The sequence below is a fragment of the Balaenoptera ricei genome, chromosome 12, assembly GCF_028023285.1.
Source record: "Balaenoptera ricei isolate mBalRic1 chromosome 12, mBalRic1.hap2, whole genome shotgun sequence".
Classification (NCBI taxonomy): domain Eukaryota; kingdom Metazoa; phylum Chordata; class Mammalia; order Artiodactyla; family Balaenopteridae; genus Balaenoptera; species Balaenoptera ricei.
The window spans coordinates 49,726,128-50,014,485 of record NC_082650.1 but is presented as its reverse complement, the minus strand read 5'-3'; the positions used below and the strand labels follow the sequence as shown (position 1 = coordinate 50,014,485).

The window sequence follows — 288,358 nt, the reverse complement described above, 5'->3', positions numbered from 1 at the left end:
ACCCACCATCTGGCTGGGCTGCCTAGTACCATAGCCTTGAGTTTCCTGGCCTGGGTCAGTAGGAGGTGGTGCAGAGAGAGAAGAGGTGTCTTTAGGGACAAGAATATATAAACCTCATCCTACATAATGGCCACAAACCTTAAATGTCCTCCACCCTTAAAGGGAAGGGTCAACTAAGTGGGTGAATGCTATAAACCATTGGTTCTCTAAGTTTGGTCCCAGAACAGCAGCACCAGCATCATCTGGAAACTTGTGGGAAATGCACATTCTCAGGCCCCACCCTAGACTAGCTGAACTATAAGCTCTGAGAGTGGGTACCAGCAATCTGTGTTTAATAGACCCCCAGGTGATTCTGAGGCCTTCCAACCACTTCTGTAAATATTCCCAATCCAAGATGATTTCTGAGGCAGGGTGATGTAACTGCTGAGGGGAAAGAAAAGTCTCCTCCTTTCTAAAATATCTTGGAGAACATTACTTGTTCCCAGAAAAGTTCCAGAAGAGTTTAAAGTCAATACATTCACAATACGTTGAAGAAGATTCCTGAGTTTAATGGAACTATTTCCCATGTTAATCAAGTCTTTAACATTTGTCTGAGTATATATAGAGTGGGATCCTAGAATAACAGAATGTCACAACTGCTTAGACCTCAGAGATCGTCCTGGAACAGCCCCCTTGTTTTCACAAATGAAGATGCTGTGCTGAGAGAGGTGACTTGGCAAACAGCAAAGTACAAACGATAAATGCAGGCTTGTTTGGATTTGTTCCCAGTAGACCCTAAGAAACCCAAAACTATGGTTACTTAATAATGTACCAAAGTGTCACTCATAACTGACAAATGAAGGAGTTCTGGAAGAAGCCACAGATGCTGCAGGAATAAGATCTTCCCCTCTCCAGAGCAATGACAACAATCTCTAGACAAAACTGACCAAATTCATTCTCACAAACTTTCTCACTGAAGATGAATTTCAGTTAACGACAAAACAACATGAATCCCAAATCTCTCCTGGAAGGCTAGGGTGAACAGTATAACTCAAATATTTCCTTTCTGAGTAATTTCACATTAACTCTTTCCTAAAATGCATTTTTCTAGAGCAACCTCTAAAGTAAACATATGCTAGGGACTTCCCTGGTGGTCCAGTGGTTAAGACCACATTTCCAATACAAGGGGCGAGGGTTCAATTCCTGGTCAGGGAACTAAGATCCCACATGCCGCGAAGCATGGACAAAAATTTTAAAAAATAAAAAATAAAAATAAATAAAATAAACATATGCTCTTCAAGGATGCTAGAAAACACTGGGTTACATTTAATACTTCTTAAATTTATAAGAATCTTATCTCAGGCAAGGTTTCTTACTTTATTTAAAGCTGTATTTCAACAAATACCAGAGACATAGCCAATAGACAATTATTCAAAATAAGTAAGTCCATGGACAAGGCTTAGGTCATTGTGTTGTTCTATAAAAACATTTTGCTATTGTTATAATAATATTTCTGTATAGGGTTTTTTGAGTTTATGGTTTAACTCCTCCGTGGAGCTTGGACTTTTGTGTATGTTCAAATAAAAAGAAAGTATAATCATTTTGGAATCAGAGTACTGGCAAGAAGCATTAGTAAGTCAGTATGTTTTTACATACAAATTACTTTGCTGATCACTGGAAGCACAGCCAGACAAGGTTTTAACACATAGTCCCTGCTTTTAAATAGCTTCATTACCAATAAAAACATTTATGAGACTCATATAGGCAGAATTGAAAGCTAAGAAAGTTGAAATTAGGGACTTCCCTGGTGGTCCAGTGGTTAAGAGTCCACGATTCCACTGCAGGGGGTGAGGGTTCGATTCCTGGTCGGGGAACTGAGATCCTGCATGCTGCGTGGTGCACCCAAAATTTTTTTTAAAGAAAGAAAAAAAGAAAGTTGAAAACAGATTTAAAACTTTAGTGGTCATGTTTTTGTCATTAGATGTCCTTTCACCCTCATTTTAATAAAATATTTTCTTCTGAGAGCAACCTTCTATCCTCTCTTCAGCAGGGACAGATCCAGGTTTTGTGAAGCTTGAAGTTTATGCAATTTGCAGAGACCACTTTAGAGGATAAAAATTATGAATACAGAATTACTTAGAGTAAGAAAAGATATCACAATACCTTACGATTTTCAAAAAGCTGACTAATACAGGACTTCCCCAGTGGTCCAGTGGTTAAGAATCCGCCTGCCAACACAGGGGACATGGGTTCTATCCCTGGTCCAGGAAGATCCCACATGCCACAGAGCAACTAAGCCCGTGCGCCACAACTATTGAGCCCACACTCTAGAGCGCACGAGCCGCAACTACTGAGCCTGCGCACCACAACTACTGAAGCCCATGCACTCTGGGGCCTGTGTGCCGCAACCCCTGAGCCCACGTGCTGCAACTGCTGAAGCCCGTGCGCCTAGAGCCTGTGCTCCGCAACAAGAGAAGCCACTGCAACGAAGAGTAGCCCCCACTTGCTGCAACTAGAGAAAGCCCGTGCACAGCAAAGAAGACCCAGCACAGCCAAAAAATAAAAAATTTAAAAATTAAAAAATTTTTTAAATAAATAAATAAAGCTGACTAATTAAAAACAAAACTCACAAAATCTGGAAACTAACCTAATGGTTTTTCCTGAATGTTCTGACACTCTCTAAAATCCTTTTCTCCTCATGACATTGTTTGCGGGACCAAACCTTACCTGAAGCCAACTACCTCTGGACTTTTCTGTTACATAAACTGATATTTCTCTTTATTGTTTAAGCTACTTTGAGTTATTTGCAACATAGAATTCTAATTCATACAAAGATATATGGAAAGCTCATAATAAGCTTTAAGGATAGATGGACCTCAGCTGAGGAGGAAAAGCAGTGGAGGATTTATCCCAGCTTGCAAAATATAGAAGGTTTGTGCAGTCACACAGAAATTCCCTGTGTGGACTGAAAAAAAATGCACAACCTAAAAGTTGAGAATTATGTTTTATTTGGCAGACATTCTGAGGACTTCAAGCCCAGGAGGCAGCCTCTGAGAATAGCTCTGAGGGAACTGCTCTGAAGAGGTAAAGGAGGAGCCAGGATATATAGGGGGTTTTGCCAGAAAGACCAGGTAGTTGGCACATCAAAATATTACCACTAATTAAAGAAAACTAGAAATCTCAAGTTAATGAATGTAGTATTTTTCTATATATGGGAAGATGCAAGAGTCTGGGCTCACTGAAATCATTCCTTTGATATGCACTTTACCTATCTAGGCCAGTATCCTGTTCTTTCCCATCCTGAGTCCCCTCAAGGTACGCCGTTGGGGGTGGCTGCAGTGGCGGAGGCAATAGGCAGCCCATTTGTCTCCTTCTTGAGTTCCCTCATGGCTCACTGTCAGGGCGGCTGTAGTGGCTTGATGGCTGCAACATCCTTTGTTTACTGATATGGCTGGTAACATCTTTCACTCACACCTCCAGTCGCAGAAGGAACTTAGAATCACTTAATTTTTAGCACTGTGTGATAAATATAATTGAGTCACAGAAGAATATGGGAAAATAAAAACATTTGTTAGGTCAGAATAAAACAAAAATATTATTACTGCCTTTACTGAGTGTTCAGTAATTAGCCCTTAATGGGAAATGGTTACATGGCTCCTTTGATGTGATTGCCTAAAATTAATCATTACCTAGAACTTCTTTGTTTCCAGTAGAATAAAGAAATAACCTGTAAAAAGATGAAAAAAGGTGGAGAAAAGTTTAATTAGCTAAAAACTATATTTATTTAAAATCCATTAAGAAAGGGCATTTGAAAGAAGTAAATGGAAATCGTAGCATGCAATAAACATCAAATGTAGCTTTGAGACGTAAACGTGCCATGGGAAAACAACAATAGATCTGAGATAGAAAATTTTGTACGACTTTCTGTAGTGTGGAGAAACAAATGGTCATTTTGAAAGTCTGTGAGCTCAGTGTGGTTCTCTTTGGAATAATGACAGAAAGAAGCCAAAACAATAATTGCATTTGGAATGGAATTGATTTAGAACAGAATCCTGCTATGATTCATTGTTTTATTTTTGCCAGCTAAAGAGCAGAAAAGGCCAAGCCCACAAGGCCAAGCCCTCTAAGCTTTAACATATCTTTTACAATTGTGGTTTATTCAATGATGACCTCTTAGGATTTATCTGGAACCATAAGAGAGGAAAGAGGCAGGATGACTTTGATCTTGGGGGTGGGCCGCAGTGTGTGGTGGCTTGAAGTGGGCTCTAAGCTCCCTGAGTGGGAATTGAACCTGGACCATGGTGGTGAGAGCACCAAATCCTCGCCATTAGACCACCTGGGGACTATTGGCTAGAAGCAGGGCCCTGGCTCTTGTCTTCTTTGAAAAAAAGAATTTTAGCAAAGAGACAGAAAGTAGTGTTTATAAACACGGTAAAGTGTTTATTAAGAGACAGGTACATGCAGATAGGCACAAAGAGGCAGGCTCAGAGAGAGAGTTGCACCTTTTGGGTGGCTTAAATCACATATATGGAGGCAGTTTTCCAGGGTTCCTCTGACCAATCATCTTGCTTTGTCTGGCTCCGGGTCCATATTTAGTCTGACTCCGGGCCTTTCCCTGTGTGCACATGCATCTTTTAGCCAAGATGGATTCCAGCACGAGGGTCTCTGAGAGGTTGACAGAACATATTATGGGCTAGTGCCCCCTCCCCTGAGGAACCTTGCTGCACATGTACAGTCTGGGAGGTCTTCTTGACCCCAAGAATGAGAACTATGTGGCCTCTTTATCTTTTACCTAAGCAGGGCTTAGCCCATCTCTGTTCCTGTCATTTCCATTATCTTGAATTGTCCACAGGAGACAAAGTCAAGCTGCTTATCCTATTCCTGTTATTATCTTTGTCTCAAAGCGCAAACAGGAGGCTAATTGTAAATGTCTAACCTGAGGCCCATCTATGTCCTTCCTCAAATTGAGAGGCTTACAAAAACAGTTAATATTTGGGATGGATTTTCATTATAGTTTGACAAAACACCTTCCCTAGTTGCTGCTCATAATGGAAAAATAGGTTCCGTGACAGAATCATGGCACTGTTGCTGGGGCCTCAGAGAACAACTAATCCAGGATACTCTTTGCCCATAAATTAAGGGACTTGTTGAAGACCACACCATCAAGCTGATGGCAGAGTGGGTAGCAACTAAATCTGCATAACAGGTAAAAAGGAGAGCCGAGCCAAAGGAGGAATGTTTGTGTCTGTTCCAAGTTGTAAAATGTATGCCTCCCATCCTCCTGCATTTGCATTCGTAGTTCTCACAACCTTCCTTCCCTGCACCTACTCTCACCAGATACCTGAGACCATCCCTTTGTCCCCCATTTACTTCACTGGTAAAATTGAGACTTATTCTTACAGAAAATTATACTTCCACAGGTTATATGATCCATGAGGGATCTCTTCCACAATCACATCTTGACCTCCTGGTCTGGTGTGGGCTCAGTCAATGTTTGTTAAATGAATTCAGTGCCACAGAAGGTAACTGAATTGCTCAGTAAAGGCCCACCCCACAGCTCCCCACCCCTCCACCCGCTGCTCAGCTGGCCTTAAACTTCTTTGGTTTTCTAAGACAGCTTACCAGCCTGCCTGGCTGGTAGGCATGATGGTCTTGCAAATTCACTTATCTTTAATGGCACAATTTGACCAGCTGTCCTCCATTACAGGCAAAACTTCTCACTCACCTCTTGTGTGACTGCCTTCCAGCAACCAGCCCTCAGTCTCAGCTCTTACTCTTATTGCACTGAGAACATAGCAGAAAAAAATTAGTAGAGAACTTTCACCCACAGCACCACATCTAACCTCTCTTCTGCCTTTACCCCTGCTTTTCCACCATGTGAAAGATAAACTGTTCTAACTCAGACAGCCCAGCAATGTGTGTGTAGGGTGCCCATCTCCTCTCACCTACTCAGGAACATCAGTCATGCAGTTACCTCCTCTCTCTTCTGCATTCCCCTCTCTTCTTGGGATCTCTCACCTGCATACAAGAAGGTTTTGATACCTTGATCTTAGCATCCTCACTTGATTCCATATCCCTTCAGGTTAATGTCCCTTTTTTCCTCCTCCCTTTTAAGGCAAAATTCCTCAAAAGACTGATTATAAAATCAGTCTTCAATTCTTCTCCTCCCATTCTCTCTTGATACCAGTCCTGTCAGGCTTTTGCCCACATCAGTGAGCTCCACATTGTCAATTCCTATAGTCGATTGTAAGTCTTTATGTTACTATTGGATCTGTCAGCAGCATTTATCAAACTGGAAACCAGGTCTCCTCCTGTCTTGATGGCTATATCTTCTCGGTATCCTTCCCTGGATCTTATTCCTCTTTCCACTTTCTAACGCTGGAATGCTCTAAGAAGAGCCATGAACCCCTTCTCTCTCTGCACTCACTCCCTCTTGGTCTCATGGTTTTAGATACCATCCTTAGGCTGATGACTCCTAAGTCAATATCTCTGGCACTGAGCTTTTCCCTGAACTCCAATTTCTTGACATCTCCACTGGGAAGTCTGATGGGCACTTAACCTTAATATTTCCAAAACAGATTTCATGATATTGATCTTCTCCCTAAAGCTGCTCATCCCCCAGTGACCCGTATCTTAGTGAATGGTACCTTTAATCTCTTAGTTGTTTAGGCCCCAAACTTTGGAATCTTCTTTGACTCTTCTTTTCCCTTCACATGCTATGTCTAAGCCTTGGCAGGTCATGTTACCTTTACCTCCAAAATGTATCTCATTTCAAGCACTTGTCACCACTATCCTTGCCACCACTAAGCCACTTAACCCCTCATCTGGACTATTTCAGTGGCCTCCCAACCAGTCTCCCTGCTTTTGTTCTTGCTCCCTAACCCAAGTCTACTCTCAACACAACAGCCAATAAGATCCTTTGAAAATATGAGAACTGCTACCTTCGAGAAACTCTCACAAGAGGACATAGGCTAGAAATTTTATTGTTTGTAATAGAGAAAAATTGGAAACAACCTGTCAATGGATAAAGAAAGTGTGTCGTATTCCTACAGTGGAATACTATGCAACAGGAGGAAAATGAGGTAGATTAATGTGGGAGATATGGGAAGACCTTGAAAACATATTGCTATGAGAAAAAAAACAATTTAGGAGATGGAATACTAGGCAGTCATTAATAATGAGTAGGTAGAACAATATGTACTAAATTGAAAGATGTATAAGATATATTATGAAAAAGTGAATAGAAGGATTCTTTTGTCTAATAGTAGTGTCTTTTATAAAAGGTATACATGTATATGCTTAAACATATACAGAATATCTACACAAGAAACTGATAAATTGGTTTCTCCTGAGGAATAGAACATGGGGTTTAGGTGAAGAAGGAGACATTTATTTTTTACTTTACATTCTTGGGTGCTGCAAAATTTTGGTAATGAGTATATGTATGCATGCACACACAAAGGCACACACATACTTACATATGTATGTTTTCTTCTGGCATTTTAAGGTTTGCTGGTTGGTTTGTGTTTTTCTCTTATATACAAAGCTTCATTGGAAATTTTCATCAGTATAAAGAGTGAAATAAGGATACTACATTCTTCCAAATGATTGGCAATTGTCTCAAACCTATCCACTGACTAATCCACTTTTTCTCCACTGATCAAGTGCTACCTTTATTATATACAACATTTCTACTGTTACTATTTTAATTATTACCCCCATCAGCAAGTTTTTAAAACCCAAGTTAATTACTAGTTCAAATTTTTTTCCTTGGATTTGTGCTACACACTTATAAAAAAAATTATTGGCCCAAACACACTTATAAAAAAAAATTATTGGCCCAAACCAAACCATATGTATATACAATGTGTCAATTACGTATTAATTTGTTTTAATAAAAAATGTGTCCCAAACTGTAAAGACATTTGAGCGTAAATATTGACCTTTTCCTTAAAAAAAAAAAATGCAGGGGAGATCCTCTATTTCTTTGATAGATAGCCATGTTAATTAATCCTAAGAAACTGCCTACCATGCTTATTGCTGCCTACATGCTTTCAGCCCAGCACTGTGGGTATATAATCATGTGTTTAACAAGCACTCATCTGGATTTATACAGTCATTTTGTATGAAACTGCCTCAGAACCAGCATGTGGTTAGGATTGTTCATCTCCCATTTAAATGCTGCTGCATAACACTGCCCAGCTGGGAGCTAGGCTTAGTGCTCACAAGAGGTACATTTAAGGGTTGAAAAGGACTTGGAAAATTTCAGGTTTATTGGGTTCTGAGCACTTCTCTTCTTCCCCAATATATTCAGAAGGCAAAGTCTTCCTTTATTTCTTCCACCTCTCCAAGTAGGAAAGTTCTATCTATGTTCTGTGGTGCAATTGCACTGCAGAGAAACAATTTGTACATTCCATACAATTAATCTATAACTATAATGGTAACAGGAAGAGGATAGTGGCAATCCTGGGATAAAAAATAACTGCAGACTTCTGTTTCTGGTAGTATTGCAGACTTGATTCCCTGGACAACCCTCCTCCTACAAAACAACTAAAAATGCTAAATGAAATTATTTAAACGTTTTAATTTATCTAAATTTAAATGTATAACAAAATGTTAAATTCGAAGTTTGAGTAAGATGCCAAGATATAACTATCAGACACATAAAGCAAGTTATGAGACAGACCAAGATGAAGATGTTCAACACAGGGGGCCAAGAATACAATCCACACTGAAGACATAAAACAGTCCAGTGACTCTCCACCTGGAACTCCACTAAGTTGGCTGGTGGATAGGGTTCCTTGTCAAGAGTGGCTACTACGTTGAAAGGGGCAGTGGCACCTTCTCGCAACCCTAGTAAGAGGAGCTTCCAGGAAACCTCGCAGAGAGCTTGATATGGGTCCCCTGAAATTGTGAGACACAGAGGCAAGTAATATAGGGCTGGGGAAGCTCAAGGCAGAGGCTGTGGTTTTTGGTGCGGGGCAACAGGTTAGGAAAGTGGGGTGCTCTTGCATAGTGATGAACCTGCTTTCTAAAGCTTATATGGAAATGCAAAGCACCTAGAAGAGCCACATTCTTTGCAAAAAAAAAAAAAAAAAAGAAAAGGAAGAAAGTTGGAGTTGCAACTTTCTTTAAGAATTATATAGCTACAGGAATTTAATAATTATTATATAGCTACAGTAATTAAGACAGTGTACATTGGTTTAAAGGTAGACAGAGCAACTGAACAGAAAGTTCAGAAATAGACTCACATATATATGGTCAGTTGTCTTTTGACAAAGATCCCAGGACGATTCAGTGGGCAGAGGATGATATTTTCAACAACTGGTGATAGAATAGTTGGATTAGTCATATGAAAAAAAAGAAAAGAAGAAAAAGAAAGACCTTTACTTTACACCATCTATAAAAATTAACTTCAAATAGATTAAAGACCTAAACATAAGAGTTAAAATTATAAAACTTCTAAAAGATAACTGTACTATTAATCTATTGCAGAGTAACAATATTACTACCAACTTAGTGACTTAAAATAACACACATTTTGTTTGTGACTTAAAATAACAAAATGTGCTCAGGAGTCCAGGAGTGGGTAGGTGACATCTCAGCTTAGGGTCTCACAAGGCTGCAGTCAAGATGTCAGCCAGGCTGTGGTCTCATTCATGGCTTCACTGGGGACAGTTATTGACAGAATTCAGTTTCTTGTAGGACTGAGGATTTCATATCTTGCTAGCTATTGGCCAGAGGCCGCCCTCAGCTGCTAGATGCTGCCCATAGTTCCTTACCACATGGGGTTTCACAACATGACCATTTGCTTCCTCAAAGCCAGAAAGAGACCCTAGCAAAATGGATGCTAAAATCTTAAGTAACATAGTCATATAATCACACATACTCGTGTACATCCCATCAGCTCTGCCATATTCTATTGGTTAGAAGCAAGCCGCAGGTCCTGCCCACACTCAAGGCCAAAAGCAATAGCAAAAGCAATTGAAGAATGTACATAGCTTTTCTGCATTGATGGGGAAAAATGTACATGGCCATACAGATCCTTTGTTTGTCTGTTTAAAAAATAGTTCTACATAGATACTCCTTGTATACTGCATTGTATGGTGGCTTCTTTTCCATGTATGTTTTTAATCCCCTATTTAGGCCGTAAATTCCTGAAGAATGGAGAGCATCTTACACTTTATAAGTCCCAGGGCGCCCAGCAGCAGTGTCTCACATGTATTAAGTACTCAAGAAAAATTTGGCTAGAGAGTCGTGCAGGCTTATGGAATCAGGGGAAGATTAATTCAAATCCCAGCTCTGCCATTTACTAACTGGATAAACACAAACAGTTACTTAATATCTCCAAGCCTCTGTTTCCCTATATAACCACATAGTTTTGAGTCAAAATGAGATAATGTGTACAAACTGCCTGCCACGTTTGCTAAATGATAGCAGTTACTGTTATTTATAGATGTGGATAACTATAAAATGTTAAAAATGAAAAAATTTTAATATCAAACAGAAAATTTAAACTCAGGTTTCTGGGATGAATATTTCTTTGCATCTGTGAAAACATTGGGGTTCCTTTCAACTGCTGCTCCCCTTGTGTAAGGACAGTCTCACCCAGATGTACATGCTCTCAGGTGCCCCAGCAATGACTCTTTTTGCCAAACACCTTCTGTAAACCATCTTTTCCCTTGAACAAACTTTCCCAAATGTATCTGATCATTACTATATAAAATACAGCAGGGTGTGTCTTCTAAGTTCTAGTTGTAATAATATTTTTGCCACAAGAGGGCACAGTGTGACTGTGTATACTGTACAAAACAATTTACAACCCTAAAAGTTAATATTACAAGGCAGGATAAAGTGTGCTCCAGTAATTGTTTTCATTTGAAGACTGTTTTTTTGTATATTTGAATTAATTTTATTCTTTAAAGCAAGAATAATTGAAAGCAGGAAATTTCCACCATTTCCTTCTGGAAGATCTTTTCCAAGGCTATAACTGGTTAAGCACAAACTTAGCATCATTCTTCTCTGTTTAAAATACTGCAATTCATCTCCTTTCTGGGAGTCATTTCCTGTAGGGCCTTAAGAGGCCTTCTAGCTCCAAATTACTGTACATTCCCAGTTCTTGGTATGTTTCCTGCAGGCCATCAAGTTCATGGGTTTTATTATAGCCTTGCAAATTAGTAGAAAAATATTTACTAGCCCATAAACATTTTATCAACCTTACTTGCTCCTGGGGGCAGATTGGTAACAAAATAGCTGAAAGCACTGTTATGTATAACTTACTCAGCTATGAAACTAATCATTGTCATGCAAACAGTTTCTAGCTTTTTATTTTCTCCTGGCGAAGAGTGTGCATGTACACTGGATGTGGGCATAAATGTAACCAAATAAACCTGTTGTGCAACACCACATGCAACCTGTGGCATGCACGGCAAGCATGACACACACAGGCAGATTTCACTGACAGATGGAAGTCACCCTCCTGTGAGAAGTTGCACTGGCCCCTGCTCGAGTGAATTACTGGCCAGAATGTGCTTGTTCCCTCCTCCTCCTCCTTGCCCCTCTGCTCTCCCTAACCTCCCCTGGATGCCCAGTGGGAGAGTGGGCAGAACGCTGGCACATGATCTTACAAAGATTTCTGATGTCTGGACTGAAACGGATGCCTCCGCACTCAGGAAGTTGGTGCCTATGTGGTGTGATGCAGTGGTCCAAGTCACTGTCTACTTTTCCCCCTTCGCAAAGTCACATGTGTTTCTTTGTGGTTGCCAGGCCCATTTCAATTTAGACTTCATGTTCCATGCCAGCCTAATGTGGCTAAGGGTAAATGCCCTTACCCCTGTATTTTGGGGATGCCTGCCCCTTTCTGTAAGTGTAGCTGTGGTTCATCATCCTTCTCTCTCATACCAATTATGGCTCTGCCCACCACATAGAACAAGGTGGCAGATAAACCACACAATTATTAATAATGGAAGCAGGTGTACCACAAAAGAGAAGCAGCCCGCAGTAAGCAAGAGAGCAGGTGAGGATAGCAATGGAGAAGGGGCAGATTCTTTATCAACCGTTGGCACTTCTCCCCTCTTTGTTCAAGCCTCTGAGAAGTCAATGGGAATCTGACTGACACCATTATTGGGTGTTTGCTCCTGATTTGAACCCTGCCCCATAAGCAAAGGGAGTTGGTGAGGTCAGTGGAGAGGTGGCAGCAGGAGGATAGGGTGGCTGAAATCAGGATTCCTGGTGGTTCCTAGGCCTGGGCTGCCAAGCAGAATGTGAGGATGCCAACAACGTGAACTTCACGACAGATTTCAGAACCAGTTTTTCCCAGTGGGTGTACTGAGAGAGCTTAAGAGTTGTCTCGTGAAAATAGAGTTTCATAAAGTTTCCGTAGCACAGGACTTCTCAGAGTCTTTAATATATCAAACTTGTATCTCCCAAAGAGGGATATTATTTATTACAAATCCTGTTTCTGAAATAATGTCATACAAACCTAGGGTTTGGAGTTATATACATGGGAACTGGTTTTCTAATCATCTAATTTGGACCAATTATTCTAAAAGAAAAAATCATAATGTGTTATTCCTTATTAAATAAGAGCAAATATTTAATTATATGTGACAAAAAGTAAGATTGAGGAGTAACTTTAGGGGATTATTAGGGGATTGGAGGTAGCAGTATCATTGTAGATTTGCAAATACCTAGGGTCCAAGTGAGGGGTACAAAGGTTGTCTTTCATCCAGGTGCATCTTTATTTCAACAAGCTTACAGTGCTTCGCGGATGTCACCTTGTAAGAATTCCTGAGTTCTAGAAACTGGGTTAGAGGTAGCATGGCCCATGGTGTGATGAATGAATAAATGAAGGAGCTCAGTGTTCATTAGGCAGGATTTAAATATCTGATACCTCAGAGAGATATACCCAGCAACTGTCTGTTCTTGGTGAGGTATAGCATGCTACCCTTTCTGGACATCATAGGCTAGACTATTCCCCTGCACAGAATCAATACAAGCTGATGACCTGAAGAAGCTAAATTGATTAAAAGGAAGCAGGTTGTAGGCAAATAAAACCCCAGGAAGACCTGAAATAACATGTAACTTGATGTTGTTACCATTGTCTTATGTAAAAACAATTGCTATGGTAACACATGAGATGAGGATGCAAGAAGACATTTTGACTGAGTCCCTTTCCAGGCCAGGGTGCGTTTTTCTCTCATCTACAAAACTTCCCCCTGTTGATCTTGCTTTGCTCTGGACAGTGGGGGTGATGATGAATGACGGTGACCTTAAAGCATGTCCAAAGAAGTGGGGATTGGCAGGAATTATCTTCTGAATTACAAATAGTGGAAACCACCCATCAATGTTTAGGGGTGAAGAATAGATAACAGTCACTGAGTCCATAACTAATTCTGTTCATGTGATTTTGCCACAAACGATCAACACTTTGCACCTAAAGAAACTTCCTCTAGAGTGTCTGCTGTGAGTACTTGTGTCGAGTTGGTCCAAAAGTTGACCTGCAGCGTTCTGACCTGATACCAAACTCAGCCATCTATCCTGAGAAACCCAAGTCTGACTTCAAAACAAAAAAAACAGACACAAGAAAAAAAGGGGAAAAAAACCCCATAAAACCTTAATCTCCAGAAACCTAGGGAGAGAGAGGAGGTGCATACCAATACTTGTGGCCACACGGAGAGAAGACTTAAATGGCCCGAGAAAAAATGTGCCATTCTAAGTGGAGAAGAAAACAGCTATTGTCTAACACTTAAATAAAAAATACTGTATAAACAGCTAACAGCTGTTTTTCAGCCTTTGCTTTTTAGAGCAAAAGCCAGTAAAAGAAAAAAAAAAGCCAGTAAAAGAAAAGAAATACTCTTTTAAATGTGGTTTTTGTTCAGAGTCCAGATTTTCTTCAATTAATTCCCAGCCCAGAAGCAGGCTCTGTTTCAGATCATTCTGTTTTGAAGGCTACAAAGTTCAGTAGAGAGCTGCAGATCTGGGCAGAGGCAGAGCCAGACAGACTTTGCTGTACCAGGGGGGAAGGTGTGTACACATCAGAGGGGATTTTAGTGATAAAAACAGAAACCAGTCCTCTCAAAACCTTCTTCAATAAGTGGATATTGAAAGGAAAAAAACATTAACTTTGGGCTTCCCTGGTGGCGCAGTGGTTGAGAATCTGCCTGCCAATGCAGGGGGCATGGGTTCGAGCCCTGGTCTGGGAAGATCCCACATGCCGCGGAGCAACTAGGCCCGTGAGCCACAACTACTGAGCCTGCGCGTCTGGAGCCTGTGCTCCGCAACAAGAGAGGCCGCGACAGTGAGAGGCCCGCGCACCACGATGAAGAGTGGCCCCCGCTTGCCGCAACTAGAGAAAGCCCTCGCACAGAAACGAAGACTCGACACAGCCAAAAATAAATAACTAAATAAATTTAAAAAACAAAAAACAAACAAAAAAAAACATTAACTTTGCATGCAGAAGTAGAAAATAAGGTGCATCTCTTTGAGCTATTGTTTGATTTCAGCACCCTTCACTACAAGATCATTGAGAGTAAATGACATGGTCCATCCGTTCGTTGTCCAGGGATAAAAGCCACCTGATAAGGCCAGGAGGACTCTAATGAGCACCCATCTTGTAAATAAGGAAATTATAGGGGACTTTCAAAAGGGATATTCATTTGAAAATTACTAGCTAAGTCTTATAATTATGAAGCCAAAGGGATAAAATAACAGTAAGGCAAGGCCTGGTTTATAAACAGAGACTCAAAGATAAGGTCTTACTGATCCCCTCTTGGTGCCTCTGTTGACTCCACTCTGAATACCAGTTGCTGTTCCTTAAAGTCGAAGACTTACTTCACGTACAGCTCTTCACCCATCTCTTTTTTATTATATATATAAAAATATATGTGTGTGTTATACATATATGCATGTATACACATACATACATATATATGACGAGAGGCAGAGAGAGCTTTGAAATTTTCTCTACTTATTTCTTATATCTTTATCTTAAAATTTTGAAGTGCAGGCTAGGCCTCCTTCTGCATGTGCATATATTGCTGTTGTGTCCAAATGCCCTGAACATTATGAACACGTGACATCCATTCCCAGCATTACAGCAGAGCTGATCATCTGAAGACTCTCCTGCCACAATTCAATTAGATCCTGAATACAGTGTGGTTTTTAATGCGTGCTGCTGGGCTTGCAGATAGCAAAGAAACTCTCCAGAGTCCAAAGAAACAAGCAGTGAGCTGCAATCCAAGCAGGAGGTGGGAAGCGCAGACCAAGATAGGACACTAAACCCTGGGCCCATTGCAAGGCACAAAGGCTAAACTAAGTCTCCCGCTTTAAGCCCTGACACTTGAAGGGGGCTACATTGGCCCTCTGGGTCGTGGAGGAAGCAAAGGGAGACCTCTGCTGAAGTAAACACCTCCAAGTGAGGCCTTCAGGATTCCCACAGATGGAGCAAAGTGAGCTCAGAATCAAAGATCGCCAAACAGCAAGAAAATAAGCCACCACAGGTAAGAGAAAGCAGAAACAACAAGCAATGCATTTATACTCCCAGGACTTTGGTACTGGAATTATTAAAAGCAAAGTTTAAAATATTGTATATGAAATATTTAAAGAAATCCAGGATGGAATCATAAGTGTGTGCAAGTACGGAGAGACTGTGGAATATGACCAGGCAGATTTGAAAAAGAGCCAAGTAAAACATTTATAAATGAAAAATATAATTGTTGAAATTAGGAACTCAATGGCTAAACAGTAAGTAAGACACAGTTGAAAAGAGAATCAGTTAACTAGTATGTCTGAAGAAATTACCCAGAATACAGTACAGAGAGACAAGAAGATAGAAATATGAAAGAGTGATTAAGACATGGAGGATAGAGTGAGGTTTAGTATACTGATCATAGGAGTCCCAGAAAAGACTGGAGAGAATAGGTGAAAAGGCAATATTCAAAGAGATAATGGATGAGAATGTCCAGCACTGCTGAGCAATTTGAATCCACAGATACAGAAAGCTTCATATATATATACCTCGCAGGATAAATGTTTTAAAATCTACACCCAGACACATTGAACTAAAACTGCAGCATGCTAAGCTCAGAAAGGAAGATCTTAAAGGCAAGAAACAGAAAAAAAGGCAAATGTCCTACAAAGAAACAATTAGGTTGTCAGCCAACACCTTTGTACAGCAATAGAAACCAGAAAACTAGAATAGTATCTTCAAAGTGATAAGAGAAAATAACTGGGAAAGCATGTGCAGCAAAACTACTTTTTTTTTTTTTTTTTTTAATTTTTGGCTGTGGTGGGTCTTCGTTTCTGTGTGAGGGCTTTCTCCAGTTGCAGCGAGCGGGGGCCACTCTTCATCGCGGTGCGCGGGCCTCTCACTATCGCGGCCTCTCACGTTGCGGAGCACAGGCTCCAGACGCGCAGGCTCAGTAGTTGTGGCTCACGGGCCTAGTCGCTCCGTGGCATGTGGGATCTTCCCAGACCAGGGCTCGAACCCGTGTCCCCTGCATTGGCAGGCAGATTCTCAACCACTGTGCCACCAGGGAAGCCCCAGCAAAACTACTTTTAAGAATGAGTTGAAATAATCTTCAGATAAACATTATATTTGAACAAAAACATGAACAATATGATGAGTGCTATGCTTAAGCTCCTTTTTGGGCACCATACCAGGAACGCTTTTTTGTGAAGAAAAAAAAAAAGATTTAAGTATGAGATTAACATTTACTTAGTTGAGTGACAAAGAGGGTTTTTCGTGTTCCCTGACTCTCTGGGAATTCAGGAAACAATTGAGTTATTGGTGGTTTAAAATGTCAGAGAGCAGTAACCACAATATGCTTCCCACTCAATTACTTCAAGCATTGTCAGATTTTGAGGCTATTCTTGAGAACTAAAATATTTTTCTAGTATATATTGTGTAGTTTCCACGCTCTCCGTATGACTAATGCATTAGTCACAGGTTACAATACGAGAGACCCAAGAAAAGACAGTCTTGGTCTCTGGAATGACTTTCTTCCCAGTGCTTCCCACTCCAGCCAGTTATTGCCCCTGGTCACTGAGACCGGTTCTATTCCTGGCACGAGTTACTTCCTGAGTAGAATCTGCTGCTTCTTGAAGCCTTTACTTCAGCAAAAGCTCCATCCTCCTTCTTGGGCAGACATTCCCCCTGTATTTCTCATCCCTTTTCCTATAATCTGTTGTCTACCAGTGGGAACATGTGTGAGCCCAGCTGTTAGAGAAGTCAGAAAGGGAGAGACAAGAGGAGAAATTACATGAGGTTGATGCAACTTGCACAAAGATATTTCAAGCTGTGCTTTTTGTAATAGGGAAAAGCAGGAACCAACCCAAGTATCCAGTGATCAAGAACTAGCTAAACAGATTTTAGCATATAGAAAAATGGAATATTATATTGCCGTGAGTGATGATAAACGCAAGACTGTGTGGACAGTGGCTACGTGGGGATTATGGGACGACATCAAACTGTTTAAACTAATGTCAAACTGGTAAACATAGAGCACAGACTCAGTTGTGCACAAGGGTTGCAACCATGTAAGAATCATGCAGGTATAGAGCTAAGAGTTGAAAGAGGACACAGAGCCTTCTAACTTATTAGTAAATGTATTATTTAAGCATTAGTATTTACTGTGTAAGTGTTTTTATGTTCTTATGTTGTTTTTGTTTCTTCCATGATTCTTAAAGGAGGCTACATTTTTATTTTAAATGGTGGACGAAAAAATATAGTGAATGTATTAGAGTCCAAACAGGAGACAGAAATCACACAGTAATTTCTACAAGGAAAGTTAACTCTAAAGAATTATTGAGGGAATTCCCTGGCAGTCCAGTGGTTAGGACTTGGCACTTTCACTGCGAGGGCCTGGGTTCAGTCCCTGGTTGGGGAATTAAGATCCCACAAGCCGTGCTGCATGGCAAAAAAAAAAAAAAAAAAAAAAAGAATTTTTGAAAGGGAATTAGAGTACGTGAGTTTGGCTAGTAAGTGGTAAAGATAGCACTAAAGAAAAACAGGAATAGCAAACACAGAGAGCAGCTATCACCCCTAGGGCTGAGATAGAGCATTCACGAAGAGGCCATCTCCTCCTAGGGCTGAGACCTAGACCTTATTGGAGAGGGTGTGGCCATGGCTCTCTGGATGGTAGAAAAGTTCATAGGGGACCAGACTGGTGAAACGTTGCAGAACCTACTCTCTGGAGTGCTGAGGAAGCCATCCATAGAGTGGGATACCAGGCCCCAGAATTCACTGCAAAGCTACCCAGTGGGGTGCCAAGGAAGCCATCCACCCATTTTGGCGCTCTACTATGAAGCCTCCTGTGGGAGTTCCAGCAGAAGTCATTCACAGGGAGGTGCCCAGGGAAGCTACCCACAGGAGGGCACCACTGCTGCTGGCTACCTGGCACTGTAGGAAGAGCTATGCCCACCGCAGGAGCCTGCTGAGCAAGGCCACTGGAACCAGGAAGAGAAGCCCCTTCTTCTCACGGTGTCCCTTCAGGACCCTCTACTGACAAAACTTAACCCCACACTAGCTGTCAAAGAGAACTGCTTTTCCGTTATTGCCAAGCAGGTAATGAAGGGTCAGTTTGGAGCCAAGAGGCAACAAAATGATAAATGTCATAATGAATTAAGCAGATGGGTGGAGCTTGAGCTATACCCATGTTCATTCCAGGTCAGAAGTCCCAGATTTTCCTGTCAGAGAGCCAAGCTCATGCAAGAAGCTTGAGCTGCTGATCAGACAGCTGCGTGAGCTGGTCTTCACCTCCTTGGGTGCAATATCTTTTACGAAAGCCCACTGGCTTTCCATAGTAATCATTTCTTGTCTGCCCCAAGGCAGGCTGGGCCACATGGGTCTCCTGGGTCTTATGATTTAAAATATGCATCTAACAATACAAAAATGTCATTCAGGTATATTAAGGTAGATCATGAGTTAAGAATACTGCATATATGTATAGTAGCTAAATAAATGCCAATCATGGTTTAAAATTTTCTGCAACTTCCTCTTTGATGATGTAGTGACAAGGGCCTGGGCTCTGAGCCATTTACTGTTAAACCTTGGGCAAATCATGTCACCTCTCTGTGCCTCAATTTCCCCATCTGTAAAGTGCAGATAATGAGAGTGCCTACTTCAGAGGATTGTTGGGAGGATTAAGTGAGTTACTACATGTAAAGCTCTTAAGACAGGATAGCACGTAGCACATAGTAAGCACTGTATATATTAGGTATTATTATTAATATTTGAAAACAGTAACACCTAGACTCATTTATGCTAGACCCCTCTTCAGTACCCTACAATGTCTCCCGCGCTCCTTCCTCAGAATTTTGACCTTCCTCACAAATGCTGCTTCTAAGGGGCACGTGAGCATGGTGCAACAGCTGAATCCTGCTGGGTAGGCCATCAGTTCCACTGGTCAGTAGGACACAAGCTTCCTCTTCTATCATCAACGCTGGACAGAAAGGCTGAAAGCCAAAACAAGTAAACCTGCCCCCACATAACTGATCCAAACAGCTTGGGGCCTGGCAGTACCAGTGGAAGAGCTTGAAAAGAAAAACAACCAAAAACAACGCACAGACTTGTCTTTGTCATGGCTGACCCAGCTCGCAGCCAGGCACGGAAACAGAGCGGCTTTATGAGAAAATGCCTTTCTTTCCACGCGGTAATTGAATCCAGTTGTGGATTGAGGTTGTACATTAGTGGGGTTTAAGAAAGGTTTGCTTCTTAGATACATCTACTTCAGCTGAACAATCATTTATTTCTGTTAAGTTCTCGTTAAGCAGGGTGCTAAAGCATCCATGGGCAATATAATCCTCTGGAATCTGGCTCTCACAACTCATCCTACAGATATGCTGGGAATCTTTTAGGCTCTTCAAAAACTAAAACCTCTTGGGTGGAGTCCAAGACAGCCCCTCTGGATAGTGAATTCTGCTTTGTAGCATACAGCGTTTGCAGCAGTTTTAAGGCAGCTGATTGTTCAGATCACTTTAGATTGACTTCACCATAATTCCTCTTCAAGGGGGCTCTCCTTGTGTGATTCCCATCTTTCTCCTGGAGAACCCGTAAAGGGGAAGAGTTTGCCTGTGGAGTTTGCAAGAGTTTGCAAGATGGATCAGAGTCAGGTTTGGTTGCATCTGGTACTGTGGCTATTGCTGCCTGCTGAGAGCATGCTTCACTCTGTTAATGAAATTAAACAGTCCCTGTTCTGACAACTGCCACCCACGTCAGGACACCAAGTCTTACACCACCCAGCTGGAGTCCCGCCCTGGAGCCTTCAGGGGCACAGATTCAAAGGTCTTAGCCAGCGGCTCTTCAGTAAAGCATGGTTTTTAAAAAATTTTTAAATTATTTTGGTAGTTTTGTAATGATGAAACGCTCCGTGTGGGAAGTGGAGTGGGATATGGGTTAAGTTAAATAGAGTTAAGTTTCTTCTATAGACGTAAAAACAAAAGACGTTACTGGGCATCCACTGTGTGCATGGGACTCCAGAGTGCAAGGCTATCATATGTGGCACAGTCTCTCCTGTCCTCAGGTACTTTACGAGCTTCTGTTTTCCAGCTTTTCCCTGGGAAAGGCTTTTCCACCATATACATCAGCTTTCTGGGCAGGGAATAAATGGCTCATTCAAACACAGAGGAAAGTTGACTAAAGGGACAGTCATCTCTCCCTGGTTGTTCAGTGCCCACCCCTCAGTGAGGTCCCCTCTGTCACTGGAATTTGGAAGGATTGGGATGTCTAAGCAACTAATATGCATAACAGTTTTAAGGGAAGGCCTGTCTCCAGACCTCCGCAGAGCACCTCCCTTCGCCACCTGCCGCCCAGGTCGCTTGGCCTGTGCAGATGAGCATGAGGTGTAAGATCCCAGGAAAGGTTTCCCCTAGAAACCCCTGGGGACCATGCTGGCTCCACTGTCACAGCTGAAAAGATGAAAGGTAGAAGAGAAAGACATCAGTACTGTGAGATCTTCGTTGATTTTTCTAAAATTGAGAGGGAATGAGAAAAGAAAGAAAAAGTGAAGACAAAGGAAAATGATTTCTGTGAGTGAAATTCTCTTCTGTTTATTCGAGCCCCAAATTTCTAAACGAATCACTGAGCACCTAGCTGTGCTCTCCCTGGGCTGGGCACAGAACACTAAGATGCCTGAGACACAGCCCCAGGTCTGTTTCAGGACCTCAGACTGTGGCCAAATGCCTTCCCCACCCCTGTATTAGTTTTCTAGGCTGCATAACAAATAATCACAAACACGGTGGCTTAATATAATAGATATGTATTCTATCACGTCTGGAGGGCGGAAGTCTGAGATTAAGCTGCGGGCAGGGCCATGCTGCCTCCAGGAGTTGTAGGGAAGACTCCTTCCTTGCCTCTTCCAGCTTCTGGTGACACCAGGCATTCCTTGGCTGTAGCTGCATCACTGGCATCTCTGCCTTTGTCTTCGCATGACCTTCTCCTATTCTCCCTGTGTCTTCTCTTCTGTCTCTTATAAAGGCACTTGTCATTGGATGAGGGTGCACTGGATAATCCAGATGAACTCAAGACCCCCTAATTACATCTGCAAAGACTCTCTTTCCAAATAAGGTCACATTCATCATTCCAGGGTTGGGACGTAGACATATCGTTTGGAACATCACCACTCAACCCACTACATGCCCCCCCACCCCCACCCATCTTCATTCTCTCCCTGCCTCTGGATCCTCACACTGAATCTAGAAGCATGTTCAAGTTGCCTCATCAAAAGAAAAATAAATTCTTTCTATCTCATTAACCTTATCAAGCATTGCCATCCATCCTTTTGTTCCTTCACTCAGCTATCAAACTCTTCCAACGAGTAATCTGTATTTGCCAGCTCCATTTCTGACTTACCACTTAATTTTTTCTTCACTTTTTTTTAAATAAATTTATTTATTTATTTGGCTGCACTGGGTCTTCGTTGCTGCGTGGGCTTACCCAGGCTTTCTCTAGTTGTGGCGAGAAAGCTACTCTTCATTGCAGTGCACGGGCTTCTCATTGCAGTGGTTTCTCTTTGTTGTGGAGCACTAGCTCTAGGCACACAGGCTTTAGTAGTTGCAGCACGCAGGCTCAGTAGTTGTGGTGCACGGGCTTAGTTGCTCTGCGGCATGTGGGATCTTCCCAGACCAGGGATTGAACCCGTGTCCCCTGCATTAGCAGGCAAATTCTTAACCACTGCACCACCAGGGAAGTCCTGCCACTTACTTTGTAAAGCAATTTATTATGATGTATTTCAAGCATAGGAAAAGTGTAGAGAACGATATGACTTTTGAAATGTTTAAATTTTTCTCCCACTTTTTTTGTGGTAAAATATGACATAAAATTTGCCATTTTAACCATATTTAAACGTACTATTACATTTAAATTTAATTTTAATTTCTGTTTGGTACAGGAAATACTTAGAAATTATTTATTTAATTAGTTTAATTTAAATATTATATTTAAATATACATTATACTATTACAGTGACATTAAGTACGCCCACATACTTTTCAGTGCTTTATAATTTGGCTTTGACCCTCACCACTGTCCTTAATGATTCTCTCAAAGATCACCAGCTTCCATCCTCCACCTTCTCAGCCCCTTTACCAAAGTGGATACTACTGACCTCCTCCTTCTTAAAACTCTTTCCTTAGCTTCCCAGACCCCTGCTCTCTTCCTGTTCAACTGTTTCTCTAACCCCTTCTCCCCCTGTTCCCTAAGTCAGGATTCTTCAAGAACCTGCCTGGTACCCCTTAGTTTTGATTGCTCCCTTGGAAACCTCCCATGTTCTCATCCAATGTTATGGCTTCAACGAACTCCTCAATTCAGATGACTCATTTAAGCTGAAGCTTGGACCAAAAGCTTAGCTAATAGCTTAAGCCTCCAAGGCTTTGTTGTCTTCTGATCTCCACCTACATGTCCCATTAACACCTCAAACTAAGTATGTCCCAAAAGGGGACTTATGGTCTCTTCTTTCAAACTTGTGCTTCCCTTGCCTCATATTCTCCCCAGATCTCTACATGGCACCACCATCCTCCCACTCACCCAGTGCCTTCCATATCCATTCTGGCACCATCTTTGCCTTCCATATCCATTCTGACCCTGTAACTTTTATCTCTACAGTAGCTCTACCACCTCACCCCACCCCATGACATCTTTTCCATCCGATATTCTCCTGCTTCCCTTCTTCAGCCTGGGAGACTGTAGTGGACGTCCCTTGGGTTTCCCTGTATCCACTCTCTATCTTCCACTCCATTTCACACATTGTTAATACATTATTCTCCCTAAAACACAGTTCTTATCAAAAACCCTCAGTAACTCCCACTACTTTGAGAATAAAGCCTAAACTCCTCAGCCGAGCCTTCAAGGCCCTCCCTGACCTGGCGCTGACCCTCTCCTGACCGTCACATACCCTTTGCTCCAGCCAACGATATGAACTGTCTGTCCTCTGGACACATCCCACGCTTCCTTTCTTACCTTTTCCCATTCAAAATATGGGTTTCATAGTCTTCTAAAAGACCTCTTTTCTTTCTGTTAAAATATGAGTAACAAAATAAGAGATACTGACCAAAGAGATGATTGCCAAATTCCGCAAAGTGGAATCACCCACCTCTCATTTCCTGTACCAAAGAGAAAACACACTGCAGACTATTCTTATCTGACAGGGTTACAAACAGAGCTTTGTTTGCTCATGAAATTCACCAGCTTGGAGTTGAACCATCACCTTTTGAGAACTCGAACATTTTCTTGGTAACTCTCCTGTTGGAGAAAGCATCAACTTTCCTGCTCCGAATTTCTATAACAGAAAAGGGGCTCTGGTAGCAGATAAGATGGTAACAAAAGCTATCACTTCAAACCTGAAATCTTGTGACTGAGAGTTCCAGGAAGTCAAACTGTGCTAAAGATGTGATGCAAAAATTAAAAGGAAACTTCAGCCTGTAGAAATCATTGGAGACACAGAGAGGATACACCGTAAGGTACTTGTTTCTCATGTATGTCAGTTCCCAAGCCCTTGACCATACCAGGAGATGGCATCAGAATGCTTCTAAGAAGCCCACACATGCACCTCACCAGTCCCAGCATGCCAAAAGGAAATAGCTCTTTTGGAAAACCTAGGTGTGGCATCCTTTACTCCATTTGAAAAGACCCAAGTAGTATATCTTTCTATCTATACAATATCTGAAACTTTAGTCTCTTCTTTTGGATTTCTTCTGCCATTTAGTGCTACTCTGCCCCTGTGGCCATTGAGATGTTCAAAAGCAAACTGAAGCTGCAGCTTCTGAAGGCACAAAAGCACTTTGAGGACTAAAAGCCCTCAGAAATTCAACTGAGCACAAGTTTAGGGAACTTTATGTTTTCTTATCAGAGAAAGATATGCTGGTATATACAACCTGGGTTTGAATCAATTGGTGGGAGCTACTAGTTGTACCACCTGGGAAAGTTATTTAACCTCCCTCAGCCTCAGTTTCCTCATCTATAAAATGGGATTATTAAGATTACCTTGCAAGAGTTGTTGTAAGGATTAAAAATAATAATATTTTTATTATTATAATAATAAAAGCACACACAATTTAGAGCCTGTGCTCCACAACAAGAGAGGCCACCACAATGAGAAGCACGTGCACCGCAATGAAGAGTAGCCCCCGCTCGCCACAGCAAGAGAAAGCCCGCATGCAGCAACGCAACCAAAAATAAATAAATTTATTAAAAAAAAAAAGAGGAAGATTTGCCCCTATGTTTAAAATAAATAAATAAATAAAAAAAAAGATATTCTTAAAAAAATAATAAAAAGCTCAAGACCTGGCACAAAAAAGCTCTCATTAATAGTAAAATTATTTTTAACACTGTAAATTTGGGTGAAAAGGAAGACTAGGTTGTTCTTCAAGTAGAATCCTTTTTGTGCTTGCAAGCGACATGAGAGATTTTTTTTTTTTTTTGAGAGATTTTTTTTTTAAAGAAACAAAAAAGCCCTGTAGTATTAGATAAGCTACTGTATACCCTTCAGACTTGTGTCCATTTAATATTCTTATTTATTTAGTATTCTTTTCGGTCACTCTTTAGACATGACTCTAGCACTTATTACATTTAAAAGCAAAATAAAATGCAAGGAGCATTTCAGTGTTTCCTAAGATAGATGTTCCCAGCATAGAGCTAGATTCCCAGAACAGAGCTTGATTTTCATCTAAGGATCTCCCTCCCCCACTTGTAGTTCCTGTGGGCTGTGTGAGGCTTCACCCCAACTCCAGGGCTGCAGCAAGTGGCCCAGATATAACCAATAAAAACATCATATTCTTCAGCCACAGTCACTGGTTCAGAGGTGAGCATGTGACCTATGTCAACCCAATAAGAGGGTCACAAAGGAATTAGGGGAGCCACTGGAAAAGACACTCACTCTTCCCTGCAGGTCTGTGTAGACCCAAAAGGGTGTAAAGCTGAGGTTGCTGCAGCCATGTTGTCACCATATGGCACTTGGCCAGGAAGCCAGCACAAAGGAAGGCAGGCTGAGCAATGGAGAGAGCTCAAAGCCCAAAAACAGAATGGGATTTGAGCACAGGAGAGGAAAAAGTCCAGAGCTGAAATGGCAGAAGGGATGAAGGAATTAAAGGGTGAAAGAGGAGAGAGAGAAGAGGGGAGCCTGGGGAGGGGAAGGGTGGATACCATAGGGAAACAGGAGGAAGGGACAGGAGCAGCTTCTCTAGCCTATGGGGTCCAGCTCCTCCTGTTCCTCCACCTTCTTCTCAAGGTCCTCCTCTATCACAGAAGTTCAGTTACTTGTGTAGAGGAGGAAAAATAATTTTCCCTCTACCCTTCTAGGTTCTTGGCTGAGACCCCCTGTAATAAAAGAGAGATTAATGAGAAAAACTAATTTAATTATGTACATATATACTAACGTGAGCCCTGCAAAGATATGAGACTCAAAGACTTGACCAAAGCAGGAAGCTTTTATACCTTTTAGACAAAGAAACAATAAGTTTGTGACCAATTAACAAGACAAAGGGATTTGAGCTTGGGATAGTAAATGGGTGATGAAGTAACAAGGTTTGTTTATATAGCCTTCTCAGTCCTAAATTCCCCACCTCAGTTGACAAGAATGTTTTCTACCTTCCTGGTCAGGGGAGGTACCTTTCACATGGGAGATTTATCTCCTGCTTTCAGGAGGACAAAGGAGGGTCAGAGTGTCCTTCTTGTCCTGGCTATTTCTCAAGTTCCTTTAATTCAAAATAATCAATATGCCAAAGTGGTATATTTTGGGGTGACATATTCTGAGCCACTACACTACCTATTAAAAATGTACAACCTCCTTGGTACAGCTTTCTTCTTGGAATTTATTCAAAGGAAATTATAAAGAATATGTACAAAGATTTGTGTGCAAGGGTGTTCACTGGACATTATTTAAGCAAACAGAAAGTTGTGAAGAATATAAATGTCCCACAATATATGTGCATAATATTTATCCATTTTGTGTTTGTGTGCATGTATGTATATATTATATATACATATATACACAATATACATATATACTATATATTATTTATATATATATTTCATACACTCACCCAATCTGAGAGGAGATACACAAAAATGTTAGTAACTATTTGGTGGTGAGATTATGGGAGGTATTTATTTAAGTTGTTCATTCACTTACCTGTATGTTCTAATTTATTCTACTTGTGGAGTGAAAAAGAAATAAAATAACCAAGTGTCAAGGTTTCAACCAGGGTAGAGCTCAGCTGCAGCTGACTTGTTGCCAAGAACTCTTCCCAGGAGAGCCAGGTAGGATGCCCCCATCCCATCCTCAGGCAGAGACAACACCTGTGGCCTTCCTATGGGACCAACCTGGACTGCAGCTGCAGAGCTGAGCTTGGCCCCAGAAGTCACCCCTCTGCTGAAAAGGGACACATAGCTCATGAGGCTTTTACTCACTGGGCCAGGTCATCACTCTCTCCTGTTTTCCTTCCAGGCAAACAGACCACAGCCCAAGGACCAGGTGTGCTGGGAGTGAGCTCACCAGGAACAGGGTGGTGACAGTGGAGGGCTCTCCTGAGTGCCTCCCTGGCCTCATTAGCATCTCACTCACTGCTGGGGGCCAGAGCACTAAGATGAAAAGCATCTTCACAGAAGTAATTGTACCTGTGGGGGACAGACAGTTTTGTTTTTCGGGTTTTTTTTTTTTTTAAGACATAAAAGCTTTTTATTTTTCTTAAAACACTCTTCCCAAATGTACTATACCCAGTCTACCTTCTCCAATGGTTAGTAGCTCTCTTAATGGCATCTTAGGCAGATCCATAACTTTCCAGTTGTTTTCAGATACTAAGTCTCAGTGCAGTTTAAAACATCAATTCCAAACTTGATTCTATTCTCACTTCCTTCCCTCTCCCGCCCTAAGCAATGTAAGCTTGAACCTAGACCCTGAGTGATTGGAGGTGTATTTCCAGGAGCTCCTGTCCCTACTTTACCCTTCCAGTGCTGGTTCCTCTAGTTGGGCTACGAGGTAGGACAGGGAAGGGGCAGCGGGCCTTATAATTGCTATGCCTGGTAGTAGCTGCTGCTTCTCTGGCCAGCCTGGACTGACTGCAGATGCTCTCTGGAAGGCAAGCATCCAAATGCTGGCTTCCTCTGTGTGATACATGTAGGTTCTTTAGAAGGACTTACAGAGCAGAGATATGGCAACTCCAGGTTCAGCCCATCCATGCCCCCTTAGCTCCTGTCACCTGTGGATGTATACTCTACAAATTCTTTCGGCTTAAGCTTCCTGGGGAGGAGAGGAGAACTGTCTTACGATGGGGATGGCACAAATCCAACTACTTTCTAAGCAGCATGCATTTGAACCACAGGGAACTCTTTCTCCAGCCTTGACAAACTGGGTGCATTCAGACTACCTCCTGCAACCCTTCTTTCTCCCTTCTTTTCTTTCTTCAAGATTCTTCTCTGCTCCTCAAGATGTACTGGTAAATCAAAAAACCCTTTTCCTAATTAAATGTCCAAATGGGGAACTAATTTACACCCTATCTTTATGAATGATTTTCTTAGAACCCCCTCACCAGAGACAAAGTACGGCTACTCCCATTTCCCATCCCCACAGGAAGAGGAGGAATAGGATCTCCTCATACTCATTACACTCCAGACTTTTAGACTGATTTCTCTCTCCTCTCCTTCCTAGTCTTGTTAGGTAGAAGATGGTGGTTGGTAGAACATCTATCTCCTCATAGGAATGCTTGGTTCTCTGGTTCCTATGGATGTCAGCTCAGGTATAGAGAACTTCTCTGTCTTTACTCTTTTTTGTGTGTGTGGCCGTGCTGCATGGCTTGTGGAATCATAGTTCTCCAACCAGGGATTGAACCTGGCCCCAGGCAGTGAAAGCAACGAGTCCTAACCACTGGACCGCCAGGGAATTCCCCTCTGTCTTTACTCTTGAGTCCTAGTAGTCAAGCCCAACACAACGAAAAGAGTCCCACTCAATAGCTTGTAATGTGTTTAAAGTAAATAAAATTCCATTTCGGGAGCTCTTCATTCCTTTGTGTCAATCCAGAATTTTATTTGGTATCATTTTTCTTCTGCCTGAAAGACTTTCTTTCTTTCTTTCTTTCTTTTAAAATTGAAATATAGTCGATTTACAATATTGTGTTAGTTTCAGGTACACAGCATAGTGATTTAGTATTTTGCAGATTATACTCCATTACAGTTTATTACGAGATAATAGATATAATTCCCTGTGCTATATCCTTGTTGCTTATCTATTTTATACATAGTAGTTTGTATCTGTTAATTCTATACCTCTAATTTGTCCCTCCCCCCTTCCTTCTCCCCTTTGGCAAACATAAGTTTGTTTTCTGTATCTGTGAGTCTGTTTCTGTTTTACATATACATCTGTATTATTTTTTTTAGATTCCACATATAAGTGATATCATACAGCATTTGTCTTTCTCTGTCTGACTTATTTCTCTAAGCATAATATTCTCTAGGTCCATCCACATTGCTGCAAATGGCAGTATTTCATTCTTTTTAATGGCTTAGTGATATTCCACACTTATACATACACATGTACCACATCTTCTTAACCCAGTAATCTGTTGATTGGGCACTTGGGTTGCTTCCATGTCCTGGCTATTGTAAATAGTGTGCTGTGAACACTGGGATGCACATATCTTTTCAAATTAGTGTTTTTGTTTTTTCTGGGTATATCCCAGGAGTGGAATTGGTGGATCATATGGTAGTTCTGTGTTTAGTTTTTTAAGGAACTTCCATACTGTTTTCCATAGTGGCTACACCAATTTACATTCCCACCAACAGTGTATGAGGGTTCCCTTTTCTCCACATTCTCTCCAACATTTGTTATTTGTAGATTTTTTGATGATAGCCATTCTGACAGGTGTGAGGTGATGCCTCATTGTGGTTTTGATTTACATTTCTCTAATAATTAGTGATGTTGATGTTGAACATCTTTTCATGTGCCTGTTAGCCATCTGAATGTCTTTGGAAAAATGTCTGTTTAGGTCTTCTGCTCATTTTTTGATTGGGTTGTTTGGTCTTTTTTTTTTTTTTCTTTTTTGATATTGAGTTGCGTGAGCTGTTTGTGTATTTTGGATATTAACCCCTTGTCAGTCACATCATTTGCATATATTTCCTTCCATTCTGTAGATTGTCTTTTTGTTTTGTTGATGGTTTCCTTTGCTGTGCAAAAGCTTTTAAGTCTGATTAGGTCCCATTTGTTTATTTTTGCTTTTATCTCTTTTGCCTTAGGAGACTGATCCAAGAAAATATTGCTATGATTTATGTCAAACTGAAGGACTTTGTTTAACACTTCTTATAGTACAGGTCTACCAGGGATCAGTTATTTCAGTTTTTGTATGTCTGCAAAAGTCTTTCTTTTGCATTCATTTTTTTTTTTTTTTTTAATGTTTGGACTAGCAGGTCTCAGTTTGTTTTTGTTTTTTTTAAACATCTTTATTGAAGTATAATTGCCTTACAATGGTGTGTTAGCTTCTGCTTTATAACAAAGTTAATCAGTTATACATATACAATATGTTCCCATATCTCTTCCCTCTTGCATCTCCCTCCCTCCCACCCTCCCCATCCCACCCCTCTAGGTGGTCACAAAGCACCAAGCTGATCTCCCTATGCTATGCGGCTGCTTCCCACTAGCTATCTATTTTACATTTGGCAGTGCATATATGTCCATGACACTCTCTCACCCTGTCACATCTCACCCCACCCCCTCCCCATATCCTCAAGTCCATTCTCTAGTAGGTCTGTGCCTTTATTCCCGTCTTGCCACTAGGTTCTTCATGGCTTTTTTTTCCCTTAGATTCCGTATATATGTGTTAGCATACTGTATTTGTTTTTCTCTTTCTGACTTACTTCACTCTGTATGACAGACTCTAACTCCATCCACCTCATTACAAATACCTCCATTTCATTTCTTTTTATGGCTGAGTAATATTCCATTGTATATATGTGCCACATCTTCTTTATCCATTCATCTGTCGATGGACATTTAGGTTGCTTCCATGTCCTGGCTATTGTAAATAGAGCTGCAATGAACATTTTGGTACATGACTCTTTTTGAACTATGGTTTTCTCAGGGTATATGCCCAGTAGTGGGATTGCTGGATCGTATGGTAGTTCTATTTGTAGTTTTTTAAGGAACCTCCATACTGTTCTCCATAGTGGCTGTATCAATTTACATTCCCACCAACAGTGCAGGAGAGTTCCCTTTCCTCCACACCCTCTCCAGCATTTATTGTTTCTAGATTTTTTGATGATGGCCATTCTGACCGGTGTGAGATGATATCTCATTGTAGTTTTGATTTGCATTTCTCTAATGATTAATGATGTTGAGCATTCTTTCATGTGTCTGTAGGCCATCTGTATATCTTCTTTGGAGAAATGTCTATTTAGGTCTTCTGCCCATTTTTGGATTGGGTTGTTCGTTTTTCTGTTATTGAGCTGCATGAGCTGCTTGTAAATCTTGGAGATTAATCCTTTGTCAGTTGCTTCATTTGCAAATATTTTCTCCCATTCTGATGGTTGTCTTTTGGTCTTGTTTATGGTTTCCTTTGCTGTGCAAAAGCTTTTAAGTTTCATTAGGTCCCATTTGTTTATTTGTGTTCTTATTTCCATTTCTCTGGGAGCTGGGTCAAAAAGAATCTTGCTGTGATGTATGTCATAGAGTGTTCTGCCTATGTTTTCCTCTAAGAGTTTGATAGTGTCTGGTCTTACACTTAGGTCTTTAATCCATTTTGAGTTTATTTTTGTGCATGGTGTCAGGGAGTGTTCTAATTTCATACTTTTACATGTATCTGTCCAATTTTCCCAGCACCACTTATTGAAGAGGCTGTCTTTTCTCCACTGTATATGCTTGCCTCCTTTATCAAAGATAAGGTGACCATATGTGCGTGGGTTTATCTCTGGGCTTTCTATCCTGTTCCATTGATCTATATTTCTGTTTTTGTGCCAGTACCAAACTGTCTTGATTACTGTAGCTTTGTAATATAGTCTGAAGTCAGGGAGCCTGATTCCCCCAGCTCCATTTTTCGTTCTCAAGATTGCTTTGGCTATTCGGGGTCTTTTGTGTTTCCATACAAATTGTGAAATTTTTTGTTCTAGTTCTGTGAAAAATGCCAGTGGTAGTTTGATAGGGATTGCATTGAATCTGTAGATTGCTTTGGGTAGTAGAGTCATTTTCACAATGTTGATTCTTCCAATCCAGGAACATGGTATATCTTTCCATCTATTTGTATCATCTTTAATTTCTTTCATCAATGTCTTATAATTTTCTGCATACAGGTCCTTTGTCTCCTTAGGTAGGTTTATTCCTAGATATTTTATTCTTTTTGTTGCAATGGTAAACAGGAGTGTTTTCTTAATTTCACTTTCAGATTTTTCATCATTAGTGTATAGAAATGCAAGAGATTTCTGTGCATTAATTTTGTATCCTGCTACTTTACCAAATTCATTGATTAGCTCTAGGAGTTTTCTGGTAGCATCTTTAGGATTCTCTATGTATAGTATCATGTCATCTGCAAACAGTGACAGCTTTACTTCTTCTTTTCCAATTTGGATTCCTTTTATTTCTTTGTCTTCTCTGATTGCTGTGGCTAACACTTCCAAAACTATGTTGAATAATAGTGGTGAGAGTGGGCAACCTTGTCTTGTTCCTGATCTTAGTGGAAATGGTTTCAGTTTTTCTCCATTGAGGACAATGTTGGCTGTGGGTTTGTCATATATGGCCTTTATTATGTTGAGGAAAGTTCCCTCTATGCCCACTTTCTGCAGGGCTTTTATCATAAATGGGTGTTGAATTTTGTCGAAAGCTTTCTCTGCATCTATTGAGATGATCATATGGTTTTTCTCCTTCAATTTGTTAATATGGTGTATCACATTGATTGATTTACGTATATTGAAGAATCCTTGCATTCCTGGGATAAACCCCACTTGATCATGGTGTATGATCCTTTTAATGTGCTGTTGGATTCTGTTTGCTAGTATTTTGTTGAGGATTTTTGCATCTATGTTCATCAGTGATATTGGCCTGTAGTTTTCTTTCTTTGTGACATCTTTGTCTGGTTTTGGTATCAGGGTGATGGTGGCCTCGTAGAATGAGTTTGGGAGTGTTCCTCCCTCTGCAATATTTTGGAAGAGTTTGAGAAGGATAGGTGCTCTTCTCTAAATGTTTGATAGAATTCACCTGTGAAGCCATCTGGTCCTGGGCTTTTGTTTGTTGGAAGGTTTTTAATCACAGTTTCAATTTCAGTGCTTGTGATTGGTCTGTTCATATTTTCTATTTCTTCCTGGTTCAGTCTCGGCAGTTTGTGCATTTCTAAGAATCTGTCCATTTCTTCCAGGTTGTCCATTTTATTGGCGTAGAGTTGCTTGTAGTAATCTCTCATGATCTTTTGTATTTCTGCAGTGTCAGTGGTTACTTCTCCTTTTTCATTTCTAATTCTATTGATTTGAGTCTTCTCCCTTTTTCTCTTGATGAGTCTGGCTAATGGTTTATCAATTTTGTTTATCTTCTCAAAGAACCAGCTTTTAGTTTTATTGATTTTTGCTATTGTTTCCTTCATTTCTTTTTCATTTATTTCTGACCTGATCTTTATGATTTCTTTCCTTCTGCTAGCTTTGGGGTTTTTTTGTTCTTCTTTCTCTAATTGCTTTAGGTGCAAGGTTAGGTTGTTTATTCGAGATGTTTCCTGTTTCTTGAGGTAGGCTTGTATTGCTATAAACTTCCCTCTTAGCACTGCTTTTGCTGCGTCCCATAGGTTTTGGGTCGTCGTATCTCCATTGTCATTTGTTTCTAGGTATTTTTTGATTTCCCCTTTGATTTCTTCAGTGATCACTTCGTTATTAAGTAGTGTATTGTGTAGCTTCCATGTGTTTGTATTTTTTACAGATCTTTTCCTGTAATTGATATCTAGTCTCATAGCGTTGTGGTTGGAAAAGATACTTGATACGATTTCAATTTTCTTAAATTTACCAAGGCTTGATTTGTGACCCAAGATATGATCTATCCTGGAGAATGTTCCATGCGCACTTGAGAAAAATGTGTATTCTGTTGTTTTTGGGTGGAATGTCCTATAAATATCAATTAAGTCCATCTTGTTTAATGTATCATTTAAAGCTTGTGTTTCCTTATTTATTTTCATTTTGGATGATCTGTCCATTGGTGAAAGTGGGGTGTTAAAGTCCCCTACTATGATTGTGTTGCTGTCAATTTCCCCTTTTGTGGCTGTTAGTATTTGCCTTATGTATTGAGGTGCTCCTATGTTGGGTGCATAAATATTTACAATTGTTATACCTTCCTCTTGGATCGATCCCTTGATCATTATATAGTGTCCTTCTTTGTCTCTTATAATATTCTTTATTTTAAAGTCTATTTTGTCTGATATGAGAATTGCTACTCCAGCTTTCTTTTGATTTCCATTTGCATGGAATATCTTCTTCCATCCCCTCACTTTCAGTCTGTATGTGTCTCTAGGTCTGAAGTGGGTCTCTTGTAGACAGCATATATATGGGTCTTGTTTTTGTATCCATTCAGCCAGCCTGTGTCTTTTGGTGGGAGCATTTAATCCATTTACATTCAAGGTAATTATCGATATGTATGTTCCCATTCCCATTTTCTTAAATGTTTTGGGTTTGTTATTGTAGGTGTTTTCCTTCTCTTGTGTTTCTTGCCTAGAGAAGTTCCTTTAGCATTTGTTGTAAAGCTGGTTTGGTGGTGCTGAACTCTCTCAGCTTTTGCTTGTCTGTAAAGGTTTTAATTTCTCCATCAAATCTGAATGAGATCCTTGCTGGGTAGAGTAACCTTGGTTGTAGGTTTTTCTCCTTCATCACTTTAAGTATATCCTGCCACTCCCTTCTGGCTTGCAGAGTTTCTGCTGAAAGATCAGATGTTAACCTTATGGGGATTCCCTTGTGTGTTATTTGTTGTTTTTCCCTTGCTGCTTTTAATATGTTTTCTTTATATTTAATTTTTGACAGTTTGATTAATATGTGTCTTGGCGTGTTTCTCCTTGGGTTTATCCTGTATGGGACTCTCTGTGCTTCCTGGACTTGATTAACTATTTCCTTTCCCATATTAGGGAAGTTTTCAACTATAATCTCTTCAAATATTTTCTCAGTCCCTTTCTTTTTCTCTTCTTCTTCTGGGACCCCTATAATTCGAATGTTGGTGCGTTTAATGTTGTCCCAGAGGTCTCTGAGACTGTCCTCAGTTCTTTTCATTCTTTTTTCTTTATCCTGCTCTGCAGTAGTTATTTCCACCATTTTATCTTCCAGGTCACTTATCCTTTCTTCTGCCTCAGTTATTCTGCTATTGATCCCATCTAGAGTATTTTTAAGTTCATTTATTGTGTTTTTCATCGTTGCTTGGTTCCTCTTTAGTTCTTCTACGTCCTTGTTAAATGTTTCTTGCATTTTGTCTATTCTATTTCCAAGATTTTGGATCATCCTTATTATCATTATTCTGAATTCTTTTTCAGGTAGACTACCTATTTCCTCTTCATTTGTTAGGTCTGGTGTGTTTTGACCCTGCTCCTTCATCTGCTGTGTGTTTTTCTGTCGTCTCATTTTGCTTATCTTACTGTGTTTGGGGTCTCCTTTTCACAGGCTGCAGGTTCGTAGTTCCCGTTGTTTTTGGTATCTGTCCCCAGTGGGTAAGGTTGGTTCAGTGGGTTGTGTAGGCTTCCTGGTGGAGGGGACTATTGTCTGTGTTCTGGTGGATGAGGTTGAATCTTGTCTTTCTGGTGGGCACGTCCACGTCTGGTGGTGTGTTTTGGGGTGTCTGTGGCCTTATGATTTTCGGCAGCCTCCCTGCTAATGGATGGGGCTGTGTTCCTGTCTTGCTAGTTGTTTGGCATAGGGTGTCCAGCCCTGTAGCTTGCTGGTCGTTGAGTGAAGCTGGGTCTTGATGTTGAGATGGAGATCTCTGAGAGATTTTTGCCGTTTGATATTACGTGGAGCTGGGAGGTCTCTTGTGGACCAGTGTCCTGAAGTTGGCTCTCCCACCTCAGAGGCACAGCCCTGATGCCTGGCTGGAGCACCAAGAGCCTTTCATCCACACAGCTCAGAATATAAGGGAGAGAAAAAAATAGAAAGATAAAAAGAGGATAAAATAAAATAAAATAAAGCTATTATAATAAAAAATAAGAAAGAAAAAAAATTATTAAGAGTAAATGTATTCAGAAAAAATTTTTTTTTAATTTTTAAAAATAGATTTATTAATTTTTTATAGTAAAAAATAAGAAAAAGATTTTTAAGAAAAAATTTATTAAGAAAAAAATTTTTAATTTTTTAAAATAAAAAATATGAAAAAACTTATTAAAAAAATTTTTTAATTTCTAAAAATAGAAAATACGGAAAAAATTATTAAGAAAGCATATATTAGGAAAAAAAAATTTTTTTAAGTAAAAAAAAAAAAAAAAAAAGAAAAAAAAAAAAAAAGGACGGACCTAACCCTAGGACTGATGGTGAAAGCAAAGCTATACAGACAAAATCTCACCCAGAAGCATATACATATACACTCACAAAAAAAGGAAAAGGGGAAATTAATATATCCTGCTCCTAAAGTCCACCTTTTGAATTTGGGATGATTCGTTGTCTATTCAGGTATTCAACAGATGCAGGCACATCAAGTTGTTTGTGGAGCTTTAATCTGCTGCTTCTGAGGCTGCTGGGGGAGATTTCCCTTTCTCTTCTTTGTTTGTACAGCTCCCAGCTGTCAGCTTTGGATTTGGACCTGCCTCTGCATGTACGTTGCCTGAGGGCGTCCGTTCCCCGCCCAGACAGAACGGGGTTAAAGGAGCAGCTGCTTCGGGGGCTCTGGCTCACTCAGGCCGGGGGAGGGAGCGGTACGGAGGAGGCGGGGCGAGCCTGCGGCGTCAGAGGCGTCGTGACGTTGCAGCAGCCTGAGGCGCGCTGTGTGTTCTCCCGGGGAAGTTGTCCCTGGATCATGGGAGCCTGGCAGTGGCGAGCTGCACCGGCTCCCGGGAGGGGCGGTGTGGAGAGTGACCTGGGCTCGCACACAGGCTTCTTGGTGGCGGCAGCAGCAGCCTTAGCGTTTCCTACCAGTCTCTGGGGTCCGCGCTGATGGCCGCAGCTCGCGCCCGTCTCTGGGGTCCGTGCTGTTAGCCGCGGCTCGCGCCCGCCTCTGGAGTTCGTCTAGGTGGCGCTCTGAATACCCTCTCCTTGCGCGCCACGAAACAAAGAGGCAAGAAAAAGTCTCTTGCCTCTTCGGTGGCTGCAGACCTCCTCTCCGGCTCCCTCCCGGCTCGCCGTGGCACGCCAACCCCTTCAGGCTGTGTTCACGCCGCCAACCCCAGTCCTCTCCCTGCGATCCGACCGAAGCCCGCACCTCAGCTCCCAGCCCCGCCTGCCCCAGCGGGTGAGCAGACAAGCCTCTCGGGCTGGTGAGCGCTGCTCGGCGCTGAGCCTCTGTGCGGGAATCTCTCCGTTTTTCCCTCTGCGCCCCTGTTGCTGTGGGATCCATGCTGATAGCTGCGCGGCTCGCACCCGTCTCTGGATTTCATTTAGGCAGCGCTCTGAATCCCCTCTCCTTGCGCGCCGCGAAACAAAGAGGCAAGAAAAAGTCTCTTGCCTCTTCGGCAACTGCAGACTTTTTCCCGGACTCCCTCCCGGCTAGCGCCAAAGCCCGAGCCTCAGCTCCCAGCCCCCGCCCGCCCCGGCGAGTGAGCAGACAAGCCTCTCGGGCTGGTGAGTGCTGGTTGGCGCCGAGCCTCTGTGCGGGAGTCTCTCCGCTTTGCCCTCCGCACCCCTGTGACTGCGCTCTCCTCCGCGGCTCCGAAGCTTCCCCCCTCTGCCACCCGCAGTCTCTGCCCGCAAAGGGGCTTCCTAGTACCTGGAAACCTTTCCTCCTTCACGGCTCCCTCCCACTGGCGCAGGTCCCGTCCCTATTCTTTTGTCTCTGTTATTTCTTTTTTCTTTTACCCTACCCAAGTATGTGGGGATTTTCTTGCCTTTTGGGAGGTCTGACGTCTTCTGCCAGCATTCAGTGGGTGTTCTGTAGGAGCAGTTCCACATGTAGATGTATTTCTGCTGTATCTGTGGGAAGGAAGGTGATCTCCGCGTCTTACTCTTCCGCCATCTTGCCCCTCTTCCCTGCATTCATTTTTGAAAGATATTTTGCTGGGTATAGAATTCTAGATTGACAATATTTTTCTTTCCGTACTTAAAAGATTATTGTTCCTCTGTCCTGTCACTTTTTTTCTGACAAGAACTCTGATATAATCCTTATCTTTGTTCCTCTTTTCATGTCATAACTTTTTTCTCTACTTTTAGATTCTCTCTTTATCACTGGTTTTGAGAAATATGATTATGGTGTGCCTTAGTATTATTTTTTTCATATTTCTCTAGTTTGAATTTTACCTTGTTCAGTATTTTTAAAATATTCTTGTGTGTTTTTCTGGGACATCATAAGTTACTTGGAAATAGTTTGATCCCTTCAAGACTTGCTTTTAAGCTTTGTTAGGAAGGACCAGAACAGCTTTTAGTCTAAGGCCCCACAACTGAAACAATGCCCTTGTGAGTACTCTACTCAATGCCCCATAAATGATAAGATCTTCAACTCTGGTTTGGTGAGAATGGGGTCTATTCCCTGTCCTGTGTGATCTCCAGGGATTGTTTTCTCTAATCCTTTTGGGTGGTTCTTTCCCTGACCTCATGCAGTTCCCTCATATGCATGCACTGATAAGTATTCATCTGAAAACTCAAAGGAGTTCTGTAGAACTCCAGCGTTCTCTCTCTGTGTAGCTCTCTCTTCTCCAGTATTCTGTTCTGTTAATTCTAGCTTCATTGGTCTCTCTGGGATCCCAGCACCATCTTCTCTATGAAGGAATACTGCTGGGGTCCACCCATATTCCCTTTCCCAATGCTATGGCCTGGAAATTCTCTCCAGGCAGTAAGCTGGGGGCAATCATAAGACTCACCTCATTTTTTTTCCCCACTCTCAGGAATCACCGTCATGCACTACTGTGGTCCAGTGTCTGAAAATCGTTGGTTCAAATACTTGGTCTGGTTTTTCACTTGATTCAGAATCCTGGTTTTAGTGTGCATTTCCTGGAATTCCTGGAATCACGGATGTTAGCTCTTAGGTGAGCTTTTTAGAAATCATCTAAGTCCATACCTCCCATTTGCCAGGGAAGAAACTAAATGAGAGAAGGGAGCAGCCTGAGTTTGTGGCAGACTCTGAACTGGGCCAGGTCTCCTGACTTCTGATGGAAGTTGTTTTCAAAGAAGTAAGCTCGTGGGAGAAAAGAAGGAACTTGGGGAACTTCAAATAAAGACTCCTTTGTGTCAAAGAGAAAGTAGAGTTAGTTGCTCTCAGTGTCTCACTGTCTTCCTCATTTCAACATTTGCCATTTTTTGTGCCTTCAGTGTTGGCCCCCTACCTCAATTTCTACATTGATAATGTAGAAGCTTCCATTCCCTCCAGATCTTCTCTATCAGGTCAATCTCCTAGAAAAATTGCAAGATACTCTGAAATCTCAGAACCAGGAAGAGGCAGATAGCAGAACTGGAATTTAAGCTCATACCCCAAAGACTTCCCAGGGGAGCCTGAAGAGCATCTGGGCCAACATATCATCTTATAAACAGGGAGACTGGGACAAGACAGGTTCACTGGTGCACCCAGACAGGGCTAAGATCTTGGTTTTGCACTCAGATGCCCACCTCTGAAAGACGATGTGCTTAAGTGTTAAATAGTCAGTTCTTAATGCTGTTGAATTTTTAATATACATTCAGCTCACTACATCATTTACCCACAAGAACTACTCCAAACCCAGCTGGAATTTTGTATCAGAAACTTTTCTAAGTCTTTTCGTCCATGTTTTCAGAGCACATATGATAGTTTGTTTTGCTTGTTCATCCACGCAGCAGGGTGAGAATTCCCAACAGGAACCTAGGGTCACTATGAGAGGAAGTTTTTGGAAAGGCAGACAAGTGTCCGAGAGAAGGAGGAGGAAGAAGGAAGGAAACAATGAAAGCAATAGCCCATTTTTCAGGTCATTTAAAAAGCCTCCAATTTGGACACTGAGCAGATAAGTAGCTATTTTTCTTTACTTTAAGTACTTTTAAAGGAAATGCCTCCTCCCCATTTACTTGAACACAATACTAAGCACACACTTCTCAGCACGTAAAAAGTCAGGACGTTCCAGGTTTTGATGCACAAGGCAACCTTGGCTTTGCCTTGTTGATTAGTCATTACAATGGGGGCCTTTCACTGCAGGACCACATGGTTCCGGGCAACGTGACCCAAGATCTGGCAAAGGCTCCAGGCAGCACAAAGGAACGGAACTTGTCTTTGTGCTGTGAGTTCAGTGGTGGTGTTTGGAGTTACTTGCGATTGCTCCTGGGTTCAAAGCTCAGTTGCACTTTTTTACCTCTCTCCTACACCTGCAGTTCCTCAGTGGCCAGAGCTAAGCCCGGCTCCCAGGGCAGAGGAGGAGGCGGGGCCAGGGCGAGGCCCACCTGGGGAAACACACAATATGTGCATATAAAGATATTTGATAGCAGTCCAAAAACACCCCTCTGTACATACCTCGGTAATTGTTTTAACTTCTTTTGTGAACTTGTAAATTTTTAGAGATTGTTGAATTAAACAGAGTCTGAAAGTGGAGCATTTTCACATAGATAAAACCATGGGAAAATGAAATCGTTTACTCAGGAAGAACCTCATGGCAAAATATACCTTGCATCCAACTAAAGGAAGAACGATTTCAACCATTGTCTTTAAGGCAGATTCACTGTGTGTTACTTAATACTCCCCACACTCCCCACACAGCCTGAGGTGATTCCTCCAGAGAAATTTTATCTCAATCCAGCGGTCCCCAGTCTTTTTGGCACGAGGGACCGGTTTCGTGGAAGACAAGTTTTCCACGGACTGGGGGGTGGGGGTGGGGGATGGTTCGGGAGGTAATGGGAGCGATGGGGAGCGTTAGATGAAGTTTCGCTCCCTTGCCCGCTGCTCACCTCCTGCTGTGTGGCCCGGTTCCTAACAGGCTGCGGGACCGGACCCCTGTCTCAGTCCATAGGAAAAGCCTTCAATTTTGGCAGGAAGGAGGGAGCAGGGTACAGCTGGGCTGGCGTGGCATTCTGTCCATTGATTAGTCTTCGCCTCTTCATGAGGGCAGTAGAATGCTACCCAGACGTTTTAAAACAGCAACCCCAGAGTATGGGAAGGTCCTGATGTGCTTTCCAAGCCATGAACAATTCCTTATGTTCGGCACACTTTTGGGGGCTAAGTGAAAATGGTACTCATCATGTGGAGTCTATTGAACTGTGTGTACTCTGGACACACTGCTATCCTCCATTATCACAGTTTCACTGAGGACCAATCGCCAAAAGAATCTAGAAAGCCATGAGAATGTTAATGATAAGATAAACCATGTTTATCAAATTCTTATTCTGTTCTCGGCTCTTCACACATGCAGTATCTCATTTAATGCTGAAAACAATACCCTGAGGAGGGGACCAGCACATCCCCTATCTTACAGAGGAGGAAACAGGCTCAGCGATGTTAATGAAGTGGCCCAAGATCACAGGATGAAGGCCCAGGATTCAAAGCCAGGCGATGTGGACCCACAGACCATGCACTTATCCACCAGCTGTTGTGGGTATAGTCAGGGAACAGGAGCAGGAGGCAGAAAGAGGAGAGGCATAGCAGGTGGGGTTGGATAACATTCCCCGTGAATCTCCCAAAGCCAGGGTGGAGAATTCCAGTCCACTTCTGCAAACTGAGAAAATGCAGAGAAAATTTAAAAAACAAAACCAAAAACCTGCTCCAAAGGAGGGGAGAGAAGAGTGTTGGTGTGAAATATCAGTGAGATGCTGTGGTTTATGCTCTTTGTCTTTTCTCTCTGGCTCCCCTAGCAACAGTGAAGAAGCATCAGTGTTAACGCGAGTAATGTGCTGACTTTGTTCCTCCAGGCAGCATCACTGCTAAACAGAAACACATGCTGATTTCCGCTCTGTTAAGCAAGGGAAACATCATCAGAGGCCGCCCAGTGGAAAAAGACAAAAAGCAGACAGAAAGATGTTTAAATTTCAAGGTTATGCAAGAACAGGGAAGAAAGAACAGGTTGTAAATTAGTTTTTGAAATATTAAGCTACTAACAAAATCCTAACACCAATACAGAGAGAAGAGGAAGTAAAGGCGGAGGAGAGTCGTGACTGAGGCTGTTTTGCCACAGCATATTGCTGCTGCCACATTTTTTCTAGAGTGTCTGAAAATATCAGGCTTTAAAATACACATGCATTATTTTTTGAGACGTGTGTGACTATAGCCTCAGGGTTGAAAAACAAACAACTCCATTGCCATGAGCTCATGCTGGAGTTGGTGTAAATTGTTTCGCCTCCTTATGTATAATGTTTCTAATTAGGACGATTATGGAGGATGAGCTTTGTGTGCTGTTGAATTGGCTCTTTGTGCTAATTGCAGAGCGCTCTGTACCGGCCTGTGCTCGGCTGACCTGCTTCTTAGAGGCATCACTAGATGGGGAGGATGACCTCCGATCCCGCTGTCTGATGTCCCATATTGAGAAACACCCGAGGGGGTGTGCTCTCATCCCCTCACCACACCTGTCATTAAAACAAGACATCTTTCCAAGATACATGAATAGACAATGACTGGTTTCTAGTTTGCCCTTTTACTCCTATAAGACCTTTATGGTATGATGTGATTTCTTTTGCGTTGTGATTCCTACTCATCTTGTGCAAAACATAGGATTTAAGCTACGTTAAGTAGTTCAAAATGGAGTCACAGTGGCCAGCGTGAACTTGCATGTTAGTTGTTTTGAAACGTCTGCTGTAGGACTGCGAGCATCTTTGATAAACTAAGAGTGTTACTTTAGATAAGGAATTTATCTGGTAACATTTGCAGAAAGATTTCACTGGAACAGAAGGAGCAACTGATAGAGATAAGGCCCTGGGGTGTATCCATTACACCCTACTGGCAGACTCCTTAAAAAGAGACCACTGAGGACTTCCCTGGCTGTCCTGTGGTTAAGACTCCGCACTTCCAATGCAGGGGGTGCAGGTTCGATCCCTGGTCCGGGGACTAAGATCCCACATGCCGCGTGGCCCGGCCAAAAAAAAAAAAAAAGAGAGAGACCACTGAGCCTAGAGATTGGAAGCCTCTTCACTGGAGGACCCAACTCCATGATGCTGAGAGCCGTGGGAGGGGACACTAGCCGAGGCTCTGCTGGAGCCGAGGGCGACTTCTTCCCACTCACACTTATCATGGACCCGCTGCCAGGCTGGGGCTACTGCTGCTGCTGAGACGCCTCCTCCCCGGACTTCTCCTTGGAGTGGTCATTCTCCTCTTTTCTGTTTCCCCTACTTTGACAAGCCTGTGTTGTGTGCTAATTGTGTACAAGAAACCGACTGACTTGTGAATTGAATGTTGGCTACATTTCTTGGTATCTCCAGTTCTGGGATTCTCACCTGGCCTCACTGCTGGGCCCTGTGACAAACACTTTAATTAACAAAAGTCCAATCTGAGGTCATTTCTCTAAGAGGGAACGATTTACCTAAAAGGAATAAGGTCAGCAATAAACCCTGGCTCCTCTCCCTGCATTGAGTACTTTGGAAACGTCCCTCTTCACCGTTTGTGGCGTGAAAGTGGGCTAGGCCTCCGCTCTCCGAAACGCTAAGGCCTTGGAGCGGGGGGTGACGCAGAGGGTGTGGGTCTCCCTGGCTGGCACTCTCCTACTCCCCACTTCTGACATGCTTGTCTGTGCAGGTCAGAGACACTAGAGAAATCAGTCCTCAGCCGCCTGAGGAGCTGGTTGTGAGCAGGTGACTTCCTTCCGCAGGTCAGCCTCAGTCATCCTTTTAAGAACTGCCTCATTGATGCCAGGCCCTCTGCCCTTCCTGGGTCTGGCTGTGGTGGGAGAGGCAGAAAAACAGTGTTGACTTGGCTCAGAGGTCTCCACATCCTTGGTCTCAGAAGATGAAGTAAAGGTCCCTTGTTGATCTAAAAAAACCATTTCCACTGTGGAACCTGGAGACACCATAGTACCCAGGGGGTGTCGGGATTTCATGGAGGGTGGGGGCCGGTGCTGAACGTCTCCCCCCAGGGATTCTGATAAGCTCAGACGGGATGATGGCAGAGGCCTCAGGCAGGCTTCCCACATCTCAGGCTGCTTGTATCACTGCCTTGTCCAGGCCTGCGGCGTCAGAAGAGCCCAGCTCACAGAGTGAAAGCCACATTGGAAGAAGCCCAAGATGGGGCCCGAGAGCCTGACACTGCCAGAAAAAAGCCCTGTCATGGAGGCCCCAAGGCAAACCTCAGACAACAGGCAGAGCCTCCTGCCCGCTTGCCCGTTGGCAGCTCCCGGGGGACTGGAAATGGCATAGGGCGGTAAGGCCCCAGAGCCAGCAGGACACAGGGTCGTGGATGTCTGGCTGCACGCCAGGCCAAGGGGGCGGCAGTGGACTGTTGCTCTGAACCACAGAAGCGCTCGTGCCTTATGCCTGGTGGTTTCCCGAGACCCATCTGGATGCCCTATCCATGACCTAGTTTTCTAACCTAAGCTGAAATGAGAAAAACAAGCATAGCATAGTAAGTTTTTCACTAAGCAAATTTGCTGAATTTTAAAGAACTGCCATTTGCTCTGGTACTGTGTCCTTTCTACTTTTTTGGTAGAAAAAAGTATTTTTAAGAAACAGATTGGATAATATACTAGATGATAACATTTTTGGTTTTGCTTTTTCATATTCCTGTTTATCAAGATAAAATATGACAGTACTGTGTTATTCCTCCATTTTGTTTGTGTGTTTGTTTTTGTGTGTGTGTGTAGTAGATTAAAGATGGTCACAAATTCTTTGGCACTTCTCCCCCTGAGAGGTGCATCTAATTTTCTTCCCCTTGAATCTGGGAGGGTCTTAGTGACTTACTTGGCTAAAAATATATATATAAAGTAATAAACTTACTTTATTAAAAATGTGGTCAACGTGACATTCTAGAACTTCTGAAACGAGGTCACAGGAAGCTTTGCAGCTTCCTCCCGGCCTCTTGGAACCCAACTGACACGCTGTTAGGAAGCCCAAGCAGCCATGAGAAGAAGCCCATAGAGAGAGGAAGCAAGGCCCAGGCCAATAGCACTGGATGAGCTCATAGCTGATAGCCAGCACCAACTTGCCAGTCACTGAGTGAACCCTTCTGGAAGTGGATCCTACAGCCCCAGTTGAACTGCCACAGCTGATACGACACGGAGCAAAGATGACTCCCCACTAAGCCCTGCCCAAGTTACAGGTTTGTGAGGGAAATAAATGATTTCTGTTGTTTTAAGCCACTAAGTTTGAGGATGATTTTGTTACACAGAAATAGATAACCAGACAGCTTGTTTGTTTAAATGGTTTGTGAAATTCAAAAGTCAGAGAAACGCTGACTCGCATTGTTTATTTAACATCTGTATTAGGCAAAATAATGCACCCCCTCCAAAGATATCCAAGTCCTGATCTCCAGAATCTGTGAATATGTTAATGTTACATGGCAAAAGGGAATTAAGATTACAGATAGGGGCTTCCCTGGTGGCGCAGTGGTTGAGAGTCTGCCTGCCAATGCAGGGGTTCGAGCCCTGGTCTGGGAAGATCCCACATGCCGCGGAGCAGCTAGGCCCGTGAGCCACAACTACTGAGCCTGCGCGTCTGGAGCCTGTGCTCCGCAACAAGAGAGGCCACGATAGTGAGAGGCCCGCACACCTTGACGAAGAGTGGCCCCCACTTGCCGCCAACTAGAGAAAGCCCTCGCACAGAAACGAAGACCCAACACAGCCATAAAATAAAAATAAATAAATAAGCAAATATGGTTAAGAAAAATATTTTTTAAAAAATTACAGATAGAATTAAGATTGCCAATCAGATGACCTTGAAATAGGGAGATTTTCTTGGATTATCTGGGTGTAGCCAGTGTAATCACAAGCGTCCATAAATGTGGAAGAGAGAGGCAGAAGAAGAGAACAGAACGATGCAATGTGAGAAGAACTTGACCTGCTCTTGCTGGCTTTGAAGACAGAGGAAGGGGGCCACCAGCCAAGGAATGCGGATGGCCCTTAGAAGCTGGAAGAGGCAAGAAAACAGATTCTCCCGTAAAACATCTAGAAAGGAACATAGCCCTGCCAACACATTGATTTTAGCCCAGTGAGACCTAGGCCAGACTTCTGACCTCCAGACTGTAAGAAAATAAATTTGTGTTGTTCTAAGCCACTACATTTGTAGTCATTTGTTGACAGGCATAGAAAACTAGTACAACACCTAGCCTACCCTGCTATATACTACTGACCTTTTAGAGTCAGAATTGATGGTTAAAACTGTCTAAGAGCTTGTATGGTGCGAATTTTAAAGATGGGAACATGTAAGTCCATAGATTCCAAGATCCAACAGCTGATTTGTAATATATACAGGACTAAAACTTAGGTCTTCTAAAATTTAAACTCCATGAGGAAAGGAAATTTGAGGCAGCGTCTGTTTTGTTCACCATTGTATCCCCAGTATCTAGAACAGTGCCTGGCACATGGTAGGTATTTGTTGAATGAAAAAAATGAAAACTAATTCCTAACTTCTGGTTTAATCACTTGCTCTAGTACGGTTACGAAAGGACAAAAACTACAGCTTTTTTAAAGGCCAAAAAAAATCACTATTGTATCTTATAATTTACATCTGATTATTTGGCTTTTAACAATGTTCTATTTTAAAATCTCACCATTTGTTTTATTTTCATTTTAAATTATTATATTTGTATACAGATACATGGTACAGATTCAATGATACAAGTTCAAAAAGTATGAAAGAAGACAATGAAAAATAACTTCTATTTTCATCCCAGCCACCCAGAGGTAACCACAGTTACCGCTTTCTTGTGCATACTCCCAAAGATATAGAGCATTTCTTTGAGAGTTGAGAGTCTGAACAGTTTTAAGTATGTCTAATGCAGTCATTGGATTTTTACACTCCCCTCAGCACCTCTGTCATGATTCATCACTCTGGGCTTCAAGGCACTGGAAGAGTCTGAAATATTCCCCATAAATGCTCAGGACCCATCCAACAAGGCTCACCCCACCTGCTGCAGAGGTCAAGGTCTCCTCAGGCGCCAGGGCCCCCACAGACCTCTGGGAGTGGGGCTTATGGCAGTTAACTCCAGAGCTGATTAACTGAGGCCCAGCTGAATGGGAGCTTTGTCCCATGTCGTACAGCTGGTGGAAGAGCCATAGTATGTCTTGCTGACACACTATGGTGGTTGGTGTTTATACAATATCCTGCTTTAATCCCTGGGTACTGATTTAGTTCAAGAAGGTACCTGGCTCCTTTTCATCAACCACAGTCCAAGAGGTGGCCAGTGGTTATTTCAAGATGCCAGGTGAGAAGGTGGGATCAAGGAAATAAAGTGCCCTTCATCCTTCCTCACACATCTCACCCCTCCCCGAGTGAGACTCCTCATCATACTCTCTTAGTACTACACACCTCCTCTCGGCAGCAGTTTCCTGTTACTCACATTTATAATACATTTTCATATTTTATATTGCATGTAAAATGCATTTGCAATAATTACATTGTAATATTTGATTAGAGTCTAGACATCCCTCATTTAGACTGGAAGCCTCCTGAGGGCAAGGACGGTGCTTCCTTTTACTCACCTTGTATCTCCATCACCTAAGACAGCATGTGGCTGGCGGGTGCTCGATACAAATGTGTTGAATGACTAAATAAATAAGCTAAAGCCAATTCTTGTGACCTATGCCAGGCATTAGCAAATGCTCTTTCAATTCTTATAACAACCTTAGGTAAACAGGTTGTGTTATTATCCCCCTTTACATATAGGGAAACCAAGACAGAAAGTGCTTAAGTGCCCATGATTGCACAGTGAATGGCAGTCTGGCACCAGAGTCCACCTGCTTAACCACCACATTACATCACATTGCATTTTGATGAAATTTTAGGTGGGCACCTGGAGAGTGAGGCTCAGATGCCAAGTAAAGCAACAAGAGCCTGCGGAGCCCAGCAAACAGAAGCATGTGCAAGACCAGGGACATGGGAAGTGGAAGAAAGCGGCAGACAAGGCGTGGGTCTGTGAACAGTGACCCTGGAGCTGTGCATCATAAGTGGGAATAGTAAGACTTGACCTTCAAGCCTTAAGGGGGTTTCCTCTCAGGTTCCTCATGTATGTCCTGGCCATGGCCAAACCCAAGCAGAGCAGATTCTGAGGTGAGATGGGCGGGGGTGGTATTTCGGGTTTGCAGAGAGCACTGAGGCAGCCTAAAGGGAGTCAGGGCCTCACTGACACAATCAGCCTCAGGGGAAACTGCTGACACTCAGGCACACTGGTGACCCCAGGCCCTGCCCTCAGTGGGCTTCTGCAGCCTCCTCGAAGGCCAATCCTCATCTACCTGTCCCAGGCTCCCCTCAGCCGCCCTGCACACTCTCCCCTAGCCCAGGGCCTCTCACACCTCTGATTCTTGTCCTGTAAATGGACTGCTCTCACCCTCAGTTTCTGTCTCATGTCCTCTTCCCAGTCAGCCAACCTCCAGGCTCCTGCTGTACTTGTCGGAAGCTCCTAGCCCAGTAGCAGCATCCTTCATATAATTATTCCTCCTGATAAATCAGGCCTGGCACCTTCTCCTTTTGATTAGAGATATACTGTGTATGTGGTGCTTCTGGCACTTTGTTTGTTGTGTGCCCTGAATGAGAGCTGCAATTTGGTAATTATTCGTATGAAGTCAGCCATGTTGCATCATAGAATTCTTGTCTATGTTATTTAGCTCAGAGATCCCAAGGATCCAAAGCTGCTCTTTGACAAGAATATAGAGGCAGTTTTTAGGTCTGGTGGAGAGATGGCTTCCAAACATGGGCAAAATCCTGTGGGAAGAATCCTCCATTCCTCCTTTCAGGGACCTTGAACTCTCAGCAGTCAGCTCTCTGAAATCAGTCATTTGCATTTTAGTTTGAATACCAGTCCATGGTTGTCCTTTCCCACAGTTATTAGCATTTTGGACCTTCTGTCTCTGGTGTAAATGCTTTTTTTAAAGGAATTTGGGGCATTGTCAAATACGTGGGGAGGTTTTGGGGGCCCAAGTAGAGAGGGATCCCACACATCTCAGGCCCAGGCAGGCCCAAGGGTGGAATCCTGCTCCTTCGCAGCACTGGTACCAGCTCAGTGGGTCTGCCTCAACTGTCTCAAGATTTAGTCACCAAACGTGCCACTCTGGTCCAAACCGAGGGAGAAGAAGTTGTGTCACCAGAGCTGTGAACCAGAGCTTCGGGGAAAGTGGGAGATTGATAAGGAGAGAAATTACTCTGTTTATCAACCACTGTTTCCTTCTGCAAACTGCAAAACGAAATATAAAATGAAATTACATTTTAAATCTCTACTGGTGCTTTCAGAGGTAGGCCAGTTCTGGTCTCCCATTGGCAGAGACCACCCTTCTCAAATGCACAGTAACCTCATTCAGTACCTGGTGCTAGAGCAACTGTTTACTTACAGTAATGTTCAAGGTCCCAGCTAAGAACAGGGAATGAATTAATACTTAGGAATTTCTCTTTTCTGCACATGCCATGCCATTTTAAAAAATTGCCACTTTGGTGCCTTCCTCATCACATTGCCTTCAAAGAGGAGCTAAGTGCCATGCAAATTACAAAACCTGATTCATGTTCACATGCAAAAGCCCCCGTTGTGCAGGGAAGGGCTTGGGGGCTGAGGCCCCTGGTTTTCACTAAGAATGCTGCTTGACTCCTGCTTGTTTGTGGGAAAGAGGAGGGGGCATCACATACGTAAACATTTACTATTTACTATTTTTTGTTTCATGCTTTCATTTCATCTTTTACTTTGCAGAAAGTGAGAAATGTTTTTACTTTGTGACTCTTTCACCCAAATCAGTGTTTCTTCCACTTCCTATCTACTCCAGGAAACACCCGAGGAAAATTCTTTGTATTTCTTTAAAATAATAATATTTAAATTCTTGTTGAAGAATTAAGCCATGTTCATTATTGAAAATTTAGAGGAAAACAAACTACCCATAATCCCAGGATCCAGAGACAATTATTATTTATAATTTAGATTACCAACATAAAACCAACTAGGTTGTGATGTATTGTCCTTTTATATATACTGTTGGATTTGATTTGCTAATGTTTTGTTAAGGATTTTTGCACATATATTCATGAGGAATTTGGGTCTGTAAGTTTTATTTTTTGTAATATCTTTTTCTAGTTTTGTTACCAACCCTCTCAAGTTGGTCTCCAACAAGGGTCCTTCTGCCCGGTGTCCTTCGTGCCAATAGAATGAGACTGAGTTTGGTTCAGAAGCAAAGCTTTATTCTTTGGTCAAAGAATGGAGAGGTGCGAGCTTGCGCTCTAGAGCACACGTGCTCCTCACAGGCTGTGGGTGGGGCTCCTTAATAGGGTTCTCCTTAATTGGGGAGGGGGCAGAGTTTTCACGGAGCCTGCGCAGCTGCTCACGCCCCAGATCACAGTGCTGGGCTGGCGCAGCGTCTCTGCCCAGGGCCCATGGAGCTGAGGTGTTGGCTGCAGGCATTTCTGATGTGCTGGGTGCAAGGCCTCTGCACGCGGCACCCTGTGAGCAAGTGAAACTAGAGAAGCACAAGGAAAAGAAAGAGACAGGTTAGACTTTATTTTATTACCCAGCTTCTATTTTTATTTCCCAGGAATTGTTACTTGGCTTTGCTGGTGAGAGTTTTGGTATCAGGGTAATGCTGCCCTAATAAATTGAGTTGGGATGTGTTTCCTCCTCTTCTTTATTCTGGAAAAGATTGTGTAGAATTGGTATTATTTCTTCCTTAAATGTCAGTAGAATTCACCAGTGAAATTTGTTTGTTTGTTTATGCAACTTAAAACAAAACTCCTTTGTTAACTCCCAGTTCTGTAGGGCAAACATCTGGGCATGGCGTGGCTGGGTTCCCTGCTCAGGTTCTTATAAAGCTGAAGTCTAGGTGTCCTCATCTGGATCCTGAGCTTCTCTTCTGAGCTCAATTGACTGAGTCAGAATTCAATTCCTTGCAGCTATAGGATGGAGCTCCGTTTCCTTGATGGCTGTCAGCTGGAGGCCACTTTCCATACTCCTTGTCACATGACCCTCTCAGTCTTCAAACCATGAAGTGGAGAATCTTTCTGTAGTAGTCTGCTAGGGCTGCCACTACAAAACACCACAAACTGGGTTGCCTAAACAAAGGAAATTTATTTTCTCACAGTTCTGAAGTCCACAAGTCCAAGATCAAGGTGCTTTCTGAGTTGGTTTCTGGTGAGAGCCTCTCTTTGTGGATTGTAGATGTCTGCTTTCTTGCTGTGGCCTCACATGGCCTTTTCTCTGTGAGTGTGCAGAGAGGGGGTGGTCTCTGGTGTCTCTTCCTCTTATAAAGACACTAATTATAGCACATTAAGGCCCCAGACTTATGACCTCATTTATCCTTTATTACTTTCTTATGGGCCCTGTCTCCAAATACAGTCACATCGAGGTTAGTGTTTCAACAAAGGCGTTTTGGGGAGACACAGTTCAGTCTGTAATACTTCCTCATGTCAAATTCCTCTCATGCTTCAAAACTCTCTCACCAGGGAAAGTCTATCATCTTTTAAGGGCCCATATGATTAGATCAGACCCACTGAGAATATCTCCCTATCTTAAAGTCAACTGATTTGGGATCTTAATTACATCTGGAAAGCCCCCTCACAGCAGCACCTAGACTAGGTTTTGTTTTTATTTTTTAGTTGAACTATAGTTGATCTACAATATTATATAAGTTACAGGTATACAATACAGTGATTCACAATTTTTAAAGGTTATAATCCATTTAGAGTTATACCAGTGAAATAGTTTATTGTAGTTTACTTTACTGAAAGTTTTAAACATCAATAGTTACTTTACTTGTTATAGATTTATACAGAATTTCTATTTCTTCTTGAGTAAGTTTTGGTAATTCGTGTTTTTTATGTTATTCCCATAGAATCCTTTTAATTTTTATCAGATTGGTAGTGATGTCCCCTCTTTTCATTGTTGATTTTGATAATTTGTGTCTTCTCTCTTATTCAGTCTAGCTAAAGGTTTTTCTTTTTTTTTTTAATCTTTTCAAAATACATACTTTTGGTTTAATTGAATTGATTTTCTGTTTTAGTTTTGTTTTGTTTTTTGTTTTATTGATTTCTACACTGATCTTTGTTGTTTCCTTTCTTCTGCTTAATTAAGGTTTAATTTATTCTTCTTTTTCTAATTCTTAATGTGAACATATGTAATTGACTTGTAATATTTCTTTTTTAATATAGCTATTCAGTGTTATGAATTACCCCAACCACTGCTTTAGCTGCATCTCATAAATTTTGATATATTGTGTTCTGTTGATTTTAAATTCATGTTTTTAAATTTCGTTTTTGATTTCTTTTTTTGTCCATGGGTTATTTAGAAGTGCATTGTTTAACTTCCAAATATTTGGAGATTTCCCAAGTTTCTTTATGTTGATGATCTCTAATTTAACTCTGTTGTGGTTAAAGAACATCTTTTAAATAGTTTCAATCATTTAAAATTTATTTAGATTTGGGTTTTGGCCTAGCATATGATCAGTCCTGGAAAATGTTTCATGTGCACTTTAAAAGAATGTGTATTCTCCTCAATTGAAGTCTTCTCTACCATTATTCATTTTGTGTCCAGTTATTCTGTCAGTTATCAAAAGGTGGGTATTGGAATCTCTATAGTTACAGAATTGTCAATTTTTTTTTCAATTCTGTCAACTTTTGCTTCATATATTTGGGGCCTCTGTTGTTAGATGGGTATACACTTATAATTATTATATCTTTTGGATGTATTGACATTTTTATCCTTATGAAATACCTCTTTGTCTCCAGTGTATTTCTTATTTTAAAGTCTATATATCCTGATATTAATATAGACATTTCAGCTCTCTTATGGTTATTGCTTACATAGCAAATATTTTTCCATTCTTTTACTGTCCATCTATTTTTATCTTTGAGTTGTGTTTTATAGCCAGTGTGAGAATTTCTGCCTTTTCATTGAATGGTTAATAATGTAATTTAATGAAATTATTGATAGGATTGGATTATGTCTATCATTTTGCTCTTTAATTCCTATATATTGCAGATTTGTTTTGTTCCTGTTGCCCTTTTACTCTCTTCTTTTGTGTTAAACAAATATTTTAAGTGTAACATCTTTATTGCTGATTTTTAAACTATTTTTAAAATGTATTTCATTAATGATTGCTCTAGGGATTAAAATATACCTCTTAACCTTGTCACAATCTAGTTCAATCTTAATTCCAGTAAAATATAGCAACTTTGCTCCAATATAACTCCATTTCAACCCTTCCTTTATGCTACTATTGTTTATATATTATACATATATGTATAATAAGCTTAAAAATAGTGTTATAATTACAGCTTTACAAACCATTATGGTTTTTAAAGAAATTAAGAGAAGAAAAGAAATATATTTATAAGAACTTTATATTTACCGACGTATTTACCATTTCCTGTGTTCTTCATTTCTTCTTTGGATTCAAGTTACAATCTGGTGTCAGTTCCTTTCAGCCTGAAGAACTTCCTTTAGTATTTCTTGTAAAGCTGGTCAGCTAGCAACAAATTCTCTTAGTCTTTATCTGGAAATAGCTTTATTTCATTTTAATTATTAAAGAATAGTTTTACTAAATATAGAACTCTTGGTTGGCAGGTTTTTTTTTTTCTTTCAGCAATTTGAATATGTGATTCTACTCTCTTTTGGCCTTCGTGGTTTCTGACAAGAAGTTGATCATTAATCATATTGTTCTCTTGTACATGATGAGTCATCTTCTCTAACTGGTTTCAAGATTTTCTCTTGTCTTTGCCTTCTAATAATTTGACTATGATGTGTCTAGGTGTGGATCTTTTTATTTATTTTCCTTGGGGTTTGTTGAGTTTCTGTGGTCTGTAGATTGTTGTTTTCATCAACTTTGAGAAATTTTCAGCCATATGTCATTAAATATTTTTCTGCCACTTTCTCTTTTAGCCTTCAGGGACTCCAATGACATGTATGTTGATATGCTCATTGTTGTCCCACCAGTCTCTGAGGCTCAGTTTATTTTTCCTTAATCTTTTGCCTCTCTGTTCTTCAGATTGAATGATTTCTAATGAGCTACTGGGTTGGCCAAAAAGTTCGTTCGGGTTTTTCCGTAAAATGTTATGGAAAAGCCCGAACGAACTTTTTGGCCAACGCAATATGTTCAAGTTCACTGACTCTTTCTTCTATGACCTCCTCTCATAGATTATTAAATTTCAGCTATATATATTTCAACTCAATTTCCATTAGGTTCTTCCTTTATAATGTCTGTTTCTTTATTGAGATTCTCTATTTGTTGAGTCATCGCCATTACACTGTCCTTTAATTCTTAAGCATGGTTTCCTTTAGTTCTTTGAACATATTTATAATAGCTGCTTTAAAATCTTTACTTGCTAAATCTAAGTTCTGGGCCCACTCAGACTTAGTTTCTATTGTTTGCTTTTTTTCCCTGAGCATGGGTCATATTTATTTTGGAGTATGAATCAGATTTTCTGTTTCTTCACGTCTCATAATTTTTGTTGAAATCTTGATATTTTAGATAATATACTGTAGCAACTCTGGACTCTGATTTATTTTCCTGAGGTGGTTATTATTGTTTTTATTAACTTGCTTGTACTTAATCAGCAGAATCTGTGTCTCTGCAGTGTGATGCTGAAAACTCGGCCTCTGTGAACTGGTGCCAAATTGAATCTTGGAGACAGAGTTTTGGGTGAAGTAGAAAAAAACAGCTTTATTGCTTTGACAGGCAAAGGGGGACACAGCAGGCTCGTGCCCTCAAAAACTGTGTGTCCTAACCTAGGGGGATTTGGTGAGGAGGTTTATAGCAATGGTTCAAGGGTGGGGTTGTTGATAAGAATCAGGGTTTGTGCAGGGCCTGCATCCCTTTAATTAGGACTCAGGTGGTCTCCTGATGAGCTGTGGTTCTCAAGATTATCAAACTGTGACCTTCTCTCTGGAATGAAGAAAGCTTCATCAAGTAGTTAACATCTTCCATTTCTTGGGGGTTTTAGTTCTGCAGAAGAGCTCAAAGATATTGTTATGTGTGTCCCTGAGGGGGAACCAGGACCCTGTCCCAAGGCTGCACTATTGTTTCTTGGCTGCTCCTCCCTTGTCTCTGCATCCCCTCCCTTCCCTGATTAACAACCATTTGAACCTGCCCTTTGGAACTCAGGGAAGGTCTAGAAAGAGGGACACAGAAAGGCTTTCATGCCCAGGAGCCCCACAGGGTCCTGCTTGGTTTCAAGTGTATGGCCACTAATGTCTCTGCTCAGTTGTTTTGTTTGTTTGTTTTAAGTTCTTATATTTAATTTTTAGCCTGGCTGCCTAAGGGTTGTCCCTGTGTCTGCATAGTTTAGTGGTCAGCCAATGATTAGGCAGAGGTTGTACTCAAACACCATAAGTTTATAAGATCCATCCTCTGCTGATGGATGTGTATGTGGGTTGAGGAATTCATTCAAAGTTCAGTCAGTTTTCAAGGCTGCCTGACATGTACTTTCTTCCAGGCTCTCTTGACTCTCCCTTGCATAGACATATGCATAGTTTCCTGGTCAGCCAGGGATGCATGGAGAGATTATATAGCTTTTCTATGGCTCTCTCATTTCTAGGATTTCCCCTTTACATTTCTGGCTGGTCAGAGGCTCACTTCAACCAGGACTGCAATTTCAGGCTAGGAGAGCTGTGAGTTTTCCTTTTCAATTCCTACTGAGTTTGCTACTTTTACTGACAACACTGCTGGGTGTGGGTCTTCACCTTCCATTCCAAATCAAATCCACCCCACCTCTGATAGTGAGGCTGCTGGTTTTCACAGCCAGTATTGCCCTGGTAAAATCACCAGGCTAAATGTGCTAGGGGCACAGGGGAGAGAGCAGCTCCAGGCATGAAAGCCACAGACGCTCATCATTCTTTCATAAAATTTTAGCAGCTTTTTGTGACAAAATGTTTCTCAGTTTGTTATTTCCCTTTGGTTGATTTCCAAAGCCTTGAAATTGTTTCTTATACTTTTGCCCAGGTTTATATTTTATTTTTTGGGGTGAGAATTTGCCAACCTCTTCATTCTCCCACAGCCAGAAGTCTTACCCAATATATACTTTTAAAATGCAATCACACTGCACATCCTGTTTTCTACACTGAAAAGTCTAACTATTCTAGATTTTTAGTTTGATTTGCGCATTTGATAATTTGGCTTCTTTTTATTGATTTTCTAAATTCCCAAATTGAACTTTTGGGATCATTCCCTCCTTTGACCCAGAATCCCTTTAAAAATTCAAAGAAATCTTAAATGATCATGTAGTCAGGAGATTCCTAACTTGGGCACCTTAAACGCTAAGGGTGGGAGAAAGTAGTAACAGAGACAGGGAGGAGCAATCAATACATTATTTTCAATGTTTAAAAAACTCCCCAGGGAAATTATACAGTTGTCAGAGATAAGGCTAAGCTAACCACAATGTCCCATTTCTAAGTTTTGGGCTGAAATTACTTCAACTCAAAATAAGAATTCTGGTAATCTTATGCTGATCAGAGGTTTTTGTTGGTAGTTATAAATAGCACTGGTTAACAAAAGTGTGAGGGTAAGCCAATTATTACCTAATAAAGCAGTTTATTTTAAACTTGGGTGTGGGTCCAAGGGAACAAAGTAACAATCAAAGGGATCCTTGGAGATAAAATAGGTGGAAACCTGTGATGTGGCCCAGACCGCCCTGGTACAGATGAGGGAACCTGAAGCCAGTCCAGTAGGCAAGTTGATGGCAGGACCCGAACCTACATCTGTGGGCAACTCAACTTACCCTTTAAGCCTACAAACATATTACAGCACACAGTACCCCACCATTGTCAGTTAAGTCCTATGATTTAAATAATATAAACCATAGACCAGTGCTGTCTAACAGAACTTTCTGCAGTGATGGAAATGTTCATATTGTACTATCCAAAATAGTAGCCACTAGTCACATGTGGCTATTGAGTACTTGAAATATGGCTAGTGAAATTGAGGAACAGAATTGAATTTTTAAATTTAATTTAATTGTAGTGGCTAATGTTTTGGAGAATAAAGATATAGACATTTGTGTCATTCGTAAAACTAAATTCCTCCTCTAAGCTATTCCAAGTATAAAGCAGTTATTTTCAAACTTTAAATCACAGAATCCCTTCTTAAAAAGAAAAAGTATATATATATATATATATATATATATATATATATATATATATATATATATATATAGTTCCCAGACCAATTCAAAATGTAAAGTGGCAGAGCTAACATGGGGGTGGGCCTGGAACCCAACTGCTCCCTCCTCTACTTTCTACCCTTATCAATTCTCACCTGTCCTGACCCACCTGGGCCCTTGGGCACCTCCTCAGAACCCCCAAGACTGCACTGAGCATGGTGTGAAAATCACCAACAAAAAATGCAGGAGAATAGAGCAGCAGCAGGTAATTTCCCTAACAAATATTTACTGGGCAGCAACTGGCACCAGACGCTGGTCTAGAGGTTGTAGGAGTTACACAGGAAATATGACCCCTGCCATGAAGAAACCAAAAAGACAACAATGTTTATCAATAACATCTCAGCCAGATGCTGACCATACCTTATCTCATTTGGTCATCATATTAGTCCTATGAAGTAAGTGTTATGATCCTCATTTCACAGCTTAGTACGCAAGGCTCTGAGAGAGAAATTATTCACCCAAGGGCACACACACAACTGGTCAGGAGGAGCTGGGACCCACGTCGGCCTGACCCAAACCTGCATTATGCCCCTCCAGAGCTCATCCTTCAGGTGGGGAGGTTGTCTGTGCCTGGAGGCTCAAGTGAGCTCTCTTGGGAACTGGAAATGTGAGAAATAATATTACTCTATGGGGGTTAAACTGTCAATGGATCAGAGAGGAGATATTTACAAAATAGCTCCCAGGCCCAGAAGCTTCTGTGGAATATATTCAAGGTCCAATAAATAAAGTTGTCAGGTGGGGCTAGGGGTGGGTCAGCCATGAAAAAACAGAAAAGGAGAGGCCAAGATAGATTAAAAAACAAGACAGACACAGGCATAGTCAGGGACCAGAACTTGGCCAAGGAGTTGAGTATTTCTAACCCAGACACAGGCTCCCAGGGCATCCAACTGTGAGATGAATACATCAGTGTGATATTGTGATGTAATAAATATATATTTGATCTTCATTCTCAGTTCCTGGCACAGAGCTCCTAAAACCCTTGTAGTTTTCTGAGTGATAGGGGCAATAGTAGCATCTTTTGTTATCATACTTGGTCTTAGTCCCTGGTTCCTGAAACAAGAGCTTCTAAGAACCTTGGAATCTCGAGAGTGATGCGTATCTTTTTGTATGCTATGAGGTGACAGATGGCTGGGGGCCCTTAGATAGTTTCAGGTTAGGGGCTGGTCACCAGAAAGACCGAGGCATGATTTCTGCCCCACTCTCCAACTTCTGGGGAGGGGAAAGAGCCTGGAAATTGAGTTAATCACCAAATGTCAAAGATTTAATCAATCGTGCCCACATAATGGAACCTTCATAAAAACTGAGCAGGGTTTGGAGAGCTTCTGGGTTGGGGAACGCACCAAGGTGCTGGGAAGACGAGGTGCTCAGAGAGGGCCTAGAAGCTCCACAGCCACCACTGCTCCTCCCCGCCAACATACCTTGCTCAGTGCTGCTTTTCTGTTTGGCTGTTCCCGTGTTGTATCCTTTATAAGAAACTGGTAATAGTAAATAACAGTTCTGTGAGCTGTTCTATCATATTATCAAACCTGACATTCAACTGGCTCTGAAGTGGGGACAGTCTTGTGGGACTGAGCCCTCAAACTGTGGGGACTTCACTAACTCTAGGTAGTTACCGTCAGAATTGAATTAAATTGTAGAACACCCAGTTTGTGTCTGCAGAAAACTGAAGAATGGCTTGGTGTCAAAAACCTCCCATTTGGTGTCAGAAATGTTTCGAGTAGAAATGGATCATAGTTTCCAGCCTCTTGAGCTTGAAGTCAGGGAATCTTCTGTGTCCGGGTTCACTGTACCCCCTCTCATGGGTCACCTGCAAGAGGAGGAAGTGCCAGCGAGAGGACACTTTCTTTCCTCCTTGGGGATGCTGTCATTGCAGTTCTTCCGGAAGACCCTGACCGCTGACCCAGGCTACTCAGCCATGGTTCACACATCCTTCTTCCTCTAGAGCCCTCTCTCCTTAGCCGTTCCAACCCCAGAGGAGAATGGGAATTGATAAGTAAGGCCTTAGCCTGAGAGGTTTCTATCCTTGGACAGGGATTTCTCATGGTGAATTTTAAGGGTAGCTACTTACAATGACATGGTTTCCCTTGAAGTTTTGACCACAGGGAGCAAATATCCTGATTGAACATTGAGATGTGAGATTCAGGTTTGAGTAGTTGCCAGAGCTCATTGACTCTGAGTGGGCCCAGAAGTTAGCAAAGACTTCAAAGCACCTATTACGAATATGTTCAAAGAATTAAAGGAAACTATGATGATAGCGATTCAGTATATAGTGAGTCTCAATAAAGCAGTAGAAATCATAAACAAGAACCAAATGGGACATTCACTTACGGCATGGGGTGAGGAGGTCAACACATCTTCTCTCAGAAATTATAAATCTGGAAAAAAACTGTCAAAACATCTATAACATTAACTTCTTAAAACTAAGGAACCCTTTGTTCAAACAGAAGAATACATGGAACTCACCTGGTAAATGGAACAAATGGAAAACACCTGAGAAAGAAGCAGACAGACCACCCTCGACTGCGCCCCGGGCCCCGACTTGCTGCCTTCTTTGATTGGTCTGCAGCGCCCCCTTGAGAACCATGGCGGTGAACCAGTAAACTGGCATCATGGGGTTAACTCAGGCTCTCAGGGCCTTTAAAGCTGACGGTAAGATTCTGGATTATCTAATAATAATCCCATCTTCAGCTGGCCTCGGTTTAGCTCAGCGGATCTCACTAGAACCAATACCTCCCAGAGGGCTTTCTAGAAACTTGTGGGGATTTTAGGGGTTATCTAATGATTTGGGGCTTACTGCTGGCCTGCAGTGGATAAGAGCCAGAGTTGTTGGGCCTGCTAAAATGTGCAGGACTGTGCCCCGCAATGAAGTATTGTCCTGCATCCCTTGCAACTTTTGAATATCCTTTCAGTCATTCATTAGGTGAAAAACCTGTTTATAATTATTTGAACCTAGAACTAGACTTACTTTACATATAGACAGAAAGTATTTTTTCCATAGTTTTAATATATGCCGAATTGCTAGGATTGAGCCTACCACATAAATCAAGGTAGGTTGTATTTTGGCTTTTTTTTTAACTTCAGCAAATATTGTTCATCCTTTCAGAAAGTCACATCACTAAAGCACCATGGTGTGTGGTATTTGAGTTGTAAAACAACATCCTGTATCAGTCTGCGTTTTCTCCGTAATTCATTGTGGCTTCTAATGCAATGCAATCATGTCAGTCATTTACATATTGAAATAGATATTACTTTATCCTAGGTTACTTTCCTATTCTTCTCTTTTAAACTACAGCTAGGGCATTGTATTGATATATTTTGAAATTATGTGTGTAGGTCAGTTACCTTATCTATGAATTTCATAATAAATGGCATTACAAAAGTATTTCATATAAAAAGGGGGTGTTGGGTCTGACAGAGTTGAGAACCATAAACTTAGACAATATTCTTATCACTTCCACCTTCTCTCTATTACTTTCTTTTTATTTATTTATTTATTTATTTATTTATTTATTTATTTATTTATGGCTGTGTTGGGTCTTCGTTTCTGTGTGAGGGCTTTCTCTAGTTGTGGCAAGTGGGGGCCACTCTTCATCGCGGTGCACAGGCCTCTCATTGTTGCGGCCTCTCTTGTTGCGGAGCACAGGCTCCAGACGCGCAGGCTCAGTAGTTGTGGCTCACGGGCCTAGTTGCTCCGCGGCATGTGGGATCTTCCCAGACCAGGGCTCGAACCCGTGTCCCCTGCATTAGCAGGCAGATTCTCAACCACTGCGCCACCAGGGAAGCCCCACTCTATTACTTTCATTCAACAAGGGGGCCCAGATAAAATATTAACTAATAAGAGAAGCTATGGGGTGAGTACAATTAAATGCCAAAATAAATGGTTCAGACTGGGCATCGAGGAAGAATTCTTTGAAAAGGTTGCTTAGTGGAGGCTGCAGGAATTAGGGAGGTTTCACGGAAATGAGACTCAAATAGGACTTTCATGGGGGAGTAAGGCTTGGAGGACAGGGGAGGGGAGCCTCACCCAGGGCTTTGCACACAGGGAGGACTCTATGCAAATGTGTTGGCCGCAAAGGGGAGAACAGTCTCAGCCCTCACGTGGTGCAGCACACACACCAGGCAACCACAGGGAGACACGGGGCTGTCGTGCACGTTCTGCTCCCTAAGCGGCTCTGAGGGATTTCAGCGGTTGGTTATGGATTTCATTGTTGCAGCACTTCGATGATTATCATCATAGCCCGTCGCCGTTGCTAAGGAATAAATGTTCAATTTTCTAACTTAGTGGCACTAAAAATGTTGATATTAGAGTCATTCATTTAAATATAAAGATTGCAAATCCCAGTAATAATGGTAGGAGATACTTAATTTGAAATAAGCTACTGCTTTTCAACAATTAACATTTCCAAACACATACTTTGAATGTTCTGTACTTGTGCCAATGGTATTAAGGTTCTGACTAGTTAGACGCCCATACCTGGATGATTTTAACTGCAAGTATTTAAAACAAACAAACAAATAAAGTGACTTTTAAAATAAGGACATTTATAATGTCCCAGAAGAGAATTCCAAAGATAGGACAGTTGCAGGGCTGGTAAAATCAGTGATTCAGTACACTCAAGGATCCTGGCTCTTTCCATCTTTCTTCTCAGTGATCTTGGGTGTTTCAGCGTGCCTCTGAAGCTGGCTCTCTCCATGGTCCCACTGGCGGTCACAGTTGCCAACTCATATACAGAAGTCCAGGCATAGAAAATGGAATGTTAGTGTCTTGGTTTTTTTTTTTTTTTTTTTTAGCTTGAAACAAATCCTCCTAGAAAACTCCCCAAAAGGTTTTCCCTCAAATTTTATCAGCCGGAATTGCATGACATGCTCATGCTTGAACCAAAAGGAATGAGATCAAATGTGCTGGTTTTGGTCTAATCACTATCCATCCTCTGGAGCTGAGGAGGGACCCAGCCTCTATGGAAGGCTAGAATGAACCAAACAGGCTTCTGACAGCAAGGAGAAAGCAGGGGAAGGTTGTGGAGGAGGCCCTTAGTGTCTGTCACTACTAGGGATTTCCAAATTGTTTTCTATAGAGCATTCTTCGGAGGTGCAGGAAAAAGGAGTTCTTTGGTCAAATAAGCATGGAAAAGGGTGCACTATATCAGTTCCTGAAAATTCACAATGTCTTCAGCATATTAAAGGCTCTGAGAAAGCCTGTACTTTGTGTTGTTTTTTTTTTTTTCTTTTCTGCTGTTTCCGCAATATTTGGGCAACGAATTAAGTAGCCTGTGTGTATGGTCAGGCCTCTCAAGATGGCTGTTCTCTTGCTCTCTGTACATCCCCTGCCTGACCAGTGCCTGTTTCACCTAAACCTTACACACGACTGATCTTCCTTTGTTCTTGTCCCAGGCCCCAGCTAGTGACTGTTCTTATCAAAGGGGCGGTGAGGGGCGTGCCATTCCCCTGGTTTCCCTGGTAACTAATGAGCCCACCTGACATCAATTCCCCTATAACTGGTAATCTCCCCTCCCCCCACCAAGCGAAGACTGCCACCATGTCCTGCCCACAGTCAGCTGCACACAGTGAGGTGTCCCTCCAGGACCTTGCTTCAGACATGTAAGATTCCTCTGTCCATCAAACCATTGACGTCTCTGCTGCTGACTCTGGGCTCTTTCTTCAGTCTTAAAGCTGGACAAGTGCAGGCCTTGTAGGCCTGTGGCGTGCATCCCAACAACGTGAGTAAGCATCAAGAGCCCCTTTCACAAAGAAGCAACACCTGGCCTCAGGTGGGTAAAGGGCCTTGATCTCAGCTGGTGATGGGAGGAGCCAGGGTGTGAGTATCACCCACCACTCCACCATTCTCCCTCCTTTCCCCACTTACCCAAAGTTTTCCCTGTGTATCTAGAACCAGGAGGCTGCAGGATGGCTGAGAGCCTTTCCTTTGGTGGCTAAAGGTGGGGCACCAGTGACTAAAGCCCTGAAATTGAACTCCAGGCGTGCACCCACGTTCAGCAAATCTAGCAGGTAAAAATTTAACTTTGCATTGGCTTTTAATGGCTTCGTTAATCAAGGACTTAACCAGGTCTGCTGCTTTTGTTTTTAAGTCTTTACTTTGGGTTTTTCCAATGATTGTTTCCCTTTATGATGGGAGGACGGTAGAAAATAAGGATAACAATCCAGTTTATGAAAGAATCACATCAACCAGCGAATTTTCTAGAATCGCGTTTGCAGTCACTCCTAGGAATGCATCTGCCAGGTGAAAGGCTAGCGGGCTGGGGTGGGCGCGGAGCAAAGCCTCGGCAGCATCTAGGTAACCCGTTCGATGGCTCTCTAGCGCCCTGCGCCCGGGGTTCCTCCCCTCCTCCCGCTGGTGCAGCACGGAGACGCGCCCCCGGGTAGGGTAGCCCCGAGCGGCCATGCCTGCCCCCGGGGGTTATTTAGACACCCCCACCCAAGTGCAGCCTCAGCCGGGGAGGATGGGGTTAGGGGCTTCCGCGCAGCGCCAGGCGGAGAACCGGGTGCTTAGGGGAGACAGGGAAGGGTGCTGGTGTTCAATGAGAAGCACCCAAGTGTTTTCCAAGCATCTGGCCATCAGATCGTGCACTCAGCCAATGTATAAAATCGTAATGTGGGGCGGCGCTCGTATCCTATCCCCGTCTTGGCTGAGGATGTGGCGGCTGTCTAGGGGCTGTTGTTCAATGCAGGCCACGCCTCCCGCCCGGAGGCCCAGGGCCGGTGTCCCAGGCACGGCCCGGCCGGCCTAGCGCAGAAGCTGCTTGCGGAGGGCAGCGCCAGCTGTACTTTGTGTTTAACCCAGAATTTTTCAGATGTATTTGACCATGTACAGACATGTTTTGTTTGTGAAAATCTACGAAGTAGTGTTCCATGAAACGCTGTTTGTGAGACACTGAGTTTAATGCTGGACGTTCATTCGGCTTTCGTAACAATATTTTAAGTTAGGTGTTAGTAAGTTTTATGTGCAGGTACATTTAGAAGAAGAATTTTAGACAGTTTTAATTTGGAGCGTTTTGCTACTTTTTTTAAGAGCATAAAAACGTTGCAAAATTCATTTGTTCCCTTCTCTGAATTAGAAAGGGTGTGGTGACTGGGGTAGGCTGGAGACTGACTTGTTTGCTGAAACCAGATCTGGTGAAAAGATCTAGATTCTAGGTCCGTTGTTTTCATTCCTTAGCCTTTGGAGCAAACAAAAATTAATTCTGTTGGCCAGGGTGAGTTCCAGATAAGATGTCCAGCCTTTCTATTATTTTGTTTTCCCACAGGACACAGGGACAGGAACAATCCAAAGAGACTATCCAAGTCATACGGATTAAACCACCCTAAGGGCAACGTAATGGTTAATAATGTCCAACAGTAAGGGTATGTGGCCTCACTTAGGTCACTAACCAATTTTAAAAGTTTCCACTTAGGAAGTTATTGCATGTGCCCAACCTGCATCTTCCATAGCTCACTTAACAATGTAATTGGACATTCCTTATATTGACAAGGCCCTGGGAGATTCAAAAATGAACAAAATCAGAAATGTGGTCCTTGCTTTAACAAGTGCACTATCTAGTTGGTGTCAAGATAAAAGTCCAAATGTTAAAATGATAATAGGATAGCAAAATGATGTAGGGAAATTTTAGAAGAAAGTCACCAGATAGTGTTAAGGCTACATGAGACACACCCTGAATTTCTGCTTTTAAAAACTTATTTTCCTTTGTCCAACCCTCACTAGAAAAAAAACATGTTACAAACAATCATACAAGAACTGTTCACATAATTTAGTTGGCAGGAGCCCCTACTTAACTGGTGGTTCTCTTTTGGATTATCTTCTTCAATGAAAGTTCCTATGAATTACAAATAAGTAATTATACACACACGTATTACAATCAAAGCTAAGCTCCTTGTTCATGACAAAAGAGCTTTTATATACATAGTGTGAGTGGAGAAGCAAATATAAATCTATTCCTTATTTATACAGAAAAATGTATGGCACTTTTAAAACCAATGGTACATCAAGAAGGTGGGTATTTTAAAAAGATTTTTAGATACATGAGTAGAATTGAAATGCTCGTCGTTTAAAAAGCTTAAGTTTCTACCAATAGGTTAGGGGAAAAAAATTACTTTGGATTTTCTGGACCCACCTCTTCTGCTCCCTCCCCTGCTTTCATTTGGACCTGCTCTTTCCTTTGGCCTTGCTGCCCATGCCTTGTTCAATTTGGGTGATGCTTCCAGCAGTTTCTCCTAAGTGCAGGACTTTTTGGAAGGGAACTTTGTTTTATTGGTTTGGAGTTTGGGCCCAGACTGCTCCAACTCCATCAGCCCTTTTCGCCATGGCACTCACCGGCAGGCTGGAGTTCTGGAATTGCCAGACTCACCCACTACGGGCTGCTCTTCTCAGAGGGACTCCTTGTGTGGTCACAGAGAGAGGATCTCTTTATCTCTTCCCTCCTCTCCCCTTAGTGGGCCAGACCTTCCAAACCTAGCCTATAGGGGCTAAAAGGCAAAACTTAGGAGTTACTTTTGTTCCTGGCAATCTTTCACATGTGAATGGTATGAAAGTATTGGTAGTTGAGGAGTTTTGCCCATTTCTGGGCCATGTCTTTATGAGATCTGATCACTCGGGAGTTGGAAGTACAGGTGATAATTTATGAGAACCACAGTGGAGAAATGGAGGAATTATGTACTCTTTGGATCCAGACTGGGTGGGTGGCTTCTGCTTCATGTTGCAATTGCTTGTCCAGAAATGAGAGTTGCTCTCATTGGTATAACTACAGCTATAAATGGTATGGAAACACAATTTAATGAACTTCTTGTTGAGGTAGGAGAAAAAGAGGTGATGGTTGAAGCTACCAAAACACAAGGAAGGAGTCCCTCATTTTTTGATAAGAGTTTCATTAAAGAAGCTAAACCCTGGTGCCTGTTACATAACCCTCTGCTTGTAAGAACGCTCCTTGGCATGAAGGGTGGTGTCCCTCTTGACCTGCAAGTGGCCGACCTAGTAGTCTGCACAGATGTAGATGTCATCTGTCAAAAGAGAGATCATCAAAGGGTATTAAACGTATTATTTACACTAGAAACACACATTCAAGCACACAGAAATTGCAGAGGAAAGAGAAAACCAACGGCATCCATTTATTGAGTGTCTCCTATGGTCCAGGCACTCTGCTGGGCACAACACATATTATCTTATTTAATCCTTAAACTGTGAGATAGGTGCTATTTTTGGCACTTTATAGATAATAAAACAGGATCAAAGAGCTTCAGTAACTTATCCAAGGCCACACATCTCAGAGGCAGAAGGGCTGGGTTTCAAGCCTAAGTCTGTCTCCAAAATCCATGTTTTTTCTGTTAATGCTGTGTTGATATGGCTGATGCGGAGGTGAATATTACAACTCAATAATTATTAGGGACCATAAGTGGGATTAGCCCTGTGAGATTTAACCAGCTCAACGTCTATGTGCTTTTCTGCAATGTGGTGAAAATATAATGGGAAACACCATGAAATCAATTCATGGGAACCCTCGTTAACCAAGGTTTTTCTGCTCTTGGACATTAGAAAGGTATCCTCGCTCCAAAAAATCTTGAGATTGGGGATTAGGTCCCCCGAACACTTTTGAAGCTATCACTTGGGGTGACTGCAGATCTTTGCTGCTCCCGTATCTATCATCCCCACTGCTGCTTAGCACACTGGCACCATGATGCAAAGTATTAATTTACTTCCTATTTGCTTCTCCCTACTCCCAAAAAATGAGATTGATTTAGGACTCAAGCTAAGCACCACATGGTTGCCTGGCAAGGTCAGAACTGTTAGGATTGATAACCCCCCAAAGTGGAAGGTCAATAGAGCCAGAAGCCATGCAGAAGAAAGGAAGCCCAAGCAGAACAGGAGAAGGGACAGAACCTGACTGTCTCACTGGAAGGAGGATTGAAATACATTTTTAAAGAGACAAGATACTACTCTTTGTCTATCAGACTGGTGTATAAAGATTGCTCACAGTGAGTTTGGTAAGGCCGAGGGATATGGGCACTCTCATTCACTACTGGTAGAAGTAAATTAATAGCCTTTTCGGAAGGTAATTTGGGAATGTGTGTGAGAAGAGTATGGTATAAGTCAGTGGTTCTCAAACTTTTGCATGCATCAGAATCACATGGAGGCTCATGAAAACACAAATTGCTGAGCACCACCCCCAGAGTTTCTGAAATTGTGCTATGGGGTGGAGTCTGAGAATTTGCATTTCTAACAAGTTCCCAGAAGATGCTGATGCTGCTGGTCCAGGGAGTACATTTTGAGAAGCACTGGTGTAAGTGGTTAGAGCTTAGCTCTGATGCTTATCAGCTGTGTGACGTATACAAGTTACTTAACCTCTCTGTCTCACTTGTTTTTCATTAATTAGAAATGGGGACAATAATAATACCCACCTCGTACAGTTGTTGTGAGAATTAAATGAGTTAATATGTGAAAAGTGTATATAGCAGTGCTCACTAAATGTTAGCTCAATAAATGTTGTCATAATTTAAAATACTCATTCCTTTTGACTTGACAGTTCCATGTGTAAGTATACATCTTAAGAGAAATAGTTACAACTTAGATGAAATAAATCCATTGAAAAATACAACTTAAAACTGACTCAAGAAGAGAGAGAAAATCTGCACAGCTCTATATCCTTTAAAGTAATCAAACTTGGGACTTCGCTGGTGGTCCAATGGTTAAGACTTTGCCTTCCAATGCAGGGGGTGCGTTGTTTGATGTCTGGTCAGGGAGGTAAAGATCCCACATGCCTCATGGCCAAAAAACCAAAACGTAAAATAGAAGCAATATTGTAACAAATTCAATAAAGACTTTAAAAGAATTGTCCACATAAAAAAAAAATCTTTAAAAAAAAGTAATCAAATTTATACTTAAAATTCTTCTCATAAAGAAAATTCCAGGCCCAGAAGGCCTCACTGATTTCTTCTACCAAATATTTAAGGAAGAGATAATACAAATATTGTACAAAGTCTTTCAGATAACAGAGGAAGAAAGAACATTTCCTAAATAATTTTATGAGTCCTGCATAATCCTGATACCAAACCTGACAAAGACATCACAAGAAAATTATAGACCACTATCTTTCATAAATATAGATAGCAAAATTCTTAACAAAATATTAGCAAATCAAACCCAGCAAATTATAAAAATGATAATACATCATGAACAAAATCTATAATAGTTTCCTATGACTGCCATAACAAATTATCACAAACTCAGTGGCTTAAAACAACAAGAATTTATTCTCTCTCAGTTCTGGAGGCCAGAAGTCTGAATTAAGATGTCAGCAAGGTCACATCCCCTCCAGATGCTCTAGAGGAAAATTTATTCCTTTCCTCTTCTTGTTTCTGGTCGCTGACAGCATTCCTTAGCTTGTGGCTGCATCACTCCAATCTCTGCCCCCATCTTCACATTGCCTTCTCTTCTGTGTATCCCAGAGGTGCAAGGTGGTTTTAACATTCAAAAATCAATCAACGTAGGCCCCAATGTACACACCCTGTATAATTCCCTCACTTGAGCAGGACTTGTGAATATGATGGAATAATCACATCTGTGATTACATTATATAAAACTCCATTGTAGCAGACTAGAGAGAAATTTTCCTGATGGCCTTGAATAAGCCAACTACCATGTTGTTGAGAGGGCAAGATGGCAAGGTACAGTGGGCAGCCTCTAACAGCCCTCCACTTACTGCAAGCAATTCTACAACAACAGGAGCTGAATTATACCAACAATTAATGATCTTGGAAGAGGACCCCAAGCCTTAGACAAGACTGAAATTCCAATTACTGCCTTGAGATCTGGTGAGACCCTGAACAGGATCCAGTCAACCCACATGACCACACTCTTGACCCACAGACACTGTGAGAGAATGAATTTGTGTTGCTTAAAGCCAAAAAACAACAACAACAACAAAAAACAATGTTACTCATTACATTAACAACACAAAGGGAATAAATCATATAATCATCTCATATACAGAAAAGTCATTTAACAAATTTCAGCACCTGTTCATGATTAAACTTGTCAAAATAGGAACAGAAGAAACCTTCCTCCATTTGATAAAGGGCAACTATGAAAAACTTTTATCTAACACCTTTATCTAATACTTACTCTCCAAGACTGAGAACATTGCAAGGTATTCACTCACACCAGTTTTATTCAACATTGTATTGGAAGTGCTAATCCATGCATTTAGGCAAGAAAAAGAAATGAGAGTTAATCAGATTAGAAAGGAAGATGTACAACTCTCTCATTCACAGATGACATGATTGTATATGTAGAAAATCTAAAGGAATCTTCCCCACCCCCTCCCCCAAACAAAAACTACTAGAACAGTGAATTTGGCAAGGTTGCAGAATATAAAGGCAATATGCAAAAACCAATTGTATTTCTATATACTGGCAATGAATAATTAGAAAATGAAAAATTTAAGGTGCTATCTATACTAGCAAAAAAAAATATTTAACAGAGGTGTTCAGATTCTACACTGAAATTTGCAAAACATTGCTAAGAAATGTTAAAAAGAAAAAAAGACCTAAATAAGTGTAAAGGTATATCATGTTCATGGGCCAGAAGACTCAAGATACTGACCCATCCCAAATTGATCTATAGATTCAGTGCAATTCCAATTAAACCCAGCAGGTTTTGTAGAAATTGGCAAGCTAATTCTAAAATGTATATGAAAATGTATAGAATCTAGAGTAGCCAAAACAATCTTGCAAATAAGAACAAAGTTATAAGGTTTCTGCTACCTCATTTCAAGATTTATTATAAAACTCTAGGAATTAAGATACTGTGGTATTGGCTAGGACAGACAATAGTTAAATGGAACAGAATGAGGAGTCCAGAAATAGATCCATATATGCACAGTCAGTTGATTTTTTTGACTAAGACACAAATGCAATTCAGTGAGGGAAAGAAATTTCTTTTTATCAGATGGTGCCTGAATAACCAGATATTTTATAAAAAAAAAAAAAGATCCTTGACCTCTACCTCACATCTTACACAAAAATTATTTTGAGATGGATCACAGACCTAAAAATAGAAGCTAAAACTAAAATCTATTAGAAGAAAATAAAGGTGACTATCTTCACACCTTGGGGCAATCAAGGGTTTCTTAGGATATACATATACACACACTAAAAATGGAAAAATTGGACCTCATCAAAATTAAAAATTAAAACAAAAAGTATTTGTGATGCATATATCTGACAAAGGATTTATATTCAGACTATATAAAGAAGGCATAAAACAACTTAAAAGTGGAAAGAAGTCTTAGACACTACACAAAAAGAAGATACTAATGATCTTTCATGTACCAATAAGCACATGAAACAATGTTCAACATCATTGGTCAGCTTGGAAATGCAAATGGAAGCCATAGTGAGATACCATTGCATATATATTAGAATTGCTAAAATTTTTTAAAAGATTGACAATATTTTAAATATATTTTAATTGAAGTATAGTTTATTTACAATGTTGTGTCAATTATTGCTGTACAGCAAAGTGATTCAGTTATACATATATAATATATATGCATTCTTTTTTCTATATTCTTTTCCATTATGGTTTATCATAGGATATTGAATATAGTTCTCTGTGCTATAGAGTAGGACCTTGTTGTTTATCCATTCTGTATATAAAAGCTTATATCTGCTAACACCAATATCCCACACCCCTCCTCCCCCAACCCCCATCCCCCATCCCCCATCCCCCTTGGCAACCACCAGTCTGTTCTCTATGTCCATGTTTCTGTTTCATAGATAGGTTCATTTGTGGCATATTTTAGATTCCACATATAAGTGATATCATATAGTATTTGTCTTTCTCTTTCTGACTTACTTCACTTAGTATGATAATCTCTAGGTCCATCCATGTTGCTGCAAATGGCATTATTTCTTTTTTTAATGACTGAGTAGTATTCCATTGCATATATGTACCACATCTTCTTTATCCATTCATCTGTCAATGGACATTTTTATGTTGTTTCCATGTCTTGACTATGTGAATAGTACTGTTATGAACATAGGAGTGCATGTATCTTTTTGAATTATAGTTTTGTCTGGATATATACCCAGGAGTGGGATTGCTGGATCATATGGTAATTCTATTTTTAGTTTTCTGAGAAACCTCCATACTGTTTTCCATAGTAGCTGCACCAACTTACATTCCCACCAACAGAGTAGGAGGATTCCCTTTTCTCCACATCCTCTCCAGCATTTGTTATTTGCAGACTTTTTAATGATGGCCATTCTGACTGGTGTGAGGTGGTACCTCATTGTAGTTCTGATTTGCATTTCTCTAATTATTAGTGATATTGGGCATCTTTTCATGTGCCTATCGGCCATCTGTATGTCTTCTTTGGAGAAATGTCTGTTTAGGTCTTCTGCCCATTTTTTTTTAAGCTAGTTAAGATTTATTTAAGCATTTCATGAGTAAAACAAATCAAATTTACTTAATCATACCTTGGGAAGAAGGCATGGTTTTTGTTTTTGTTTTTTAAAATTTTTACTGGAGTATAGCTGATTTATAATGTTGTGTTAGTTTCAGGTGCACAGCAAAGTGAATCAGTTATACATATACATATATCCCCTTTTTTAGATTCTTTTCCCATATAGGCCATTACAGAATATTGAGTTGAGTTCCCTGTGCTATACAGTAGGTCCTTATTAGTTATCTGTTTTATTTATAGTAGTGTGTATATGTCAATCCCGATCTCCCAATTTATCCCTCCTCCCCTTACCCCCTGGTAACAATAAGTTTGTTTTCTACATCTGTAACTCTATTTGTTTTGTAGATGAGTTCGTTTGTACACTTTTTTTAGATTCCACATATAAGTGGTATCATATGATATTTGTCTTTGTCTGACTTATTCACTCAGTATGACACTCTCTAGGTCCATCCATGTTGCTGCAAATGGCATTATTTCGTTCTTTTTTATGGCTGAGTATATTCCATTGTGTATATGTACCACAACTTCTTTATCCATTCTTCTGTTGGTGGACATTTAGGTTGCTTCCATGTCCTGGCTATGGTAAATAGTGCTGCAATGAACATTGGGGTGCATGTATCTTTTCAAATTATGGTTTTCTCCAGATATATGTCCAGGAGTGGGATTGCTGGATCATATGGTAGCTCTATTTTTAGTTTTTTAAGGAACCTCCATACTGTTCTCCATAGTGGCTATACGGATTTACATTCCCACTAACAGTGTAGGAGGGTTCACTTTCCTCTACACCCTCTCCAGCATTTACTGTTGTAGATTTTTTGTTGATGGCCATTTTGACTAGTGTGAGATCATATCTCATTGTAGTTTTAATTTGCATTTCTCTGATAATTAGCGCTGTTGAGCATCTTTTCACATGCCTATTGGACATCTGTAAGTCTTCTTTGGAGAAATGTCTATTTAGGACTTCTGTCCATTTTTTGATAGGGTTGTTTGTCTTTTTGTTGTTGAGTTGTATGAACTGTTTGTATATTTTGGAAATTAATCCCTGTTGGTCTCATCATTTGCAAATATTTTCTCCCGTTCTGTAGGTTATCTTTTCATTTTGTTTATGGTTTCCTTTGCTGTGTAAAAGCTTGTAAGTTTGATTAGGTCCCATTTGTTTATTTTTGTTCTAATTTTATTGACTTGGGAGACTGACCTAAGAGAAGATTGGTACGATTTATGAAAAGATTGACAATATTAAATGTTATTGAAAATGTAAAGCAACTGGAATTCTCATGCACTACTCACAGAGTAGAAAATGATATAAAATTAGAAAACTCTTTGGCAATTTCTTTTAAAGAGAAAACCTATCCTATGACCTAACAATTCCATTTCTAAGTATACCCATAAGAAATGAAAATGTATGTCCACAACAAAACTTATACAAAAATATGAGTAGCATTACTCATAATAACCACAAACAGAAAACAACCCAAATGTCCATCAACAGACAAATGACTAAATAAATTGTGCTATATTTATACAGTGGAATATTATTCAGCAATAAAAAGAAACAAATTAGTGATATATCAAATATGGGTGATTCTTAAAAACATGATGTAGTGAAAGAATCCAGACACAAAAGAGTACAAACTGTATGATTCCATTTAAATGAAATTCTAAAAAGACAAAACTAATACTTGTTGATAGAAGGCAGAACAGTGGTTGCCTCTGTGAGTGTGGGGTATTGACTGGAAAGGAGAATGAGGGAATTTTCTGCAGTGATGGAAATGTTCTGTTTCTTGATTTGGGTTTTGTTACATAGATACATACAGTTCTCAAAGTTCTTTGAACTATACACTTAAGATCTCTGCATTTTACTGCTTATGAATTATGCCAGTAGAGATTTAATCATGCATTTTCAACTCAGATATGGCACCTGCAGCTGAATTCAGTCAAATCTTGAACATCTTGTTTATAATTTAAGGTCTATAGGCTTCAATTAATTTAGGTTAATCTTGCAACCAAAAGAAAAAGCTTGATACATGACAGCATTTTCTTGGAGGACCAGATCTTTCAAAGGTGGGTGCTCAGGACCAACCAATGCATGTAAGAAAATGAATGCAGAGGACAAGACCAGAGGAAGACAAAAGTCTGAAATGGTTTTTTTTTTAAATATTTATTTATCTTACTCAGATTTTAATTTATAATATGTAATTAAGTTATAGAAATACAGTAACAAGTACACAGGCATAAATTGGTTCTGAAACAAGCATGACTTTCAGAGAGTATTCTCTACCTCCTTGATCTGAGTTACGTGCCCTTCTCTATATTTATTTATATTGTTGGTTGCATTGGGTCTTGTGGCACACGGGATCTTTCATGGCAGCACGCGGGCTCCAAAGTGCATGGGCTGTGTAGTTGCGGCACACGGGCTCAGTTGCCCTGCAGCATGTGGGATCTTAGTTCCCCAACCAGGGATTGAACCTGTGTCCCCTGCATTGGAAGGCAGATTCTTAACCACTGGACCACCAGGGTAGTCCCCGAAATGTTTAAGGTGCGTCTTCTTCCTCCTCAGTATGCCTTCCAACATGCTTTCTGTGTGTTGGACCTACCCAATCCATCTTCCCCACCACCGCAAGAGAGATCTTTTAAGAGCAATTTCGTTGCTCAAAAATTCTACCTTCTACAAAACACTAGAGCACAGTTCAGCTAAGTTCTTTGCCACTTTGTAACAAGGATTGCCTCTTCTCCAGTTTCCAATGACCTGTTTCTTATTTTCATCTGAGAGCTCACCAGAATGTCATTTAATGTCCATATTTCTACCAACATTCTGTTCATGATTATTTATGTTCTTTATCCTAAGAAGATGGAAGCTTTCTCTCCAGCTCTCTTTTCTTTCTGAGCCCTCACCAGAATTGCCTTTAACGCTTTTATATTTCTAGCATGCACACCTTCCAGCTTCTACCCACTACCCAGTTCCAAGGCCCCTTCTACATTTTTAGGTGTTTGTTACTGCAGCACCCTACTTCTTGGTCCAAAATATGTATTAGTCTACTCAGGTTCCTATAACAAAATACCATAGACTGGGTGGCTTAAATAACAGAAATTTGTTTTCTCACAGTTCTGGAGGCTGTGAAGTCCAAGATCAGTCTGGCAGGGTTCAGTTTCTGGTGAAGACTGTCTTCCTGGCTTGCAGATGCCACCTTCTTGCTGTGTCCTCACATGGTGGGGAGGGGGGAGGGGGGTCGGGGGGAGAGAGAAAGAGTAGGGAGAAGGGAGTGGGGAGAACGAACGGAGAGCATGAGCGCGTTCTCTTGTGTCTCCTCTTACTGGGACACTAATGTTATTGGATCAGGGCCCTACCCTTGTGACCTCATTTAACCTTAATTTTATGTCCATAAACATCCCATCTCCAAAATAGCCACACTGGGGATAAGGGCTTCAACATAAGAACTGGGGGGAGGACACAAACATCCAGTCCTTAATAGCATCTTTGTGTGAAAAAAATTCAGCAGTACTTTCCACAAGTCTGAAGAGCAGAAAGTGTGAAAAATCAGGAGGAATGTGCTAAATATATATTAATGTTTTAAGTCAGTATTTTCATTTCTTTCCCCTATATTATATTCTCTCATTTAGATCAAATGAACAAATTTTCCTGTTATGTTTGTGTGTTGCTTGTCCAAGCTCGCTTTCTACTGCCTGCTAGATAAATGCTATGTGAGGCTTTAAGATGCCCTCCTCTAGGAGGACCAAAGGAAAGATGGCATCTAAAGAAGATGGCAAGTATGACTAACTTGGTTTAATCTTTTATTCAAATGCAGTTTGAATTGTTTGTTCCTCTGGGGTGCTATTTTATTATGACTTTGCAGCCAAAAAATATAAGAAATGAACCTATTTTAAGAAAGTAATGCCCCAAGGGAACCCTGTACACTGTAAATTGGTGCAGCCACTGTGGAAAACAGTATGGAGGTTCCTCAAAAAGCTAAAAAATAGAACTACCTTATGATCCAGCAATCCCTCTCCTGTGTATATATCCAAAGAAAATGAAAATGCTAATTCCAAAAGGTACATGCACCCCAATGTTCATAGCAGCATTATTTACAATAGTCAAGATATGGAACCTAAGTGTCCATCAACATATGAATGGATAAAGAAGATGTGATATATATACACACACGTATATATCCCATTATATATATATATAATGGGATACTACTCAGCCATAGAAAAAAATGCAATTTTGCCATTTGCAGCAACATGGATAGACTTGGAGGGTATTATGCTTAGTGATATGAGTCAGACAGAGAAAGACAAATACTGTATGTTATCACTTATATGTGGACTCAAAAAAATACAACAAACTAGTGAATAGAACAAAAAAGGAAGAAACTGACTCACAGATATAGAGAACTAGTGGTTACCAATGGGGAGAGGAGAGGGGAGTAGGGAGGGGCAAGATAGAGGTAGGAGATTAAGAGGTACAAACTACTCTGTATAAAATAAGCTACAAGGATATATTGTACAACACAGGGAATATAGCCAATATTTTATAATAACTATAAATAGAGTATAACCTTTAAAAATTATGAATCACTATGTGGTACACCTGAAACTTATATAATATTATACATCAACTATACCTCAACAATAAATAAATAAATTTTTAAAAAGAAAAAAAATAAAGTAATGCCTATTTCTAGCATTTTCATTATTCATGGAACAAAAATATATTGGTTCATCCCTGTCCATATACAAATACAGCATATCAAGGAATTCTGTGCCAGTGTACAAAACTGATGCTAATGACTCGCCATATTAATTGTCTGCTCTGTGTTGGGCACCATGCCAGGTGCTAGGAGTGCAGGAGGAATAAAACCCAGACCCTTCACAAAGAACTTACAGTTGGCTAGGGAGATAGACCCATACTTTCAAGCTATTTTCCCAGGAGTGGTAAGGGGTTTGTGCAGTCGTCTGCTTTCTCTTACCCAGGTGGCTGCTTAGAAAGGCAGCTGTGTGGTCAAAGAAGTTTTCCAAGAGAAGCTCTATCCTATAAGTATCACAGTATTAAATATACAATCTGTGTCAAGCAGTGAAGCATTTGGACACGTGCAATATCTATTTTAAATAGAAATGAAGTTTTGTGTGTATGTCACTTAAACATTCTTCAGTTCACTCCATGATGCCTTTAACCATTGGAATAACCATAGAAGATTCATCAAGTAAGTTGTAAGAAGGGGCAGCCAGGTACAACAGAATGTCCTTATAAAAGGAGAAACTCCGAATGCCACTCTACCCACAAAATGCTGCCTATTTGTTTTTTCTAAAACATTCTAATTTTCTTTTTTTTTTTTTTAATTAATTATTTATTTTTGGCTGTGTTGGGTCTTCATTGCTGCACGTGGGCTTTCTCTAGTTGCGGCGAACAGGGGCTACTCTTCATTGCGGTGTGTGGGCTTCTCGTTGCGGTGGCGTCTCTTGTCGCGGAGCACGGGCTCTAAGCGCACGGGCTTAGTTGCTCCACGGCACGTGGGATCTTTCCGGACCAGGGCTCGAACCCGTGTCCCCTGCATTGGCAGGCGGATTCTTAACCACTGCGCCACCAGGGAAGCCCCATTTTTTTTTTTTTTAAAAAGGATATCTCCCCTAGAGATGTTTAAAAAACTGTACTTTTGCTTCTGAGGTATTTGCAAGCCTTGCCTCTTTGGTTTTTTGACGTCATAAGCATCCTGAATAAAATAACATACTGCAGCTCACAGGGAGACTCTGCATCTCTGCAGGACAAGTGTAATCTGAAAAGCTTCGAGGCACACACATAAAATTTTAACATTAAAAGTTGTTGTAACAGGAGTTTTTCCTATATTTAAAAAATCCACACTGAAACAAAGTCAATTAAATTTTATTACAACCAAGAATATAAAATAAATGCAATGTAATTTATTTTTGTCTTAACAGTCATTTCAGGAAGGATGTCAGGACAACTCAAAAGCGGGAAACACTCGGCTCCAAAGCAGCAGCTCATCCTGCAGCCCGCGGAGCGAGCCTCGCTGGAAGGCGGGGGTGGGGGGCGGGGGGTGGCTGGCTCTGAGTGCACACCTCGCAGCAGTGTGTGGAAAGCACACACAGTCATGTCTGTAGTCGTATAAAGAGGGACGCGTGCAGAAAATGACTGAAAAAAGAGACAACGACAGGTACACTTCACAAACAGGAATTATGGGAAATACAAACTAGGCAGTTTAGAGAGGATATGCTACATAACATATATAAAAAGTACTTTAAATTGTTAAAAAGGACATCTTCAGTCCAGATTTTGTGTAATACTTTTAGTGTCTACACAGACAAATCTTTAAAAAAATTAAATAGTATTAATTTACTAAATATTTAGGAGATAACAGTGCATTAAGGATTTTTTTTTCGTATAATACATATGTATCACTCCTTTGCAGTGATAGCACAGAAGAGTAAGTATGGCCTTAGGTACAACACATTTTTAAAAAATCCTAAAACAATGAACTTTGCTTTATGATATTTGTGACTATTCTTGAAGATTAAGGAAACCTAAACAGCTATGTTTTATATAAAATATTATTTATACTTGAATCCTTCAAGCCTCCTTTAGTCTAACTGCCATTTCACTGCCTTTCTCCATTCCCCAGAAAGATAACACCATAGAAGTTAGGATTCATAATTTTCATAGAATATTCCTTCATTGTATAGTTTCTGTTACATACAATTATTCAAAGCAGATTAAGCTGCAAGTCTTATTGTCCAACTATTTTTTCTTTTCTTTTATCTTTAGCAGAGAAAACGGCATCATTTTAGAGGCATACAACTAGCAGTTGCTTCACCAGGAATGAGGCAGTGAACACGTAAGCAAATGCCATCCCTTTCCATTCTTAAATGTAAATTGCGTTTACAAGAGCAAAAGAGTAGTGCAGAAGGCCAAAGTTCTAAGTACTAAAGTTTTAAAACCACACAGATATAAAAATATACATGTCCTTGGTTTTTGTATGTTACTGCATGATCTACTTCATCATTAAGGATTGTTTCAGCCTCATAGTATCAGTCCTGCCACCAGGCTACTTTACCCTTGACTCAGCTGTCTTGAAACCCTAGAATCCCTTTTCCCAAACACACAACTTACCAGAAAGCTAACTCGAAAACTGATTTGTACTATGGAGCGCAGAAGACCTTCACTTTGATTCCTTCCTTCCTTCCCATAACCTCCCCTGCTTTGGAAGTCCACCCTGCATTCTCAGGGGACATTGATGGTAATAAATTTTTAAAGAGGAATGGGGTCATTTGGGGACCAAAAAGGTAAATTTTAACCTCAAAAAGTTTCACAGGTCTCCTTCGAGGTCCCACAGTTTTAGGGCCCACAAGTATGTTAAAGGCTTTGTTCCCCTTTACAGGGAAAAGGAAATTATGAACCAAAATTATTTCAAAGGGTAATGAGCACCAGTGGGCATCACCAACTCTCAGGCAAGAGCACAGGAGGAAAGGGCCAGTACCAGTGCAGTGACCAGAAACCCAGTCACATGTGTAACTGGCATATCTGGCTAGATCCTGTGTGGAGAACACTGGGAGCAACTGAAAAAATCCCCTCACAGTTTCTATATCAGTTCTGCCACTAAAATTCACTACATACAAGGAAAGCAGGGTAGTCCCATGATCATATAAGCGCATATCACAAGGATTTATATCAAAGTTGCTTATAAAGTATTAAGGGGCATGATATTTTGGTTCATGCACATATTTGGGTTCGTCTTTTACTAAATGTAAGCTCTCCTTGAGGGCAGGAACAGAGCTTCTACTTTCATCGTAATTTCCTACAAACACTTAGTTGTGTTCTGCCTACAAGGGCCACCCAATTGTTGTTGAAAGGCTGCTGTGAACATTTCAAATATATATTAATGCCTGTGGTGATATTAATTGCTGGCTTTCTTGAAGGTAGATAAACATAGAAACCTCTCCATGACACTTATTACAGAGCAAAATTTGGAATAATAACTAACTCTCTCCAAGTGGGTTTAGAAGTAAACGAATAGACCTTCATGTTCTAAGATGGTTTCATTTATAAGCCTGTCATCCCAGGAAAGCTTCCTGTCATGGAATCAATCATAAGCTCTTCAAGGACAGGAAGTATGTCTTGCCCTTTGTGTCTCACCCCCCAGCATAATGCTGGGCACGAGGTGAGGGTGCAGTGAGCATCTGATGACAGTGAGGCTTCAGGTCACAGGACAGAACTTTACTTCGGTAGCTACATTATGCAGAGGGCTACTAATTTCTCATTTGCAAAAATGGAAGGGGTAAATTACTATGGAGACAATCAGAAATTCCTTCCAGTGGAGCATGTCAACAGTTTCATCTTCAGTGTTGATGAGTGTCACTGTATAGTCTTTGTTATTAATAATAAGCATTATAATGCTGAGATCAGTAAGGTCCTTGCTGGCTACAGGATCACATCAATAGTGCAAAATATATACTGGCTTCTGTCTAAAACTTATTGTACTTGTATATGGACCCAGAGTATCATAACCAGGTAGATAAGTTCACAAAGAAGAGTTAAAAAATGCATATAACTTGCATATACAACAATCAGCTATTTCTTCTAGCTCAAGAAAACATTAAAACGAGGCTGGTGCTGCTAGTAGCATTTAGAAGAACACAAATTTCTTGCCCCTTACATTACAATGGGAGCTCTAAGTCTTTACATTTCCTTGTGACTCTGGGGAGCTTCCTTATGCTGGCTAAGAAAGAACTCAGCCTCTAATTCATAGATCATAGAAATGCAAATAGCACTTATCTAATATGTCGTATACTATCTGCCCATAGTTTAGGCACAATTATTAAGTTTTCTCCTAGGGGCAAAAGAAAGCATTCAGTGCAATGAAAAGATTCTTGATAGCATTAAGTTTCAGTAATAACAGCAAAATTATGCATACATAATACATACTTTAAACATGAACAAAACCTAAATTTTTAACATGCTTTAAAAATAGTCACTCTATGTCTAATGCAAATACGAATGGAGAACACTGCTGTTTATTTTAAAAGCAGATTAATTTGCAGGCTTCTATTTGAGTACCCTTGATTATGTAAGAAAGTTACTCAAACTGACCCAGATGTGAAAAAACCAACAGTTCTTTAGAGAAGCCAACTTTATGTACAATACACACTAAAAGCTTTTCCTTCCCTTTGATCAACATTACTCCTTAAAGAAATCCTAGTGCAGTTAATATTCTCTTCAGTTTTCTGGTGTGGGTCACCAGAGGACTGTATTTCATCAAAGCTCTTGAAACCCTTTTTAAAGTAGACGTAAGCTACATGAAGGTTAAAATTATAATTCTTAATTACTGGATACTATTCAGAATAAGGTGATTCTGGGAACTAAGTTCCATATGAATGGTTATATAAAAATTACCACATACTTTAGTTCTTCATAGCATAAAGCATAGTAGCTGCAAAGATCTAGGCTGTTTTTGGTTGCAGGTTCCCTCTGTACCACCACTTGTCTTTTTATTAGACCTTCCCTGAAACTAGAGAAATAAAAACGTAATAGTAAAGTACTGTGGGACAGTAACAGTTCCCATTTAAGACTTCCATGAGCAAAAGAGTTATATTCTGTGAAAACAACATAGTGCTTTAAAAGGTGCATATTTACCTGTGTTGCTAGATCAGTTCATGAAGTACAAAACTATACACCACTGGAATCCTGTTTCTAAAACATTAAAATCCTAGTAAAAGAGCTTTGAAAAGATAAATCATAGAGATTGCTACAGCATGAGAAAGGTGCACCAGGAAATCCTTCCCCAAAATGCTGAAGGTTACAGAAGTTAAGTGCTGGGATTAGATCAGACGCTTTATCAGAGAAGTCACAATGGAACACATGCAGGGAAACAGGGTGCTGGGGAAACTTCACAAAAATCTTCTTTAAGTCATTAAAGACATCAGTCAGTCCTGCAAAATGCTCAGTAAATAGTTTTCCTCCTAAGTGGATGAGTTTTAAACAGCATCAGAGTTTGCAATTTTGGTTCTCTTCAATGCAGACGTCATATTGCTGGAGTCTGTGCTCTGGCTGTAGCGGGTCAGTAGCGGTGGGCCTGGTGAGATGGGTGGTACTGTGCGCTCTGCTGAGATGAGGAGGAATAGCCTAGTGAGCTCTGGGACTGAGAGGATCCCTGAACACTGCTTTGGTAATTCAGGCGCGAACTGGAGTGCTAGGAGAAGGAAACAGGAAAAGGGAGTGACTGATGGAGGAAGGGAACAGCTCAAGATGCTAATCACAACAGGACGGAGAGATGAGCCATTCTTATCAGAGGCTCCGGGTTCTGACCCATCGTAGCGACAGTTAATTTAGTTTGTTAATACATTTTGCTGACTTGACATCACAGCCTGCCACCACTGTTCTGGCATGCACGAAAGTTGGCTGGATTTCTTTGGGAGATAAGCTACACTGGCAACGAAAGGTAGAGGGGAAACTTAGGCTAATTCTGGTTAGTTTTTCTTTGCATGACTGAGATTTGCAAACAGGAATAATCAGTTTGGCGTACTGAATCGGCGGTGTTCATAATGTACACTGACGTGCTGTTAGTTTTCTCATTATAAATAACAAAGTTGTTGTGATTAAGAAATCATCTTTTAGAGAAAAGAGTTTTCAGAGGGAGAGGCTACAGTGGCATCAGCAGCATCACCTACATGACAGAGCCAGGCAAGGTTGGGTAGGGGTGGCAGCAATAAGTGCTTTTGATAAACTTCAGGTAACATTTATTTATTTTTTAAAATTATTTATTTATTTATTTGGCTGCACAGGATCTTAGTTGCGGCACCTGGGATCTTTAGTTGTGGCATGTGGGATCTAGTTCCCTGACCAGGGATCGAACCCAGGCCCCCTGCATTGGGAGCGCAGAGTCTTAGCCACTGGACCACCAGGGAAGTCCTTCAGGTAACATTTAGAATTTTAAAAAACTTCGTATGTGAAAATTCTCTCAAGAGAAGGCTGAGACAAATGTATTTCAGTTCAATGTATTTTTACTACCTTAAATGAAACATTCATCTTCATAGTACCAAGGGCAAATATGAAAAAAATATGTAAAAGAAAAATTCACCTATAGAATAAGAACATGGTGCCTAGTTAAATATAAGCATAGCTGGAACCAGCGTCTTTGGCTATGACCAGAAGGCTGGTTCTTCCTGTGAGCAAAGTGGGAAAGATCATATGTAATAAAGCTATTACTTGGAGTTAAAAATGTAAATGACCTTGAGGTGGTACTGGCGGTTTACGGAAGGACAACTCAGCAAGCGTGCCCCACTCAGCGCACAAGAGGCAGCCAAGCTGGACTTGCAGCATCGGGTCCAAGACAACAGAGCAGTAAGGTAGCCTTGGTTAAAAATAATCCCGCTTAACTCCTTTCTGTGTTACACAACTCTGACCAGTTGTGTTGTTGTAAGAAGCCTTTCCAGATTCTAACTATGTTTTATTGTAAGTTTATTATGGAAAAAAAAAATGTTCTTTCCATTCACAAAGCCTACAATTGCTGGGCTGGCTACGACTGCTTTTACTTTAGCTGATTAGACTCAGCATAATAGCTCCTCCGTACTGGATAAAGAACAAATGTGTCGATAATATGAGAGTTGCAGACAGGTGCAATGGGACTCCCTCACCCCTCATGCTAGTCTTCCCGACTAACTAGCTGAGAAAGCCACCCATTTCACAGATATGCTATTTTATTTTTAAGTAGACAGCTCAGTATGGACAAAGAAAAGCATTTGAAGAACTCCTGGATTTGAAAGGAATAAATACAATAGCTAAGTAATCTGTCCATGATCGACTATAATCAGGTTAATATAACACAATCAGAGACACAAAGATGAGCCAGTATATAGTAGAGGTTTGTTGCTCATATAATAAGAATAAACTAATGTTAGGGGGAAAACTGACTTTATAGTAAAATTCAAATATGTTCATGACTACTACCCAAATAGCAAGCTGTTTTTAGCAGATCAAACTGATGCCTTGATTACTTTAATTGGAACCAATGGAAGTGCTATTATATACTCCTTTGCTTGCAGGGAATCTTCCAAGATAAGTTTTCAAAGTAGTTGTGCTGAGATATTCAAAATGTAAAGCCAGTTAGACAGCTATTTATTATGTCTTTCTTGTTAATGTTTCTCTTGTTTCCAGTTCCTAATCAGTGAGTTTATATCTTCCTTGCCCGTGGTTTTGTTTTCTGTTCTCTCTCTCCTATGTACTCCTTCTCCACCAGTTCCCTGAGGGACTGTGGTTCTAAACCTTTTTTTTTTAAACCTTTAAGTTTCTTTCCCTTCTTAGATCTTTTCTTACCTTGTTACTACCTTGAAAACTATTTTTTCCCCCAAGAATCCCTACAGTTTTCACCAGTATTTTTACCTCTCTCTCCAAATACCAATCCTTAGACTTTTTCCCTTTAATTTCCTGAATTGGTAATACAATTGTAGTTTTCTTTTAAATCTTAATAACAAAATGTATTTTCTAGTCTCAAGATTATTTCTAGTGAGATTTAACAGTTATTCCTGAGAAGTCTCAATCTTAGTCCCTTTCTCTTCTATGTTTATGTGGCTACTTACTGATTATTTCCTCCCAGTGATGGCAGATCCTTCTGAAGTATGCTGCTTACTTTTTTCAAAATAAGCAATTGAAAAGGGAGAGGAATGGCGGCTTATCTATCTAGGTATCTTTTTTTGACCCAAACCTGATAGGCAGCTGTAAGGGTAAAATGAGACATTTTCTTTGAGGAGGAGCTGCCTGCCTCACCTTCCCTCCTCAGGGTTTTAGGATAATCAAGTCAAGAAACAAAATATCTTGCAATTACATGAAATGACAACAATCTTCATTTTCATATAATGCCCTAGAAACAGGATTGTACAGTTTGTATAGTCAAACTTTAGAGTTAAGTACCACTTAATTCTAAAAGGATCTACTATAAAAGTCTACTTCCCATTTTATAAAATGTATTGTTAAAAAAGAGACAACAGGCTCAAAATGGAGTCACTTGTGCTAAGCCCACATCACCAAACTGAGACTTAGTGCCTAACCTAACTGCAGTTTCAGCTCCTCCCAGGAATGTACTCCTCCCCAGTCAGTCTGGAATCTCGTCAGCAGTAGAGAAGTAATCTACTTGGTAGACTCCTGTAGTCCCCAAAGAAAGGTGCCCGGGCCTGAAACAATCAGCTCTCTGTTAGAGCAGTGTCCTTGTCCCACCTCCTTCTGCCTATAAACGTCTTCCATGTTGTACAGCCCTTCAGAGCTTTTTTGTATTTGCTAGGGGAGATGCTACCTGACACATGAATCACTGAATATAGGCAACAAGACCTTTAAAATTTACTCAGTTGCATTTAGTTTTTTAACAGTATATGAACATTAAGAAGTACAAAATTCAGGGGAGTACCTGATAATCTGACGGCATTACAGGCCCGCCTGAGTTTGTGCCTGAAGGCCCTAGCCGCGGTTTCTTGTTTGGAGGCACCTGATTAAGGCCGGAGTCCTGACTGTGCTGCAGCCCTGCTCCGGCGGCCCCGGGCCCCGCCCCGGCCCCTCCTGCAGTCCCGTTGGCCTGGGTGCTGTTCTGCTGCTGCGGGGCTGCCTGTGGAGGGGCTGCTGCCTGCTGCGGCGGGGCTGCGGGCTGCGGATGTTGGTTCTGCTGCTGTTGCTGATTCTTGTAGAGAGGGAAAAAAAAAAGCAAGCTTGCTGTGGAACTAAATTACATCTTCCATGACACGATATGCACATGAGACTGCTGACCGACCTGGGGAGGGGCCTCTGTGGGACACCAAAGTGACTGGAATGACCGGAGAATGGAGCAGCCAGGGAATACAGCAGCTCCAGAAGTCAAAGTACTGAGCCCCGAACAGGACCCGTTCTCTGACGTTCATTTAGATTGCACAGTAACCCTCCAAATCAGTCACAGACATCCCACTGAAGAGCACAGGCACACAGGAAATAGCAACTCATTAAAACAGCTATAATAGTCTTTTCAATCAATTTGGAAAAGTAGGGCTGTGTGGGGAGGAGTCAACTGCAATCAAAGAATAGAGTGATGCTTTAAAAGCAGCCTGCATAAAGTGACGGCAATGACACTGAACAAACAAAAAGCAAGAATTAAGAATCAGGGAATAAGACAGGCAATAAAACAAATCAGGAAGTTCATTTATCTGTGAATGCATATTTCAAATCGCAAAGTACATCTACAGTAAAGTAAATACATAATTAAATAAAAGGCAGTTAAATATATAGGAATTATTAAATTATCCATTCCTAAGTGCAGTATATACCTTGTCACCTTTCTCTTCAGGTTCATCTTCATTAAGGAATTCTCGTTTGGGGTATGGAATCTGGCAGCCAGCAAACACACTAAAAACCATTAAAAGAAAAAAAAAGAATTCATGTCATGACGTAAAATCTACAATATCACTGACCTTGTTCATTTAAAATTCCACTTTTTTTCTTAAAAGAAGTTAAGAAAATTTTTTTCTTAAAATTCCACTTTTTTTTCCCTACTCTTCATCTGTGGCTGGTTGTGCCTCTCAACACAATTTAAGCAATAAGAAAAGAACAATTTGTCATCTAAGTTTTACACTAATTGCCACTTTCCATAACAAATCTTAACTGTGGTTAGCTAGTTGACATATATGACATAGAAATTTCTCCACACAAACTTCATCAGCACTAATAACTGAATGTGTATTTGCTTCAACAATGAAAATAATTTTCTCAAGAAAAGCTGCACCTCTGATAAATCCAAGCACAATTTATATATGTGGGTGTAACAAGGATGGGGAAATGGAGGAGTCTGGTTGTACAGCAGACACACAGAATTTTAAAATCTCAGTTCCCTACTGATTTGGTGTGAACTGTTCTGGCTGACCAATCTATAAAAGTCCCATCTGTTCTCAGCTTTAGTTTTTATCTGTAAAACGGATTAATGGTCATTCCTAAAATTCTTGTTTTCATTCACACCTCTCTACAGCTTTGCCTGTTTCAAAATACAGGACCTCTCTCTTGACTAGTTTTTCTCGGAGGCGGTATTAACAAAGAAAGTAAAATACTTCAGTAACAAGTGCTTCTCTTGCTTTCAGCCTCCATCCAACATCCTCAGCCTGGAGCAAAGCACACAGAAAAGGAAGGATACATACTCTAATGTCGGCAAGGGGTCCTCCTGAAAATAGGGATCCTGCAGAGCCTGCTCTGAGGTAATTCTCTTGGTTGGATCCATAGTAAGGAGTTTCTGAAGCTAGAATAACACATAAGAAATTGACAGCACATGAAAAGTTTGTTTCCAAGTCAATGTTTTGACTTTTGTGTTAATGTCTAATAGAATTAATATCAAATGCCATTTTGTATAGCTCACCACGATATTAATACACTAGACACATTTATGTGAGACTAGCAGAAATCATTAGCATTAAAGCCCTTTTAGAATTTAAATTTTTTTCTGCTGATAAACCACTGGACAAGGCTAAAAGTCAAGGGTGACAGCTCAAAAGAGAAAGATTTAATTTTGCCCCAGCATCCACCAATTTCTTTTCTTTCTAAAAGAGGAGGAAGAGCTGGGACAATTCCGTGGTAAGCAGGGTCGGGTGAGGGCTGTGCTAAAGGATCCAAGTTCCCAGTCTGGGAGAGATGCACCTACCAAGAGGAACACTTTGCTGTCAGGCTTGACCTTGTGTTTCTCCATGTACTTTATGAGGCTACTGTTGGCGTACCTGCAAAGACATGAGAATCACACACTATTAAGAACACTCACACAATTTACAATTTTTAATGGGAAGTTCCAAGATTGGTTTTCCTACATGGTATGTGTTAACTTAAGCCATTGTTTTTTCTGATTAAAAAGGAACACATAACCAAATGTTGGTAAATGTGTGAAGAAATAAGAATTGTTACACATAGCATGTAGGAGTTTATATTGTTACAATTACTTTGGAAGATAATGACTCATGAACTATAAGAGTTGAAAATGTGAGTATCCGGTGACCCAGCAATTCCTTTCCTAGGTACATACTCTATATTAGGAATATCAACCCCTCAGGCTGAAGGGTGAGTAAATGGGTATTCATTTTATTATTCTAAATAGACTACATATTTTCATCACATATATTCTTTCCTATATATGAAATATTTCAAATTAAAAAGGTCAAAAAATAGGTAATATATGTTCATGGTAGAAAATTTAGAGACTATAGAAAAGCATAAAGAAAAAAATTGAAACACTCATAATCAACCTAGCAGCAATAAAAAAACACTGTCATCAAGATTTTGATAATTTTCTTTTGGCATTTTTTCATGCATATATATGGTACAAACACAGAGGCATTTTTGTTTTGTTTTTATAAAATTAGAATCATACTATATAAATTGTACTTTCTTCACTTAATATTGTGTTTCATAAACATTTTTCCTTGCCAAATGCTCTTTAAACTTATTATTTGTACTGAATGTATATTTTCTACTGTTACTAATGATGTTTGTTTCACAGCAGTTGTAAAACGCAGGTTCTTGAAGGTCAATCCTAGTACACATTGTAGGGAGACAATACTGCACGGCAGGTGAGAATCAGAGACCCCTACCAGACCCTGGCACAATCATTTACCAATTGTGTGATCTTGGGCAGTTAGTTAACCTGTAGGAAAGCCTTAGGTGCCTCATCTTAGCTATGTGTGGCTGCTTTGATTGCCTTCTCAGGATAAATTCTTAGAATTATTAGGTCAAAGGGTATGTACATTTCAAAGCCTTCTTGCTACACAAACCTGGCCCTCAGACCAGAAGCATGGGCACCAGAGAGCCTGCAGTAGGAATGCATATACTCAGGCCCTATCCCAGATTCTGAATCACAATCTGCATTTTTAACAAGGTCTCCATGTGATTTGTAGGTACATTAAAGTTTGAGAAGCATTCATTCTCACCAGTAGCATATAAGTAAGCGTGCCCATTTTATTATATACCCTTGCCAACACTAGGTATTTTTATTTTAAAAAATCTTTGCCATGTATATTAATTTAACAATTATTTTCCTCCAATACCAGGAACGTTTTTATTGGCAAGGTAGCCATTAAGTTTGGTAATGGAAAGAAACTTGAAAGTTTATGTAGAAATGGAGTCTGTCAACATGGCTTTAGTCTTTACGTTGAATCAACTGATTTCTTGGGTTAACTCCAGATTCTAGGTTATTTGTTTCTATCGTAATATAAAGGTCTTGAAGTTGAGATTGCTCAATTGAGCAACTGATATTGCTCAATTCCCATTTTGGTTTCTTATTTTTCCTAGTATTAAAGCTAAGATAAATTCTTTGTCATTTTCTGAATTATCCTCTTCCAGATTTGCTACAGTTTAAGAGCTGAACAGTTTTCAAAGTAATTCAAACTTTTTATATACATTATAAAGCATTTTATCAGACCATGTTTATTCGAACATTCAATTTTTAAAGTCAACTTACTTATTTCCTTTTAATTCTATTTTCACCTTGCCTTCTAATGAGCTAATAAGAGCTGACACATTGGAAAGATTACAGCATCTTCTGTTGTTATCCTTCACAGTTCACTTTAAGAGTAATTTTTTTGGTTCTTTTTATCTAATATAATGAAAACAAGTTATTATTCGTTTACTTTTTATGTCATTTGAAATAACATTTTCTGGAATTTTTTTCTTTATTATACTTTAGTGACATGTATGTATTGTATTAGATTTAGCTAATTTTTAATAAATTCCTTCTTGTCTTACGCATTAGTAGCCTGATTTTACGTGGATAAAATTGTCTGCTTAGGAAGTATGGGCTCTTATCTCTGAACTTTTCCTATTACCTTTCTAACTGAATTTCATTTATCTTTTTAAATTTCTCTCCTTTTATTTCTGGTTATTGTAAATACTATGATTTTATGTAAAATTCTTCCTTTCGCCTTTAAATACTAAGATAAAATGTTAAGTGCCTTCATTAATTTTCTCTATCTTTTATATTACTAGTGTATCGTCAATTACTTGAACCACTTTCAGTTAATACCCATTTGACAAGTAACTAATGAGACTGCACTAATGTACCAGGCCCTGGGGATACCTATAATGGTGTATAAAACAGGCACCATCCATATTCTAGAGGGAAAGACGGTAACTTGTTCAAAAGCCAACTGCAGAGCAAAGTGATCAGTGCCAAGAGAAGCAGCACAGGATATGCTATGGGAGTACAGAGGGGAAGCACCTAACTCAGACTAGAAGGTCAAGGGGAAATCTCGTCAGGACAGAAGGGAAAAATAAAGGAGTTAATCTGATGAAATGGGTGGGAGGAAGGTACATCCCAGACTGAAGGAACAGCATGTGTAAAAATCCAGAGGTCAAAGAAAACTTAGGGGTTTTGAGGCTCTTAAAGAAATTCATGATGTCTAGGCTATAGAGTACAAAGTGGACAGAGGTTTAGGAGATGAACTTGGTGATGTAGAAGCCAAGGCTCTGTAAGCCATATTAAGAAATTGAGAGCAATGGTGAATTAAGAGCAACTTGAAGACTGACATGCTCAAATGTGCTTCTGGCAATGACTGCAGTACACACAGTGAGGTGGAATGAAGACTGAAGGCAGAAATCACTTAGGAGGCCGCTGCAGGATTCCAGGCGAGAGACAGTGGTGGTCTGGCCTACAACAGTGGCAGGGTAGACGGAGAGAAATACAAAGATCCAAAGGATATTTAGAACAAAGAATTTACTAGATTTGCTAATTGTTTAGACACTGGGGGGTAAAATGGAAGACAGTGAGATAGAAGAAGGATCAGGGATATGTCTCAGGTCTTTGGCTTGAACAATCAGATGAATCATGGAGCCATTTCCTAAGATAAGAAATATAGTGGGAGGAGAGGTTTAGGAGGACAGATGATGAGTTCAGTTTTGGACATGTATTTTGAAGTATTTATGGGACATTCAAGTTGGGATTCCATAAGGCAATTAGATAAATGGGTCTGAAACTTGGGAAAGAGATCTGAGTAGGATGTATAAATTGGGAGCTATCAGCATGACTGATGGTACATTGTGGCCATCAAAATCACAGAGACTGCCTGGGGAAATGTCTAGAGTGAGAAGAGAGCCCAATTCAGACCCTTGAGCAATGTCAGTGCTCTCTTTAAGGGATGAAAAGAGGCAAGGACCCTACCAAGGACTGTGTAAAAGAGAGGCCCAAAATGATTAGTGCCATTCTCTGCTCCTCTTTATGATGTCTGCTTTTGTTCCTACAAGCCATCCTGTCCTGAAATTTTTCTGTTAAGTTGCCCAAGAGAGAACCTCTTCCATCTTTTCCTCTAGGTGTGCACATTTATAACAAACTCCTCTCACTTCTACTCAGCATACATGTCCCCACCAGTTTGTTTTACACAAATCCCAGGCCATGTGTTCTTCCTCCTGCCACCCTTCCTGGTTGCCTAGCCCAGCGTTTCAGTCACCAGTCATTACTTAGATAAAGACACAATCATAGTTGTGGCCTTGAACTGAGCCTTTATAAAGCTAAAACAGAAGAGACATTTAAACTATCCACTGACCCTTAAATTCTTAAAAGTTTTTAAATACTACAGCCTAAGCCTGGAATATATGTTAACATCTGGAATATCTTCTTTAAATCATAAACATAATTAATACACTAAAATCTAAGTTTCTGGTTTAAATAATCTCTATCTTTTTAGAAAAGGATTAATTTAAATATTCCCATTGAATATTACTTATATGTAATATGGAATTACTTACGTTGTTCTTCTAAAGTCTTTTTGAAGTGTGGGGTATTCTGGCATCTTTCTAATATCTTCCCAGTCTTTATCTTACAAAAAAATATTGAATGTTGTTATAGGAAATAATGTGTTACTTATCAAAAATCTAGTTATTTTAGCTTAAAAATATACATTAAAAATACTTAAAATATGCTTTTCAAAAAGAATGTTTTTGAACTATGACTCATTATTTTGAAATAAATAAATAAATTACCTGCAGGAAACCCCATGACACTAAATATCCGATCTAGTTGATCATGATGAAAGGGATTGCTTGTTTTTATATCTTCCTGACGACAGTGAAAAATAGGTTCTGAAGTCAACAATTCAGCAAATATGCAACCTATTGCCCATATGTCTATAAAGGAAGAAAAACAAGTTTTTGCACACATTTATTATATTTCTTTGGTTATAATTTCTGGGTATAATCACAGCCTACATATAAAAATACTTTTTGGGGTAGGGGTATGGACGAAATAGGTAAAAGGGATTAAGAGGTACAAACTTCCAGCTATAAAAAAGTCAGAGGGATGTAATGTACACATAGGGAATACAGTCAATATACTGTAACAAGTTTGTATGGTGACAGATGGTAACTGGACTTATTGTGATTATTTTATAATGTATAAAAATATCAAATCACTATGTTGTACATCTTAAACTAATATAACATCGTATATCAAGTATAACTTTTATAAAGAATCCCCAAAATAAAAAAATTTTTAAAAACTTTTCAGTGAAGCAATACACAAAATACAATAAGTATATTAAGAAAACATCTATATCACATGAAATAGCTGTATCATCACATAACATATTGAAAGCCAAATAAAATACATTTTCTTGTAAATTTCCTGATCAAGATAAGCTTGGGAAACTCAATTTAGCAAGCAATGAATTTACTTTACATTTAGGCAAAAGCCTTTCAAACCACTATTAATAATTCAATTGCCAAAGGAGTCAACTGATAACCTACTACAAGGCATAATACTCAAGATCTGATAGACTGAAATAATATCATCGTCAGGTATGGTGATACATTTCTTTAAAGCAATCAGATGCATAATGACAGAGCAGAATTTCTGAGTTGTCAGTCTAGACAGACAGTACAGATCACACAAGATGATCTGGAAAAACTCAACTTTTGTCTGAAATACACCAAATTCAGTTTTGTCAACAAACAGTAAGCTCTAGAAGCTGATAAATACAAGTATATATAGACATTGCACGACACCAGTAGAGAAAGATGTGATCCGAACATATTCACTTAGATGGTGCCCCAACTCTCCAACGTGCCAAGATAAAATTAGGCATCTTTCAAAGTTTTATTAACTATTTCAAATAACCAGTTATGGATTATTCTATTTGGATTTTATACATTGAAAGACTATAATATAGTTTTAATTTAGATTCTGAGTATAATGTTATATTCACAATGTTTTGCCAAATGTACATGTGAATTAATTTTTGTGAGATGTATGTTCATACTCGCCCACTTAAATAAATGCTGTTTAATAAGTATTTTTTTTAAAAAGAACACACAGGACTTCCCTGGTGGCACGGTGGTTAAGAATCCACCTGCCACTGCAGGGGACACGGGTTCGATCCCTGGTCCAGGAAGATCCCACATGCCGCAGAGCAACTAAGCCCCTGCACCACAACTACTGAGCCTGCGCTCTGGAGCCCGTGAGCCACAACTACGGAGCCCACGTGCCATAAATACTGAAGCTCATGCACCTAGAGCCCGTGCTCCACAACAAGCCACCGCAATCAGAAGCCCGCGCACCGCAACGAAGAGTAGCCCCCCCCTCGCCACAACTAGAGAAAGCCCGCGCGCAACAACAAAGACCCAACACAGCCAAAAATAAATAAATAAATAAATAAATAAACTTATTTATAAAAAAGAAGAATGAGTGAATGTGTGTATTTAATACGTCTGCTATGAATACATTTCAAGCCTAAAGATAACTAATGTAGGGATTACTCTTTTTCTATGTCTTAGGTTTTTTCTTAACTTCTATCCAGAATAAGTAATTGGGACTTGACTAAAATTAGAAATTAGCAATTATGTTTTTATCTTTAATTCGTAAATCTTATTTTTACTGAGTAAGTAAGTCGCAAGCTGGTTAAAATTCAATTTCAGTTCTCTTTACCCTGAGGAAATAAGAAATATAGTTGGTTTCCAATTCATACCCAATTACCTTTATTTCCAAAAAAACACATCTATTTTTTATTCCAACAGTAGAACAGTTAATCAGAAAATATTCATAAAACTATGCTTCTCAAAGTGTGGGGACCACATACAACAGAATCACCAGTGGCACATGTTAAACACAGGCCTCACTACCATGGGTTTGCTAAGAATCTCTGAGAGTGAGACAGATTTTGGTGGGGCATTATTTAGTTTAACAAGGTTTTTGGCTGAACCTGCCTTTTCTTACTGGAACTCTCCCTTCTAGACATAGACTGCATAGTGCTTGGTAAGAGCCCAATGCACATGGGTGTCTGCTGTTATCACACCCTGTACTCCCACCCTATGCCCTGGGTTATCTCACCATCAGTCCTGTTCTAAGGCACCACCTGTTGCTTCCAACTGACACTCCCCTTCTCTCTGGCTTACATTTGGTTTCTTCCTATCCTCTGGTGCCTTCTGAGATTGTCTAGATTTTACTGTTCTCAATAGAGAGACCTAATAACAGAAAAAGCAAACATAATTCTAAATGTCTCAAAAATATAGCCCCTCAGTAAAAGTCATTCACTGGAATGTAAATAGAGTCAGGGTCTGATTTTCACTCCTCATTCTAAGGACCGCTCCATCTCTTCCATTTGCTTTTTGTAGTTCTCCTTCATTCAAAGACAGCTGCCACTGTCCTTGGCAGACAGAGTGGCAGCCTCTGGTAAGGGGCCTTATTACTGTAAGCTCAACTGCCAGGGGACAGGTCTAAGTTCAGTCTCACACTCCTCTACTATCAAACACAAACTGGTTTTCCTCACAGTGCTGTGGCTACTCATAGCCTTTTTCACTAATTTAACAAAATCCTTTAGCAGTATTTATGAAGAATTATAATATTCCACACTGTGCTAGTGTCTCAATCCCTAGACAAAGAAAGTATAAATGTGTTCTGGGTATCTGAGTTTTGCAGAAATCAGACCTCCTGACGAATGAGGACATTACTATATTTTAATTTTTGTTTCCCTTTTTACCCATGAATAATAGGTTAATTATGAGTCTAATCTTTTCAAACGTGAGAACTTCATTTATAGTTCTTTGGCTGCCAGGAGGTTTTTCATAAGCTTAACAGAAAAAGGATTGAGCTTACTTGTCTATTTTTAATAATTTTATAGCTTAAGTGCCTTTATCAAATAGAACTCAACAAAAGCACCTAAATGTAGTCAAAACAGATATTAGTCTAATACAAGTAAACAGAAAATTCAAGAAAAGGAAAATTTAAAGAAACACACTTAGCAAATTTAAGTACCTTACAGAACTAGCCCTTCACATTAATGGTACTATTTACTCCCTCCCTACCCTCTCTTTTTACCTCCTTTAAAGCAATATCTAGGTCTGAGGACAGCTCTCTCTTCCTGACTCCCTCAATTAGCAGCTGGGACCTCTGAGGACACTGTAATGACAGGTAGCAAAATCTCTGATGCCTCTGTTCTGAAGGAGACTTAAAATTTTACGGAGTATGTTTGTAACAGGTTTTCTTACTCAGTTCTTTCACTTGGTGAGATGGCAAGATGCTGAGCACAGCTAATCTACCCAGGCTCTATTTCCTACCTTAATGGAGAAACTGCCATTCTGAAAACTGTAATGGCAAGAGAGAAAGATTAGTCATATTGTTTCTTGCTTAGGAAAGGACTGACTGACTAACTTTTCCCCAAATAGAAGGGGCTCTCTCCAATAACTACACTACTCCCGTTTTTCTGTTTTTCTTTTTGTGAAGGAAACAAGTCTAAACCTCTCTCCAGTTCTTCTGATCGATAGTAAGTAAAAAATAACATTTGCATGTTATCGTTTCTATAGCAACTCAACAAGATCAGATACTTCTATCCTCTGAAAGAAAATGATTTCTTTTTTTAAAGGAATCATATTCTATATAGTTAAAAATCCAAATCTACCAGAATATAAAATCTGGGAATATAAACAACAACAGGACTTTTACAAAGAAATTTAAAGTGGTTTTAACAAAGCAGCTTTATTATTATACCATTTAGTATTTATGATAATGCAATATCATATGATAATGATATGATAATGCAATACTTACCAATTATAAGTAAATCATTTTAGACTAACTTACCAATGGCCTTTGTATAATGCCTTGCACCAAGCAAAAGTTCTGGAGCCCGATACCAAAAAGTCACAACTACTGGATCCAAATCTGCTAGTGGCTTTAGAGGAGAATTGAATAATCTGGCAAAACCCATGTCAGCTAAAAAATAAAATAAGAAATCAGGTTGGCAAGCTATTATAACCATGCAAGGTTGATGACAATAGCCACTAACCTTATAAAGCAATCCTTTTTCCTCCCTTTTCAACCAGTGGTCTGTACCAGGCACCAGATCTCCCCTTCTGAGGTAGATACTATTATTGTGCCTATTTTACTGATGAAGAAACTGAGGCTTAGAGATATTCTGACTTGTCCAAGGTCATAGAACTAGTAACTACAGAGTCAGAATTAAAATCCAGGTCCTACTTCAGATTCCTGGCTTTCAGAGACAGAATAATATTCTTAAATATTTTTAAAATAGAAAATAGTCTAAAAGTTTCCATGATTAATTATGACTTCTGTATGCCTATATATCGAAAAAAAACTGACTATATCTTAGTTCAGTGTGTGCTAGAGTTGGTTGGCTCTTATGGACCCAGCAGAGCCGATTTATACACATCTTTTGAACTCAGTGTTCAGTAATGTCATGTTTGTGGCTTGAAATTGGCTATGGTGGGAGTATTTACATCATGGAAAACAGCAAATGCTACAAATTGGGGGTTATTCCCCCAGAGAGCCAGTTGTTGTACAGTTACCAGCACATCACATACATGTTTCCAAGAACATATATAGAACACATAAGAGAGAATGTTATAATTCAGCATTTAACAAAGGTCTGTACCAAAGCTAACTAAAATATTAGAGGTACACAAAAGTAGTAAAAAGACTATTACTATAATAAGGTGTTGGTGACTAATTTTCTTAAGATTTCCTAAAGAATAAATACCTTATACCTATAAAGCACTTCGGAGTTTACAAATGATTTTCACATACATCATAAATCACTTCGTCTAATCCTCATAAGAATGCTGGTTTAATAAGTACTGCCCCTGCCACACTTCTGTGATGAAGAATCTAAGGCCCAAAGCAGTTCAATGACTTGCCCAGAGTCACAGGGATAGGAAATGAAAATGCCAGTACAAACAAAAAGCATGTTACAATTTAGCAGCTACATTCTTAACCATGGAACTGATATCCAATAGATTATACATATGATAACTGCATGTCACAAAGGCAAAAATCACAAAAATGATAAACCTCTACAATATGAAATATATAATATACACAGTATATTTTGATTGTTAAGGGTCGCTAGTATACTATACAATGCACAAATAGTACACTAAAGTTTCAACTACAAAGTATCATTTAATCTAAAACCAATATGCTATGATATACATTAAATTTTTAATTTACAAGGGTTTTGTTTCTTTAGAGTTTGAATAATTTACAAGACTTTCTGAGAATGCTTTGGAGGACCCAGATCTTAAAAAATAAAGCTACTCAAGGATGCCTATGCTGATACCTACACTTTCTTAAGCAAATTTCCCTATAGCAAATGCAAATATTCAAAACTATTCTACCAATATTACACCTACCTCAAAGCACTGCTCTATATATTTAGTAGATGCTGATTGTTGCTGATGGCAAAGTAATATGATGGAATACTCTTTCATACATTGAAAAGCATGCTATTTTTAAGTAAAGGCTAAAGCCAGTATTTCTCCCCTTATTCTCCACCTTCTTAGTTTTATATAAGCCACATCTATTCACTGAAAAATGAAATCAAGGCCAAACGAAACAATAGATATTCTTAAAAACAATTCCCATCTATTGTATGAACTTTAAAGGAGTTTCAAACCATTTTTCAAATAATTACTAATTTAGACAAAAGGTAATTAGCCTAAACATTCCTAACACCTATTTTCCTACAGTTAGATATGAGTGAAATTGTTCAATTCAACAGACAGGGGTAGTAAAATTCTGATGTGGGTGCTAATTAGACAGTATCAAATGATAGAAAAGCAGCAGAAGGCAATGTCTACTGCCAAGGAGCTTACATGAAGGTGAGATGACAAAATACATGGGAGTAGATAAAAATAAAAAGGATAAGTACTGTAAGACTAAAGGAGAGTTGCTGCTGGTTTCTACTAGACTTGAAGTCCCTTGAGGGAAGAGGTTATGTCTCCTTCACAGTTTTACCTGGAACAATGTGTGATAAACATTTGTAGGAGTGGACTAAATCGCAAGTGGAACTTGAGCTGGATTCTGAAGGATGGATCATTGTGAACAGTAAAGGCGGCGATGAGCATTTTAGGTAAGGCCTGAAAGTCTTCAGGTTGCTGGGGAGGGGAAGCCTCAGATACAGGGAAGGGTACAGTATGTTTTCCACTTGACTATACTTTCCCTTTCAGTCAAAAAAGAACTGTTATAAAGTGTGAAGCATAGACATCAGAGCATTACTGATTTTTTAAAAAAATAATGTGCTATTAAAACAAAATTTAAAAACAATTTAATCAACTAGATTAATTGTTCACTAGACCTTTAATACCAATTATTGCTTACTTTTAACCCTGATTTTATCTCTAATCTTGGATAGAATTATAATCCTAAAACTCTTAACAATAAGGCAATTAACTGGCCTGGCTAGAATACAGAGTTTATGTTGAGGAGTAGTAGGACTATTTGGGAGAGTAAGAAGACATTAAGTTTGGTGACTGGGATAAATGTGATGACTGGTACAGCATGGGAGAGTATAAGATGATGATGATGAATTTGGTTTGGAATTAATACAATATAGGTTGCCAGCAGAACATCCAAATAGAGATAAACATTTCATCTAGGGTGAGAGAATAGGATTTGAGATCCAGATCTTAGAATCATTTTCATAGAACCCAAGCTTTTGAGGCCACAACTTATCAATTCCCTAAAAAAGTAATTGTAGAGGGAGGCCATGTCCCAAGCCAGTGCCTAGGCTGTCTTGAAACAAAAGGATAATAGGAATAAGAGGCAAAAATGAATAAAATACAGAAGTAACAGCAAAAGTAGTAGATAGAATTACATGATGTCATATAGACCAAAGGAAAAGACGGTCACAAGGCCAGACTAGCCAGAAGAACAAATAACAAGACAATAAAGGAAAACAACAACTAAACACAGGCCACTAGATTTGGTAAGACAGAGATCATAGATGGCCTTTTAGAGAGCAGTTTCAATAGAGGGGCGGAATTAAGACGTCAGATAATAACAAATTAGGGTAACTGAAACCAATGCGTAAACATCATGTATTTTAGAAGTGGAGGAACAAGGGGAAAAACTGAACAAATGGTAAAGAAAACAAAATGGATATGAGAAAATTTATGTTAAACTGGGGTGAGGACTACGGAGAACAGTATGGAGGTTCCTTAAAAAACTAAAAATAGAACTACCATACGACCCAGCAATCCCACTACTGGGCATATACCCTGAGAAAACCATAATACAAAGAGTCATGTACCACAATGTTCACTGCAGCTCTATTTACAATAGCCAGGACATGGAAGCAACCTAAGTGTCCATCGACAGATGAATGGATAAAGAAGATATGGCACATATATACGATGGAATATCACTCAGCCATAAAAAGAAACGAGATTGAGTTATTTGTAGTGAAGTGGATGGACCTAGAGACCGTCATACAGAGTGAAGTAAGTCAGAAAGAGAAAAACAAATACTGTATGCTAACATATATATATAGAATCTAAAAAAAAAAAAAAAGGTTCTGAAGAACCTAGGGGCAGGACAGGAATAAAGACACAGACGTAGAGAATGGACTTGAGGACACGGGGAGGGGGAAGGGTAAGCTGGGACGAAGTGAGAGAGTAGCACTGACACACACACACTACCAAATATAAAATAGGTAGCTAGTGGGAAGCAGCTGCATAGCACAGGGAGATCAGCTCGGTGCTTTGTGACCACCTAGAGGGGTGGGATAGGGAGGGTGGGAGGGAGATGCAAGAGGGAGGGGATATGGGGATATATGTATACATATAGCTGATTCACTGTGTTATACAGCAGAAACTAACACAACAATGTAAAGCAATTATACTCCAATAAAGATGTTAAAAAAAAAATTGGGGTGAGGATTATGAATGTTTAAAGGTGAAGAGGAGAAACTTGAGTAGGGGAGAATGGAGATACTGTAATAGGAAGGGCTCAAGTACAGCAGGAGATACTTAGAAGCTAGGAAGGACATCAGATAGGACTTAGGAGAAAGAGTCACTCTCTCTCTGAGACTGTTTGAAAGGCAGAGCTGTGCTGACAAAAAGTGGTCAGTGAGGTCATACCAGATAACTCCGATATCACTAGGTAGCAGTGTTTGAAGGGAAAGAGACCCCAGACTTGGAATTCAAGTTCTTCCTTTGAAAGGCTGAGTAAGCTACAGTCTCTCTAAATCCAGCTTTCCTTATCTGCAGTATCTACCATAGAGGGTGGTTGTGTAAAGCAAATGAGATAACGTTTGAAAGTATCTATCTTAGTATCCCCCATAGAAGGACTATCCTTTATTTCCCTTTCATGAGGGTCTAGCAAAAACTAGGTACTCAATAAATGCCTCCAAGTAAAAGTGTGAGAGTGAAACAGAAAAGTGAGGAGTGGTAGAAAGGGGATGGGAGGGAGGAGGGAGGAGGAAGGAAAGTGGAAAGGGAAGGAAAGCAGCCACCTGGTTCTTAACATCAACAGAATTTTTTTATGACTCAATCTCAGTAAACTCAGAGTAGAGGTTTAAAGAAAGAAAAGTTGGTTTAGAACAGCTTCTTCAGGAACTGGGCTAGTGAATTAATTGAAGAACTAGAAAACCAAGCAGCAGGGCACGCTTGGTTGAAGCAGAACAGAATGAATTTGTAGTACGTCAAGTTAGCACAATTCCGCATCACTTCGAGCATGATATATTCTAACAGCAAAGAAAGCAGGTTGATGAAACAAAATTTACTTTAAGATCTTTCTAAAAAGCATTGGACATTCAATAAATGTTAAGTTCTATTATAAGAAATTAGAACAAAGCATTTCTTAGCTCATTTTCTCCCCAAATATGTCATAGGTATAAATGATGCCAATTTCTTTCAGAACTTTCAAGTTGCAAAGAAATTTTTAATACAGAGACAAGACTTCTGCCAGTGCCTTAATCTAAGACTGGCAAGCAAGAGAGTCTATAAACATATACATTCATTTGGAAAAGGTATGTTAGTACCTGGCACAGGACATGTGGTGGAGGGAGGGGAGGGCGGGGGGAGGTATCTGTGAAGATCTGTATGTACTAGGTCAGGGTGGGAGGGATGTATTCCGGGAAACAACATTTGGTAAAGCTGAGACAAAAGTAAGATTCAGAGATTATGTTTAGGGTGACTGTGCAGGACAGTAATAGTAGCATAAACACATGCTCGGGGTATTGTATGGGAATGAAGTTTTTGCTTGCTTCAGCTTAGAATTATAGAGCCTTATTTTGGGAATAAATCTGAGGGATTTTACAAACTATCTATCTACATTTCCCAACATCTTTTCTACAAATATTATGAGGAATTAATTTTTAAATTAACTACTTAAATAAGAGTATTAAAAAGGGAAAACATCTTTGCAGTCACTTCAATTTCTTAGTAAATTATTTTAGAAATAATTACCTACCTATTTTGACTCTCCCCCTCTCAGGACCTTCTCCCATTACTAGGATATTTGCTGGTTTCTAGAAATAAAAATAGAGCATTCAAATTACTATATTTATTCTTTTGACATGCTCTAAAATGGAAAAAAGTTCTTATAATATGAAAATATCACTTTTGGATTTTCATCAAAACTATAATTGAATATCAAGTACCCTCTATATAGTTAAAGCATTTGACATACTTGAAGTTAGCACTAACTTTCCAAAAACATCCTTGCTATAGAAACATCTTATTTTCAAAATCATATCATACCAAAAAATCACAAAGGAATTAAAGCTGTCATTTCTATTTACCCCACAAAAGTAATGAGTAATAATAATTCTTAAACCTGCACAAATTATAAGCTGTCCTATTGCTGCCCACAATAAAGGGCTTTTGTGGTTGAAAATTTTTACATAAAATTTCCAGCCACAATATAACTACCTTCATTTAAATGAATCAAGTGGAATATTCCTTGCTAAATATTTCTAAGCTACTATAGGAAAACATGGTCAACATTCAGCAGACTCCATTAAAATTCATACACATTTTCAGCCATAGTTCATGCAAAAGTGAGAAATTCCAAATATAATCTCAAGATGTAGGAAAATAAAAACCAAGGCTAATACAGAGCTATATAAAGAAAAGAGTAGGCTGCAAATGTATCCCGCGTCTTTTAAGTCATCCTTTTTTGTAGACATTTGGAAACAGAAAAACTGTGAAGATACACGCTTTTGGGCAAGTAAGTCTCCTCTGTAAACTCTTTGGAGAGAAAAATTTATGATTCATTTATTTAATCAATGAATATATTTTTAGTGTCTTCTAGGGAGAAAGAACCATACTAACCATACTAAGAATTAAGAGGAAAAATAAAAGCACAGTAAACCAAGTTCCTAACCTCCAGATGCTCACTACATAAGTAGAAAGAAATATCAGAAGTTTTGTATAATTCTAGAAGCTAATGCTAATTATGAGTTATGGAGAGGACTGAGATCTTGGGTTAGAGGTTAAACTAGATTACTTTTAAGATCTCTTCCAATTTTCCAGCTCTTTTTAAAGTTTCAATGAAAACAATAAGCATTAAAGAAAAAAAAGTTCAAAGAAGGAACTGATTAACAAGAGTTTCCATCGTTAAGGGAAATGTTCACTGGAGGTGGGGCAGCGGCAATGTCCATTATCCAGATCCTGAAAAATGAACAGAAGCTAGAATGGCAGAGCAGAAGAAAGGTAAGGGCTATGAATGAAGTAAGCTTAGGAGAGAGTAATAAGTCTGACTTGACAGAAGGCAGAGGACTCATGTTGGAGGTGGTAGAATGAACCTAGACCCTGCAGAGTCTTAATTGCCAGGTGAAGTAATCGGACCTTTATACGTATTACAGGCAGTGAGATTACAGGAAAGACGGAGGTATCAGAACTGGGTGTGAGGTGATAAGTACTTCATCCAAGGACTTCTCAGCTGAAATGAAGAGGGAGTTATGGAGCTGAGGAACATTTTAAAGGAGGAATTAACAGGACTTTGTGAATAGTTGAAGGCAGAAAATTAAGACAAAGGGTGATAAAGGTTTCATTAACGTTTTGAGTTTATGGGACTGGAAGAATGATGCCCTTGTGATAGAAAATTTATGAGAGGTACTGATTTGGGAGGGGGAATAACAAAGAGAAAGAGATGGCACATTGAGTTTGAGTGATGTGAGAGGCCTAGTTGTACTAGCCAGGGGAGTGGAAATAGGAAGATTTAGATTTTTTTAAAAATAAATTTATATTTTATTTATTTATTTTTGGCTGTGTTGGATCTTCACTGCTGCATGTGGGCATTCTCTAGTTGCGGTGCGGGGGCTACTCTTCGTTGCAGTGAGCGGGCTTCTCATTGTGGTGGCTTCTCTTGTTGCGGAGCATGGGCTCTAGGTGCATGAGCTTCAGTAGTTGCAGCACGCGGGCTCAGTAGTTGTGGCTCGTGGGCTCTAGAGCGCAGGATCAGTAGTTGTGGCACATGGGCTTAGTTGCTCCATAGCATGTGGGATCTTCCTGGACCAGGGCTCAAACCTGTGTCCCCTGCATTGGCAGGTGGATTCTTTTTTTTTTTTTTTTTTTTTATTTATTTATTTATTTATGGCTGTGTTGGGTCTTCGTTTCTGTGTGAGGGCCTTCCCTAGTTGCGGCAAGCGGGGGCCACTCTTCATCGCGGTGCGCGGGCCTCTCACCATCGTGGCCTCTCCCGTTGCAGAGCACAGGCTCCAGATGCGCAGGCTCAGTAATTGTGACTCACGGGCCCAGTTGCTCCGTGGCATGTGGGATCCTCCCAGACCAGGACTCGAACCCGTGTCCCCTACATTGGCAGGCAGACTCTCAACTACTGCGCCACCAGGGAAGCCCGGCAGGCGGATTCTTAACCACTGTGCCACCAGGGAAACACAAAGATTTAGATTTGAAAGTTATTGTCACTGGAGTGTGATAATTGAAGACATGAGACAAGATTAGTTTACTGTAGCAGAAAGAGAAAAATAAAATCAGACAAAAAAACAAACCTTCAAAATTCAAGTTTAACAACTATTTATCAAAGATCCATTATGTATAAAACACTGTCCTGCAGACTTTCAGGAAACAAAGAGAAATAAAACATGAAGCCCTTGACTTCAAGGAGCTTAATATCTAGTAGGGAAAGACAGACAGAATACTTTTTAGAGTACAAGGCAGATTACAGAAAGTACCAAAACAGCAAAATAAATTGCCAGGAATAGATCATTCTTCCCAGTGAGTATCAGGATAGTCTTTAGGAAGGAGGTGACTTTAGATGAATTTAAGAATGACTAAGATTTTGATAAGCATAAACAGAAGAATGACTTTTCAGGCTTAGAGAATCCTAAAAGTAAGAGCCTGGTCACAAAGAAAACCCATGGACATGACAGACGGGGAGAGCCTACAAGTATTTTGATTATGACTAGAGCATAGAATGTTCAGTATAGAAATAAGGCTAGGAACTATGTTGGAAATTAAACGTCACATTAAAGAAACTACAATTTACGCTATAGGCTAAGCCGAGACAAGACAGTGAGATAATCAGATCTATATTTAGGAAAAAACTCTGGTAGCACTGTGAAGGATGAACTGAGAAGGAAAGATGGACCACAAAGCAGAGACAGAGACCAGCTGGAAGTGGGCTACAATAGTCAAGGGAAAAGTAAGGGGTCCCTAACTTGTGACAATGGTCATGGAGCAACACATAAGAGCATTTCAAGGTAAAAGTTCAAGATTTGGTATTGCTTTTTTTGCACCGCCTTCACTACCCTCCACAGTCACTCATTCAACAAATATTGATTGAGTATCTAGCAGTGATTTAGATGCTAGAGATACAGTAGTAAACAAAACCAGGCAAGATCCTTGACCTCATGGAGCTTACATTCTAGTGGGAAGAGAAGGGCAATAAATAACAAATGTATAGTACATCAGTATTGGTAAGTACTGTGGAAAACAATTAAATAAGGAGAACACAAAGAGATTTCCGCATCTGGTATTATGGTTGAATAGGTGCTCTAGGAGACCCTGCCATTACAGAACAACAATATATATGCTGCCTAAGAAACATTCCTTGAAGGATCCTTGGTCTCACAAGAGATAAGGCAGGGGTCCCCAACCCCCGGGCCGCAGACCAGTACCAGTCCGGCTGCACAGCAGGAGGTGAGCGGCAGGCAAGTGAGCAAAGCTTTATCTGCCGCTCCCCATCGCTCCCCATCAATCCCCATCGCTCACATTACCGCCTGAACCATCCTCCCCACCCCAATCTGTGGAAAAACTGTCTTCCAAGAAACTGGTCCCTGGTGCCAAAAAGTCTAGGGAACCACTGAGATAAGGGATATCTACAACAACCCCGGCCACACCCCCAAATAAGGGCTGGAGAAGGAAGGAAAGGCAGGATGGACCTGGGAGCAGATGCCAGTAACACACTTCACTGGGGACACTGAACCCTGGACCACCAGCAAGGTGAAGAAACTGAGCCTGTTACCTGACAATCAGTCAAGACTCCCATGGGGACTAAAGTAAACCAGAAGAAGCAAAAGGAAACCCTCTCTGTAGGAAAAACTTCCTAACTTAGGCCTAAGGACTAAAACAATACATTTTCCTGCTAAAAGCATACTTTAATCCATTCACATACTATTTACAAGAGATCCATCTAAGTGGAAGGACCATAAAAGCTGAAAGTAAAAGGCTATTAAAAGATAGAGCAGGCAAACTGCTAAAAGAATCAACTATAGCAATGTCAGACAAAATAGCTTTTAAGACAAAAGCATTATTAGGAGTAGAGATGGTCACCATGTAATGATACAAGATCAATTCACCAGGAAGAGAGAACACTCCTAAAACTCATTATGTACTTGAAATATATATGTATTTGATATAATTTCAGGGAGGGAAAAGACCAAGGATAACAAACTTTTCTCAATAATTGATATGTCAAGCAGACAAAAGATTAGTAAGATATAGACCATCCAAAGGACACAATTAACAAAGTTGATCTAACAGGCATATACACAACTTTTTACCCAATAATTAGAGAATACACATTTTTTTTTCAAGCATACATGGAACGTTTACAAATGTTGTTAGTGTACTAGCAGGTCTCAAGAAGTTTCAAGGAATTGTTATCAAACAGACTATGTTCTCTGACCACAATGAAATTAAGTTAAAAGTCAATTACAAGGACTTCCCTGGTGGTGCAGTGGTTAAGAATCAGCCTGCCAATGCAGGGGACACAGGTTCGAGCCCTGGTCCAGGAAGATCCCACTTGCCGTGGAGCAACTAAGCTTGTGCGCCACAACTACTGAGCCCACGCTCTGCAACTACTGAAGCCCGTGTGCCGCAACTACTAAGCCCACGTGCTGCAACTACTGAAGCTCGCATGCCTAAAGCCCATGCTCCGCAACAAGAGAAGCCACCTCAATGAAAAGCCCACACTCGTCACAACTAGAGAAAGCCCACGCACAGCAATGAAGACCCAATGCAGCCAAAAAAAAAAAAAAAAGTCAATTACAAAAGTATAAATCTAAAACTCCATATATTTGGAAATGTAAAAATACCTCTAAATTATTCAAAGGTAAAAGGAGAAAGTATGAAGAAATTTAAAATACTCAGAAGTGGAATAATTAAAGTACGACCTATCAAAACCTGTGGAACTTACAAGGGAAATGTATAGCCTTAAATATTTATGTTAGGAAGAAAGGCTGAAAATAATTATGTGCCTAAGTTAAGAAGTTAAAACAAAACAAAACAAAATTCAACAGACTAAAACAAAAGAAAGTAGAAGTATAAAGATAAAGGTTAAGGGCAGGAATTTATGAACAAGAAAGGATTTATGAAGCCTTTAGGACAACTACATCAAAAGGAGAGAAGGTGCAAATAGACGATATTACAAATTAAAAAAAGGAACATAACTATAGATTCAGTGGAGGTTAGAAAGATAAAAGAACCCTATTAAAAAACTGTATCTATTAATTTAAAAATATATACAAAATAGGCAAATTCAAGAAACTGTAACCTACAAATTGACTCAAAATGAATTAGAAAACCTTAAGAAACCAAGAAGTAGTAAATAAATTAAAACTGTACTTAAAAATCTTGCTACCAAAGGGTAAGCTGGGACAAAGTGAGAGAGTGGTATGGACTTATATATACTACCAAATGTAAAACAGATAGCTAGTGGGAAGCAGCCGCATAGCACAGGGAGATCAGCTCAGTGCTTTGTGACCACCTAGAGGGGTGGGATAGGGAGGGGGGAGGGAGACGCAAGAGAGAGGAGATATGGGGATATATGTATATGTATAGCTGATTCACTCTGTTATAAAGCAGAAACTAACATACCATTGTAAAGCAGTTATATTCCAATAAAGATGTTAAAAAAAAAAATCTTGCTATCAAGAAAACAGATGATCACAGAGGCAAGTTCTCCAAATTTTCAGTGAAGATTGTTTCAATCCGATTCAAACATTTTCAGAGAATAGAAGAGGGAATACTCCCAACACATTCTAGAAAGCCAGTATAACCTTGATAGCAAAACCAAGCAAAGTATAAGAAAAACTTCAGGCCAACTCCACTCAAAAATATTAAACAAAATAGTAATAAGCCAAGTCCAGAAAAAGGAATGCCAGGATGGCTTAATATAAGAAAATCTAGGGCTTCCCTGGTGGCGCAGTGGTTGAGAATCTGCCTGCCAATGCAGGGGACACGGGTTCAGGCCCTGGTCTGGGAAGATCCCACATGCCGCGGAGCGACTAGGCCCGTGAGCCACAATTACTGAGCCTGCGCGTCTGGAGCCTGTGCTCCGCAACAAGAGAGGCTGCGATAATGAGAGGCCCGTGCACCGCGATGAAGAGTGGCCCCCGCTTGCCACAACTAGAGAAAGCCCTAGCACAGAAACGAAGACCCAACACAGCCAAAAATAAATAAATAAAATTAAAAAAAAAAAAAAAAAAGAAAATCTATATAAGTCCATCACCACAGTGTCAGATTAAAAAAGAAAAATAATTTAATTATCTTGATAGAGGCTGAAAAAGCAGCTCATAAAATTTAACACCCAGTCATGATAAAAACTCTAAGCAAGTTAGACTAGAAAAAACTTCCTTAACCTGATAATGGGTATGTATCAAAAACTAAGAAAGAAACATTGAAATCATTCCCTTTAAAATCAGGAATAATGTAAGAATACCCACTATTAACGCTTCTAAAATCAACACTGTACTATAAGTCTAGTATATAAAACAATAATTAAAGACATATGCATTAGACAGGTAGAAATAAAACTACTGTTATTTTCCGATAATATAATTTTCTACATAGAAAAAAGTATTTACAGGCAAATTATTAGCAAAAGTAAGAGAGTTTAGAACATCTGGCTACTTGAACAATATGAACAAGCCAACTGTATTTCTGTATATCAGAAAAAAAAACGCTAGGAAATATAATTTTTCAAAGGCAGCATTTCTATAGCAACAACAACAAAAAACTATAAGGTGCCTAGGAATAAATATATCAAAAGATTTACAAGATTTTTATACAGAACACCTTGAAACCTTGTTTTAAATGATATTAAGAAGCTCTAAATAAATTAAGAGCTCATGTTAATAGATAAGAAGACTCAATATAGTAAAGACATCAATTCTCCCAGTACTTATCTGTATATTCAATGCAATTTCAATCAAAATTCCATCAGAGTTTCCTTGTGGAACTTGAAAAGCTGATTTTAAAATGTATGTGAAAGAGCAGAGAGCTAAGAATAGCCAAGATATTCACAAAGTGTTAGGGGTAGGGGATGAGGAGAGGAATCTGGCTCAAAACATTATATCAAGATTTATTTTAAAGCTATAGTGATTAAACAGTGTAGTTCTAGTACAGGGATAGACAAACTGATCAATGGGAGAGAATGGAGAACCCAGATGGAACCACGATACTGAGAGAGAACTTCAGGTCAGTGGAGAAAGGAAGAACTAATCAATAAATGGTGCTGGCACAACAGGTTATCCAAACGGGAAAAAAATAAGTAAAATGAATCCTCACCTCATATCATATAAACAACAATTTCAGGAGGATTAAGGAATTAAATGTGAAAAGCAAAACTTTAAAACTTTGGAGGAAAAAAAAAATTCAAGAATATCTTTCTGAGGTGAGGAAGAATTTCTTAAACAAGATACAAAGAATAACCATAAGAGAAAAGACTGATAAATTTGTCTATTAAAATAACTTCCAGTTATCAAAGATAAGGAAAATAAAAAGACAAAGCACAAACAGGCAGAAGTATTTGCAACACTTATCAGTAACAAAGGTTTAGTATCCAGAATAAAGAACTCCTACAAATCAATATGAAAAACAAACTAACAGAAAAATGGACAAAATGTCCGAACAGGGATTTAACAAAAAGAAGAAAATGTTTAACCACTAAGCTATACCTCATCAATAATGGGGAAAATGCAAATTAAAATCACAGTGAGATACCATTTTACACCTAGCAGATTGGTTAAAAATTAAGAACAGCTGAGTAGGAAGTAGGTCAGGGGAACTCCAATACACTGCTGGTGGGAGAATAAATTGGTACAACTTCTTTGGAAAACAATTTGGCATCATCTTGTAAAACTGAACAATTGCATACCCTTTGACTCAGTAATTCCGTTTTTAGAAACACCAAAGAATGTTCATAGCAGCACAGTTTGTAATAAAAAAAAAAATCGGGATGCAACCCAAATTTCTAGCCAATAGGAAAATGGAGAAATTAATTGTGGTGGAGTCACACAATGAATTTTAAAACAGCAGTGAAAATCACTGAATTACAAATAAAAGTAAAAAATGTTCAGATCTTGGAAGCATTATGTTGAGAGAAAAAAAAGCAGGTTTTAGAAGACTATATACAGCAGGATGCCATTTTCATAAAACTTAAAACCGAGCAAAGCTAAAAAATGTTCTGTTTAGGCATATGTACAAATGTGATAAACCTATTTTTTAAAAGGAGTGAATAATAGGTTCAAAATTCGGGATATCTGTTACCTCTTGGGAGGAGTTAAGAGGACAGGATGAGGGAAAAAACATATATAGAAGCAAGCTATTGGTAATATTCCAGTTATTGAGTTAAGTGATAGGCTCTTGACTGTTATGCTTTGTAAGATAATATATAAAGCAAGGAATGGGGATAGGTACTGTTGGGAGTGGGTTGGCAGGGTGTTATTTTCAACATTATTTAAGCATAATTTTAAATTACTTACATAATGCCTCTTTGAGAAGGTAACATCTGGGATAAGACCTGAAGAAAGTGTAGTAACAAGGGAAGAGCAACTTGAAAGGCTTGAGGCAGGTAAAGCAGAGACACGCTAAGGAGAACAGTGGGCATCGGGGAGAACAGAGTGATAAGGCACTGATGATTCTAAAGAGAAGGAAACCCTAGGTAGGGCCTGCTTGCTGTTTCCAGTGGTTCTGCTTTTGGCACAAGTCATTTGGGTAGCAGAACTGGATGGGTTCTTGAGCACTGTCAAGCCTGTGCTCTGAGAGCTGATGAGGGCTGCCACAAGATTTGCAGCAGAGCAAGATCATGGTGTTCGGAGCAGTGAGGAAAAACCTTGGTGAGCTGGCAGGCTGGCTCACTGGAGAAAGAGCAAGGAGGTCAATGCGGCTGCAGTCAACGTGAGAGGAGGGGAGTTAGCCCAGGGGCAGCAGAGGAGGGGTGGGGCAAAGGTTAGGGAGGGGTGCCGGTCATAAAGAATGACGTGGGGACTCGGAAAGACTAGGTTTTTCATGACTAGAATTAGCATCGTTTTGTTATATTATCTATCTTACCCATAATTTTTACAAATTGCATAATTTATTTTATATATAGCCTGCCCAATCTCTGATAGCAGGGTTTGGAGAGATTATCATTTTCTACTACATTATATATTTCCATAATGTTTGATTTTGTATATTTTGGTATTGTTTACAATTAGATAAATGGTATTTTAAAAATATAAGAAAAAAATAATGCTGAGAGGAATAAAGGGTAGAAGAAAAAGAGCCAATGAAAGAACTGGTGAAACAGCATCCAAGGTAAGAAAACAGTCAGCATAGGGTTCTAGAAGCTAAGAGTTTAAAAAGGAAGAGGTAGCCTTCAGGTGCAACAGAATGAAAGCTGAGAAGAGGCAACTTTGGGACAATTAGAAGGTCATTGGTGACTCAGAAAAAATAATTTCTGTGCATCTACAGAAGCTAGACACAGTAAATGAGACCCAAATAAGTGGAAAAAAGGTAAAGGCAGATTTAGAGTACATTTTTCAAGGCCTTATTGAGAATGGGAATCTCTGGGATATAACAATTTTTTAAATTGTAAAATCATCAAATAAACCATTTTATGTACCATTTGTTACACTGTTCACAATTCCTAAATTTTGGATTTAGGAATTAAATCCTTTTAAAATAAAGATATAAGATAAAAGCACAAAGTATGATATAAGGGAACAAAAATTGCTTCATATAAGAAATGAAAATAGATTATGAGCTGCTGAATGGGAGAAAAGCAGGAAGTTCATCTTGGATCACTGTTAGCTCTTATTAGAAGTTCCTGCAGTCACACTATGTGGAAACAGAGAATATGAATATGAGCACCACAATGGAATGAGGATAGAGAGAGAGAGAGAGAGAAAAGAGGACCTAGCTAGTTCTGAAGTCAGTAGAGAATACCTTTGACGTGATCTACTTGAAGCCCATGGAAGCTCTAAGTGTAGGGCCTGAGATGAGAGCAGCAGTGGTGACATGGTTTAGGGGAGCAGCGACTGTGAGCTCTTTTGTACAGTCTGAGAAAGGAACCCAGAGCTTGGGCAGTATCCATAGGGAAGGGTTCCTGTAGTCAAGTAAAAATCTAGAATCACAGAGGGAATCATTTTTTAATGTACACCTCTTAACTGGGATTATCTGTCCCCTTCAGGACAAGTGAATGTGTTATGGTCATAAGATACTTGATGTTTCAAAATAACAATAATAACAAAATAAATAACATGATCACCATGAAAATACATTTAACTTAGGGAACTATATTCAATATCCTGTAATAAATCATAATGGAAAATAAAATAAATAAATAAAAATAAAATGCATTTAACTTTTCGAAGCATTTTCACATCGATTTTCTTCTTAAGGGAAATACTCAAGGACCTACAGGGCTAGGGGCAAGTCTCAGAACAACTCCATATAACCCTCAAGATTCCACACTGAGTTGTGTTTACAGATATTATGCTGAATTTTCAAAAGACTAACTTTGACAGTGATTAATTAAGTGAAGGTATATGCTATTAAAAAAACAAAGGAAACTGCAGCTCATGCACATACACCCACACCCACACATACAAACCTAAAAGAATGAAAAAAGGATACCAAAATTGTTCTGACCTAGTTACATCCCAGTTAACAGACTATGCTTTACTAAAACCCCTCTTCTTACTGTGAACACAAAATGCCAGCTGTGAAAGAAAGTGATACTGCTGGGTTTGCACACTTTAGTTACCATAGAAACAGTAGAAATGGCAGGAGTTGGATGTCTCATATTCAAGTTATCAGCAATAAAATTGGACAGACAAATCAAGGCTGCAGGATTCATTTTAGTTAAATTGTATTTTAAAGGCAAAAGTCAGGGAATTAATGTGATAAACAGTATGGTTACTCAGAAATTATTCTTGAAATATCTGTATTTTAGCAGAATTTAGTTAATTCTTGAATGTACATTCATGATGTTTTGCATGTATTCTAGATTTGCTTTTTCCTTTTATAGAATCAATTTTTTTCACAGGGTTAAATTTATTTCAGTTAATTGGCACATCATAAATAGAACAGCCTAAAGATATACAATTATCCTACTACATTTGCTTTACACTTCCTACACCAGGACATTTGGAACAAAAATATGAAACCCACAAGATGACTCTCATCAGCACCAGTAAAGAAGACAGAAAAACAAACACAACTGTCTACAATCCTGAATAATAGGAAAAAACCAATCAGATATCAACTGGACTAGTTTCTGAACAATGAACAGCGCTAGCCTAATATTAATGGCTACAAACTATTCTTTTCTTTAAATACAGAAGTGGCATGACTCTCCTCACATTTGATACAGAAGTACATTCCCAGGAGAAAATTTTTAGTTTATGTTCCTTTCTCTACACTGTTCTGCATTGTTCACCTTGAACAAATAAGATTCTGTATTGTAACAAACAGGACAAAGAACTAAGAGAGACATGCTTTTTTTCTTAAGCACAATAGTCATTTGCAAGTAGCACCAGTCTATCATAATTTTACCCCTTAAAATAACTTCATTGATAGTAAAGGATTGAAAAATATAGAGAATCTGATTATTGTGACTGCAACTTCCTAAAGGGCAGGGAAGATATTTCTATCACCACTTTATGTATCTGCTGAAATCCAGGCATACAGCGTTTAATAAATATTTGTTGAATGGGTTCGCAGAGCGAGTTGAAGGTGAATGCCAGAGGACTTGGATCTCAGCTAAAGGACAGTATTCCAGTTACTGAACTTTCAGCAAGTGGACCTTTTGAAAGTCATGATCTTCTTCAAAAAGGTTTTTCTTGTGTGAAAAATGAACTTTTGCCCAGTCATCCTTTTGAACTATCAGAAAAAAATTTCCAGCTCAACCAAGATAAAATGAGCTTTTCCACAATGAGAAACATCCAGGGTCTATTTGCTCCACTAAAACTACAAATGGAATTCAAGGCAGTGCAGCAGGTTCAGCGTCTTCCATTTCTTCCAAGCTCAAACCTTTCATTGGATATCTTGAGGGGTAATGATGAGACTACTGGATTTGAAGATATTCTTAATGACCCGTCACAAAGTGAACTAATGGGAGAACCACATTTGATGGTTGAATATAAACTCGGTTTACTGTAATGCAGTGTGCTGTTCATGGAAATAGAGGGGCTGCATCTTTATTGTCGTTTTTTACTATAATTCAATGTGCACAACATTAAAAGTACTAACACATGAGAATTTTTGCCTAAATAGTATCTGTGATCATTTGAAATTATTTGGGTCTTTGGTTTATGTGATAACTGAAAGCACTAAAGGGAGATGGTTTTAAAACTTCTAATTTGTATTAAAACAATAGCCTTCTATGTCTTTAAAAAAATGTTGCTAATTAATATCGTAAAACTATCCACAGGTTCCAATTCAGCCTACTTTCTAGTTATTCCATAAATTTACTTTTGAATAACCATTATCAGTATTTGAGTATGCAAACTTCATAGTAGCATCTTTCAGAATAAACATCTGTTCAGTGGCAGCATTTCAAAGTAAGCACAAAATAAGAGTATTATATTTTACCTTCTTTCAGTATAGTCCATTAATACTCATAAGAATAACACTTGCTTTATTGATGCTACTTTAGAATTATAACTATATTCTTTGATTCTTTCAGGTTGAAAAGTGTAAGTTCAGAGGTTTTGATTTTGGTCTTGTCTTCAAAGTGAAAAATTAAATAAAACAATCAGCAGATGTCAATTAAAAAAAAATATTTGTTGAATGAATGAACAATTAAATGAATGAATGAAAATTGCCACTGGTCAGTATTCATCGTCCTTTGGTAGGCAAGTTCTCAATTTTGAAAGAAATTGTAAGAAACCAGAGTAAGCACTTACCATGAAATATGCCAAGCTCACTTCTGAATATAGATTTTTTTAAAGTCCTAATTTTAATTCAGTCCAGGGTTTCAACAATCACTCATATGCCAATGACTCCAAAATCTATACCTCTAGGTCTCTAAACTTCTATATATCTAGAGATATGTCAACTGTATGCTGGCTATCTCCACAATCATCTCAAATTCAACTTGTTCAAACTGAATCTTCACTGCCTCTCTTTCTGATAGTATTCCCTTCTCAGTCACTCAATCAACAAAAGCAGAAGTCTGAACACCTGTCCTTTACTCCTAAAATCTAACCAATCCTCAGGCCTGATTATCTTACCTCTTAAAGATTTATCTATCTCCCCCCCTCTCTATCTTGATTACCTCTGACCTGATTCAGGCCTTCATCATTTCTCAACCAGCTCATTACAACAGCCTGAGAAAGTTGCTATCCCTGCACCCTCAAACCAATTCTCCACATCCCTGTCTCAGTAGTGTTTCTTTTTTATTTTTTATTTATTTATTTTTTTTCCTTTTTTGGCTGCATTGGGTCTTCATTGCTGTGCGCCGGCTTTCTCTAGTTGCGGCGAGCAGGGGCTACTCTTCATTGCGGTGTGCGGGCTTCTCACTGCGATGGCTTCTCTTGTTGCAGAGCACAGGCTCTAGGCAGGGGGCTTCAGTAGTTGTGGCTTGTGGGCTCTAGAGCGCAGGCTCAGCAGTTGTGGCGCACGGGCTTAGTTGCTTCGTGGCACGTGGGATCTTCCCGGACCAGGGCTCGAACCCGTGTCCTCTGCATTGGCAGGCGGATTCTTAACTTCAGTAGTGTTTCTTAAGCAAAAACCTGACCAGCTCAGCTCTGACTGACCACAGGAAAAACCCATGCTTCTAAATGTGACAATTAAGATCCACTGTAATCTGGTCCCTACTTCTTTCTTCTTCCTCTTCTTTCACTACTTTTTTGCTTTGTCCCAGTAATATCAAAGTGCTCACAGTTTCTTACCGCATTCCCTTATTCATGCTGTCCCCTCTGCCTGGAATGCTCTCCCCACCCACGTCCCCCAAGTCATTCTTATAAATTTCTCCTCATCCTTTCAGATTCAGCTCAGTGTGAGTCCTCTAAGAGAGCCCCATCCCAACTGGGTAGGTATGCTTCTGTGCTCTCAGTACCTTATGCATAGCTAATCCCTGAATATACTTTACAATTTCTCTTTTAAACCTTACTATTTTATGATTATCAACTTATGTGTGTCTTCCCCCAGCACGCATTCATGAGGAAAGGGACTGTATTTTATCTATCCCTGTATTTCCAGTGCCCAGTATACTGTCTGGAACACCTTAGAAGGACGAAATATGTTTATAAAGCAAACATTCTAAGTCCAAAAACCAGTACTTCCCCCACAGAAATCCAGAAAAATGGACATTAGGTTCCACAGTTCTATTAGTGTCATACTTTAGGTGTATTGTGGGTTAAATAGGCCTTTGTATTCAGAGAACATAACCACTATTTAAAGTGCTCTTTCTCAGCGAAGATTCCTTCCCAGTTAGAAATTATGTATCAATAACTAGATGTAGGCTGTCTTAAAATGAGCAGTCTATAATATTAAATGCTGTGATTAATTTCATTTTACCTTAAAATGGTCTAGAGGTATCTGTAACGGGTACCTATGTTAATTAAACCTCGGTATTCATGGTAAACAGCTGCCAACCCAGCACTGCACAACAGTTAACAATGCACTTCTTTGTCTTTGCCTTTTAGGAGTGGTTACAGGCCTGAACAGCAGAGATAAGGTTTTCTTTTCTCTAACAAGAACCAATAAAAAGCAGCCTTTATAAAAAGCTTTATGCAAGACAAACACATGTATCTAGAAGGCAATTTACCTAACAAACTTCAAGGTCACCAACAGTATAATCAAGATATATTCCACATTGACAGCAAGGCCAGGAAACAAGGCTACAAAGACATTCAGATGCTATCCTGTTCATTAACTAGTACAATCCATCTGCAGAGAAGCAACACTGGTAGAAAGTAGTTTTCCATTTACATTTGTGACAGTCACATTCAAATCAAACAATTCATTCTTATTATCATGAGAAATTTAGAATGTCAGAGGTAGAAGTTATCAAACTGAGCCCTCTCATTTTACTCATGAAGAAACACAAAAAACCTATAACCTCAACTAAGTCCACTGTCCACAGTGGCAGACCCAGGCTTAGAACCTAAGTCTCTCAGAGATGCACTCCAGGCAAGGGTTATGAGAACAAAAGCACACTTGGCAAATAAACAATACTTAATTGACTTACAGTCCTCACCAATAGAAGACTTCTACCCAGATGTGTGCTTAGTTGAAAATACGATCACACAAAATAACCATCATAAATAATCTCCCAGTGAAACGAATCATCAGTGCTTAAATGCAAGATCCCCTCTTGATGAAGATACCACCATTCTCAGTAAGGGATCTTGAATCATCCTACAGTGCTGGTCAAATAGAATGCTTGTGGTAGCATACACATTTGTCCTAATTCATCAATTTGTAATTAAAATGGGTACATTTTATTGTATATAAATTCTACTTCAATAAAATTAATTTAATAAAACAGTATGCCTGAATTGATTCTTCAGTTTTAAACACAGGCCTCATAGTACTGGGGCTCCTTCTGTAGGCCTTGGCTCCTAACCAGTTCCTGCCATTGCTGTCACTGTGGAATATATCTTGACTCTATACCCTTTTAGGGACTATGAAGTTAACTTGGCAAATAGCCTTCTAGAAATGTGTTTGTCAGTACAGGCTAATAAAACTATACTGAAGTCAGGATCATCAAAAGAGCCCTGTCGCTGAGCTGAACCTTCAGAGGCCTCATAAGCCACTGTGAGTCAAACCACGTCCCCTTTGAAGCTGGTCCTCTTAGAAGTGTGATTCTTAGTGTGTATCACCTGCCTGTCAAACAGATGGCAGAGCACTATGCTCTAACTCAAACCGACAGATGTGCAGGACTCTGCTGCAAGCTCCGGTTACTGGGCCATGGGTATGGATGATGGAAAAACTGACATGCCAGAAAGAATCACAGCCCCGTATCCAGAAAACACTTCAATAATACCTTCTTACGTTTGTAAGATGTGTGTCACAGTATCCAGAGCATTGTAAGAAACATTACCATACCTATCTTTACAAGGCCTTGTATAGAAGCAGTAGAAGCATCTGTACACAGATGACATGACTACCATCAAAGGCCTTCACGCTGCCATCATAAGCAGCTGAGCCACAGACTGTGGAGGACCAGCTCTAAGGAACTAGTTAGGAACCAAAGGTCACCAGCAAAAGCCCTTGTGTGATTCTTCAGCATGACAAGATCTGTAATTGTCCAAAATCACCTAAAATTGAAGGTTAGAAGATAACCAGGCCATACTTAACTTTTTTCATTGTTAGCTCTGCATTCTGAAAGAAATTAGGGTGACTAAATCATATTAAAATAAATGCTGCTTTCTGTCACAATTCGTCAAGTAAAACGTTAATAAATCAAATGAAAATTATAGTCATTTGATTAGCATGGAATTGTTAGAATGAAAAGTTAAGTGAAACACTAACTTTGATCTCATTTAAGCCAGTTTTTAAAAACTTTTTAAAATATAAAATATTTAGCAACATTTAAATATAAACCAGATGAAACATGGCCTACTTTTTTTTTTAAAACACCAAGAAGCATGTTTCACATATTTATAGTAGGACTCTACTCTTTAAAGCAGAAGTGGCTAGGAGGAGTATCAGGCTAAAGGAATTCTGGGGAAGCAAGTGGTTAAAAGAAAGGGCATCGCTACACTGCTGATGATATTCAGAAGAATGGACAGAAGCTTCTACAGAAAGGAAATCAGGAGGAATTCAGGAACTCTGGAGCTAAGACAATGGAATCAACAACAATATAAAGCACCTATCATTATTGCCATTTTACAAATGAGTAAACTGAGGCTTAAGTAGCAAGATTAACTATCTTGGAAATAATTTTTTTTTTATTTATTATTTTTGGCTGTGTTGGGTTTTTGTTGCTGCACGTGGGCTTTCTCTAGTTGCGGTGAGCGGGGGCTACTCTTCATTGTGGTACGTGGGCTTCTCATTGCAGTGGCTTCTCTTGTTGCAGAGCACAGGCTCTAGGTGCGTGGGCTTCAGTAGCTGTGGCCCGTGGGCTCAGTAGTTGTAGCTCGCAGGCTCTAGAGTGCAGGCTCAGTAGTTGTGGCGCACGGGCTTAGTTGCTCCGTGGCATGTGGGATCTTCCCGGACCAGGGCTCGAACCCGTGTCCCCTGCATTGGCAGGCAGATTCTTAACCACTGCACCACCAGAGAAGTCCAGAAATAATTTTTTTTTTAATCTAGGATCTCAAAGCTCCCATATCGTAAGAACTAAGCAAGGCTAAAACTCTAAAACATTATTAAAATGCTTGCAAAATGCTGCCATGATGGCTACAGTAAGATTTTAAGGGTTTCTTTGAAGTATAAACATTTGCCTTATCAGGCCCTGTTTAGCATAGACAAAATTAAAGACTTGATGCATCTCCTTGTCACACAAGTTATGAAGAGAAGCTGTGAGGCAAAGAGAGATTTCTAGACAATTCTCCAACAACCAAGCATTTATTTTAATCAAACTTTCACAAAGAAGAACAGCACAGCACTTTTTTTCCAGCTGAGTAGAAACCAGAGGGCCATCTTTGATTTCATATATTGGATTTTCATACAGTGCTGTTCCTAAAAAGTCTTCAAATGCTCTTTTTGGCTAAAGGACTATATTTCATGCTGTCCTTTCACTGCTTGTCAGCTAGCTGTTACAACTCAGCAGCATTACCAACCTTGGAAAACAAAGGTTTTGCTATTTAAATTTTCCTTTGCATTTTTACTTTTGCTTTACACAAATGTGTGAAAAAGAAAAATAGAAATAAAAAAGTAATAATATTAGTGATAAGCATATACCTCAGACTGCATAACAAAGAAAGAATCTCTAGGTATGTTCAAAGTGAAAAATCCTGGATCTCAATTGAACACACCCTCCAGATTTAAGTGGATTAAAATTGTGGTTCAATGCAGGGTGGGAAAGGAGGGAGGGAAGAGAAGAGGAGGGGAAAAGTAAGGAACATATACCAAATTCTGGGAATAAATCACTGAAGAATGTAAAAGGGAAGGAATAATTGGTACATTATAATGTTTTTTCACTCTCTAGAACTATCCCAAAACTCTTACTACACAAGCAACTTTTATACATGGAAAAAATTATATATGAAAGGAGGGGACTTCCTGCATTTTCTTTACTATATTATAACTAAATAAAAAGGACAATAACAGGATCCAAACATCATTTAAAAGCCTCTCAGACTCTATGGTAGGCAGCTTCAGACACGGTTTCCAATCATCCCCACCCCCAGTGTACACACTCTTACGTAACTACTCCTCTTGAGTGTAGGCTATACCTAGTGACTTCTAATGAACAGAATACAGCAAAAGTAATAAGGCGTCACTTCCATGATTAACTTCATGTTTGCCACTCTGGTAAAGAAAACTGCCATGTTTTGAGATGCTCTATGGAGAGGTCAACGTAACAAGGAACCAAGGAGACCTCCACCCATCAGCCTGTGAGGAAATGAATCCTGCAAATAACCACGTGAGTGAACTAGAAGTGGACTCTTCCCAATCAAGACTTGAGTTGACTGCAACCTTTTAGAGACGCTGAAACAGAGAATCCAGGTAAGCCACACCTAGATTCCTGACCCATAGAATCTGTGAGATGATAAATGTTGTTTAAAGATACTTGGGACTTGCTGATTAAAGAAAATGAAGCGACAGACATTCTAGCTACAGAGAAATGTATAATAAATGACTCTGGGTGATTTTGGCATATTAACTGGCAAAACTACATAGTTTTGGTTTGGTGATATTTTTTTTTCTTCCTATGACACACTGTTTGTTCAGGCAGAATTTTTACTGGATTTTCAACAGCGCTGTAGGTTGTTTATGACATGTTGGCTATGTATATTTTACGTGTCCATTAATAAAAAATTGCCCCCACATGTAGTATCTTTATTTTTTTAATTAATTAATTGTTTATTTTTGGCTGCGTTGGGTCTTTGTTGCTGTGCACGGGCTTTCTCTAGTTGAGGCGAGCGGGGGCTACTCTTTGTTGCAGTGGGCGGGCTTCTCATTGTGGTGGATTCTCTTGTTGCAGAGCACGGGCTCTAGGCGTGCGGGCTTCAGTAGTTGTGGAACGTGGGCTCAGTAGTTGTGGCTTGCGGGCTCTAGAGCGCAGGCTCAGTAGTTGTGGCGCACATGGGCTTAGTTGCTGTGCGGCATGTGGGCTCTTCCCGGACCAGGGCTCTAACCTGTGTCCCCAGCATTGGCAGGCGGATTCTTAACCACTGCACCACCAGAGAAGCCCAAGAAGCTCATAATTTTGAAAAAGAGATAAACTATATCTTGGCATTCTTCCAACCTACCAGAATAGTAATCTCATAAAAATGAGTCATCTTGTATTTCATCTTCTTACTCTTAGCTATATCCTGCTGTAAAATTAAAATACATCTTTCCTCCCTTGGTGTTTACAAGCTCCAAATATTTATAAACTTATGTCTCTACTGTCTCTCTGCTAAGATGAATATATTTAGCTCCTTTTCTCCTTTCCTTTTAAAGTAATTCCTCAATATAAGTCATCTTTTTGGTAACTTTATTTAAATTCTCTATTTCTGTATTAAATTCTAGGATCCAAATGACATAATTAAAATACTGTTCTACATATGAAATCAATCACAATGAAAAACACCAACCTCACTGATGATGTAATGCTTCTTTGTGTGAAATCCAAAACACTGATTTTTATTTACTTTTTAAATTTGTTAGGTTATACTATTACTGCAAATTTATATTTACTCTAACACCTTTAATTGTATGGGTTTTCTAGGTTTCTCACACCAAATGAAAATTTAGAGATGGTATGCACTCTGAAACAGTTGTGACTAACAAATAGTGTAAAGCCAGATTCCCTATCGTAATAAGAAATGAAGCATTTTAAAACCCTACTCATTGACTAAAACTGCAACTCTACTCTTCAGCTCACATACAAAATAATAATTTTTCAAATGTCTCCAACATATCCCTTTTAACCATATTCATACTTGATATACTCTATCTTTCTGTATCTACCACAGAATGTATCTATAAAGTAAATATACAGTTTAAATCTTCTACTCCTGAAAATACTTTGGTAAAACCATGACTATATGACAACATGGTCCAGATAGCAGGCCTCATGATCAGCGAAAGAATTGAGTAGGCTATCACAGACTATATTCCTACTGGTTTAAAGTTTCAAATCCTATTAGAGTTACTTACTTAAGCAGTAGAGGCACTAGGGGAATGTATAGGTAAAATACAAACAAGTATTATACTAGGTCAGAACCACCTTCAGAACACATCTTCAATATTGTGTCCATGCTAATACAGATGGCCAATAAGCACATGAAAAGAGGCTCCACCTTCCCTGGTGGCACAGTGGTTAAGAATCTACCAATGCAGGGGACACGGGTTCAAGCCCTGGTCCGGGAAGATCCCACGTGCTGCGGAGCAACTAAACCCGTGCGCCACAACTACTGAGCCTGCACTCTAGAGCCCGCACGCCACAACTACTGAAGCCCGCATGCCACAACTATTGAAGCCTGCGCTCCTAGAGCCCATGCTCCACAACAAGAGAAGCCACCACAATGAGAAGCCCACGCACTGCAACGAAAAGTAACCCCCGGTCGCCACAACTAGAGAAAGCCCACATGCAGCAACGAAGACCCAACACAGACAAAAATTAATTAATTAATTAATTAATTAATTAATTTTAAAAAAAGAGGCTCCACATCACTAATTATTAGAGAAATGCAAATCAAAACTACAGTGAGGTACCACCTCACACCAGTCAGAATGGCCATCATTAAAAAGTCTACAACTAACAAATGCTGGAGAGGGTGTGGAGGAAAGGGAACCCTCTTATACTGTTGGTGGGAATGTAAGTTGGTGCAGCTACTATGGAAAACAGTATGGAGGTTCCTTAAAAAATTAATTTTATTAATTTTTTACCGTATGATCCAGCAATCCCACTCCTGGGAACATATCCAGACAAAACCATAATTCAAAAAGATACATTCACCCTTACATTCATAGCAGCACTATTCACAACAGCCAAGACGTGGAAACAACCTAAATGTCCATCAACAGATGAATGGATAAAGATGTGGTACATATATACAATAGAATACTACTCAGCCATAAAAAAGAATGAAATAATGCCATTTGCAGCAACATAGATGCAACTAGAGATTATCATACCAAGTGAAGCAAGTCAGAAAGAGAAAGACAAATACCACATATCACTTATATGTGGAATCTAAAGTATGACACAAATGAACCTATCTATGAAACAGAAACAGAATCACAGACATAGGGCACAGACTGGTGGTTGCCAAGGGGGAAGGGGTTGGGGGAGGGACGGAGTGGGAGGTTGAGGTTAGCAGATGTAAGCTATTATATATAGAATGGATAAACAACAAGGTCCTACTGTATAACACAGGGAACTATATTCAATATCCTATGAGAAACCATAACGGAAAAGAATATTTTTAAAAAGAATGTGTGTGTGTGTGTGTGTGTGTGTGTGTGTATAAGTAAATATAAATATAACTGAATCACTTTGCTGTACAGCAGAAATTAACACAATGTTGTAAATCAACTATACTTCAATTAAAAACATACATATTGTGTCCATGCTATGGATGAAGTAATAATAATCAATGGTGGCTTCTTCTTTTTTTTTTTTAATTTACTTATTTTTATTATTTATTTATTTTTGGCTGTGTTGGGTCTTTGTTTCTGTGCGAGGGCTTTCTCTAGTTGCGGCAAGCGGGGGCCACTTTTCATTGCGGTGCGCAGGCCTCTCACTATCGCAGCCTCTCTTGTTGCGGAGCACAGGCTCCAGACACGCAGGCTCAGTAGTTGTGGCTCACGGGCCTAGTTGCTCCGCGGCATGTGGGATCTTCCCAGACCAGGGCTCGAACCCGTGTCCCCTGCATTAGCCGGCAGATTCTCAACCACTGTGCCACCAGGGAAGCCCAATGGTGGCTTCTTTAATGGGGAAAAATAATTTCATTTGGGAAAAAAAAAAACCTTCATTCTGTTGCTCACAAACTTTTAGCACTTAAAAACAAACTCCCTAGCCTGATATTTAGGGCCTTCCTCGATCAGGCTCCAACCCATATCTTCCTAGTCTTACTTCATACTAGCCTAATTCAGCTTATCCATTTTTGAGCCAGACAGAACTACACACTCTTTCTGGGATAATTCAAGTGCTTTCTCACCTCAGAAATGTTACATCCAACACTCCATTAGGTTACCCTCATCTCTCAAATCTCTATTTAAATTCTACTCATCCTTCAAAGTCCAGCTCAAATGGCACCTCTCTGAAGCTTGTCTTTATTCCCCCACTCAGAACCTCTTCTAACCCTGAATAGCATTTAGTCTGTACTTCTCACATTGCCATGTTCACATTCTCTCTCGTCTATCGTATAGTAAAATTGTTTGTGTACATGTCATTATTTCTTCTCTCAGACTAAACTCCTGAGAAGGTCTTGATACAGTCATGTTTGTACTGTCCTCATCCTTTCATGCTTTGCACATACAAGGAAATAATAAAAATTTATTTGGGAAGTGTGCTGAATACATATGTTACCTGATCCAAAAACATTCCGTAGTAATTAATATTCTTACTGATATTCATTCACTAAGGAAATATTTACTCAGTACCTATTGTGTACCGGAGCAGTAGTGTACCAAAATGAGTCATAGACCCCACTCTCTCAATAAGTTTATGGTCTAGAACATCTTCTAGACATCTATATAAATTACTATAGTACTAATAGGCAAATGCCAGAAGAGAAGTAAAGATGAAGTACAACAGCAACCAACAAGGAGGAGAGATTATTTCTAGGTAATGACGGATATGAGGATAAGTTTTAACATTTGTGCAGGTCCTGAAAGACAGGTAATATTTGAATATGTAGAGATGGGGTAAGGAGTTTTAACAGGAGAAATAAAGGCCACTGAGGCAGGAACTCTCAGGAGGATCCAGGGAACAATCAATAGTTAAACAGTACAGTGTAAGTAAAAGATTACAGGGATATAGAAGAAAATTTTTAAAGGCAGTTGGAGCTATACCTTAGAAGACCTCAAAAGCCAAAAAAAGGAACTATAGCTTTAGTCTGTAAGCAATGAGGAACTGTTTCAAAGTTCTTAAGCAGGGGCTAAGTAATTATTCAGAAGATCTAAAGTGGACTGAAAAGGAAAGAGATTGTTGATAAGGAGACAAGTTAAGAGGCTAGCACCATACTACAAGAAAAAGATAATAAAGGCCTGAACTAGGAATGAGGCACTAGGAATGGAAACAGATGAATGGAAGAGATATTTTAGAGGTGAAACTGACAGGACTAGGCAAGTTCTGGATGTGGAGTACAAGGGTCTGCAAGTGGTAAAAGAAGTTTCTAGGCTAGGAGGCGGGTGCTGCCATAACCAAAACAGAGGACACTAAAGCAGCAGCAAGTTTGGATGGGAGAAAACTGAGTCCTGGTTATATTAGGTTTTAGTACCACTGGATATTCAGGCAGTGACATCACAAATAAAATGTGTTAATCTATGCTATTTAGAACAAAATATACAATTTTGTGACAAAAAGAGAAGAGTTGAGATCAGTTAATCTTCAGTAAAGGATTCTGATCAATGATTCAAACATGAATACGACCTCAAAAATATAACTCACAAAGGCTATGTTATATACAGCAAATTAAAATCTAAAACCATTTATGAAGGAAGGTTTGACCTAGAACAACTTCATGTACCCAAGAATCATTTTAAAACATGCTGATTCATGGGTAATAGTAACATGGATAAGTGGAAGGCTTTGAGAACCTTAGTTTAAAATTATGAGGTGAAATGCTTCTGTTGAAATGGTAAATGCATCTTTGTGGTCCCTGTCATCTGGCCCCAATGTAACTTCAATGCCACATCAAGAGATGCTCAAGCCAGAAGACTAGGCCTGACTGACAAGGTAGCAAGGGGTACTATCTAGATCCCCTTATGTATTCATTCCTTTCTATAATAAATACTTCTCCTCAATTAAAAAAATTGAGTCGACCTAGATCTATCCCTACTATATCCCTAGAATCTGCAAAAGCCTAAGCAAAATAAAACTTGCAACTATAAACTCAGTGGTATTACAGATATTAAGTACCCATATTTCTTAAGAACAAAAAATCTCATCAACATAAACTAAAATGATAACAGTGAAAAGATGAATAAAATAATTTGACATTAATAAATGTTATATGTGTACTGAGTAAAAAAGTAAAATCAAACATCAAACATTTGAATTATGGATAATATGCCTAATAAGTATTGATATATATCCTCTGTTAGATTTACTTATTTACCTATTGTTAATACTAATAACATTCTATTTACTGGATGCAGTGTCATTATTTCAGTTTAGCTTTGAAAACAATGTGAACTCAGTCTTTAATTATTAAAGTTTTATTAATGGTGAGCAAAATTACGAAAAACAAAATGGATCAAAAGGTACTTGTTTCACATATGGCCATCCCATTGAGATTATGCTCATCGTAAATCAACTATACTCCAGTAAAAATTTTAAAAAAAAAAAAGATTATGCCAATCATTTGTTGAAAATCACAATGACATTTTATAGTTGTGCGTAAATGTATGGGAAGAACATACACCAAAAGTTAATAATGGTAATCTTTTGATCATAGGCTTATGGCGATTTTTATTTCCTTATTTTTTGCTTATGTGTATTTTCAAATTTTTCTATAATTCATGTTCATCATAACTGTACCAAGAAGAAAAGATATTTTTGAAAAGAGAAAGACACATATTGAGCGATTTAAAAGAAACATACTTACCAGATCTCTGTGAAGCACCCAATTTGCATGGAGGTAATGGATACCGTCAAGAATCTGGTAAAGTAATGATTTAACCATAGATCTTGGCAACTGCATGGGCTTTTTATTTGCTTTTGATGCACGATGAAACTTAATAATATGCTAAAAATTAAAATATATATATTATAATAACATAGTCTTTGCCTGTGTCAATAAAACACAATCAAGGCTGCAATAAATTCTCTACATTTTAAGATTACTTATTAAAGGCCAATAATGACACAAAGAAAAATAATTTGAATAATAAGATCAAACCAAAACAGAATCTATATTGAGGGTAAATATGACAGTATTAATGTGGTTATAATGACTAGATTTACTGAAACCATTAAGATTTTCATTAAATAAAACCAAGAAGTAAAAAGGGTTGGTATTTAAAAACCTGCCTAAAAAATAGTATTGGTTGTATTCTCTACTGACAGAAAGAGTAAACAAAAGAAAAAAAAACCCTGTAAATCTTTCCTATTCTATAAAAAGTTAGTGCATTTGTGTAACATCACTGGCTATATGTATTATTAGAATTATTGGAAGGTTCACCTTCTTTGGCACATAATGAAATTAGGATATATTCTTAGTAGTCAATATTAAATAGCAAATCACTACTAGAAAGGAGCAGGGAGAAAAAAAAGGAGAATTCAATCCCATTGAAATAAATACAACCAGATCATCATATTCAAATTTTTATGTACACATGTTACATTGTGGGTTATAAAAACTTTGTAATGAAGGGGAAGAAATTCTACCTGCGCCCACCTCTCACATCCACCTCCATCTCCACTCCACCCTTGTCCAAAACATGCCAAAATGGGTACTAAATATCCGCGGCAGAGGAGATTCTTGTCAATATCTGCTATAAGAGCATAAACTGAAATTTCCTTCAAGACCTATGAGTTTGCTAAAGTTATTCCTAAAAAGATTTACAATTTTTATAGATGACAAACCACACTATATTGAATCAAAATTTAATTATCCAAAATTTGAACTTACTGCCAAATTGGAATTTTTTTACTTTTGGCAATTCCTGGGATAAAATGTTTAAATGCCTTGATTCCTAACTTTAAACACTTGGAATTAAAAATTTTGGCTTCTTTTATATATTGATAAAAACAACCCTAATATTTGCAAAACCGTAGGTATTCTTCTATTTGGTGGAGTCCATTTTAAATGGCAAAATGCTGCAAGAGATTGACCTTAATTTAGACAGAGGAACTATTCACAAGTACATAACTGGTTAAATTTGAACTACTGTGTGGACCACAAAAGAAAGCAATTTTCACTACACATGTTAGTAAACTGCCATTAATTACTTGCATAAAATTACAATTTCCCACTCAGTAAGATTTTTTGAAGTGAAATTTCTGACTGTTACAAATACTATCTTCTCAGTAAAATAGGATGTTAATGTTTATTGCTCTAATTCTTTTAAATCAAAATTTACATTTAGTATATTTATTTTGAACTATGGTCAACAGAGCAAGTTTTCCTTTCTGTGCATTAGCAGTATGCAGCACATACATTTGTTTCTTCATACCTATATAAAATTACCCTAAAAATAAAGTGAGTTTAGACTTACCCATAAATCATGCTCGGCATAATCAAACAGCAGCCACACCTTCCTGTCACTGTGAGAAAGGAACACCTTCTGCAGGGCGATCACATTAGGGTGCTTCAATTCTCGCAAAAGCTGAATGCAAGAGGAAGAGAGGGGTCACTATCCTGTTAGCAAGGGGAGGGGGGGATGATGCACTTCCCATAACTTCAAAATGAAATTTTTGAAAATTTAGACAATCCAGATAAGCAACATTAAACACACACACACACACACACGTGCACACCCAAATACCGCTACTCAGAGATAAGCTTTGTTAACATCTTGATGCATTTCTTTCCAATCCTTTTTCTATGTGTATGTGTGTGTTTTAAAAATGGGATCCTTTTACATGGTAAAACGTAAAATAGTAAAAGCAAAAGTAATATCATATTGCTAAATAATTAAATATATTTTGACATGCGCATATTTTTTTTTTTTTAACTAGAGGAAAACTTCTTGGGAAGCAGAAATACTGTTTGTATCCACTCCAGCACAGTATGTGCTCAATAAATATTTGACAAAAGAAGGAAAGATATTTAACAATCCCTAACTTATCCATGCCTAGAGCATGAGATTGAGGTTTTTTAGAAGAGTAATGAGCATAAGGGAATGACTCTCAAACCCACTGATAAAAGTTGGTGTGGAGAAGAGGTCCTGTAAATAGGGAAAAGAATAGGCCTACACAAAGCAGAAAGCTTCAGGCTGGACTCTGATACTAAGAAGGAAAGACAGACCAGATCAGCACGTGAAAACTTAGTACTTGGCACATAACAGGCAGTTGCTTGATAAAATACTTAGCAATGATAACGTTAGCTGCTCAAGGTGAAAGCCTTATAAATATGCCTGCCTCACGCTGTCCTTAACCAGGGTTCAGACTTAATAGGTAGAAACATACTCAGTTTGATAAACATTTCAAATGCCTTTAAAATGTAAAGCTCTGTGGAAGATACAAAAAGGGAAAGTATATAAATTGTTTTTCTCACACTTAATCCTCCTAACAACACTATGATGCACACAGAAGCTGAGGTTCAGTGTAATAAAAATAACTTGAGCAAAGTTCAACATTAGAAAGAGAAGAGGTTTGGATTTAAATAGATCTGCCTGATTCCAAAGTCCATGTTTTTTCCAATCCAGCTAAAGTCCTTGTCTTCGATTCCTACGATGTGGTAGGGAAGACAGACATACAAATAGATCAATGAGGCAGAGAGAAATAAATCACTTAGCTATCCTAATAACTTTAAATGAGTAGCGCATACCTTGAATGCTTGTACTCGAATCATGTCAAAGTCATCTGAACTCCACCTCTGGAACTTTTATAGGCCACTTCCCAGTTGTGTATTTCTTCACTACTCTCAATGACAGATTTCTCAATTCTCTCATTTTGCCTCTGTCACTCAGCTCTTTCTCTTCACATACACCTTGACAACCTTGCTGGAAAGTGATCTACCAGCTATAACTTGGGCATGATTCCCAGATGGGACTCCCTGGGTTCTCCCTCCAAACCCTATGCCCTGGAACACAGCTAAGAAATTAAGGTAGGATGGGCTGAGCTGACCCTAGCAGGCCTTTACTTCTCACAGCCTGCCTCAGGATTCTACCTGTATTTCCTGTTGGATGTAGGTGGGAAAGGAGGAGCTGGAAGAAAAATGACCAGGGAAGATACAACAGTCCTACTCCCTTGCTGAGGGGTAGGGTTGGGGGGTGCAGAATTAGGTGGGTGCTCAGCTATCAGCTACCGTCTCTGCTCCCATGGCCTAAGAAATCTTAAGCAGTCCTGCTTCTGGCTTCAGATGCAAATGTTACACATCATATGTTCCTAATTAATGATGGAATCAGAGAAAGCGGCATTTTGGTGGAATGCAGAGCTATATTCAGACAGTTTCCTGCTTATTGAACGCTTTAGGCTCCTAGACTCAGTCAAATAATGTGTTTAATGATGACCCCACTTGCCATGGTCAACCTTGCTATTGATGAACTTAGAGAGTTTGATTTTATTAAGTGTCTACCCAGAATATATGGTCTCTTTCCTGCTTGCAGGGGAAGGAAAGGTGAAACTCACTTGTGCACCTAAACCAGGCTCTTGAAACACCAAACACTGGCACAGACCCCTGAACCCTGGACCCCACTTGTCTGGGAGAGGGCACGTCACATGTAGCAATATTTAACCAATACCTCTAAAAAACTAGGGTTTTTGTGACTACAAATTACTGATCCCTCTACAATGAATCTACCTTAAGTCCTATGTTTGAACATTATTTTGAATAGGTTATACATCTACATAGTTCAAAAATCAAAAGTACATAAAAGGAGATATACTGAGATGTCCCATTACCACTCCTGCCCCCAGTGACCACAGGCCCTCTTGCCTCCTAGAAATAACAACTTTTATTAGTTACTTGTTAATCTTTCCAGTGTTTGTTTATGCAAATAAAAGCAAATATGAATATTTACACAAAAGATAGCACTTATTTTTTACTTTATCCTGTAAATCTCTCATTACCAGTACAATATTAGTTTATAGAAATCCTTCTGTTCTTTCTTACAGCTCCATGGTATTTCCAGGTCACTTTTTTTGTGGTAAAATATATATAACATAAAATTTACCATTTTAACTATTTTTAAGTATGCAGTTCAGTGGCATTAAGTACATTCATATTGTTGTGCAAGAACCACCACTGTATCCTTTCTCCAGAATGTTTTCACAAACTGAAACTCTGTGCCAGTATGCATCTCCCATTCCCAGCCCCTGGTATCTGCTATTCTATTTTCTGTCTCTATGAATTTGACTATTCCAGGTACCTCATATAAATGGATCTGTTCAATATTTTTCTTTTGCGTCTGGCTTTTTTCACTAAACATGTCTTCAAGATTCATCCATGTTGTAGCATGTATCAGAATTTCCTTCCTTTTTAAGGCTAAGTAATATTTCATCATATGTACACACCACATTTGCTTATTCATTCATCCCTCCTATCATCCCATGGACATTTGGGTTGATTCCACCTTTTGGCTATTATGAATAATGCTGCCTTGAAGACTGACGTACAAATATCTGTTTGAGTCCTTGCTTTCAATTCTTTTATATACTCAGAAGTAGAATTGCTGGACCCTACAGTAATTCTATGTTTGATTTTTTTGAGGAATTGCCATTCATTCAGGTTACCTTTTAATATGACATACAGAAGGGAAGAGAGTAAAGTTTGCAACTGCATGCATTTACTAGGAAATTTCCCCTTACCCCCAAAATTGCATTATATAGCAACATACATTTTCCATTTCTGCATACCTATTATGCCTTTTCTACCCTACAGGTCTTTTTTTTTTTCGGCCACACCACACGGCATGTGGGATCTTAGTTCCCCAACCAGGAATCAAACCCGTGCCCCCTGCAGTGGAAGTGCAGAGTACTGACCACTGGACCACCAGGGAATTCCAACCCTTCAAGTCTTTATAAGTCACTAAATATCAATGGGAAGGCAGGCTGAGGCTAAGAAATAGCAAACTATGTCTGTTTCGTTCCCTCTCCTAATTCATTTTTCACTCTATAGCCAGAGTGGTGTTTCAAAAATACAGAGTTGCAGCCATAAAAAAAGAAGGAAATTTTGCCATTTGCAGCAACATGGATGGACTTGGAGGGTATTATGCTAAGTGAAATAGGTCAGACAGAGAAAGACAAATACTGTATGATATCACTTACATGTGGAATCTAAAATATACAACAAATTAGTGACCACAACAAAAAAGAAGCAGACTGGGGCTTCCCTGGTGGCGCAGTGGTTGAGAATCTGCCTGCTAATGCAGGGGACACGGGTTCGCGCCCTGGTCTGGGAAGATCCCACATGCCGCGGAGCAACTAGGCCCGTGAGCCACAACTACTGAGCCTGCGTGTCTGGAGCCTGTGCTCCGCAACAAGAGAGGCCATAATAGTGAGAGGCCCGCGCACCGCGATGAAGAGTGGCCCCCGCTCGCCGCAACTACAGAAAGCCCTAGCACAGAAACGAAGACCCAACATAGCAATCAATCAATCAATCAATCAATAAACCTTTAAAAAAAAAAAACATATATTCAACAACAACAAAAATAAAAATGATTTATTAAAAAAAAAAAGAAGCAGACTCACAGATATACAGAACAAACTAATGGTCACCAGTGCAGAGAAGGAATGGGGGAGGGGCAATATAGGGATAGGGGATTAAGAGGTACAAACTATTATGCATAACATAAGCTACAAGGACATATTGTACAACACAGGGAATACAGCCAATATTTTATAATAACTATAAATAGAGAATAACCTTTAAAATTGTGAAAGACTAATATTATAGGCCTGTAACATATAATATTGTACATAAGCTATACTTCAATCAAAGAAAAAAAATCGATCATCTCTGTCACTAGGGACAGAACTGAGGAAGTAAAGCAAGAGATAATGCAAAGGGCAAATAAAAAGGAGGCTTGTAAGCCATGCAGAAGTGTCACCAGCGAGGTTCTCCAATATCACTAGAAACATGCTGGGTACAGTGGGTTAGTGGAGAAGTCAGCTGATATAAAAGGTACCATGCTGTGACTTTCTTCCGTGCACGTCTCATGGTTGGGCCACTGAACGAGTGACTTTGGGGGTGATGGAGTTTAGAATGACTCAGATTTGACTTCCCTGAATCATCTGTACTTGATATGTATTTATATTAGTATACTTGATACGTATTTATCTTAGTATACTTGATATGTATTTGTATTAGTATACTTTTATACAGTTTTAACTGTTTACATCCACCTCCCCTAGTAGACCATAGGCTCTTTGAGGACAAAGACAATTTTAAATTTATCTCTACAGGGACTAGCACAATGTGTGGCATGTAGAAGGAGCTTTTTTAAGCGATCTCATCCAGTTTGGAGGCTTTAAATGTCACCTGTACGTATCAACTCCCAAATGTTTATTTCTAGCCCACACATATTCCCTGAAGTGCAGCTACGCATGTATATATAACTGCCTCAACATCTCTCCTTGAATGGCTAAATGCCGATACTGAGGTTGTGATCTCCACCTCCCCTGCCCTCTTCCCCAACTGCTCTTCCCCAATCTCAGTTAGAAGCAACTCCATCATTCCAGTTACTTAGGCAAAAAAATCTCATCTCCTTTAGTTCAATCCTCAATATCACCTCCTCAAGTCTTCTACAGTCCTTCTATTTAAAATGATAACCACCCCTCTGCATCTTTATTTTTCTGCAAAGTACTATCACTAACAAATATACTATAGCTCTATATCCCTTATCTATAATTCTAGAGAGCTCAGAAAACCAAAAGCTTTCTAGTAACTCAGGTAGGAAAAAAAATTTACACTTCAGTGGAAAACATGCATTGTCGAAGGCACATCATTTCAGGTTATCTGATTCTGATTCTATGGAAGCTATTTTACAACTCTGTACATTATAGATAACTGACAATGATGCAGAATAAGTCATGTCTATCTACATGCAAATTCTGTCCTGTCCAGAAGATGTTCGTTGACTTCCCTCTCCCATTGTGGGAGGTGCTAGTTTTGCCTTAATTTGCACATCATTTTAATATTCCTGATCTATAAATGTGTCGGTCCTATGGATTCTTCTTTGAATGGGTTATAACATCTATTTAGTTCCTTCATTTAATAAGTTAAATAAAATCTTTAAAATGTGTTCATTTTACATCTGGATCACAGTCATAATTTTACCTATTTTGAAAACTACCCTTTAATACTCATTTTATAGAAGTATCTCATTTGCACTAACATGAAGCAGCTATAGTCTTTATTTAGTCCATTGAGTGTGAATGCTCATACTTTTATTACAAAAGAAATATTAATAGGTTTGGTTACTGCATCAGAATTCCCCCTGGGTGTTAGGTAATACATAATATATATACCACATTATCTTTCTAACAATAATTTACTTTATGTTGTTTATTGTCTGTTTCTCTCCATTAACATATAAACTCCATGAAGGCAAAGTTTCCACTGGTTTTATATCCCCACTGCTTAAAATGGTACCTAGCACACAGTAAGTACTCAATAAATATTTGTCAAAAGAATTAAATCTACTGAACTTACCTGGTTCTTACGAAATCAACCAGTAAATAGCTTGGAATATTACAAAACGTTTCTATCCTTTCAAAAGGTGTTTTGAGAGATTTTGTTTTTAATAAATTGAATAGACTGTGTCTAAAATAGTTCTTCTAGGGGCTCTAACTTTCCACAAGCTCCATTTACTTTAGGCTTAAAAAGGAATTTTTCTCTCAACTAGCACCCACTCTAGCAAAAGTATGAGTGCTGGCTTGATGTGAAGAGCAGAAACATAGCTCTTAATAGCTCAGGGTGAGATAGTTAACCTGGTACAGAACCGGAAGAGCCAAGGGGTACTATGAAGGCGTTCCTTGAAAGGGCTGTGAATGCAATAAATGCTACAAAATCCTGAAGAAAATGATACATAGGAACAGAGAACAAAGGGAGGCACACTGAGGAACTAAAGCACAGATTAATCAAATCACTGTTTACTTTCAAGGCTAGCAAAAATAAATATGCTAGGCCCTAGACAAATGCCACATGAAAGTGTAGTCTCTGTCTCTATTTACTGAAACAAATAAAAAGTAAATTTCTCTACTGCTATTTACTGAAGAAACAAATGAACAAAAACAGTAAACAACACAAATGGCCAGCCAATAGTCAGAAAACTGATAATTATGGTATATCGACATATCACAGTCTCAAATATATATGCCAAGAGTTTTTAAATACATGAGAAAAGACTTTTGCTCTAATGCTATAATAAAAGGCCGTGTGGTGATCGTTTTGTAATGTACAGAAATATCGAATTACTATGTTGTGCACCTGGAACAAAGATAGTATTGTAGGTCAATTATACTTCAATTTTTAAAAATCAGAGAAAGGGAAAAAATGTGTTTTTTTCCCTAGCCAGGCACACTGGTACAGAATTTCCCATTTATTTGCCTTCATCAGATTTAAATTTCATCTTTTATTTTGGAGGAGGGTGAAGGGGATCAGAATATGCCACTCCAAAATATGACACTTTGGCATACGAATGATTTTGAGCTGAAGGCATTTGAGATTCAACAGATGCAGAAAGGAGCCTTCCTGCAGCTTCCCTTATCTGACTAAAAGTAGAAACTCTAAGAATTGAGGACTGCCATAAATCCCCTCTCCCAAGGAAGTTTTATGACCACGAAGAAGACAGAAAGTCAGCATTGCATTGGACCAGCACAAACAAACCATGCTAAGATAGCCCTTATCTTCCATTGGTTTCCCCTATACATTTACCTTCCCACAGTTTGCAGCCCCTAGAAGTCTAAAAACCCTTTCCTTTGTCTTGTAATGTCTCTGAAATTTATTGCTCTTTGTTAAAAATGACATCAGGTCTCAGGCCTACCCATTTCTTGGCATCTTCATTTCTTTTCTAGGAAAGCCCCTGTGTCACAAAAAACTTAACATTAAATAAAATTTGTATGCTTTTCTCTTGTTAAAAAATAAATAATTAAAATAAATCAAGGCTGCAAAATATAAAATATGTTTATAAACCAGGAAATATACCAAAACGTCAATGTAGTTATTTCTGGGTGGTGGGATTATGTGTGATTTTTCTTTCTTCCTATTTTTCTACTTTACAAGTTTTCTAAATGAGTGTTACTCTTATAATGTACACATACACGTGAGCACGCACACACGCACGCGCACACACACACACACACAGAAAAGATAGCTCTTTCTCTCCAGAAATCTACCTGCTAAGAAATCAATACTATCATGCTAGCTAAGCTTCTTACACAGTTGATCTGAGAAGGGATAAATGAAAGGAGATGAAAAAAAAAAAAAAAAAGAAAGGAGATGATCATGCTTGTACTTTTCTGAATTCTTGGCAAAATCAGATTTTACCAATGGAGTTTAATCTCTTGTCACACAAATACTTGTTCAACATGACATCATGCAACTACAAATATGCTTTAATCACATAAAGAGCAGTTAAGTACAGCATGATTTTCCTGTGAAAATCCCACACTAAGTGATAACATCCCCTGTGCCAGACACTTACAGAGTACTAACGTGATCCAAAAGAAGCCTAATGAAGAATGTGCAGTGGGCATGCCAAGACTTTTATCTTATCTCCCTTCCAAGGCATCTAAGTGACTATAAGAAGCGTCTACTTTTCACTATCCTAAACATAAAACAATCTAAAGCTATAATCCTAAACTTTTTTCTCTAAAGCACTATTTAGGATCCTGACTCCATTGAGCCTTGTGCTAGACTAACATTTACAGAATCCATTTGTATTTTTATCCACACATCTTTCTTTCTCTTTCATCTGTACTTTCTGTTCTCCAAGTCTCTGATGCCCCCAGGGCTTCCAGATTTTTCTTTTTCAGGGTATCTAATTGGAAAGGGTCCTCTTATACTTCAATAACTCACTTATCTCAAAGTAAATCCAATTTTTTATTCTTATTTGATCTGTTATAAGTAACGGTATGATTCATTTGACCATTGATCTTTATTTTTAGAAAACTTTATTTTAGAGACTTCCCTGGGGGCGCAGTGGTTAAGAATCCGCCTGCCAATGAAGGGGACACAGGTCCTGCCAGTGCAGGGGACACAGGGTGGATCCCTTGTCCAGGAAGATCCCACATGCCGCGGAGCAACTAAGCCCATGTGCCACAATGACTGAGCCTGCGCTCTAGAGCCCGTGCGCCACAACTACTGAAGCCCGTGTGCCACAACTACTGAGCCCGCATGCTGCGACTACTGAAGCCCGCACGCCTGGAGCCCGTGCTCCGCAACAAGAGAAGCCACCTCAATGAGAAGCCCACGCACCACAACAAAGAGGGGCCCCCGCTCGCCGCAACTAGAGAAAAGCCCGCACGCGGCAACGAAGACCCAACACAGCCAAAAATAAATAAATTAATTAATTATTTTTAAAAAAGAAAACTTTATTTTAGAAAGCACTCATGGAGTGTATCTTTTTTTTTTCTTTTTTAATGTGTAACCCTCCCCTCTCTGAAAAAAAAAAATGACGATAAATGAAGAAACGTAGTTTATGGCAAATAGGAGATTCACCTAACTTCAAAATGCCCCAGCATTCCTAAACTGAAATTTAAAAACTTACATTTTGAAACCTGACACTTTCACACCTGTGACAACCTTTTTGGAAGGACTTTACAAGCACGTAGATACATTATAACCTTCCAGCAGGTGGCACTCATACGCTGAACAGGGGTCTATAACACACTAAACCAGCCCCGGTTCAAGGTGGCCCTAAATTTTCTGCTTTATTTTACTCTAGTGACACTGCTTAGGTACCAGTCAGAAGCTTCAAGGAGGTCAATGTTCCCCATCGCCACCCGATAGAAGTAATAGTGAGGTAGCAGGTATAATGCAAGAAGTACAGATTTTAGAATTCAGAGACCTGAGTTTAAGCCCTGACCACAGCTGTATGACATAAAGCAAGTTGCTTACCCCCTCTAAGCGTTATGGAGGAATAAAAATATCTACTGACAAACATACAGTTTCTGTAAGGATTAAAATAATGTACATTGGGGCTTCCCTGGTGGCGCAGTGGCTGAGAATCTGCCTGCCAATGCAGGGGACACGGGTTCGAGCCCTGGTCTGGGAAGATCCCACATGCCGCGGAGCAACTAGGCCCGTGAGCCACAACTACTGAGCCTGCGCGTCTGGAGCCTGTGCTCCGCAACGGGAGAGGCCGCGACAGTGAGAGGCCCGCGCACCGCGATGAAGAGTGGCCCCCGCTTGCCGCAACTGGAGAAAGCCCTCGCACAGAAACGAAGACCCAACACAGCCATAAATAAATAAATTAATTAATTAATTTAAAAAAAAAAAAAAAGCAACCGTCAAAAAAAAATGTACATTAACTACATAACACAATGCTTAGAAAATATTAAATACTTGACAAATTATAGTTATTACTCTTATACCTACCACTATTGGCAAGAATGTTTTGAGGACTAAATGAGATAACAGATGTAGAAGGCCTGGCATGCTACGAGTTCTTGACCAACAATAGCTGTTACTTATGCTGTACACGTAAGTGAAAAAGGTTAAGCACTCCAGGCAGTCAGAGATACGTGTTTGAGAGATGCTGCCACGGGAAATGCCATCTCATCTCCTTCCCAATGTGCCTAAAACACTCCTCTAGTAGATTCTATAATAATAGTATAGCTATAGGAAAGTTATTTCGCTTTCCATTTGCAACAAACAATCTAGTTTCCTCTTCTCTGACTTCAAGTACTACATGTACTTGGTCTGAGAAAGATATGTGAAACCAAGTGCAGTCTGTAAGAAATAAGAAGTTTACATCCCCTTGACTACGAGAGCATATATGTTCTTCAAAAATATGAGTATTTAATCTTTTATGTAACATATTCCATATGAGAAAATTAGATACACTTCTTGGATACAGGAAACTGGTTGAATAAATTAAGGTCCATCCCTACAGTAGAATATTATATAGCCATTAAAAAGAATGCAGTAAGAATAAGATAGTTTGTATTTTTGGTTTGGAATGATTAGTAAGATATGGTACTAAGTGATAAAGATGGAACAGAATATATAGCATCCCTTGGAATTTTTAAAAGATATACATACATGCTGGTATATGCTTAAAAAGCATTGGTAAGGCCATAAGTCAGCTACAGTAGTTACTTTTCAATGGCACTCTGAGTATATAAACTTTAAATATAAAAAATAAAACAGATACAAATCAAAATAAAGAGTTTACAAAGTAAAACCTAAATTACCTGGAATTCTCAGGGGCATTCTGATTCATTGAGGGGTAATCAGAAAATCTTTTCTTGCTTCAATGATCCTTGCTGAAAACCTTCCCTACCTTCACAATTATCAAAACTAAATTTATCTTTGACTTTAGGCATATTTTTAGTGTTTTGGGGTTTCAGTAAATACGAACTCCTAACAAATGTTTATTTCCTCCTCATTTATCCTTTTTTCCTCCTTGAAGTAAAATGAAGAGAAATAAAAAACTAACTTAAAACTCCTTATTTAGGTCCTGCCTGAAAAAGAAAAAAAAGTATTTCCTTATTCCCCTCTGTCTCTAGTCCTCTTTTCCTTCTCCTCTATTCTGCAGTCTCTTTTGATATCTTACCCATGTGTCTGAGGTTTAGCTACTACTTCTATTGAGAATCTCAAACCTCAATCTTTACCCCTAATCTCACCCCTAAACTCTGACATCAGTTTCCAACTGTGCATTCTACACATCCGTATGGAAATCCCACTGTACCTCAAAACCCACAGATCCAAAACTGAACATCACTTGCCCACCTCCACCCAAGAATAGTGGGTCCACAATCACCAAGGCAAATTCAAAACCTTAAAACCAATCAGTGTTCAGTTACTGAACAAGTGCTATATACTCCACCTTTTAAATATCACTCATGAATTCTCACCTTGACAATTAAAATAAACCTTTAACTGGTATTTATACATGTGCTCTTGTCTCTGCCTGGAAACATCTTCCCTATCCTCTTCACCTGATTAACGCCTACTTGCTTTTTAGAAAGGACTAATTTATCACTGCCTCTAAAAAGCCTTCCCTGAAACTCCTAGTCCAAGTGGGTGCCTCTCTCCTGCGTTTCCTTCGATTCTGTATTTCTCTTAACATGCCACTAATTAAATAAAATTATAATGTAGTTTAATTATCTATCTCCCCTAATAGATTGTAAGGTTCTAGAATGCAGGAACTATGTCTTCCATCTCTACATTTCCATTGTCTACAAGCCTGACACAGGGTATTTAACAAATGGTGGCTGAATTAATGAGTGATGATCTATCGCCTATCTTTTCATGCATTGACATGCATATCGCCTACATCTCATTCATTGACATCAAGATATCTTCCTAAAATGAAACGTCTAATAATGTTAATTCTCCCATCCTAAAATCTTAAATGGCTTCAAAGGTAAAACTCCCAAATAAAACATTCAAAACCATCCACTCCAAAAGCCTAAATCTATTTTTCCTGCAAACAATTTATTAGGGGGGGGAGACTGAGATTCAAGATAAAACTGCACTGTAAAGATTTTAACCAGAAATGAGGCAGGTAGGTAAGATCCAACTTAAGGACCAGTGAGCTTTGCCCTGATAAAGGGAGTGTCATAACTGGCATAAGTTGTGGCCTTCACCTTCGGAATACTCCCTTTACAATCATCATGAATGGGCTCCCAAGGTCTCCACTGCACAGAGTTCTACCCATTACCTATTGTCTCTTGTAAAGCCTTGCCCTGGGACATGGGGATGAGGCAGAAACATGATGGAAAGTACCCAGCAGGTAGCAATGACTTTAAAAAGTCAAAATTCATTAATAAACATTTAAGTGCCCAGCAAATTTCAGGCACAGGGAGCTTCAGGGAGTTTATGGCCTAATAGAGACCAAAGAGAAAGCAGATAAAGCAAATAATTTTAAAACTATAATTATGATGAGGCTATTAAGAAAAATACAGAATATGCATATACAGCAGACATAACCTAGGCTGGAAAGTCAGAGAAGGTACTCCTAATGAAGTATGTTTGTTGGAAAGAGTGAACTGAGAATTACAGAGACTCAACCAGCAAGAAAAGTGTACTAGCCGATATTCTCATCATGTCATGAATATACCGAATCTAAGAACTCCTTCATTACTCATCTTCTAGGAGTAAATATTAAATGAAATCCCTACTTTATTCTAAATTTGCTATGGCAGACTTCTATCATATGTAATAGAGCATAGCTCTCTTCTTTCCAGATGAATATTTATAAAACCACTTATAGCACAGGACCTGGCACAAAGTAGTAGGCATTCAACAAGTTTTCTTGAATAAGAAAATGAAAGCAATGGTACATGAATTGGTTTTCAAACACGTTGGTTAGATGACATTTATCCCACATTGAGAGAATATTGTTTTCAAAACTGCCATTATCAACAAGAAACTGACAAACAAAATTAAATAAGAATGTTCAAAAAAGTTAATGTCTGAAAAATAAATAACTTGAAATTGGTAATTAATTAATTCAGCAAAATAATGTAGTAGTAGTTTTATCTTAGATGCCCATAATAAACCTTATTTTTATCTCAGTGCACTCTCAAACTATCTGGTTTTACATCTAACCCATATCTTTATAACTTGGATTGGCCAAAAAGTTCGTTTGGGTTTTCCGTTAAGATGTTATGGAAAAACCTGAATGGACTTTTTGGCCAGCCCAATACACTTCTAAAATGCACAGTTTACATTTTCTTTAGTAAAAACAGGCAGCCAAGTAGCCCTGGAATTCATCTCTTCCCCCCCCCACCCCCCACCCCCCAATTCCTAGACAGTGCTGGCTGAGGATGTATAGGGAGAGGGAAATGCTTTTGCTTTCTGAAGGAACTTGTCTAATGCGTGTTAGATGTTCCACTTTTCGGAATGACTGGCATTATCAATGGTCTGACAACCCACCCCAGATGCTACAAGGAAATGTACTAACATTTACAATTTATAGCTAAGGGTTTTAATTAAGTATTAATGGCTAAATTATCAGTACCAATAATCCAATGTATTTCATATCACTGTGCTTCTAGAGAAGATAAATGCAGTGAAGTCAAGGCTCAAATAAATTAATCATTTATAGTTCCTGAAGACCTCACAGGAATTTTAACAGTAGTAATAAGGAAAGCTACTAAATGATCTAACCAAAATATAATCCAGGAAATGTCTACTGTATTGTTTCCATTAAATAGAAAATCTACTTCCTTCCTACTCTGCTAAGAAATCTTTATACGTATTATGAGAAAACACAGAGGGGGGATGAATTTCCACAATGAAATGAATTATTTCTTTTCTTTCTTTTAAAATTATTTCTTCTATTATTTTCTTTTAAATATCTACTAGATTTAATCAATAAATTCTATTTCTACTGAGTGTTAACTTTAATTTTTTTTAAAGAACTACAATGTGACATATGTGGTTTTTATGAAAATATGTTAAACATTGATTAGGAAAAAACTAGAAATCACTATAATAATTAAAATAGTTCACAATACTATAACTTTCCATAATTTTGTGTTTAGCAGAGCACATATGCAAAAAGGACAACATTAAAGCAAGCTTTCTGTGAATGATTTTGGAGTTTGAAACTTAATGCCTACTCAAGGCTGTTTGCAATGTACATATAAAATGTCAAATCTCACTAGACTGTCCTCTTTGAAATGCTCTTCTCCAATATAAGTTCTGATCACACTCTTTGATAAACTTAAAACAAACAAACATCCACTCTGGGGAAAGCTCCTTTTAAGTAAAATCCACAGGGAAAAGGTGGATTAATTTGACTACAAAACTATTTTGCACAGAAAATATATTCTAAACAAAGGCTAACAACAAACTTGGAGAATTTCACCAAATTGTAAGACATTAGAGGGAATTTGCTTGATTTATAGAGCTTATAAAAAATCATTAAGAAAAACACTTCAACAGTGGGTAGGGAATATGAATAGATATTTCACAAAAATAAATATAAATTTAAATAATCAAAAATTATATGAAAATATGGCTACCTCACTTAATTTAAGAATACAAATTGAAGCAATGGAGACCTATTTTTCATCTCTCAGACTGGGGAATTTTTTAAAAGCTTAACAGTATCTAAGTGGTATCAACAGGAAACTGATTGAATAAATTAAGGTCTATCCCTACAGTAGAATATTAAATAGCCATTAAAAAGAATGCAGTAAGAATAAGATAGATCTGTATTTTTGGTGATATTAAGTGATAAAGATGGAACAGAATGTATAGCATCCCTTGGTGTTTTTAAAAGATATACATGTGCTAGCATATGCATAAAAAGCATTGGTAAGGCCAGAAAAAGTCATCTATAGTAGTTACTTTTGTGCAGGAGGACTAGGTTGAGGAAAGTAGAAGTGTAAAATTTTTCATTTTAAATCTTTCTATAGCTTTTGAATTCTTATTATGTCTATATATTCTTTTTTTTATGTTTATATATTCTTATCACTCATATTTTTCTTTAATATTTCCGAAATGTCAACAGGAGTTACCTAGAGGAACAAATTATGAATAATTTTGATTTGCTACCCTATAATGTTCTACAATTTTTAAAAATTGATTTTTATAAAAATCTACTCTAAGATATTGTCAAACTGCAACTTATAACCCATTAGTGGATTATGAAATCAGTTTAGTGAGTTGCAAACAGCATTCCCCACCCCCACTCCCCAAGTGAAATCACTGAACTGGACTGGAGTAGAAAATAATTGAAAACACCAGTGCACATCATAGGTTATGAGCAAGAGAGAGCGCCAGAGCAAGAGTGGATCACAGTCAAAAAGTTTGAAAACCACTGCTCTAGGATATTACATTAAAAAGTATTTTGAATAGAGCGTTCAGGAAAAATCTTAACAACCTTATAATTTCCATTTCAAAACCAAGAATCGTTTTATACTAAACTGAGTTTTTATGTGTCAATTCTTACTTCGTACGACCAACTTGAAAAACAGTACTAGTTGAAATGGTAATGAAGAAAAAATATAATTTCCAAAAGTCACAGAGAAAACTCTAAAAAGAGGAAAAAGATGTATTAATAAGACACAGATGACATACGCTAAGACTTGAATGAATTCTAAAAAATCAATCTATATACATATATTTGGAATGGCCCCCTCATTGTAACTTATACACATTAATAATCTCTGGAATTGACAAGATTGAAATTAAAAGTTTAGTTAAGATCGTTTATAAAGAGATCACCAAAATAACAGATTTTTGAAAATGCTAGGCTATCTCAGAATTTTAGAATATTGACAAAAGACCACATAGCTCAAATACACGTACAACAGACCATGAGGGCATGTATTTTAAGTTGTTTTTTTGGTGTCAAAGGATGTGTTTGTCCTGGTTACAAACACAATCTATTGCCTAATTGCCTGTTTGATAAGAGCAGATAACTACAAAATGACTAGACAGGATTAGGAACATAGTCCAGTCCCTAAATTAAAGGACTACAGGGCAATGAAGTCAAAAGACTTTGTTTTCACTTACCAAAGGGGAAAGGTGGGGGGGAGGATAAATTAGGAGTTTGGGATTAACATATAAACACTACTACGTATAAAATAGACGATCAATAGGGACCTACTGTATAGCATAGGGAACACTATTCAATACTCTGTAATAACCTATATGGGAAAAGAACCTGAAAAAGAATGGATATAATGTATATGTATAACTGAATCACTCTGCTGTACACCTGAAACTAACACAACACTGGAAATCAAGTATACTCCAATACAAAATAAAAATTAAGTTAAAAAAAAAGACTTTGGTTTCACTAACATGGCAACCACACCATGTATTTTATGCAGCCAGAGCATCCACAGAAAGCTTGTTTTTTAATTTTACTAACTTCAGTTTCATGTATCTTTACTACTTACCTTACATTATCTTTTTCTCCCTTTTATCCACCCCCATCCTTCACTAGCTTTGCCAGCTGTCCACTTCCTTTGTTCCTTTCCATTCATTAAGGACTTTACTATTAATGATCTCATGCATTTCAAAAACCTCCTATGGCGGGCTTCCCTGGTGGCGCAGTGGTTGAGAATCTGCCTGCCAATGCAGGGGACACGGGTTCGTGCCCCGGTCCGGGAAGATCCCACATGCCGCGGAGCAACTAAGCACCTGCGCCACAACTACTGAGCATGCGCGTCTGGAGCCTGTGCTCCGCAACGGGAGAGGCCACAACAGTGAGAGGCCCGCGCACCGCGATGAAGAGTGGCCCCCGCTCGCCGCAACTGGAGAAAGCCCTCGCACAGAAACGAAGACCCAACACAGCCAAAAAAAAAAAAAAAAAAATCCTCCCCTCTGGCCAGTTTTAAAAAAAAAAAACAAAAACCCCTATGGCAATTATAGGTACCACTCATTCGGAATTTAACAAATGACCTCTTGTATTATTTATATTTTTATACATATCCTAATGTTTTTATATATATATATCTATATTAACTACTTGGTAAACTGTATGGTCATTCCATATATGAGTATAGTCAGTATCAGTAAATCCTTTTAGTTATATTTTTAAGTTCTCATATAACCTAGAAGTCAAAAGTTGTTCAAGACACAGGTTCCGGGGCTTCCCTGGTGGCGCAGTGGTTGAGAATCTGCCTGCCAATGCAGGGGACACGGGTTCGAGCCCTGGTCTGGGAAGATCCCACATGCCACGGAGCAACTGGGCCCGTGAGCCACAATTACCGAGCCTGCGCGTCTGGAGCCTGTGCTCCACAACAAGAGAGGCCCGCACACCGCGATGAAGAGTGGTCCCCACTTGCCGCAACTAGAGAAAGCCCTCGCACAGAAACGAAGACTCAACACAGTCATAAATAAATAAATAAATAAAAGAACGTGAATTTCTTTAAAAAAAAAAAAAAAAAAGCAAACTGGGCTATTCATTTCAGTAACAGTCAAGTGGTCTTAGTTTACATTCAATTTCCAATCAGTTTCTCAATCTATTTCATCTGAAGTCTTCACATTACCCACTACAAAAAATATCTATTTATTAAAAAAAAAAAAAAGACATAGGTTCCATGACTAAATAAATTTAGATAATTTATATACGCCCCAGGAGTGTGGGAGCATAGGCCAAGGCTAATGCTGGAAGTGATGAGGCCAATAGGTCTAAACGAGAGAGGGAGGGAGGATAGTACCTGACATGGGTAACAGCAATAAGGATAGAAAGATGGATAAAAAGAGGGCAGGACAGAATCAGTAGGATTTAGTAACTGATAGGCTGATGGCAAATGATCTAGGATGCTATAAGCAAGTGAATAGATAATGTTACAAATTTCAGAAAAAGCATTACAGCTTTGAGGTGGAGAGAAATGTTGACTTTAGAACCAGACCTAATGAGTTTGAGATGTCCATGGGGCATACTGATGGTGGTCTTGGATACGGATCTGGAACTCAGTAGACAGCACTCAATTGGAGGCAAAAAAACTGGGGAGTCATTAGCACAGAGATGAAGTTGCCCAGGAAGTGTTTTCATGAGAAGATGAGAAGGTCAATCAGCAGAGAGCTCTTCTGAGGGAAAAACACACACACGCATTTAAGGGACTGAAAAAGAGGCATTTAAGAGAAAGAGGATCACACAAAGACTCAGAATATGTGCTCAAGAAGTAGAAGTCTCCTTCTCTGAGGAGAGAAAAGGTACTGTTATAAAATCCAAGAAGAATTTCCTTCCTCTCAGAAGGGAGAACAGATAATGATTTCAAATGTTGAGAGAAGTGTCTATTGGATTTGTCAACCTCTGTCAGAGGTATGGAGGAAGCTTAAAAAGAATAGTTTTCTCCACTGAAACTATAAATTCCATGAGGATAGATATCATGCTTGTCTTATTCACCGTTATTTACTGCAAGGAGAACAAGGCCAGTCATGTGGTGGGCACTCAATAAATACTTTTTGAACCAAGGTGGAAGGTGGAAACAAATCCAGACTACAACAACAGCTAGGCTGCCCTTGATAGTTAATGGTGAGGAGAAACCACTTGGTTACGAATGGAGGGGCACTAAGGGCTCAGAGAGGTGGTTTTATACTGTTTTGCTCTGTTACTATAGGAGAGACTTCAACATTTTTTAAATATAGAGACAGAAAAACCCATAGAGCAGTAAGAAAAAGTAAACATCTGCTCAGATGTTCGCATATGATCATTTCCAGAATTATTTGCTAATGTTAGCGCAAATGAATATCTAACTGGCTGAAGATTTGAATTTTTTTAACAAAAAAAGAGTAGAAGAAAAACAAATCAAGGGCTCCCCTGGTGGCGCAGTGGTTAAGAATCCGCCAGCCAATGTAGGAGTAACAGGTTCGAGCCCTGGTCCGGGAAGATCTCACATGCCGCGGAGCAACTAGGCCCGTGCACCACAGCTACTGAGCTTATGCTCTAGAGCCCGCGAGCCACAACTACTCAGCCCGCGTGCTGCAACTACTGAAGCCCGCACGCCTAGAGCCCGTGCTCCGCAACAAGAGAAGCCACTGCAATGAGAAGGCTGCACACTGCAACGAAGAGTAGCCCCGCTCACCGCAACTAGAGAAAGCCCGCGCACAGCAACAAAGACCCAACGCAGCCAAAAATAAATACATAAAGTAATTTTTTTAAAAAAGTCAAGCAACATAGGATTATGATACAGAACAGAACAGCCTCCTTATGAGCGAGTATGGTGAAATCAACTATTAAACCACTATACCTTTTCCCAGCTTCCTCCCTTCCTTTACTTGTAAACTCACAAATTCTTTAAAGATGTCCCTGTAACAGTGGCAACAAGATCTTGTGAAAGTCATTGGTTGGTAAGGCTGAGGTGGTGAGGAGGGGGCAGAACTAAGGGAATAGGGAAGGAAGAAGAAGGAGCTGAAAAATCCTTCAGGAAGGGTATTCTTAAGTCAGGTACTACTAATAACATAGTCTCAGTTGTCAATATAGTGATACGGTAAGATCCACACCATATAAAAAACAAAAAACAGGGCTCCCCTGGTGGCGCAGTGGTTAGGAATCTGCCTGCCAATGCAGGGGACACGGGTTCGCGCCCTGGTCTGGGAAGATCCCACATGCCGTGGAGCAACTAGGCCCGTGAGCCACAACTGCTGAGCCTGCGCGTCTGGAGCCTGTGCTCTGCAACGGGAGAGGCTGCGACAGTGAGAGGCCCGCGCACCGCGATGAGGAGTGGCCCCTACTCGCCGCAACTGGAGAAAGCCCTCGCACAGAAACGAAGACCCAACACAGACAAAAATAAATTAATTAATTAATTAATTTAAAAAAAAACAAAAAACAAAAAACATGATCTCACATAAAATCCCATGGTTCAGAACACCTCAATTTTAAATCTATGCTACCTATTAAATGTGAGCACTTTCTTGAAAAATCTGATCAAACAAAATAATGCTACTTTGTCAGCGGTTTCTCTTACCCTAAAAATATTCCTGAAAATATCAATACTGAAGCTCCTTGACAATCCTGATTCTCCAGCTTTCTCACTGGCTGGCCTCTTGCTTGCATCCTACCTTGGCCACACCAAACTGCCTCTAGGCTACCCGATGCACCATGTGGCCTCATACCACAGCTCCTTCCTTGCCAGAAAGCAATTTACCCCAACCTGCAAATACTCAGACACTCACTTTCAAGAGTCAGCTCAAGCATCCTGTCCTTTTTTTTTTTTTGAATTTTTTTTTTTTTTTATACAGCAGGTTCTTATTAGTCATCAGTTTTATACACATCAGTGTATATATGTCAATCGCAATCGCCGAATTCATCACACCACCACTCCCACCCCCTGCAGCTTTCCCCCCTTGGTGTCCATACGTTTGTTCTCTACATCTGTGTCTCAATTTCTGCCCTGCACACCGGCTCATCTGTACCATTTTTCTAGGTTCCACATATATGTGTTAATATACAGTATTTGTTTTTCTCTTTCTGACTTATTTCACTTTGTATGACAGTCTCTACATCCATCCATGTCTCAACAAATGACCCAATTTCATTCCTTTCTATGGCTGAGTAATATTCCATTGTATATATGTACCACAACTTCTTTATTCATTCATCTGTCGATGGGCATTTAGGTTGCTTCCATGACCTGGCTATTGTAAATAGTGCTGCAATGAACATTGGGGTGCATGCGTCTTTTTGAATTATGGTTTTCTCTGGGTATATGCCCAGTAGTGGGATTGCTGGATCATATAGTAATTCTATTTTTAGCTTCTTAAGGAACCTCCATACTGTTCTCCATAGTGGCTGTATCAATTTACATTCCCACCAACAGTGCAAGAGGGTTCCCTTTTCTCCACACCCTCTCCAGCATTTGTTGTTTGTAGATTTTCTGATGATGCCCATTCTAACTGGTGTGAGGTGATACCTCATTATAGTTTTGATTTGCATTTCTCTAATAATTAGTGATGTTGAGCAGCTTTTCATGTGCTTCTTGGCCATCTGTATGTCTTCTTTGGAGAAATGTCTATTTAGGTCTTCTGCCCATTTTTGGATTGGGGTGTTTGTTTAATATTCAGCTGCATGAGCTGTTTATATATTTTGGAGATTAATCCTTTGTCCGTTGATTTGTTTGCAAATATTTTCTCCCATTCTGAGGGTTGTCTTTTCGTCTTGTTTATGGTTTCCTTTGCTGTGCAAAAGCTTTGAAGTTTCATTAGGTCCCATTTGTTTATTTTTGTTTTTATTTCCATTACTCTAGGAGGTGGATCAAAAAAGATCTTGCTGTAATTTATGTCAAAGAGTGTTCTTCCTATGTTTTCCTCTAAGAGTTTTATAGTGTCCGGTCTTACATTTAGGTCTCGAATCCATTTTGAGTTTATTTTTGTGTATGGTGTTAGGGAGTATTCTAATTTCATTCTTTTACATGTAGCTGTCCAGTTTTCCCAGCACCACTTATTGAAGAGACTGTCTTTTCTCCATTGTATATTCCTTGCCTCCTTTGTCATAGATTAGTGGACCATAGGTGCATGGGTTTATCTCTGGGCTTTCTATCTTGTTCCATTGATCTATGTTTCTGTTTTTGTGCCAGCACCATATTGTCTTGCTTACTGTAGCTTTGTAGTATATTCTGAAGTCAGGGAGTCTGATTCCTCCAGCTCCGTTTTTCTCCCTCAAGACTGCTTTGGCTATTCGGGGTCTTTTGTGTCTCCATACAAATTTTAAGATTTTTTGTTCTAGTTCCGTGAAAAATGCCATTGGTAATTTGATAGGGATTGCATTGAATCTGTAGATTGCTTGGGTAGTATAGTCATTTTCACAATATTGATTCTTCCAATGCAAGAACATGGTATATCTCTCCATCTGTTGGTATCATCTTTAATTTCTTTCATCAGTGTCCTATAGTTTTCTGCATACAGGTCTTTTGTCTCCCTAGGTAGGTTTATTCCTAGGTATTTTATTCTTTTTGTTGCAATGGTAAATGGGAGTGTCTCCTTAATTTCTCTTTCAGATTTTTCATCATTAGTGTATAGGAATGCAAGAGATTTCTGTGCATTAATTGTGTATCCTGCAACTTTACCAAATTCATTGATTAGCTCTAGTAGTTTTCTGGTGGCATCTTTAGGATTCTCTATGTATAGTATCATGTCATCTGCAAACAGTGACAGTTTTACGCCTTCTTTTCCAATTTGTATTCCTTTTATTTCTTTTTCTTCTCTGATTGCCGTGGCTAAGACTTCCAAAACTATGTTGAATAATAGTGGTGAGAGTGGACATCCTTGTCTTCTTCCTGATCTTAGAGGAAATGCTTTCAGTTTTTCACCATTGAGAATGATATTTGCTGTGGGTTTGTCATATATGGCCTTTATTATGTTGAGGTAGGTTCCCTCTATGCCCACTTTCTGGAGAGTTTTTATCATAAATGGGTGTTGAATCTTGTCAAAAGCTTTTTCTGCATCTATTGAGATGATCATATGGTTTTTATTCTTCAATTTGTTAATATGGTGTATCACATTGATTGATTTGCATATATTGAAGAATCCTTGCATCCCTGGGATAAATTCCACTTGATCATGGTGTATGATCCTTTTAATGTGTTGTTGGATTCTGTTTGCTAGTATTTTGTTGAGAATTTTTGCATCTATATTCATCAGTGATATTGGTCTGTAATTTTCTTTTTTTGTAGTATCTTTGTCTGGTTTGGGTATCAGGGTGATGGTGGCCTCATAGAATGAGTTTGGGAGTGTTCCTTCCTCTGCAATTTTTTGGAAGAGTTTGAGAAGGATGGGTGTCAGCTCTTCTCTAAATGTTTGATAGAATTCACCTGTGAAGCCATCTGGTCCTGCACTTTTGTTTGCTGGAAGATTCTTAATCACAGTTTCGATTTCATTACTTGTGACTGGTCTGTTGATATTTTCTATTTCTTCCTGGTTCAGTCTTGGAAGGTTATACCTTTCAAAGAATTTGTCCATTTCTTCCAGGTTGTCCATTTTATTGGCATAGCGTTGCTGGTAGTAGTCTCTTAGGATGCTTTGTATTTCTGCGGTGTCTGTTGTAACTTCTCCTTTTTCATCTCTAATTTTATTGATTTGAGTCCTCTACCTCTTTTTCTTGATGAGTCTGGCTAATGGTTTATCAATTTTGTTTATCTTCTCAAAGAACCAGCTTTTAGTTTTATTGATCTTTGCTATTGTTTTCTTTGTTTCTATTTCATTTATTTCTGCTCTGATCTTTATGATTTCTTTCCTTCTGCTAACTTTGGGTTTTGTTTGTTCTTCTTTCTCTAGTTCCTTTAGGTGTAAGGTTACATCGTTTATTTGAGATTTTTCTTGTTTCTTGAGGTAGGCTTGTATAGCTATAAACTTCCCTCTTAGAACTGTTTTGCTGCATCCCATAGGTTTTGGATCATTGTGTTTTCATTGTCATTTGTCTCTAGGTATTTTTTGATTTCCTCTTTGATGTCTTCAGTGATCTCTTGGTTATTTAGTAACATATTGTTTAGCCTCCATGTGTTTGTGTTTTTTACGTTTTTTTCCCTGTAATTCATTTCTAACCTCATAGCATTGTGGTCAGAAAAGATGCTTAATATGATTTCAATGTTCTTAAATTTACTGAGGCTTGATTTGTGACCCAAGATGTGATCTATCCTGGAGAATGTTCCGTGCGCACTTGAGAAGAAAGTGTAATCTGTTTTTGGATGGAATGTCCTATAAAGATCAATTAAATCTATCTGGTCTATTGTGTCATTTAAAGCTTGTGTTTCCTTATTTATTTCCATTTTGGATGATCTGTCCATTGGTGTAAGTGAGGTATTAAAGTCCCCCAGTATTACTGTGTTACTATCAATTTCCTCTTTTATAGCTGTTAGCAGTTGCCTTATGTATTGAGGTGCTCCTATGTTGGGTGCATATATATTTAAAATTGTTATATCTTCTTCTTGGATTGATCCCTTGATCATTATGTAGTATCCTTCCTTGTCTCTTGTAACATTCTTAATTTTAAAGTCTATTTTATCTGATATGAGTATTGCCACTCCAGCTTTCTTTTGATTTCCATTTGCATGGAATATCTTTTTCCATCCCCTCACTTTCAGTCTGTATGTGTCCCTAGGGCTGAAGTGAGTCTCTTGTACATAGCATATATATGCGTCTTGTCTTTGTATCCATTCAGCAAGCCTGTGTCTTTTGGTTGGAGCATTTAATCCATTCACATTTAAGGTAATTATCGATATGTATGTTCCTATGACCAGTTTCTTAATTGGGTTTTGGGTTTTTGTTTGTAGGTTCTTTTCTTCTCTGGTGTTTCCCATTTAGAGAAGTTCCTTTAGCATTTGTTGTAGAGCTGATTTGGTGGTGCTGAATTCTCTTAGCTTGTGCTTGTCTGTAAAGCTTTTGATTTCTCCATCGAATCTGAATGAGATCCTTGCTGGGTAGAGTAATCTTGGTTGTAGGTTTTTCCCTTTCATCACTTTAAATATGTCATGCCACTCCCTTCTGGCTTGTAGAGTTTCTGCTAAGAAATCAGCTGTTAACCTTATGGGAGTTCCCTTGTATGTTATTTGTCATTTTTCTCTTGCTGCTTTCAATAATTTTTGTTGTTAATTTTTGCCAGTTTGATTACTATGTGTCTCGGCGTGTTTCTCCTTGGGTTTATCCTGTATGGGACTCTCTGCACTTCCTGGACTTGGGTGGCTATTTCCTTTCCCATGTTAGGGAAGTTTTTGACTATAATCTCTTCAAATATTTTCTCGGGTCCTTTCTCTCTTCTCCTTCTGGGATCCCTATAATGCGAATGTTGTTGCATTTAATGTTGTCCCAGAGGTCTCTTAGGCTGTCTTCATTTCTTTTCATTCTTTTTTCTTTATTCTGTTCCGCAGCAGTGAATCCCACCATTCTGTCTTCCAGGTCACTTTTCGGTTCTTCTGCCTCAGTTATTCTGCTATTGATTCCTTCTAGTGTAGTTTTCATTTCAATTATTGTATTGTTCATCTCTGTTTGTTCTTTAATTCTTCTAGGTCTTTGTTAAACATTTCTTGCACCTTCTTGATCTTTGCCTCCATTCTTTTTCCGAGGTCCTGGATCATCTTCACTATCATTATTCTGAATTCTTTTTCTGGAAGGTTGCCTATCTCCACTTCATTTAGTTTTTTTCTGGGGTTTTATCTCGTTCCTTCATCTGGTACATAGCCCTCTGCCTTTTCATCTTGTCTATCTTTCTGTGAATGTGGTTTTTGTTCCACAGGCTGCAGGATTGTAGTTTTTCTTGCTTCTGCTGTCTGCCCTCTGGTGGATGAGGCTATCTCATCCTGTCCTTTTGAAGCCTTTTCCTGATGGCCCCTTTTTATCTTTCTCTGCCCACCACCCACCCTCTCTCAAAATACAACTGGACAAGCTTCACTGGTACCAAACTGAAACGGAGTCACTTATGTCAGGGATAAATTGGAGATGGTCAACCCAGGTGCATAAAGGAAACTTAACCTAATCTTACAGGAATTTAGAGCTCCTATCAGAAATCAACAGAGGACACCAGCCAATCCCCAAATGCCAAGTCTTTCATGCCACCTCTGGACTTCCTTGTTCACATGACTCAGCCAACCATCCAAAGTCAAGAAAGAAGACCACTAGGCAATCAATCAGCTGAAAAAGCCAAATAACTGCCACATCTAGCCCATAAAAATTCCTTAGTCTCTGAGCAACTCAGAACTCATTGCTCCTGTAGCCTTCAGTTTCCCAGCTTACAAGCTGAAGCCTCGCAATAAACTTATCTTTCTGCTTTGTTTTATTGAGTATGCAGAGTTTGGCTTTTGACATACCCCATTATTCTCACTTACCTCTATCATACCACTTATAACATCTGATTGTTTTATAGCATCTGACCAGACAGTCACCTGCCATTTTTCCAGGCTGGAACCCTCCTGTTTCATTCATGTTATTCCCCAGAGTCTATGACAGAACTTGACATATAACATGGCTAAGCAAAGTGAAATATAAAAGATTACTGCCCAAAATTTTGGAAATACAAAATTCAAGACTATCCACCAAAGCAACACCCTAACTAGATATCTATAGCTTTGCCAACAATCCACATCACCATTAGACCTACTGAATTTGAGCCCTAGAAATAAGCAATAACAAAACAGAATCATTTCCAAATAGAAATAAATGTACTATTTTTGCCCTGATTATGAAGGATGCAAGTTAAAACATAACTCAGTGCATACTATATTTCCTCCCAGATGTAAATGTGATTAAAACTATAATTCTACATGCAGAAATGTGTTTCAATTATATTGCTATGTTTCCATTGGCCTTAATTTTACATATTTTCTACAGCCACAAAAATGGTTGTTGCAGTTCTGAAAAGAGTGATGAAATCTATATTAGAAGTCATAAATCTTTCATTCGCCTACCATGAGTCATTTTTGCTTAATTGGTATATCTTATGTTAATGACTTAGGGACATAGAGAGTTTTAAACATTTTTACATTGTAAAAGTAACACATGCTCAATTGCAAAATCCGAATCAGAAGACAAAGAAAAGCACAAAGAAGAAAATATAGATCACTGGTAACCTTACCAACCAAAGACAACTTGTTAATATTTTGATATGTATCTCCTAAACTTTCTCCTATGCACATATACATATGATAATAATAACAATCACCATGACCATGAAAAGGCTGCCATTTTTTATGATCACAGCATAATACAGGAACCATACTAAGAAATTCAGCAACATTATTTCATTTAATCTTCAAGAAAACCCAATGAGATAGGTTCTGTTTCTAGCTCTCTTTAACAGCAGAAAAACTAAGGAGGCTTAGAGGCTAAACAACTTACACAAAGTCACAAAGCTAATAAATGGCAGAATAAGAATTAAGATAAATCCTTTGATGCCTAGGTTCCAGATCCTATCTGTCTATCTATGTACATGTGTATGTACACTCACATACACACAGATAATATTTTCAAATATGTACACCAAAATATAGGAACACACTAACCACAGTTCTGTAACCAGCCTTTTTTCACTTAACGTATTGGAAACAACTTTTCTGTCAATAAATGTCTATCTATATCAGCAGTTTTGATGGCTGCATAGCATTCCACTGTCTGGTTATGAAATAGACTGCTCTAAATAGTACATTTGTGTTACTCCAATATTATATATGCTTTTAATAGTATAAATATTAATATTATAAAATTATAATAATTATAATTATTAAAATTATAATTTATAAAAATTATAAATATAAATAAGCATTTATCAATGCTGTGATAAATAGCTTTGTACATTTGTCTAATTAACTCCTTAAGATAAAAATAACCAAAAGAGAAAAGCTCTTTTTTAAGGCTTTTGGTACTTATTCAGCTCCTAGCTACATTTCAAGTGCTCGAAAGTCCTACAACTAGTGGCTACAGTATTGAACAGCACAGCTATTTCCCTCATTGCAGAGAGTTCCACATGACAGCGCTGGTCTAGATTGTTCTAGATCATGCAGATCATTGTTCAATTCTTAAATAGTGCACAGCTTCCCCTCTCGACGTGAAGCTGTTTGGGGTAGGAAGCCCCTCTATATACACATACTCCTGAAGACCACCCTCCGCTCTGACCCTACGGCTGCAGCACAAAGGATGTGCTCTAGAGCAGTGGTCCCCAACCTTTTTGGCACCAAGGACCGGTTTCGTGGAAGACAATTTTTCCATGGACCGGGGGTGGGGGGGTGGGAGGGTGGGGGATGATTCAAGCACATTACATTTATTGTGCACTTTATTTCTATTATTATTACATTGTAATATATAATGAAATAATTATACAACTCACCACAGTGCAGAATCAGTGGGAGCCCTGAACTTGTTTTCACTTGCCACTCACTGCTAGGGTTTTGATATGTCTGCAAGCAATTGATTTATTATGGTCTCTGTGCAGTCAAACCTCTCTGCTAATGATGATCTGTATTTGCAGCCACTCCCCAGCGCTAGCATCACCGCCTCAGCTCCACCTCAGATCATCAGGCATTAGAGTCTCATAAGGAGCGCACAACCTAGATCCCTCGTATGCGTAGCTCACAGTAGGGTTCGTGCTCCTATGAGACTCTAATGCCACCGCTGATCTGACAGGAGGCAGAGCTCAGGCGGTAATGTGAGCAACAGGGAGCAGCTGTAAATACAGATGAAGCTTTGCTCCCTCGACTGCTGCGCACCTCCTGCTGTGCAGCCTGGTTCCTAACAGGCCACAGACTGGTACCAGTCCGTGGCCCAGGGGCTGGGGGCCCCTGCTCTACAGTGTCAGCTCCCTCCTCCTGCAGCTCCACCCAGGCTAGGAGATTGAGATTTTACCTACTGACATCACTGTTCCTATTCTTGTCTCCAGCCCTTGCTCCCAGCCTGAACATGTTACTAGATTTACACGGAGGAGCAGGCTTTCTGACCAGCCTTAGTAAGTTTCCCTTGAACGTGCTGGCTGGCAACTGGCAAGCTGATGTGTGCCCCCACTCTGCTCTTACCTTCACTGTTTCCTACCAAAGCTCTTCAATATGATGACACTGGGAATGAGACCCTTTTTTAATTTTCCAAGAGTGAAATAAATTCTTCTGAATTCTACCATTTGGGTTGTTTCAACAGAAAACTGGTAAGAGGGTGAAAGGTGAATCACTACCTTGAACTCAGAAATTAAAGCTTTTAAAATACATAGATATTAAAACAGTTTTCAATAACAACTTGATATCTAAACTGGCTCTCTTTACTCTTCCATTTAAAATCTACTTAAGAAATCAGTACCTGGAAAAGGTTTCCCTTAGTAAAGTGTCAGAATATAATAAGCAAGAAACAGCAAATTGTCACAAATTTATTTTGTAAACAGCAACTGGACTTTACATAGTATCTTTACTCATGGAAATGCAATTTCCTTGAGGTAGAAAGGAAAGACGTATTGTCCAATTTTCTACATAAGAAAATAAATATCAGCTCCCATGTAATTACAGAATGAAAGAGCAAAGACAAAAAAATAGAAATTCTGGGAATGTAAATTGATACAGCCACTATGGAAAAGAATATGGAGGTTCCTTAAAAAACTAAAAATAGAACTACCATATGACCCAACAATCCCACTACTGGGCATATACCCAGAGAAAACCGTAATTCAAAAAAACACATGCACCCCAATGTTCATTGCAGCACTATTCACAGTACCCAGGACATGGAAGCAACCTATATGTCCATCAACAGAGGAATGGATAAAGAAGATGTGGTACATATATACAGTGGAATATTACTCAGCCATAAAAAGGAATGAAATTGGGTCATTTGTAGCGATGTGGATGGACCTAGAGCGTGTCATACAGAGTGAAGTAAGTCAGAAAGACAAAAGCAAATATCGTATAATAACACATATACATGGAATCTAGGAAAATGGTATAGATGATCTTATTTGCAAAGCAGAAACAGAGACACAGACATAGAGAACAAATGTATGGCTACCAAGGGGGAAAGGAGTGGGGTGGGAGGAATTGGGAGGCTGGTATTGACACATATACATTATTGATACTATGTATAAAATAGACAACTGATGGGAACATACTGTATAGCACAGGGAACTCTACCTAATACACTGTGGTAACCTAGGAGGGAGGGGATATCTGTATACGTGTGGCTGATTCATTTTGTTGTGCAGTGGGGGCTAACACAACATTGTAAAGCAACCATACTCCAATAAAATTAAAAAAAAAAAAAACAAACAGAAATTCTAATTCAAATTCTAATTCACAATCATACCAGGAAGCCCATTTTAAGAAGCTGTATTATTCTTGAAAATTTTATACACCATCAAAAATATATATATGAGTACAATCTGACCAAAATTAATATTAAAGATAAAACCTCTTATGCACAATCATGTTATTTGTTAGCGATATACATCTGTACTGCATGATATTACTGTTTTGCGAAGCAGACAAATAGGATTTTGACTTAAGGAATTCACCATCACAAAAAAGATTACAGTATCAATTCTTATTTCATGCTCAAACTCACTCTAATTCAGTCAACAAAATACGTACAGAGTTGAAAATACTATGACATACAAAGTAGATCACATATAACAATGCAAAGTACATACTAGACACCATTTAAGAAGAAAGGATACTTGTGACCAGAAAAAGCAAAAAACAATAGAAAGAAATTAATTTCTAAACCAAAAAACAAAACTAGTCTTCAAGCCAACTCAAACAAAAACAGTTTTGTTATATACGCTTTCACTTCATGCTTTGTCTAAGTGCCAAGACTGTCTTGTGAGGGAAGATCTGTTCTGTCTCTTCAACAACTCACCTGGGAGTCATTTTATCTCATCTGGGAGAAGCTCTGAAACCACCATGTTCTATGGCTGCCAGACCTGGCTGACTTGTACATATGATCAGGAGCCAACCACAAAGAAACAACTCTGAACAGTACCCTGGGGCAACAGTCAAAAGATAGAGCAGGTCTGAATAGAAATGTAACACACCCCTAAAACACACAAGAGGAATCTAATCCACAATGCTACAGACTTCACTTCCCATTAGATTCAAGTACTACATCCAAAAAACAAAAAAGGGGCAAGCCACAACTGATCTAATCTAATCCTGTCTATAGTAAGAGCTTCAAAATAATTTACAGCTATTAGGGGTGTCCCTTATAAAGTTCTCAACAGCAAGAAAGGCAACGTAAGAAATGAGTCATTTTATAGAGAAAAGAAATTCAAGTACATGAAAAAGCTAAAGCTTTTTAAACCTAAAATCCTACACCAATTAAACCTGATGAAAAGAGAAAAAATGACACCTACTATAGGTTTCTTAGGGATATACTGTGATACATAATATTAGTGTCTACATATTTATATGTTAATAATAGATAAACACTGAATGCCAGCTATTTGCTGTAGGGAAGTATTAACAAAGTAATGAATTGTGCCTATTTATTAATTATACCTTCTATATCCAAGGCTAATTACTTTTTTAAGGAAGGGCTTGTCTTGACAAAAATGTTTAGTAAGTGAAAACAGGATTTGGATTTCAAAAGGGTGTTTGAATTATACAAGTCTTACATTTTATACCGGGCTCAACAAACAGACTTTTTATGTACTACAGCTTTAACAGAGGTAAGCAAATTTCATCATCAATTAAAACTGGGTAAGTCTTAGTGCTTTATTCATCCCTCAAAAAAAGATTTTGGTATGATTAAGTAAGAAGGAGCAAGAAAATCACTGAAAGACAACAATCTGACACTTGTAAGTAAAAGGAAAGAAAGTGAGATTCATCTTAATGGAGAATTTATAGGCTAACTAAATACATATATTGGATTGGCCAAAAAGTTTGTGTTTTTCTGTAACGTCTTAACAGGAAAACCCGAATGAACTTTTTGGCCAATCCAATACAATAAGTTTATTAAATAGTTCATATGAACCGCAGGTATTTTTTGGTATTAGCTGGTAAGAGTAGCTACCTTTTTCTTCTTTTTTTTACTGCAGTTGTACAAATTTGCTATGCTCTGAGATGGTGTCTCCTCGACTGATGTTATTTAAGACTTTAATAGCTGTGCTCTCCCCTCTCTCCCCTGCCAAAAAAGTTCTGGGCTCAAATAAGTTTGGAAATCCTGAGTTGAACAGGTTTCTTGATTACATCTCAGAGCCCTTAACATGCTAAGGTATGCTATGGCCCTCCAGCAACCTTTCCTAAATATATTTGACCATGGAATCTTCCCCCTTCCAAAGTAGAGCTTCCAGTAATAGTTGCAGGTACCAGTATTCTGTGCAACATAATTTGGGAAAGAAATACTACTATCAAGACAGCCTAAAAAAAAAAAAAAGACAGCCTACATGTTCTATGTTGAACAGACACATACATTTACTAGATAAGCTATACAAAAAACATTAAACAACATTGGATCTTTTGAAATAGCAGGCTTATATGGAACCATAGTGCTAACGTCTACGGACAATTTCTCTTCTAAAAGATTTCACAAAGAAGACAGGGCCTTTGCTTTATTAGCTCTCATTCTCTCCTCCTCCTTATCCTTGTCTTTAGGGTCCTTGCTATCCAGGTTTCCTTGGTAAGGCACAGGAAGCAAGGATGATGAAACATAAAAGGATCTATGTAAGTGAACAGGACCATGGGGAAGCAGGATAAACAAGATGTTTATCCACAGTGGCTGGAAACTGTCACTAGAGGAGTAGGTTAGTTAAAGAAAGGGAGCTAGATTAGTGCTAATCAAGGAGAACATAGTTTCACGTCAGAAAAGCATGCATGAAGCTCACAACAGCAGGAAGTCAAGCAGATCAAGAGTAAGATAGCAAGGGAAAGTGTAAAAGGTCACGAGACACTGTTCATGACTGAAAACAGAGCCGGCTAGTTAAAAAGCAACGTACTAGGCACAATATGCTGCATGAGACTGCCTTGTAGTGCTTTATTCTAAGGTTCTTTGTACCTAACGAAATTCCTTTGAATGAGGCCTAAAACAGACATATCTTTCATCGAAATCTCTAAAGAACGTTAATTTGACTTCATATATATTTCCACCAAACATAATGTTTTGTAATTTTTATAAATACAAAATAACAATGTTGAAATAAAGTTTCCTTTGATTTTAAAATTTTTACTTTGGTAATATTTTACTAAGAAAAGGATTATAATCATACTGCATATTCTTTTTTTTTACTGGGCTAAAATTTATATAACACAAACTTTACCATTTTAAAGAATATAATTCAGTGACTTCAAGTACATTCATAATGTTGTGCAACCATCACCACTATCTAATTCCAGAATATTTTCATCATCCCAAAAGAAATCCCATACCCATTAAGCAGTTACTCCCCACTCCTCCCTCATCCCAGCCCCTGGCAACCATTAACCTGCTTTCTGTCTCTATGGATTTGCCTACTCTGGACTGTTCATAAAATGGAATCATCTAATATGTGGCTTTTTGTGTCTGGCTTCTTTCACTTAATGTTATTAAGGTTCATCCATACTGCAGCAAGTATCAGTACTTTACTCTTTCTCATAGGTGAATAATATTCAATATATAGATACACCACATTTTGTTTATCCGTTAATCAGCTGGTAGACATGTGAGCTGTCTCCACATTTTGGCTATTATGAATAATGCTACTATAAACATTTGGTTACAAGTTTTTGTTTGAACACCTGTTTTCAGTCCTCTTGGGTATATACATAGGAGTGGAATTGCTGGGTTGTACGGTAATTCTATGTTTAACTTTTTGAAGAACCAACAAAATATTTTCCACAGCATCTACACTATTTTACATTCCCACCAGCAGTGTATGAGGGTTCCAACCTCCACATCTTCACCAACAGTTATTATTTTCCTTTTATTATTATTGTTGTTGTTGTTGTTATCATTCTAGTGGATATGAAATGGTATCTCACTGTGGCTTTGATTTCACAATATCTAACTTACCTAATAGTAGCTTACTAAGTGAGACTCAACATTATGTTAGTAGGTTAACGGGGTCAAAATTAACTTGGTCATTTAAACTCAGCCAATATTTTTTGAACATTCTTATATACAAGACAGTGTAAGCTTTAAGTACTTAATTAATTAAAAGTCTAATGAATCTTTAATGTCTTTACAATGGTGCTATCATTCATTTTGTGTGTTCAGCTCCTTGGCAAAAACTTTATTTAAATGATCATCAAATCTCTGAACCTTGAAATGTCATGCAATTTGCTTTTCACAGCATTTTTATATGATTAAGTAATAGACCAAAAACAATGGAACATCTTTCTTTCATAAGAATAATTTTTAAGTATTTTTGGATTGTAAATATTTTTATTTTAGCATCCTAAAATAGTTGGCACTACTCAGTGACATTCTTCATGAACAAAAGCATATTACATTTATTAAGAAAGCATACATTTTCTCTATGGAAGGAAGTGTAACAATACTAATTGTGTTTTTAATCCATGGGGACCATTAAGTTGAGTTACATAAATAATATTGTAACTTCTCTTCTGAGCTTGGGATAGGCAGATAATGAAAAATATATATAAGGTAATTAATTTACAGATGTAAAATGTTTCCTTAATTCCACATCTAACACTTAACTTTTAAGAATTTTTTAAAAATTTAAACAATACTAAAGTAAATTTGTGATTACAAACTTACCAACATATTTATCATTTTTATCAGAGTATTTAACATGATATTACACCATAGAATTAATAAGCACTCTCTCTGTATAAAAAAATAAGCCAAGTCATAAAACTCATACTTCATCTATTTATAAAAAGTATCCATCACTGGACCATCTGTGAGCTCAAGCATTTTATTAAACTTTAATTTGAAAATCATGACAAAGAAGAATATCTAATGAATGACGTGGGAACAGTGTGCACTGTGTGATCCCAGGTAATGCTGGTGCTGAGGATTCAGTAAGCACACTGTGAGAACCACTACCTTAGATCACTGCAAAGAGTCTTCCTACAGAAAGATCCATTTAGAGAAGTATAAAATAATCTTTCTAGAATATTTAGTCAGACATGCCTAGGATAGTCGCAGGCTTTGACAGACTCCTCAAGTTAAACAGGAAACAGGGGCTCAAGTGTATCACTCCACAAAGGCTACATATTTCTCAAAACAACACTTTAAATCCTTTGGTGGAATAAAGCAGACAATCAATCAATAAGAACTTAGAGCTCTGTACATATTATACACTTCAACTAACATTTACAACAGCACTCTGGAAATCTGAGATGGAGAAATAAATCTTGTTTCAAGTCTTTGATTCCATTAGAAAATAACTCTTGTTTTCAAGACTCTCATTTTTTGATTCTTCCTGTTGAACACATTTTAAACATTGAATAGGAAGAGACAAAAAAGGAAGATTCCCAGGTGCCAGGAACAAAGAGAGAAACTGAATCAGAGCCAAAAGAATGAGCTGATATGAAAAGCCCATGGGGATTTGAGACCTGGAAACAGGCCCTAGAAGCTGGGGTTCTAAATTCACACTCAAAAACAGAAGATGATGTCTTAGTTGTGTAAGTCTGAGGCACTGGAACGAGCCTCCTCCACAGAGCCCAGAGCCTATGAAAAACAACAGTGAGAAGTTGGTGAAAAGAGGACTAGAAAAACTCTATCCACTGGCCTCGTGAAGCAGTAAGAAGTGTGCTGTATGTCCTGGGCCTTGTGTTGTGCAGTATGTAGAACACATGAAAGGCAAAGAGAAACCGTAAAATCAGAGAGAAAACAGATTACCTAGAAAGGCAAGACTATTACACTGACAGCAGACATCACATCAGCAGTAAACAAGGCCAGAGGACCATGAATCTTCAAAGTGCTGAAAAAACTAACTTCTAATTCTATATGAGCTAAATTCTATTTCAAAAATGAGGGCAAAATAGACATTTTCGGTCAAAGACCCAAAAAAAAATTGTCGTTAAACAAGCCCTTGATGAAAAAAACACTAAAAATATACCTCAATAAGGAGTGTGCACAAAAAAGAATTATGTAAGTAAATTTAAATAAGCCCTGACTGTAAAGAAACTAAAAATATACAAAGTTGGGTGGGGGGAGCTGTGGTTGAATTAAAAAAAGGTAGAACTAAAATAATAGAGAGAAATAACAGGAGGGAGAGAGCTGAGTTAAAGAGTTCTAAAGTTCTTGTACTACTTGGAGGAAGCTGGAAAAACTTGAGAATTTAAGTCAAATATGTATGTAAAAATGCAAGAGTAGTTATAATTACTAAATTAGAAAGAATATGTTATTTACAAATCAGAAGTCTAGAAAAAAAGGAAACAAGGAAAACTCGATCCATACTTCAGAAGTCAGAAAAGAAGGGGGAAAAAAATCAAAGCATGGAACATAGAAAACATGAGAATAAGACAGAAATAAATCTAAATATACAGGGGCTTCCCTGGTGGCGCAGTGGTTGAGAATCTGCCTGCCGATGCAGGGGACACGGGTTCGAGCCCTGGTCTGGGAAGATCCCACATGCCGTGGAGCAACTAAGCCCGTGAGCCACAACTACTAAGCCTGCGCGTCTGGAGCCTGTGCTCCGCAACAAGAGAGGCCGCGATAGTGGGAGGCCCGCGCACTGCAATGAAGAGTGGCCCCCACTTGCCACAACTAGAGAAAGCCCTCGCACAGAAACGAAGACCCAACACAGCCATAAATAAATAAATAAATAAATCTAAATATACAAATAAGCACATTAATGTAAACAGATTAAATTCTCCCAACTCAAAAAGGATGCCTAGATTAGAAAGGATATTAAATTTAAAAGAGAATTAAAAATAATTCCACTTTAAAATTCGTGAATCACTATATTATACACCTGAAATGTATATAATATTGTATATCAACTATACCTCAATAAAAAAATAAACAATTTTTAAAAATTATAGTTCCACCAAAATCAATTTCAATTAGAAGGGTGTTACTGTTTCTCAGGAATAAAGAGCTAGAATAGTAAGCAGAATGGTTTTTTAACATGCCAGTGGTTTAACAATCTGATAGATTACAAGTGTTCTGAAAATCCTGATTCATGAAGCTATGTAGCAGCAAATGGAATCAGAATCCCCCAGTGCTTTGAGACTTGTTCTTTGGAGAATCAGTGAACTTCTCTGCAATAGAAAACCACCTTATACTGCACTCCCATTTCAAAAGAAGCTTTTGACAAGGCAGTGATTCAAGGCCCTGACTGGGATAAAGTGTGACTTTCAAGACACTGGACAAGACTTCTTTCAGGATCTTTGGCAGAGTCTCTGGTGCTAATGTAAAAGCAATGATTCATAGAGACCTATGGAGCATCTTCCTTCACCAAAACAGCAAAACCAGATGTGTTACCAGGTACCCCGTCAGCTTTGATGGCAAGCCACTTTTCACTGTTTTATCTCTCAATGGTCTTTCCAGTTCCCAAAATGAGTTCACAAAACAAGAATTCTTGATGGCATCAGCATGCTCTTAAAGGACAAAAAAGAGAAACTAGCTTCACTAAGTATCATCAGAATTCATTCGGTTACACGCTGGAAGAAAATAGCATAGCTGCTGACTCTTTTAAAACCTTGTTTGAGGGACTACGAGGAAAAAAATGTCCATGATTCTAGAAGAGGCCCTCGTTGTTCTGCTCTTGCTCACAAACCATCCAGAGTTCAGGGGGCTTCACCCAGGCCTCTCCAATCTTACTGCTACTTTAGCTTACAAGATTTCTAAGATAAGGCTTTTGTGTTGGGGCAAATCCAAATTTAGGTAAGGTTCCAACCTTTTCAAATTAAGCCACCTTCTTGTCAAAACAATTTCACACTGTCCAGTAAGTTTTCTATCTGGGCAGACATAGGGGCCTCTCCAGCTTTGCAGGCTTCCGGCTTCCATTAGCAAGAACCTTGCCAGATGAGAGAAAGCTCAGCTCTGTATCCCTGCACCCTCAATCTTTTAGAGTAAGACCAAAAGACATGCAAGTTTTGCCCTACTTTCTTTTTCTTTTCTCTACTTTTTTTTCCCTTTTTTTATTGTAGTATTTTTTTTTCCATTTAAACTAGACTCTGCATAAATACAGATGACATAGTAAAGTTTCACTGATTCTTATCAATGGGAAACTGTTCAATATAGTCGCCTATACATGAAGCAACAATGAAAACTGCACATAATCTAAATGGAAACACTAATGATCCATGAACCCTGTACTTGTGTAAAGTCAGGGAAGGGAAAAAAATACCTATACAATTTTGACTTAAGGGGAAAAAAAGCTTTAAGAAGGCAATTTTCAAAGTAACAGAAAAATGTATTTTTAAAACCCTTTTTTTGGTTTGTTTTCAACCTTCAGTTCACAAACTCCTAAAGTCCTAAAATCCATTCATGGATAAAGAATTCCTGATCTCTTACCTTGAAAGTCATAAAATATGGATTTGAAACCAAAAAAAATACTGGCAAATATTGGACTGGACTACAATAGGCAGAATGTATTTTCCAAAGATGGCCACGACAGTATCTCTGGTACTACATGCTCTTCTAGAACTTGCCACTCTCCCAGCAGGAGATGACATCTATCTGGGTGTGCATATGGTCACTTGTAACCGCCAATGCAGTGAGTGAAAGTGACAATGCATAGCTTTTGAGGCTACCATGTTGTGCAGAAGCAAGGCCACATGTAGGCACTGTGGTCAACAGTCCTAGCCTCTTCAAGTTCTCCCAGACCAAGTGCCAGACATGGTGGCACAAACCTTCAAATTATCAAATAATTATTCAAATTATTCCAGCCCAGGACTTCCCTGGCGGTCCAATGGTTAAGACTCTGTGCTTCCACTGCAGGGGCCTCGGGTTTGATCCCTGGTCAGGGAACTAAGATCCTGCATGCCTCGCAGCCAAAAAAAAACAAAAAACAAATTATTCCAGCCCCAGCAGTTGATCCCAACCTTCAAGTCTTCCCAACCGAAACCCCAGCCATCATACAACTGAGAAAACCATCCCTACTGCGCCCTTTTGGAGTCCCCAACTCACAGAATCCATGTACATAATAAAAACGGTTTTTATGCCACTAAGTTTTGGAATGAGTGTTAAGTAGCAATACTAACTGGAATAGCTATCTCAGGGGGGAAAAGTTAATCCCATTTCTAAAATTGCATGTTTTTTTAGCCTAAACAAAGTTAGTCTCCCTGTCTTCCAACAAAAGATTGATAAAATTATATATTGGCTTTCTCTTGGGTCTAACCACCCAAAATTTTTAAATAACTAAATCAAACTTATACTAGCGACTCCTGATTTTCACAAGTGACATGAAAGGCCTTTTATACTCTTTTTTTATACACTTTTTTTTTTTTTTTTTTGGCTGCGCTGCACGGCTTGTGGGATCTTAGTTCCCCGACCAGGGATTGAACCCAGGCCCTCAGCAGTGAAAGCGCCGAGTCCTAACCACTGGACCGCCAGAGAATTCCTATACTTTAACTCTTAAATAAGTCCCACAGAAATTATATGAACAAAGTCATGGCCACTGGCTCATGCTAGCTAAATTGCTCATATAAATTGTGATACTTCCCCCTGCTGAGTATTAGAGAAATATTAATCTCCTCATTATTTAGAAATAATGATTAACAAAGTCCAATAACTCCTAATATGTCTTTTTTACGTAGTCAACATTTGATGGTAATCATTCATTGCAAAAGCTAAGAAGAGAATAGAAAATATACAAACATTCTGAACAAACCAATTTTAAAAGGAAATAATAAAAAACTAGCCATTATAAATGCAACAAAGTACATGAAATTTTACTAAAGTGCAATCATTGACTCAAGGCAATAGAAACTGGTTCTGAAATACCCTCTCTAGCACTATTATTCAGAAGATCCCTTTTGCCTATTCCAGTATCTGGGAAAAGAGAAGAAAAAACACATATCAACAAAATAAGTACATAACCTTGTGAGAGGTGAAAATGTACGACTGCCCACTGATCCTCCAAGGGACAACAAGGTTGGGTAGCCTAGCACCCCTTCCTTACCAAAGCTTAGTGTAATGGTTCTCATTCTAGTTGGAAACATTCTGGAGCAGAGGAGTGATACAATCATATTTATAGTTTAAGAAGATTAATTCAGTGGCTATATTTAGGATAGGGTGGTAGAAAGGCAAGAACAGACTACTACTGCTAAAGTTTAGGCACAAAGAGATGATAAGGGCTTAGATAAAGGCAGTAAAAGTAAAATTGGAAAAACTAAGGATGAAATACTTCTTGAACAAAAAATTAACAAGATTTGGAAATCAAGTTGGGTAAATCTTGAACTATTACATAAAAGACTCCTTTCAATAGATGAGAGAAGATACATAGGTAGATAAGATTAATTTTTAGTTTCTGTGCCTGAATTAAATATGAAACTATAGTGCAACATCAGGAAATATTAATATACAGGCCCTTTCCTAGCTGGAAAATAAAATATACACAATCACCTAGACTTCTAAATTATACAGAATGAGGATGGTATCAGCCAGCGGAGTCTTTGAAAATGGCACTGTGAATATAGAGATGAATAGAGCCAAGTAAGCAAATGCAAAGGGTCTTGACAAAAGCATCCATAACAGTTAAATCTCCAGCTGATATTCATCCACTAAGTAAGCTACGTTAGGACAGAATTATTATTGTCTGTGTTTTTTTCACTACTGTATCTCCAGCATCTGGAATTTATTGAATGAGCCAGTAATTAAAGTACATTAAATACAACCTCCATAAAATATAACCTATGATAGCTTCAAAGGATTTCTTATGGATCCGTAGCTTTCAAAAATTCCAGCAAGAGAATGGAAACGAAAGAGAATGGTGGCCAAACTAGAACATATGGAATTAGTTCATGCTTTTAGAACCTTGAAAAAGCCAACAAGTCTGAGTTAACAGAAATTAAACCAAATTTAGAGGGAGAAAACTAAAGTAAATAGAAGAGGAAAACATAGGATTAATAAGCTTAATTATAAATATAATGTCTTTCCCAAACCCTCTTGAAAAAATAATGACTTAAATGCTGAGATGAAACAGAATATTACTAAAGATCAATAGTATTGTAATAGTGATAGTAAGAAGAGCTTAAAATGGATAATATAATTTATACAATTTAAATGTAAAAAGATTTAAAATATCTTGACATTGACTTTACAAAATTGGTAGATCAAATAAATAAATAATAAATAAATAAATCAGAGGAACAGATCCTGAACAAAATCCATCATGCAGCCTAAGAGGTTAGAACATCATTATAAAGGTATTATGGGCTTGCTCATAAGCAGCCTATAAACTTCGGGATACAGGCATTACATTTAAATAGAACTTAAGAATTATTTAACTGAAATTTGACAGGATTTAAATTTTCTATTTAAACTGTTCAAGTCTAATTATAAGGGGAAAAAATATTGATTTAATACAAATTCAAAAATGAACTTTTACATAAGCAAGAAAGTCACTGGGAAGCTCACTTTACATCAATGTGTAAAATCCTTGGTTACAGTCTGCTTAAAAATGCTTTTTAAAAAATAAACAGTTATGTTCCGTTGGCTTGATTTTATAAATAAACTCTTTCAGGAAGCATTTCTCTTTTTCAACGCAACTTGTAAAAGATGTAGTTTTTGCCATAAGAAATCGGTAGGGTGTTGCTATGGGAACAATATTTTAATATCATTTTAAAATACCAGTAGCTTCAGAGAACAATGAGGTAAAGAAAAGACAGGGGGAGAAGTATTTCACAATATTATTGTATTCCTAGTATTTCACAATACAACCATTATAATCATGCTGCAACAGAGCTTCACATACTTTTTTCATTCTGTACTTTAGAGAGAAAGTATTAGGAGATACTTCAGGAGCTAACAGGAGAGTATTAGCAAAGGCAAATTAACACCAGCTGTTTTGAGATAGAATAAAGAATAAACAGATGTAATGAGGTCCTTCTCTCAAGAGTTAAAGAAAGGAAAGGATTCTGATGTGAGGTAGAACTACTGAAGGACTATCCCCACTGATAATCCTGGAAAGCCCACAGAATCAAAATATAAGTGTTCTTTCAACTCAAGCCTGGAGAAAATGGGGAAGGGGGAATTGATTAAAAGAGGTAAGGCCCAAAAATGTTTCCCACTTACTGTTATAATGGTTTCCTCTCCCCTCCTCACTACTTATCCTTTAAAGCCCACCTTAACTATTTTCTTACCTATGAAACTTTGAGAACACCTGTCCAAAGTGGCCTCACTCCACTTACTGTACTACTCTTTCAGAATGTATTCATTCACATCACTATAGTACTAATTACACTTGAAAATGTATCTTAGCTCTCTGACCAACATATAAGCTCTGTAAGGGGGCTTCCCTGGTGGCACAGTGGTTGAGAATCCACCTGCCAATGCAGGGAACACGGGTTCGAGCCCTGGTCCAGGAAGATCCCACATGCCACGGAGCAACTAAGCCCGTGCACCACAACTACTGAGCCTGTGCTCTAGAGCCCGCAAGCCGCAACCACTGAGACCATGCACCACAACTACTGAAGCCCGCGTACCTAGAGCCCCTGCTCTGCAACAAGAGAAGCTACTGCGATGAGAGGCCCGTGCACTGCAACAAGGGGTGGCCCCTGCTCGCCACAACTAGAGAAAGCCCGTGCGTGCAGAAACAAAGACCCAACGTAGCCAAAAATAAAATAAATAAAATTTTAAAAAAAAAGCTGTGTGAGGGAAAGAACTATATTATTTGCACAATCTGTTGTACAATCATCTTCACCATCCAGATCATCGTCTCCTCTCCCTCCTTCTCCTCTTAGATGTCTCTAGGCATCTCAAATTCAACATGTTAAAAAAGAAAAATCCATCCCTCTGCTCTCCAACCTAGCTCTCTGCTAGGATTCCCCTCTCAAAAAGAGCCATCACCGTCTATTAAACTAGCTGCCAGAGCCAGAGAAATCTAGAAATTCTTGCCACCTACCTCTTTCTCACTACCCGTATGCAATTCATCAATTTCTATCAGTTTGACCTCAGAAATATCTCTCAATTTTTTCCACATCTTTCTATCTCCCCTAGGCTGAATTTCTGCAATAATTTTCTAACTGCCCTCCCTATATCTTCTTCCTCATCTCCACTCTCATCTATTGACATTAGATGAGAGTAGTAATTTAAAAAAACAATCTGGGAATCCCTGGTGGTCCAGTGGGTAAGGTTTGATGCTCCCACTGCACGGGGCCTGGGTTCAATCCCTGGTCAGGGAACTAGATCCTGCATGCCGTAACTAAGACCCGGCACAGCCAAATAAATAAATAAATATTAAGAAAAAAAAAAATCTGATCATGCCCCAAATCTTTCACATAGCCTACACAGTTCCAAGTGCTGGCCCTGTTAAGGAATTTTTCTCTTAGGTCATTTTCATCCTCACTTGTCATTCCAGACACACTGGCATCCTCTGTACCCTCAAATGTGCCATGCTACCTCATACTTCTACACAATGTTCCCTCTACTCTGCCTACTCGGTGCTTATTCATCCTTCAAATCCCTGCACAAGCATTACTTCCTTGGGGAAATCCTCCTTGATGCCCTAACTTCAGCTGATATTCTCTTGTTATTCTGCCATGTACTTTTCCTTAGCTCTTGTCAAACTGTACAAATACTTGTTTGTGTAAACATTTGTTTATTAACTATTTTCCCCAACAGGCTTACAGGGCCTAGCACACAGAATAGCCAAAATATACTTACTAAATGAATAATAATAATAGAATCAAATATTTAATGAACCCTATATACCAGACACTATGCTAAATCTTTCCATAAATTAGCTCATTTCATCTTCCAAATCCTTATTAGATAAATAATATTATTATCCCTATTTTTTAAAGACGAAGAGAGATTAGTAATTTATCCACGATCACAGGGCCATTAAGTATTAAGAGCTAAGACGGGAACCTCAATCTCTCAAATACAAAAACTCATCCTTTTTACCATTAATTGAATTTGCCTCCCTCAAACCACTGCCTATAGGACTCAATAAATACTTGTTGATTATTTTAAATGTCTACTCAAACTAAGCAGATAGATATTAAGATACTTTTACACTAAGATAAAGAGTAATGGCAAAAAATATTTAACCAGAATTTCTTTTAATTTGGAGATATTAATCCACTGAGTTAACCCACATAGCAGGGTTACTAACTGGGTCCCAGAAATAAAGAGGTAGTTGTCCTGGAACTAAATAGCTGGGGAGACAGGCCTCTGCTGATGTGGAGCAAGGCTCTGTGCTAGTGTAACATGAGCCTTTCTATGGGCAACTAAGCCCCTACTTCTGACTTCACTAGGAGTCAACAACCAAATCCAAGGACCCTTCACGGGATTTATTATACCCCAATTAACTGGGGATTAGGGAAGAATCTTAATGAATTCTCAAAATATTTTTCTGTGTTCAGCTTAACCGGGCTAACTTACCAAAGGAGGTAGCAATTACAGTTGTTTTACTTCCTGGCAAACCTAGTCAACCCAAAGACAGTACAAGGAAACCCAGGTCTACCCAGGACTGGACGGACAGAGAACTTGATTTGAGTTTGTCAATAATCTACTAATATGAAATTTGTAAGAAAGCTTCTTTCAGAAAGAAGTCAGAGCTGAGTATCAGAAGATGTTTAAACAAGAACAGAGTCATACTTACAGAACAAGCTATAATTCAGCTTTCTTAACTATTTGATTTCATTAACCTAATTATGGGTACAAATAAGGCCAAGGCCATAATAAAGCTGTCTCATACATGCAAACAGTCAGGATGTACAGAGAAATCACTTTCAAAGATAACTGACAAAGAAACACTACTAAGTAAACTCAATATATTAGAATATTTCCCCTAGATTCGAGCCAGCTGCTATTTAAAAATTCACTTACATTTAGAGTTCAATTTCTTCTGATTCTGAGACATCTTTGAGCCTTACTACTCAAAGTGACATCTTTGGACCAGCAGTATTAGCATTCGTTGAGAGCTTGTTAGAAATTCAGAACATCCGGTTCCACCCTAGACTTACTGAATGAGAATCTGCATTTTAACAAGATCCCCAGGTGATATGTAGGCTCATAAAGTTTGAGAATCTCTAGATTACAGAATGACCAGCTGTGATAATGTTGTAGACAGCTAATATAAAAAGAATATAGGATAACCGATTCACTTTGCTGTACATTTGAAACTAACACAACATTGTAAATCAACTAAACGCCAATAAAAATTAAAAAAAAAAAAAGAATATGGGAAATCCATAAAGACAGAAGGTAGATTACTGGCAGCCAGGGTCTGAGGGGAAGGGGGAAGGGGGAAAGGGAAATGTGTCACTGCTCGGTACAAAGTTTCTTTCTGGGGTGATGAAAATGTTCTAGAATTAGACAGTAGTGACCATTGCACAACTGTGTGAACCAATGAACTGTATACTATAAAAGGATGAATTTTATGGTACATGAATTATATCTCAATTTTTAGAAAAGAAGACTATAATAGCACTGGGCCCTTTGCAGTCTCCCCCATGAAGGAGTCTAACTGGTTATTTCAATACTTTATGGTTGGCTGGTTTCAATACTAATGGTTGGCTATTAAAATTAAATATAGAGGGGGGACCTTCAAGATGGTGAAGGAGTAAGACGTGGAGATCACCTTCCTCTCCACAAATACATCAGAAATACATCTACATGTGGAACAACTCCTACAGAACACCTACTGAATGCTGGCAGAAGACCTCAGACTTCCCAAAAGGCTAGAAAATCCCCACGTACCTGGGTAGGGCAAAAGAAAAAAGAAAAAACAGAGACAAAATAATACGACGGACCTGCACCTCTGGCAGGGAGCAGTGAAGGAGGAAAGGTTTCCACACACTAGGAAGCCCCTTCACTGGCGGAGACGGAGGGTGGGTGGGGGGAAGCTTCGGAGCCACGGAGGAGAGCACGGCAAAAGGGGTGCAGAGGGCAAAGCGGAGAGATTCCCGCATGGAGGATCGGTGCCGACCAGCACTCACCAGCCCGAGAGGCTTGTCTGCTCACCCGCCAGGGTGGGCAGGGGCTGGGAGCTGAGGCTCGGGCTTCGGTTGGATCCCAGGGAGAGGACTGGGGTTGGCGGCGTGAACACAGCCTGAAGGGGGCTAGTGCGCCACAGCTAGCCGGGAGGGAGTCCAGGAAAAAGTCTGGACCTGCCTAAGAGGCAAGAGACCATTGTTTCAGGGTGCGCGAGGAGATGGGATTCAGAGCACAGCCTAAACGAGCTCCAGAGATGGGCACGAGCCGCGGCTATCAGCGCGGACACCAGAGACGGGCATGAAATGCTAAGGCTGCTGCTGCAGCCACCAAGAAGCCTGTGTGCGAGCACAGGTCACTCTCCACACCTCCCCTCCCAGGAGCCTGTGCAGCCAGCCACTGTCAGGGTCCCGTGATCCAGGGACAACTTCCCTGGGAGAACACACGGCGCGCCTCAGGCTGCTGCAACATCACGCCGCCCTCTGCCACCGCAGGCCCGCCCTGCATTCCAAATATAACTACCGTACTCCTCCCTGCCCCCAGCCTGAATAAGCAAGAGCCCCCTAATCAGGTGCAGCTTTAACCCCATCCAGTCTGGGCGTGGAACAGACACCCTCAGGCGACCTACACGCAGAGGCGGGGCCAAATCCAAACCTGAACCCCAGGAGTTGTGTGAACAAAGAAGAGAAAGAGAAATCTCTCCCAGCAGCCTCAGGAGCAGTGGATTAAACCTCAACAATCAACTTGATGTACCCTGCATTTGTGGAATACCTGAATAGATAATGAATCATCCCAAAATTGAGGCAGTGGACTTTGGGAGCAACTGTAGACTTGGGGTTTGCTGTCTGAGACTGATTTGTTTCTGATTTTTATGTTTATTTTAGTATAGTTCTCAGCATTTGTTATCATTGGTGGATTTGTTTATTGGTTTGGTTGTGCTCTTATTTTTTTATTTCATTTTATTTTTTTTCTTTCTTTTTTTCTCCCTTTTCTTCTGAGCCGTGTGGCTGACAGGGTCTTCGTGCTCCGGCCTGGTGTCAGGCCTGAGCCTCTGAGGTGGAAGAGCTCAGTTCAGGACATTGGTCCACCAGAGACCTCCTGGCCCCACATAATATCAATCGGCGAGAGCTCTCCCAGAGATCTCCTTCTGAACACTGAGACCCAGCTCCACCCAACAGCCAGCAAGCTCCAGTGCTGGAGGCACTATGCCAAACAACTAGCAACACAGGAACACAACCCCACCCATTAGCAGAGAGACTGCCTAAAATCATACTAAGTTCACAGACACCCCAAAACACAGCACCGGACACAGCCCTGCCCAGCAGAAAGACAAGATCCAGCCCCACCCACCAGAACACAGGCACCAGTCCCCTCCACCAGGAAGCCTACATAAGCCATTGAAACAACCTCACCCACTGGGGGCAGACACCAAAAACAATGGGAACTACGAACCTGCAGCCTGCGAAAGGGGGCCCCCCAAACACAGTAAGTTTAACAAAATGAGAAGACAGAGAAATATGCAGCAGATGAAGGAGCAAGGTAAAAACCCACAAAACGAAACATATGAAGAGGAAAGAGGCAGTCTACCCGAAAAAGAATTCAGAGTCATGATAGTAAAGATGATCCAAAATCTTGGAAACAGAATGGAGAAAATACAAGAAACGTTTAACAAGGACCTCGAAGAACTAAAGAGCAAACAAACAATGATGAACAACACAATAAATGTAATTAAAAATTCTCTAGAAGGAATCAATAGCAGAATAACTGAGGCAGAAGAACAGATAAGTGATCTGGAAGATAAAATAGTGGAAATAACTACCGCAGAGCAGAATAAAGAAAAAAGAATGAAAAGAATTGAGCACAGTCTCAGAGGCCTCTGGGACAACATTAAATGCACCAACATTCGAATTATAGGGGTCCCAGAAGAAAAAGAGAAAAAGAAAGGGTCTGAGAAAATATTTGAAGAGATTATAAGAGATTATCTTGCCAACTTCCCTAACATGGGAAGGGAAATAGTCAATCAAGTCCAAGAAGCAAGGAGAGTCCCATACAGAATAACTCCAGGGAGAAATACACCAAGACACATATTAATCAAACTATCAAAAATAAAATACAAAGAAAAAGTACTAAAAGCAGCAAGGGAAAAGCAACAAATAACATACAAGGGAATCCCCATAAGGTTAACAGCTGATCTTTCAGCAGAAACTCTACAAGTCAGAAGGGAGTGGCAGGACATATTTAAAGTGATGAAAGGGAAAAACCTACAACCAAGACTACTCTACCCAGCAAGGATCTCAGTCAGATTCGACGGAGAAATTAAAACCTTTACAGACATGCAGAAGTTAAGAGAATTCAGCACCACCAAACCAGCTTTACAACAAATGCTAAAAGAACTTCTCTAGGCAGGAAACACTAGAGAAGGAAAAGACCTACAAAACCAGACCCAAAACAATTAAGAAAATGGTAATTGCAACATACATATCGATAATTACCTTAAATGTAAATGGATTAAATGCTCCAACCAAGAGACACAGACTGGCTGAATGGTTACAAAAACAAGACCCTTATATACGCCATCTACAACAGACCCACTCCAGACCTAGGGACACATACAGACTGAAAGTGCGGGGATGGAAAAAGATATTCCATGCAAATAGAAATCAAAAGAAAGCTGGAGTAGCTATACTCATATCAGACAAAATAGACTTTAAAATAAAAGACTATTACGAGAGACAAAGAAGGACACTACATAATGATCAAGAGATCAATCCAAGAAGATATAACAATTGTAAATATTTATGAATCCAACATAGGAGCACCTCAATACATAAGGCAAATGCTAACAGCCATAAAAGGGGAAATTGACAGTAACACAATAATAGCAGGGGACTTGAACACCCCACTTTCACCAATGGACAGATCATCCAAAATGAAAATAAATAAAGAAACACAAGCTTTAAATGATACATTAAACAAGGTGGACTTAATTGATATTTATAGGACATTCCACCCAAAAGCAATAGAATACACATTTTTCTCAAGTGCTCATGGAACATTCTCCAGGATAGATCATATCTTGGGTCACAAATCAAGCCTTGGTAAATTTAAGAAAATTGAAATCGTATGAAGTATCTTTTCCGACCACAACACTATGAGACTAGATATCAATTACAGGAAAAGATCTGTAAGAAATACAAACACATGGAGGCTACACAATACACTACTTAATAACGAAGTGATCAATGAAGAAATCAAAGGGGAAATCAAAAAATACCTAGAAACAAATGACAATGGAGACACAACGACCCAAAACCTATGGGACGTAGCAAAAGCAGTGCTAAGAGGGAAGTTTATAGCAATACAAGCCTACCTCAAGAAACAGGAAACATCTCGAATAAACAACCTAAACTTGCACCTGAAGCAATTAGAGAAAGAAGAACAAAAAAACCCCAAAGCTAGCAGAAGGAAAGAAATCATAAAGATCAGATCAGAAATAAATGAAAAAGAAATGAAGGAAACAATAGCAAAAATCAATGAAACTAAAAGCTGGTTCTTTGAGAAGATAAACAAAATTGATAAACCATTAGCCAGACTTATCAAGAAAAAGAGGGAGAGGACTCAAATCCATAAAACTAGAAATGAAAAAGGAGAAGTTACAACAGACATTGCAGGAATACAAAGCATCCTAAGAGACTACTACAAGCAACTCTATGACAATAAAATGGACAACCTGGAAGAAATGGACAGATCCTTAGAAATGCACAACCTGCCGAGACTGAACCAGGAAGAAATAGAAAATATGAACAGACCAATCACAAGCACTGAAATTGAAACTGTGATTAAAAACCCTCCAACAAACAAAAGCCCAGGACCAGATGGCTTCACAGGCGAATTCTATCAAACATTTAGAGAAGAGCTAACACCTATCCTTCTCAAACTCTTCCAAAATATTGCAGAGGGAGGAACACTCCCAAACTCATTCTATGAGGCCACCATCACCCTGATACCAAAACCAGACAAAGATGTCACAAAGAAAGAAAACTACAGGCCAATATCACTGATGAACATAGATGCAAAAATCCTCAACAAAATACTAGCAAACAGAATCCAACAGCACGTTAAAAGGATCATACACCATGATCAAGTGGGGTTTATCCCAGGAATGCAAGGATTCTTCAATATACGCAAATCAATCAACGTGATACACCATATTAACAAATTGAAGGAGAAAAACCATATGATCATCTCAATAGATGCAGAGAAAGCTTTCGACAAAATTCAACACCCATTTATGATAAAAGCCCTGTAGAAAGTAGGCATAGAGGGAACTTTCCTCAACATAATAAAGGCCATATATGACAAACCCACAGCCAACATTGTCCTCAATGGTGAAAAACTGAAACCATTTCCACTAAGATCAGGAACAAGACAAGGTTGCCCACTCTCACCACTATTATTCAACATAGTTTTGGAAGTGTTAGCCACAGCAATCAGAGAAGAAAAAGAAATAAAAGGAATCCAAATCAGAAAAGAAGAAGTAAAGCTGTCACTGTTTGCAGATGACATGATACTATACATAGAGAATCCTAAAGATGCTACCAGAAAACTACTAGAGCTAATCAATGAATTTGGTAAAGTAGCAGGATACAAAATTAATGCACAGAAATCTCTTGCATTTCTATACACTAATGATGAAAAATCTGAAAGTGAAATTAAGAAAACACTCCCGTTTACCATTGCAACAAAAAGAATAAAATATCTAGGAATAAACCTACCTAAGGAGACAAAAGACCTGTATGCAGAAAATTATAAGACACTGATGAAAGAAATTAAAGATGATACAAATAGATGGAGAGATATACCATGTTCTTGGATTGGAAGAATCAACATTGTGAAAATGACTCTACTACCCAAAGCAATCTACAGGTTCAATGCAATCCCTATCAAACTACCAATGGCATTTTTCACAGAACTAGAACAAAAAATTTCACAATTTGTATGGAAACACAAAAGACCCCGAATAGCCAAAGCAATCTTGAGAATGAAAAATGGAGCTGGAGGAATCAGGCTTCCTTACTTCAGACTATATTACAAAGCTACAGTGATCAAGACAGTTTGGTACTGGCACAAAAACAGAAATATAGATCAATGGAACAGGATAGAAAGCCCAGAGATAAACCCACTCACATATGGTCACCTTAACTTTGATAAAGGAGGCAAGCATATACAGTGGAGAAAAGACAGCCTCTTCAATAAGTTGTGCTGGGAAAATTGGACAGATACATGTAAAAGAATGAAATTAGAACACTCCCTAACACTGTATACAAAAATAAACTCAAAAGGGATTAAAGACCTAAGTGTAAGGCCAGATACTATCAAACTCTTAGAGGAAAACATAGGCAAAACACTCAGTGACATAAATCACAGCAAGATCCTTTTTGACCCACCTCCTAGAGAAATGGAAATAAAAACAAAAATAAACAAGTGGGACCTAACGAAACTTAAAAGCTTTTGCACAGCAAAGGAAACCATAAACAAGACCAAAAGACAACCCTCAGAATGGGAGAAAATATTTGCAAATGAAGCAACTGATAAAGGATTAATCTCCAAAATATACAAGCAGCTCATGCAGCTCAATAACAAAAAAAACGAACAACCCAATCCAAAAATGGGCAGAAGACCTAAATAGACATTCTCCAAAGAAGATATACAGATTGCCAACAAACACATGAAAGGAAGCTCAACATCACTAATCATTAAAGAAATGCAAATCAAAACTACAATGAGATATCATCTCACACCGGTCAGAATGGCCATCATCAAAAAATCTAGAAACAATAAATGCTGGAGAGGGTGTGGAGAAAAGGGAACCTTCTTGCACTGTTGGTGGGAATGTAAATTGATACAGCCATTATGGAGAACAATATGGAGGTTCCTTAAAAAACTAAAAGTAGAACTACCGTATGACCCAACAATCCTACTACTGGGCATAGAACCTGAAAAAACCATAATTCAAAAAGAGTCATGTACCACAATGTTCATTGCAGCACTATTTACAATAGCCAGAACATGGGAGCAACCTAAGTGTCCATCGACAGATGAATGGATAAAGAAGATGTGGCACATATATACAATGGAATATTACTCAGCCATAAAAAGAAATGAAATGGAGGTATTTGTAATGAGGTGGATGGAGTTAGAGTCTGTCATACAGAGTGAAGTAAGTCAGAAAGAGAAAAACAAATACTGTATGCTAACACATATATATGGAAACTAAAAAAAAAAACAAGGTTCTGACGAACCTAGGGGCAGGACAGGAATAAAGACGCATACGTAGAGAATGGACTTGAGAACACAGGGAGGGGAAAGGGTAAGCTGGGACGAAGTGAGAGAGTAGCATGGACATATATACACTACCAAATGTAAAATAGCTAGCTAGTGGGAAGCAGGTGCACAGCACAGGGAGATCAGCTTGGTGCTTTGCAACCACTTAGAGGGGTGGGATAAGGAGGGTGGGAGGGAGATGCAAGAGGGAGGGGATATGGGAACATACGTATATGTATCACTGATTCACTTTGTTATAAAGCAGAAACTAACACACCATTGTAAAGCAATTATACTTCAATAAAGATGTTTAAAAAAAAATATTCTTAACACCAATTTTTTGTTTCAACTTTGGACAATGCCTGTATTATTCACACATTAGTGAAGGTAATCCTAGCTGCTGCAGTAAATAAATACCCAAATTTCAGTTGCTTAACACAACAGAAATTTACATATTGTTGCTGTAATAACTAAATAATTTGGTAAGCTTGAAAGTACTTAAAACAGCACACTCCTCCATAGTTGTTCATAAATCTAAGAGTACCCATGCCCTCTCTCACTTCTGGACCTTCCTACATGTGTTTCCTCGGGCCACATGCTCTCCCCCACTTACTTCCTTCTCCTTCACCCAGCCAACTCCTATTTGTCTTTCAGACTTGTAGTACCTCAAAATGCCCAAGGAGTCCTCCCAGACTCCCAAGAATGGGCTAGCTGCTCCTCTAGCACTCTGTGCTTATCTCTTGTCTTGGCCTTGATTATAGTGTTGAAATTGGTGTTTTCTTATCTGTCTCCTCCAAAACTATAAACTTCTTGAGGGAAAAATTTTATTCACTACTGTATCCTTAGCATTTAACGTAATGCCTGGATTATAATAGATACTCAAATATTTCATGAAAAAATCAACTTCTTTGAATAATTATTCATATAAATATTATTTCCACTAGTTATTCTTTAAATCATACATGGTTATGGGAATCAGAATGGATCTAAAATTTTAGATAATGAAAACAGTTCACAAAGTTTAATATTATATTTCAAATAATAATTTGCCCAAACAGAATGTTTAAAATCTTCTAGTATTGAAAGAACTTCAGCCTTTAATTCTTGTTAATATTGTTAAAATAACAAATTCAAATAAACTGTTGTATTTATTCAATAATTAATTAAGAGCCCACTTTGTTCCAAGCACAGTATTAGACAGATTCCAAGGATTCAAGAGCGAATATATCAGACACAATCCCTGACCTAAATTTTATGAAGGCAGAGTGAATCTACACTAAAAGTATTTTTTAAATGCTAATGTATGAACAAAAACAAAAAACCTACAACAATGGAAATCTCAGTTCCATAAAGCCCACTGGACTGTTAATTTTTGTTTTAGAGAAAAATGAAAGCATTTCAAATTGTGAATTAATAACTTAGTTGAGCAATTTTTTATGTAAAAAAAAATGTCCTTATGCTTCTGGGGAAATTCTGCATATAAAGCTACCTACCATCTGAGTATGAACCTACATACCATGCATAACTGAATAGATAGGAAGGCAGTCCCAGATAAGAAGAAGAACAGATAACACAAGTACAGACATTCTTTGTGGAATTACAAACAGCTACAGTGATGGAACAGACCTACTTTTGGCAAATGGTAGAAAAAAAAGACAGAAAATACATAAGACATAAGGAAGAAACAAGAAGAGAAACAACAAACAGGATAAGCAATTGGAGAAAAAGAAGTGAAATGCAAAATCAAACGACAAGATAAAGATATTACTTAGGATAGTAATAAGCTTCACACTGTTTTGAATTCAAGGTAAGAATTTGGGGAACAATTAGAATTTCTTTTCCGAATCTCCTACTGACTTGTGAAGCCCACAAGCTCATCAATTCACGTATATCACAGTATAGATTTAGCACAACACACACACAAAAAATGATAATGCAACACTACCCAAACCACACACTGAGTGTCAAGTCGATTACATGTTCCACAATTAGGTATGCATCTATGACCTGATTAGCATTTAGATATTATAATTAAAATGTCTGATTCTTACATATTTAAATATGTTATTTCATTATAAATTACTACCTTTTTATTTTTTATAATATATTAAGGGATTATGGTGACTTTTTAAATTATGCATATCATCTATGAATTTCAGTTCAGGATAATAAAGGGGACTAGAGATTAATTATTATAAAATGGGAGATTGGGTCCAGTGGGGCTGAGAAGCACTGCTACAGCATAGATATCTAGGAGTGAAGTTGTTGGGTAAAAAGGTATGTGTATCTTAACTTTCCTAGATAAACAAACTGTTTTCCTCAGTGTTGCAATATAATAATTTACAATTCCACTAATACTACAACATGCCAGTTCCAGTATTCTACATCATTGCAAATACTTGATACTGTTTACCAATCTGGAGGGCAGAAAAGTATATCTTACTCTGGTTTTATATTTCTCTGACCATTAATATAATTGAGCATCTTTTTTATTTATTGGCTATTAATGTTTCAATTTTTTAAAAGTTCCTGTTTAACTCTTTAGCTTGTTTTTCTACTGGATTAAAACAACCTAACTTTAAGAATTCTTTCTGAGGAGGAATAAAGTATAAATACCATGCCAGCAACATCCAAAGACCAAAGCCACAAGTAAAGTTAAGCTTATTAATCAGATTAATTTAACATAAGGTGGCAAAATTATCAGAAAGGCTGGCAATCCAGATTAAAAAAAAAAACTTCTGCTTAAAATTAGAATTTACTTACAGAGAAAAAAGGTGACAAAACAGCTTGTACCCATAAATCAACTATACTTCAATAAAATAAATTTTTAAAAAAACAAATATACAAATCAATTTTCACGGCAAAGTAAAGGAGCTGTTACAGTGGAGGATTACTGGACTGAATGTCAATATTATGACATAGTATGAGTGTGTTTCGTGTTTGGTAATTGCAATCATTGTTGCTTTTGTTGTGGTCATCCATTTACAATGTTTGGTGTCAGTCTATCTCTTGTAAAAATAAAATACAGTGTGTGTGTGTGAAAAAAAAAAAAAAACAGCTTGTACCTAAACCTTAGTTACTTACTACTCTGCAAATAAGATTTTCAAATATCGTTTTCTTTTCTGATATTATTTTACTGTCAAGAATACCTAGCATTATCTTAAGCAAACTGTAATCCGCTGGCAGTCATTTTGTTTTAAATGCTAATTTTCTTCAACTATTTGAATGCTATATTACCCAATAACATCACCAAAATCTAAAAACTGTAAAATTTCCAATTAATTAGAACATTCTTCTAAGAAAAATAGCCCATTCAAGCTTTGAAATTACTGAGCTGCTGAGTATACTAAGAAGCTTGTAAACCAATACAGTAAGTCCTTCTACATACAAACAAGTTACATTCTGAAAGCGTGTTTGTAAGTCTAATTTGTTAGTAAGTTCAACAAAGTTAGCCTAGGTACCCAACTAATACAATCGGCTATATAGTACTGAACTGTAATAGGTTTATAATACTTTTCACACAAATAATACATAAAAAACAAACAAATATAAAAAGTAAAGAAAACATTTTTAATCTTACAGTACAGTACCTTGAAAAGTACAGCAGTACCAGCTACATCACCGCTGCTTTTACACTTGCTTCTGGACATCCTGGGCTCGAAATAAAGATACTGTACTACTATACTCTATACAGTACTGTACAGTAAAGTACACAAAAGCACAACACTTGTAGAGGATGCATGCATGCCAGACCCGTGAACTAACTTAATGTGATTGGACATGCGAACACGGGTTCACATCTTTGAAAGTCTGCAACTTGAAGGTTCGTATGAAGGGGACTTACTGTATCTATGTTTTATCAGTTTATCTCATTCCCATTATAATATATAACTGTCCATTATAATAATATACAATTATCTGGTTTTGAACTATAATCTTCATCCTTTCCAAATGCAGTCTATTAATTCTAGTTTGTATCTGTTAAAGTTCTACTTCATCTTGACTTTGCACTGTTCTGATGGGTTATTGTTTGTTTGTTCACTATTTTATTTATTTATTTATTATTTACATTTGGCTACATTGGGTCTTCGTTGCTGCATGCGGGCTTTCTCTAGTTACGGCGAGTGGAGGCTACTCTTCGTTGTGTTGCATGGGCTTCTCATCACGGTGGCTTCTCTTGTTTCGCATCACGGGCTCTAGGTGCGCGGGCTTCAGTAGTTGTGGCACGCAGGCTCAGTAGTTGTGGCTTGCAGGCTCTAGAGCACAGGCTCAGATGTTGTGGCACATGGGCTTAGTTGCTCCATAGCATGTGGGATCTTCCCAGACCAGGGATCGAACCCGTGTCCCCTGCACTGGCAGGCAGATTCTTAACCACGGCACCACCCGTTTGTTCATTATTTAAGTCAAAGATCCATATTAAAAATGTGAACAGCTTATATCACCAGAAGTCACATAAGGCCAAAGTAAGAGAAGAATAATACGTGAGACTATGTAATTATGATAATCTACTGGTACCTAAAGTAACTAAACTCCTTTTCCCAAACAATCTAAATTCTCTGTTATAAGGTGTTATTGTACCAAAATCCTAATTACAGGCTTTCCCTGTTTGTGATCCCTATCGCTTTAGACTTCCCTGTCCACTAGCTCTCTCCACTGACTCAAGATGGCTACTGATTGGCCAAGTGCCTCCATTCCTCGTTTTCCTGGTTACTACCTGAAACCCTACCAGCTACCTACCAGGTCCCCCAGCCTGCCTTAACTCCCTCATTATCTACTCCCTACTATTTTTCTCCCAGGTAAAGACCTATCCCCTAAACCCACTGCTTGGATAATACAATTTCCATTCCATACTTCTGGGTGCCATAAAACCACCTATCCTCTGACAATATGGCTTATCTCCCCCAATCCCTACTCTAATTTCTAATGCCCTGAACCCCTGGCTGGTGACCTGAACCTGAAGAGCCTGTTCCCATTTAAAAAACTATGACAAGGCAAGATGTATCCTAGCATGTAAGATTTTAATTCTGAATGTGTTCTCCATAGAAACAATGTTATAAGTAGTCCTCAAGTACTACAGTATTAGAGTACCATAACTCAGTTACCCATAGGCCAAATAGGTTTTGGTGGCGGAGACCAGTAACCTGGGCATCATTTATATCAATGTTTCCTGAGGGAAAAGACATTTCACATTCCAAACAACTGATTTAAAAAGACTGCCACCTTCCTGAAAATACTGCTCTGTATTCTCTCAGCAAGCAACACTATGTGTTCCAAAGAGTAGTGATCAATATCTGTTAACTGACTGATATATTTGAGGAAGGGGCACAACTGTATCTGCCGCTAAAGTACATTTTAAATATAACTTAGCAAGCTCTACCCACCACCAGAGCCTCCCATCAAGCCTCTTAGATAGACTCAACCACCAGAGGGCAGACAGCAGAAGCAAGAAAAACTATAATCCTGCAGCCTGTGGAACAAAAACCACATTCACAGAAAGAGAGACAAGATGAAAAGGCAGAGGGCTACATACCAGATGAAGGAACAAGATAAAACCCCAGAAAAACAACTAAATGAAGTGGAGATAGGCAACCTTCCAGAAAAAGAATTCAGAATAATGATAGTGAAGATGATCCAGGACCTCGGAATAAGAATGGAGGCAAAGATCGAGAAGATGCAAGAAATGTTTAACAAAGACCTAGAAGAATTAAAGAACAAACAAACAGAGATGAACAATACAATAACTGAAATGAAAACTACACTTGAAGGAATCAATAGCAGAATAACTGAGGCAGAAGAACGGATAAGTGACCTGGAAGACACAATGGTGGAATTCACTGCTGCGGAACAGACTAAAGAAAAAAGAATGAAAAGAAATGAAGACAGCCTAAGAGACCTCTGGGACAACATTAAATGCAACAACATTCGCATTATAGGGGTCCCAGAAGGAGAAGAGAGAGAGAAAGGACCCGAGAAAATATTTGAAGAGATTATACTCGAAAACTTCCCTAACATGGGAAGGGAAATAGCCACCCAAGTCCAGGAAGCGCAGAGAGTCCCATACAGGATAAACCCAAGGAGAAACACGCCAAGACACATAGTAATCAAACTGCCAAAAATTAAAGACAAAGAAAAATTATTGAAAGCAGTAAGGGAAAAACGACAAATAACATACAAGGGAACTCCCATAAGGTTAACAGCTGATTTTTCAGCAGAAACTCTACAAGCCAGAAGGGAGGGGCATGATATACTTAAAGTGATGAAAGAGAAGAACCTACAACCAAGATTACTCTACCCGGCAAGGATCTCATTCAGATTCGATGGAGAAATCAAAAGCTTTACAGACAAGCAAAAGCTAAGAGAATTCAGCACCACCAAACCAGCTCTACAACAAATGCTAAAGGAACTTCTCTAAGTGGGAAACACAAGAGAAGAAAAGGACCTACAAAAACAAACCCAAAACAATTAAGAAAATGGTCATAGGAACACACATATCGATAATTACGTTAAACGTGAATGGATTAAATGCTCCAACCAAGAGACACAGGCTTGCTGAATGGATACAAAGACAAGACCCATATATATGTGGTCTACAAGAGACCCACTTCAGACCTAGGGACACATACAGACTGAAAGTGAGGGGATGGAAAAAGATATTCCATGCAAATGGAAATCAAAAGAAAGCTGGAGTAGCTATACTCATATCACATAAAATAGACTTTAATATAAAGAATGTTATAAGAGACAAGGAAGGACACTACATAATGATCAAGGGGTCAATCCAAGAAGAAGATATAACAATTATAAATATATATGCACCAACATAGGAGCACCTCAATACATAAGGCAACTGCTAACAGCTATAAAAGAGGAAATCAACAGTAACACAATAATAGTGGGGGACTTTAACACCTCACTTACACCAATGGACAGATCATCCAAAATGAAAATAAATAAGGAAACACAAGCTTTAAATGACACAGTAGACCAGATAGATTTAATTGATATTTATAGGACATTCCATCCAATAACAGCAGATTACACTTCCTTCTCAAGTGTGCACACAACATTCTCCAGGACAGATCACATCTTGGGTCACAAATCAAGCCTCAGTAAATTTAACAAAATCAAAATCATATCAAGCATCTTTTCTGACCACAACGCTATGAGATTAGAAATGAATTACAGGGAAAAAACGTAAAAAGCACAAACACATGGAAGCTAAACAATACGTTACTAAATAACCAAGAGACCACTGAAGAAATCAAAGAGGAAATCAAAAAATACCTAGAGACAAATGACAATGAACACAAGACGATCCAAAACCTATGGGATGCAGCAAAAGCAGTTCTAAGAGGGAAGTTTATAGCTATACAAGCCTACCTCAAGAAACAAGAAACATCTAAAAAAAATGAACTAACCCTACACCTAAAGGAACTAGAGAAAGAAGAACAAACAAAACCTAAAGTTAGCAGAAGGAAAGAAATCATAAAGATCAGAGCAGAAATAAATGAAATAGAAACAAAGAAAACAATAGCAAAGATCAATAAAACTAAAAGCTGGTTCTTTGAGAAGATAAACAAAATTGATAAGCCATTAGCCAGACTCATCAAGAAAAAGAGGGAGAGGACTCAAATCAATAAAATTAGAAATGAAAAGGGAGAAGTTACAACAGACACCGCAGAAATACAAAACATCCTAAGAGACTACTACAAGCAACTCTATGCCAATAAAATGGACAACCTGGAAGAAATGGACAAATTCTTAGAAAGGTATAACCTTCCAAGACTGAACCAGGAAGAAACAGAAAATATGAACAGACCAATCACAAGTAATGAAATTGAAACTGTGATTAAAAATCTTCCAGCAAACAAAAGTCCAGGACCAGATGGCTTCACAGGTGAATTCTATAAAACATTTAGAGAAGAGCTAACACCCATCCTTCTCAAACTCTTCCAAAAAATTGCAGAGGAAGGATCACTCCCAAACTCATTCTATGAGGCCACCATCACCCTGATACCAAAACCAGACAAAGATACTACAAAAAAAGAAAATTACAGACCAATATCACTGATGAATATAGATGCAAAAATCCTCAACAAAATACTAGCAAACAGAATCCAACAACACATTAAAAGGATCATATACCACGATCAAGTGGGATTTATCCCAGGAATGCCAGGATTCTTCAATATATGCAAATCAATCAATGTGATACACCATATTAACAAATTGAAGAATAAAAACCATATGATCATCTCAATAGATGCAGAAAAAACTTTTCACAAAATTCAACACCCATTTTTGATAAAAGCTCTCCAGAAAATGGGCATAGAGGGAACCTACCTCAACATAATAAACGCCATATACGACAAACCCACAGCTAACATCATTCTCAATGGTGAAAAACTGAAAGCATTTCCTCCAATATCAGGAACAAGACAAGGATGTCCACTCTCACCACTATTATTCAACATAGTTTTGGAAGTCCTAGCCACGGCAATCAGAGAAGAAAAAGAAATAAAAGGATTACAAATTGGAAAGAAGTAAAACTGTCACTGTTTGCAGATGACATGATACTATACATAGAGAATCCTAAAGATGCCACCAGAAAACTACTAGAGCTAATCAATGAATTTGGTAAAGTTGCAGGATACACAATTAATGCACAGAAATCTCTTGCATTCCTATACACTAATGATGAAAAATCTGACAGAGAAATTAAGGAAACACTCCCATTTACCATTGCAACAAAAAGAATAAAATATCTAGGAATAAACCTACCTAGGGAGACAAAAGACCTGTATGCAGAAAACTATAAGACACTGATGAAAGAAATTAAAGATGATACCAACAGATGGAGAGATATACCATGTTCTTGGATTGGAAGACTCAATATTGTGAAAATGACTATACTACCCAAAGCAATCTATAGATTCAATGCAATCCCTATCAAATTACCAATGGCATTTTTTACAGAACTAGAACAAATCATCTTAAAATTTGTATGGAGACACAAAAGACCCCGAATAGCCAGAGCAGTCTTGAGGGAAAAAAACGGAGCTGGAGGAATCAGACTCCCTGACTTCAGACTGTACTACAAAGCTACAGTAATCAAGACAATACGGTACTGGCACAAAAACAGAAACATAGATCAGTGGAACAGGATAGAAAGCCCAGAGATAAACCCACGCACCTATGGTCAACTAATCTATGACAAAGGAGGCAAAGATATACAATGGAGAAAAGACAGTCTCTTCAATAAGTGGTGCTGGGAAAACTGGACAGCTACATGTAAAAGAATGAAATTAGAACACTCCCTAACATCATACACAAAAATAAACTCAAAATGGATTCGAGACCTAAATGTAAGACCGGACACTATAAAACTCTTAGGGGAAAACATAGGAAGAACACTCTTTGACATAAATCACAGCAAGATCTTTTTTGATCCACCTCCTAGAGTAATGGAAATAAAAACAAAAATAAACAAATGGGACCTAATGAAACGTAAAAGCTTTTGCACAGCAAAGGAAACCATAAACAAGACGAAAAGACAACCCTTAGAATGGGAGAAAATATTTGCAAATGAATCAACGGACAAAGGATTAATCTCCAAAATATATAAACAGCTCATTTAGCTCAATATTAAAGAAACAAACAACCCAATCCAAAAATGGGCAGAAGACCTAAATAGACATTTCTCCAAAGAAGACATACAGATGGCCAAGAAGCACATGAAAAGCTGCTCAACATCACTAGTTATTAGAGAAATGCAAATCAAAACTACAATGAGGTATTACCTCACACCAGTTAGAATGGGCATCATCAGAAAATCTACAAACAACAAATGCTGGAGAGGGTGTGGAGAAAAGGGAACCCTCTTGCACTGCTGGTGGGAATGTAAATTGATACAGCCACTATGGAGAACAGTATGGAGGTTCCTTAAAAAACTAAAAATAGACTTATCATATGATCCAGCAATCCCACTACTGGGCGTATACCCAGAGAAAACCATAATTCAAAAAGACGCATGCAGCACCCCAGTGTTCATTGCAGCACTATTTACAATAGCCAGGTCATGGAAGCAACCTAAATGCCCATCGACAGATGAATGGTTAAAGAAGTTGTGGTACATATATACAATGGAATATTACTCAGCCATAAAAAGGAACGAAATTGAGTCATTTGTTGAGACGTGGATGGATCTAGAGACTGTCATACAGAGTGAAGTAAGTCAGAAAGAGAAAAACAAATATCGTATATTAACGCATGTATGTGGAACCTAGAAAAATGGTACAGATGAGCCGGTTTGCAGGGCAGAAGTTGAGACACAGATGTAGAGAACAAACGTACGGACACCAGGAGGGAAAACCACGGTGGGGTGGGGATGGTGGTGTGCTGAACTGGGCGATTGGAATTGACATGTATACAGTGATGTGTATAAAACTGATGACTAACAAGAACCTGCAGTATAAAAACAAACAAACAAACAAAACAACTAATATTAAACTTTCATTGGGTTATTTGCATGGAAATATGTTAATATAAATGTTTCAGACATTACATGAAATTTTTTAAAAAATAAATAAATATAACTTAGCATTCAGAGACCACAACAAAGTGACTGAATTTTTAAAAGACATTTACCGGCCCCCTATTTATTATTACTGATCTAAGCTAAGGCCACCCACAATTTACTTTTCCATCACACTAACAAATTCAACTTAAAAGAAAGGAGGAAAGCTAACCTTCACTGGGAACTGAAGGTTATGAGCCAAAAGGCTTACATACTTTAATTTATCCTTAGTACAATTCTGTGATATTAGGTACTATTAATCTAATTTTAGACATGAAGAAACTAAGGTTAACAGAAATCAGATATGTTGATAATTGGTTTACAGGATTAATAATTCTTATTAGGCAAAAAAAATTAAAAAAGAGACTGCAAAGACTGAGAAAAATGTTTAATTCCAAATCCAGATAAATCAGAGTAAGTAGTCTGAAAGATGAACTAGAAATAAGAGTGGAAATTAGCCATATTTTAACCCAAGAACTTAGATGTAGTATGTACCACTAACATATATGCAAGGGTCAGACTCTCTTCTCACATGCAACTCCTCCCTCCTAAGAACTTATATGATTCTTGAACATATTTGAAAAGAAGTGCTTTGTCAAAATATTTATGAGATTTAGTTGATAGTCTGGTTATAAGGTGAAGCTGAGAATGACCTGGAACATCAGCAAGTTAAGCGGCTCAGGGATTCTGAGAATCCGGGCAACCTGTGGACTGCTGCATGGCCTGCTTCCTTGGCATTTCCAGCGCTCGAAGCAAATCAGGTACAACCTGATTCCCCCTGAAAACACCTTCATTTCTATAGCCACCTAGAAAATGGGTCCTTGCTCAAGGTATGGAGAAGTAATGGTGAAGTCCAGATACAACCTCAAGTCTATCTGATACCGAAGTCCATATTCTCTCCCACTTTACAATCTGAAACCTAAGGCATATTTTTTTTCAAACAAATACTTTGTTTTCCCACTTCAGTCTCTTATTTTGAATCTAGAATTACCAAGTTTGTTAAATTTTATAATTCAGTATCTTCTATAATAATAAACTTTAAAAATTAAATGTATAGTTGCTTAAAAATAATTTACTTTGACCACAGAAAACAATTTTAACTAAAAATTATGTTTTTTTAGTTAGAGTTTAAATAGGAAAAGGTTACTATCAATAATAATAATAAAACAACCATTCACACACACACACGAGAAACTGGTGAGCAAAACCAGTATTATCTCTTCTCAGACTGTTCCTTCTCACATTTGTCACCTTTATACAAAACCCCAGAAACTTACATGGCCCACCTCTTTTCTACCACTGGCAACAATAGGTATTTAAATCTGCTGCTGAGAATACAAAGATTGGTCACTTAGTCTTCTCAGAGAAAACATAAAGCAGCTTGAAACATACTCCAAAAGGTGCATGCATGCACACACACGTACACACACACATACACAAATAATAATAACTTTGAAGAGACTCATGATCTACAGTAAGGTAGACAGATACACCAAAGGACTGGAGAATCTATCTGCTTGCTGACTCCTTCTACCCACCCCCTTGTACCTTTTCAGCTTTTGAAAGGATTTATTTTCCATCCTATCATGGTTCCTCCCTTTGTGCTGACCCTATATCCATCTCCCAGACTCATCCTAAAATAACCCCAAACCCTACTCCCCAACTCATACAAGGCTTCATTTTTCATTACAAGAGTCAGCAAGAATATACTCATTTAAATGCCAAACAAACTAAATATATTATCCTCATGAGAAAAGTAGTAACTATCACTATCCAATGCAAGGGGGAAAAAAAACACCACATTTTAAAGAAGAAAAAAAATCTATGCTGAGTCTTCAATCCCAAAAGTAAACTTCTGTTTGTCTCTAAGGAGAACACAAAGATCATACCAAAGAACAGATTTTGCTCCAAGAAGATTTCATACATGATTGATTTAGTTCTAGTTGCTGACTAGAACTAGTTCTCCCAAATCATGCCAAACTTTTTATGAAAATAATTATTACAGAAGACCATGTTAAAAGCCTACTGAAAAAAAGAAAACTTTTTATACCTTTAGTATTTCTCACAAAAATCTTAATACTATATTTTGATTTTGTCCCTTGCATAGAAAGGGTAAATTACCTGAATCACAGATTTCCACAAATCTATATTCTTAGAAAGTTGGACACATACTTAAGAAAAAATTCTGCACTCAGTGCAACATAAAAGCAATTGAGATACAATTAAATAATCTTAATGAGAATAAACAGACATTTCTCAACTTTCAATTCATGAAATTTAACAAAATAGTTTTAAGGTTGATAAAAATAAACGTATTAGTAAGAATTAGAGCTTTCAGACTTCCCTGGTGGCTCAGTGGTTAAGAATCCACCTGCCAATGCAGGGGACACGGGTTCGAGCCCTGGTCCAGGGAAGATCCCACATGCCGTGGAGCAACTAAGCCCATGCGCTGCAACTACTGAGCTTGCGCTCTAGAGCCCGCAAGCCACAACTACTGAGCCCGCATGCCACAACTACTGAAGCCCACGTGCCTAGAGCCCATGCTCCGCAACAAGGGAAGCCACCACAATCAGAAGCTCGCACACTGCAGCAAAGAGTAGCCCCCACTTGCCACAATTAGAGAAAGCCCACGCACAGCAATGAAGACCCTACTGAGCCAAAAATAAAATAAATAAAAATAAAAAAAGAATTAAAGTTCTCAAGGAATCCAAAGCAAACACACATTTTACCATTTCCATTTCATAAATAAAAAAAAAAAAGGGCTAATTCCTTGAAGACAAGGGAAAGTTCCAAGCATTCCACTTAAGTTTACATAGCGGCCTGCTATGCCACCAAGGTGGCAAGACGGGGAAAAAAAATAGTAGCAAATAATGTTTTAACTGCCACTCCACCCTGCCTGCTCTGTGCTATGCAGAAAAACAGCAAGCGACAATCCATTACAACTGATCCCACCTGTCACCATGGGAGCATCGATGCTGGGATGCTGGCAGATACATACACTTGGCAAAACTGAGCAGACGTGACTGAAGAAGTGGCTTCTCAGCAACACAAGGCAAAACTGAGGAACACGCAATCTGACATGAAGTCAGGTTTTCTCTATTTCTCCTCCCTCCTCAACCTATGCCCTCCATCCTTCTTCCCTTGACTAATTTTCTTTCCAGTCTGTCTTCACTTTCTTTGGGACCATCTCAATTTTTTGAAGAGTACTCCAGAGTTACAATTTTTCTTATATCACAGAACTAGCAAAATTATTATTTTGATAGTTAAAATTTTACCTTTGTATTACCCCAGATGAAATTACATTTTATAAAAAATTGATGGACTCCTCACTCTTATGGGAAAAAAATCCTCTGTATTTTTGCAAAGAAAAAAGTCTAGAAGACCATACACAAAATATTAATAGTGATTATTTCTAAGTGTTAGTGTTAACAGATGCTCTTAACATGCTTTTTCCACACTCTCTGAGAATTTTATAATAAACATTTTTGAATTTCATAACCAGGAAACAAATTAATGGGATCTGAATTAATGGTGTTTACCACTTTTCCAACCTAGCAACCTTATGATTACACAGGCCACAAAGGTAAAAAAAACTTTATATTAGAACTCCCCTGTAACCTCAAGCTAAAAGGGCTCATGTTCACACGTTCCTAGTATGTTCATCACCCAGAATTATTCCCTGTTATGGCATATTGTAAACTGGAAAGCACTGTACAAAGATATGGGGTTATAATTCACCTGTGATCAATAAGGTCCAAATGAAATTAAAATATGATATGATTTTCTTTATTGGTGACACTTGAGGTGGTAATGCATCTTAGTTCTTAAACTTCTTCCCATCCTGTACACATTCTTCCAAGTTCACTCCAAGGCTACAAGTTCTTTGACTTCTTTTCTCATCATCCAACCCTGCTCTCAGAAGGTGTCCTGCAGTCCCATCCTTTTAGAGTAATGAGTGAAATTGTTCCTAATTTTCTCCAAATCAAAAGCCTCTTACCTATGTGTCTATATATGAACGAGAAAATGCCAGGAGGTAGATAATATTATGGGATACGGAAGGAAAAAGGCAAAGAACAAGTTCTATCTGCTTTTTCATTTATGATGTTGTCTACATTCTCCCCAACCTATCAGTCCCTCCTAACCTCTCTGACTCTCTACCACCTTACATTTTCTGTCCTACTGCATCAGTCAAAAAAAATTCGAATTCTCCCTTCTTACACTGGGCTTATAATGAAGAAAACAGTACAGTCATGCAGACAGGTGCCATGACTGGTCTCCTACTTCAGGTGGACTATAACACTTCTATAACCTTATTTTTGATCAGCAAATTTTCACATAGTCTTCAATAACTTAAAACATTCACCACATTAACATTCACACACACAAAAAAGAGGCACACAAGAATGTAACTACCTCATCATCTCCCTAGCAAACTGACATATGTTGACACCATCCTTTCTTCTGTCACTGTAGTTTCACAGGATAAACTATCTGTTTCATTTCCTATTCAAGGCCAATCCCTCCAGCTGTGCTTGTGATCCACTGATTCTTACAAATTCCTCTTTCACAGACCCTTGATCCACTAATAATCCCATATGCCTTTACTGATTTCCCCCTGAATTTACTGAGGTATAAGTGCATACCATTTTCGAGTTTTATTATTGATACAAACCCATGAAACCATCATGACAATCACAATGATGAAGACTTACATCATCCCCAAGAGACTCCTCATGCTCCTTTGTAATACATCCCTGTTTCTATTCCCATCCCCACACAGTCAATGATCTACTATCTACCACTACAGATTAGTTTTCATTTTCTAGAATTTTCTATAAATGAAACTAGGTAGTAAAGACTGTGACCATGCCAATATGCAAAGCTGTGGGTATGTCCAGGAAATATCTGAAAAGACTCTAATCTCACACCTCTTAATGCCATACAAGCAGGACTTAAAGGCTAAAGCAGAGTTTCATTAAATAACAAGATACCACTACACACCTATTAGAATGGCTAAATCCAGAACACTGACAACAACAAATATTGATGAGGATGTGGAGCAACAGGAACTCTCATCCACTGGTAGTGAGAATGCAAAATGGCACAGCCACTTTGTAAGACAGTTTGGTGGCTTCTTACTAAACTAAACATACTCTTACCATGCAGTCCAGCAACTGTGCTGATATTTGCCCAAAGGAATTGAAAAGTTATGTCCACACAAAAGCCTACACACAATGTTTACAGCAGCTTTACTCATAATTACCAAAACTTGGAAGCAACCAAGATGTACTTTAGTAGATGAATGTGTAAACAAACTGTAATACATCCAGACGATGGAATATTATTCAGCACTAAAAAGAAATGAGCTATCAAGCCATGACAGATATGGAGGAATTTTAAATGCATATTATTAAGTGAAAGAAGCCAATCTCAAAAGGCTACATACTGTATGATTCCATCTATATGACATTCTGGAAAAGGCAAAATTATGTAAACAGTAAAAAGATCTGTGATTATGGGGAAGGGGGGTGGGGAACGGGTTTAGGATGAACAGGTGGGGCACAGAAGATTTTTAGGGCAGTGGAACTACTCTGTATGATACCATAATGGTGGATACATGTCATTAGACATCTGTCCAAACCCATAAAATATACAATACCAAGAGTGAACCCTAATGTAAACTATGGTCTTTGAGTATCAACATAGGTTCATCAGTTTTAACAAATGTACTACTCTGGTGGAGGATGTTGATAATAGGTTAGGCTATGCATGTGTGGGGATAGGGAGTATACAGGAAATCTCTAGAACTTTCATTCAATTTTGCTGTAAACTTAATACTGCTTTAAAAAGTAAAGTCTATTAAAAAAAAAAAGAAGAAGAAGAAGAAGAACCATATAGCAATTTTGGAATCGAAAAGTAAAATAACTACAATGAAAATTTCACTAGAGGGGGGCTTAGCAGCAAATTCAAGCTGGCAGAAGAAAGAATCAGCAAACTTGAAGATAGGCAATTGAAAATATCCTGTCTGAGCAATAAATAGAAAAAGAGAATTAGAAAAAAATCAACAGAGCCTCAGTGACCTTTGGGACACCATCAAGCCTATAAATATACTCATAGTGGCAGTCTCAGGAGGAGAGGAGAGAAAGAAAAGGGCAGAAAGAATATCTAAAGAAATGATGGCTGAAAACTTCCCAACTTTGATAAAAAAAAAAAAATTTAACCTCTACATCCAAGAAACTCAACGAATTCCAAGTAGGTTCCACACCTACACATATCATAATCAAACTTTCAAAAGACAAAGACAAAGAGAGAATCTTGAAAGTAGCAAGAAAATAACTCCTCATATACAAGAGATTCTCATGGATTAACAGCTGACCTCTCATCAGAAAACATGGAGGCCAAAAGGCAGTGAGATAACATAGTCAAGGTGAAGAAAGAAAAAGACTGTCATTCAAGAATTCTATATCCATCAAAACTATGCTGCAAAAAACAAAGGAGAAACAGGTGATGAAGGAAAAAAAGAAGAAATTAAGAGAGTCCCAAATACAAAAACTGAGAAAATTCATTCCTAGAAGATCTGCTCGACAAAAAAATACTAAAGGGAGACCTTCAGTTAAAATCAAAGAACTATATGACAGTAACCCATATCTACACAAAAAATAAAGAGCACTGGTAAAGGTAACAACATGGGTAAATAGAAAAGACAGCATAAATGTATTTTTGTTCTTAACTCTTTTTTCTTCTATGTGACTTAAAAGACAACTGCATAAAGCAATAATTATAAAACTGTGTTCGTGAACTTATAATTTACAAAGAAGTATGCACTTAGCCACTGTGCAATAACATACATGCTAACCTTCTGTCAAAATCCCTATCATGTTGGAGCTAAGTCATTCAGGAAATGATAAAACAAATTATTCAATCCAGAAACTCTGCATACTTCCTAAAGTTCTATTAGGCAAACCCTCAATAAAAATACAGAGACTGTGAATGAGTTTAAGAGTTAAGTTTTTCCAGCTTCTGCACAGCAAAAGAAGCAATCAACAAAATGAAAAGGCAACCTACAGAGTGGAAGATATTTGCAAACTATTTATCTGATAAGTGGTTAATATCCAAAATATATCAGGAATGCATACAACTCAATAGCAAAAATCATCATCAACATCATCATCCAATTAAAAAATGGGCAGAGGGACTGAACAGATATTTTTCCAAAGAAGAAGATATACAGATGGCCAGCAGGTCCATGAAAAGGTGCTCAACATGACTAATCATCAAGGAAATGCAAATCAAATCCACAGTAAGATATCACCTCACACCTGTTAAAATGGCTATTATCATAAAGACAAGACATAACAAATGCTAGTGAGGATGCTGAGAAAACAGAACCCATGTATTCCTCAGAAGATATGACTCTGTTTCAAAAAGAACATCTAGAATTGGGTTTTCATTTCCTAATAATACCTTAAATTTCAGCTATTAACCCAATTAACTCACAGAAGTTGAATTAATGCTATACTAAATTATGGTACTCTAAAATAGCAAAATTCCACACCAGTGATATTCATATTGGTTGAAATAATAATGTTTATGACTTTCAGGGAGTTAAAAATCACGTATCAAATGCTTATTCTGGTAGAGCATTATAAACACCAATTTGCAGTTAATGGAAAACTGCCAAAATGAAAATTTTAAATAATAAACTTATATTCTAAAGCAAACTTAGGATCATATAGAACTTTTTTGTTCTGTTTATTTATTGATTTATTCAAAAAACATTTATGGGGCACCTGCTACGTTCCAGGTAGTTATGCTAGGAACTAGGGATAAAAAGACAAGGTCCCTGCCCTTCAAACTGTGCACAGTCTAGTGAGAAGCTCCCATTCTGAAATCAAAGAATTTATGACTAGAAGGGACCTTATAATTCCCTTATTTCACAAATAAGGAAACTGAGACTCATGGCTAGCTTAGCCACTAAGGCAGACACTCAGGTGTAAAGAAATCCTGCCTCATGTGTTCTTTGCATCATTCTTTTTCTTATGATTAAGAGTGATGATGGAGTGCTTCCATGTGAGTGAAGCAGAAATATGGAACCGTGGGCAATATATGTAACAATTACCAAATGAGAGACAGAAATATCTAATGGATATGGACAATATATTTAATAATTTAGAGACAGAAATCCCTTATAGATGTGATATCATGATAAAGCCCCAATAAGAAACTAAAACACTAAAATAAGAAACTGAAGAACTAAAATAAGGGAACATAATATTAAGACTTCTAAGCCATAATTATGATTTTGCCTCTGTTTACTGATCTGTAAAATGGGGATATTAAAAGTACTTATTTCATGATTGTTGTGAAAATTAAATTCATTAATACTTAAAAGCACTTAGTAAGCCTGGTACCTGGTAAATACTCAGGAAATGTTAGGTATTCTTATGGACAATCATTTCTTAAATGTACAAGTATGCCCTATAAAAAAAAAGAAATGATCTTTCTTTAAGGAATTCTCCTATTATTATGATAGTCTTATTTTTCTAGCAACTAGTAAAATGTAACACCAAAACACTTATTTCAGAAAAAATACTTTATATGCATAGTATCTAACAGTATCACCCTCTTCTCTATAAAGACATATATCAGTCCTAAAACTACAGGAAAGACAGATATTAAATTACTAATTTAAATTAATAATTATACTCAATCATAATTCAAATTAATTAAATAATCATTTAGCTCCGTATTCCTAAGATTATAAATCCTAAATATCATTAAGAGAATGTTCAATGATGACTTTCAAGTAAACAAAAAGTTTATGCAACTTTTCTCATCTTATATAAAATATCCTTAAACTAATTAACATCTTTGAAATAACATGCATTCTATATATTAGTGAAGCTTTTATATTAATATCAATCATCATCCAATATCATAACAAAATAAATAATGTATTTATGTCCACTTACTGCAATCTCTCTACAAGCCGACATGGATATTCCTGTGCCTTCAATTTGCTTCAATGCATATTCCTTTTCATCTTTTCTGCATATGAACAAAAAAAATTATTTTTTTCTACACGTTATTTTCAGATTCAAAACTATAACTACAAAACAATGAAATGCACAACTCTCAGTGATATGTAAACACCCTCACTATGCATGCATTGCTTATTATTTCTGATAATATTTCCATTACAATAATGTGAAATACCAAAACAATTCATGTCACAATGAAAACACTAGACAGAGCCAAAACACAAAATACAAAATTGAAACAGAACAGGATACTAAACACAGCACTAGTTTCAAAAAGTAAACAAGCATAAATATAAACTCAAGCATATTGCAAGATAATTCTACTGTTTTAATTATCTGGAGTCCATGAAAGCATTCTGTTATAAACATTAATTACAAAAATAAATGACAGATGTAAACTTCCATATTTGTTTAAAGTAATTTCACAGTATAAGACCCACTTAATAAATGGGGGAGTTATAGAAGAATGTTTACCCACTAAGACACGCTAGTTTTCACCTAGGACAGGGGACATTCAAAATCCCTAAGACCTCAACCAAAAGCCTTGGAAACACTTCAAAATTGGCCACCAACACCTCATTCTCAAGATCTCTAGGAAAAACTCAGTAGTTACAGTGAATTTTCCAATTAATGGAGGTAGAATTAGGAATTCTGGGAAACCCCGGTAGTTACCAGGGTGCTTAACCAAGGGAAGACAACAGCTCAATAATGGTGATACGGTCCATAGAAATAGTAATAGTATCAGATGAGTGTCTAGTGCAACACTGTATCCTCAGGGTACTAACACCAGAAACAGCCATAGCAAGGCCCCAGCTGAATGTCACAAATGTGATTCCTATCACTGGTTATTCTGACAAGAGGAGTATAATCCATGCCCTCTGAGTTTTGCCTTTTGATTATATTAGAGCCTCAAGAGGGTATCACCATGTCATGAAGGTTTTGTCCAATGATAGTACCTAAGTAGTGCCACATCTGTCCTACTTACCTATTCCTCATTTTCCCCATTCTGTGTTTACTAGCGGATAAAGCAGTTTAAGAGGTTACTCATAATATGCATTTTAAAACATCATTTTAGGTGCATTTTGAGGATTTTCACAATCATCTATGTTTTGAGCAAATAACTGAGTTATGGTTACTTTTTCCCACAGTCTGAAAATTATATCTATTTTTCTTCCAATATATGACATTCAGGAAACAATTAAGCAGCATTTTGATAAACAGAAATTGTACCACATATGTCAACAGGATAGACTGTTATGCAATTATTAAAATAATCATGAAGATCATTAGAAACATGGAAAATGTTTACCATATGTTGCTAAGAAAATACATAAATCATACCGTATAAAAATATATACATTTAGCCCGTGAGCCACAATTACTGAGCCTGCGCGTCTGGAGCCTGTGCTCCGCTACAGGAGAGGCCGTGACAGTGAGAGGCCCGCGCACCGCGATGAAGAGTGACCCCCGCTTGCGGCAACTAGAGAAAGCCCTCGCACAGAAACGAAGACCCAACACAGCCAAAAATCAAAATAATAAATAAATAATAAATTTTAAAAATTAAAAAAAAAAAAGATGTAGAAAGTTATGTTAACTACCTTAATGCCAATATTATATTGTCTTTTAAATTAGAATTAGAGGGAAAAAGAAAAAAAACAAAATAATTTGATACTCTGAAAACAGTCGCCCATTAAAACAATCTTTAGTATTTTCAAAGTGATATCTTAGGCATGTTTTAAAGAGCAAAGTGTTCCTTTTTCTCCATCCTGTTTCCTCCAAACATAAAACTACACGTTTTTCAGACCACCCAGAGGCCACTAAGAAGTACAAGCAGCAGGTGAAGGTGACTGAATGTAATTAAAGCCAAATATCCCCCCTACCTTGAAAGTATGTGTGGGTATGTGTGTGAAAGCATTTGTGCCTGAGATGCTTAACACAATGCTTACAATGTAAATTTCATACAATTAATAATTAAATTAACTACCAGGTATCTACTACTAAATATTTAATTGAATAAATTCTTAAAGTTATACATGCTTTCTGATAAAACTTTCATATGAAATTATAATTTTCTTTTAAACAGAAATATTTCAATCCCCAGTTCCCCTAAATGAAGTGCTCCAGAAGCTCATGTAATTGCATAGTTTTATTTTTAATACTGTAAAGAATATTACACAATCTGGATAGGTTATTGTTGCTATGGAAACTATAAGATTTTTGCAGTAAGTCAAAAAGTGCAAAATTAACACATCACATTAATGACTTTTGAATTTCACATCCAGGCTGTCAAAAGAATTTGAAAGCTTGAGCAGAATAGACTGAAGCATAGGCCTCTTACTCTGAATTATATGGATAGGATCTAGGAACAAACCCAGTAATTATTTCACTTAATAAGTTTAAATATAACTTCCATCTGCTAAATTAATAAAATACTCAAAGATCTGCAAACTTAAGATTTATCTGCAGCTTTTGCATTGAGAATGAAATAAAGTGCATATATCATTACCAGTTCTCTTGTATATTAACTGTTGGATGATAAGCGATGATGTGGCACCTCTGAGGTTCACCATATGAAGAAGTGGCAGAATCCCAGCGGGCATATGGACTCACTTTCATCACTGTGCTATGTCAATGCCAAGCTGTGGTCAGATGCCAATACCTTAGTTATGAAAACTAAAGATTTGTCCTTTCCCACAATGCCCACAAATATTTCAATGACTGGCACATGGGGCAGAGAAGCCTTATTGCTCTCATCCCATGTGAGAGCCCTTCTCCAGGAGCTCGTGTGAAAATTCATACCCCATGGCTTATATGTTTCAGGCACACATAATATTAAGTATCATAAAGGTATAATTTGTTCTTTTACCTGACAAGGCTGAAAAGGAGGTGAACCTGGCCTCCATGGCTATGATAACCTGGCTTTTAGAGGCAGCCCAGTTCTTCCCTAAAACTATTTTATTTCTAAATTACTTTTATCTAAATAAAAGAAGTTTATTATTTACTACAATAAAGACAGAGCAATTCCAAAGCCTTCAGGGAAACTGCTTTCTAAATTTTAGTGCATATTAGATACTACTGTTAGAGCAACTGCACATTGAAAATAATTAAAGGAGTTTACTAAATAAATCCAGGTGAATTAAAAATAAATTTATAGTATAAACGTGGATTTATTTAATATAGAATGTTTTGAATTTAAAGACATTTCTCCTATACATCTGTAATATGTATCAAAACCATGCCAGCTTCCCTCTCAGCATTCATCACAAAGAAAAACAAGTGTTCAATGGGAACATTATATAACTACAAAATAGAAAAATTAATTTGGCAGAGACTGGGATTCTATTACATTTTCCATCTGAGACACTATGTTCTGGAAAACTCTTGATGCAAGCAATTCTATAGATAGCACAAAAAATAAGAAGCACATATTTGTGCAAATTGTAGAAATCACTGCCTTAAAATGAAAGCATTATCTCAGGCAGAAAACTAGGCTCAGTGGTAGAATTTAAATGTAATTCAGGGAAGAATTTCTCAAGCCTAAAGACGCAGTTTCAGTAGGAACATCTTTTGAATGAACTATTAGGAACTGGTCTAATGAAAAAAATAGTCTTATACCTTTCAAAAATGTCCAAGCTTGATGACCAGCCTCCAGTCACGTTTAGCAAGGTGAAGCACCATTCAGCAGCTCGTATGCACAAGTGTAGTTAAGGTTTGGCCAAACCCCACTCGTTACAATCATAATTAGACAGGTTCAAGGCTTTTTGGCTCCTATTAATACTACTACCAGGTGTCCAGATCAGCCCTGGGCCATCTTTGGTCCCAAGGACCTATGACAGACAAAAAATTTAGAAGAATCTTTTAAGAAAAGATGAAGGAATTCAGGCTCAAGCAAAACCGAGGGGAAAATTTTAGTCTTCAAACTAATAGGGTTAAAATCCTTTTTTGTTTCTAAGGAAAACAGAGGGTCCTTACTATTTTATTTTACATCAAGCAACAAACAAACAGAGTCAATATTTTATGTTCCAATACTGTGCCAAACTCTGAGGATGAACAAAATTAAAGACTAGCTACCCTAGATATCAGAGTTCACAATCCACCTGGAAAGAGATTGTGAGTGGGAAATATAAACAGATAACTCTGATATGACTCCCTCTGCACCGAAGACGTATGCATAACAGGCACAGAGAGAATGAGACTAGTATTTCTTCTCAGAGCTTTAAGGAAGATAACTACATAGTGATGCCTTTGAGGGAGGAGTTTCCCAGGCAGAAAAGGGACGAGAGGGTCAGAGAATTCCAGGTAGAAGTAGGGCATGAGAAAAATAACCAGGAAACCACTGGTATTCAGTATGGCTGGAAGCTGGGGGCATGATGACAAGGTGCAAGAGATGAGGTTAGGTTAGAAAAGTAAAGGGAAGGGACCAAGTGAGTTCAGCAAAGAAACTTGTACTTCATATGTAAACAGTGTGGATCAAATGGTTTTGAGAACAGAAAAGGTACATAACAGATCTTTGCTCAGGGAGATAAATCTGGTAACTATAAACTGGTGGCAGAGCAAACATCTGGGAGGTTGCTCAAACGTCCAAAGAAGAGAAGATGAGGACTAGATTAGAATAGGCAGAGGAGAACAAATATGGACTCAAAAGACATTCCTGCGTCAGAAGTGATATAATTTAGTAACCAATTTGATTCTGTAGGTGAAGGAAAGGAAGGCTGTGAAGATGGGTGAAGCTTCCACTTTGCCTAATCGTGCCAATGATAACGATTAAGCAGAGAAATGATGACATGAATAAATGGAGACCAGGAAATATAAGATTTTATCCTAAAGGCAATGAAAGTTACATATAAAGACTAATCTCATTAGGAAGGACTGAGATTAGAGGTGTGAAAAACAATTAGGAGTTACTGCAATGAAAGGGTGAGAAGGGAAGACCCTGGATTAGTATAATACAATGTTAGCTTCCAAAAGGGGCTTGCGACAATCCTGTTACAACCTCCTCATGAAGATGAAGAAGGTAGACCATCAGCCAGAAGCAGAGCTCAGATGAAATCTTCCAAGTGCAACATTCTCCATAATAGAATGGTAACTAACAATAAGACTGGAGAGAAGAAATACTTGTGACAGTCATTTTTAAATAGGAATTGGCAGGACCAAATGAACAAATAATGAAAATCAAGAAGGCTGAATCAAAGATAAGTCTGGGGTTTTGGCTTGGTTGATGGGGTGGATGATACTATTGAGAACAAAACTCAGGTCACATCTCAGAAGGTTCTTCAGCTTGTAAATGACTCCTTCAGATAGAAAGAAACTCTAACCAAAAATATCTGAGAAGTTCAAAAAGAAGATGCCCTAAAGATGTTACCAGGCCTATTGTGGTGGATCATTTCACAATACATACAAATATTGAATCATTACAATTTTTTACACCTGAAACTAATATAATGTTATATGTCAATTACACCTTGATTTAAAAAAAAAAAAAGTTTACTGAGGGCCTGCCATAGGAGTTTCAGATTTAAAGGACTTGAGCTTACAGACATGATATTGGATTGGAAGAAGTAGCACGTAGATAAATAACTTTTTTGGTGCCCAGGAAAGAAGTTGAGGCAACATGGGAAGGAGGAAAGGAGAACAAGAGACAGGGAAGAAAAGAAGAAAGACAGAACAATTTCTGAACACTTCTCTCTCACATCCCTTAAGAAGACAAACAATTCTATGAATTCGTCCTTTAAGTTTTCTTTTCCAAACCTTAAAACTAGAATTCAAATTAATGGAACCATCAGAAATATAGTACTCAAGATGGCACAGTATGACCATATGCAGATTTTATAACCAGGTGTTACCAATAAGACTTTATTCAAACAATATGACACCTGAGTCTTGCCAACTTTTTTTTTTTTTGCAGTTTTTTAAAATTGAAGTACAGCTGATTTACAATGTGTCAGGTGTACAGCAAAGTGATTCAGTTATGCACATATATAATCTTTTTCAGATTCCTTTCCCTTACAGGTTATTACAAGATACTGAATATAGTTCCCTGTGCTATAACAGTAGGTCCTTGTTCTTTATCTATTTTATATATAGTAGTGTGTATCTGTTAATCCCAAATCCCTCATTTATCTGTCCCCCCTTTATGTCTGTGAGTCTATCTCTGTTTTGTAATTAAGTTCCTTTGTATCATTCTTTTAGATTCTACCTATACATGAAATCATATGGTATTTGTCTTTCTCTGACATACTTCACTTAGTATGATAATCTCTAGGTACATCCATTTTGTTGCAAATGGCATTATTTCATTCTTTTTTATGGCTGAGTAATATTCCACTGTTTATATATACCACATCTTCTTTATCCATTCACCTGTTGACAGACATTTAGGTTGCTTCCATGTCTTGGCTACTGTAAATAGTGCTATGAATATTGGGGTACATATATCTTTTCAAATTAGAGTTTTCTCCAGATATATGCCCAAGGGTGGGACTGCAGGATCATGTGCCAACTCTACTTTTAGTTTTTCAAGGAACCTCCATACTGTTCTCCATAGTGGCTGCACCAATTTACATTCCCACACCAACAGTGTACGAGGGTTCCTTTTTCTCCACACCCTCTCCAGCATTTGTTATTTGTAGACTTTTTCTTTTTTTTGGCCATGCCGCACAGCATGTAGGATCTTAGCTCCCCGATCGGGGATCGAACCCATGCCCCCTGCAGTGAGTGGAAGCACGGAGTCCTAACCACTGGACTGCCAGGGAATTCCTGTAGACTTTTTAATGATGCCCATTCTGCCTGGTGTGAGATGATACCTCATTATTGTTTCGACTTGCATTTCTCTAATAATCAGTGATACTGAGCATCTTTTCATGTGCCTGTTGGCCATCTGTATGTCTTCTTTGGAGAAATGTCTAGGTTTTCTGCCCATTTTTTTACTGGGTTGTTTGTATTTTTTCTATATTAAGTTGCATGAGCTATTTGTATATTTTGGAAATTAGTCCCTTGTCAGTATCACTGTTTGCAAATATTTTCTCTCAGTCCGAAGGCTGTCTTTTCATTTTGTTTATGGTTTCTTTTGCTTTGTAAATGCTTTTCAGTTTAACTAGGTCCCATTTGTTTACTTTTGGGTTTGTTTTCCATTACTCTAAGAGATGGATCTAAAAAAATATTGCTGTGATTTACATCAGAGTTTTCTGCCTTTGTTTTCCTCTAGGAGTTTTATACTGTCCAGTCTTACATTTAAGTCTTTAACCCATTTTGAGTTTATTTTTGTATATGATATTAGATAATGTTCTAATTTTATTCTTTTGCATGTAGCTGTCCAGTTTTCCCAGCACCACTTACTGAAGAGACTGTCTTTTCTCCATTGTATGTTCTTGCCTCCTTTGTCATAGATTAATTGACCACAAGTGCGTAGGTTTATTTCTGTTCTTTCTATCCCGTTCCATTGATCTACGTGTCTGCTTTTGTGCCAGTACCATCCTGTTTTGATTACTGCAGCTTTGTAGTACAGTCCGAAGCCAGGGAACGTGTTTCCTCCAGCTCTGTTCTTTCTTCTTAAGATTGTTTTTGCAATTCGGGGTCTTTTGTGTTTCCACACAAATTAAAAAATTTTTTGTTCCAGTTCTGTGAAAAATGTCACTTGTAATTTGAAAGGGATTGCACTGAATCTGTACATTGCTTTGGGTAGTATAGTCATTTTCACAATATTAATTCTTCCAATCTAAGAACATGGTATATTTCTCCATCTGTTTGTGTCATCTTCAATTTCTTTCATCAGTGTCTTACAGTTTTCAGAGTACAGGTCTTTCACCTCCTTAGGTAGGTTTATTCCTAGGTATTTTATTCTTTTTGATGTGATGGTAAATGGGATTGTTTCCTTAATTTCTCTTTCTGATATGTTGTTGTTAGTGTATAGAAATGCAACAGATTTCTGTGTATTAATTTTGTATCCAGCAATGTAACTGAATTCATTGATGAGCTCAAGTCGTTTTCTGGTGGCATCTTTAGGACTTTCTATGTCTAGTATCATGTTATCTGCAAACAGTGACAGTTTTACTTCTTCCTTTCCAACTTGGATTTCTTTTATTTCTTTTTCTTTTCAGATTGCTGTGGCTAGGACTTCCAAAACTATGTTGAATAAACATGGCGAGAGTGGGCATCCTTGTCTTATTCCTGATCTTAGAGGGAATGCTTTCAGCTTTTCACCATTGAGTATGATGTTAGCTGTGGGTTTGTCAATAATTGTTTTCTTCAAGAAGAATGCTGCCATAAATCAATGTTATATCGCTTTCACTTAATATGTGATGATTTGGCTTAGCAGATTAAGAGGCTTCCATATCACATAGAAAATAAGAATAGGGCTTCCCTGGTGGCGCAGTGGTTGAGAATCTGCCTGCCAATGCAAGGGACACGGGTTCGAACCCTGGTCTGGGAAGATCCCACATGCCGCGGAGCAACTGGGCCCGTGAGCCACAGCTACTGAGCCTGCGCGTCTGGAGCCTGTGCTCCGCAACAAGAGAGGCCGCGATAGTGAGAGGCCCACGCACCGCGATGAAGAGTGGCCCCCGCTTGCCACAACTAGAGAAAGCCCTCGCACAGAAACGAAGACCCAACACAGCCATAAATAAATAAATAAATAAAAATTAAAAAAAAAAACCAATAGAGCTGAACACAGATTTAAAAAAAAAAAAAAAGAAAATAAGAATAAAAGAGTATGGGGGTGGGGCTAATGGCAGACTCTGGGAAAGCTCACGCCAAGGAGTACTTCCCAGAACTTCTGCTGCCAGTGTTCTTGTCCTCATGGTGAGCCACAGCCACCCCCCTCCTCCCCACCTTTGCAGGAGACCCTCCAATAATAGCAGTTTTTCAGGGGAGAAAAAGCTCATATTTGAAAATGAAGCACAGATATCTTCAGCTTCTCCAGTGAACAGAGCAACTGAAATCAGCTGTTCTAATAAGAGTACTCTTAAAATCATAACAGGTATTCTGATAGAGGTGAAAAGATAAAAATAGCCTGGATCAGAAGATCTTTTTAAAATTTCAACAATTCTTCCACAAATGTTCTTCATAACAAAAGAAAAGAAATTTTCCGACAAGACAGCAGACAGCAGAAGCAAGAACCACCCAATCCTGCAGCCTGTGGAACAAAAACCACATTCACAGAAAGAGAGACAAGATGAAAAGGCAGAGGGCTATGTACCAGATGAAGGAACAAGATAAAACCCCAGAGAAACAACTAAATGAAGTGGAGATAGGCAACCTTCCAGAAAAACAATTCAGAATAATGATAGTGAAGATGATCCAGGACCTTGGAATAAGAATGGAGGCAAAGATCAAGAAGATGCAAGAAATGTTTAACAAAGACCTAGAAGAATTAAAGAACAAACAAACAGAGATAAACAATACAATAACTGAAATGAAAACTACACTAGAAGGAATCAATAGCAGACTAACTGAGGCAGAAGAACGGATAAGTGAACTGGAAGACAGAATGGTGGGATTCATTGCTGCAGAAGCAGAATAAAGAAAAAACAATGAAAAGGAATGAAGACAGCCTAAGAGACCTCTGGGACAACATTAAACGCAACAACATTCATACTATAGGGGTCTCAGAAGAAGACAGAAAGGACCCAAGAAAATATTTGAAGAGATTATACTCGAAAACTTCCCTAACATGGGAAAGGAAATAGCCACCCAAGTCCAGGAAGCACAGAGAGCCCCAGGCAGGATAAACCCAAGGAGAAATGCACTGAGACACATAGTAATCAAAGTGGCAAAAATTACAGACAAAGAAAAATTATTGAAAGCAGCAAGGGAAAAATGACAAATAACATACAAGGGAACTCCCATAAGGTTAACAGCTGATTTCTCAGCAGAAACTCTATAAGCCAGAAGGGAGTGGTATGACATATTTAAAGTGATGAAAGGGAAGAACCTACAACCAAGATTACTCTACCCGGCAAGGATCTCATTCAGATTTGACAGAGAAATCAAAAGCTTTACAGACAAGCACAAGCTAAGAGAATTCAGCACCACCAAACCAGCTCTACAACAAATGCTAAAGGAACTTCTCTAAGTGGGAAACACAAGAGAAGAAAAGGACCTACAAAAACAAACCCAAAACAATTAAGAAAATGGTCATAGGAACACACATATCGATAATTACGTTAAACATGAATGGATTAAATGCTCCAACCAAAAGACACAGGCTTGCTGAATGGATACAAAAACAAGACCCATATACATGCTGTCTACAAGAGACCCACTTCAGCCCTAGGGACACATACAGACTGAAAGTGAGGGGACGGAAAAAGATGTTCCATGCAAATGGAAATCAAAAGAAAGCTGGAGTAGCAATACTCATATCAGATAAAATAGACTTTAAAATAAAGAATGTTCCAAGAGACAAGGAAGGACACTACATAATGATCAAGGGATCAATCCAAGAAGAAGATATAACAATTTTAAATATATATGCACCCAACATAGGAGCACCTCAATACATAAGGCAACGGCTAACGGCTATAAAAGAGGAAATCGACAGTTACACAATAATAGTGGGGGGCTTTAACACCTCACTTACACCAATGGACAGATCATCCAAAATGAAAATAAATAAGTAAACACAAGCTTTAAATGACACAACAGACCAGATAGATTTAATTGATCTTTATAGGACATTCTATCCAAAAACAGCAGATGTCACTTTCTTCTCAAGTGCGCACGGAACACTCTCCAGGACAGATCACATCTTGGGTCACAAATCAAGCCTCAGTAAATTTAAGAAAACTGAAATCAAGCATCTTTTCTGAACACAACGCTATGAGGTTAGAAATGAATTACAGGGAAAAAAACATAAAAAACACAAACACATGGAGGCTAAACAATATGTTACTAAATAACCAAGAGATCACTGAAGACATCAAAGAGGAAATCAAAAAATACCTAGAGACAAATGACAATGAAAACACAATGATCCAAAACCTATGGGATGCAGCAAAAGCAGTTCTAAGAGGGAAGTTTATAGCTATACAAGCCTACCTCAAGAAACAAGAAACATCTAAAAAAAATGAACTAACCCTACACCTAAAGGAACTAGAGAAAGAAGAACAAACAAAACCCAAAGTTAGCAGAAGGAAAGAAATCATAAAGATCAGAGCAGAAATAAATGAAATAGCAACAAAGAAAACAATAGCAAAGATCAATAAAACTAAAAGTTGGTTCTTTGAGAAGATAAACAAAATTGATAAGCCATTAGCCAGACTCATCAAGAAAAAGAGGGAGAGGACTCAAATCAATAAAATCAGAAATGAAAAAGGAGAAGTTACAACAGACACCGCAGAAATACAAAGCATCCTAAGAGACTACTACAAGCAACTTTATGCCAATAAAATGGACAACCTGGAAGAAATGGACAAATTCTTAGAAAGGTATAACCTTCCAAGACTGAACCAGGAAGAAACAGAAAATATGAACAGACCAATCACAAGTAATGAAATTGAAACTGTGATTAAAAATCTTCCAACAAGCAAAAGTCCAGGACCAGATGGCTTCACAGGTGAATTCTATCAAACATTTAGAGAAGAGCTAACACCCATCCTTCTCAAACTCTTCCAAAAAATTGCAGAGGAAGGAACACTCCCAAACTCATTCTATGAGGCCACCATCACCCTGATACCAAAACCAGACAAAGACACTACAAAAAAAGAAAATTACAGACCAATATCACTGATGAATATAGATGCAAAAATCCTCAACAAAATACTAGCAAACAGAATCCAACAACACATTAAAAGGATCATACACCACGATCAAGTGGGATTTATCCCAGGGATGCAAGGATTCTTCAATATACGCAAATCAATCAATGTGATACACCATATTAACAAACTGAAGAATAAAAACCATATGATCATCTCAATAGATGCAGAAAAAGCTTTTGACAAAATTCAACACCCATTTATGATAAAAACTCTCCACAAAGTGGGCATAGAGGGAACCTACCTCAACATAATAAAGGCCATATATGACAAACCCACAGCAAACATCATTCTCAATGGTGAAAAACTGAAAGCATTTCCTCTAAGATCAGGAACAAGACAAGGATGTCCACTCTCACCACTATTATTCAACATAGTTCTGGAAGTCCTAGCCACGGCAATCAGAGAAGAAAAAGAAATAAAAGGAATACAAATTGGAAAAGAAGAAGTAAAACTGTCACTGTTTGCGGATGACATGATACTATACGTAGAGAATCCTAAAACTGCCACCAGAAAACTCCTAGAGCTAATTAATGAATATGGTAAAGTTGCAGGATACAAAATTAATGCACAGAAATCTCTTGCATTCCTATAAACTAATGATGAAAAATCTGAAAGAGAAATTATGGAAACACTCCCATTTACCATTGCAACAAAAAGAATAAAATACCTAGGAATAAACCTACCTAGGGAGACAAAAGACCTGTATGCAGAAAACTATAAGACACTGATGAAAGAAATTAAAGATGATACCAACAGATGGAGAGATATACCATGTTCTTGGATTGGAAGAATCAACATTGTGAAAATGAGTATACTACCCAAAGCAATCTACAGATTCAATGCAATCCCTATCAAATTACCAATGGCATTTTTTACGGAGCTAGAACAAATCATCTTAAAATTTGTATGGAGACACAAAAGACCCCGAATAGCCAAAGCAGTCTTGAGGGAGAAAAACGGAGCTGGAGGAATCAGACTCCCTGACTTCAGAATATACTACAAAGCTACAGTAAGCAAGACAATATGGTACTGGCACAAAAACAGAAACATAGATCAATGGAACAAGATAGAAAGCCCAGAGATAAACTCATGCACCTATGGTCCACTAATCTATGACAAAGGAGGCAAAGATATACAATGGAGAAAAGACAGTCTCTTCAATAAGTGGTGCTGGGAAAACTGGACAGCTACATGTAAAAGAATGAAATTAGAATACTCCCTAACACCATACACAAAAATAAACTCAAAATGGATTCGAGACCTAAATGTAAGACCGGACACTATAAAGCTCTTAGAGGAAAACACAGGAAGAACACTCTTTGATATAAATCACAGCAAGATCTTTTTTGATCCACCTCCTACAGTAATGGAAATAAAAACAAAATTAAACAAATGGGACCTAATGAAACGTAAAAGCTTTTGCAAAGCAAAGGAAGCTACAAACAAGACGAAAAGACAACCCTCAGAATGGGAGAAAATATTTGCAAATGAAGCAACTGACAAAGGATTAATCTCCAAAATACATAAACAGCTCATGCAGCTCAATATCAAAAACACAAACAACCCAATCAAAAAATGGGCAGAAGACCTAAATAGACATTTCTCCAAAGAAGACATACAGATGGCCAAGAAGCACATGAAAAGCTGCTCAGCATCACTAATTATTAGAGAAATGCAAATTAAAACTACAATGAGGTATCACCTCACACCAGTTAGAATGGGCATCATCAGAAAATCTACAAACAACAAATGCTGGAGAGGGTGTGGAGAAAAGGGAACCCTCTTGCACTGTTGGTGGGAATGTAAATTGATACAGCCACTATGGAGAACAGTATGGAGGTTTCTTAAAAAACTAAAAATAGAATTACCATATGACCCAGCAATCCTACTACTGGGCATATACCCAGAGAAAACCATAATTCAAAAGGACACATGCACCCCAATGTTCATTGCAGCACTATTTACAATAGCCAGGTCATGGAAGCAACCTAAATGCCCATCGACAGACAAATGGATAAAGAAGATGTGGTACATATATACAATGGAATATTACTCAGCCATAAAAAGGAATGAAATTGGGTTATCTGTAGAGACGTGGATGAATCTAGAGACTGTAATACAGAGTGAAGTAAGTCAAAGAGAAAAACAAATATCGTATATTAACGCATATATGTGAAACCTAGAAAAATGGTACAGATGAACCAGTCTGCAGGGCAGAAATTGAGACACAGATGTAAAGAACAAACGTATGGACACCAAGGGGGGAAAGCGGTGGGGGGTGTGATGAATTGGGAGATTGGGATTGACATATATACACTAATATGTATAAAATGGGTAACTAATAAGAACCTGCTGTATAAAAAAATAAATTAAAAAATTCCAAATTCAAAAAAAAGAATAAAACAATATGGAATAAAAATTTTGAAAAACAGAAACCAAAAAATATCATTTAGTTTTACATTGGTAATTCTGAATTATTCAATATCATGAACTCTATATTCACTCAGCCTAGCAGCAATGATTCCTTATTTGGGGACTCTTTCCTTTATTATACAATACCATAATGTTTTTTAATTTATCATGAAATTTTCCAAAAATGAACAAACAAAAAATCAAAATAAATGACAGTGATACTCTATGTAACTCTCACACAGCTTCAACAATTATCAATATGCGGCCAATCTTATTTCTACTGCCTCCACTTTTCTTGATTATTTTGAAACAAAATGCAGACATCATATCATTTCATTTGCCGTAACAATTCAACACCACAGCATTTTTAATTATCAGGATTTTTTCATTTAAATGACAATAGTCCTTTAAAAATAATTCTGAAATATTAAAAATCTTGTACCAGAGGGTACTGTTATTATTTTGCACTCCCCTTATTAACAAATAATGTCAAATAACACTAGCACCTTCTTTATGCTTTCATCTACCATATATTTCATCTACTCGTTCTCTATCACCGATGTACAGTAATAGTCTCCCTTATTCAAGTTCAGTATTCCCTTGCAACATGGAAATCTGACAGTTTATCTTTTTGCCTTCATTCTTTAGAAAGACTGCTTTTATTTAGTCTCTTTTCTTAAAAACTGATTTATTAATTAATATATCTCTCTTTCTCTAAAAAACGATCTTCATTTTATATGATTTCTTTTATTCAGAATTCTAATTCAGATAAACATTTACTGTTTTAAAAGCTCTAAAATAATAAAATTCCAGAAACTCCTATTATGGCAAATTCTTATTGCTCAGAAGTGATTTTAATTAAAACAAACATATCTGCAGTAATGCTTTAAGAATTCAGGTATCAAAAGTGTTAAGTTTAAAACATATATAATTAAGGACTGTATTACACAGAAAGTAATCATTAGCAAATATTTAGTGTAAAACAATTATTTTATATAAACTATTATCTTCCTTTGAGAATTCATGATCTCAAGTTAGACTTACTTGCTACAGAAGGTAATGTAACAAGTAACGCCAGACATTCCTTTCAGAAATATTTTACTAAGCATGTGCTACGTGCCAGGCCTTGTGCTCTAAGAAAAATAAGAAGAAAAAGAGGATCCTTTCCCTTGTGAACCTTTACAATGAGAGACACACAAGCAAGGGATACAATCTGATAAGCACTATAAGGGACTTCCCTGGCGGTCCAGTGGTTAAGACTCCGAGCTTCCACTGCAGGGGGCACAGGTTCGATCCCTGGTTGGGGAACTAAGGTCCTGCATGCCATGTAGCGCGGCCAAAAACAAGAAACACAAGCACTATAACAGACAAATGTGCAAAGTACATCAGATAAAGAATATTAAGAAGGGTTTGGTTCTGGTGCAGGCAGTAGATAAAGAGGGCTATTAGGTAAATAATTTTCAAAGGGAACGTGCCAAGTGTACCTTGAAAGATAAGCAGGATTTCATTAAGCAAAGAAGGGTCAGAGCCTTATGGACACCAGAAATGTGTGAACAAAGTTTGAAGATTAAAATCCATGCTATATTCAAGAAATTAGCAGAAGACAAGTATAGCTAGAACACAAGAGATGAAGTAATACGTAAAAAGAGCAAAGAAGATGGAATTACCATAGTCTTGTATGGTATGCTAAAAAAGCTGGCATTTTTCCTGTATAATGGGAAGCCATCAGAGGTTTTCAAGCAAGAGAAATATATGATCAAACAAGCATTCTCAGTAAGCAGATAGTATGCAGAATGAATCAGAAGGTTTAAAGCCAGAGGTAGGGAGACAATTGTAAAAGTTCTGGGAAGGACTGCTGAAGGCCAAAATTAGAGTAAATAGGGTAAGAATGGAGGGAATGCATTCAAGAGGCCATCCAGATATAGACTTATCTACTGTGGTCAAATATATATAGAAACACTATAGGCATTAAAGAAGTATTTGATGAATAAATGTGTATGCACATATGTGTACATGTAAATAAGAGAGTGCTAAGCAGACAGCCAGAGAAACAGCTGATGACTGAGGTTTCCAGTCAGTGAAAGCAAGGCTATTTACACCACACCTTCTACTACCCCTGCCCAAGAAAAGAATAATACTGACAATGAGCCAGCTAGCAAGTAAAGAATAAATTCATTTTGGATGTGTAGATTTTGAAGTGACTACTGAATAGCCAGGAGAAGATGAACAAAAGGAAATAAAGTGCAATTTAGAAAAGAAAACATCACTACACAGGCAACTGTTAAAATCACAGAAGTAAACGTGATCACAAAGAGAGCACAGAAGAAAAGAGCTGAAGATGGTAGCCTAGGCTCTTTCACATCATGGCACCTACCTAATGTTAACAATTATATCGCTTACCAGAGTCAACTGACAGTGCTCACGGGCTTCCACTGCCCCAAACTCCACCAGTGGCCGAAGAACTTAGAGGATTAATAATAGGACCCATAACCTATTCACAGTAGCCATGCCACAGCGGTTGGGAAGCCCTTCTCTGCTGAATGCCACTACCTTCAACAGGCTGCAGGAGAAATATTTAAACATCCTTGATAATAGGCAAATCTAGATGTGAGACACTACAAGAAAATTGGTCTGACTTCTTAAAAAAAAAAAAGACTCATAAAAAAGGTAGGGTTGGGGGATAGTCTACTCAAGACATGTAACAACTAAATATTATGCATGAAAACCTTATAGATTGTAGTTTATATAAAAACAGCTACAAAAGTTTATTTGTCAGACACTTGGGAAATTGTGACAATACACTAGATATTATACAATATTATTTTACCATAGTTAATTTTATTTTTTAATTTTTATATTATTGTCTTAAATGTAGGATAGTAGCATTACGGTTATGCAGGAGAATACCCTTATTCTTAGGAAATGTAGAAGTATTTTGGGCTGGCATGTCATGACAGTGGCAACTTAATTTCAAATGGTTCCATAAGAACAAAAACTACATTTATATACATACAGAGTGAGAGAGGAAAAAAATGCAAAAACGATAATAATAGTTAAATCTAGCTGGAGGTTATGTGGGTATTCATTGTTCTAGAGTTTGAACTTTTCTGCTTTTTACAAAACATTTCTAATAAAAAAAAATTGAGGGAAGTAACTAATAAACAGTAGTTAGAGAGTTAAAAGAAAAATAATAAAAAACAGTATTAAAGGTAAGTGGGCAAAAGCATCAAATGCAGAAGCGAAGTCAAACTGGAAAGAATGGAAAAGAGCTTGTCATATCTGACATTTGTTGATGCTTTGCAAGAACATGATTAGTAGAGCAAACACTTTGTTCAAAATTCTGTCAAGAACTGTACCATACTCTATTTTGCTATTACAATTACTTATAATTGACTCAGGCTTTTTTTCCCCATCCCCAAAAGAAGAAGGAGACTATCTTACTCATTTTTGTAATTTTTTTTTTTTTTTTGTGGCTATGTTGAGTGTTCGTTGCTGCACACAGGCTTTCTCTAGTTGCAGAGAGCGGGGGCTACTCTTCATTGTGGTGCACAGGCTTCTTATTGCGGTGGCTTCTCTTGTTGCAGAGCGTGGGCTCTAGGTACGTGGGCATCAGTAGTTGTGGCATGCGGGCTCAGGAGTTGTGGCACACGGGCTTAGTTGCTCCGTGGCATGCGGGATCCTCCCGGACCAGGGCTCGAACCCGTGTCCCCTGCATTGGCAGGTGGATTCTTAACCGCTGAGCTACCAGGGAAGCCCCTGGAAAACCTTCTTTTAAAGATACATATTCTAAAGATAAAAATAAAATATTCTGGGGAATAAAATTCAAATGACAGTAATAATCAAACACCAATATTTTTATTGGAAAAGTATTCATATTTAAAAGTTCACCAGAAAGCAGCGATCTCCTTCTAGGAGGGAAGGAGAAAAATATAAATATTTTGTCATTCTCTAGTCTAGCACTATCAGATCAGATAGAACTAGATCATCAACCTGTTCCTTTAGGTACACTTTCAGATTTCAGTCTTCATGAAATCATCTCAAATCATAAGTATCAATGAAAAAACAAATACTCAAAAAAGAAATCCACAAGTCAAGATATCAAAATCAACACTTAAAATTTAAATATATACTAGTTTTTCACCATACTCCTGAAAGTTCAGCCAAACCTAGACCACTGAGGAATCTTCTTTTGATAAAGTTTAAGCTATTACATGTTTTTCCTGGCTGATCTTAAGTACTATGATAACAGAGAATGTGATACTGTGATATAATAAGAAAACATATTGTGGGGTCTTCCTCGGGGGTTCCTGGCTCACAACTCCTAAAATCCTTGTAATTTCCTAAGTGATTAGAGCATATGAGCATCTTTTCTTATAATATTTGGTTTTTATTCTTGGAATAGCTTCAGAAGGATAAAAATAAAAGAAGCTCTTTTGTTATTCATAACAAGCCCCTTTCAACCACACCTGAGTTTATGTTACTGAAGTGATTTTTGGAAAGTCCCTAGAGAGCCACTGCATGGGGACTGGTTGCCAGGGGAACAAACCAAGTAATCAGAACTTTCAGCATGCCCACCACCACCCCAGCCCCAAATGGGGGCCTGGGGATTTAATTATTCACCAATGGTCAAGGATTTAATCAATCATGCCTACATAATGAAGCCTCCATAAAAATCCCTAAAGTACAGAATTCAGAGAGCTTCTGGGTTGGTGAACAAGAACACATCCACTTGCTGGGATGGTGGTACATACACCCCAAAACTCCACAGGGATAGAAGCTCTTGTGCTTGGGACCCTTCTGGACATAGACCTAGCCCTATATATTCTTCATCTGACTGTTCATTTGTATCCTTTAATATATCCTTTGTAATAAACCAGTAATCTAGTAAGTAAACTGTTTTCCTGAGTTCTATGAGCCATTCTAGTAAATGACTGAACCTGAGGAAGGGGTCGTGGGAACCTTCAATTTGTAGCTGAGTCAGAGGTTGTGGGCAACTTGGGGGACCCAACACTTGCCACTGGCATCTGAAGTGAGGGGTAGTCTTGTGGGACTGAGCCTTTAACCTGTGGGGTCGATATTGAGTTGAATTGTAGGATACCCAGCTGGTGTCGGAGAATTGGCCAGTATGGGAAAAAACCTGCACATCTCTGGTGTCAGAAGTAATTTGGGTAGTGTTGGGTGTAAGGAGAGTTGTGAATAGAGAGATAAACAGAGTTTTTCCTTTCAGATAGTCTATTTCCTAATATAGTAAGTATCCTTGCTAGAATCCGAACCATTTGAACCATTATAATCCACAATCTCTGAAATACACTTGAAAAAGCGAATTCCTTTAAAGGACTTTACTTGAAACTTTAATCAACATGACATATATCATAAAGTAAAAAGTCAGCTATTAGCTATAAAGAATTAATTTTTTTTTAGGAGTTTCCATATAGGTTAACCTGGATTAGTCTGTATAAAAATTCAGGTAAACCTAATGTTGTCAGATGATCCATTTCATAGGAATATCAACCTAAGATCAAATCCTAGTCACTAAAAAGCTGAAAAACAAGAAGTTAGGAAAATAAAGCTGTTGTCCAGACAAGAACAAAGTTAAATACCAATAACAGGGACTTCCCTGGCGGCACAGTGGTTAAGAATCCACCTGCCAATGCAGGGCACACAGGTTTGAGCCCTGGTCCGGGAAGATCCCACATGCTGCGGAGCAACTGAGCCCGTACTCCGCAACAAGAGAAGCCACTGCAATGAGAAGCTCGCACACCGCAACAAAGAGTAGCCCCTGCTCGCCGCAACTAGAGAACGCCCGCGTGCAACAATGAAGACCCAATGAAGCCAAAAATAAATAAAATAAATATATTAAAAAAACAATAATAATGAGTCAATCAAGTCATAATTTATGAGAAAAAAAAGCATTTTTCTTTAATCATTAAATCACCTTTAAAACATAAAAATTGGGCTTCCCTGGTGGTGCAGTGGTTGAGAATCTGCCTGCTAATGCAGGGGACACGGGTTCGAGCCCTGGTCTGGGAAGATCCCACATGCCACGGAGCGACTGGGCCCGTGAGCCACAACTACTGAGCCTGCGCGTCTGGAGCCTGTGCTCCGCAACAAGAGAGGCTGCGATAGTGAGAGGCCCGTGCACCGCGATGAAGAGTGGTCCCCGCTTGCCGCAACTAGAGAAAGCCCTCGCACAGAAACGAAGACTCAACACAGTCATAAATAAATAAATAAATAAAAATAAAAAGTAGCTATAAAATGATCATGAGGAATGAATTTATAAGAAAAAAAAAAACATAAAAATTTATGCTATCCAGTACAACACATTTATAATAAGAGTTATAAAAATAGCTACATTTATATAGTACTTAGTATGAGGCAGGTATCGTTCTTTGAGCCTCAACCACATTAACTCTTTCAATCCTCACAACGTGCTGCTAGGAAGCAAGTACTATACTCTCTCCATTGTACAGATGAGGACACTAAAAGCAGAGAGGTTAGATCACTCTAGATCACACAGCTAGTTAAGGGGCAGATCCAAGATTCACCAGGATCTAGGAAGCCTGGCTCCAGAGTCTGTGCTTTTGGTCACTACGGCTTCACTTCTTCTTATTCCCCTTCTGCAAAAGGGAACAGCACGGGTCAAGGCTCAGAGGCAAAAGAGAACGATGAATTTGAAGTTTGGTAAAGCTGGTTTAGAATAGGGGAAAGCAAGTTAAAGCTGAATGAAAAGAAGGCAGGGCCAGTTCAAACAGAACAGGTAAGCCACATTAAGGAAACTGGACTTCATTCCAAGCAGAAAAGGATTTTAATCAATCTGTGTTTTTGTGAATAGTTTGGAGATGAAGAGGGAACAAGGAGACTAACAGTAAAAGGCCTTTGCAGTAATTTAAGAGATGACTACAGTCTAAATTAGAATGGTGGCAGAAGAAATAAAAAGTAGATGGAACTGAAAGATAATAAGGAAACAGTATCAACAGAACATGTGGTTAAGAAACAAGAGAAAGTAAAGGAAGAATGATTCTCATTTTTTGACTTGGACAACTGGGTGACAGTGGTGTCATTCACTGAGCTAAAAAGAACAGACTGGGGAAGTTTTTGTAAACTGAAGTTGAGAGGACTGTGGTCTTGTTTAAATGGAGATGTCGAAAAGGCATTTGGATAAACCTAGAGCTTAGAAGGAAGATGTGGGCTAGAGACAGAGTGTGAAAAAATTTAGAAATGAAACTCATGATAATAGCAGAGAGGACAGAACCCTGAAGAACATCATTTAAGGAGAAGAACCTCCACAGTATTAACAGTGGATACTACACTACATGATGCTAAACACTGCTCAGTGGTTTCTAATTATGTTGCTGTACTCTGGTCTTCCCAACTAACACGAATGTCACTGAAAGCAAGGACGCCTTCTATTAGGGCTTTGCAACTCCACAGCTTTTAGCATATTAATGGCTAGTTGTGGGGTACTTAACCAACTGAGATATGGGAAAGGGATACATAAAATATACTTGACTTTAGGAAGCTCCTTTTTTTAGGGTTCCTCTGATCTTCCAATATGCCCCAGGCTTTTGCTCCCCTCCACACTTGCTGAACTGATTGCTCTAACTCGGCAAAGAAGTTGTTGGTAATTGATGATGTGGGACTTACACAATGGTTCTGTGGTGGACTCTCTCGTACTCAACACCTATAAGCAAATCCAGATGAAATTAAGAGAAAAATGGAGGCGTTCTTATTTAATATAATAGACACAGTTTGTTCTATTGCATTTTACTACAACAGCAGAAATTTTTATATTTTTATATTATACTGTCAAATCACAAAATACTTGTTGTGTTTGGCCCTTGGTCTTTTCCACACTGACTGATCTTCCTGATCTCTCTTTCCCTTTTTCTTCTCTACATCAGACAAGGTTGACCTTTCTAGAAATTTTGTGAACATTCTACTCTAGCCTGAGGTCAAAGCTCTCTGCTCTGCATTCACCAAGTACATTTCTGTACTATACACGTGACATTCATCATATACCACTTCGTAAGGTAACTTTTCCATAGTATGTGATTTAAAGAGCTTAGATGATGGAATTATACACCTCTTATATTGATACTAAGTCACACAGCTAAGAAATTACTTATACCCTCAGAGTACCAGTTTTTGCACCTGTTAATTAGGAATAATAATACTAACATTGCACAATTTTCAAGATAAATGAGATCACATATGTAAAATATCTTGCACAGTGTTATAGTTGAGATATAGTTTTTGCCCTACAGAAGTTCACCAGAGAGTAGAGGAACTAAGTAATGTGCACAGTTACTAAATATAAGGTATTATGTGAAAAAGTGCCTGAATCCCATCATTTAAAATATTTTTATAACCATCAATTTAATCTTATCTTTCTCAAAGAAGTTTAGGTGAGGGAAAAGGACTGCAGGGTGGGAGAAGAGTCCTCTTATGACCTGATATGAGCAATACTTCACATCTTTTATATCACTAATTAGGATAATCTATTGAGATTATCATAGGTCATGAAAAGAAACTAGATGGTTTCCCCGATAAGATCAGGAACAAGGCAAGAATATCTGCTCTCTCTACTCCTGTTCAAAATCATACTGGAAGTCCTAGCCAATACAATAAAATGTGGAAAGGAAATAAAAAGTACACAGATTAAGGAAGAAATAAAATTGTATTTGTATAACTGTCTGGAGAAAATCCCAAAGAACAACAAGAGAACTCCTGGAACAAATAAACAATGATAGCAAGGTTGCAGGATACAAGGTTAATATACAAAAGCAATTGCTTTCTTATATACCAGCAATGAAAAGTTGGAATTGAAAATTAAATACACAATAACATTTACAACAGAACCCCAAAAAATGAATTACTTAGGTATAAACCTAACAAAACATGTATAAGATCTATACAAGGAAAACTATAAAACTGAAAAATCAAAAAATATCTAAATAAAGGGAGAGATATTCCATGTACGTGACTAAGAAAACCTAATATTGTCAAGATGTAAATTCTTCTCAATTTGATGTATAGATTCAACATAATCCCAGTCAAAATCCAAGCCAGTTATTTTGTGGACACTGACAAACTGACACTCAAGTTGATACGGTATAATCACGTTGGAAAACAGTTTGGCAGTTTCTTACAAAACTAAACATACTCTTATCATACGATCCAGCAATTGCACTCCTTGATATTTACCAAAATGAACTGAAAACTTCAGTCCCCACAAAAATCTGCACACAAATGTTTATAGCAACTTTATTCATAACTGCCAAAACTTAGAGGCAGCCAAGATATCTTTCAGTAGGTGAATGAATAGATTAACTGTGGCATATACAGATGGTGCGATGTAATTCAACACTAAAAAGAAATGAGCTATCAAGCCATGAAAAGGCATGGAGGAAGCTTAATGCTTATTACTAAGTGAAAAAAGCTAAACTGAAAAGGTTACATACTGTATGATTACAACTATGACATTCTGGAAAGGGAAAACTATATAGACAAAAAAAGATCCGTGCTTGCCAAGGGCTCAAAGGAAAGGAGGCAGGGATAAATGGATGGAGCACAGGTGAGACAGGAGGGAAGGGAGCAGGGCAGAACCATTAAAAGAATGACACAGCTGTTGAGGATATGACAAATACTGGTTAGAACCAACTAGGCCCAAGATGGAGGAAGATTCTACTTCCAGTAGATCTTGAGCCTCATTATACGCTCATTGTAATACACCCACAGGTGCCATGACAGTTCCAAGGCTGACCCTAAAAAGCCAAAAAGTGGGCAGTGGCCCAATTCCTAGAAATCCCCACCCCTTCTCCAAGATAGAATATTCTTCCCACTTGTTAGCCTATGAAATTACCCAGCCCATGAAAACTAACCACCCCACAGCACGGGGCCACACTTGCCTTTGGAGACATCTGCATTGTGCCTATGGAATGTGTATCTCTCTAAATAAACTTGCTTTCACTTTACTATGGCTTGCTCTTGAATTTTGCCCTGCGCGAAGCCAAGAACCCTCACTTGGCTGCCCATCCCAGGAACTCGCCCAAGACCTGTGACATGACCAACCTCTTGTGCCCCATTCTCCTGCAACAGGGGGTATGTTTAGAGCAGTAAAATTATTCTGTATGATACTGTAATGGTGGATACATGTGATTATGCATTTGTCAAACCCACAGAATATACAACACAAAGAGTGACCCTTAAGGTAAACTATGGATTTAGTTAATAACAATCAATAATAATGGCTCATCAACTGTAGCAAACATACCACTAAAGCAAGATGTTAATCATAGGGAGATGGGGGTGGGGAGGATGGGGTTGAGGCAGTAAAAGCGTATATAGGAACTCTCTGTACTTTCCACTCAATTTTTCTGTAAACCTAAAGCTGCTCTAGGGACTTCCCTGGTGGTGCAGTGGTAAAGAATCCGCCTGCCAATGCAGGGGACATGGGTTCAAGCCCTGGTCCGGGAAGACCCCACATGCCGCGGTGCAACTAAGCCCGTGAGCCACAACTACTGAAGCCCGCGCGCCTAGAGCCTGTGCTCTGCAACAAGAGAAGCCACCACAATGAGAAGCCTGCACACCTCAACGAAGAGTAGGCCCCGCTCGCCGCAACTAGAGAAAGCCCGCGCGCAGCAACAAAGACCCAACGCAGCCAAAATTAATTAATTAATTAATTAAAGAAAGAAAGAAAGAAAGAAAGAAAGAAAGAAATCACTTCCAATCTACTGTTGGTAAATAGAAAATATCCTCCAACTGGCCAGTGAAAAGACCAAAAGAGGGACTTCCCTGGCGGTCCGGTGGTTAAGACGCCGTGCTTCCAATGCAGGGGGGTGCAGGTTCGATCCCTGCTTGGGGAACTAAGATCCCACATGCCGCGTAGCGTGGCCAAAAAATTTAAAAAAAAAAAAAAAAGGGAGAAAGGAGAAAGGGCATAGGAGGTAAAATTGCAGCTAACTCAATAAAAAGCCTGAAACTCTTCTAGTTAAGAAAAGCAGCTTCTCTGAATAGAAGGAAAGTGAAAGAAATAGTGAAACTGGGTTGATTGTAAAATGGAGTGATCCTTTGTAGGGCACAGAGTAGAAACTTAATAAATATATACTCCCCTAACGTCACATAAGGTGTATATCCTTAATATACAGTATAATATGCAGCCACTTGATATCAATACAAATATAATTTCCAGAAGACATAAGAAAACCATTCCTCTAATTCCCATTCAGAATCTATCTGAAAACTAGCCACGTTATTAATTTTAAGAATACAACACTGTTAGCTGCTATAGGTCTTAAAAAAAAAAAAAAAAACCCTACTCAAGTATCATCTGAAGAAAGTTCATAAATGGTTTCACAAATTCAAAGAAAGTAATATCTGTAATATCTGGCACCTAAATGGCAAAATATTTGTATTTTTTTTAAAAATCGAAGTATTACCCAGGAAAGTTATGTCATATTATTTTCTAAAAAATAACTCATTAAGAAAGTCTCTATAAAAACATATTTGACAAATGTGTGGGATCTGTTTCTCTACTGAAACAAGAACTAAATTGAGAGAAGAGCATATTAACAAGTTCTGCAGAGAGGTAATTAGCATATTGGAAACTAAGATTTTTGGCACATGGGTCTGTCCTCCAGTCATGAGTCATGGACTAGGCTGCCTATTTATTGTGAAGCAATCTTTCAGTAAAAGGAGCAGCAAGGAAGAATACAACATGAATAATGACTTGGATAACTTCCAAGGAAGAAGTCATAGTGAAATTAGGTCTGAGAAAGTTAGATAGCATTTACTGTACATTATGCTAATGCTCTTTTCCTTTTACTCTTACTGTTTAGTTAACAGCAGAGAAACTGAAATTTAGTCCTTAGTTCTATTAAAAGTTTTCTATTTTTTATGGATTTTAGTAATACTGAATAAAATTATTCAAGTATTAGCTTGGCTTTACGTTTTGTGAAATGCACCATTATAAATTATTTTGTGATGACATTCGTGAAAACCTCTCGCCTGTCACATACCCACTCCAGCACACACACACAATGACACCAGAAGGCAACACTCTGCTTTACCTTCTGCTGAAAAGTCTGCTACCTCCAACGCTTGAGGTCCATACACGAAGCCCTCCTGGAATCTATGAACACAGCAGAGGCAAAAGGCAGAGAAGTTTATGTAGATTTAAAGTTACACTGCCCAAAACATAAAATGCCAAACGCCTATCACAAGTCTACATATCTACCAAGGATATCAGATTTTGGATTTGACAATGAGTAAATCAACAATATACTGATATCATTCAGAGTTCATTATACATTATGCAGCTAATTACATGAAAAAAACAAAAGTTGAGCCTTAACTAATTTATATTCTCACCAATATAGGTGATTTACACTATCAAAAATGCTAATGACAATTAAATTTTTAAAATCATGTGAGAGAGCCAATACATATATAAGGAATATATAAGAAATTAAGTAGAAAAATATACTTCACTTAATGAAGTGTGATAGACTCTACAGCTCAAGGTACATTCTTTCTTAGGACGGGAGACTGCTGGGAATATAGGAGAAAAACAATTAGAAACAGACATGCAGAGGGGAAAGGGAAAAGTAGAACTGTAAAGATATTCTAATGCCAAGACTTAATTTAAGTCTGACAGCAATGTTGAAATGAGCCAGATATTACATATGCTAAGCAGTATAAGGGAAATCTACCTTGTTCGAATCATATAAAATAAATATAAGCATGAAACATGAAATGCTTTTCAGAAAACATTCATGTAAAAAAATTAAGAATTTAGGGACTTCCCTGGCAGTCCAGTGGTTAAAACTCTGCGCTCCCAATGTAGGGGGGCAAGGGTTCAATCCCTGGTCAGGGAACTAAGAAACCGCATGCCCCACAGTGCGGCAAAAAAAAAGAAAAAATTAAGAATTTAATCAGGTGTATAGCTGATTCACTTTGTTATAAAGCAGAAACTAACACACCATTGTAAAGCAATTATACTCCAATAAAGATGTCAAAAAAAAAGGAATGAGATACAAATAAATTACACTATATAGCAAAAAAAAAAAAGAATTTAATCAGGTAAAACATTTAGATCTCAGATTTCATTTCATTCTTTGCTGATGTTGGGCTTAAAGACTACAAAATGCAGCTAGTATATGAGAAAAGGAGTCAGATAAATTTTACTAGCTATTAAATTTAAAAGAGGGAGGCATGCTATCTTTATGTAATATCGAGAAATCATTAAACATACCATCAAACAATTAGGAAAGAAAGAACGAAGCACTGTCTTAAAATGTGATGATATGTCAAGAAAGAAACATTGCCTTGAAGTCAGGTGGCTTGAATTCAAGTTCCAGCTAAAGTTCTCAATTGCTCTGTGACATCAGGCAGGTCACTTAATCTCTGGTATAACGAGAGTTGTTCAATGAGGACTTTACCATCTCTCAGATTTATACTGACTATCAAATGAAATATGGTATTAATAATCACAGAATGTGGACTTTCCTGGTGGCACAGTGGTTAAGAATCCGCCTGTCAATGCAGGGGACTCGGGTTCGAGCCCTGGTCTGGGAAGATCCCACATGCCCGTGCGCCACAACTACGGAGCCTGCACTCTAGAGCCTGTGAGCCACAACTACTGAGCCCACGCACCACAACTACTGAAGCCCTCACACCTAGAGCCCGTGCTCCGCAACAAAGAGAAGCCACCGCAATGAGAAACCCACGCACCACAACGAAGAGTAGCCCCCGCTCACCACAACTAGAGAAAGCCTGTGCTCAGCTATGAAGACCCAACACAGCCAAAAATAAATAAACTTATTTTTAAAATAATAATAATCACAGAATGTTATATTTTGCAAAAATTTAAATCAGTGCATTTGACATAAATTAACAATTTAATAAATTTGTTAACTAAGAAACACAGGGAATATAGAGTGCCAAGCCAAGAAATCTGGGGAGGAAACCCAAAGAAGCAAAGCAAAAGGCTGAGCTGGTCAAAAGAGCCTAGAGTAGCTGACAGGACTAAATGGCAGCGAGCAAGTCACAGTCTCCAAGAGATGGTTGTATCATGTTACTAATTTAGCAGTTTGCCCAGTACTCTCTGCCTTGGGTGTATCTTAATCCCCAAAACAACCTTATAGACTACACCCTCCTCTAACGTAGTGCTTGTGACATTTTAAGCTAAGGACCTGAGACACAGTAACTACTTGCATATTGCATATATTTTTAAAAACCAGAGATAAGATCCCACCTAATAAAACAATAATGGAGCAAAGGCTTATCTTGTATGTATGATGTGCCAGGCACAGTTCTAAAGCTCTACAAGTACTAGCTCACTTGGTCTTTACAACTCTGAGATAAGTTCTGTTATTATCCTCACTTTACAGATGAAAAATTGAGACACAGGGAGCTTAAGAAACTTGCCTAGGGACTCCCCTAGTGGTCCAGTGGGTAAGACTCCACGTTCCCAAAGCAGAAGGCCCGGGTTCGATCCCTGGTCAGGGAACTAGTTGCACGCCGCAACTAAGAAGTTCACATGCCACAACTAAAAGATCCTGCATGCTGCAACAAAGATCCCGCATGCTGCAACTAAGACCCGGTGCAACCTAAATAATTAATTAATTAATTTAAAAGGGGGGAAAAAAAAAATCTTGCCTAAACGCACAAAAGTGGCAGACCTGCGATTCAAACCCAGACTGTCTACTTCTAGACCATACTTAGTCACTATATCATCCAGACTATGGAATTAAAATCACACAAACCAGGGCTTCCCTGGTGGCGCAGTGGTTGAGAATCCGCCTGCAGGGGACACGGGTTCGAGCCCTGGTCTGGGAAGATCCCACATGCCGCGGAGCAACTAGGCCCGTGAGCCACAACTACTGAGCCTGCGCGTCTGGAGCCTGTGCTCCGCAACAAGAGAGGCCGCGATAGTGAGAGGCCTGCGCACCACGATGAAGAGTGGCCCCCACTTGCCACAACTAGAGAAAGCCCTCATACAGAAGCGGAGACCCAACACAGCCAAAAATAAATAAATTAATTAATTAATTTTAAAAAAATATGTACTTAAAAAATGTTGCGGATACTTTAAAAAAAAAAAATCACACAAACCAAGCACTTATCTATAGGTAAAAAGTAAACAATTAAAAACTGTTCTTAAGTATTCAATCATGTTATATATATTCTTCAGCATTTGCAACATTTGCTTGGAAAATTCAAATTCAAATGATTGTTGTACAAAACATGTTTAAAAATGAGAAATGCTTACAATACAAAACCAAAAGAAAAAAATTTTAAATTTAAAAACAAAAAAAGGTCCTAAAAAGACTAAAGAACATATATCCAAATAACATTCAAATAATATTGGTGTTAGAGTAGCAAAATTGAGTGATTCCATTTCCATTTATTAAAACTTGCTGTCATATGATTACACAACTAAAACATTTTTAAACCTTCAAAAAATATCAACACAATGGATACTACCACATACCAATTAGGATGGCTACTATCAAAAAAAATTTTTTTAAGGAAAAAAATAACAAGCATTGGCAAGGCTGTGGAAAAACTGGGACCCCTATGTACTGTTGGTGAGAATGTAAAATGGTGCAGTTGCTATAGAAAATACTATGGCAGTTCTTCAAAAGATTAATAATAGAATTACTACATTATTCAGCAATTCCACTTCTGGGTATATAGCCAAGAGTTAAAGGCAGGGATTCTCAAAGAAATATCTGTACACCCATGTTCACAGCAGCCTTATTCATAACAGCCAAAAGGTGGAAGCCACCCAAGTCTCCATCGATGGATGAATGGATAAACAAAATGTGCTATATACATACAACGGAATAGTATTCAGCCTTGAAAAAGAAGAAAATGCCTGCACATACTAAAGCATGGCTTAACCTTGAGGACATTATGCTAGATAAAATAAAGAAGTCCCAAAGGGACAAATACTGATGATTCTTCTTATATGAGGTACCAGAGTCATCAAATTCATAGAGATAAAAAGTAGGATGGTGGTTGCCAGGGGCTGGGAGAAGGGGAAAAATGGGAAGTTATTCTTTAATAGATACAGGGTTTCAGTTTTACAAAATGAAAAGGATTTTGTGAATAGATGGTGGTGATGGTGGCACAAAAACATTAATGTATTCGATGTCGCTGAACAGTTCACTTAAAAATGATTAAAATGGTAAATTTTATGTGTACATATGTTGTCACAATTCTTTAAAAAAGTAATAGGTGTTAAGTGTATAACATACAAAAAGGTATGTATAAACAAAGATAAAGAAAATTGTTATTTCATTTTCCAGAAAAACTACTGTAAATCCTTTTTTTAAAATTTATTTATTTTATTTATTTATTTTTGGCTGTGTTGGGTCTTTGTTGCTGTGCACGGGCTTTCTCTAGTTGTGGTGAGCAGGGGCTACTCTTCATTGCAGTGCGCAGGCTTCTCATTGCAGTGGCTTCTCTTGCTGCAGAACACGAGCTCTGGGCTCATGGGCTCTAAAGCGCAGGCTCAGTAGTTGTGGCGCTCGGGCTTAGTTGCTCCGCGGCATGTGGGATCTTCCCAGACCAGGGCTCAAACCTGTGTCCCCTGCATTGGCAGGCGGATTCTTAACCACTGCGCCACCAGGGAAGCCCTATAAATCCCTTTTTTTTTTTAAACATCTTTATTGGAGTATAATTGCTTTACAATGGTGTGTTAGTTTCTGCTTTATAACAAGGTGAATCAGCTATACATATACATATATCCCCGTATCTCCTCCCTCTTGCGTCTCCCTCCCACCCTCCCTACCCCACCCCTCTAGGTGGTCACAAAGCACCGAGCTGATCTCCCTGTGCTATGTGGCTGCTTCCCACTAGCTAGCTATTTTACATTTGGTAGTGTATATATGTCCATGCCACTCTCTCACTTCGTCCCAGCTTACCCTTCCCCCTCCCCACGTCCTCAAGTCCATTCTCTACCTCTGCATCTTTATTCCTGTCCTGTCCCTAGGTTCTTCAGAACCATTTTTTTTTTTAGATTCTATATATATGTTAGCATACGGTATTTGTTTTTCTCTTTCTGACTTACTTCACTCTGTATGACAGACTCTAGGTTCATCCACCTCACTACAAATAACTCAATTTCGTTTCTTTTTATGGCAGAGTAATATTCCATTGTATATATGTGCCACATCTTCTTCATCCATTCATCTGTCGATGGACACTTAGGTTGTTTCCATGTCCTGGCTATTGTAAATAGTGCTGCAATGAACATTGGGGTGCATGCGTCTTTTTGAATTATGGTTTTTGCTGAGTATATGCCCAGTAGTGGGATTGCTGGATCATACAGTAATTCTATTTTTAGCTTCTTAAGGAACCTCCATACTGTTCTCCATAGTGGCTGTATCAATTTACATTCCCACCAACAGTGCAAGGTGGTTCCCTTTTCTCCACACCCTCTCCAGCATTTATTGTCTGTAGATTTTCTGATGATGGCCATTCTGACCTGTATGAGGTGATACCTCATTGTAGTTTTGATTTGCATTTCTCTATGATTAGTGATGTTGAGCATCCTTTCATGTGTTTGTTGGTAATCTGTGTATCTTCTCTGGAGAAATGTCTATTTAGGTCTTCTGTCCATTTTTTGGATACAGTTGTTTGTTTTTTAGATGTTAAGCGGCATGAGCTGCTTGTATATTTTAGAGATTAATCCTTTGTCAGTTGCTTCGTTTGCAAATATTTTCTCCCATCCTGAGGGTTGTCTTTTTATCTTGTTTATGGTTTCCTTTGCTGTGCAAAAGCTTTTAAGTTTCATTAGGTCCTATTTGTTTATTTTTGTTTTTATTTCCATTTCTCTAGGAGGTGGGTCAAAAAGGATCTTGCTGTGATTTATGTCATAGAGTGTTCTGCCCATGTTTTCCTCTAAGAGTTTGGTCTTTTTTTAATATAAATTTATTTATTTATGGCTGTGTTGGGTCTTGGTTTCTGTGCGAGGGCCTTCTCTAGTTGCGGCGAGTGGGGGCCACTCTTCATCGCGGTGCGTGGGCCTCTCACTGTCGTGGCCTCTCTTGTTGCGGAGCACAGGCTCCAGACGCACAGGCTCAGTAGTTGTGGCTCACGGGCCCAGTTGCTCCGCAGCATGTGGGATCTTACCAGACCAGGGCTCGAACCTGTGTCCCCTGCATTGGCAGGCAGATTCTCAACCACTGCGCCACCAGGGAAGCCCCCTTCTAAGAGTTTTATAGTGTCTGGCCTTACATTTAGGTCTTTAATCCATTTTGAGTTTATTTTTGTGTATGGTGTTAGGGAGTGTTCTAATTTCATTCTTTTTACATGTAGCTGTCCAGTTTTCCCAGCACCCCTTACTGAAGAAGCTGTCTTTTCTCCGTTGTATATTCTTGCCTCCTTTATCAAAGATAAGGTGACCATATGTGCGTGGGTTTATCTCTGGGCTTTCTATCGATATCCTAATTTTATACATTTTGCTTCCTCTGTGTAGAACACAGAAATGTAACAATAATCTTGATTCTGTTCCTAATAAGCAACCTGCCTCCCACTAAGAGCGATGTCATTAATCTAAGAAAAATAGACTTATCTCATCTTGCAGCACATTATTTCTAATTGTAGCCCACAGTACCACAGTTGTACCAACATACTAAATTCTTTCCTTCTAACCAGGGAGAAACTGGTGTTTTTAAAAGGATAAATTAAGAAGGCACTCTGCATCCATAGCCAAAGAGATGATATGGGAAGAGGCACAATGCAGAGTGCTCAATTTGGGTAGGGGATTGAAGAGTAGAGAAAAATAGGGCAAGTACCCTGGATAAATTTGCAGCACAACTTTTCACAGAGTGGAACAGCTTTATCTGAAGTGTTATAAATTTTCATCAAGTAAAAGCATAATAAAGTTAAATTGGAAAATAGTACGAATATTTATATTACTTTCCCTCATTCTTTTAGCATGAAAACTCAAAAGTTGGCCACTTTTTCAAAGCACATCATTGGTTTCACCTTCCTTCAGTTTCTTCTGCTACGTAAACAAGTACAAACAACCATATGGAAATTACAGAGACTATGTGTAACAATGAAATCTCTTCTGATTATAAATTACACACAGTTCTCTCTTTCAAACCACATTAAATACAGAAACAAAACCAAGATCTTTAAAACTACAAACCAAACACATAAAAACAAGTCAAAACATTCCTTTCATTTGATTGTGTAACTGGGTAAAATAAACCAGCAAATTGCATTGCCCAATACAGATTTCTACCTAAAGAAATACATCAAGAAAAAGATAGGGCTTCCCTGGTGACGCAGTGGTTAAGAATCCGCCTGCCAATGCAGGGGACACAGGTTCGAGCCCTGGTCTGGGAAGATCCCACATGCCACGGAGCAACTAAGCCCGTGTGCCACAACTACTAAGCCTACGCTCTAGAGCCCGCGAGCCACAACTACTGAAGCCCACGCACCTACAGCCCATGCTCTGCAACAAGAGAAGCCACTGCAATGAGAAGGCCGCCCATCGCAACAAAGAGTAGCCCCTGCTCGCCGCAACTAGAGAAAGCCCACGCGCAGCAACGAAAACCCAATGCAGCCAAACATAAATAAATAAATAAATTCATAAAAAAAGAAAAAAGAAAAAGATAGGGAAAGAGGGATGGGGACAAGGACAGTTTAATAGGTTACAATGGCTGAGGAGCAAGTCTAAGGATTTTCATACTTTTTGTGCTACATTATATAATCTTCATTCTATTAAAAGAACAAAATTACAGTGTTCTTACCTGTAATAATGGTATTATGGTTATGCAGGAGAATGTGTTTATTTTTAGGAGAGGCATGCTGAAATATTAAAGGCTATAGTGCCATGATGATTGCAACTTAGTTTCAAGTGTCTCAGAAAAAATATATATGTATGTGCAAACATATTTACAGACAAAGCAAATATAGCAATCTGTTAACTATTTAAGCTGGACCTGAGAATGGCAAACTACACCCCAAGCCAAATCCAGCTGAGCCTGTTTTTGTAAATAAACTTTTACTAGAACACTGCCATGCCCTTTCATTAACCTGCTGTCTACAGCTGCTTTCTCTCTACAACTCCAGAATTAATAGTTGTAACAGAGACCATATGGCCTCCAAAGCCTAAAATATTTACTGGCTCTTTACATAAGTACAGAAAATATCTGGCCCTTTACAGAAGAAATTTTGCTAACTCCTATGTAGACAGTGGATATACAGGTGATCATAGAACCAAGTCTTTAAGCTTTTCTGTATGTTTGAATTTTTTTACAATAGAAAGTTGGAAATACATACACTTTTATACACAAATCTTTTGATTTCTTCAGAATACAGACAAATACAGAAACAGATCATTGAAAAAGAGAGCTTGGACACAATCATAATACTGATATGATACTAAAAAGAGTTATGCAGTTTTTAGTGCAAAAGGAGCAACTTTTTAGGACAGCAATTTGGTGATATCTAATTTTAAACACTCCTACCCTATACCTATCCTACAAAAATACACAAGTGTGAAAAGATTAGTAGCAGTGCTTGTTATCTGTCAGGCCCTTCACATGTCATGCAATCCTCACAACAACCCTATGAGGTAAGTAAGGACCACTATTCTCCCCATTTTACATATGAGGAAACTAAGACATAGAGTTAATTTGCCCAAGTCACACAGCTAATGGTATCACTGGGATTATGAATTCAGATAAAACTTCAAAGCTCAATCGTAATCACCATACAACACTGCCTGTTGAAAAAAAGGACAAAGCAAGTAAATGCAAAATAACCAAAAGATGAATACAAAGAACCAATACACAATGAAGACATTCAACCTCCCTGGTAATAAAATAATAATAATATAAATGAAAGCAAAATATCATCTGCCTGTCAGCTTAGATAAGCAGAAAAAAGCTAATGTGGGCAAGAGTAAGGAGAAAGAAGCAGCACTGTGCCCTTTTGATAGACGTGTAAGTAAAGTCAACCTACTTGGAGAAAGAGTGTGGCAATATGTTCCTAAATTCTAAACGGGCATACCCTGTGATCCAACAATTCTGCTTCTAAGAATTTATTCTAAAGGGATAATCAGACAAGTGGGCAAACATAATAAACATTATTTGCTACAGTAAAACAAAAATAAAAACCTAGAAACAACATAAATGTTTATTAATAATAGAAAAATACAGACAATGGAATACCATAACGCAGTTCAAAATGATTATATAAATCTGTTACTAACAGAAAGATACCAACATATAGCATTTAGATATTTAAAAAGAAGAGATTAAAACCACATATGGAGGATGATGCTACTTCTGTAATTTTTTTTTTAAAGGTGAGTATGTTTGTTTGTATACAGACCACAAATGGATGAAAAGATGTCAGGAAGGAAATGCACCAAAATATTAAGTAATTATCTCTAGATGGTGGGATTTTGAGTGTTTCTTACGTCCTCCCTTATTTCTTTCCTTATTATCTAATTACTTCTGCAGATTGTATAACTTTTATAATTATTTTTAAAAACCAGTCAATTTTAAATATTTGTTTACAGCTCAATAATTACTATTTCCTTATTTATAACATGCAGTGTGTATTTAATTAAGGAGTTCAGAACAATTTGTTAAGGACTTAATGACACTCCAGAAATAAAGAAATACTAAATAGCCAATGATCACCAAAATTTCATGTTAAAAAATTAATGGTAATAGGATTAACACATACATTTTTGATAGTATAAAAGTATCATCTCCTTTATTCCTCACAACTCATTCCCCATTTTTACATACTTCTCTTTTCAGACCCTAATCCTTTCCAGTTCTTCCCAAGCTATTAAAAAAACTTTTTATACACGTTTAGAATTTATCTTGCCCAAACACCTCCAGATCTCTGAGTTTATTATTTCTTTCACCTCTACACTATGTATTCACCACTCATCCTACTAAACTAAAAATCACTTCTCTGTCTGGCTCACTCTTCATCCTTCAAAACTCAGCTCTCATAGGCTTTCCCTGCTCTTGGAAGCTTTCCAAATCACCTGCACAGTCCTAGGTCAGTTCAGTTCAGTGTCCCTCCTGGTTACCCCCACAGCATCCTGTGCACACCTGTAAAACAGAATTTATAGCCCTGTATTGTAATTTATTTCATTCTCTCGCTAGATTGTAAGAAAAGGAACTATGTCTTCTATCCTTACACTCCTAATTCCTGCATAGGGTTATTCAGTAAGAGTCAAATAAATGAGTGAATGATATTGCATGTTATCTTTTTTCACTGTATATTTTTAATTTAGCCCAATATACTATAAATCCTTAAAGGATGGAACTTTGTCACATGTCCCTTTGCTTTAAAAAAATTTTTTTAATTGGAAAAAAAAAAAACACTATCAGACCTAAATATAAGACCTAAAACTACAAAACTCTTAGGAGAAAACAAAAAAGTAAATCTTTGCAACCTTAGATCAAGCAGCAGTTTCCTAGTACAAGCAACAAAAGAAAAAGAGACATAAATTGGACATCATCAAAATTAAAACCTTTTGTGCTTCAAAGGACACGATCAAGAAAGTGAAAAGGCAATCCACAAAATGAGAGAAAATATTTGCTAATCATAAATCAGATAAGGGCCTAGCATCCAGAATATATAAAGAACTCTTACAACTCAACAACAACAAAGAATAAAAAGACAGCCCAATTAAAAAAATGGGAAAGGGATTTGAACAGACATTTCTCCAAAGACTATACACAAACGGCCAAAAAGCACATGAAAAGATGCTCAATATCATTAGTTATTAGGGAAATAAAAATCAAAACCACAATGAGATACCATTTCATACTCACTAGGATGGCTAAAATAGAAAAGACAGACAATACCAAATGTTCACAAAGGAATTGGAACCCTCACACATTGCATTTGGGAATGTAAGATGGTGCAGTGGCTTTGCAAAAGTCTGGTAGTTCCTCAAAAGGTTAAATATAGAGTTAACATACAACCTTAGGTTCCACTCTTAGCAATTCCACTCTTAGATATAGACCCAACAATCTAAAACATATGGTCAAACAAAAACTTCTACATAAATGTTCATAGCAGCATTATTTACAATGGCCAAAAAGTGGAAGTAACCCAAATAACCATCAACTGATGAATGCATAAACAAAATATAGTATATCCATACAATGGGATAATCTTCGGCCACTTACAAGAGTGAGGTACTCATACATTCTACAACATGAATGAACTTTGAAAACATTATGCTAAGTGAAAGAAGTCAGAAATAAATCACATATAGTATGATTTCAATTATATGAAATGTCCAGATTAGACAAATCCGTAGAGATAGAAGAAGATTAGTGGTTGCCAGGAGCTAGGAGAATGGGGAAATAGGGAATATCGCTAATGGGTAAAGGGCTTCTTTTGGGGGTGATGAAATGTTCTAAAATTAGATATTGATAATGATTACACAACTCTGTGAATATACTAAAACCACTAGGTTGTCAAAAAATAAATTAAAAGCCTCTGCTATGATGGACCTAAATAAATATTTTACCGATGAAAAATACAGTAACTTATCAATCAACCAATCAGTATCTTAGAAAGTTTATGGAAAAGTGCACCCTGACAACTGACAATAAGTAATTTGCCTTCATCAATCTCTTCAGTAATCATCATGGATGCTCCACAGGCAAATAGTTCTCATTACATTTATATTAGACATCTTGTTACAGATAAGAATGTTGGGGTAGGAATTAGAAAAGGACACCAATATATTAGAAACTAAAACATACTATGTGATCTTAAGGGAGGTATTTAGTGTTTCTGGACTTCTTTTAAGGCAAGCAATTTAACAAGATATAAGATTCCATGATTTTTTTTTTTGACCCTGCAACATGTGGGATCTTAGTTCCCCGACCAGGGATTGAACCTGCGCCCCCTGCACTGGAAGCACAGAGTCTTAACTGCAATCACTACCTTTAAGTACATCTGGAAAGAGATTTTTTCTTTTTTTTGAGATTTTTACGTTTTTAATTAAATTATGTTCTTAAAACACCAACTTTATGCAGATCAATATAGTAATACTAGGCAACACTAAGAAACACCAGTTCACTTTGAAGTTCCTAATCATAATCACCACTTTAAAGTCAAATATTGTTGAGCACAGTTTGATTTATGTACTCTCTCCTCTTTTCACTTTATATTTTTCACTTTAGAAATTCCCTCTCTCAGGGACTTCCCTGGTGGTGCAGTGGTTAAGAATCCTCCTGCCAATGCAGGGAACACGGGTTCAAGCCCTGGTCTGGGAAGATCCCACATGCCACAGAGCAACTAAGCCCGTGTGCCACAACTACTGAGCCTATGAGCCACAACTACCGAAGCCTGCACACCTAGAGCCTGTGCTCCGCAACAAACAGAAGCCACCGCAATGAGAAGCCCGGACACTGCAATGAAGAGTAGCCCCTGCTCTCACAACTAGAGAAAGCCCATGCATAGCAACAAAGACCCAGTGCAGCCAAAAATAAATCGATTAATTAATTTAAAAAAAAAAGAAATTCCCTCTCTCAGAAAAACAAAGTTTTAACTAAATATCTGTTGATCACAGTGCTACCTGTAATAATAAGAAGTTACAACCTAAGCATCAATCAACAAAGTAAAATAGTTAAACAAATAACGGCACATCTATATGGAGAAAGTCATTTAAAACGTAGAACAGTGACTTTCTGAGGAAAGAAGGTCAGAAAACAGACTTTTAACCCAAACCCTCAAGAATAACTGCATATAATTGATGCTATTATTGATGGAAGGTTTGTATATGGGAATGGTATAGATTTTCTTGAAAAGAAAACCACTGCTGAAAAAGAACATTTAATGAATTGAGACAATATCCATTATATATCGTTAAACAGAAAACACAAGTTACCAAAAATCATGTAGAATATGATCACATTCTTGAAAAAAGCATATATTTGCTCAGAAAAACATGTATAAAAATATATACTACACCATTCAGTGTTCATCTATGAATTATTTGAATCCTTTTGCTTATCTTTATTTTTTTCCAGCTTTGAGAATTATATAAATTTAAGGTGTACAATGTGATGATTTATGTGTATATACTGATTATCACAATAGGGTAGTTAACACATCCATCATCTCATAGTTAACAATTTGTGTGTGTGTACTTATCTTTGTTTAGTTTTTCTTAAACATGTTCTATTTATAAGAAGAAAATTTTAATTAAAAAAAAATAAGACTCTCCTCTTTCATTTATTTTCTTTATTTTGAAGGCTTCAAAGTAAAACAGCCCATCATGGAATCCATTTTTCTTTCCTAATGTAATAAAGTTTCTTATAACAATTAATTGTAGATGGGGGAAAAAAATTCTATCTTCCTGCTGAACCTAATATGGTTAATCCTCATTTTCAAAACTACAAGGTGACTATAATTTTTACTCAATACCTACCCTTTTTATTTGCTAATTTAAGCCTCAGGGAAATTTACTGTGGAAACCCCCTTATATTTTTGGAGAAAAAATAAACCAATACTTTGGTGGGGACTTTTATATTCCTCATAGCAACCACATGAGATGGTAATTTATCATCATATAAATTTTACAGGTGGAGAAACTGAGATTCAGATATATTTTACCAAAATACCACAGCTAGAGAGTATCAGCCCAGATTTGAAATAAGAGTTTCCAATTCCAAGGTTTCCTTATACCACAGTTGTATCTTTATATCTTTATATCTTTATCTTTAATTGAGAATCAGAAGTAAAAATCCCTCTCTGAGAAAGGAAAATTCAAGTGGTTCTTTAAGAAGGAATAAACTTTATTTAAATCATTTGAACCCAAAAGTACTTTGTTTATTTAAAGGCCTTTGTGACTGGAAAATGTCTTTCTGATAAAGGCACTGAATTTACAACCTCAATAAACTGGACCCAAAAGCTTAGTCAGTTGGTGTGGAGCAAGGGTCATATGTAAAATTTAATATGTCTAACTCCTGTTCTCTTACAAGCACCAAATTTCTCTGTTGTGTTTTCCTTTCATTTGTACAAAAAAGATAAGGACCCCCATAATGCAATATGGCTTTATTTAAAAGCCCATCTTTACCCATCTAAATTTTAAACCTTTATATTTATATGGATTTAAAGGTCTACAAAATTTGTATTGGTTAATTATGTAAAGTCTTTACATAGTGTGAGAGACAGTGATACTTCATTAACTGTATTTATCATTAAGCACTTTGGTAATAACTAAGTTTTGTAAAAAATAAGACAAAAGGCCCAAAACAGAGGCACTTATGCTAAGCCCCACACTAACAAACCGAGACTTAATTACAATTTTGCCCCCCCCAACCCAGAAATGGAATCTTAAACTAGTCAATCAGGAATCACTTGATCAGCACTAGTTAGGTAATCTGCCTGAGGGACCCCTGCCATCCCCTAAAGGAAAGCGACCTTGCCATAACCAATCTGCTTACTTGCCTAGTATAACGTCCTTGTTCCTGCTCCCTTCTGCTTATAGAAGTCTTTCATTTTGTACAGCTCCTTAGAGCTCCTTTCTGTTAAGATTGAATGCTGCCCAATTCATGAATCATTGAATAAATCCAATAAGATTCTTAAAATATACGCAATTGAATTTTGTTTTTAAACAAGTTTGGTGGCAGTGATGGGATCCAAAGGAGACTTCTGATTACTTCATGGATGAGAAACACAGGCATTGGTACTGTGAACCCTTTGAGTTCTGTGTCTTTCCAAGAGCCATCGGTAAGCTCCTCTTGGTTCTGAGTTCTTTTCTCTTTGTGTTGAGCTCCCAATCTAATTGGCTTCCCAGTCCAAGGCTTGGAGGGTCAGCTTGAGCTGCCAGACAGTTCCACCTGGAACCCGAGTCCCTAGCCCTTGGTTAGTCCACAGTGCCCATTTGTTGGGATCTACTGGTTCAGTCCAAAATTCTACTTTAGGAACTACCGACAGTTGCACTTAGGAACATCTAAGGCCTTCTCTTGGCAAGTCCACAATACCATCTATTTGGTTACTGCTGGTGTCCACAGTTCCATTTCCTTGGTTACTGTTGGTTTCTGTTACTATGCACATGAGGCAAAGGAATAATAGATCTACTGTGAATGGGAATCTCAGAAGCCAAAGTGACAACACTGATGGGTACAGGTCAGGTACTTAAAAGTTGTTAAGAGTACTCACTGCTCTAAGACACCCATGCTAGAATAAGTTGGTCATGGAACAGGTTAGATTAACACTAGGTCACCCACCAACCTCAAGAAAATTTCTGTGCAACAAGATACACTGTAAAACATCACAAAATCCCCAACCAAGCAGCACATCCCTCTTAGGTATTAATTTGCTCCGAGAGACCCAAAGTATAGGTAAAGAAATAGGATCCTCAAGTTTCAAAGGATTGAGCACATCACCTTCTGATACAACTGCTTATTTTAATTCTAAGAACTATGGTCCTGGAAGCTGTTGATATCTACAAAAATGGCAAAATCTTACTAAGACAACCTAGAATTATAATGGTCATTAAGGGGAACATTCCAACTAAACAAGATCAATCATTTAAAAAGTGCAGTTGAAAGCAAGGACTCCAAAGCAAACAAACAGAATGGGATACCTATTTTAATTAACATGCAGAAGCTTCCAAAGGGCTTCAAGATTCTAAAATAGCTTCATTGAGGGGACTTCCCTGGTGGTCCAGTGGCTAAGACTCCATGCTCCCAATGCAGGAAGCCCCGGGTTCAATCCCTGGTCAGGGAACTAGATCCCACATGCCGCAACTAAGGAGCTTGCAGGCCACAACTAAAAGATCCCGCGTGCCGCAACTAAAGATCCTGCAGGCCACAACTAAGACCCGACGCAGCCAAATAAACAAATACATAAATGAATAAATATTTTAAAATAAATAAGTAAAACAGCTTCATTGAAAGACTTATAGTAAAATGCTAATGAAAAATTAAATACACAAGAGGTACCTAAAACAAGACTACAAGACTTACATGACTCCTACTACTCCCCTCTATCCTACTTTACTTGAGCACTCATTCTACTAATCCTCTGTCTGAATCATCTTTCCACTCTGAAGAGACTACAAGACCATAAACAAAAGTCTCCCCATTAGTGGCCTTACAGACACCCCCATATTTACCCTCAAAGGTGGGCCCCCATGTGGGCCTCTCTCAGGGTTGACAAGATCCTGGGGGATTTTCTGGTTATTCCCTTAAACATCCAATGGGAAACTAAAATTAAAATTAATGGAAAACCTTGCCAAATTCTGGTAGATACCAAAGGTACACTCTCTACTTTAACCCCCACTCTGAAGTCTGCAGATGGGATCCTGGGGAAATCGTCAGAACCTGGCAAAGGATGAGAATCTTACCAGAGTCAGCTCTCCTGAATATATGCTTGTAGTGCCAGAGAGAGAAAGGTAAAATTTCATGTTGTCCCTTCCTTTCCAAATCCACACCCACTGGTTATTAATCCGTTCTCTCCTAGAGACACCTATTGCCTTCTTGTGTGTCTCTTTTTTGTCCTGAGAATTGTCTAAGTCTTTCTTTCTTTCTTCTGGGTATCTTTGAGAGTGACTCAGGCTCTTGAAAAGGTAGTATATTTTGCATCCTCTTTGGAGATGCCTCTTGAGTCCAAGGGGTTGTCCAACACTGCCAGGAATATTTACTGTTAGTCCCAATTGAAACCTGGTAAGATATTTGAAAGGATTTTTTTTAAAGTAGCTCTGTGGTCAGAAGTTGGCCAAATTGTAAGCTGATATTCAAAGCCTGACAGGAACTTTCTTTTAGGCCTTCTCCCCTAAGCTGAAACGAAAGGAAACTATGTCCACAGAGTGGGGAAAACTACTCCAAAGACAAATAGGTCTAGATCTAGAACACAGGAATCTTTTGATTTCTATCTTAGTTGAAGATCTCCTCCCTGACATAAAGAAGCAAACTGAAAATAATGCAGTCAGATGGGAGGGTCAGCCCTTTGAAGTCATTTTGGTTGCAACTCAATTCTTCAAGAAATTAAAAATAACTGTCCTCATCTTATAAATGCAGCTCTAGAAGAAATTCAAAACCTACCTATCCCTTTTAACCAATCCCAAAACCTCCCCTATTCATCTCAAAAGGTTTATAGGTATTATTAACATTCTGGCCTTAGGAAACAAAAGTCCTTCTAGGAGGAACTTTCATTCTTTCTCTGTGCCTTCAAGATATAAATGTTCTGCCTGGTCTTCTCTAGAAACTGAAGGCCCTGTCTTTGAAATGCGAACTTCAGGGAGGTAGTTCTTATCAGAAGGAAAGAAAAAAAGGGGGTGAAATGTTATCTGGAAACTAGGCGAATGAAAAATTGTTAAGTGTCTTCTCCACAAATATTAGTGAAAAATTTAAGCATCTGAGCAGGTAACCTTAACTTATTCCATCTGCCAGAAACGCAATTTGGACCCAACTGTTCTTTTATAATCTACTGATTTTTGCATTATCATACCTATCTCATAGCTAAAATGTTGGAACGGAAGCTACAAGATCTGTTTGCAGTCTGAATGTTTATGAATGTCCATGCGTGTATGTTATAGATGGGTGATATTTTCCTACCTTCAGATGATATTGCTAAAATTAATTTGTAAAAAGCTCTATTTAATTGGCTTAAAAACAAACAAGTGCTATGTAAATCAAGTATGCGTTCAGAAATTTAAAAACCCACTTTTTTCAAGTTCATGTGATCTAGAATAAATCTTTAGTAAATAAAAGCCAGTGTAAGTTTGTTGGTTTAATTAAAACAGGCAAGTCCTTAGAGTTATCAACATTAAATATAAAACTTACTCTACAAAGGTACCAAAAGTCAAGCTCATGTTATCTGTTACAGAATTTGTCAGCAACAAAGGTAACTTAAGATGATAGTTAGCTGTTAATGTCTCATGAAATTCTCATGAGTAATCTAAACTTAATTGTTAAGAACAAGTGACATAAATAGATGTAAGTTTGTAAATAAACTTCAACAATAATTGTGCTTTATGGTATATGTACTTAAAAATAGTTTCCAAAATCTTTTCGGTAACTAACACATTGTAAAGCAACTATACTTCAATAAAAATTAATAAAAATAAATAAATAAATAAAAATCTCTTTGGTTACTTGAAACCTTAAAGATATACTGAGATAAGTTAAATGATGGATATTCATTGAATATCTAGACCATTTCCAAATAAGATAAAATACTAAAACATTAGCTACTGAACACAGGTTTACCAACTTTGGGCTTCCTTTCACAGAGGAACTAAAAATATTTGGGTCTTTTATTAAAAATGTTTTGTGTCACACTGTAAAATTTAATATGAGGAGGAATATGCTTAATTAAGAAATTACAAAATGTATTCATAAATTTGCCAGTAACAGTTCACAATTGTTTACTTCTTAATTTTCACTGGAAATTAGGTTTTTAAGGATTAAAAATTCTAATATAAGTAATTAAAATGACTAGAAATAATAAGGGAAACATCTCTGTATGCAAGGAAAGTAGGATGTGTGCTTTCAAAAAGACAATGTATGAGAAAAGGAGATATATTTTGGTTAAAAGAAGGTAATGTTGTCCTAAAGTATAGATGGTTATTTCAGAATGGGAAAGAAAAGAAAAAGGGACAAATTATGGACACAAAAAGTTGAGGAGAGAGGGAGACAGACAAAGAGGGAGAGAGAACAGGGATCTTGTGTGGTCAAACTGGCTAAAAAATGAATTATAACAGTTTAAAAATAAGCTTTAATACCTATACTGTACTTATATTTAAAACTAAAACTTAATTTTCTTTCATCTGCTAAAAAGAGAAAGCTTCATTGGACTAATGTTCTGCTCTTGATAAGCTACTGTGAAAGGTTTCCGTTTTTAAGTAATCTGCCTAGAAAGTAACAATTTTGTGTTTTATCAAAATAATTTCCTGTGCTTCGTGTTATCTTTATCACCAGATCTTTGATTACTTGAAAAAACCTAGTTTTCTCAATATTAAAGTTTTTCTCAGAACTATGTAGTCTTCTGTATTTGCCTTTGAAAATCCTTGTCACTTTGATTAAATGGATAATTAATTATTGTTTCATAATGATCTGTGATCTTTTTTAGTCAAGTGTTCAAAACCTTTTGATATTTTGACAAACTTCCCAATATTGAATTCTAAATGAAGTCTTTTTGACCTCCAACTGACTTTGGGATTTTCCAGAGGGCCCCTGGATCATCTCAAAAAAATTTGTTCTCTCTCCTCATAAAAAGAGAGATATTAAACTAGTTAGGCTTACTTGATATGTTAAATTACATGGGAAGCACTGTCAAGTAAGAAGTAATGCTAAACTTTGTATCAATATAAGTGTTCTAGAAATTGTATGAAATTCCTAGAAACCTGATATGCCCTGGTAGAATAGTATTAGTCGTAAGATTATAGTTCTAGTTATAATCTTAAAATGTTTTGTGTCACAGAAATAACCAAATTTCCTTGTCAATAATGAACTCTCATCAGATCTTCAGCAATGGACATTTTAAAGTCTTTTGTCATTTACAGACAGTTATTGTTTTACTCTGATGCTTTTGCAAAAGTGAGACTCATGGAAAAGACCCTACCAAGAACTCTTTACCACTGACACCACTGTAAATTATAAGGTGTCAAACCTTGGGTACATATTTTACAACTGAAGAAGGTTCCACCTGACACCTTGTCCTGTGCAAATGCTGGAGGCTTCGAAATCAAAATGACTAGGGAATGAAGTAGCCAACATCTATGTAGACTGCTTCCTCCTAAAATGTCAGATCAGGAAAGTTTCTTTCCATTCCTCCTTCCCTCTCTGACCATCCTTTTCCTAATTCTTACACTATGAAGGTATTTATGATTCTTTTGTACACTTTTTACCATGCTCTGGACTGGAAATAAAATGCCATTGTCTACATACCCCAGGCCACTGCAATCCAACTTCCAAATGACTGTTGAATTTGCCATGATTCTGGTGATCCTATAGTTCTGCCTGTCACAAAATTCTCCCTGATGTCCAATGCCTCACTTTCTTGGAACATACTCAGTCCCCCTCTATCATGTCATACTCCCTAAATCTGGGGGTCTATTTCCCTGTCTCTGGTTAACCCCCCCTTTGTAAAGAGCCTAAATACAGGGAAACCTGTATTTAGGCTCTTTACAAAGAAGGGGACACAAGGGAAGGTAACCAGAATAAAACTGCCTGTGTGGTCTACAGAAACCTTAAATTTTAAATTATCAGGAGGCATTCATGATTCAAATTCACTTCCTTTGGCAGATCCCTTCTCCCTTGGCTAGGAGTAAGTGCAAATGAGGCTATGATCAAGAACCTCTCCTTAACTGTTAAAGATACTGCAGAAACTACTGCTAAAGCAACAGCTGCCCAACAAAATTCTCTAGACTCTCTGGCCAGGTTGTTCTTGATAACAGAATAACCCTTGATTATCTTTTAACTGAGCAAGGAGCTATCTATGACATGGCCAAACACCACTTACTGGACTTGGATTGACACTTCCAGGAAAATTGAGACCCAGCTACATAAGATCACTAAACAAGCCAGTTGTCTTAAGAAAGTTACTTATTTAATAGAGTCTTTCTTTGACTTACTTGATTCTGATTGGTTTGGGTCTTGGGGACCATGGGTCTGAAGTACACTCCAGACATTGGGAATTATCCTGCTTATATAAATAACTATAGTAGTCTCCGTGGAGCACTGTATTCTCTCAAAAGTTTTAAATACATGTTTGCAGCCACTACCAGCAAGTAAATGATCTCCTCAGCTAAGACTAGAATGTCAGAAAAGGAACAAAGAGGGAATTCCCTGGTGGTCCAGTGGTTAGGACTCCGCACTTTCACTGCTGAGGGCCTGGGTTCAATCCCTGGTCAGGGAACTAAGATCCCACAAGCCGCAAGGCACGGCCAAGGGAAAAAAAAGTGTTAGTCTTTGCTAACTGACATTTCTAATGGTCCCTTTCCCCTTTCAGCAATCCCTTATACTAGTGCATCTGCCTATCCTGACTGACCTCTGTTGTGCCCTTCTTGATAGCTGTTTGGGTAAGAAAATTTTTAAAGAATTATAACCAGCTTTTACAAATTTAGGAAAATGTGAACCAGAGATTTTGTTTCAATCCTTCCAACTATATTATAAACACAGGGGCCTCAAATTTGCAGCTAGCACAGCATCAGACACAAAGTAGAATTCAATAAGTTATTATATTGATTATAATCCCCTATACATTGATAAGTAAAATATAATTTCTCTATGAGTGAAAACAGAAAATGTTCCCATTGTCTTGGTCTAGCACTCAGATTATAAGAAAAATAAGAAGGAAAAGCTAAAAATAGCAAAAAGAACCAAAAAATCACTGAAGAACTGCTTATTATGGTGAAACGTTAGAAACAACCTAAATATAAATAGGGAATTTATTTATTTTATTAAAACAATGCCTTGTTGAATTCAGGCAGACTCCTGAATCCAGTTCGTGCTGAATAAAAGAATAGCAACCCCAACTGAAGACCAAATTGGTAATCTAGAAAATTAAATAAAAGAAATCGTCCAGAATGTAGATGGGAAGGAGTTGAAAATTCTGAGAATGAATTTAAGAGACAGGGAATATAGTGCATAAAAGGTCAACATTTCTTAATAAGCATACCTGAAGAAGAGAACAAAAGAGGCAACAGAAGAAGAACTAAATAACAGGAGATAAAAATTGCCCTAAACCAAAGACAAAAGAAAGGGCCCACTTAAAAGATCCATAAGAAACTGGCAGGATTGGAAAAGGGAAGTGACGGCATGAAGGTAGGAGGAATGCTACTAAAGCTATTGAATACCACCTTTTAACTTTTGAAGTTGAAGTTATGTTCATAGATCATCTATTCAAAAAATAAATAATGTGTAAAAGACACAAGAAACAAAGCTAGATAAATGAAGGGGAAAAAAAAAAAAAGACTTACACTTTCAAGGCAGACTTTGGTGAAACTTTAGAATGCATGGATCAAGTGAAAACTCCTAAGAGTTCCATAGAGGGAAAAAAACACGTTTCCAGAAAGAAACTTCCCATGAGCAACAAGAAATGCCAGAAGCCATGAAGCAACAGCTTTGGGTTCTGAGAAAAAAAATATTCTTAATATAGAATTCTATATTCAGCCCAACTATCAATCAAGTATGAGGACAAAAAACACTATCAGACATGCAAGAACTCAGAAAATCTATACATCCCATATGAAAAAGCTACTTAAAAACATATCCTCAACTAACCAACAGCAACAAAAAAGAATCCAAGAAAAACCAACCATGGGGGCTTCCCTGGTGGCGCAGTGGTTGAGAATCTGCCTGCCAATGTAAGGGACACGGGTTCGAGCCCTGGTCTGGGAAGATCCCACATGCCGCGGAGCAACTGGGCCCGTGAGCCACAACTACTGAGCCTGAGCGTCTGGAGCCTCTGCCCCGCAACAAGAGAGGCCGCGATAGTGAGAGGCCCGCGCACCACGATGAAGAGTGGCCCCCACTCGCCGCAGCTGGAGAAAGCCCTCACACAGAAACGAAGATCCAACACAGCCAAAAATAAACATAATAAATAAATAATAAATAAAAATTAAAAAAAAAAAAAAAACCAACCATGGGATATAAAGAAAAACTGCTAGCTGAGTATGACCCAGAAGACTTGAAAAAAGGGCAAAATAAAGAAGATCCATTGGACATTAATACCTGGAGGACTGTTTCAAGCAGCACTTATTTGGTACACAAGCCTACATTTCCTTCTCTATGGGTCTCAATATACTAATTCATTCAGCAATAAGTAATTTCATAATCATAATATTTTAAAGCTGCTGAATGGTTTCCAGTGTTCACTTTTTTAAATCAATCCATAGACAAAAAGCTATGGATAAACTAGAAAGCTATAAAAATTATACTCTAAAAATCAGGAGATGGAGAAAAAGAACAGGAAAAAAATGTGTTACTTCCCTTAACATTCACACGAGGAAGACCACAGATAATATCTGAATCGACAAACCAAGAAAAAGAAATTTAAGTTTATAGTTTAAAGTCATAAAAGTATTCACCACAAAAAAATTTTAAATAACAAAGGTAATAAATTTGAAGGTTGAGATGGGAAAAAGGAAAACAGGGGATAGTGAAATCTCACAAAATTGCTCAGCTTTTCTGATGGAAAGTCAACAGAAACTGCCTAAAGTTGATAAATCAAGACAGAATTATACATATGCTACTTAAAGTTATAATGATAAGCAGCAGCAAAACTTAAAACGGAAACAGTTAACACTGGTTATCTCTGAGAAGTGAAGGCGGCTTGGGAGTGGACAGTGAGAAGGAAATACTGTTGGAGTTTTTTAATCATGTGCAACTATTAATTTATTTATTTATCTATCTATTTATTTATTTATGGCTGCATTGGGTCTTCATCGCTGCACGCAGGCTTTCTCTAGTTTTGGCGAACAGGGGCTACTCTTCATTGCGGTGGCTTCTCTTGTGGTGGAGCACGGGCTCTGGGAGCACAGGCTTCAGTAGTTGTGGCACGACGGCTCAGTAGTTGTGGCTCGCGGGCTCTAGAGTGCAGGCTCATTAGCTGCAGCGCACGGACTTAGTTGCTCTGCGGCATGTGGTCTCTTCCCGGACCAGGGATCGAACCTATGCCCCCTGCCTTGGCAGGCGGATTCTTAACCACTGTGCCACCAGGGAAGTCCAATTTGATAAATATTAATAGCATAAAAATAAAAATAGTTCCACTTTGATACAAATATACTATAAAGATGAAAAGATTGCTGAGAACTTAGTTAATAGAACTTTGGTTTTTTAAATTACACAAGCTCAAATTACATATAAATTTCCAGAAGAAAGGAAGGTCACAAACAGTTTTTTAATTTGCACCAAAATCCAAAACAATAGGATTCACTCAGGTTCAAGTCACTCTTAAAATGCAAATATAATTAGGGACTTCCCTGGTGCCGCAGTGGTTAAGAATCCACCTGCCAATACAGGGGACACGGGTTCAATCCCTGGTCCGGGAAGATCCCACATGCCGTGGAGCAACTAAGCCCATGTGCCACAACTACTGAGCCCGCGCTCTAGAACCCGCGAGCTACAACTACTAAGCCCGCATGTCACAACTACTGAAGCCTGCATGCCTAGAGCTCATGCTCTGCAACAAGAGAAGCCACCGCAGTGAGAAGCCCACGCACCGCAAGGAAGAGTAGCCCCCGCTCGCTGCAACTAGAGAAAGCCCGCACACAGCAACAAAGACCCAATGCAGCCAAAAATAAGTTACTTAATTAATTTTTTAAAAAGGCAAATATAATTGTAAAAGGGAAAGGGGAAAAGGAAACTAACTTTTGTAAAAAGCAACAATAGTTTGTGCCTCAAACTGCTTAGGTCTCTCACCAATGAGCTTATTTAACAATCATAACTGAAATAACTTTTCTACAGAAAGATGCAACTAACCCACCTATGAAGCCAAAGTTTTACCTTATTTTTCCAGCAGCCATAGACTTACCTTTGTGTCCAATTGAAATATCTATAGATATCTGCAAAAGTTTGCCATGACAGGGCTTTGGTCTGTGATCACAGAACAAAACAAAGTTAGCTGGCCTACCTGGTAATTAAATCCATATGCTGACCACATTCATCTTAGTAACTGAGATCAACCACAAAGTCTCACTGAAATAATATTTTTAAATAGAAAATATACAAGTTCAAAGCCTCTGTAAGGAGGGTATATTTTTCCTTTAGAAAGGCTGACTCTATTAGAAATTAAAGATATTTTATAAGGACATAAATTATTTGAGGACTTTACAGGTTATTTCTCTTTGATCCATCACCCACTTCTGTATAAGAACTCACACCCTCAATAAAAAACTACTGCTGCACGCTTGTATCTTGAATTACATCCTGTCCTCTCTCTCGAGATTCTCTTTTATCCTGCACAATGCATGCTCAAAATGGCTATTACAGGAAGTGTTGGACTATCAGCTATTTATAAATGGACAAAAATCTTTAAATAGCTCTGTTAGCTACCTCTTTATGGTTCTAGACCTTAAAAACTACCTGTTTTCAAGGAACTAGTCATGCTGGTAATTCAAAATGTTCAAAGTGTCCTTTAATTTTGGAATCCAAAGCTGCACTAAATTATATAGTCACAATATCACAAGATAACAAACAAGTTGATCTTTAAAAACACATTAGTCGAATACTCTTAGTCTAATCATTTACCACCAAGAAAATTCCAAATTGCAATATATTGCCTTCAAGCCTTCTATATTGATGTCTAACCCACCCTATACTACTTCAGAATTTTGCAAAACACACAATTTAACATCACATATTAACTTTTTATCCAGTATATCCAGTTCAAAAATATAGTACACAAAAGTAAAAATTCTTAATTCATCAATATTGACATCCATTGTACTAAAAAAATAAACGCTTTCCATTGATCTACTTTTTTCCTATCTAAAACTGACATGTCTTTCCCATGCTGCTAAAACAGTAACTTGCATTTCCTATGCAAACTAATAATTTAGAACTCATTTTGTATGTATTAATAATTATTATTTTTAAAGCCTTAACATTTCTCTTCCTTATTCTCAGCCCTCCTGTCTCCAGTCTTTAGAGATTTATATCGGGTACATCACCATATTTGCAGATCATTTCAAGGCATTACTTCCAAAAGTAAGCAGCTTTTAGAAACTTAACTTACAGCGATACTAATATGCACAAAATACTGTACCTACTAAGGATATTCACCACAGTGTACTAGCAAAAGACTGGAGACAGGCTAAATGTCCATCAAGAGGGATAGTTAAATAAATTATGTAAGTCAATACAATGTAATATAATGAAACTATTATAAGGAACTAGGCATCTCTGTACATAAGATATGTAATGATCTTCAAGGTTATATACAAGGTTAAAAAATATACAGCAGGAACAGTACAGCACACTACCATTTATCATTAAACACACACACCCCTGAGAAAATCTCTCTAAAAAGGAAAACCAAGAATGGTTGCCTCTAGAAAGGGAAAAGGGTGACTGGGAAAGGGAAGGCTTACAGTACATTGTATAATCTTTTTTTTTTTTTTGCCATTGAAGAATTTATTGAAGCATCAGAATACTCGGAACAAACACATTGAATGTATCACAAATTACAGATTTGGCAAAACATGGAGGGTGGCAACCAGATTATATAAGCTTTTTTATGCACACACATTTACTACTTACTAAACACATATGCTCTTTTTGTAAAATGAAATATTTTTTGAAAAGTAATCAAATATCATTGATTGATTCCATTCACAAATTGACAGCTTTTCAGTTCAAGTATTAGTTTGCTTTATCAAACCATTTCAGCCTCAAATTTTCTCCTATTACATGAAAGAAAAAATACAAACTTTCCTATTTCATTTGTCCACACCATCATTTATACATTTTTATTAAAAGGTCACTTCATGGATTTACGAATTGTGTTGCTAAGCCACTTGTTCCAAAAAACTCTAAACCTGAGAAGTCCAATATCATAGCTACTAGCCAATTTCTCGGTCACACTAACTGCATTTCTTGAGACACATGTGGCTAGTGGCTGCCATACTGGACAGCACAGATGCATTTTCATCATTGCAGAAAGTCCTACTGGACATCACTGCTCTAGACTAAGGGCTGGCAAACTAAAGCCTGTGAGCCAAATACAGCCCACCACCTTTTTTTTTTCTTCCTCCTGGAACACATTCTAATTTGTATTCATTTATACATTGTCTGTGGATACTTTGGCACTACTATGACAGATTCAAGTAATTGTGACATAGATGGTAGGTATGGCCCACAAAACCTGAAATATTTCGTTTCTGCCTCTTTCCAGAAAAAGTTTGTCAGCCAGTGCTCTAGACAATCAGATTTCATTGAAAAGAACATTCCCCTGGGCCCCAAAAACAAAGTTTTGAAGGCTTGCAGTGCATAAAGAACCAATTAAACAAGCTGATGTCCACCTGATTTACTAAGTGATAAAAGTATTTAGTTTTTTTAACATGAATCCATAATACCAAAAAATTTCCTAAAATATGTTTGAATGCTGACGTTTTCTAAGCATCTCTATAACATCGCTAGTAAAAGCAGAGAAGACAGATTACTACAGTCTAGCAATTTTAGAAGAACTGGCCTAAGAGGAAAAAAAAGTGCTTAATAATTCAAAAAATTACCCATGTTACTTATCAAACTATTAAAAGAAAAGTATCAACTGTCTTGGAAAGCAGCACATTATTTCTTACAGAAAAAATTACACTAGACCTAGTTAATGTTACATATTTACATTGAACTGCTTATCTCATGTAGCATCCCCATATTTCAGGCTTTCAAAACAATTACTGAAAACACCAGTTAAGTATGTTTACCAGAACAGAAAAAATATATATATGTTTTCCAATTTAGGGCATTTTTTAAAAAATTTAATACAATTTTTGAGTGTGCTTACATACCCAACCCTGTACAAGTTGCTGGAAACAGGATGATGATGATCCGTTTGTAGTTAATAGTTTATGGCGCAGACTAGTATCACAGCGATATTATACACATAAGACCAAGAAGGGCAGAAGCACAGATAATGAGTACACTGGGTAACTAAGGGAAGACTTCTAGAAGAAAAGCTATCTGAACTGGGTATTGAAGTGGGAGCAGGAGTTTCCCAGGTTTGTGGGAGGGGGAAGGAAGAGAGAGGAATTGGCAGACCAACACCATTCTGGTTTGAGTGCAGAAAAAGAAAATGAGACATGAAAAGGACTTAGCAAATCTTAGGAAAAAAATGAGCAGTTGAATGCTACAGAAGCATATGGCTTGAACACACTGGGAAAAAAGGAGGGAGGTGGTGGCAGGCGTAAAGGCTGTAAAGACTAAAGACTTTAAGATCCAAATGCAAATGGCTTTACACGCCAAACTAGGGAATTAAGATCTGATGTAACCGTATGAGCCACAGAGAATCTACAGCTTTACAAGAAGAGATATGACATGATTGATTTTATTTTGTAACACTGGCAGCAACTTGGATCTTGGACTACAGTGAGGCAAGACTAATGGCAGAGACCAATTCGGCTATTATGCAAATCAGAGATGATGGCCAAAAGTAATGAGACTGAAGATGAAGAGAAACCAGATGAAGAGAAGCAACTGCATGTGGTAGAATCTCCAGGCCTGAACTCCTACGTTTTTAAAACGCCCCTCATATGTGATACTTTCCCTTTTCCATATTTTTCGGTACAGATGTAGTATCCTTTGCATGGAAGAAGTTTATACAATAAGATTGTCAAAAGTGGAAGCAATGTGGTCTTTTTTGTTTTTTCTCCCAAGGTATTAGGAGGGAAAACACATTAGGAAATACAAGAGCTCAAGAGTCAAGAGATCTGGATTACAGGCTTGTCTTTGCCAAGACTATGGGCATGACAACTTCTAAAAGCTCTGGTTTTCTAATTTGTAAAAAGAAGAAATTAGACTAGATGATCTGAAACTCTTGAAAGCTCTAAAATACTATGATCATAGCGATACATCTTTAATCTTTGGGAGGTCTCCAAAAAGATGCAAATACAATTACCTATTTTAACTACGAACAAAATGTGAAAAACCCGTTAAAAACATACTACATTTATTGTGAAGGATTCATGACAGACATTAAGACATGTAGTTACCAACTACTTCTCATCTGAAACCCTAAGGCAAAACTGAAACTCAGTAAGATAACTCTGTCAGCCATTTCACTTTCAATTACTATATTTCAAAATAACTCCAAAAAGCAGCATTCTTTTATTGGAGTGGTTCAAAAGACTAAATGAATGTTGCAAAGTTCAATGGTAATATTGTTGGGTACAACAGTTTTCAGACATAACACTAGTCTATGGAATCATGTTTGCCTGAACCTCTTATTCACAAAAGAACTTTTTAACAATAGTCCTTTATCAATCAAAACAAGAAGTGTTTCAAACTTGATAAATATGGTCTTGAGGTTTGTAACCATACTGTTATGTGACTTTTTCCTAATGCTGAAAACTGTATTACAAATTCTTGCTCATAAAAAGTCTAGAAATATTCTAAACTGGTTTCTCTTCAAGAATAACTTCTAAGCCTGATTTAAAAAAAAAAAAAAAAAAGGATAGTTGGGTCAAAAGACCCCCTTCCTTCAAAACAAAAAGATGGAACAAATAACATTTTTATTAAAGGTGAAAAACCCAGATGTAAATCTTGCACTTCCAGTCCATTATAAATTTATGTAGCATAATTAATACAGCCTAAGTTAAAGTCATATTTCAAGGGAAACAACATTCTAAGGTTCTGTAAACTCTAGTATTAAACTATAAGCAGAGGCTTTTCTAATGATGTTTTATGTTACATTACTTCTTCCAGTGTTTCTTCTAGAGACTTGAACAATTTTGGGGTTATATGCTACATTACATACACCAGAATAGTTCCTCTTTAAGGTACTCACGTGATTTCTCTCTTGCTCCCTAAAATAGCATTATACATCTTTCTGAGTTAACCAAAATAAATTCTGGAAAGAGCTATACTGTAATTTACCATGATCAGAGTGTAAAATCCTTTACTATGCGAATCTGTATCAGCTTAGAACCATCACTAAAAACTTTCTGTTCTTTCAAATCGCCGGTATCAATGAACATAAAACTAATCCTGCTACCAACCCACAAGAAATGTGGGTGTTTACTATAAAGCTTTAAATCTCAACTAGACTCTTGGTCCAAGAAAAAGAAGCTTTATACCGATTTTTCTTACATGTAATTTAGTGATTTAAAATAATGCTTTCAGATCCTGAAAGTTTATTTTAAAAGCATGTATTTTGAAGATATACAAACTGATCCTACTCTACTAAAGAAGCTTTATTAATTCTAATTAAACAAATTTCACTCAAGAAGGAAGTGTATTCAAATCAAGAATTTTATTAGAGGGGAAAATATTCAAAAAGAACAAATATAAGCGGGAATTAAATTATCTGTTCTTTGTTGTAGCCCGTGCTATTCAAATACAATTCAGAAGCAGAATTTAACTTTTCTTAAAAGCTGCTTGCTAAAAAAAAAAAAAAAAAAAAAGCTTTTTTTAAAAACAAAATTAAAATACATTTTTAAAATTCCAGTCCAAATATATTATAAAGTTAGCATGCGGAGTATGAAAAACAGCACCTCTGATTTGTTTTGTAATGCTAGTGCCGAAATAGGAAAGCTAGATGTGCTTTCCCCAAATATATCTGATAAGATTCTCACAGGAACACCAGTATAACAAGTAGAGTGGATATTCCAAAAACAAAACACAAGTTAATTATAGTACTTCACATTCCAAGACACTCATCCAAGGACACCTGGCAATTAACTAAGGAATTATGAGAAAAGTTTACAAACAACTGAGTACTATGGGGCCCGTTCACTTACAAGACAAAAAATTATTTGCAATAATAATAATCCTTTACACTTGTAAAGTACCTTGTAGTTTTCACCATACTTTATGATAAAGGTTTATAAAGTTGTGCTTGCTCCTTCCCTGTATAAAATTAGCAAGCGCGCGCACGCGCGCGCGCACACATACACAAACCCCTCTACCTACTTTGATCCTAGAGTTCATCAATCAACCCAGAGAGTGTGCAGAACGATAAGCAGCACTTCAGGTCTTACTAATGTCACTGTGGCTGATATTCAGTTCATTCAGAAATGTTTCGCTACGATCCTAAAAACTCTCATCCACATAGTTTGATCGTCTTTAAAGTTTAAGCGGGATAGGCAGATGTTCCCGGGCTCCCCAACTCCAGGGAAGGGGAACTCCTGCCAGGATGGGCCCTGAGGTGACGAATGGTTTTAACCCACCCTTCGCAGGCAGAGAACTGGTTCCACCTGTCCTGGAGTACGAGCCGTGTGCCCTCCAGTACGAAGGATAGGCATTCTCAATACAACGTCCAGCTCTCCTCCTACGAGAACAATCAGTAAGGGCTTCCTACGGGGTTCCTACGATTCTCCCTCAACTCCCAGGAAAACAAAGGTTCAGGCCCAGCTCTGTGTTACTCGAATTCCTTTCTGGATAATCTAGGTGCCCCATAAACCTCAGCACGCAGTCATTTGGCAGAGGATGGAATGGAGGACCTAAGAATACCCAAGGTGCGGGGAAATGAGTTACCAGAGCGAACTCAAGTTCTGCGAGCAAAACGCGGTTAATCTCTCAGAAGGTCCTACATTCGAGGAAAGGTGCAGAATTGAGAACGTGAGAAATCGAAATCGGAGGCAGGCGAAGCGGCGTGGAGAAGTGGCCGGGTATACGACTGGGATTGAGGGACTGCGCGGAGGGGCCATCGGGTTGGCTGGCCCCAAGGGCGAAGGTGCCCAACAGCTCAGACCCGTGAGGCTGGCGAGGACCCAGACGCACGGCAGTCCGACGGACTCCTCGGCTAGGTTTCAAACCGCCGCCCCCGGGAGGCGCTCAGCCGATTGGAAGTTCCACCACGACCGTCACCAGCCCAAGGCCGGAGCGGCAACTCCTCGGCGGAGCTCTCCCACCCCTCCGCGTCTCCCCTGGAGACCAGACACCCACAAACTCCACCTCCCACCGAGGTCCCAACTCGAGTCCCACCGCCAGCTCCATGCACGCGGAGGGTGCCCCGCAGGACCGGACCTACGCCCCCCGACCGGGCTGCGCCGCGGGAGTTCAAGGGGTGCGACGGGGCCGCGCGGGGGGCGAGCAGAACCCACGTCCCTCAGAGTCTGCCCCGGGACGCGGCCCCGCGACCACCTCCGCCTCGCCCCCCGGGCACGGCCCAACCCGGCTCCGACCCACCCATCCCGCGCGGTCTCGGGCAGAGCTAGGACCCGAGCAAGCCTACTCCCCCCGCCCCTGCTCTTACCCATCTTTTCGCCTCGCCTTGTAGACGTGCCCGTAGGTGCCGCGTCCCACTTTGCACCCTTCGTACTCAAACAAATCCTCCACCCGCTCCCGCTCCGCCGCCAGCTTCGCCTTGAAATCATAATCCATTGTCTGCTTTCCCCATAGAGGCACCGGAACGCGGGGGCCGCCGCCGCTCAGTCCCTCCTCCTCCTCCCCCCGCGACCGCCGCTCCACTTCTCGGGCCACCTCTCGGGCGCGCGCGCGCGTCGCCCGCCGCCCCGCGATCCGCCTTCAGCAAGGGACTCCTCGGCGGCCGCGGCAACCACCTCCTCCACCTCCTCCTCCTCCGCGGCAGCGGCGGCGGCGGCTCCCGCAGGAACCCCCAGTCCCGCCTCCCCCCTTCATTTCCTTGTTTTGGAACCTGGTGGGCCGCGCCGCGGCTTCCTCGAGCTCATTAACGAACCAGCCCGCCCGCCCCGAGATCGCGGAGACTCCTGGGAAATGTAGTTCCTCAGGCCTCAGGAATGGTTTGAGTTTTGCGGCTGAAGGAAATACAACTCCCAGGCTGCCGTGGGCCACTACAGCCCCACCTTCACAAGGCGTGCACGCCTGCGCACTGAGACCGCCCCCCCTCAGGTAGCGTTGGACTACCACCAGTTCTTGTGAAGGTAGAAAGCTCAAAGTTGCAGTGTGCTTTCTGCGAGTCTGTGGGAGCTGGTGGAAAGAAGGCGCTTCTTCTGGTGCAAGGAAGGTACTCTATTATAATTGCCCCCGTGCGAGAAGGAGAGTGGAAAGTGTTTAACAAGCGCCTTGCCCAGCAGTTTGCTCCAGCGGTTTACGAGGGAAGGACTGTGGTTAGGGCAGTTGTACTGAAGATTGTTGTTTGTTTTTTTGTAGCAATTGTCCCGCCTCTTACCCCGCCCCCATCCAGCCGCTCATTGGCGGAGAAGAGAGAATGACGTCCCGTTGGTGCGTGGGTATCCCCAGGCTTTGGCTTCTTTCCGACTCTTGATTGGTAATTGCATGTGCTAGGTTCTTCCTGATAGGATAATCTTTTTTCTTTACGATGCAAAAACCGTATTTCAAAAGCTGAACATTCAGCGGTTTCCTACTTCTAGCATCGGCCAGGGAACATGTAACTTCTGCGCCCTAGTCAGCCAATCATCCCTTTTCTTGGCGCTCTAGTCATGGTCTCCTCTTACCATATGTGATTCCCACAGCCAAGCTTTTGGCCATCTGTCTAAAGACAATTAAGGTGCCTGCGGAACGCAGCGTTTTGAAAACAATCATTTGGGTTGGATTGTAAAGGAATTTTTACGGTTTATGCATAATGGTGACGTTGTCCTAGAATGTTTAAGAAAGTCTCCTTTATCAAGGTGAACGTTGATTCATTATTGCGTGCATAAAACATAGCAAATGCTTGGGATGCAATCTTAAACATGGTTGGTGCTGGGATGGGACTTACATACCACATTCAGTGGGAGCATAGAGCAGGAAATAGTCAATTCTACCTGAAGTGGTAAGGAAAGTTAATAGTAGTGACCCGCCTGCTAGGTTTTGGAAGAAACCTGGAAAACTAGAGATAGGCGTGGGGGTGGGGTGGGGGGAATTGTTTACTTACTACAACAATGTTTCCTGGGAAACTTCCTCAGATCTTGAAGTAAATCATGAAGTATCCGAGTTTCTGTTATTTCCAGGCACTATGATAAGTGCTGGAGATACCAGATGAAAATTGGTCTTTTCCATCAGGGACTAAAATGTATTGAAAAAATAAACATGCGAACAAATTAAAAACTATGTGGGTACAAAGAGCAATAATAGAATAGGAGGACTTCCAGAAGAGTCAGGGTAGGCGTCATTAAGGGGGTAGTTTTCAGCCAAAATTTAAATAATCTTATTTGAAGGACACGTGGGGAAGTAGCAAAGAATTATTTCTGGCAGAATGGCATGTGTATATATCATTGACAGAACCTGATATATTCTGACAAATGCAAATAGCTTGAACATTACAGATTAAGGCAGGAAATAGATGATGGCTAAGAAGAGACTGGAGAGATAAGCAGAGGTCAGAATATGAAGACCTATATATGTCAAGCAGAAGCTTTAGATTTCCTCAGTCTATAGGCAATAAAAAGCCATTGAAGACTTTTGAGCCAAGAAGTAATCGATATTGTATATTCAAAAAAAAATACTTCTGGACTTCCCTGCTGGCGCAGTGGTTAAGAATCCGCCCGTCAATGCAGGGGACACGGGTTCAATCCCTGGTCCAGGAAGATCCCACATGCCGCGGAGCAACTAAGCATGTGTGCCACAACTACTGAGCCTGCAGTCTAGAGCCCACGAGCCACAACTACTGAGCATGCGTGCCACAACTATGAAGCCTGCGCACCTAGAGCCTGTGCTCTGCAACAAGAGAAGCCACCGCAATGAGAAGCCTGCGCATGGCAAGGAAGAGTAGTCTCCGCTCACCGCAACTAGAGAAAGCCCGCGCACCCCAACGAAGACCGAGGCAGCCAAAAGTAAATAGAAATAAATCTTTAAAAAAAAAAAAAAAGTTTGACCACACCGTTGTTACCAAGGATGGGGGAAACAGACATTCTCCTGCATTGCCAGTGGAAGTATATATTCACAAAATATGTACCAACACATACATTAGATTTTGGTTTGGCAATATCTATCAAAATTACATAATAGTATCCTACAATTATACTCCTTGTGGCGGATGCTCTGATAAGCCTTCCTAGACACACCCCCCTTCAGGACTAAGGGATGTACTATTCCCCCAAGCTGCTGGGAGTGCTGCCGCAAACAGCCTTCAGCTGTCAGCCCTCTTCAGGAATTGCCTTGTCTAAAGAGCTGCCTCATCTCACCTCACCTCACCATTTTCCTGGAGCACCTTACATCCAATGACTGATTAATGCAGGGATATAAAGGCCCAGACCTCTCACCCCACTTCAGGACAACTCTGATCCTATCTTCAGAACTCCCTGTTGGGCTGACTCAGGCCGTCACTGAGAATGTTCTCAATCTCCCCCATCCTGCTTTCTTCCTTTTCCTTCCACAAGTATTGATCCCATCAACATTCTGTAATAAACTGATTACATGTTAATCTCCATATCAAGGTCTGCTTCCCCAGGAGCCCAGTTTGTGGAGTTCCCCATGTGTGCAAGATGATATAACTTAAGGTTATTCATTGAGCATTGTTTCTACTAGGAAAGGACTGGGAAACAACAAAAGTGTTCATTAGAAAAGGACTGGATAAATAAATTATGGCACATGCACCAATGGATTATTATGCAGCCCTAAAAATAATGCAAAAGCTAAGAAATATGCCTCTCAGATCTCCTCCTTGCAAGAAAGCCCCAGTTGCTAAGCTCTGGATCTACTACTGCATTTGCAATGAGGCCACAGTCCCCAACGGTTGCTCCTAGCCTATGACTGACCATAGCAGGATGCTGGGAGTGCTGCATAGGCAGGTCCATTCCTGCAAGATGCAGAGTTCCTCTGACAGGTGAGTTGAGCTTAAGGACTCCCCAGGCATAAGCCTATCTGGCACTTTCTTCGAACTCTGTTGCAGTCTGAGTCACTGCCTACCCAACCCTCCTTCCTTCCCTCTCTCCTTCACGGGGGCAGATTAGCATCATGATCTGACAGCTCCTTCAGCTCCCTCCTTTCTCTTCCTCACAGGCATTTCCTCCAGTAAGTGTCTTACAGGTCTAATCCCATCTTGGCATCTACTTTTCAGAAGACCTGATCAATGAGGAAATTGTTTAGGTATTGAAATGGAAAGACCTCCAAGATATCAATATATTTTTAAGTGGAAAAAAAAGCAAGAATCAGAAGAGTGTCCATAATATGCTAACATTTTTATACAAAAGAAAAAATACATACTTTCTTGTGTATGCATGACTTATCTGTAGAACGACCACAAGAAACCGTTTGCTCAGGGAAGGAAAACTGTGCTTGAGAATTGGAGGTAGGAGGGAGAATTTGTACTGTATACCTTTCTGAATTTTGATCCATGAAATACTGCCTTTTCAAAAGGTAAGTAAATAAAATTTAAATGAAAAAAGAGTAGAAACTTGGCTAAAAAGGAAGGAGAAAGATAGATAGGATTGTAGCTACCATGGTCAAGGGAGGTTCAGAGTTTTGTTATTAGTTTGTGTTTAATAAGGGGAAGGAACTTTTCATATATATTTTTTTATTGGAATATATTTGCTTTACAGTGTTGTGTTAGTTTCTGCTATACAGCAAAGTGAATCAGCTATATGTATACATATATCCCCTCTTTTTTGGATTTCCTTCCCATTTAGGTCACAACAGAGCATTGAGGAGAGTTCCCTGTGCTATACAGTCAGTTCTCATTAGTTATCTATTTTATACATAGTAGTGTATATATGTCAATCCCAATCTCCCAATCCATACCACCCCCTCTTCCTCCCTTGGTATCCATACATTTGTTCTCTAAATCTGTGTCTCTATTTCCACTTTGCAAATAAGTTCATCTATACCATTTTTCTAGATTCCACATATAAGCATTAATATACAATATTTGTTTTTCTCTTTCTGACTTACTTCACTCTGTATGACAGTCTCTAGGTCCATCCACATCTCTGCAAATGGCAAAATTTCATTCCTTTTTATGGCTGAGTAATATTCCATTGTATATATGTACCACAACTTCTTTATCCATTCCTCCGTTGATGGACATTAAGGTTGCTTCCATGTCCTGGCTATTGTAAATAGCTGCAATGAACATTGTGGTGCATGTATCTTTTTGAATTATGGTTTTCTCCAGGTATATTCCCAGGAGTGGGATTGCTAGATCATATGGTAATTCTATTTTTAGTTTTTTAAGGAACCTCCATACTGTTCTCCATAGTGGCTGTATCAATTTACATTCCCACCAACAGTGCAAGAGGGTTCCCTTTCCTCCACACCCTTCCAGCATTTATTGTTTGTAGATTTTTTGATGATGGCCATTCTGACCAGTGTGAGGTGATACTCATTATAGGAACTTTTCATATATTGAAGGAAAAGAGCTGGTGGAAAAAGAAAAGATGAAACCAATACTCTTCAGTACAGTGTTCAATAAATTACATGAGATATTGAACACTTTGTTAAAATAGGCTTTGCATTAGATGATTTTGCCCAACTCTAGGCAAATGTAAGTGTTCTGAGCATATTTAAGGTAGGCCAGGCTAAGCTATGATGTTCAGTAGGATAGGTGTATTAAACGCATTTTCAACTTAACAATATTTTCCATTTAACGATGGGCTTAATGGGACATAACCCCATCGTAAATCAAGGAAGATCTGTAATAACTTTTCATTTCTATATGACGTGGGAAGCACGATGAAATGCAGAGGAAAAAAAGCGGTGGGAGTAAGGGCAGGGGGCTTGAAGAAGGAATGATGATTTTGGCAAGTAAGTGGAGTGAGAATGAGAGCTAACATTTACTGAATCCTAGGCATTTTATATAAGCTAGCTAATATATAATCCTTATAACCACCATGTGAGGAAGGTATGCATTATCTCCATTTTACAGATAAAAATACTGAGGCTCCAGGAGGATAGTTTGTGTAGTCAGTCAGTGATAGGATTTAATCCCCAGTCTCTAAGACAATAGAGAACAAAGACTGCACTGCCAAGTGTCAGTGTCATTTATCAAGATCAAATTATCCCAATGAGACATTTATCCTCTTTGTCGCACTCTATATGTTAAAATTACCGGCTCTGCTTTTTTTCCCTTCATATTTGGTTGATATCAGTCACTAGTTCCCCCTTCTCAGTTCATGGAAGAGTCATAGGGCTTATGAAATACAGAAAATTTATAGTTGCCACTGCCACTGAGATGTTCATTGTCTCAGTATGTATAAGAGGCCTTCCTTGCCTTTGCTCTTTCCACTCAACCAGCAACAGTTCTCTGGCCAATCTGATTTTACATGTAAATACCTGCTATTCTTCTGGGAGGCATATTCATTTTACTTAAACATTGATTTAAAGTCTGAGAACAAAGCTCCTTTTAATAAGGATGGTCTAAGCTTAAAGGCTGTTGGGGAAACAGATTCTGGTCTCTTCAGTACAGAGTCATGTCAGGGAAGCTGAAGAAGAGGAATGGGAGGCAATGGGATTAAGAATCAGACCTCTCTCCCTACTGGATGAGGATGCAGGCCAGACTAAGGGAGGGATGCCCACCTGCTGCTGATAGGGTGTAGGAAGAGGTTGATGCCTGTGTCAGTTTCCTAGCGCTGTTGTAACAAATTACCATAAACTGTCATAAAACAGAAGAAATTTATTCTCTCACAGTTCTGGAGGCCAGAAGTCTGAAATCAAGATGTACAGAGGGGGCTTCCCTGGTGGTGCAGTGGTTAAGAATCCGCCTGCCAATGCAGGGGACACGGGTTCGAGCCCTGGTCCGGGAAGGTCCCACATGCCACAGAGGAACTAAGCCCGGGCACCACAACTACTGAGCCTGCGCTCTAGAGCCCGTGAGCCACAACTATTGAAGCCTGTGTGCCTAGAGCCCGTGAGCCACAACTACTGAGCCCGTGTGCCACAACTATTGAAGCCTGTGTGCCTAGAGCCCGTGCTCCACAACAAGAGAAGCCACAGCAGTGAGAAGCCCGCCCACCGCAACAAAGAGTAGCCCCCGCTCGCCACAACTAGAGAAAGCCCGTGCCCAGCAACAAAGACCCGACTCAGCCAAAAATAAATAAATAAATAAATAAATAAATTTTTAAAATTAATTAATTAATTTAAAAAAAAAAAAGATATACAGAGGGTTGGTTCCTTCTAGGGGCCCAAAGGGAAAATCTGTTCCATGCCTCTCCATTAGATTCTGGTGGTTGCCGGTAAGCCTTGACATTCCTTGGCTTGTGGCAGCATAACTCCAATATCTGGCTCTATCTTCACATGGCCTTCTTTCATCTGTGTCCGTGTCCAAATCCCCCTCTTCCTAAAAGGACATCAGTCATATTGGATTTAGGCCCCAACCTAATCCAGTATGTCCTTGTTGTAACTTGTATGCATCTACAAAGACCTTATTTCCAAATAAGATCACACTCAGATTCCAGGTGGACATGAATTTGGGGGGGACGCTATTCAACCCAGGATAGTGCCTGAGCTTTGACTCTGTCTCTGAATGAGGGGCCATCCTGAAAAAGGGAAGAAGATGGTCCTTCACTTAACCCACACCACATTCAGTGGGAGTGAGAGAGAATCTTTGGGATCCCCAGACTGGGCTTTCTTTTTTGTTTTTGTTTTTGTTTTTAATAAATTTTATGGTACGTGTATTTTCTTTTAAATAATTTGATTTTTAAAATTTATTTATTTATTTTGGCTGCGTTGGGTCTTCGTTGCTGCACGCGGGCTTTCTTTAGTTGCAGAGAGCGTGGGCTGCTCTTCGTTGCGGTGCACGGACTTCTCACTGCGGTGGCTTCTCTGCAGAGCACAGGCTCTAGGTGCGCGGGCTTCAATAGTTGTGGCTCGTGGGCTCTAGAGCACAGGCTCAGTAGTTGTGGCGCACGGGTTTAGTTGCTCCGCGGCACGTGGGAATCTTCCCGGACCAGGGCTTGAACCCGTGTCCCCTGCATTGGCAGGCGGATTCTTAACCACTGTGCCACCAGGGAAGTCCCTATCCTTTCATTCTTTAAACTTCTTAGCCCCACTATAGCATGAATTGTTCCCTGACACCAGAATGCAGCCTGCCCTAGATGTTAAACAAAAAAACAAATAAATGATAACCACCCAGAAATTAATAAGGCCTAATCACATGCCAGTAAGGAATTTGAAAAGTTTGATCTAAACATTTAAAAAATGAGTTTATTTGACATAGGTAGAGAATGAAAGAATAAAGTGATGGTTTCAACAGTTTGTTCAAGTCAAAAGGAAAGGTCGGATTTCCCTGGTGGTGCAGTGGTTAAAAATCCGCCTGCCAATGTAGGGGACACGGGTTCAAGCCCTGGTCCGGGAAGATCCCATGTGCTGCAGAGCAAGTAAACCCGTGCGCCACAACGACTGAGCCTGTGCTCTAGAGCCCACGAGCCACAACTACTGAGCCCACGTGCTGCAACTACTGAAACCCGCACACCTAGAGCCCGTGCTCCGCAACGAGAGAAGCCACCGTAATGAGAAGCCCCCGCACCACAACAAAGAGTAGCCCCCGCTCGACGCAACCAGAGAAAACCTGCGCGCAACAACGAAGACCCAATGCAGCCAAAAATAAATAAATAAATAAATTTATTTTTAAAAAAAGGAAAGGTCGGTTCGCCCAGCTTCCAATGGGTTAGTCGTGAGGAGAACTGAGCTGCAAATCTTGCATATCACACTGCATATGTGATGGGATTAGTAGGCAAAGTAGTGACTCTTTTAATGCTTACGCCCTTAGTCATGACCAGTTTATAAGCTATGTGGAAGTCAAATTTGAATATGGATAAAATTTCTCTTAACAGCCGTATCTAAGTCAAGGAAATTTATTGAAGAGATTTACTAAGTTGTTTCCTCATGGTTTAAGGCTCAACTCAGGATCATCTCTTTCAGGAAGTCTTCTCTTCCCTCCCCCAGACTAGGTTGGGTGCCCCTCATCCATACTGGTAACATCCTGTGAGACCTCTCTGCACTTTGCTTATCTTATGCATATCATGTTTATCTGTCTTTCTTCCCAGGTAGTCTATGAGCTCCTCAATGAGCAAGAATTAGATTGGTTGCTTTCCACATTCTTATATTTGATTATTTTTTTTGTCTGGGTATACAATTCCAAGTTAAAAATGAATTTTTCTCAGAACCATGAAGGCATTACCCCCACTACTTTCTAACATTCAGTGGTTCAGATGTGTTATAAGACTGTTTTACCCCTTTTTTTAAGTGTCCTATTTTTTCCATAGAAATGTTTAGCATCTGTTCTGTAATCTTGAAGATATAATCTTTCATAGGGATGTGTCTGGGTGTGGGTATTTTTCATTCATTTTGCTCTGTCATTTCCTCTGGTATTTTCCTTCCTCTTCTCCAATGCTGTCATGTCACTACCCCTTTTTGCACCCTTTGGCTGCAAACTGAATCACTGTGCTGTACACCTGAAACTAAGACAATATTTAAATCAACTATACTTCAATTAAAAAAAAAATCAGGCAAGCTAGTGTCTTTGGCAGGTGATTAATATACATAAGCAATGATACTAATCAGTCTTAACACTTCTGATATGTTACTTCTTTATTAGTTGAACCTAAAATAAATCAAAAAGAGTACTGAAACATAATAAGGATGAAATCCAAAATTTGTTGAACAGGAACAATATCAATGGTATGTCATATGTGAAGATTATTGTGTGTGATCATTTGGTTTTATGATTATGATATGTTTTAGTAAATGCACTAGTTATATCCTTGCTGATGTATTTTTGCTAATCTTTCATAAAGAGAAAGTTTTGTTGTAATGATACATATCAGACTGTATTCAGTGTTACAGAATCAGTATTCTGCGGAGAATGAAGAAATAAAGCACTAACTTAACTGGAAAAAAAACGAAAAGAATCAGGCAAGTGTGCAAAGTTATATGTACAAAGATGAACGTGACTATGGTTTTTATGATAAAAGTTAGAAACGGTTTAAATAATGGTTAAATAAATAATAGCATATCCCTTCAGTGGATTACACTGCAGCCATTTAAAAGAATGGTATAGATCTAATTTGTATTAATAAAAAGGGATATCCATTTATAGTGTGGAGTAAACAACAACAAAAAAACAAAAAACCTCACAATAGTTTATAGACTATGGATAATTTGCCATAATATTTTTCATATAGGGTATCTCCCAAACATTTCTGATCATGCATTTTTGTTTTAAACTGTTAGGGAATTCATAGGAATTCTATGCTAATATTTTCATTTTAAAATCATAATAAAACATAAGATATCAACTGGCTTAAGTTGGGAGGTTTTAAATATCTATATACATCTTCATTTATTTTACTGAGAGTGAAGCTCATGGGAAGAGTAAGTTAATAATATTTATAAGCTGATGAAGGGTTGGTCCCTATTGGTAGGTACAAAAGAATATTTTCTTCCAGTTGTCTACATGCCTTCTATAGAGATTAGAAGAATTCTGGCGGAAGTTTTAGCATCCCTGTCTGTAACTGATACATAAAATATTCCTCTGATTGTGTAAATTAAGTCTTCTAAGAATTAGAGATAATCCATTTCTAAAGAGCTTATTAAGAATTTTTTTCAGCCTCTGCTGGGTTTTAGTAATTAAGGAAGAAGAAAAAATTCAGTCTATATTCCATCTGTATTTAGTCTGCAAGTATAAAGAACCATAGACCCCTTAAAAGTCACATTTTCATTATCTTAACAACTACTTTCTAATTGCACCCTTGAAATATATCCCATTAAATTGTTTGATGCTCCTTGGAAAAGGACCTATGTGATACATTCCTTTTGGACCTTAATACCAAAGAAATTGTCTCTGGAATAATTTCCTTATGTAATTTACTGAGTTTTCCTTTTTGATTTGGTGATTAGGAAGCTCAGTGTTAATATTTCAAACTCGCCTATAGTAACTGCGTTAGGCTATGTGGTAGGTGTTTTCCTATTCTTTCACTGATTCTAATTTGTTTAAACTTTTCTGTATGTGTCTCATAAGCTATTTCATTCTTTATGGAAACTTTTATAATTTATATCTTACCTATTCATGAAGAACTGGTCATTATTTTAATACCTATCATTTCTCATGGATTTATAAAAATGGTGTCTCCTACACACTTGAGTGATACAGGGAAAAGTTATTTTATTCTCTCCAGGCAAGACATGAAAAAGGAAAGTAAATAAACTAGCATTACTGCATACCTACCATGTGATAGGCACTGTCATAGGCACTTTTTAACATACCTTATCTTTTTATCCCTTTAACAATCTTGTGAAATAAGATCCTACATTTAGATATGTTAAGTGATTTGCTGTCACACTGTTATTTAGGAGTGGACCTCCAAATCTGATTCTTTAAATCATGCTTTCTCCATTGTATTATAACCACCTCCGAATTTTATTACTGCTAGAGTCATCAGCAACTGCACCTTGAGAGCATTTTTCTAGGGCAGTACTTCTCAAACATTAATGTACAGATGAACAACCTGAGGATCTGGTTAAAGTGCAGATTCGGATTCAGTAGGGCTGGGGAAGGGCCTGAGCATCTGCATTTCTAACTGCACACAGTTGGTGCTGCTGATCCTGGGCCACACTGAGTAGCAGATTCTCAGAGTGTGTTAACACCACAGCGATCTAAGTAGTTACTATGGCAAAGGTATGAAATTGAACAGACACAGCATTTCTAAAATTGCCAACAATATAATCAACGAATGCAGCTGAAACCTCACACCTAGTCTCACAATGGGACTCAAACCCAATCACACCTCTCACATGGGATTCGAACGTAGCCAAAGTCAGACTGGGACTTGAGCCCACGGGCTGGGACTCAAGCCCACGTCTTTTTTTTTTTTTTTTTTTTCACGTGGTGTCCGGACTTACTGAAGCTCAGGTTCTTTTTTTTTTTTTTTTTAATTTATTTATATATATATATATATATTTTTTTTTTGGCTGCGTTGGGTCTTCGTTGCTGTGCGCAGGCTTTCTCTAGTTGTGGCGAGCGGGGGCTACTCTTTGTTGGGGTGCACGTGCTTCTTATTGTGGTGGCTTCTCTTGTTGCGGAGCATGGGCTCTAGGCGCGTGGGCTTCAGTAGTTGTGGCACATAGGCTCAGTAGTTGTGGCTTGCGGGCTCTAGAGCGCAGTCTCAGTAGTGTGGCACACGGGCTTAGTTGTTCCGTGGCATGTGCGATCTTCCCAGACCAGGGATCGAACCCATGTCCCCTGCATTGGCAGGCGAATTCTTTTTTTTTTTTTTTTTTTTTTTTTAAATTTATTTATTTATTATTTATGGCTGTGTTGGGTCTTCGTCTCCGTGCGAGGGCCCCCCCCCCAGCCGCGGCAAGTGGGGGCCACTTCTCATCGCGGTGCTCGGGCCTCTCATTATCGCGGCCTCTCTTGTTGCGGAGCACAGGCTTCAGACACGCAGGCTCAGTAATTGTGGCACACGGGCTTTGTCGCTCCGCGGCATGTGGGATCCTCCCAGGTCAGGGCTCGAACCCGTGTCCCCTGCATCGGCAGGCAGACTCCCAACCACTGCGCCACCAGGGAAGCCCCGGCAGGCGAATTCTTAACAGCTGCGCCACCAGGAAAGTCCTGAAGCTCAGGTTCTTTATGTCTCAACACAGAAGGAATTCAATGAGAGGCAAAATGATAGGCAAGTAGATTTATTAATATAGGACACTTGTGAGGGATACAAGCAGGCAGGCAAGGGGACTCTTCCCTGAGAACTAAGTGGGAAAGCAGGTTTATTCAGGGAGATACACACTCCATAGACAAGAGTGTGGGCCATTTTTATGGGCTGGGTAATTTCATAGGCTAACAAGTGGGAGAATTATTCCAACTATTTTGGAGAAGGCACGGAGATTTCCCCGTGGGTATTGGGCCACCGCCCACTTTTTGGCCTTTTATGGTCGGCCTTGTAACTGTCATGGCACCTGTGGGTGTGTCATTTAGCATGCTAATGTATTACAATGAGCATATAATGAGGCTCAAGGTCTACTGAAGGTCAAATCTTCCGCCATCTTGGGCCGAATCAGTTCTAACCAGTTTATGTCTTATCCTCAATGGCTGTGTCATTCTTTTAAAGGTAGTGCCCTGCCCCCTTCCCTCCTGTTTCACAACTGTGTGCAGTGACTATATACAACTTAGAGAATCCTGAGGCTTTGCTTCCTGTGTATAACAGCCTTAAGTGGGGTGGTATTACTCCCAAAGCAGACGCTTCTTCAGATAACTAGAGGAAAAATGTAGTCAACTAAAAAGCCTCATTTCCTAATCATGTTGGTTAAGTATATTCTTTTCTAAGCCTGCCAGATTTCTGGATGACTCCAGCATTCATACAAATGACTCCAGCATTCATACAGATGACTCCAGCATTCATACAGATGACTCATGATACCCAAAGCTCCAATCATTATTATCTTCCCTCCATTTCAGCCACCGTGGCAGTATGGGAGATTAGAGACACAGAATAACCCTCACACACACACACACACACACACACACACACACACCTGCATAGAACATGAGAAACATCTGTTCAGATACATTACTGAGCTAGCAAAAAGTTAAGGAACATTCAGAGGCCAAAAGCCAAGTGAAAGCAGGAATTTGGAGAGGAAAACAAGCACAAAAGGAAGATTTTATGGGGGGTGGAGGGTATCTTCTAAATTCTGGTGACCTTGAACTAGAGTTCTAATGGCCATGAAGGATATGGGAACAGGAAACAAGGCCAAGACCTCAGCCAAGGTAGGGAGTCTAATAGGAGATCCTCACAAACAAACTAGGACACCTTACCTGTCTTGACCTTGGCTCTAGATAGAAGGGAGGGAAAAGCTACCCAAATAATTTGCAAATACAAGCAAAGATTTGTGGCCCAATTCAACTACCTCTTGTTAGGAGATAATTCTTCATGACTCTGTCAAGTTTCTGCACATCTTGTGAGCAGAGGTACTGACTGTCTTTTCAACAGTTTATATAGTGAGCAGTCTTGGAGGATAATGATGGCACCTCCCTCTGGAGACAGATTTGCTTACAACCTTGGAAGATAGCCATAATGTACCTCTGGGAAAAAAGGCAGGCATGCTTACTGCCCATTATAAAATATCCATGTTCTGTAAGTTCTGTGTTCCTTTCCTGTAGTGAGATCTACTGCATGTATAGATGTCACCTAGCCGGCTTTGTGTGCCCTGTGGGAATTGGGACTTGGGGAACCAACACAAATGCTGACACTCTAGCTACTGTTATTGGTTTGAGTAATAACCTGTCCATAGTCTCTGTCACAAGAGTAGCATGTCTTCTGCTAAAATCCATGCAACTATGGCAGGCTAACTGTGGCAGGTAAAATCTCAGACCTTTCACAGTTCTTAATGTCTAGGTGGCCCCAAACACTTTATGCTGAAATTTTATTTTAAATTGGTCCTAGGTTGGTAGTACCCATAGACAGCTAGTATAAGCAAAAGAAAATCCTCTCTAGAGAACACCCTTCAACTCAGGCCTCAAACATTTCCCACAGATAATGTAAAGGAACCATGAGCTTTTAGTCAATTTATAAAACACAAGAAAAAAAGGTATGATGAATTAGAAGCAATTTCAGAAAAGCTTCAGATATTAGAATTGTTACAGAATATAAAATAAATATGTTTAACATCTTTAAAGAAATAAAAGATAAGGTTGAAAATTTGAGTAAGAAACAAGAGGTTGTTAAAAAATGACCAGTCAATTTGCAAAGGAACCAAATAAGACCTCTAGAAATGAAATATATAATTGTTGAAGTGAAAATTTTAATGAACGGGTTGAACATCATTAGAAATGTAGCTGAAAAGAGAATTAGTACACTGGGAAATCGATCTAAAGAAATTACCCAGAATGTAATAGAGAGCAAATATGAAAGCAAGATTACAAGCCATGAAAGACAGAGTAAAAAGGTTGATATATGTTGAATCAGAGTTCCAGAAGAAAAGAATGAAGAGGCAATATTAAAGTGATAATGGCTGAAATTTTTCCAGAATTGGTGAAAGAAACTGTTAGTTTCCTACCACAATGTAACAAGTTACCATAACTTAATGGCTTAAGACAACACAAATTTATTATCTTACAATTCTGTAGGTGAGAAGTCCAATTCAAGTCTCACTGGGCTAAAATCAAGATGTTGGCAGGTCTGTGTTCCTTTTTGGAGTCTCTAGTAGAACACCTGTTTCCTTGACCTTTGCAGTTTCTAGAAGCTGCCTATATTCCTTGGTTCCTGGCCCTCTTCCTCCATCTTCAAAACCAGCAACAGCAGGTCAAGTTTTTCTCATATCACATCATTTCTGACCCTTCCTTTTCTGCCTCCCTTTTCCATAATGAAGGACCTTTGTGATTATATTGGGCTCACCTGGATAATCCAAGATCATCTCTCTATTTTAAAGTCATCTAATTAGCAATCTTACTTTCATCTGCAACCTTAATCCATCTTTGTCAGGTAACCTAACATATTCATAGGTTCTGAAGATTAGGACATGGACATCTTTGAGGGTTTATTAATCTGCCTACCATAGACATTAATCTACATGTCCAAGAATCCCAATAAATTTTAGGTAGAATAAAAAGAATCTATGCCTAGTCAAAATCCATACTTATTCATGTCATAATGAAACTTCAGAATGCCAAAGACAAAGAGAATATATGAAAATAGCTAGGGAGAAGAGAGATTTCCTACAAGTGGACAATAATTATACTAATAGTTGACTTAACGCAACAACTAAAGTCAAAGACAAAAGAATATCTTTATTCTTTTAAGAACAAATAGTCAACTTACACTTATTTACCCAAAAATTGTATTTTAAGAACAAGTGATGGGGGGGATGAATTGGGAGATTGGGATTGACATATATACACTAATATGTATAAAATAGATAAGTAATAAGAACCTGCTGTATAAAAAATAAATAAATAAAATTCAAAAAACAAAAACCCTTCGGGTGACTTTGATTGTTTGCTGATTTTCAGAAGTGTTTTGTGTGTGTTTTATGGGGGAAAGAGAAGGAACTCTTAAATAAATCTAAAAAAAAAAAAAAGAACACGTGATAAACAATTTTCTAACCAAGTGTAAACTCAGAGAATTTTCCACTCAAAGACACTCAAGATCTTCTAAAGGGCACACTAGGCTGAAATTAAGCACACATGGATCTGAGATGCAAGAAAGAATGATGAAAAAAGAAACTGCAGAATATGCATTAGCCAGACTTTTACTACAGTATGCTGCATAATAAACCACACCATAAATTTACCAACAATAAGCATTTATTCTCATGCTTACTGGTCTGCAGGCCCACTATGGTTTAGCTGATCTAGGTTGCCTCAGCTCTGCATCAAGCTTCAGGCTGCAGATTGGGCTCAGGCTTGCTCTTCTTGTCTCATTCTGGGTGCAAGGGCTGAAGGGGAAGTAACTATTGCTGACCAGTGTGTGTATCTCCCACTAGATTGCAAGTACTTTGGGGAATGGCGAGGAGCATACTTTATTTACTATGGAATTCCTGGTAGCTTGTACTTTGCCTAATACCAAGTGGGAATTCAAGAAGTTTTTGCTAAAGAGATGCATAAATCAACCATAATTGCCATTATGAATTGTAAGTATTTTACAGTTATGAATTGCGTTCATAATTGCCAAAGAGCCCAGCAAGTGTTAGTACTTAGTACATGTCCAATAATATATTTCAGCACTTTAAAGGAAAGAGAGAGGCACTTCCCTGGTGTTCCAGTGGCTAAGACTCTGCGCTCCCAATGCAGGGGGCCTGGGTTCGATCCCTAGTCAGGGAACTAGATCCCACGCACTGCAGCAAAAAAGATCCCGCGTGCCACAACTAAAAGACCCAGCACAGCCAAATAAGTAAGTGTTTAAAAAAAAAAGGTGGGCTTCCCTCGTGGCACAGTGGTTGAGAGTCTGCCTGCCAATGCAGGGGACACGGGTTCGAGCCCTGGTCTGGGAAGATCCCACATGCCGCGGAGCAACTAGGCCCGTGAGCCACAACTACTGAGCCCACGTGCTACAACTGCTGGAGCCCTCGCGCCTGGGGCCTGTGCTCTGCAGCAGGAGAAGCCACCACAATGAGAGGCCCGCGCACTGCAATGAAGGGTGGCCCCCACTAGCCGCAAATAGAGAAGGCCCGCGCACAGCAGCAAAGACCCAATGCGGCCAAAAATAAATAAATAAATAAATTTTTTAAAAATTAAAAAAAAAAAAGTGGCCTTGGTGAAGTTGCCTAGTGTGGTGGTGCAGCTCCTGGCAGAGGTGTAGCAGTCATTAATTCTGGCCATCATCAGTAGCTCCTTGGGCACAGGGGCTGAGATGATGCCACTGCCCCTGGGAGCAGGGATGAGGCGCACCAGCACAGAGCGACAGTGGCCAGTCACCCTGCAAGGGATGGTATGGGGCTTGGCTGATTTTGTTCCCTCAGTAGCATCGCCACACATGGACGATGGAGAGCTTGGCCAGAATGATGGCCTCATGGGTGGCAGTGGCTACCTCCTTACAGCACTTGACACCCAAACCAACATGTCCATTGTAATTCCCAATGGCGACAAATACCTTGAACCTGGTCCGCTAGCCAGCACGGGTGTGATTTTGCACACGCATAATCTTCAAAACCTCATCCTTGAGGGATGCCCCCAAGAAAAAGTCAATGATCTCAGATTCCTTGATGGACAGAGAGAAGAGATAGATCTTCAGGGACTTGATCTTCATGTCCTTGACCAGGCAGCCCAGCTTGGTGACGGGGAGCCACTCCTTGTGGCTCCTTGTCCTCAGCCTTGCCTCCGTGAGCTCTGCAGTCTCTGCCCCCACCGAGACCCGGGCCCAGACGCTGCTACCAAAGCCTCTGCGGAAGACACTGGGGCCTCCGATTCCAGGGCCCCGGGGCTTCTGGGCCCTCCCGCAGCACTGCCGTCATCCACCATTTGGTATTTTTACAGCGAAGAAGCTATACCACATCTTCTTTATCCATTCATCTGTCGATGGACATTTAGGTTGCTTCCATGTCTTGGCTATTGCAAATAGTGCTACTATGAACATTGGGGTGCATGTATCTTTTCGAATTAGAGTTTTCTCCAGATACATGCCCAGGGGTGGGATTGCAGGATCATATGGCAACTCTGTTTTTAGATTTTTAAGGAACTTCCATAATATTTTCCATAGTGGCTGCACCAATTTACATCCCCACCAACAGTGTAGGAGGGTTCCCTTTTCTCCACACCCTGTCCAGCATATTTTATTTGTAGACTTTTTAATGATGGCCATTCTGACCAGTGTGAAGTGGTACCTCATTGTAGTTCTGATTTGCATTTCTCTAATTATTAGTGATATTGAGCATCTTTTCATGTGCCTTGTGGCCATCTGTATGTCTTCTTTGGACAAATATCTTTTTATTTCTTCTGCCCATTTTTTGATTGGGTTGTGTTTTTTTTTGTTATTGAGTTGTATGATCTGTTTGTATATTTTGGAAATTAAACCCTTGTCAGTTGCATCATTTGCAAATATTTTCTCCCAGTCCGAAGGTTATCTTTTCATTTTTGTTTATGGTTTCCTTTGCTGTGCAAAAGCCTGTAAGTTTGATTAGGTTCCATTTTGTTTATTTTTGCTTTCATTTCTGTTGCCTTGGGAGACTGACCTAAGTTGGTACAATTCATATCAGAGAATGTTTTGCCTATGTTCTCTTCTAGGAGATTTATGGTGTCATGTCTTATACTTAAGTTTTTAAGCCATTTTGAGTTTATTTTTGTGTATGGTGTGAGGGTGTGTTCTAACTTCTTTGATTTACATTGGCTGTCCAGCTTTCCCAATACTACTTGCTGAAGAGACTGTCTTTTCTCCATTGTATATTCTTGCAGAGGTATTTTTTTAATTCATAAGTTATCTATCTGCTTTTATATTTGAACTTAAAATGTTTTTTTTTTAATTAATTTATTTATTTTGGCTGTGTTGGGTCTTCGTTTCTATGCGAGGGCTTTCTCTAGTTGTGGCAAGTGGGGTCCCCTCTTCATCGCGGTGCGCGGGCCTTTCACTGTCATGGCCTCTCGTTGCAGGGCACAGGCTCCATATGCGCAAGCTCAGTAGTTGTGGCCCATGGGCCTAGTTGCTCCGCGGCATGTGGGATCTTCCCAGACCAGGGCTCGAACCCGTGTCCCCTGCATTGGCAGGCAGATTCTCAACCACTGCGCCACCAGGGAAGCCCCTAAAATGTTTTTTAAAGTTTTATAAGAAGTTCTGAAATGAATTTTATAAATTTACATTGAAACATGACTATTTATGCCTGAAAGTTCTTTTGAAATTAAAAAAAAAATTAGAAAACCTTATTTTAATTTTCTTTAATTTAGGGTTTTTAAAAAAATTTTAGTTTAATATTTTTATAATATCTAGATTAAGGCTACTTGATTTCTAAAGGAATCACTGGGTCTGAAGGTTTTCCGTGTCTACTCCTGTTCCCCCTCCTTTTATCTTTCACAGACATTGCCCTAAATAAATCTATTGTGCTCCTAATTCCTTCTTGACATCTATTTCCTACAAGACCCAGTCTTCACAAACACTGATCATATATTCCTTTTTCAGTAAACAGACTCTCAAGAAGAGAATTTGGGGATTGGATTGCTTACCTAGCAATAGCATAGCATAAATGAAGTGAAATTAGAACACTAGTAAAACATGCAGGGCTGCTTCATGGGCCTCTGGGCCTCACTCTCAGAAAGGCCTTATACTTAATTTTATCTTTGAACTTGTGTTTTGTAAGTGAAGTTCAACAGGACAATAAAGTAGTCCTTTGAGTAAGGGAGATACACTTGGGGAGAAAGGAGGCAGCACATGCAGACACAGGTTCAGACCTGTGGGCATAGCAGACAGCCTGGGTGTTGAGCAATTGGTCTGACAGCCCAGCACACTTGCCTATGCCTGGGCCAGGGTCTGGGTCCAGACTGGTATTGGTGATGGTGGTAGCAGCAGCACAGAAAGCAGAGGTGGCAGCATCTACATAAATACTAACTCTCTGGCCTGAGTACCAGACAGAAACTGCCAGTGATCTGGCAATAAACACTGTCAACAAATTATTACAAATTATTATAAAATGAAAGTGTACACATGGATATTGTAATAAAACATATATGAGAGTTATTAAACTCACTTCAGTGAGTTTAGATTCTGTTAAAAAAGAGAACACAGGCCCAAAATGGAGTCACTTGTGCTAAGTCCTATGTGAGCAAACCAAGATTTAATGCCTAACCTAACTGCAGTTTCAGCCTCTCCCAGGTATGTAACCTTTCAAATTACCTGGTCAGCACTAGTAAGGTAATTTGCCCTAGAGACCCCATCCATCCCCTATAGGAAAGTGACTTGGCATGAAACATCCACTCTTTGCTAGAAACTTCCTTTTCCCACCCCCTTCTGCCTATAAAAGCCTTTCATTTTGTACAGCTCTTCAGAGGGAGCTCCTTTCTATTTGCTAGATGGAATGCAGCCCAATTCATGAATCATTGAATAAAGTCAGTTAGATCTTTAAATTTAGTTAGTTGAATTTTGTTTTTTTAACAATTCCAAGAGTTTACAAATAAAAACTGAATTTAAACATTGTCACATTTAACAGAAAAGAATACTGTTTTCATACAAAGCTTCAGGTGAACAAATTATTAAGAAAGTAGACAATTTTAAATTAATTTTTCCTTTTAATTGAAGACAATTATAGAATGCATAGATGGCCATCTTGAATTTATACAAATCAGAAAACCACTTTCAATTTCTTATGACTGTTACAATTACAGGAAATGTCAGAGGAAACATTAAAATTCCATTGCATAAATTTTCATTTACAATGAAATTCAGGCTTAAATGAAACCGATGTATATGCAGAGTTGTCTTTTTAGAAAAATTATTCCATCTGAATTATTAGCTCTATACAAATTAAAAGATATATTTTAAAATAATTTATCAGAAACTTAGCCCAATGTTTTCATAGTCTGTATAATGCCTTTTTTTCTATAAAATACTCTTAATAGCTCCAGTAACAGTTGCATCAGCAGAAAAGTCCTTTTCAAATTTTAAAATTATCAAAAATTATTTGCCATCTGGCATTTACCAAGACCACCTGGTGTAGCTTTCAATTACATTGATTGAAAATGAAGTTGCTAAAACTATCATGATGGCCTACCATAATGAATTTGCAGACAAGCAAGCCAGAAAAATCTTATGATCAATCAAGATATCACATTAATAAAGTATTATTTATTAAACATTATGACACAAAAATCAGTTTTTAGTAAGTTTATGTTGTGACTCACCTCTATGTTTTATAAATAATAAAAAATTTTTAAAAGAAAAAGTTTTATATTTTAGTACCTTTAATAGCACTTGTTTCCTGCTTTTTGAACAAGGGTTCTCATGTTTTCATTTTGTACTGGGCCAAGCAAATTACGTAGCTGGCCCTGAATCCATGGCATGTGTATCAGTCAGGGTTCTACCAGACAAACAGAGCCCATCATATATATAACATATACATATATGTACTGTTTCTCCCATATATATATATATATATATATATATATATATATATATATGTATATTGCAAAGAATTGTTACCTTAAGCAATCTTGGGGGCTGGCTAGGCAAGACTGAAGTCTGTAGGGCAGGCCCTCAAGCTAGGAACTCAGGCAGAAACTGAAGCTACTGCCCATTAGATGGAATGTCTTCCTTAGGTGTTTTCTTAAGGCCATTGAACTGACTGGATGAGAATAATCATCTAATTAATAACAATAATAGAGGATAATCTCCTTAAAGTCAAAGACAACAGAAATTAATCCCATCCCACCTACAAAATTCCTAATAGCAACATCTGGGTTAGTGTTTGATTGAATAACTAGGTGCTATAACCTAGCCAAACTAACACATAAAACTAAGCATTACAGGATGGGACAATGACATGATTCCTTAAAATGTAATCTGTTTAGGATGAAGGGTCCAAAAAAAGCAAGGCTTTGAGAATTCAAGTATGGGCTAGCCTAGTATAGTAATAAAGATGACCACAAGGTGAGATTTCTTTTAGTTGTACTGGAGAATAAAAGAATATTCAGGACTTCCCTGGTGGCGCAGTGGTTAAGAATGCAGGGGACATGGGTTCGATCCCTGGTCCAGGAAGATCCCACATGCTGCAGGGCAACTAAGCCCTGTGCCACAGCTACTGAGCCTGTGCTCTAGAGCCCGTGAGCCACAACTACTGAGCCCGCGTGCTGCAACTACTGAAGCCGATGTGCCTAGAGCCTGTGTTTTGCAACCAGAGAAGCCACCGCAATAAGAAGCCCGAGCACCGCAACGAAGAAGAGTAGACCCTGCTCGCCGCAACTAAAGAAAGCCCGCGTGCAGCAACGAAGACCCAACGCAGCCAAAAATAAAAAAGAATATTCAGTAAGAATAAGAAAATGTCAGGGTGTTGAGCTCTGAGCTCAAGGAATAGGTAGAGAACCAGAGAAATTCTATGATAACCTTAAAAGAACTGATCTCGCAACTGCCTGGCAGACAAGGCCCCAAATTTAATTTTGCAGATAGAATTACAACAGAATACACAACCTCACCAAGTCTTTTATGTTAAGATTAGGATATTAGTTGGGAAGGAGGGAAATTCTTGAGACTTGAGTTGGGGATATTTGGATGGACTCAGACAAAACTGGGAATCTTGTACCTTCAAATTTCCCTGCACCTGCCTTGCAGGTGAAGACAGAACCTCCTTCCCTGCCTGAGTTTAAGGATCTATCAAACCTTGCCTAAGGCAGTAATCTTGCTCTAGGGCAGCAGTCCCCAACCTTTTTGGCACCAGGGACTGGTTTCGTGGAAGACAGTTTTTCCATGGACGGGGTGGGGGGAGTGGTTTCAGGATGATTCAAGTGCATTACATTTATTGCGCACTTTATTTCTATTATTATTACATTGTAATATATAATGAAATAATTATACAACTCACCATAATGCTGACAGGAGGCAGAGCTCAGAAGGTAATGAGAGCGATGGGGAGCAGCTGTAAATACAGATGAAGCTTCGATCGCTTGTCCGCCACTCACCTCCTGCTGTGCAGCCCAGTTCCTAACAGGCCACGGACTGCTATGGGTCCGTGGCCCGCGGGTTGGGGACCCCTGCTCTAGGGGATGCCTAATCTCCTGAAGACCCACTCCCACCTTCCTTTCTGCCTCCAGAAGCCAGTTAGCTCCCAGGATGCCTTAAGGGGGAAAGCGCACAGTGTTCCGAAGAGATATGCAAACGTGTATTAATAGGAAACTGGAAACTTGTGGGAATGGATTCTAAGAGTTTTAGAGCAAGGAAGATGGAACATAACACCAAGTTGGGCAAAATTTATCAATATAAAGGTTCTGACTTGTGAGTCTGAATTCAACATTCAAACCGGAGCAGCTGAGATTAGTTTGCTTGATTAGCAACTAACAGCTTGCTTGATTAGTTGACTGAAACCTAGACTGAGCAGTGATTTGAAAAGAAGACATCCTGGTTTAAGTTCTATTTGTGATTGATTTTTTAAATATTCAAAGTAGTTTTTGAAATGCAGAGGAAACATATGATCATTGTAAAACCATTTATCTAATAAAAAGGTATCTAATATAAAAAATTAGTACCCAGACTGGAGATTTCATTCCCGAGAAGTAACCACTGTTAACTGTTTGGTGTGTATCTTCCAAATCTTTTTTTTAATGTGTATGTAAATATGTTTATTCTTTTTTTATATTGTATGTGAATATAAAGACATACTTTTTAAGGACTGAAAGTAGGAATAAATCACATTACTACCAGGAATGCAGGAAAGAATGCAAGGAGTGTTGAAACCCTGCAACTCAGATAGGGACTTGAACCTGGTCTTTTAATTGAGATCACACACCTGGTCCCAGGACTTAATGAAGCTCAGGTTCTTGATGTCTTGTCGCAGAGAGAATTCAGTGAGAGACAAAGTGATAGGTAAGAAGTTGGATTTATTTAGAGAGAAACACACTTCACAGAGTTTGGGCCATCTCAGAAGGAGAGAGGCCCCGAAATATGGCGTGGTTAGTTTTTATGGGCTGAGTAATTTCATAGGCTAATGAGTGGGAGGATTATTCCAACTATTGGGGGGAAGGGGCAGAGATTTCCAGGAATTGGGCCACCACCCACTTTTTGGCCTTTTATGGTTAGCCTCGGAACTGTCATGGCGCTGGCGGGTGTGTCGTTGAGCATGCTAAGGTATAATGAGCATATGATGAGGCTCAGGGTGCACTGGAAGTTGAATATTCCGCCATCTTGGACTTAGTTCTAACCAGTTTTTGTCACGTCCTATGGCTATGTCATTCTTTTAAAGGTTGTGCCCTGCCCCCTTCCCTCCTGTTTCAGTGTCATCACTACAAGGACTCTACATCCTAAATTTTCTAAGCTGAAACTGATTTCAATATTCTACCCCCTTATTGGACTATCAATCAAATCAAATGTCTCAAGCTTAGATTTGGAGAATATGGTTATCATAATTAGGCCTCAGAAACTAGATACATAATGATCTGACTATGCAGAGGGAGTAGATAAAGGTGTATCAGATGAATAAGATTAGGTAAGAAAAGACAAGGCAAGGCAATGAAATTACAGGCTCAAAGGAGTTTGTACTTGATTTATTTTTGATTTGGATTTGGAACTGTTAACAGATCTGACAAAGGATGTATCCTGCAAACAGTTATGAAATATTCCCTGTGTCCTGGCCTTCATATGACAAACAGATCCACCTCATGAAATCCTGCAAATTCAGCCTTCTAATTAGGGCTCAACTAATACATTGTGAAGTTTCTTTTTTTTTTTTTTTTTTTTGGCCACGGTATCTTATTTCCCCGACCAGGGATCAAACCCATGCCCCCTGCATTGGGAGAGCTGAGTCTTAACCACTGGACCACCAGGGAAAACTTCCCCATTGTGAAGTTTTGAGTAAATTTTTCACCTCTCTAAGCCTCAATTTCCTCCTTAATAAAAGAGGGCTAATAACACCTACCTCACAGGATTAATGGAAGGAGCAAATGAAAGGATATTTATATGAAGATGGATTTAAAACATAAATCATCATAGAAATAAAGGTCATTATTATCTCAATATTACTTTATGTAATAATAACTTCCTATGTGCAGGCACCCTTCTAAGGGCTTTACATGTATTAACTATATCAATTAATTAAACAAGGTTTAATAAGATGTACAACAAATAATTATTCATTTTACATACTGTGAAGGCTTTAATTATTTCATTTAATCTTCAAAACGACTCTGTAGGAAGTTACTACTAACACAATCTCCATTTTGCAGATGAGGAAGCTGAGGAATACAGAGCTTAAGTAACTCGCATGAGGTCACTTTCCTGGAAAGTGGCAGTGCTAGGATTTGAATTCAAATGCTACAGTACCTATCATTTTGTGAGCAAATTATGTGAGCCAGAAATCTTGATAGTTTTTTTCTTTATTTTATATTGTGCTTAATTTTGTAATATTTCTCTTAAGTAATCTATTTGGAAGTATTAGGAAAACAAGCCCAAATTTCTTTTTCTTTTTTTTTGGCCATGCCATGAGGGGATTTTAGTTCCCTGACCAAGGATCAAACCCAGGCCCTGGTAATGAGAGTGCAGAGTCCTAACCACTGGACCGCCAGGGAATTCCCCAAGCCCAAATTTATTTATTGGCTGTCATAATACAAAGCTAAATTTCATCCTAAATTTTCATGCACAGCTATAATAAAACATGTTTTCTTCATTATTTCTGGTGAAAGACAATGTTTTTCCAAGTTCCCCAAATGGTGAGGCATATCAAAGACATTGTTAGCAACAGATTCCTGGGCCCCAGTCAAGACTCAATGAATCAGGATGTCCAGGGTAGAGACCTGATAATCTGCAAATTTGACAAGTGGCCCAGATTCTAGGGATGTTTGGGAAACTAAAGTATAGAGGAAATGGGCTCCTGAATCCTAATCGCCCTTAGCTTTGCTTATGATTTTTTTGACTATCCCTTTCATAGAAATATGTAATCTTATCACTCCTTAGAAATTTAAAAAATTATTTCACTATTTTATTATGGTCCGTGATGAAGAGCTGATTTTAACTATAAAATACTTTAGAACTATTATTAAAAAATAATGTCAGTTCATTTTAATATGTTGTTTAATAATATCGATCACACACATGTTTGTGTCTGAGGGAACCCAGTAAGCATTACCCCTCTTCCCCACCTGCGATCTGAATTGAGAGATAAGACAGAGTAGGTATGTGAAGAACCAAGTTATCCTCTTTATTAATAATAAAAGCGGATATTAGAGAATATGGCTTACATCTGTGGGCATGAGGGCTTCCTAATTCTGAACTCCAATGTAGGCATATTTGCCTGTCTTGTCACAGGTAATGCTGAAAAACCACAGGCTACACTTGAAGAGATCAGCCCCTTTTCCCATATGACATTAGTCAGGATACACCTAGAGGCTGCCAGCTCTCAGGAGAATGGAACTGAGTGGGATACACAAACCTGGTTTCTTCCCCCAAATTCATTAATCAAATTATTTACCTTAGCTAAGAGGCATAGGGGAAAGTAGCTTGGATTGTTAGGCTAGCGAATCCCTCTTCACAGAAAAGGAAACATTTCCCATTTCACAAGAGAAATATGCTGTTTAATTTACTTTAAATTCATCGTGTTAAAAAAAAAAGCATAGTTTGTTGATTTTTTAAAATCTTTGGCGTGTTCTTGTTTTTAAGACAAAATGCTTGGGCTTCCCCAGTGGTGCAGTGAGTAAGAATCCGTCTGCCAATACAGGGGACACAGGTTCGATCCCTGGTGGGGGAAGATCCCACATGCCACGGAGCAACTAAGCCCGTGCGCCACAACTACTGAGCCTGCACTCTAGAGCCCACAAGCCACAGCTACTGTGCCCGCGCACCACAACTACTGAGGCTGCATGCCACAACTACTAAAGCCCGCGTGCCTAGAGCCCATGCTCCGCAACAAGAGAAGCCACGACAATGACAAGCCCGCGCACCGCAGTGAAGAGTAGCCCCCGCCCACTCACCGCAACCAGAGAAAGTCCACGTGCAGCAAAAAAGACCCAATGCAGCCAAAAATAAATAAATAAAATAAATTTTTTTTTAAGATTTATTTATTTAATTGATTGATTGGTTGCTATGTTGGGTCTTCGTTTCTGTGCTAGGGCTTTCTCTAGTTGCGGCAAGCGGGGGCTACTCTTCATCGTGGTGCGCGGGTCTCTCAGTATCGCGGCCTCTCTTGTTGCGGAGCACAGGCTCCAGACGCGCAGGCTCAGTAGTTGTGGCTCACGGGCCCAGTCGCTCCGCGGCATGTGGGATCTTCCCAGACCAGGGCTCGAACCCGTGTCCCCTGCATTCGCAGGCAGATTCTCAACCACTGCGCCACCAGGGAAGCCCAAAATAAATTTTTAAAAATGTTTTTAAAAAGATAAAATGTGTATAAAATGTAGGCTGAAATTAAACTTCATGTTATAGCTTCAAGGGCAAATAAATACAAACAAACAAACTTTCTTTTATGTCCTGATATATGAATTCATGAATTTTGCCCTTAAAAAGTAATGTAGTTTATTTTTATAAATTTTGGTGCTTTGTTTCTAAATGCTATAAGAGAAAAGGTTTTAGGCTGCTATTTTTAAGCACTTCTCTGTTATTAACACATTGTGGATACAGGTGGATTTTATTCTCAATAAATGAGAAGTCAAACCACATTTACTAAACTATAGGTCTCTAGTTCAACACTTTTAAGTGTTAGAAACATCTTGATGTACCATATGAAATTTTTTTTTTTCTTTTTTAGCTGCGTTGGGTCTTCGTTGCTGCACGAGGGCTTTCTCTAGTTGCAGCGAGCCCCCTCTTTGTTACGGTGCGGGGCTTCTCACTGCGGTGGCTTCTCTTGTTGCAGAGCATGGGCCCTAGAGAGTGCGGGCTTCAGTAGTTGCGGCGTGTGGGCTCTAGGGTGCACTTGGGCTTCAGTAGCTGTGGTTCGCAGGCTCTAGAGCGCAGGCTCAGTAGTTGTGGAGCACAGGCTTAGTTGCTCCGTGGCATGTGGGTACTTCCCAGACCAAGGCTCAAACCCATGTCCCCTGCATTGGCAGGTGGATTCTTAACCACTGCGCCACCAGGGAAGTCCCTACCATATGAAATTTTGATCAGGAAATGCAAAGAAGCTCATGGGGAGTTGTATAGCATAATGATTAATGGGGAGGGTCCTGGAGACAGACTGCTCAGATTTGATTCTGTAGTTCAAGCTGTATGACTTTGGATAGCTTACTTAACCTTAGTTTTACTATCTGTAAAGTGGCAATAATGACAGTATCTACTTCTTAGAATGTAAAGGAGATGAAGCATGCAGAATTAACATCTCTCCAACTTGTATAAATTAGGTGCTCAATATTAGCAGTGCCAGAAAAAAAAGGAAAGTTATCCTAGACATAGAATAGGGGATGAATATGCAAAAGTAAATAACAAGCACAGGTCACTTTAGACAATAATATGCTTTTATTTAAAAATGTGTGTAAACTGAATTAAAGTCAAACCAAGAGTTTCTTGTTCAAAAGGGAACTCTGGTAAATTCTTCTGTAACAATATATTTTCCAATGTGTATTATGTAGCTATTGGTGTTTGGATTTCCTCTCTACCTTCCATAATAATTGGGAAATATCTGTTTTGTAACCCATAGTCATATCAAATAAAAGCATATATTCTAGCCTTATCTTAAAAATAAATAATAAATATTATTGCAACGATAATAAATATTTCAAGGAATTGCTGATTTTGATCTTTATGCTTTTTCATTTTGATAACAAACTTCTGATGGAAACCTCATGATATCAATATGAGTCTCAGTTTTAGTACTTAAGATGTAACAATGCCGTAATAGGTTCTGGATGGATCGTTGTTGAATGAATAAATGATTGAACTAATTCATGAGTTCATGAATACAAAAAGATGATACCTAACCCTGAAAGTGTCCAGGGAAAAATAAGACTAACAAGAAAAATTCAAAGGTATAAGTAACCATATCATTCTTAAACTACCTGATCTTTTAGAACTAACAACTGAGGTTAGGAATTCTCTATTTTGCCTCTCTGTATCTATATAATATTGCAGCTCTTTTATTATATTGTGGAAAGATCGTGAACCAGCAGAAGGCTCAACGTTGTGCCATCTGATAGGCCCACTACACAACTGTACCCCATGTGTTACTTAGCAACATTTCCCTGCCCCTCCTCTCTCATCTACTGTTGGGAAACCTGCTCGGAGGCTGTGGAACTTGGCAGGGATGCAGGAAAATCCAGTGACTGATATAGATGACTTTTGGTTTTTGGATGGTGTTTTTTCTTTTTTCTTTCTAGCTTTTTCCCTTTATTTAAGGATTAGAACATATATATTAGAGAGTTTACTGCACAGTGGAAGATGAGGAGCAGGAACATGTTTGACTGGAATTGGGTTATTTAGTACCGGTGGTGCCACGCCTTAATTGCTAAAGACGTTGCTGTTGGGAAACGCTGACACTCCCCTACTCACACTTCGGGTTACAGCTCTGTTGAGTTAAGCAATACCCTGCTTCACATTGGAGACTTGCATTGAAATAAGTGACAACTAACTTTTTTGTTGTTTGTTTGTTTTAATTTTTGAATTTTATTTTATTTATTTTTTTATACAGCAGGTTCTTATTAGTCATCAATTTTATATACATCAGTGTATACATGTCAATTCCAATCGCCCAATTCATCACACCACCATCCCCAACCCCCCGCAGCTTTCCCCCCTTGGTGTCTATACGTTTGTTCTCTACATCTGTGTCTCAGCTTCTGTCCTGCAAACCGGTTCATCTGTACCATTTTTCTAGGTTCCACATACATGCGTTAATATACGATATTTGTTTTTCTCTTTCTGACTTACTTCACTCTGTATGACAGTTTCTAGATCCATACACGTCTCAACAAATGACCCAATTTCGTTCCTTTTTATGGCTGAGTAATATTCCATTGTATATATGTACCACAACTTCTTTATCCATTCGTCTGTTGATGGGCATTTAGGTTGCTTCCATGACCTGGCTATTGTAAATAGTGCTGCAATGAACATTGTGGTGCATGTGTCTTTTTGAATTATGGTTTTCTCTGGGTATATGCCCAGTAGTGGGATTGCTGGATCATATGGTAAGTCTATTTTTAGTTTTTTAAGGAACCTCCATACTGTTCTCCATGGTGGCTGTATCAATTTACATTCCCACCAACAGTGCAAGAGGGTTCCCTTTTCTCCACACCCTCTCCAGCATTTGTTGTTTGTAGATCTTCTGATGATGCCCATTCTGACTGGTGTGAGGTGATACCTCATTGTAGTTTTGATTTGCATTTCTCTAATAATTAGTGATGTTGAGCAGCTTTTCATGTGCTTCTTGGCCATCTGTATGTCTTCTTTGGAGAAATATCTATTTAGGTCTTCTGCCCATTTTTGGATTGGGTTGTTTGTTTCTTTAATATTGAGCTGCATGAGCTGTTTATATATTTTGGAGATTAATCCTTTGTCTGTTGATTCGTTTGCAAATATTTTCTCCCATTCTGAGGGTTGTCTTTTCGTCTTGTTTATGGCTTCCTTTGCTGTGCAAAAGCTTTTTTTTTTTTTTTAATTAATTTATTTATTTATTTTATTTATGGCTGTGTTGGGTCTTCGTTTCTGTGCGAGGGCTTTCTCTAGTTGTGGCAAGCGGGGGCCACTCTTCATCGCAGTGCGCGGGCCTCTCACTATCGCGGCCTCTCCCGTTGCGGAGCACAGGCTCCAGACGCGCAGGCTCAGTAATTGTGGTGCACGGGCTTAGTTGCTCCGTGGCATGTGGGATCTTCCCAGACCAGGGCTCAAACCCGTGTGCCCTGCATTGGCAGGCAGATTCTCAACCACTGCGCCACCAGGGAAGCCCTGTGCAAAAGCTTTTAAGTTTCATTAGGTCCCATTTGTTTATTTTTGTTTTTATTTCCATTTCTCTAGGAGGTAGGTCAAAAAAAGATTTTGCTGTGATTTATGTCAAAGAGTGTTCTTCCTATGTTTTCCTCTAAGAGTTTTATAGTGTCTGGTCTTACATTTAGGTCTTTAATCCATTTTGAGTTTATTTTTGTGTATGGTGTTAGGGAGTGTTCTAATTTCATCCTTTTACATGTAGCTGAGTGACAACTAACTTTTATGTAGGAAAATAAATGAGTACAAAGGAGAAAGGAATCACTCCTTTTTATGTAACTCCTTAGACAAAAGTATAAATCTGAGTGGATAAAGTAAATATTCCTTGAGTGTAATTAGAATTCTGAGTGGATAAACTATATACAGTTGACCCTTGAACAACACAGGTTTGAACTGCATGGGTCCACTTATACACAGACTGTTTTCACTAAGTACACACTTCAGTACTATGTGATCTGCAGTTGACTGAATCTGTGGATGCAGAACTGCAGATATGGAGGGCCAAGTGCTCAAGGGTCAACCGTACATCAACACCCGCCTATTTGGACAAAGCTAGGCTAAATTTACTGCAAGAGAGTTTGGGGGTTTTGAGCATGAACCACCCATTCTCCTTGCTTGGCCCTGCAATAAAACTTCCTCT

The 288,358-nt window shown here is 38.7% G+C and overlaps 2 protein-coding genes, 1 non-coding gene and 1 pseudogene across 13 annotated transcripts; 2 read left to right on the top strand and 2 right to left on the bottom strand.

Annotated features, from left to right (window-relative positions):
* Positions 1-77,076: 77,076 nt before the first annotated feature.
* CDK19 (cyclin dependent kinase 19) lies at positions 77,077-257,544 on the bottom strand. 11 transcript variants are annotated; one of them, XM_059941415.1, is made up of 14 exons: positions 257,106-257,187; positions 225,296-225,357; positions 198,991-199,066; positions 127,643-127,753; positions 126,031-126,171; positions 100,896-100,953; positions 95,268-95,399; positions 91,178-91,321; positions 90,944-91,013; positions 86,862-86,934; positions 86,365-86,462; positions 85,504-85,582; positions 84,621-84,887; positions 77,077-77,362 (listed from the first exon to the last, which is right to left on the bottom strand). In XM_059941415.1, exons 3-14 carry the CDS (start codon positions 199,012-199,014, stop codon positions 77,096-77,098), a joined length of 1,464 nt encoding a protein of 487 aa, XP_059797398.1. In that variant the 5' UTR covers positions 199,015-199,066; positions 225,296-225,357; positions 257,106-257,187; the 3' UTR covers positions 77,077-77,095. The 11 variants fall into 11 exon arrangements, 9 of the variants coding, with proteins under 9 accessions (XP_059797398.1, XP_059797393.1, XP_059797399.1 ...); XM_059941410.1 differs by lacking the exon at positions 257,106-257,187 and adding an exon at positions 226,480-226,497; XM_059941413.1 differs by lacking the exon at positions 225,296-225,357 and adding an exon at positions 80,625-80,732 and having other exon boundaries at positions 77,275-77,362; positions 257,106-257,484.
* LOC132376321 (proteasome maturation protein-like) lies at positions 112,865-113,347 on the top strand. The gene has a single exon (XM_059941995.1). It carries the CDS (start codon positions 112,865-112,867, stop codon positions 113,312-113,314), a length of 450 nt encoding a protein of 149 aa, XP_059797978.1. The 3' UTR covers positions 113,315-113,347.
* TRNAE-UUC (transfer RNA glutamic acid (anticodon UUC)) lies at positions 246,038-246,110 on the top strand. The gene has a single exon. It is a non-coding gene; the product is annotated as a tRNA-Glu (tRNA).
* A 16,370-nt stretch (positions 257,545-273,914) lies between the features above and the next one.
* Positions 273,915-274,658, bottom strand: LOC132376320 (small ribosomal subunit protein uS5-like; annotated as a pseudogene).
* Positions 274,659-288,358: the final 13,700 nt, after the last annotated feature.

Excerpts from the sequence above, each read along its gene's own strand:
- LOC132376321 (XM_059941995.1), top strand. The coding sequence starts at position 112,865 with ATGGGTTCGCAGAGCGAGTTGAAGGTGAATGCCAGAGGACTTGGATCT.
- CDK19 (XM_059941409.1), bottom strand. The coding sequence starts at position 257,233 with ATGGATTATGATTTCAAGGCGAAGCTGGCGGCGGAGCGGGAGCGGGTG. Across the intron at positions 86,935-90,943 it reads AAAGACTTTAGAAGAACAAC|GTACGCCAACAGTAGCCTCA; the intron begins GTAAGTAATTCC and ends ATGTCTTTGCAG. Across the intron at positions 85,583-86,364 it reads GACCCCTTGCCGACATTAGA|TGTGTTTGCTGGCTGCCAGA; the intron begins GTATGTATCCTT and ends AATGGTTTTTAG.